Source organism: Boleophthalmus pectinirostris, unplaced genomic scaffold, assembly GCF_026225935.1.
Source record: "Boleophthalmus pectinirostris isolate CB_2022bp ecotype Guang Dong unplaced genomic scaffold, ASM2622593v1 HiC_scaffold_13, whole genome shotgun sequence".
NCBI classification, from domain to species: domain Eukaryota; kingdom Metazoa; phylum Chordata; class Actinopteri; order Gobiiformes; family Gobiidae; genus Boleophthalmus; species Boleophthalmus pectinirostris.
Genome location: NW_026571036.1, coordinates 29,619,655 through 29,870,228, shown reverse-complemented (window position 1 = coordinate 29,870,228; position 250,574 = coordinate 29,619,655). Strand labels below are relative to the sequence as shown.

Sequence of the window (250,574 nt, the reverse complement as noted above, 5' to 3'; positions counted from 1 at the left end):
ACTGTATGGCATTAAAGGTACAAGACCGGTCGAAAGTTTTAGAACAACCCTCATTTTTCCAGTTATTTATTACAATTCAAGTCCAATGAAGAGCTTGAAATCCAATCTAATCCACTTTATTTATACAGCACATTTCAAAAACAAACAGTTTCCAAAGTGCTGCACAAATACATAACAACAATAATAAAATGGTAAGATAAACGCTCAGATTTAATCATACTAATCGGCAAACAAGTAAAATAAAATAAGAGCAAAATCATAGAATAGTGATAAATAAATAAAGCCAATATAATACATAATAAAAATTAAATTAGCTGAAACAATATATAAAAAATCACTTAAAGTATTAGACAAAAAGCCCACAAATGATCACTGTTGCAGAATACTTGACAAATACAAATTCCTAAATTGGGAAAACACAATCAAATATGCAGATTTAATTCTGGTTTACAAAGTTTTTAATCATCTTGCTCCACCTCCTCTAAAGGAGTTTGTGAAAAGAAATTCAAATCGCACAACAAGAGCAGCTCCAGAGGCGACTGCTCTGTGCCGTTTAGGAAAAGTACCTTTGGACAAACTCTCTTTTGCTTATCGAGCAGCTCAAACATGGAACACAGAGCTGCTCATATACGAGAACTTTCAACACTGTCAGCATTTTCTAAAGCTTTAAAACAGTGGTTATTCAATGGTCAAATATGTCACCATGTTTAACCAATTTATCTTTTCTTTTATTTTGAGGGGTTGTTGGTTTAACTCTTGACTTAATTCTTAAACTTCTGACTTTGAACTTCAAATGAACTGTTTGAAACTAATTGTATGTATAGTGAGTGTGCTGGTGTTGTGTACTTTTGTGTGATTGTTGCTGTACTTTTCCTCGTCCTATAGATGATTTTACATCAAGCTGCCGAGGGACTGAAGATGGAAATTAGCCACGTTGGCTATAATCTTTGCATATTTACATTTTTAATGTTCATTAATATGTACTGTCCCTTTACAAATAAATAAAATAAGAAATAAGAAAAATAGACTGCGGTGTTAAAAGCCAGAGACTAAAAGTGGGTTTTAAGACAAGATTTAAAACTTTCCGCTGTGGGGGTTGTTCGGACGTGTGGGAGAAATGGTACAAAGGTAAGAACTGAGCAGCCAGAGGTTAAAGATAAAAGATACAAAACACAAGTCCAAGCTCTGCCAAAACTACCTCAGAAAAAAGAACAAGATGGTGAGTGTCCAGCAGCAGCACAGTGTCCAGACTTAAACCCCATGGAGCTGGTTTGGGATGAACTGGACAGAAGAGTGAAGAAACCTACAAGTGTCACACATTTATGGAAACTTCTGCAACAGACTTGGGAAGAACTTTCTGAACAATATTTGATTTCTGTTGTAAAAAGAACGAGCCACGAGTGTGTTCAGCTGTTCTATCTGCCAAAGGTGGACACACACATCAATCAAAAGTTTAGAATATGTTTTGGTCAACAGTAAAGAGTAAAAAAATGGAAAAATGCTTTGTCTAGAATGTTCCACGGTACAGAATAAGCCTTATTTATGACGAGGGAGACAAGCAGGTTACGGCACTACATTACATCACAGTTCAGATCTGTGGAGAGTCGCCCCTATTCTGAAAAAAACTATTGTATTTTAGGATAATCTGGATGACTTCAGCCCTGGAATTGCCAATCTCTACTAAACAAAAAGTAAAAGTTAGCTGTTAAAGGTGCATTGCGGAACTTTTCTGGTTAAGGATCCGTCACCTGCTTGTCTTCATGGAGATTCTATTGTTTTGTCTAGAATGTCCCATGGTAGAAGTTAAATCTATCACGAGGGTGTCGACTATAGACTACATTATAAGTCAGATCTATGGAGCTGCAACTCAGTTCACAGAGAGGATTATTTTTGAGCAATAGAAACACCTGTAATGAATAAATGCAGGATAGATGTGTTTAATGTCATACCATGGAACATTCCAGGTAAAGCAATAACATCTCCGTGGAGACAAGCACCTTCAAATGTGTCTATCTCACATTTATTTGATGACGAGGTTTTATTTCATTACCAAAATAATACTTTATCAAATATTCCTACTGTGAGAGGGATTACCTTTCCACAGAGGTGGGACCAAGTCGTTGTTTTGCAAGTCTCAAGTAAGTCTCAAGTCTTTGACCTCAAGTCTGAGTCAAGACCCAAGTCAAATACAGGCAAGTCCAAGTCGAGTCTCGAGTCTCTGGTCCATAAGTCCAAGTCAAGTCCAAGTCGTCTGCTTTGAGCTTCAAGTCATTTCAAGCCAAAAAAGTACCAAATAGAGCTTAGATTTTTGCAGTTTAGATGATTTTAAACTAAATTGTTCTTTAAAAAAATCATGGAATATTTATATATGAATATTTATAAGAGTTGTAGAAATGCAATTTTTTCCTTTTTAAATGTCTTGTCAAGATCTTAGTGTGAATCATTATAGTCAGAGTAGTAAATCTTCTCAAGTCACAGGGCTCAAGTCCAAGTAAAGTTCCAAGTCACTGAGCTTCAAGTCCAAGTCGAGTCCCAAGTCTTAGTCTGTTTTATCAAGTCAAGTCTCAATTTCTAAAAACAGTGACCCAAGTCTGACTCAAGTCCAAGTCACGACTTGCAAGTCCCCACCTCTGCCTTTCCACAGATCTGACCTGTATAACTTGGCCTGGTGGAGTTACCTGCTTGTCGCCATAGAGATAGATAAGTATGTTTATTCCTCGTTTAGTCATAATGAGGAACTTTTCAGGCAACAGCGTAAGATTTCCAGGTAATTATGAGTAATGAGTTTAAGTCCTATTATAATGTTGTTACCTCACCTTGTGACGTCATGAAGCAACAGTTTTCAAATTAACAGCTCATTTTACCTTCAGTTTTGCAGAAATTGGTAATTCCAGGGATGAAATTAAGCAAATAACTCAAGCAAAGGTGTTAAAACACAGTGGAGCACTTCCTCTATTACCACATGACATCATGAGGTGTTTTCTGTTTAAGAGAAGAACTCCTGAATATCCAGTTGTGTGTTAAACATGTGTAAATGAAACAAAACACAACTCCGGGTCTGTTTGTGAACAGGAAACATTATAACAGAGAATTTTTAAAATAGGGCAATACAGGCCCTTTAACCAAAATATTTCAGTCAAGGTTACTTATTCTTCATGTGACTCCAGTTTTGATTTGCTGAATAATTAACCATGAACTACAGGGCAAACTCCCAAACAGTTTAAATGGTGTCAGACGCATTCAGAGTCTGTGAAAGTCTGTGTGTCTGCACTGGAGCTTTGATGTGGAGTTTCTGAAGTTTCCAGCGTCACTTTCATTTCAATTTGGTGCTGTTCTGAGCATGGTTCAGGAAGACAGCAAAAGTGCACGAAATAAAGACGTGAAGCATAGACTGAATGAAGAATAATGTAAAGAATGAAAGAGTGAAATGTCATATAAATGTATTTTATTATTAATGCATGATTATGGTTCCAAATTCACCTATTTGCACAATTCTGTCCTGTTTCCTCATCACAAACATACCTAGAGTTGTGTTTTGTTTCATTCACACAAACCCTGCATTTTTAGACTTCCCCCAAACCGAAAACACTCTGCTCCACCTAATGATGTCATGTGGTAATACAGGAAGTGCTCCACTGTGTTTTTAAACTCCACACAGCTGTTAATTTGCATTGCGGAAATTTCAGGTGAAGAATCTGTCACCTGTTTGTCTCCATGGAGATGTTATTGTTTTACCTGGAATGTTCCATGGTACGGCATTAAACACATCTATCTATCATTTATTCATTCCAGGTGTTTCTTTTGCTCAAAAATAATCCTCTCTGTGAACTGGGTTGCATCTCCATAGATCTGACCTATAATGTAGTCTACAGTTGTCTCCCTTGTGATAGATTTAATCTCTCCTGTGATAAAGATAAAGCAATCAAAGAGAAGCAGGTGACGGATCCTCCACCATAAAAGTTGCGCAATGCACCTTTAACAGCTAACTTTTACTTTTTGTTTAGCGGAGTTTGGCAGTTCCAGGGCTGAAGTCATCCAGATTATCCTAGTGAAGGTGTATTTAGTTTAAAAACACACTGGAGCACTTCCTGTATTAACACGACATCACAAGGTGGAACACCCTGTTGTCTGTTTGAGAGAAGCCTAGATTCGCAGGATTTGTGTGAATGAAACAAAAAAACAACTCTAGTTATTTTTGTGATGAGAAAACAGGACAGTAACGCTCAAATAGGTGAATTTTGAACCACAATCATGCATTAAATTGAAAACTACCACTACATTACAAGGTGGAACAGAGCATTTTGAGCTTTAGAAATATCCATCCATTTTCTTCCACTTCTCCGGGGCCGGGTCATGGGGGGCAGCAGTCTAAGCAGGGACTCCCAGACTTCCCAGACACTTCCTCCAGCTCCTCTGGGGCGACCTCAAGGCGTTCTTAGGTCAAATGAGAGACATAGTCCCTCCAGCGTGTCCTGTGTCTTCCCCGAGGCCTCCTCCCAGTGGGACATGCCGGGAACACCTCCCGAGGGAGATGCCCAGGAGGCATCCGGAACAGATGTGCTCCCGTCAGATGGCTCCTCTCGATGTGGAGGAGCAGCAGCTCTCCTCCGAGCTCCTCCTGTGTGACTGAACTCTTCACCCTATCTCTAAGAGAGGAAACTCATGTCAGCTGCTTGCATCCGTGATCTTGTCCGTTTGGTCATTACCCAAAGCTCATGACCATAGGTGAGGGGAGGAACGAAGACTGACTTTTCCAGAATTTCCATGATGGTGGGAACCCTGGAAATATCACTGCATGTATTAAAAACCTGTTGCTTTAAGTTTAAATGATCTATACTGTCCATGTATAATGTATAATATATGCCAATGTATTGGCATATATTATACATTATACATTATATTACTTGAAGGTCAGATATTATGCAAAATTGACTCTTGTAAGCTTTAAGCCATGTTATAATGTTGATACATGATCAAAAACAGACCTGGAGTTGTGTTTTTTTCACACATGTTTGAGTAACCCTTTATTACTAGACTGTCTACCTCCAAAGCTCAACATGCTCTGTTCCACCTTGTGATGTCATGTAGCTGTAGTTTTCAAGTTAATGGTCATGGTAAATGGTCACATTTTTATATAGCGCACTACCACTCATCATTCACACACATGCACGCACGCACTCACACACACACACACACCCGCACACACACACACACCCGCACACACACATACACCAGTGTACACAGACCAGTTTTTCCCACAGAAAATTGGTTAGGCAAGGCGGTGCTGCTGAAAAGTGAGGAGCGGGGGTGTGTGGAGATTCCATGTCACAGCCGTAGTTTTGCGAGGATTTACGTGGTTCGGAGGGACGTAGTGAAGGCGGGGGCCACTTTTTGTCCTTTTGGCCTCCTTAATTATAAAGTACTACGGGAAACACTCCAGACACTAGGAGCAAGGTGGGTGGGTTAAGTGTCTTGCCCAAGAATACAATGACAGCATTCATCTGTAAGAGTTGGAATCACACCACCAACCTGTGAGTCAGTGGATGTGACCGCTCAACTAATGATGTTTATGTCAAGAGTGGGATTTAAACTGCCAACCTTTGGATCAGTGAACAAACACTCTTACCAACTGAGCTACTGTCACCTCAGTTAACAGCTCCTTTTACCTTTTGTTCAGTAGAGATCGGTAATTCTAACACTGAAATGATCCAAATGATTCTATTGAAGGTGTATGGAGTTTAGAAACACAGTGGAGCACTTCTTGTATTACAGCATGACATCACAAGGTGGAGCAAAGTATTTGAGAGAAAAATGCAGCCTAAAAACACGCATCAAGAATCTCGGACTTCCGGTCATTGCGCAATGAATACCGGGAAGGATTTTCCAAAAAAGTGAGCATCAAACCGCCATGTTTGTTTTCCCAGTGAGATGCGTCTATTGACAAAGCCGATCTTTTCAAGTCTTTTGAACCATATCGCTTTTGTTTCTGGTTCTGATATTGTCATATTTTAGTTTTGGAATTCGGACATCATAATTGTGTGGTTGTTGGATGTTCTAACAGCGGAAAACGGCTCGAGAAATTTGTTTGCGAACTCCATAAATGCAAAAGGGAATCAGATGTGTGTGACTGCAAACCTCCGTTCAAACTGTTTCTCTTCTCAATGCAATAGAAAAATAGTGAAAGGTGAAGACGATGGGCAGGGTTGATCCACGGGAAGGACGAAAAAGGAAACCTTTGACTGCCTAAATCATCCCGAGTTTGCAGCGAACATTTTGCATGTGGAGTGACAACAAAGCGGGATCCAGTTTGTTAAGTGAGAAGTGGAGACAAGACAAGACAAACAGGCTGAGCTTGCACTTTCTTGTTCATGTGGTTTTACAGCAACATTAAGTCTTGGTCTCTTTGCAGTGGAAGTTGATTCTTGGCGAACAGCTGGTGCCTTTTGCTTTGGCGTTGACTTTTTAAATTCGTAACCAAGGTTGAGCGAGGGATCGGGATTTTACTTTGATGGTGCTGCACATACAAAATGTTCACTGCAAACTCTGGATGATTTAGGCAGTCAAAGATTACCTTTTTTGTCCTTCCCGTGGATCAGTACTGCCCATCACCTTCACCTTTCACTATTTTTCAATTCCGTTAGGAAAGGAAACCGTTTGAACGGAGGTTTGCAGTCACACACATCTGATTCTCTTTTGCATTTATGGAGTTTGCAAACAAATTTCTCGAGACGTTTTCCGCTGTTAGGATCCAACAACCACACAATTATGATGTCCGAATCCCAAAACTAAAATATGAAAATATCAGAACCAGAAACAAAGCTGATATGGTTCAAAAGACTTGAAAAGATCAGCCTTGTCAAGAGACGCATCCCACTGGGAAAACAAACATGGTGGTTTGATGCTCACTTTTTCGGAAAATCCTTTCCAGTATGCACTGCACAATGACGGGAAGTCTGAGATTCTTGATGCGTGTATATCCAGGATTTGTGTGTTAAACATGTGTGAATGAAACAAAACACAACTCCAGGTCTGTTTGTGACGAGGAAACAAATTTATAACACAGATCAGAAAACAGCGTGATGTGGGCCCTTTAATCTGATCTTCATCCTTGGTAGTGGGCTCATGGAGACTTCTGCGTATCCTCCCTTTTCTGGTTGAGACGTCTCTTGGAAGCACAGCGGATTTTGAGAAAGAGCTGAAATACCTGCAAATTGACAGAAGTGTTCTCTGCCAAAATCCTCTGCACAATTTTGCTCCCTGCTTGAAATTCAGCTATGTCCAAGAAAAAAGTAAGAGAGCTTCGGAACTGGTGAATTTTTTACTGTACCTGATTCATGTTTTAGCCTTGGGGATAGAATAAAAATAAATAAAGAGACGGAAAAAAAGCCAAAATTGGAACTTGACGTATTACATGTTTAAACATTTGACAATTATTTTTATTCTAAATCTCACCTGTTTTGAATTTTTAGATTTGCAGTCCTTGAAAAGTGTGTTTATTACTCATGTTCACCAGCAAAACTCAAGGTTGGCAGTACGATTTCTGCTTCTACTGCACTGCTAAGCTGCAACAATGAGTATATGTTATGGTGTTATGTGTTTTGTGGTTCAACCAGTTTACTCTTTCAGTGCTGCGTATATAAAAGTATCGAAAATCAGATACTTATCAATACTAAAACTAGTATCAAAACTACATATTTAAGCAAGTATCGAAACTGAAAAATGTACAACTGGATAAAATGTTCCTGAACAGTTTTATCAGAACTAGTAAAATAAACAAAAGTTTGTGTTGAAAATTACAATATTATCTAAAAAAAGAGGTTTTAAAATGATCATTTGGGTATGAAAATCAGGATCAGAATTTAAATCGAGTCAAAAATGTTTGTATCGTGACAACATTATTAGGTACTCTAAAGCTGTTTTGTGATTTGAAACATGACTGCGTCTCTCCTCAGTCACACTCGGTGGTTTGAGCTTTTGGAGCCACAGACGCCTTGGGGGCAGACAGAAGGCAGAAGTGTGGTTGCCAATTTGCACCCAACTACATCACAGTCACAGCTACAGCACAGACACGGTGAACGCAACACGAGGAGCTGTATGAAAAATCCATTAAAGGCATACCAAGCAACTTTTCAAGTGGAGGGACCATCATGTCCTTGTCTCTATGACAATGTTATTGTTTTGCTTATAATGTTTCACAGTATGGCATTAAACTTATCTATTTTTATGATAATGAATGAAATTAAAGACTAGATTTGTGGAGAGGAAGCTCTACTCACAGTAAGAAGGTTTGTTTTTCTAGGTATTTTCTAAGCAATAAAAACACCTGTAATTGAATAATAGTTCAATGAGAAATAAACCAATAATATCAAACAAGTAGCAGACCCCTAGCCAGGCTGGCTCAATTTCATTTCTCTCCAGTGACTACATCAGGAATCAGAATACACTAGACGGTTTGCAAGAACCCCAGAAGTTGTAAACAACGCACTGGCCAATCAGTGAAGAGCAGTGAAGCCATGACGTCCAACTCAAGTGCCTGTCTGTGTCCCTTTTGTGATACAGCACAACAGTAAACAAAGTGATCGAGATGGATGTGGACGAAGACAGACATTCTGTGTTGGCAATGATTTCCAAAATCAAGGATTTAAAGCCTGAACAAAGAGAATGTTTGGTGAATTTTATCAAGGGGAAAGATGTTATTGCCCTTCTTCCTATGGGATTTGGCGCTTTACATGCATCACGACCAAATAGCAGCGATTGGTTAAATAAAAAAAAGTACCCGCCTTTAAAGCTGCTTTTTGTTGCCTTAAAACATGAAAAACAGAACTAGTTCATTGTAAACAGTTTACAATGATTGTCCTCACTTCCTCCGTGCATCCTAATTATTCACTGCAACCGAGTTTCTATGCATTTTTCACAACTCTTACAGTAGAGAGAGTGAGTGAGTGGGTGGAGCTTTGTTGGATGTAGTGGACGCATGCTCTGAGGTTAAAAAGAAAAGGAATAGGCCAAAAGACCGGTCAGATATGCCAATCCATTTATTGTCAGGTATGAAATATGGCTAACAAGGTCAAAACACACCCAGAGCGCCCTCTAACGTAATGACTCCACCAGTAAGTAAACAACTAGCAACAACTAGCATGCTAACACGCACTTCCTGATGATCAGACAATAAATATACAGCAGACCATTGTCCTTAAGAGCTGCTTATGCAAAATATCTGTACTGGGACAAGACTAACTTTGCTCAAATACATGGAAAGGTTCAATTTTCTACCAGACAACACGGACCTGAAGTTTAGTATCACAGTTTCAAATACTTGTTCCCCCTGTATTAGAACATAATTAGAAAACTGCAGCTTCTTCCGTTCCATTAAGTGCATGACTAATACGAGTATTATACTACACAGACTTCCTCCAAACCAGGCCAGCCTCATTATAATCTCACAGCAGAACACTCACTTTTCACTTTGGCTCGTCCTAATTACAAACACATATCCACACACTGGGATTCACAATTAAGCTGAATCAGACTATCCACAATGTAAACAAGAGGCAAGCTCCAACATGAACCGCCCCCTCTCTATTGACCGCCACTGTTTTGTCTCCACATCTGTTCATTCAGTACAGGTGCACCTCATTTCCTCTGCAATTTTCTTATGCAATTGAAAGTATTTGATGTTACCGTATTTACTGCAGTTTTGTTTTCATGATTTGATTGGCCACATGTGCAAATGGTTTCAACAATTCTGTCCGCAATAACCGGCATTATTTTTGTTCCTCAGATTGTTTCGGCAAAAACAGTTATGAGATCTACAAATGTGAAAGTGACAAAATTACAAATCAGATAATATTATTGTAGTGTTAAAGGAAAAGTGTTTGTTTTGAACTGAGAATTTGATTAGAAAAAGTTTGGTTATAGGTTTACAATTTAGACATAAAGTTAAGCCCTCCACCTGCTTGTCTCCATGGAGATGTTATTGCGTTGTCTGGGATGTTCCATATTATAGCATTAACGTCTCCATGGATACAAGCGACATTAACAAAACCAGGCCAGATCTGTGAAGAAAAAGCACTAAAACACCTGTAATTGAATACATGCTGTTAGTTTAATGCCATACTGTGGAACATTCTGGCAATGCAATAACATCTACATGGAGATGAGCTGGTGGCATACCCCGTACTCCCACCTGAAAAGTTACACAGTGTAGCTTTAAAAGACTTGATTAGTTTAAAAGGACACTATGTAACTTTTTATGTGGAGGGTCTAGATGAAATGTTAATGCTTTACCTGGAGTTCCACAGTAGAAAACCTATCCATCTCCATGGAGACAGGTCAGGTCATGCCACCAGGGCAAGTTACAGGTCAGATCTGTGGATCTGTGGAGAGACGATCATGCTCGCAGTAAGAATGAATGGTTTTCAAAGCAATTTTTTAAAAACAGTAAAACACATGTAATTGAAATGAAAAATGAATTTGAGAAGACATAAAGGTGCACTCAGAGTCCAACACCTGCTTGTCTCCATACTGTGGAACATTCCAGCCAAAACTATAACATCTCCATGGTGACAAGCTAGTTGCATACACCCCACCCCTACAAAAAAGTTACAGTGTGCAGTGTATTTTAAAATAGCTTATAATAGGGACTGTCTGGAATGTTGGACATAGGACCTCATTTCGCTGGTGCTAGGCTAGTGCATGTCAATGGCCATAGTTATCCTGCCAATAAAACAGTCTTACCCACTCCACAAAACACCCAAAACAAACCTATTATTGCACCAGACTGTCAATGTGAATGTCTGTGTTGATAGAATAATGTTTGAAATAAAACTAACCTTGCATCACATGAATCGTCGCATGTTGAGGGACTATTTTCTCATATATCAGTCCGCTGCTGCCAAGCTTTCTATCTGGAAGTACAACTGCTGCTGCTCAGACATAAATCCTTTAAATGCAAGGTTGGTTTTACTTCTGAAATGATTCTATCGACATAGACATTTACATGGACAGTCTAGTGTAATAATTCTTTTGTTTCTGGTGTTTTGTGGAGTGGGTAAGACTGTTTTTAGTGGCAGGAGAACTATGGCCATTGACATGCACTAGCCTAGCACCAGTGACCTCTGCAAATACAAGGACTGGATGGAATATTTTAAAAAAGTGCCTCCACACGTTTCCAACACTCTGGCTCACTAGGAAATGAGGTCCTATGTCCAAAATTCAGAACTGTCCCTTTAAATACTTGCATTTGAAATAAGAGTGTTGCCTCATACTCAAGCAACAAAAAATAGTTAAATAAAACAACAAACAGATTGAAAAGAGGAGATGATAACAGAATTCAAACTAAGATAAATATTTAAAGGTCCTGTATGACCAAAAAAAACTGACTCTTGTGAGCTTTAATCCATGTTATAATGTTGTTACCTCCTCAAAAACATACCTGCAGTTGTGTTTGTGTTTTGTTTCATTCACACGTGTATAAATGTAAACTTGCACAAACTTGACAAACACCAGATGCTCGTACCTCCTGTTTGATGGGCTTGAGTAGAGGGGTGGTCTCTGGTTTGGTCTGGGGGCTTATGGCCTGGACCATGGCGGTGGTGGACTGAAGCACATCTGAGTGCGAAGAGTCTGACGTCATCTCCTCCTTTTGTTTCTGCTTTTCACAAACGTCAAACAACTTCTCCAGGACGCTCTCCTTAGACTGACCTAAAATCAGGGGCGGCGCTACCATTAGGCAAAAGTAGGCGGCTGCTTAGGGCCCCCAAACCTGGAGAGGCCCCCAACTAATTGCCCTCAGTGTCACTAACAGCCTAGCCTGATTCATCAGCCAGTTTCACTTCATAGAAACCGTCTGACCTCGCAGTGTTAGAATTCGTTTGCTCAACAGCAAGCGGGTACTTTTTTTATTTAATCAATCGCTGCTATTTGGTCATGACGTATGTAATGCGTCTAATGGGACTAACTGGTATATTAAGCTTTTCCCAAATCCTGTAGGAAGAAGGACAATAACGTCTTTCCCCTTGATAAAATTCACCAAACATTCTCTTTGTTCGGGCTTTAAATCCTCGATCTCGGGAATCTTTACCAACACAGAATGTCTGGTTTTGTCTACATCCATCTCGACCGCTTTGTTTACTGTTGTGCTGTACCACAAAAGGGACCCAGTCATGACTTCACAGCTCTTCTCTGATTGGCCGGTGTGTTGTCTACAACTTCTGGGGTTTTTGTAAACTGTCTAGTGTATTCTGATTCCTGACCTAGTTGCTTGAGAGAAATGAAATTGAGCAGAGGCACTAGGTGGTACCAGCCTGACTACTAATGGTCAAGGCCTCAGTGCAATTTCATTTTCTCTCAATATGACACTAAAGGAGAATAGTTTAATTTTAAACAATAATCATAAGAAAAATAACAATAATCATATGCAATGGATGTAAACAAAAATGTAATTGTAGTAGCAAAAAAAACAAAGTACTTTCAGTTCTGGTTATCTAGTAGGCTAACTAACTAATAAGACAAGTTTCCAATCCACCATAATTCAAATAAATAGAGATGTGCATGTGTCAAGAATAATGGGGAAAAACAGACAATAAATATATAAAAAAATAAAAATAAAATACGGTGCATTATAGTCAGGGCCCCAAACTCACCTTTGCCTACGGCCCCCAAATTGCTAACTCCACCACTGCCTAAAATACAAGCTTAAAGCCATTTTAGAATGTTATTATCTCATCAAAAACAGACTTGGAGTTGTGTTTTGTTTCATTCACATGTTTGAGTAACACTTTATTATTAGTCTGTCTACATCTCCAAAGCTCCAAATGCTGTTCCACCTCATGATGTCATGAAGAGGTAGTTTTCAAGTTTACCGCTACTTTTTACTTTTTGTTCAGTAGAGATTGGCAATTCCAGAGCTGAAATGATTAATGATTCTAGTGAAGATGTGATGGAGTATAAAAACAGTGTTAAACATGTGAATGAAACCAAACACAACTCCAGGTCTGTTTGTGACGAGGAAACAACCTTATAACATAGATCAGAAAATAGCGTAATATGAGCCCTTTAAAATTCAAGCAGCAATGCACTCGTGGTCTCTAGATGCCAAATTTAATGATCTCCTCCAAACATTTTCCAGTACCCTCTCTTCTCCGCACTTTCCATGTAATAGCCCGAGCCAATCAAAACGCTCATTTCCTCTCACCTTTTTATAACTCCATAAAAGACTTGAGCACCACCGAAACTACTCACAGCTCAGCCTCATCTGAACGACGAAGATTTATTTGGATCTTTGTTTCCACGATGGCGGATTTTACAAACCTGCTGGGGATCCGTATCTTCATCTCGTGCATCGGCTGCGTCGGAAACCTGATCCTCATTTTCTCCATAAGTCACAGTCACGCCAAAATTTCCGCAGTTAAATCTTTCGAGGTGTTTCTTTTGGGATTGGCTGTGTCCAACTTGGAGGAGATTCTGATCGTCAACATTTACGATATTTTGATTCTCGAAGATCCGTCTACGAGATCTGGAAGTTGGTCTTGCCAGTTACTACAATTCTTAACGATAGCCGGAGAATTAAGCAGCATCTTGTTCACCATTGTCATTTGTATTTTCCGCTACGAAAAAGTCAAAGACGCAAAAGAAAGAGTGATCCACCATGCTCACCTTGACAACATAATGATTGCGATTTCCGTGAGTATTTTTTGTTTTATGTCATCGTTGTCTTTGAGCGCGCCGGTTTTTGTGATAAACGTTCGAACTCAAAATTCAACCACGAACTGTCCTCCAGATTTTTTCCAATGCGACGAACTCCACTGCCCAACGCAAAACTACATTTACAAATTTATCTTCATCGCGATTTGCAATGTTCTGCCCATGGTTGTCGTCACGGTAACGAGCTGTCTTATCATTTCCTTACTGCTACGCCAAAGGAAACACGTCGAACCAGAAATACACGTGAGTGGAGCGAGGCATATCGTAAAAAAGACCAAAAACTCCATTCTCCAGAGAAGCACAGTGGCAGTTTTAGCAGCTATGGCCTTGTTCCAGGTGGATTGGAGCCTCTATCTATTTGTCCAGCTTAATTTTCAAACCAGCAATTTTGAGTTTTGGAATGAGATGAAGTTTTTTATCTCGACGTTCTACACCTCCCTCAGTCCCTATGTGTTTGGGATCGGAAACGACCTGTTCTCCATCAAACACTGTACAAGGAGATAAGACTTTTGGAATTGTGATTTTATTACATGTTCATTGTATTTAAACTAAAGTAAAGCCTGATTTTACATCTTAAGTTGTAAGTCTTAAAGGTGCACTGTGTAACTTTTTGGTTAGGAGTCCATCACCTGCTTGTTTCTATGGAGATGTCTATGGATATGCTCTGGAATGTTCCACAGTATGACTTTAAACTTTATATGGGATAATACTTATACATGTATGTATTTATTTATTTAATACAGTGCATATTAATGAACATCTACAACACTGCAGTGTAAATATGCCACATTATAGCAAGAATACTCACTTCCATCTGTAGTCCCTATGCAGGTGGCACCACAAATTTAACAGATAAAACAAAAACAAGTGACAGTTCTAAACTAAAAGTGTCCACAAGTCTGGTTTTCCTTTAGCCACTGTTTCAAGTAGGACTTGAAAGTTGCCAGTGTTGGAGTTTCTTTTATTGATAGTGGTAAACTGTTCCAAAATGTTGTGCCTCTGACTGAGACACACATTGTCTGAATGTGGAGCGTCTGTGTGGAGCTCACAGTTCCCCCGGGCTGTGGCCTGAGTTCCCATCCCACTCACAGTCTTTACTTTATTAAAATCCAGTAATGGAGGAGGGGCAAATCCATGCAAAACTTTATAGATAAAACATCCATATTTAAAATCATCAAAATTATTAAAATTAAGCAGATTGTACTTATCTAAAATAGTGCAGTGGTGAAATGAGAATGGATTCTTGTCCAATATTTTTATGGCTTTTTTAAACAGTGATTCGATGGGTTTGAGTGTTGTGCCAGCAGCGAGTGACCATGTGGTTATGCAATACTCTATATGAGACACAATCATGGAGTGTAAAAACATTCGTGCCGCATATTGAGTCATGAAGGATTTTACCTGTCTAAAATTCACTAAGTTAAAATTTACAGTTTTTGTGAGGCGCTTAATGTGTTTCTTAAATGTCAATGTCGGGTCCAACGTCAGTCCCAGATATTTAAACACTTTGACGAGGCTGAGTTCCACCCCGTCCAGAAAGACACTGGACCTCTGGAGCTCAGTTGTTTTTTTTTTTTTGCTGAACATCATGCAGACAGTTTTCTTTATGTTGAGTTGCAAGCATGAGTTCTTGACCCACTTTTGGAGCCATGGCTGATGTTAACTTTTCTAAAGCTTCTTGTTCAGTTTTGGCATGTGTAAAAATCATAGCATCATCAGGATACAGCTGGACATTGATATCTGGACACATTTTAGGAAGATCATTGATGTATAAACTAAATAAAATAGGTTCTAGAATACTACCTTGGGGGACCCCTTTGGACAGTGAAAGTAGGGCGAAATCAAATATTAATAAAATGTTTCTACTCCAAAAGAAGCTAATTAGGATTATTAATCATGCAAATGACTATGCACCAACAAATCCTCTTTTTGTTAAGCTAAAAATTCTTACATTTTTTGATCTTGTTGACCTGAGGACAGCCGCAGTGATGTACAAGGCCTAGAATCATGTGCTTCCTCCTTGTTTACAGGAGTCATTTGAGCAGAGAGAGAGAGTCAGTATAAACTTAGAGGAACAGGTATCTTTAAAAAAATGATGATAAGAACTAAGAAAAAAGTGATTGTATTTCTGTTACAGGGTGTTACAGGGATTAGTGTGTGGAACAACCTGTGATGATTTTAAAAAGTCTTCTAAAGGGTATAAAGTCTTAAAAAAGGGTATAAAGTGTTATGTTTTAAAAGATGTAGATCTCTGGAATTAATGAATAATGTGTTAAATTGTATTAGTTTTAATTTATATTGTGTCTCTTATATACAGTTAGTTGTAAGTGAAACTGTAAATGTAAACTTGCTGGGTTTTTTTTTTTTTTTCTTGGAATTCTGTCATTGTTTAATAGGGTTTGGTGTTATAAGCACTTTTACTTCAGCCTAAACCATTTTGGTCATGATTGGATTGTAGTCTATGTTTTGTTTTGTTTTGTTATGTTTTGTTTTTGCAGTGCTGTAAAATGACTGAATAAACTACTACTACTAAAAAAAAAAAAAAAAACTAAAAAAAAACAGCTCTACCTTACATTTATTTAATTACAGGTGGTTTTAGAGCTCAAAAATACCTAGAAAAACAGACATTCTGACTGTGAGTGGGGTCGCCTCTCCACAGATCTGACCTGTAACTTGGTCTGGTTTGGTCTCCATGAAGATAAAAAGGTCATACTGCCGACACACAAATCTGCCTCCCGCTGAGACTAAACGACCCCGGGAGCCTGGCTGCTGTGTTAAACTTCTTTAATGACGTGAACAGTTGGATGGCACAGACGTTCCTACAACTCAACAGCTCTAAATCTGAAATTATTTGAATCAATCCCCCCCAATTCACCTTCCATATCAGCGATAGTCTCGATCCTCTCGCCTCCAGTATCACCCCTGCTGCCCGAAACCTCAGCGTCATTTTTGACTCTCACTTCAACTTCCACCTTCACATGAAAAAAAGACACACACACAATCCTGTTTTCTCCACCTCTGCACGATCACTAAAATCAAACACATCCTCTCCCGTCCTGATCTTGAAAAAGTCATCTTCTCCCGTCTAGACTGTTGCACCCCCCTCCTCTCCAGCCTCTACTCCAAATCCATATCTCACCCCCAACTGGTTCAGAACGCAGCAGCTGGTTTAACAGACATCAGCACATGACCCTGTTTTACTTCCCTTCTCTGGCTGCCTGTGTGTTTTAGAATCGATTTTAAATCTCGTTTCGGTCTTGCACCAAGTTACATTTCAGAACTTTTAACCCCGTACGAGCCTCCCGCATTTCCCTGTAGCTGTTCCAAAGTCCAGGCTCCTGATGAAGGTGATGGAGCCTTTTCAGTCCAGGCGTCTCGGCTTTGGAACGACCTGCCTGAGGAGAAAAGGCTCGCACCATCACTATCATCTTTTAAAACACCTTTTAAGACTCATTTCAAGTTCTTTATAAAAAAAGATTTATTATACTGTGAAACATTCCAGACAAAGCAATAAAGTCTCCATGGAGAAAAGTATTTGACGGACACTCCAACAGAAAAGTTACACATGTGAAGCCTTGCATTACATTTTTACGTTTTAAGTGTTAGAGTTAGTCTACAGTATGTAACTAATAAAAGCATGTTTTTTTCCATTACACATTTTTTATTGCATTGAAAAACATGTATCAATTTTGTGAAAGGGCTTGTATCCCCACAAACTTGACTCTACCGTATTTTCCGGGCTATTGGGCACACTCTTAAGCCGCCAACCCCATCAAAAAACGACGTCCCAGCACGACTTCAGTAAACTACAAAGCCGCACCACCCACAGCACACGCAAACACACACGGAGCAGACAGCGACCACACAGCGAAAAACAACTGCAGCCACACTCATCACTCCACGCCGACGAGGAACGAAGGAACGAACCGAAAAAGCGAGTGCAATGTGCCACTTCTAGACACAACTGAACAACTGAGTCACTGTGAACACGCCAACAATCCGTTGGTCCCAGACAGCACCCTCCCTACACGCCACAACTGAACAAAGCCCAGAGTCACTGTGAACAAAGTCCCACTGACCCATCCAACTGTTGTGTTTTGTTTAAAGTCCAGTGCGTTTTATTTGTGAAAAAAGTTCAAAAATAGACCATTCAATGACAGTGCGCCTTATAATCCAGAGCACCTAATAGTGACTTTGACTATTATATTCTACCTTATAATAATAATAATAATGTATCAGTTTTCTACAGAGCTTTTCTGGACACACAAAGATGCTTTACAAACATTATTCATTCACTCAACACTCTGTGGTGATAAGAAACTATTGTAGCCACAGCTGCACTGGGACAGACTGACCAAAGTGCAGCTGCCAATCTGCAACATCAGCCCCTCCAACCACCACCATCATCACACTAGGCAATGTGGGTGAAGTGCCTTGCCTAAGGACACAACAACAACCCCCTGTGGCACCTGATTTTCCCAGTGGTTTCCCATCCAAGTACTGACCAGGCCCGACCTCTGAGCTTCTGAGATCTGACAGCATCAGGCTCTCACATACTGGTATGGCCACAAATTATAATATCAAATTTTCATGGAGAATGAATGTTCCAAAGGTTTTGACTTTCTTTTTCTCATGCAGGTGACCTACCATCTTCAAAAAGTGACATACTGTAGCTTTAAATTTTGTGTTTGAGTCATTCACACAAAGGGGAAGGAAGAAACTAAGCAACATTTATTATTTTCCATTGCATCTTGATAAGAAAAAACTGTTTTCTTCTAGTATTTGTTGAGAAATACAAATCAGAAAAATGAATGAAACAAAAATAGATCCACGTGTGTTTGGCGAGAATGTGACGATATCTCAGGAACATTTTATCCAAGCATTTTCCATTAAAAAACAAAACAAAACAAAACAAAACAAAACTGAAGAACTGACTGGCTCTGTGGGTAAAGGCAGTGCTCTACAGTGCTCCGCTGGATGTGGCTAAATGGTATTAAAAACAGATTGTGATTGTGACATTGTTTTGGTAACTTTGGAAATTGTCAATCACAATCTGTTTTTAATGCCCTTTGACCAGAAATGATGGTGCGCTCCAAGCCTTCTACTTCCTGCTGTGATCCATAAAAATCTTTATACCCCCAATAAAAACAATAAAACCAACAAAAATTTATTCAGTTTAGTCATTGCAATCCACTTTTTTCCTATGGCACGCTTTATAAACAAAGTCTGTTTACAAAGTGCTGCACAAAGAAATAAAAAATCTACAACTGAACACAATAAAAACATAATAAAAACAATGGAATAAAAACAAATCAATAAAACAGTAAAGATTAAGGCTCCATTCTGAATTGGGATATAAATAGAAAAACTGATAAGACATTTAAAAACAGCACAACATATAGTCACCATACTGGGAAAGACGTTCAAAACATAATGAAAAGAAAGAAAAAATATGGCAATTGTTGTTTTGGAGATATGCAAAAATTATACTAATGAGTGTATTGTCTATAATTATGAAAAATATGCTTAAAAAAAACAAAACAAACAAAAACTAAGTGATGTTTCTGGCCTTTTAAATTTATGGTCCATTCACATTTCGTTTTATAAACTTGAACCTCGACTGACGCATTTCTCTGGCACATTTTTGCACATTCCTAATACATTGTTAATGGAGCACTATGTAACTTTTCCGGTGGAGAGTTTGTCACCTGCTTGTAATTTATTTAGTTGCTGCTTTTACGTCACACATGTCTTTAAAAAGCCCATATTATGTTGTTTTCTAATCTGTGTTAAAATGTTGTTTCTTCATCACAAACAGACCTGGAGTTGTGTTTTGTTTCACTCAAACATGTTTAACACAATATTTAGGCTTATTTAGGGTTATGAGTTCTTTTCTCAAACAGAAAACACTGTTCCACCTTATGAAGTCATGTGGTAATAAGTGTTCGACCTGCCACATTTACAGGTTACGATATTTTTTAATTCCGATGTAATATTTCAAATGAATTAATTCGGAATTAAGTTATTCTCCTTCGACTTTACATTGGAAATAATAATTCTGAATTGAGGTTTACATGGAAAACACGTTAAATCGTCTTTATTTAATTCTGCTCAACATCTGGAGGTGGAGAAGGGTTCTGATTGGACAGAAACACGAATGTATTTATGTCTCGTGCTGTTACCTGGGAGCCTTGGTAACTTTTGCAATTACATAGGCACCGATAAACAGCGGTACAGGTGTTAGGATAAATAACTAGGCTTAGCTATTTTGTATAATCACTTCTATAGTTTATTATTGTACCGAGGTCATTTGAAGATAAGGGCTCTGATCACGGCTGTGAGACTCATAGATAAATGCCAAGACAAATGCAGGGTATTCCAATCTACCTAATAGCAAACTAACTAAATAAGATAAGACCTACTGATAGGGATGATGTCATGACTTGATAGCCAAATAACATTCGGGATGGAGTGTGATTGGACTGTGCAACGTGCCAAGAGGTCTGGCTGATCTGTGCACCAATGAAGAGGCGCTAAGTCTAATCCATGGTGACCTCCCACTATAGTTTGCGTATAAAAGTCATTCTATAGTTGTAAAACATTGAGTCTCTGCATGGGAATGTCGGCACAGACTCCTTGTACAAGTATGCCTTTCTAATATTGGAATAAGTAAATTATCTGGACTTTATTTCTGTTTCAAGGGTATTTTTTTTTATCTAAGCAGAAACTAACGAACACGTGAGGAAAAGGTTGTTGCTAAACATGGGGACACAAACATGATACAAACTTTTTCCACCATATTGCAGTGCGTCCTCGCGTCAGAAGTATGATCCAATGTGCCTCTGCTGAACAACCGGAATTGTCTTTGAAGTGGTATAAACATTTACATGATCGCAGAATAAATTGATTCTGCTTTAAAATTGTAATAAACCACTCACTTAATTCAGATTTAAGTTTAATTGAGAATAAGTTTAATTCCGAATAATCATTAGGAATTAAGTGTTTACATGGGCTTTTTAATGCGGAATTCATTTTTATTCCGAATTTAATTATTTTAAATCAGAATTGAAGCTCTCATGTAAACGGGGCAACTGTGTTTTTAAACTTCAGACACCTTCACTAGAATCATTTAGATGATTTCAGCCCTGGAACTGCCAATCTACTAAACAAAAGGTAAACGGTAGCTGGTAACTTGAAGCTTTTTAAAGTACAGCTTCATGACATCACAAGGTGGAACTGAGCATTTTGAGCTTTGGAGATGTAAACATACTAATAATACTGGGTTACTCAAACGTGTGAATGAAACAAAACAACTCCAGGTGTGTTTTTGGTGAGGTAACAGCATTGTAACATGGCTTAAACCTCACAAGAGCACATGTTGCATAATACAGGACCTTTAAGACTTGGTGTATACAATTTTCACTGTAATTAATGTGCTGTCTTATACTTTTTAAAAATTAAATAAATATATAAAGATGCATAGTCACAAGTCTGTTTTTATCATTCATAATAACTGTCTTATTGTTGTAATTATACAGTTGTAATTTAAAAGAATACTCTATAACTTACATGTCTTTGGGTAGGCCTACTTCAAATAATGGAGCCTATCTATGTAAATAACTACATGTAGCCTAACACACAACAAGGCTACAAACTTTATCACGAGCAGATAATGATTTCGCCAAAAGCAACTCGATAACAGTACAGTTTAGTCTTGTCATTCTGCGCGCACGTGTATAGCCTAAGCATACATATTTTTACGCATTTAGATCATTTATGTTTAGGTTTTAAAGATGTTATAGCAGTGACAGTGAGCGAGTTATGCACTCCGTGGGTAACGATGGAGAATCTAGACCGAGTGAATAGGCATTATTTGTTTGTATTTTGGTTATTTTTTGTGATCATGAAATTATCCACACAACAGCTGCTTCTTGGTTTAATGTTTCATTCCATAGGCCACTTTCCATTTGTAGCCAACTGGAAAACGGAAGTCAAGTGGGCGAGGAAAACTGCGATCCTTTCCCCCAAACTGCGCCAAGAGGTAACTGTAACGTTTAAAGTCCGTGCGCAACGTAACGAACTTCATGTTGGCACCAAGGATCGTAGTTTTTGGTATGTAGCCTGCACTCTACATTAAACCAGGTCATTTGTATTTTTAGTTTATTTATTTCGACACAAACGGTCAACCCGCAGACTGGCCGCCATTATCAGAGAGCACTCATGTTTTTTCTGCGTGTCTTTATCCAGTGGTGAACCTCATCATCCTCTCTTTGTTTCATTTGTGTCTGTCTGCTTCCATAATTATATGTCACTCTGTTTTCACTCCCAGTTCTTTGATACAAAATAACTTTCTGTTTATTAAAAAATGTTTTTGAACTCATGCAAAAACAAATGGGCGATCATCCCCTGCGCATGGAGCGTGCGCATTGGCTGCTGGAGCGATACCGCCATAAACGCGTGACGTCAGAGCCCGTGCGCGGATGTGTGTGTGGAGCAGAGTGCCTCACGGGGTGAGAATGGATCTGTGACCGAAAAGGTGGAAGAACAACTACAGCCACTGAAGCAGGAAGAGCCCCTGCTTCTGATCGATACGCGAACAACCGGAACATTTGTGCATAAACTTGCCAAGTTGCTGCGAGAGCTCGAGACCCCTCGGGATGGTGGACTCCCGCTTCCCTCGCGCGAACGGCCCGGGAATCACGCGCCATTGAAGGGGGTGAATGTGCATGCGCTTTAGCTCGTGGCGTGCACGATCCGTGGCGTGGCTCGCGGCCTCCATTTGCCAGTTTGTGTTTACGTTCGAGGCTTCGGTCGAGACGCCTCGGCGGCGGCACACGCGTGCAACAGTTTGGATTTTTTCTCTGGACATAAACACTTCCCGGAGCAGGCGGTCCACGAGGCTCCAGCTGAGTCCAGACGAGAGGCGCCCGAGAAACCTGCAACTTTTCCAACTTGGTAAGAGAGGGAGGCCTTCATCTCATCGTGTGAGTGCACTTCCAGCTTTTATCACTGTCCAACATGCTGATGTTCGTGGCATATTTTGGTGACCGTAAGCTCACGTGTAGAGCAGTTTTACTCTTGCTGGATAAGGCTGGGTAGCTGTGCTTTGGTAACAGCTTTTATGAATCAATAATAAGCGGCTGGCTCCTGTGGTGTGAGCGTGGACAGGGCAGGACAGGCAGGACAATGCACGAACCCAGGACACAGGTCCATGTCATCTGAGAGCGCGCGGAGAAGTACACCCTTTCTGCTTCCACACTCCGTATTTGTGCGTCTCTGTGGCACAAATATTCAGATCTGTTTGTAAACACACGTAGACACGTAAATATTGTCAACATCGACAACAGCACAATGTAAAGTCCGAGGCCTCACGCTCTGCCCGCTCCTCTCCTGCTGTGAAAGTGTTCTCACTCTGATTCGTGACGAAGGCGAAGTCCTTTTAACCTCACGGAGAATAAAAGTACATTTAATAACAAAAAAAATTTCCACGCTTTTAAAAAAAAACATTTTAACATATTAAACATTACCATTGTGTTAATCAATACAGCAAGTATGATAACGCGGTGTTCAGGAGAGACTGTTTTAAGCTGCCTGTACTCCGTTAGATTTTGTTATCATCAGCCATTATCTACTAAATATTTGAATGATTTCTCCTACAAAGTGTTCCTTAAAGGCATTGGCCAGTGACCAGTTATTGAAGTTTCACAATGTAACTTTTCAGGTGTAGGGTTTGGTACCTCCTTTTCTCTCTGTTACTTTAGCTACAATGTTCCACAATATGACATTAAACCTGCCTGTCTGCTGCATTTATTCAGTTACAGTTTTTCTTAAATTTAAAGTAATGCTTAGTCTCAGAGTGTCACCTGCTTGTTATCTCCATCTTGATGATAACTATGTTTCCATATTGTGGAACATCCGAAGTGAAAACAAGACAATAATGTTCTGAGCCTCCACCAGAAAAGCTGTTATCATTAAAGGGCCCATATTATAATGTATATATAATGTTACAATGTTGTTTCCTCATCACAAACAGACCTGGAGTTGTGTTTTGTTTCGTTTGACACGCAAACCCTGCAGATTTAGATTTTTTTTCTTTCCAACTCAAAACACTCTGCTCCACCTTGTGATGTCATTTGGAGATACAGGAAATGCCTCACTGTGTTTTTAAACTCCATACATCTTCACGAGAATCATTTGGATAATTTCAGCCCTGGAATTGCCAATTTCTACTAAGCAAAAGGTAAAAGGAGCTGTTAACTTGAAGCTGGAACAGAGCATTTTGAGCTTTGGAGATGTAGATAGACCAATAAAAGGATTACTCAGACATGTGAATGAAACAAAACACAACTCCAGGTCTGTTTTATGATGAGGAACGTGTCTTAAAGCTCACTAAATTAGATGTTTTGTAATATTAGTACCTTTTTAAATTGCTCTTTGTAACTGACCATCTTATTACCTTGTTATTTCTAGGTCTTACATGAAGCGTAAACAGCAGAGATGCCTACAACAGACTCCAGCGAGGACCCAGACGTGAACTTGTCCTGCAATTTCTCCCCCAAACTTCAATTATCTTCAAGTGCGTTATCCGTGCCTACTGCTCCTGACACTGTTATCGAGAACAGAGCTGCTTCGATGGCGACTACTGACTGCAAATCCCTCTCCTCCCCGGCGGAAGCAAGCCCGGCCAAAGCTCCATCAACATCACCTGCTTCTTCCGACGAAAGCGTGGAAACCAGTCCCTCGACTTCACACATCGCTTCTGCCGCAGACTCGCTACCGTGCACTGAATCAAGTTTTACCAAAATGGAAGAAGAAGCGAACCCTTACGAGAATTTGCTCCCTTCTACGCCTTTCGGAGATCCCGGAGAAACGGACTATCCGAATAAGCTGACGTTTAAAGGCGTCACCGTCACTTTGGAAAGTAGTAGGATTTGGAATGATTTTCACAGATGCGGTACAGAAATGATTTTGACTAAACAGGGAAGGCATATGTTCCCTTACTGCCGTTACCGCATTTCAGGTTTGGACCCCGAGCGCAAGTACAGCATGGTTTTATCGGTCCCTCCGGCCGATGCGTACAAGTACAAGTGGAGTGGGACAACATGGGACGTTTATGGACCAGCGGATCACTTGACGCAGGGGTTAATCCGTGCATTTGCGCATCACTACTCCCCATGTACAGGCTCGGAGTGGATGAGAGTCCTAGTATCATTTAAAAAACTAAAAGTGACGAATAATGGAAATGACCAAGAAGGCAATATAATTTTACACTCTTTGCACCGGTACATTCCCAGACTTCACATAATTCCTGTTCCGGATAGCGTCCTTCTCTCCGCGGATCAGCCCGTCGTGATGGGCCCAGAGAGTATGACTTTTACTTTTCCGCAGACTGAGTTTATGGCAGTGACCACGTATCAGAATTTCAAAATTACGCAGATGAAAATTCGCTATAATCCGTTCGCGAAGGGGTTCAGAGAAGATGGACACAACCCCAGACTGCAGAGGATTCCCAAAAGAGTGGAGTTTGTGAACGTGCAGACGGCAGGGGCCAGTGCCACGGCGCAGAAGGAAGAGCAGAGGTGAGTTTGAAATGTTTTCAGTTTAGAAGATGGGCTGATGAGGACTGACAAAAAGTAGTGTATGTTTTTAAAGGTGCATTGTGTAACTTCATTTGGAGGGCCCATCAAATACTTTTCTCCATGGAGTTGTTATTGCTTTGTCTGGAATATATTAAACATTTCTATCTTCATGGAGACCAAACCAGGCCAAGTTACAGGTCAGATCTGTGGAGAGGCGACCCCGCTCACAGTCAGAATGTCTGTTTTTCTAGCTATTTTTGAGCGATAAATCCACCTGTAATTGAATAAATGTAAAGTAGAGCTGTTTAATGTCATACTGTGGAACATTACAGGCAAAGAAATGACATCTCCATAGAAACAAGCAGGTGACGGACCCCCAACCAAAAAGCTACATAGTGAACCTTTAAATTATTATGACATTAAAGGCGCTGTACCTGATTTTTATTGTCTTAAACGTGTGAAAAACAGAACGAGTTCATTTTGAGCAATTTGCTGTGGTCCAAAGTTGTTCCTCACTTACTTAATACAGTCAGAGCGTCCTAATTATTCACTGCAACGAGTTTCCTAAGTGTTTTTCACAATTTTCAGAGACCGGTGCGGAGTTTTAGCTAATAACATCTGGCATGCTAACTCGCACCTCCTGATTATCATGCAGATACATGGAACAGAAACAAACGGGACAGTGTAGTTAGGGCTATGCAGAAATATTGAATTATCGGTATATCGTATCATTTAACGTGATGATACAGTATCAATATTGTGGGCTGTTGTATCGATATATCCCCAAGAGTGTTTTTTGGTATATTTTACTTATTTATTTTGTTACAGCTACATTTTTGTTGCTTGTTTGGAGGAAGAAAATTTTACATTTTCACTGTTTTGATGATTTAACTGTTTGTGTTTCATATTCATTTTGCACAAGAAGTGGTTTAACAAAGACTTTTAGTATCACAGACACAATTTAGCCTTTATTTTTTATTGAACTGTATCGAATCGATTTTGAAATATATTGTATTGAATCAGAAGTGCACTGTATCGAGATATGTATCGTATCGTGGCCTATGTATCGAGTAGGGCTGGGTATAATTTTAGAAGTTGGCGATACGATACATATCTCTATACATAGGCCACGATACGATACATATCTCGATACATAGGCCACGATACGATACATATCTCGATACAGTGCACTTTTGATTCAATATGATTCAATACGATATATTTCAAATCGATTCAATACAGTTCAGTAAAAATAATGGCTAAATCATGGCTGTGATACTAAAAGTGATTGTTAAACCACTTCTCGTGCAAATGAAACACAAATAGTTTAATCATCAAAACTGTGAAAATGTCAAATCTGTCACATGAGTTTCCTTCCTCTAAACAAGCGAACAAAACTGTAGCGCTGTAACAAAATAATTTAGTAAAATAGACCAAAAAATACTCTTGGCAATATATCGATACAGCAGCCCACGATTTCAATACTGTATCATCACATTAAACAATATAATTTATTGATATTTCAATATTTTTGCACATCCCTAGTATCAATGTATGTATCGTATCGGTGACTTCTTAATGATACCCAGCCCTAAGTGTAGTTGTAAAGTATCCAACCCCAACAGGGCCTTTTACTACATAATTAACTACATAATTGCAGAACCAAAATAAATTGCAAATATTTCGTTTCAAGACATCCATTTTTATATTGTCTTGCACATGATCTGTTCAGATTGTCAGAACATGTATACCGACTACCCCGATTAATAATGCTTGCTAAATTAGTATAGAAAAAGTAATTAGTAGTAACAAATTTAAAGCTGGTATTGATACTAAAACTAACATCAATAAATAAGATACAGTTGGACCGCTCCTGAATACCGTATTTTCTGCACTATTAGGCGCACTGTCATTAAATGGTCTATTTTTTTACTTTTTTCACAAATAAACCGCACCGGACTTTAAACGAAACCCAACAGTTGGATGGGTCAGTTGGACTTTGTTTGGCGCGTTCACGGTGACTCTGGGCTTTGTTCAGTTGTGGCGTGTAGGGAGGGTGCTGTCTGGGACCAACGGATTGTCGTCGTGTTCGCAGTGACTCAGTTGTGCAGTTGTGTCTAGAAGTGACAAATTGCACTCGCTTTTCCGGCTCGTTCCTCTGTTCTGTTCCTCGTCGGCGTGGAGTGATGAATGTGGTGTTTTTCATCTGCTCCGTGTGTGTTTGCGTGCGCTGCGGGTGGTGCGGCTTTGTAGTTTACTGAAGTCGTGCTGGGACACCCGAGTGGATTCGTGTATAGGGCGCTCTGGATTGCCGGGCGCACAGTTGTTTTTTGATGGGGTCGGAGGCTTTTGAGCACACCCAATAGCCCGGAAAATACGGTAGTTTGAGAATGGTCTTTACTAATTTAATATAAGACCATTACAAATATTACATGTAACTTCTAACAGCTAGTGAGGGATTCGCCGTCTGGTTGTCACAGTTAAGATGTCATTGCTTTGCCTGGAATGTTTCATAGTATAGCATTGTTGCAGTTATTCAATTATCTAACAGAGGAGTGGGGTCAACTGTCCATAGATCTGACCTTGACGTGCTTATCTTCATGGAAATGGATACATTGTGGAACATTCCAGGCAAAGGCACAAGGAAATGTCAGACCCTCCACCAGAAAAATTATGTATTGCACCTTTAACTCAAGCCAGTTCCTCAGTACTTGAAATCAAACCTGAAATTGTTACATTGTGATAACACTAGAATCACACACTTCTGTTTCTCACTAATATCGCTGACAGACTTGGCACAGTGTAGTTCTCTTTCTACCAGTGAAGTTTTGGAGTGACAGTGGCAGCCTCTCTGTTGTCTGCTCCACCCCCACCCAAACACGCATAAAGTGTGAAAACTGCTGAACGGCCCTCTGACTGAATGAAAGTGTAAATAGGACAGACTCTTAGGCTGCAGTGGAGTATTATAGTTGCCAAGTCCACTTCTTTAGAGCAAATTTGGGTTTCTTTGCTCCTGAGAGCCACTTCACCATTACAATCATCTCTTTTATGTGTTTTTTTTTTCACCGGTAGTTGGTAGATGTGAACTTCCCCCTCCCCTCACCTGGCCTTTGTTCAGACTCACCTGGGCTCTTTTGTCTTCTTCTGTCAGGCCAAAGCTGGTACAGTACCAGACAGCAGTAACATAGACACATCTGCTGGTGATATATGAGGATACAGCAGAGCCATAGACTGTAGCTTTAAAGCAGTTAAAGATGTGCTAAGAAAAATATGCGCATCTCGTTAGCACTTGTTCAGTTGAGATGATGTTTAACTAGTTGTTTCTTTTTGTTGGCCTCGGATCACTTTTTTCAAAGGCTTAGTCGCCTGTTTCTAGACTTTGACAAACTTTATTGATCCACAAGGGAAACTATTTGGACACAGTAGGTCACACATCACAATATAATATAATAACAAAGAGAAAAATATAAGTGGTAATAATAAATTCTAAATACGTAGCAAAAACATGGCAAGAGACAAGTGTCAAATAAGACATAATTATGTAAATGACAAAGTCAAAATAAAAGTGAAAGATGAGTAATAAAATATAAAATCACAGCTTTATACAAGAGGTCATAGACAGTGCAACAGTGATATGATGATTGACAGGACATAGGGTTATCCTTTACAAAAGGGTGAGTTGTTGTACAGTTGTAGGGAGTATTATCTGTTACATAAGCGTGAATTGTTGTACAGTTGTAGGGAGTATTATCTGTTACATAAGCGTGAATTGTTGTACAGTTGTAGGGAGTATTATCTGTTACATAAGTGTGAGTTGTTTTATAGTTGTAGGGAGTATTATCTGTTACATAAGTGTGAGTTGTTGTACAGTTGTAGGGAGTATTATCTGTTACATAAGCGTGAGTTGTTGTATAGTTGTAGGGAGTATTATCTGTTACATAAGCGTGAGTTGTTGTATAGTTGTAGGGAGTATTATCTGTTACATAAGCGTGAGTTGTTGTATAGTTGTAGGGAGTATTATCTGTTACATAAGCGTGAGTTGTTGTATAGTTGTAGGGAGTATTATCTGTTACATAAGCGTGAGTTGTTGTATAGTTGTAGGGAGTATTATCTGTTACATAAGCGTGAGTTGTTGTACAGTTGTAGGGAGTATTATCTGTTACATAAGCGTGAGTTGTTGTACAGTTGTAGGGAGTATTATCTGTTACATAAGCGTGAGTTGTTGTATAGTTGTAGGGAGTATTATCTGTTACATAAGCGTGAGTTGTTGTACAGTTGTAGGGAGTATTATCTGTTACATAAGCGTGAGTTGTTGTACAGTTGTAGGGAGTATTATCTGTTACATAAGTGAGTTGTTGTAGTTGTAGGGAGTATTATCTGTTACATAAGTAGTTGTAGTTGTAGGGAGTATTATCTGTTACATAAGCGTGAGTTGTTGTATAGTTGTAGGGAGTATTATCTGTTACATAAGTGTGAGTTGTTGTATAGTTGTAGGGAGTATTATCTGTTACATAAGTGTGAGTTGTTGTACAGTTGTAGGGAGTATTATCTGTTACATAAGTGTGAGTTGTTGTACAGTTGTAGGGAGTATTATCTGTTACATAAGTGTGAGTTGTTGTATAGTTGTAGGGAGTATTATCTGTTACATAAGTGTGAGTTGTTGTATAGTTGTAGGGAGTATTATCTGTTACATAAGTGTGAGTTGTTGTACAGTTGTAGGGAGTATTATCTGTTACATAAGCGTGAGTTGTTGTATAGTTGTAGGGAGTATTATCTGTTACATAAGTGTGAGTTGTTGTATAGTTGTAGGGAGTATTATCTGTTACATAAGTGTGAGTTGTTGTATAGTTGTAGGGAGTATTATCTGTTACATAAGTGTGAGTTGTTGTACAGTTGTAGGGAGTATTATCTGTTACATAAGTGTGAGTTGTTGTACAGTTGTAGGGAGTATTATCTGTTACATAAGTGTGAGTTGTTGTACAGTTGTAGGGAGTATTATCTGTTACATAAGCGTGAGTTGTTGTATAGTTGTAGGGAGTATTATCTGTTACATAAGTGTGAGTTGTTGTATAGTTGTAGGGAGTATTATCTGTTACATAAGTGTGAGTTGTTGTACAGTTGTAGGGAGTATTATCTGTTACATAAGTGTGAGTTGTTGTACAGTTGTAGGGAGTATTATCTGTTACATAAGCGTGAGTTGTTGTACAGTTGTAGGGAGTATTATCTGTTACATAAGCGTGAGTTGTTGTACAGTTGTAGGGAGTATTATCTGTTACATAAGTGTGAGTTGTTGTACAGTTGTAGGGAGTATTATCTGTTACATAAGTGTGAGTTGTTGTACAGTTGTAGGGAGTATTATCTGTTACATAAGTGTGAGTTGTTGTATAGTTGTAGGGAGTATTATCTGTTACATAAGCGTGAGTTGTTGTATAGTTGTAGGGAGTATTATCTGTTACATAAGTGTGAGTTGTTGTACAGTTGTAGGGAGTATTATCTGTTACATAAGTGTGAGTTGTTGTACAGTTGTAGGGAGTATTATCTGTTACATAAGTGTGAGTTGTTGTACAGTTGTAGGGAGTATTATCTGTTACATAAGTGTGAGTTGTTGTACAGTTGTAGGGAGTATTATCTGTTACATAAGTGTGAGTTGTTGTACAGTTGTAGGGAGTATGGTATGAATGTCGTACTGTATCTCTCCCTGTTTGATTGGAGCTGTAGGAGGCTGTTGGAGAATGAGCTCCTCATTCTCTGTGACAGTCTTGCAGTCCTGCACAGTCCTTTGCGCTGGTGTTAGGGACAGGTGTCCGATCTCTCCATAACACCTGTGTAAAACTGGGTCAGGCAGTACCTCCTGATCTGACTCATTTCCGTGGAGATGACCACATCCTCTATGGTGCATGGAACCCTTCACTGACAACCCAGGGGGTTTCCCCCTGGGGTTGAAGGTGCAATGGGCTGTTTTTAAATTGAATTGAATTGAACAAATGATTCACTGATTTCCTCACATCAAAGCGTGACACAGTCACTTAAGTAAGAACTGCAGAGCTTCAGTAATGTATGTAAAGACATAAAACGCATGTTAAATACATGTAGACACACTGTAGATTCTCTCATATTACACTGCACTGTGTAATTTTTCTGGTTGGGTGTTCACCAACTGCTTGTTTCCATGGAGATTTTATTGCTCTGCCTGAAATATTATGCAATATGGCTTTAAACTTTTCTGTCTTCTACGTATGTATTCATTTGCATATGTTTTATTGTTCTGAAAAAAACGCATAGATAGATTAATGTCATATTGTTGAACTTTCCAGGCAAAGCAATAGCATCTTCATGCAGAGCTTTCTCAAGAAAAGTTACATAGTACACCCTTAAAAGTTCTTTCTGAATATTTATTTTGCAGTTCAGAAGAGGAGCCCAAACAACAGAAGCAGATCATCTTGAAGCCTATAATGTCTCCATATTCCGCTGATGCTGACGCCTACACCCACTGTCGGGGGAAACACGCACTGGGAAACCTACTTGTGGTCCAGAGTCCAACGGAAACGCCCAAGAAGAAGAATTGCACCATCGACCTCACTCCTCCAATCAAACTCTGCATCTCTGTGAACCCCAAAGCAAAGTTCAGATCTTCCTCCACCCCCAAACTACTGTCAAAGTACAAGAAGAAGAGGCAGAAGTATCAGAGCTGGGGCTTATCACAGAGGCAGCGCTGGAGAAGAGAGACCGCCTCCCACCCGGCAACCCCCAGCCCCCCGCCCACTGTCGCTATGCAACCAGAGCTGGACGATGTGGAGGGCCTGCTGTTTGTGTCGTTTACATCCAAGGTAAAGTACCGCAAATAAACCATAACACACATGCAGATCACCGAGGAGCTTACTTACGGCAGCACAGTATTGAAAATAGAAAAAAAAGAATATAGCAAGGTTCTCTCTTTTGACAGAAATGTGGTGTTTTTGGAAAGTAAACTGGACCAAAGCTGATTTTCTCTTTAAGTCCTTCATTAGACTTGGGTTGGTCTTGGTAGTGTCATTGTTAAAGGTCCTATAATAAGGTTTAAGCTATGTTAAAATGTGACCTCCACCAAAACAGACCTGGAATTGTGTTTTGTTATTCACACACGTTTGAGTAACCTTTTATCAATCTGTCTACATCACCCAAGCTCAAGATGTTCTGTTCCACCTGGAGATGTCAGGTAGTGGTAGTTTTCAAGTTAACCATTTACTTTTAGTTCAGTAGAAATTTGCAATTCCAGGACTGCTGTCATCCAGATTAGGGGTGTGCAAAAAATATTAAAATATCATTATATTGTATCATTTAATGTGATGATACAGTATCGATATCGTAGGCCTGCTGTATGGATATATCGCTAAGAGTATGTTTTGGTATATTTTACTAAATAATTTTGTTAAGGTGCTACAGTTTTGTTGCTTGTTCAAAGGAAGGAAACTCATTTATGCAACACATCTGACATTTTCACTGTTTTGATGATTAAAATGTTTGTGTTTCGTTTGAACTTTGCACAAGAAGTGGTTTAACAAACACTTTTAGTATCACAGCCACGATTTAGCCATTATTTTTCGTTGAACCGCATCAAATCGATTTGAAATATATAGTTTCGGATCATATCGAACTGAAAGCTCACTGTATCGAGACATGTATCGTGGCCTATGTTTCAAGGTATGTATCATATTGGCAACTTGTTAATGATACCTAACTTTAATCCTAATGATTCTCATGAAGCTGTGTGCAGTTTAAAACACAGTGGAGCACTTGTATTCCCACATGACATCACAAGGTGGAACAGTGTTTTCTGCTTGAGAGAACTCCACTTAATGCAGGGTTTGTGTGTTAAACATGTGTAAATGAAACAAAACACAACTCCAGGTAGCCATGTTTTTGATGAGGTAACAAAATTATAACACAGATTAGTAAAAGTAATTCATTGTGCATTTGTAGTGCATTTTTGTGCATATGAGAAATACTGTGACCCCCAAAAGTATGAGTTCATATTGTAATTATTGTGATGGGCCTGCCAACTTCTACAGAACAACATTTACAAAAAGAAAAAGAAAATCTCATGTGTGATTTTTTTATTTTTTTTCCCTTTTCATCTTCAGGATGCTCTGGAGAGTCACATCGAGGAGCAGCCAGTCAGAACCACAACACAAGACTCTTCAGGTTCACAAACTCCAGTGCAATTCAATCCAAGAGGTAAGCCATAAAGAAACGAAACTATTAAGCTGTGTGTTTTTTAGTGATTAATTGTAATTTAAAATCACAGTTGAAACAGAGACTTTGGAGAGTGAAGAGAAGATACTCCGTTTGGAGACAGAGCTGTTACAAGACCTGCAGCTTCTCAAGCACAGACAGACCATCCACCCAGTGCTGCAGGAGGGTGAGTTAAAGGTCTTATATTACACAAAATGGATTCGTGTGAGTTTTAAGCCATGTTAGAACATATTAACATGTGTGTATAATTGTGAAATGGCTAAATCTGTATTACTTACGCCTTCTAATGCATTAATAATTCTACGTTTTCTCTCTCAGTGGGTTTGAAGTTGAGCTCCTTAGACCACACTCAGCCCATTGACCTTCAGTATCTGGGGGTGCAGCTGCCTCTGCCTCCCAAAATCACCTGTGTGGTGACTGGAGGTAAGTGCAGTGTTTTTTTTTACACCGGTTTAGTCATAAGTGCTCATTATAAGGCTGTAATGTATCTTTTATTGTGCTCTTTTGATAGACATCGGATTACATTTCATCTCCAGAACGGGAAAAACCAGCGATTTTACAAAAATAAAAGGATGGAGAAGAAAAATGTGTGTGAAAAATAATTCATTGCCTCACAGTGATGGTAAGAACTCCTCTCTACATTCGTACAGTTGTAGATATTGTGGTGTAATTGGATTAATATAGCAGAAAATTGACTTTCTTTATTGCTAATTTTGGAGTTATAGGACTATTAAAATGATGAGCAAACAGCAAGATTATCTCATTTCTTTCTGATCATGCATGTGAACAAGGCCAGTGTTTTTGAATGATCAAATCTTGTATGGTATTTTCAGTGGTAAAATATGCAGTTCATGTACTAGGGCCTGACCGATATGGATTTTTTATTTTATTTATTTTTTGCAGCCGATATGATACCGATAAAACTGGAGTTGGAGGCGCTGATAGCTGATGTAAAAAATTTAGTGATGTTAAATTTCACTATAAATCTTCAGTTGATTATAAAACTTAGGTTTAGTTCTGTTGAATTTTAAATAGGGTTTATTTAGGCAAAATTTATTTTTATTTTTCCTCTTTACAGTTATATTTAAAGACGGTAGGGAGGACTGATGATATTTGTGCATGACATTCTAGCCAGTAAAGAAAGTAAGTAAACTACTGCTATCAGCCTTTAGCGGTAAATGTGCATGCCACAGTAATTAATTATGCGTAAATGCAGATCATTTACACCTCTATTCATATCTCATTTACATATTAATGCAGGTCCGGTAACATGTACAGACACTATAGTCACTTTACACTTGGCCAATGTCAGAGAAAATAGTCTGTGTATGTGTGAGAGCTACAGCAACTAAACAATGAGAAAGAACCAAAAGTAGCTTAAAAATCGACACCTTTGCAACACTCAGCGCTCACACAGACACCTCAAGTCTTCACTAATAAGTGTCCTTTTAATCCTGACTCAGAAAGATTGTCCGTAAAAAGAATATAATCCAGCATGTTGACAGCAGCTGCGGGTGTAAACGAGCGCACGTGAGTGACATGTCTCTGGGATGTGTTCAGGGGCAGGACGGTGACACAGACAAATTACTCTACAAATAAATACTGTGTATATATATATATATGTATATATATATATATATATATATATATATATATATATATATATATATATATATATATATATATATATATATATATATATATATATATATATATTTATCTGTCTGTAAATTGGACTAAATGGACACTATAGAGAGTCTAAGCTTCATAACGAGGTATAACATGACCATGTGGACTATCGGCCCATATCGGCAAGATTTAGGCTGATAGCCGAATATATCTCCAAGTGCCCATATCAGCTGATAATACTGGCCGACCGATATATCATATACTATATCCTCCCCTATGCGTGATCATAACTGTCCTATATTACGCAAACCTTACCTCCTCAAAAACATACCCGTTGTTCATTCACACATGTTTGAGTAACCCTTTATTATTAGTCTGTCTACATCTCAAAGCTCCACCTTGTCTTTTTTCCACTTGAAGTGGTAGTTTTCAAGTCATCCACTACCTTTTACCTCTAAGATGGGTAATTCCAGGGTTGAAATGATTCAAATGATTCTAGTAAACGAATGTGACATTTTCTGTATTACCACATGACATCACAAGGTGGAACAGTGTTTTCTGTTTGAGAGAAGAACTCCTCTTAAATATGCAGAGTTTGTGTGTTTAAATATGTGTGAATGAAACAAAACACAACTCCAGGTCTTTTTTTTGATGAGGACGCAACATTATGACATAGATCAGAAAATAGCACAATATGGGCCCATTAAACTAGGTTCATAAACGGGAGTAGCCAGCTGGATTATTAGTCTATTGTGCATGTTTAATGATCAATAAATTATGTATCTCGACACGGTGAGAACAAGCAGACTCTATAGATAAACCTCACCTGCCGGGGGACAGTGGGGAGTCAAACCTGAGACCTCTTTGTTTCTAGTGCAACTGTTTTTAATAGAGCCAAATCGCCTTTATATGCTTCTATCTCAATGAAACACAGTAGCGTAGTTTGTATTGCTTTAAACCCTAATAATACATATTTAATAATGTTTTTGTTTGTCTTTTTTAGCTCGTCACTCCGATGGGTCCAGCTCCAAAAACCTCTCTGCGTTCTGTAGCAACATGTTGGACGAATACTTGGAAAACGAAGAGCAGCAAATTAGTGAACGCGCCGAAACGCTCTCCTCTCAACCCCAGGGCTCTGTGTCCTACGAGCTGCCCGCGAAGAGCTCCAGTTACGTCAAAACGCTGGACAGTGTTCTCAAGCAGCGCATGCCTCCTCCTCCTAAGGCTAAGACTACTACTAACGCTAATACTGTTTGTAACGCCAGCCCACAGCCGGTCAAGTCTTGTGGTCTGAACTCTGAGCCATTGTCACCAGCTTCTCCAGTTCCCAGCGCCTCCCCTGCTTTATCTGATGGCTACACCATTGACCACACAGCTCAGCCAAGTCCTGTTTTTCAACCTCTCACTATGGCTCAAAGGTAAGAAATTCACATATTAAAGGTGCACTGCTTATAGGGTAACCAGATTTTCAAAATAAACTGTGACATCCTTGGTTTGGGTTGGTTGGTAATGATAAAACTGTAAAACGAGCGCTTAATAAAGGAAAACTGTTATACACTCGGCACTAATGTGAGTCAGTATAGTCACATTTTCTTTAGAACTAAGGCTGGGCGATATGGGAAAAAAATATTTATATATATATTTTTTGAGCAATCTCAATTTTTTTCGATTCAATCTTCTGTCTTATTAAATCATAGATGTGTGGACTTCAGGTGTAAAGAGCAGAGCGTGAGGATCAGTTTTTATTTTGCGTTGATAGGACCAAAAATTCACATTTAAAGTTTGGAATGAGTTTGTCCAACGTATTAAACCTAAAAGCATACGAGCACTGCTGTAACAGACACACAGGCACGCGCACCTCCGCTATCAACAGAAACACGTGTGTTGTCTGAGCGTTAAATGAGGTCTTATGTTTCACTCATAAACGGTGAGAAAATAGTCGTTTACTTTCCATAACTTTGATCCAGCCGCAGCTGCTCATTTGAGAGCGGGGATGCGGTCAAACAGCAAACCACATACGGACACGCACACACACGGACACACACACACACACACACGGACACACACACGGACACACACACACACGGACACACACACACACGGACACACACACACACACACACGGACACACACACACACACTGGACACAGCACAGGACACACACACGGACGCACACACACACGGACGCACACACACACGGACACACACACGGACACACACACACGGACGCACACACACACACACACACGGACGCACACACACGGACGCACACACACACACACACACGGACACACACACGGACACACACACGGACGCACGGACGCACACACACGGACGCAGACACACACACGGACGCGGACGCACACACAGACGTGCACACACTGAGGCTCACACACGGCTGCACACAGAGGCAGAGTGAGAGAGATTGGACTTCTAGTCAAAAGGTGCTGATTTAAGTAAAAAACTTGTGAACATGTGAGGAGACAAAGGGACTCAGGTTTTTTCTTAAACGAGAGTGTAAATCCTCATCAGCACCACGCGCTCTTACCGCCACATGATTGGCTGTAAACCTGTCGATTTAAAATGCTCATGCTTTATCATCGAGACTGACCAAAGTTGAGATTGCAATTTTTCGATTTTTGGCACAGCCCTAGCTGGAACAATATATTTTTGGGGTTAATTATTTATTGTGGGTATTATTTTCTTTGCAAAAGTGAGGAAGTATTTTTATTGCAGTTGTGTTACAATAAGATTTGAGCTGTAGAGGGTTGAATAAATAACTTCTGTAACTCAAGTGTTGATTCATTCTGCTGTTTATTTGTTGCAGCTCAGGCCTCTTAATGATACTGTCTATTTAAAAAGGGTTTAGTGGGATTATCTTGTTTTATTTTAATCTTAATCAATGTCATAAAGTAGTTTCAGTATGAAGTTGTTTCGTTTACTGCAGTATATCTCTAGCAATATATCATGCTGCAAAATTTGTTATAGTGACAGGCCTATCCATGTTCCCTCTGATTACCCCTCACATTTTACAGTTTTCATGTCATTATCATGTCAAGTAGCTTTTGAGCTCCAGAAATAATATAATAATCAGATTATATTGTGCACGTGAACATTGCCAGTGAAAGTTGCTGTTTGGAGCAGAGTTCAGACTTTGGAGGAACAAATTTGTCAATGATTAAACATTTATCATGTTCATGTTTGGGAAGTTTAGTTAGAAATGCCCATTTATGTACAGTCCATGGTAATAACATAGTGGAGACAAGTAGGTGGCGGACCCTTCACCAGGAATGTTACAAAGCACCTAGCACCTTTAACTCTGGTTTCAATGTCACATTAAATGTCACTATTTTCTGATCTGTTATAATGTTTCCTCATCGCAAATATACCTGAAGACTTTATGCTTTTAGGAGTTTTCTCTAAATTTTAAAATGCTCTGTTTCACTTTGTGATGTCATGTTGTAATACAGGAAGTGCTCCACTGTGTTTTTAAACTCCACACACCTTCACTAGAATAACAGAGATTATTGCTACTCTAGAATTGGCAGTCTCTTCTAAACTAAAAGTAAAAGGTAGCTCTTAACATGAAAAACACATCAGACATCAGAAGGGGGAACAGAACATTTTGAGCTTTGGAGATGGGTCCGTCCATATGAAATCAGCCGCCCTCCCCTATGAGCCATCTCAGATTTGGCTGGAAATATCTGACAACAGATTTAGAATCTGTGACCCAGAATCTACAATAATACAAATTTTCAGCTTCAAGGCTCTATTTTGTATGAAGTTATGGTCTCTCAGAATGCTTATAAATTAAGGTGTCTGAAAAAGGGGGCATGATCCCAAAATTTCAACAGGCCATAATTCAGAAACGGCTGAAGAGATTAAGCTAACATTTTAGATTCTTTCATTTGGTAATTTTAGAAATTTTTAGATTTTTTTTCAGCCAAATCTGAGATGGCTCAAAGGGGAGATTCCCTGAAAACGGCTGATTTCATATGGATGGACCCAGATGCAGACAGACTAATAATAAACAATTACTCAAACATGTGACTCCACTCCATTTAGGTGTTTGATGAGGTAACAAAATTATTTTAAAGTGAAAAAAATGCATAGCACACTCAGATGGCAGATTTATTTTTATTTTTCTATTTCAAAGTGAGGTCACTTTGGGATTCATTGGTGGGGATATGAGCACCTGGGCTGGCAACCATTTTGTATACAGTGGTCCTAAACAAGAAAAATGATATGATTAAGGCTTTTTGCCAAAACATAATTTAAATATTAGAAAAATCTTTTGGACATCGGCCATCTGAGTGTGCTATGCATTTTTTTCACTTTTAAATTGCTGTTTCTCGCATTTGCACCCCTCCAAGAACTTTGATGCACGTTTTCTGTTTCATTTGTTGTAACATTATAACGTGACTTAAATTTTATGTAACCTTTAATTACAACCTCTGCTTTCAGATTATCCAAGTTTCTGCCTGATTTGATTTCGAAACCTGCACCTGAGCCAACCCCCAAACCTGCATCTGACCCCACCCCCAAATCCACAATTGACCCCGCCCCCACGCAAGCCCCTCCCAAAGGGTACGATACCTCGGCCTTCTCCAAGCCTCAGGTCCGACTCCTCGAGATGGAGACTGGAGCCTGGAACCAAGGATTAAAGAGGACTCATGTTACACCGGCCAGACTGTCGGTGGCGCTCTCTGCACTTTTGACCAAATGGGTAATTAAGAAGTGATATTTTTTTATATTGATAGTTCTATACCTTCTGCTGGCTTGATGTGTGTAACAAGAAGAATTTTCTCTTGGAGGTAAAGAGAGTGAAAGGTAGGTTTATTTAATTGTACAAATCAGCTCTCTTGTTGTTTTCTTCTTTCTGATCAGATTACAACTTCCTGTCCAATTGTGTATCTAGGTGTTGTGGTAAAATGCTAAAATATTTTAAGATAAGGCAAGTTACAGGTGGTTGTCACTGATAACATGTTAAAAAGTACAAAGAAAATGAAAACTGAAGTATTGTACAGAGAAAAATTAGATAGTCTTGACTTTAATTAGAATCTTAATCTTTGTTTATTTTATGTTTTACGATTTTAATAAGTAACTGGTAGCTTTGGGACACCACTATGAGCTATCTAGCATGCTGCTGTGAACTATTTGAATGATTGCAACTGTCAAATCTCAAAGGCTGCAGTTAGATGTCCTCTTTTGTTATGTAAAAATCTGCTAACCCTGTAGTTCAGACTTCTACAAAATTGATTCTTGTATTGTATTGAAGATCAGTCTTTTTTCAGTTCTTTGATGCTCCTGGGCATGTTAAAAATGTGAACTTTTAACAAAATTCCACCGTTAAAATATAAATCACAATCTCAATCAATGCTTTTTTTTTTGCCAAAATCGTTCAGCCTACTTCAGACAGAGCAATGCCTCCAGTTAGCTTCACCATGAAAAGAAATGTTGATGATATCATAAGAATAGGTATCAATAAAGATAAAACTACCAAGGGAAAGGGAATTTACAACTTCATAAAAAACATTCTGCCGTATTGTTTAATTCACTTTTTTGTTTTGTTTTTGATGGCAGAGTCAACTCGACGAGGTGTTCAGAGTGCCGAGATACGTGAGGGGGCCATCATCCCTTTGTGGTCGGGAGTTCTGCAGGCTGGGCTGTGTGTGTGACAGTCTCTATGGGCATCACAGAGGAGCTTTCCGTGCCTCTTTCCACTGTAAACGCGCTGACTGCATGTTCGGCTGCAGCTGCTTCAAAGAGACAATCACCAAAAATCTGTTTACAGCAATCACCGAACCAGAGCCTGCAAACTGTAAGTTGTGATTGTAATGATGACTTATTTGAAAATGAATGTAGTAAGGGTGGAGAAGATATCGGTCCTAAGGTCCCTTTCCCCCAAAGGTGTCCTAAGGTCCCGTTCCCCCAAAGGTCCCGTTCCCCCAAAGGTCCCGTTCCCCCAAGGTCCCCTAAGGTCCCGTTCCCCCTAAGGTCCCGTTCCCCCTAAGGTCCCGTTCCCCCTAAGGTCCCATTCCCCCAAAGGTCCCGTTCCCCCAAAGGTCCCGTTCCCCCTAAGGTCCCGTTCCCCTTAAGGTCCCATTCCCCCAAGGTCCTGTTCCCCCAAAGGTCCCGTTCCCCCTAAGGTCCCGTTCCCCCAAGGTCCCCTAAGGTCCTGTTCCCCCAAAGGTCCCGTTCCCCCAAAGGTCCCGTTCCCCCAAGGTCCCCTAAGGTCCCGTTCCCCCAAAGGTCACGGTCCCCCCCAAGGTCCCGTTCCCCCAAAGGTCCTGTTCCCCAAAGGTCCCCTAAGGTCCCGTTCCCTGAAAGGTCACATTGCCCCCAAGGTCCCGTTCCTCCAAGGTCCCATTCCTTCAAGGTCCCATTCCTTCAAGGTCCCGTTCCCCCCAAGGTCCCGTTCCCCCCAAGGTCCCGTTCCCCCCAAGGTCCCGTTCCCCCCAAGGTCCCGTTCCTCCAAGGTCCCGTTCCCCCCAAGGTCCCGTTCCCCCAAGGTCCCGTTCCCCAAGGTCCCGTTCCCCCAAGGTCCCGTTCCCCAAGGTCCCGTTCCCCCCAAGGTCCCGTTCCCCCCAAGGTCCCGTTCCCCCCAAGGTCCCGTTCCTCCAGGGTCCTGTTCCGTAAGATCTCGCAAGACAAGATCTTGAAAAATGGGACAAAATTGGCCAGTTTCACTTTTTGGAAGCTGTAGTTCCAAAAAGCTGTGCTACAAAAACAGCCAAAAAATATAAAATAAAGTTAATCAAAAATGGTTTGGCCGTAATTGTTAACTGAACCTCAAAAAAACCCCGTCTATAATTGGTTTAATATTGGTGACAACATATCAAACATTGAAAAATAAATAAATAAATAACATATCAAAATGAATTTTCCATAGTTCCATAGATCCATCCATCTGAAAATATTAAATCTTCACATTCAAGAAAATGACCACAACCTATTCTTAACCTTATTCTTTTCAAATGATAAACATTTTTATTTCTTAAAAGCTAAAAGAACGTACATACAAGTTACAATATTTAAGAAATATGAAACAGATTTGCACAGTTGCATGTGTTTTCTACCAGTTATAAATTCGTATTATTTGCCAGTAGAATGATTTTTTTCATCAAACGCAAATGTCACTTTGTCAGCTGTTAGAGACGTAAATAAATTATTGTAATACACTAAAAAGATTTACATCAATATTCTGAATTCATGTTATTAAACCTGTAGATATTCTATTTTCACAGTTTTGGAAGCCATAAATGTACTAATCTGACTTTTGTGTCTTCTGTAGCTAAAACATCTGAATCAAAATCAAATTACAAAAGACTGTGGATTAAAGACCCACAGGATTCAGACAAAGAGACGCTCCTCGTCCCCAAAGCTGGAAAGACAGTTTCTCCTGAAGTTGTGCCAACACCAACCCCAACCCCAAAGGTGAGGTTTAAATGTGGTTTAGCCCTGGTTTAGTCATGTTTTAGTCATGCTGTAATCATGGTTTAGCCCTGCATTACCCGTGCATTGTTCCTTTTAACACAAAAACAACCATGCTTTTCTCTGATTGGTTATTTCAATCATGCCAATCATCATGTCCATTTTTGAACAAGAATTACTACTCTCCTCTTTAATACTGGACACTTAACATTATATTGTTCTTCCACTTCACAGCCGGATAAAAGCAGGACCGCCAATTCACAAAATCGCTCCACCCGACCTCCACCTGCTGCTCCAGTCAATAAAGCGTCCACCCCGTTAATAAACCCGGTAGGTGAAGTGTAATCGTTGCAAGTAAAATGGATCTTTTTAGATGAAATAGACACGTTGTACTTTAAATTGAAGATGTTCCGCAGTATGGCCTTAACCTATCTGTAACTCTTTTGCATTTATTCAATTAAACAAGGTGTTTCTGTTACTTAAAAAAAAAAAAAATCCATTGAATAACATGCATTCTTACTATTCCATAAAGATACATACACAAGCTTAAAGGTGCACTGTGTAACTTTTCTGCTGGAGGGTCCGTCGCCTGCTTTTCTTCATGGAGATATTACCCGGAATGTCCCGCAGTATGGAATTACACTTATTTATCTCCAAAGAGTCCTCAGGTGATGCCACAGTGCTGAGATACATGCCAGATCTGTGGAGAGGCAACCCATGTTCTTGAGTAAATGTCACACCGGGACATTCCAGACAAAACAATAACCCATCCATGGAGATCGCTTTTATTTCCACTAAAGAAAAGTTACACAGTGCACCTTTAATACCATGCTGTGTAACTAACTTCTCCATGGAGACAAGCAGCTTGCCGCTAGAAAACTTACAGTAACACTTTAGATTAGGGACCACATATTAATAGCTAGTTAATAGTAGGGATGGGCATGATTAGTCGACTAATCGATAATTGATCATTAAGAATTTCGTCGATAATGTTCACTTCTAATCGACAAACCCAATGTAGGTTTCTGGGCGTAGATATGAAGCTGCATCTTGACACAAACACTGGAGTTGTGCCTCACAGTCCCACGTTTGGGTTCTGGTACCTCCTTGGAGACACTGTATCAATCAGTGAGTGCGTTTACATCCACATCTGTATCCAGGTTTCGTCATGGTGAATGTTAACGCAGTGTCCCAGTTCCTGCAACATAAAAAGCTGCGCTAAACCTGCACACGTATGATCTTTGAAAACATCGCGACACACACAGAACAGACTCACCTTCAACATCAACATTCCTCTGTCACAGAAAGAGCACCTATATTCCACTGAGTCGTATCCTTTAGTCTGACAGAAGCTGAACCACATCGGTGCACAACAGCGCTTAGTTTATGCAAATTAGTCATGTGGTTTTAAGTTTAGTTTATGTGTAACTTGCACAAAGCTGCAGTTAACATATTATAATGTCAAACGGACTGATGTGCCTCTAGGGTGGTTATGGTTTAAATGTTGTAAACCTGAGTTTATTTATTCAGATTAGTAATAGTAATAATAATGATGATGCTTATATAAAAACGTTAATGATTAATTGAAAATCGATCATTAATTCTCCCGACGATTGATTAATAAAATTTCATCAAATGCCCATCCCCAGTTTATAGTAAAATGCATAATAAGTGCTTAATTACATCTTTATTAGTATTTATAAAGTACTTTCAATCCATTTTTTGTTTCAGGCTGTATTTTGTGAGTATTAACCCATTAACTGTTTTCTTCTCATTAAAATAGTGGAGATCACAATAGATGTTTTTCTTTATACACTGTAATCTTAATTAGCATTGAAAAGTGTTTGATTAATACCAACTAATAGCTAAGTAACAGTTAATTAGCAAACCTATTACCACTTAGTTTGCTATTAATATGTGGTCCCTAAACTAAAGTGTTACCAAAGTTACATAGTGTGCCTTTAATGCCTCCTTTTTTTGTATTTTTTTTTTTTACAGATTCGAGAAGAGGATAAGGACCCTGTGTACAAATATTTAGAGAGTAAACTAACCTGCGCGAGAGTGAGAGAATTCAACAGTAAACCCCCACCAGTGGAGACGCTGGCAAATATTACAGCCGCTGCTAAAACTCTTACTCCACACGTTACTACACCGACCGCTACAACTACTACTACAGCTACTACTACTACTCCATCTACTGCTCCCAAAGCTGCTAAAGCTCCTATACCGTCTTCCAACTCTGCCAATTCAACGAAACCAGGACAGAAGGCGACAAATTCATCCAAAAGTAACATATTTGTGCTGAAAAAGAAAACGGGTAAGTCACAATTTATTATAAGATTTGTAACTTTAAAGGTTCTATATTATGCTAAAGTGACTCTTGTGAGGTTTAAGCCATGTTATAATTTTGTTATCAAAAACAGACCTGGAGTTGTGTTTTGTTTTGTTACATTCATACATGTTTGAGTAACGTTGCATTATTAGTCTGTCTACATCTCCAAAGCTCAAAATGCTCTGTTCTACCTTGTAATGTCATGAAGCTGTTGTTTTCTGGTACCAACAGACTGAAAGCTGGACTTGAGCAGGTCTGTATTATGGTTAAACTTGGTCTAAAGTGAGACTAAACTAGATCTAAGATGAGTCTAAAGCATGGTTAAGGTAGTTCTAAATGATGATTAACCGAAAAGAATGGAAAATATTAATAGATTTTACTGGAATTAAAATAAATACAGCAGAGAACCCTACAAAACACTGCTTGAGAAATGCTGTACTAAAGTTAAAAGTCCTATATTACTCAAAATTCACTCTTATGAGCTTTTAGCCGTGAATGTTGTTCCCTCATCAAAAACAGACCTGGAGTTGTGTTTTGTTTCATTCACACATGTTTGAGTAATCCTGTATTATTATTCTGTCTACATCTCCAAAGCTTGTGATGTCATGTAATGGTAGTTTTTAAGTTAACTGCTACATTTTACCTTTTGTTCAGCAGAGATTGGGAATTCCAGGGCTGAAATTATCCAAATGATTCTGTTAAAGGTGTATGGAGTTCAAAAACACTTACTGTATTACCACTTGACATCACAAAGTGTTGAGTGTATGAAAGACACACACAGCCTGTATATGCAGGGTTCGTATGTTTAAACATGTGTGAATGAAAAAAAGCACAACTCCAGGTATGTTTGTGACAGGGTTCCCGTGGTTATGGAAATCCTGGAAAATTCATGGAATTTGAGTATCGCTTTCACACAACTACAGCTTTCTGTTAAGTTCTCATTAGGCTATTATGATTATTTCGAAATGTCTGCGCCTTTTGTTTAAAAGAGATGACAATAAATGCACTGACAGTATTTTAAATGTTAAAAAACTAGATCCCAAACCATAAGGTGAGTGGAAAGGGTTCACATTTCATATTTAGCCCTAAAAATGCTCAATTCTACACTTATAAAGTCAAGGGAAATTCACTTTAGATCATGAAAAAGTCATGGAAGAGTTTAGAAATGTTGTCAGTGAAAAGGAGTGGGAAACTGTAATATGGGCCCTTTAATGTCTTTGTTATTCTGTAAAGCACTTTGAATTACTTGAGAAATACTGTACTTGTTCAATTCAATGTGGTGTTTTTGTGTAGATGCTGGCCTTAATCAAGACAGCAGACGCCCCAGGACGCTGATAGAGATCCAGTCTGCGTGTAACTGGGCCAAAGGGGACAGAAAGATGGTTCTGGAAGCTCTCTGTCTGAACATGAACAAGAACCGCCTGTGCCGACCCTTCACTGTGGGAGCCTATCAAGTCAAACCAGTGGCAAAGATCGTCATGCAGAAGCCCAACGAATGTGTCATAACATACAGGGTAGGTAGAGCTATATATTAAAGGTCCTATATTATACTGAAAATTTCACTCTTGTTAGTGTTAAACCATCTTATAATGTAGTTATCCTCATCACAGACATACCTGGAGTCTAACATACATCAGAATATAGAGTAATATAATCTTTAAGTAAGACTGTAAGATGTCAGAAATACTCAGATCAGTGCTATTTCAGTTTAAGTTGAAATTTTCAACTTTGCATTTTTTGCTAAACTACTTTTTGCTCCTGACAGGTCCGTATCAGTTTGAATACAACCAGCACCAAAGAGCATGACAGCGATGGTTCGGAGAAGGAGGAGGAGAAAAGAGAGGATAAAGAGGATGAAGAAGAGGAGGAGCAGGAGAGTATAGTGAAAGTGAGAGAGCCTCAGTTCAGAGCTGGACTCTTCCCCTTCATCTCCAAAATACAGCCTGCCGGAGTCCTCAAAGCCACCACTGCACAGTCCAGCCAGAGCTCCCCGGGGCTGATACAGGTCTGGGTCTGTCTGTGTACCACTCATGAAGACGTATTTTAATGTTTTAGAATGTCTATGGTGTGTTGATTTTGTAGAATTTGATTTTGATCATAATTTAAAGGTCCTATATTACACTAAATTGACTCTTGTGAGCTTTAAGTCATGTTAGAATGTTGTTACCTCGTCACAAACAGACCTGGAGTTGTGTTAATTTCATTCACACACGGTCATTTTCAAGTTAACACCTGCCTTTTACCTTTTTTCAGAAGAGATTGGCAATTCCAGGGCTAAAATTATCCAGTGATTCTAAGTGTATGGAGTTTACCGTAGAACACTTTCTGTACTGCCACATGACATCACAAGGTGGAATAGCGTGTTTTCAGTTTGAGAGAAGAGCTCATCTCATGTTGATATTATAATCTTTCATGTTGCTCAAATAGCTGAACTGAACTGAACATGTGTGAATGAAACGAAACACAACTCCAGGTCAGTTTGTGATGAGGAAACGACATTATAACATAAATCAGAATATAACTGTGTGACTTGAAAACGGTTACCATATTTTTCGGACTGTAAGGCGCACCGGATTATAAGGCGCAGTATCAATAATGTTGACTTCTCTCGTCTGTTTTCATACATAAGGTGCACTGGATTATAAGACAGATAAGTCAGATAAGTCAAACTTTATTCAACTCATTCACAATAACTCTCAACATTGTTTAGTTGCAACTTTTTCAGTTCATTCCTCTTCAACAAATCCATCAAATTCTTCATCTTCAGTGGCTGAGTTTAACAGTTGGGCAATTTCGGCATCAAGCCCGTATCCCTCTCGTCATTATCTGTGTCAGTCTTGTTGCTGTTACTTTGCTTCAGACGACACTTGAGACTGACCCTTAGCCCAGGCACCCACGAACCATTGGCAGATCGTGGTGTAACTTGCCCAGTGTTGCCTCTCTGTCTTGGTGAATGTGTATTACTCCACGAAGCTCCTGATTACAGTAACCGTAATGCTCTGACAATCCATCAAGAGGTGTGGCTTTGTAGCTTACCAAAGTCGTACAAAAACATTTTGACAGATTTTTGAGCGCATAAAATTGGTTCAAAGCCAGTAACACAACCAGAATTAATACATAAGGCGCACTGGATCATAAGGTGCACTTTCGATTTTTGAGAAAATTAAAGGATTTTAAGTGTGCCTTATAGTCTGAAAAATAGGGTACTTACTTAACTTAACCTTACATCTCTTACAGGTGAATGGGAAGTTCTACAGTCATGCCAGGCTGATGTTGGGCAGAATGGGCGCTCTGCATCCAGCCAATCGTGTCGCAGCATTTGTCACAGGTCGATTGGGTGGTACCAGTAACCTGTATAAGAAACCCACCGCTCCTTCTACAGCTCCTGCCCCAGCTCCTGCCCCAGCTCCTGCCCCAGCTCCTGTCCCAGCTCCTGTCCCAGCTCCAGCTCCTGCCCCAGCTACTGCCCCAGTTCCTGCCCCAAAACCGGCTCCAACCCCTGCCCCACAGACCACGCCTAGCCCCTCTGCGCCCCCTACTGTCCTGAAGAGGCCACTGGTGCCTCAGCTGAAGATTCCACCTCGACCAATACGACCCACAGGTAGAGAATTTAAGCTGTAAATATATCCAAGTGCTATTTGGCAAGTTTGTTTTTATTTTTGGCATTTCCTGGTATTTAGCCAGAGAAGGAGTCAAGATTAGAACTAATATCACTACATTTTGACCTGTGAAATGACTGATTCACTGATCCAGCTTTTTTTTGTTCCAGTACAAATTTTGATATTATAGCTTTAACTCTCAGTCCATACCCAATATCAACTGATATCAAAACAGAGACTGAAAACAGCATTTATTTCTTTAAAGGTGCATTATGTAACATTTCTGGTGGAGGTCCAGCCACCTGATTTTCTCCATGGAGATGTTATTGCTTTGTCTGGAATGTTTCACACCTTTCTATCATCATGGAGACCAAATGAGGTCAAGTTACAGATCACATTTGAGGAGTGGCAACCCGGAGTCAGAGTCAGTAAAACGATGTATGTTATGTAAAACCATCATGTCATGTAAAACCATCTGGAATTGAATAAATATAAGATAGATCTGTTTAATGTCATACTGTGAAACATTCCAGGCAAAACAATGACACCCTTGTATAGCTGAATGAAAACATGATTATACAGAGTAGAAGTTTACAAACTCAACTCAAAAAATATAGCCGCAAGCGGCAATAATCGGCCCTCGTGCGCGCCTACACCTCCCCTACACCCCGCAAATGCCGCACCCCACAAACACGCACCCCACAAACACGCGCCCTGCAAACGCTGTGCCTCGCAAAATGCCGTGCACTAACCCTAATAACCCTAAGCTTAAACCTAGCCCTAGTCATAACCCTCACCATAGCCCCAACCCTAGCCCTAACCCTTCACCTAACCCTGCCATTTTACATAATTTTTGCATGTATTTATTAAAACAAACAGGCGTGGTTGCAATATAAATTTTTATTCCTTTTGCCAAGATGCATCTGGCTACAAAATAAATTTTTTCTACACAAACTTTGTGTAAGGACATCCTATTGGCAAGGGCAGATTTTGTGCTTGTTGCCATGGCAACACCATGTAAATGAGGTGTGGACATCATTGAGTTTTTTTAATCGAGACCATGTCAGAAATGTGTATACCAAATTTTATGTATCTATGACAAATAAAACATTATTGTTCTATTCAAATTATCTAGGGGGCGCTACTGCATGCATTTTTTTATTTTCAGGGTCTGGGTGTGAACCCACGATTAAAATTTGAGTGAAATCAGTTAGTTTGTGCAAATTGCTAGGGGGCGCTATTGCTCCCACGTTACTTACATCAGTCTGTTCAGGGTCGGGTTGTGAACCCATGATTAAAATTTGAGTGAAATTGGCCAAAGTTTATGCCAAAATTTGTCCATTTTACCAATGGAATAACATGGAGTCATCGCTATGGCAACGGCATAAAAAATATGACATGGGTGTCATTGCCTTTTGGATCAGGATGCCAAAATGGAATTTTATGCAAAATGTCTGAAATTTTTGAATAGCTATTTGGGAACAATTTTTTTTTTCTTCAATATTAAATTTTGTTTCTATAGGGGGCGCGAATGCGCAAAATTTATATTTTTCACAGTAAGTGAAGGGTGGAGAGTTTAACAACTGTTTCAAATTTCATTGAAATCTGAGTTCATTTGAGCAAATGGGAGCAATTTGTAAATCTCCAAATTTGTGTGCATTTTTTGTTGCTTCACTGCTCAGAGACCGTAAGACGTGTGTGAAAAATTGGGATAAGTTTTGATGTTCCACGTCTTGAGATAATGTGGACCAAATTTGAGCTCGTTCGGGTGAACGCCCTCGGAGGAGTTCATAAAAGATTAGCAAACTTTAAGCCAATATTGCTGCCCCCTAGTGGAGCGCACGGTGTTGGCGTAATATTTTTTCTTTGTCTTGTCATGATTAACTTCTGTGTCAAATTTCATGATTCTACGTGCAGATTTTCTCATTCGTATTCCCTAATGCATTTTTGAGTTGTTCGGGGGCGCTGACGAGCCATTTGATTTATTTTTGGAAAATGGAAATAGCCAAAACTTGGAGAAGCGTGAGTTTTACCAGATGGCAAAATTTCCAGGACTTTTTGTCATGGTTCAGTGGGTGAAAAATGAGTGAGTTGGTTAGGAGAAAAATAATAAGAAAGAAAGAATAATATTCTAATGCGAGAACAATACTCCTCTTTTTTTGGCCGACAAACTATACATTTTCGCATTGCTACGTCATGACGAGGGTCCCTGGTCACTACGGGCAAGTCACGTTGCGCCATTTCACTTTCGGGCCCCTTGGAGCATCGCTTTGTGATACTAATAGGCCCTTCGCCAGCCGCTGGCACTCGGGCCTAACTATACATACGCTTTCTCTTCCTTTATTCGTTTTGCAGTTAGACAATTTTTTAAGATAATCAGCCTTGGAGACCCAATGATATCTGGAGATGGATATGAACAGCAAACACTTGAGTACATTGTACTGGATCTATCTTAATTAAAACTGCAGCTATTAAGTAATTCAAACTGTAAGCAGTGATAAAGAGCCTTTGACTGTAGAAGGGCACTCTTCACCCTGGCTTTACATTTGATTTCAAATTACCACAGAAATACTGGAGAGCAATTTTTGAAGACAGAAGTTGAATTCACATATCACAGATCAACAAAATACACAAATGCTACATTGGGTTCATCTGAATCAGAAGAAGTTCCTAGGATTTTGATGTTTTCAAAATGTCTGCTTTGGTAGAAGTACGTTATGACCACGCCCCACATATGTCCTGGTGACGCTGCCTAACTTTAAAGTCTGGTGACTAAAAACCCTAAGACTAGTTTGTTAAAGTATGAGGGCACAAACAGCTCCAAACACGAATTGGGGCCATTTGTGTAGCTCCAGTTGTACTTCCCCCTCCTGTCCTGAAAAACTCCCAGAAGACCAGACTCATAGGTCTCTTCTGATTGGGCAGGGTTCACACGTCTTGTGAGCTTAACTCTGGGGGCTTCAATACCTTCTGGCACATCTGGTACTTTCATGTTCACCCCTTTTTTGTGCATCAGTTTCTGGAAGCTTTTGGTCAGTGTTGGGTTGTTAACCACAATTATCAGGATGTCTTCTTTCTCCTCTAGTGTTGCAGTTACTGGAATTTCTGGAGACACACGTGTTCTCCTTTTCTGTAGATGATCCAGATTATCGTTCTTCTGTGGGGCTTTTAGTCACTACTCACTGAGTGGTGTTCACCCCTTTTTTGTGCATCAGCTTCTGGAAACTTTTGGTCAGTGTTTGGTTGTTAACCACAGTTATCGGAATGTTTACTTTCTCCTTGGACTCTCAAGTTTTGGCCTGGTGTTCCCAGTGGCTGCACAGAGCCTATTTCTGAAGATAAAAGGTGCTGTCATTATATAACTTGTTTAGAGACTAACTCCGTTGCAACATAAACACTGACTCTGCCTCGTGTGCCAGAGGAGGCGGCCAACACAACATGTTATGTCTAGGTTGGCTCTGCTCTGGACATGGGGCAGGGTGTGGTGCTAATGTCCAATAACCCTATCCTACATACATGATAAGGACTGCATGTCTGAGTGGTGCTGTAATAGAACCTCCAGCTAAGGCTGAGCAGCATGGGTCAAAAAAAGAATCACGACTTTTGTTTTCCGTATTGATCGATCTCAATTTTCAATTGGATCTTCTTACATCTTATTGAAAACATAGACATGTGGCATAAAGAGCAGAGTGCCAGGATCACTACAGCTTTTATTTAGTGTTGATAGGACCCATTATTCAGGAGAAATCCACATTTAAAATTTGGAAGGAGTTTGAATAATATATTAAGCCTAAATACATACGTGGAACGTTGCCATTAGCGACAGACACACGTGCACATCTGCTACTGTTATCAACAGAAACACGTGTGAAGTCCGTGCACCAAGTTTCGCTCATAAACCGTCAGAAAAACATCATTTACTTATAAAGATGAGCGGCACCATAGGAGAAAAGTTGAGGAGCTGGATCAGAGAGGTAGGAGGAGCGAGGCAGACGGCACAACTGGACTTTTAGTCAAATTGTGCAGATTTAAGTCGAAATGTGTGAAACATGAGAAAACAAAGAGACGCGCTGTGGCCCTGACTTCCTTTTCCCAAACAAGACAGCATTAAATCCTCGTCAGATTTTGATCTTGATGATAAGAAAAGCACATTTTAATGGAGTTAACAGGTTTGAGATCGCATGGTGCTATCAATCTTACGATTTTTGGCACAGCCCTACAATGACCTATTCATAGAAACAAGGAGGTGATGGACCCCCTACTGAAAAGTTATAGTTCACTTTTAAAACACAAGACAAAACTGATCCAAATGTGTTAGTCATCTCTCAAGTAACTACAGCAACAACTGAATAAAATATAAATAAAAGTTAAAACATTATGAAAATGGCTGGACAAACTATGGCCAGTAAATAGTTATTAAATCAATTTATATGTCCCACGATATTTGTAAGCCAGTATCCCGTACATTTTTCAGTGTTGGCAGTTCCCAGTATCAGATTGGTGCATCTCTGGTCAAATTAGTGTGGATATGCAGGGAGATCTTTAGCGTGAGTAACAGTCAGATGATTCCCAGTATGAGCAGCTTTGTTTCTTGGCGAGAGCGTGAGAAACATGAGGATTGAGAATTCAGAGTTTAAGTGCATAATATTTCCTTTTTTAGAACATTTTGCCTTTGGTGGGACAGTACCTTTGTTAAATATTTAATCACAGTTTTACATCAGTCAAGTGGCAGTTTGTGAAGAAGGAAATCGAGCCGAGTTCTAAAAGTGAATCCCTTTATCTACACTACAATCACACTGTACCAGTCAGAGGTTTGGACACACTTTCATCTATGTTTCTCTGTTATTCTCATGATTATTTACATTGTAGAGTCTCTGAAGGCACTAAAACTATGAATGGACACATGTGGAATGTAGCAAACCAAAAATGAAGTCAAAATAATTAAAAGCTTGTTCAGATTTTAGATTTTGAATAGCCACCCTTTATTTTGGTCACCTCTTTTGACAATTGGCATTCCTTTTAATAAAAAAAACATTTCAAGAAACTTTATTGTAAAGCTCAAAGAGAAGGCCAAGGGTTTGCAACGCTGTCGATAAAGCAAAGGGTGGATACTTAGTGGAATTTGAATCTAAAATATGTTTTTTAAATTTAAATTGCTGAGTTTTTTTTAAAGGTGCATTGTGACTTTTTGAGTGGAGGGTTCGTCAAATGCTTTTCGCTATGGAGAAGTTATTGCTTTGTCTGGAATGTTTCACAGTGTGGCATTAAACCTTTATCTTCATGGAGACTGAACCAGACCAAGTTACAGGTCAGATCTGTGGAGATACAATTCGGCTCACAGTCAGAATGACTGTTTTCTTGGTATATTTGAGCTATAAAACTGCCTGTAGTTTTATAAATGTAAGGCAGAACAGCTGTTTAATGTTATATTATGAAACATTCCAGGCAGAGCAATGACATATTCATAGAAACAACCAAAACCCCAACCAAAAAGTTACACTAAACTAAAGTAGTAAAAGAAAAAAACATTGTATAAGAGGGAGTGTTCAGACTTTTGACTGGTAGTAGTGTATGTGTAGCCAGGCTGGCGCCACCTAGTGCCTCCACTCAGTTTTATTTCTCTCCAGTGACTAGGTCAGGAATCAGAATACACGAGGCTGTTTGCAAGAACCCCAGAAGTTGTAGACCGTGCACCGGCCAATCAGTGAAGAGCTGTGAAGCCATGACGTCAAACTCAAGCTCCTGTCTGGGTCCCTTTTGTACAGCACAACAGTAAACAAAGCAGTCGAGATGGATGTAGATGAAGACAGAAATTCTGTGTTGGCAACGATTCCCGAGATTGAGGATTTAACGCCGGAACAAAGAGAATGTTTGGTGAATTTTATCAAGGGGAAAGACAGTTATTGCCCTTCTTCCTACAGGATTTGGGAAAAGCTCAATATACCTTTTAACCCCATTAGCAGCGCATTACATAAGTCACGACCAAAGAGCAGCGATTGGTTAAATAAAAAAGTGCCCACCTACTGTTGAATGAATGAATCCTCACACTGCAAGGTCATACGGTTGCACTTCCTGGAAACTGGCTGATGATTCAGGCTAATGTATGTGTGCATCAACACACAAAATTCCATCAAAAATGCAGGGACAGTTTTAGTTTAAGAAGACAAGATGATGAGTTGATGAGAAGCCGAGGTGGTGATGGGGAGGAGATGGGGCACAGCACAAACCGAAGCAATGGGGAATATAAATTGGGGTGACTGGGCACTGATTGAACGAGGAGGAGGTGTTCGCCAGCTCCATTTATTTTTTTGCCAGTGTGATGTCTTTGAATCTTTCATATTTGCTCATTTGTCTTATCATTTTTTCACTTCTTTCTTGTCTCCACAGTTAGAACAAAGCAACCCACCCAGGCTGATACTATGCCCCCACCTCCTCCTCCCCCTCCTCCACCTCCTCCTGAGCCCGAGAAGAACAAACTGAGCAGCCCCTTCCAGAGCTCGTCTCCAATCTCCATCACCGTGTCCCCCTCGCTCAAAACCCCCAGCTTTTTAGGGCAGAAAGGCTCCTACTCCTTCAGGATCTGCCCCCCGGATAACGACACCTGCAAGATGCCCGGGGTGGCTCTCCCAGGGGGTTTTACTCTAATCCATCTCCCTAAACCCGCTCCAGACAAAATCCCAAATCTGCACCAGAACAATGCAAACAGTCTGTTGTCTCGGATGGTGAATAACACACTTAAAAACAGCAGGAACAGTCCCATAGTGATCAGTGATGATTCAGAGAGCGAGTCCAGCTCCGGGGCCAGCTCAGACTTCTCAGATGAAGACGAAGAGGTCGATGTTGACGATGTAAGTTTTATGGAAATACTTGTACAATTAGGATTCTGTAGTGTTCTACAAAAAATACAAAAAAATAAAAAAATTGCAGGAGAAATAGTGAGCTTTGTAAATAGTTTGTTTTGACCATCTCTCTTTGACCAACTTACCAGCTTTCAATCTCAAATAATGGGCCATTTTTTTCCACAGAACACACAAAATTGACTTTTGGGAGCCCTGTCATAATGTTGTTTCCTCGTCATAACAGACCTGGAGTTGTGTTTTGTTTCATTCACACGTTTAACACACACAGGCCCTCTCAAACAGAAAACACTCCGATCCACCATGTGATGTCATGTGGTTATACAGGAGGTGCTCTACTGTGTTTTTAAACTCCATACACCTCCACTAGAATCATTTGGAGGATGATTTGAGACCTGGAATTGCCGGTCTCTACTAACAACATTTAAAAAAGTAGCTATTCACTTGAAAACCAACTGCTTCATGACATCACAAGGCAGCAGTGGGACCAAGTCTTTGTTTTGCAAGTCTCAAGTAAGTCTCAAGTCTTTGACCTCAAGTCCGAGTTAAGTCCCAAATCAAATACAGGCAAGTCCAAGTCAAGTGTTGAGTCACTGGCCCATAAGTCCAAATCCAGTCCAAGTCGTCTGCTTTGAGCTTCAAGTCATTTCGAGTCTTTAAACCAAGCTTAGATTTTTGCAGTTTATATGAATTTTAAACTGAATTGTACTTAAAAAGTCACGGTATATTTATATATGAGTGTTTATACAGTACACAAGAGTTGAAGAAATTAATTTAGTCAATTTTTCCTTTTTAAATGTCTTGACAAGATCTTAGTGTGAATCATTACTGGTCAGAACAGAAAGAATTCAGATTTAAAAGTGCTTCTCAAGTCTTCTCAAGTCACAGGCGTCAAGTCCCAAGTCAGTGACCTTCAAGTCCAAGTCGAGTCTCAAGTCAAGTCTCAAGTCCTAAAAACAGTGACTCAAGTCTGACTCAAGTCAAAGTCACGACTTGCACGACTTCCCACCTCTGTTACAAGGTGGAAGATTTTAAGATGTTGGAAATGTAGACAGATAATATTAATACATGTGTGAGTGAAACGAAACACAACTCCAGGTATGTTTTTGATGAGGTTTAACATTCTAACATGACTTAAAGCTCTCAAGAGTCAATTTTGTGTAATATATGACCTTTAATAAATAAAATAAATAATTAATCAAATGCTTACCGTACTTTGTTTGGTTAGGAGTTATCTGTGGATGTTGAGACGGTTTTGGAAACTGAAGAACAGCTCATGGTGGACAGGCTTCGACTTGCCGCTGGTTTAGGCCCAAATCCAAACAGGTGAAACTGTTGAAATAATATTTGAATAATAATTATGTAACGTGTGAAGTATTCTGACGATTATGGATATTTGTTTCAACAGGAGGTTTGTACCTAGAAGATATCCGCTGCAGATGGGGAGTCCTGAGGTGAGAGCGCTGCAAAAATCAAGTGCCTTTAGGAGTTAAACTGTCTCAAATTTGGAATATTTATCTTGTTTTGAGTAGTATTGACTTTTGACTTTTATATAATTTGACCCCTTTTTTTTCTAATTTCAATATTTATTTGTAAAGGATAAAAGCATCTGCCAGTGGAGAATGAACATTGTAGTTGACAAAAAATACTTACAAAAATCTTACCTGCATAATGATTTTAAACCAAAAATGTCATATCTATTAAGTAAAAATAGATTTAAAAAAATAAAACAGTACCGTTTACTTATAGTATTTATACTATATTATATATTTTTTGTAAATCTATCACAATTACGGAGCCATGAGCAAAATACAACTCGTTAAAGGGCCCATATTACACTTTTTTCTGATTTGTTATTATGTTTCCTCATCAAAAACAGACCTGGAGTTGTGTTTCATTCACACGTGTTTAACACACAAACCCTGCATATTCAGGAAGAGTTCTCTCATATAGAAAATACTGTTCCACTTTGTGATGTTACGTGGCAATACAGAAAGTGCTCCACTGTGTTTGTAATTTCCATACACCATACACCTTTACTACAACAATTTGGATAATTTCAGCCCTGTAACTGCAATCTCTACTGAAGTATTTTGAGCCTTGGAGATGTAGACAGACAAATAAAGGTTTACTTAAATAGGTGAATGAAACAAAACACAACTCCAGGTCTGTTTTTGAGGAGGTAACAACATTATAACAAAGTTTAACGCTTATAAGAGTCAGTTTTGTGTAATGTAGGACCTTTGATGATGACGGAAAACTGTGTAAAGGGACAGTCCAGAATTTTGGACATGGGGCCTCATTTCCTGGTGATCCAGAGTGTTGGAGACGTGTGGAGACACTTTTTGAAATATTCCATCCAGTCCTTGTATTTGCAGAGGTCGCTGGTGCTAGACTAGTGCATGTCAATGGCCATAATTATCCTGCCACTAAAAACAGTCTTACCCACTCCACAAAACACCCAAAACAAAATTAATTATTACTCCAGACTGTCCATGTGAATGTCTGTGTCAATAGAATAATGTTTGAAATAAAACTAACCTTGCATCGCATGAATCGTCACATGTTGAGGGACTATTTTCTCAGCAGCAGCCAGTAAGATCGGTGCTAGGTGATATCAGTTCGCCGCTGCCAAGCTTTCTATCAGGAAGTACAACTCACTGCTGCTGCTCAGACATAAATCCTTCAAATGCAAGGTTGGTTTGACTTCTAAAATTATTCTGTCGACACAGACATTCACATTGACAGTCTGGTGTAATAATAGATTTGTTTCGGGTGTTTTGTGGAGTGGGTAAGACTGTTTTTAGCAGCAGGTTAACTATGGCCATTGACATGCACTAGTCTAGCACCAACGACCTCTGCAAATACAAGGACTGGATGGAATATTTAAAAAGTGTCTCCACACTTCTCCAACACGCTGGCTCACATGGAAATGAGGTCCCATGTCCCTTTAACTGTTCGTAAATTTCACATTTCTAATATTAGGACCCTCGGTGTACTCATTTGCTTTATTGTATTTCAGGTCGACAGATCAGAAATCAGCAGAAGACATGAGAGGAAATGTTCTGAACGACAGAGACGCAGTGAACAAAGAGAGCTGTTTGACAATCTGCAGAGCCTCCTGGACCCCACCACCATCACCCCCACCCCCAAACTCCACCTCCTCACGCTGGTCAGTCCCTTTCTGTTTGTAAGAATTCATTTAAAGCTGCACTGTGGAACTTTTCCGGTGGCGTGGTATGGTATTGCACTTGCACTTAATTTTAATTGTTCATTTATTTCATTCAAGTGTAAAAAGACATTAACAGTGTCATAACATTAAACTTATAAGAAATGAAAGAAGGGGCAGAAAGAAGGATAATCTTATGGTATCTTTCCTCTCTTCCTTTTTTCAGACAATACATTAACACTAATAGTTACTTTAAAATAGTTCAAATCAATACATTTCATATCAATTGCAAACAGATATTGTGACTTTTTTTGCACAACAACTACGTTTTCTTTTTCTTTCACGAATATATTGTTCTCAAATGCTTAGAAAAACCTGCATTCTTACTTTGAGCATCATCTAGGATTGTCACAGTAATTACTATATTGATTTATGGTTCAATATAATGGGACAGTAATTTTTTGGGTGTCAGTATTTATTGTGGGTACTTTCTCTTTGTACTGCTAGGAAAGTTTTTGTTATTTTGCTGTACTCCAATCAAATTTGAGCTGAAGAGGACTAAAGTAAATACCTTTTAACAATACATTTAGAATATCTTTGGAGGGATAATTCTACTGAAGGGTTTTTGTGTCAGAGCTTAAATCAATATAAATATTACAGTTTATCGTCTATATTTTCTTAAACACACACAACACATATCACATTTCAAAAGTTGTTATCGTGACAGGCCTAGCAGGATCACAGATTTGACCTTGCCCTCTCTCCATCGAGATATGTTTAATGTCTAACTGTGGAACATTCACATTTCCATGGAGACGAGCAGGAGGCAGCTCTCTACTCAAAACGTTATAGTGCACCTTTAACTTGATTTGAATAGTTTTGTCATATTTATTTTTGGATTTCAAACAGTTGTCTACAAGAAAAACATAATTGTACTTGAAGAAGATCAATACTTCTGATTAACAAGTTAAAAAATGTACACAAACCTTGATAATTGTGAATGTATTTTCTGTTTTAGGCCAAAAGAGAAATCGAGGACCTCACAGAACGCAATGTGTTTTTGGAGGAAGAGAAGAAGCTGCTGAGTCAGATGCAGAACGCGCACGTGCGGAAGATCTCCATCATGTCTGGTAGGCATCATTTAATTTAAATCAGCGTGTAGACTAAATATAAATGAATATGTAGTGCTGAGCAATGTTTCATCAACCATATACTGTGATGATACGATTAAAAAAACAAAATCAACTTTAAATAACAATCATTTAAAGGGCCCATATTAGACAAATTTCTGATCTATGGTATCTCATCACAAACAGACCTGGAGTTATATTTTGTTTCATTCACACGTGTTCAACACTCAGAAAGCACTCGTGATGTCATGTGGCAATACAGGAAGTGCTCCATTGTGATTGTAAACTCTGTACACCTTCACTAGAATCATTTGGATAATTTCAGCCTTGGAATTTCCAGTCGCTACTAAACAATGGTGGAAGCTGGCTTAGTTAAAGTTAATTTGAAAACTACTGCTTCATGACATCACAAGGTGGAACAGAGCATTTTGATCTGGAGATGTAGACATACATACTCATACTCATACTAAAGGGTCACTCAGACATGTCTGAATGAAGCAAAACACAACTCCAGGTCTGTTTTTGATGAGATTAAAACATTCTAAAATGCTTTAAAGGTTGTATGGAAGAATTTTTTTGCTTCAAATGGCCCATGAAAGTTTAAAATACCATTGCAGAGATGCAGCAGCCTTGTAATTATGATGACCAAAAATAAAAAAGAATGAAAATCTATCAACTGTGGATGTAGTGAGGCCAGATAAACATCAGCCAATAGATAACAAGGCTACCTCATTTTCTATTGGCTGTTAGGTTGTCAATCAAACTCCCTACATTTCTATTGTAACTGACTTGCTGGTGTGTGGGGGTTATGTGGTTTATGCAGCAGTTTTTAGAGGATTTTTCAAACTGTAGCTTCCTGGCAATTTGCACAAAGTTTGTTGTGATGGCGGACGAGAATCCACGACTAGTTCGACGCAAAAGAAAATCTGTTTTTAAGCTCGCTGAAAGAAGATGAGAAGGGGAAAAGGAGCAAAGCCAAACTGAGGTGATTCTTAGAGATTCCTTCCAGTGATTGCGCGACTGAAGCGGACAAAGGGTCTAAAGACAGACGCGTCGGTCGCTAAATTATTTCTAGACAGGTCACTTCAACAGTAATTCTGAACGCACACGGACTGTAAACAAGCGTGTGCGAGGTGGGAGGAGATGTTTCTACTGAGGGAGCTGTGGAGGAAGAAGGTGGTGTCACGCAGGCACAACATTTGAAAAAGGACTGTCGCTGTATCTCTCTTCCCTTAAAAAATCCTCTATACAACCTTTAACCTTGTATTTTAGGTCAGTCTGAGGAGAGCGTCCTGGAGAAGTTGTTTGACATTTGTGAAAAGCAGAAACAGAAGGAGGAGATGACGTCAGAGTCTTCACACTCAGATGTGCTTCAGTCCACCACCGCCACGGTTCAGGCCATAAGCCCCCAGACCAAACCAGAGACCACCCCTCTACTCAAGCCCATCAAACAGGAGGTACGAGCATCTGGTGTTATCCAAGTTTACGCAAGTTTACTTATAGATATGGATATAGTTATACAAAGAGAGATTTATATAGACATTGGAATTAAATTATTTAGCCTCAATTCCAATGCCATGCGTTAATCATAGACTGTATATAAAGAAGTGAAAGAAGTGGACTGAGTGAGTGTGACGTCATCCGTAGTGTTCAGCGTTACTCCAATGAAGCTGTTACAGGAGCAAATTTGGAACCTTAGGATTAATAAAGTGTCTATCTGTCTGTGTGTGTGTGTCTGTGTGTGTGTCTGTCTAAACTTCATAAAAGTTACATGTATGATAGTCTTAGTAGTGACTAGTTTACAAGTAGTGCCTTATTTTACTTGTTTGAATCAATCATTCTATCAAAAATGTCTTATTTCTTGGAGACCTGTTTAAGATTAATTGATTTTACAATTAACAAATTAATCGAACACACCACAACACATCACACAATTAAATACATCACAATAATGTTTTGTGTTTGGCAGAAATAGAGCATCGTGTCTTTTTCAGTGGAATCAGTTCATTAGTTAATTCATACTTTGATTTTTAAAACAAGTAATAAGAAGAAGATGGTTATCTATGAATATGTGTGTTTATTTATTTATCAATTTTGAAATTTTACATGTACATAACGCAAAACAAAAATAAATAAATACAATTAAAAATTAAACCCTCCCACACCTCTCCCCTCTCTCTACACTCAACACACACACACACAAAACTTCACAAAAATTATCGGGCAAACAAACTTTGTGGATTAATGTTTTTTGGGGTTTTTTCTCATTATTCACAATTTGGAGTTTTGTTTGTCTTGTGCATTCAAATTTCACATTATGTCATCTCCAGCCACAGTCTCCATCTAAAACCACTGAAGAACCATCCAAACCTGAACCATCCGAGGCCCAGAGAAAAGCATCAGAGGAGATCCAAGCCACAGCCAAGAACTTCCTCCAACAGCTTCTGACCAAACTCAAACCCATCATTCACAACGCCAAGTTCTGCCACCAGGCGGCGAAGCAGAACCGCGCCGAGCAGGAGAAGGCGATGGGCGTGGCACCAGCAGAAATGCCCACGTCTTCTGTCAACAAGCTGAAGAGCGCTAGATCTAAAAAGGTCAAGATCCCAGTTAATCCCCACACTCTGGCTCTTCCACTGATTCGGTCCAAAGATGGTCGAATAATACTGCCCTCATCGATGAAGCCAGGTGAGTTTTTCTTTTTTTTTTATAAACCTGTGTGAACTGTTAAAGATGCACTATGTAACTTTTCTTAGGGAGGGTCCACTACATGCTTGTCCCCATGGAGAAGTTACTGCTTTACCTATAATATACTATAGCTTTCTTTCACTTATTCAGTTACAGGTGATTTATCGCTAAAATAAAGTTGTATTCTTACATGCGGTTTTAACTTTTAATTTGACCTTGTAGCGTTACTTACTTGGATTTTCATTATCTGCAAGCCATAATCATTAAAATTTCAAGATATAAAGGCTTGAAAGTTTTAGTCTATGTGTCGTGAGTCAATATAATATATGGGTTTGACCTTCTAAAATGACAAAAAATATTGGAACTTTTCCATGATATTCTAATTTTGTATATGGAAATGGATAAACTTAATGTCTTACTGTGAAAGATTCCAGGTAAAGCAATAACCTGAGGTGAGAACTCGAGTCAGACCTGAGTCATTCAGGGTTCTCGCTGTCATGGAAATCCTGGAAAAGTCACAGAAATTGAAAATGTCATTTTCTATGCCTGGAAAAGTCACTAGGTGTCTACTCAACTACAGCGTTCTGTTAAGTTCTCATTAGGCTATTACGATTATTTCTGAATGTACGCACCTTTTGTTTAAAAGAGATGACAATAAATGCACTGACAGTATTTTGAATATTAAAACAGGGTAGCCGCGGGGTCTTAAAAGTCTTAAAAATGTCTTAAATTTCATGTTCCTAAATTAAGGCCTTTAAAAAGTCTTAAATTATGTTGTCCAAGACTTATTTTTTTCACAAAGGCCTAAAATTTCATTAGCCTGCATTGCAATGTTAAATGGAAGGAGGTAAAAAAAACAACGTGAAATCACATAACATTAATGAATGTCTAATTTGAAGTATGCACAAACAATACTTTGGTTTCTGGCTCCGGTGGCAATGAGTAAACCAATCAGTAGAGTGGAGGAAGACGGATGGATCATGGGGAAGTGTAGGTTTAATCCACAGTGGCTTTTAGATTCTAGATCAGTAGTTGATTAGTCATTTTTAGAATTGGATCTGGTGTTTATCGCCCGAGTAATGGGTGCAATGTTGGTCTTTATTTTCATTTAAGTGGTCTTAAAAAGTTCTTTAAAAAGTGTTAAATTTGGGTTAGTCAAACCTGGGGATACACTGTAAAAACTATAATCCCAAACTATAAGGTGAGTGGAAAGGGTTAACATTTCATATTTAGTCCTAAAAGTCTGATCAAATCTACACATGTAAAGTGCCGTAAAATCATGGAAAATTCACTTCAGGTCAAGAAAAAGTTATGGAAAAGTTTTGAAATTGTTTTAAAATGTTGTCACTGAAAAAGAAGGAACCCTGGTAGTTATTTTGAGGACGTGACTTGCTAAAATGGACTTGGGTCTGTGGGAAACCACAGACTTGAGACTTGCGAAACAACAGCTTGGTCCCACCTCTGGCAATAACTCCTTGGATCATTATCCATTAGAAAAGTTACATAGTGCTTCTTTAAAACGAACACAACTTGAACTCACTTTCATACATATTGTACATTATTTTAACCTCTCATTTTGTTTTTTGCAGCTCCTCAAACCTACTACACGCTCACCGTCGCACAGAACAGCGAGCAAAGACCTACGATTGTACTCAAACCGCTGGAGCCAGGATCTGTGCCACAACAAACTATTTTAAATACTTCAACAGACACTGACAATGCGACTGTTCTTACTCAACAGCCCTCTCAGCTAGACCTCCAATCCCCACAACTGACAACAGACTCAACACAACCATATGTTTTTAAATCTCCCTTGGCAAATATTGGATACGTCAATCGGAGCATCTCAAACCAAGCAGCTACCTTGCCTACCTCTCCTCCTAGTACTTCTACTACTAATACTGTTAATACTATGAATTTAACTCCTAACAGTGAACCAAGAACCAACCAAGCGCCAGCAAATCAAGCCAAGTCATTCCCAGTTCTTCCCAATCCTGTTTATAAACCACAAACTTTAACTGCTCCTCCAATGAAACGCGGAAGAGGTCGCCCACGCAAAAACCCACGTCCAGGCAGTTCCCGTACTCCCGAATCCAAACTCGTAATAAAAGAAGATCCGGATTACTCGCCAACGAATTTACAAATAAGTTTATCGCCGTCGAACAAAAGAGCAGCGGCGGGAGTTTCGAGCCCGCAACCTGCGAAAAGAGGCAGGGGGCGGCCTCCGAAAAACAAACTCGAGCTAAGTCCACGGATTGAACTGGAACGTTGTCCAAATTCGTATTCGGAAGTGAAGAAGGAAGAGGAGGAGTGGGACATCGATATCAGCAATGTGCACCTAAACGGGTCGCGTCCTTTAACTCGCGGTTCGTTGGGTAAGGATTTTCCAAGCGCGAAAAAACGTTCCTGGATAGACTTGGAAAGCGAGTTGGACGTGGATATCGAATAAGTATCGTATTTTTTTGTTTGTTTTTGTTTTGAACACTACTGTAGTCTATGCACAGCCCTCGAAACCTCAAACTTGAATGCTGGAACCTCATCTCAGAATTGACTACTGTGCCTTTTACTGATCCAATATTATGGTACAAGAATGTTACTGCAATAAACTCAAACGGTAGGCTTAAAGGGATATTACACTATTTTCTAGGGATGTAACAATAACTGAAATATCGTGATATTGTATCGTCAAAAGTCTCACAATAATATTTCAAACTTATTAATACTAATAACTAATATTTCAAGTCTCTTTACTTAAATTCATTGTTATGATGCAGCAATAGTTAAAACGGGAACTACATAGACCATGATCCTTTGCTGTTGTCATTGCAGACTTAACATTAATAACACTTTAAAATCTTAATTCTTCATATTACAACAGTACAATTATAACACTATTCGTGGTTTTTAAAAAAGGAAGTAAGCAGCATATTCAGTTTTGTTAGCCTCAATAAATATCGTACTGTGAAATTTGGATATCGTTACATCCCTACTATTTTTGGATCTATGTTATAATGTTGTTTTCTTATCAAAAACAGACCTGGAGTTGCTTTTTTTTTTTTTTTTTTTTTCTTAACACATGTTTAACACACAAACCCTGCATATTTATTAGTTAAATTGAGTTCTTCTCTCAAACAGAAAACACTAATTTCCACCTTGTGATGTCATGTGGTAATACATGAAGTGCTCCTCTGTGTTTTTAAATTCCATACATCTTCACTAGAATCATTTGGATCATTTCAGTCCAGGAATTGCCAATCTCTACTAAACAAAAGGTTAAACGGAGCTGTTAACGTACCGTATTTTCCGCACTATAGGGTTCTCTGGATTATAAGACGAACTGTCATTGAATGGTCTATTTTCAAACTTTTTTCACATATAAACCGCACCGGAGTCTAAGGTGTATTAAATGAAACACAACAGTTGGATGGGACTTTGTCTGGCGCGTTCATGGTGACTCTGGGCTTTGTTCAGTTGTGGCGTGTAGGGAGGGTGCTGTCTGGGACCAACGGATTGTCGGCGTCTTCGCAGTGACTCAGTTGTTCAGTCGTGTCTAGAAGTGGCACATTGCACTCGCTTTTTCAGTTCGTTCCTCCGTTTCGTTCCTCGTCGGTGTGGAGTGATGAGTGTGGCTGCGGGTGTTTTTCGCTGTGCGGTCGCTGTCTGCTCCAGATTGTGGGGCACGCAGTCGTTTTTTTGATGGGGGTTGGAGGCTTATGAGCGCGCCCTGTAGTGCGGAAAATACGGTTTCCGCTTCATGACATCACAAGGTGGAACAGTGCATTTTGAGCTTTGGAGATGTAGACAGAATGATAACACCAACTCCAGGTATGTTTTTGAGGAGGTAACAACATTATAACATGTCTTAAAGTTCACAAGAGTCAATTTAAAGGTTCACTATGTAACTTTTCTGGAGTGGAGTTTGCCACCTGATTGTTTTCATTAGGTGATAAAAAATGCACAGAAGGGGTAAGCCAAAGGTGAACAAAAACATGAATAGATTTATCTCTTAAAAACATTTCATTTCCAGTTGGCCTGCATACAAAGTTTGAGAAACTCTGGTCCAGAATGCCCCACAGTATGGCATTACATTTATTTCTTTAGCATTCATTCAACTGTAAATGTTTGAATGCTTTAAAATACCTTGGAAAAACATGCATTCTTACTGATAGTGGGGTCGCCTCTCCACAGATCTGATCTGTCTAGACATGAAGATCAAGTTTACCGTATTTTCCGCACTATAGGGTTCTCTGGATTATAAGATGAACTGTCATTGAATGGTCTATTTTCAAACTTTTTTCACATATAAACCACACCAGACTTTAAACGAAACACAACAGCTGGATGAGTCAGTGGGACTTTATTTGGCACGTTCACAGTGACTCTGGGCTTTGTTCAGTTGTGGCGTGTAGGGAGGGTGCTGTCTGGGAACACTGGATTGTTGCCGTGTTCGCAGTGACTCAGTTATTCAGTTGTGGTTAGAAGTGGCACATTGCACATTTTTCAGTTAATTTCTCCGTTCCGTTCCTCGTCCGCTTGGAGTGATGAGTGTGGCTGCGGGTGTTTGTCGCTGAGCGGTCCCTGTCTGCTCCGTGCGTGTTTGCCTGCGCTGTGGGTGGTGCGGCTTTGTAGTTTACTGAAGTCGTGCTGGGACACCCGAGTGGATTCGTGTATAGGGTGCTCTGGATTGTGGGGCGCACAGTCATTTTTTGATGGGGCTGGAGGCTTTTGAGCGCGCCCTATAGTGCGGAAAATACGGTAATGTCATACTGTAGAAAATGTCAAATCCATATTGCTTGTAGAGGGTTTGGCACCTGCTCATCTCCATGGAGAAGTTACATAGTACATCTTTAAACATTGGGAAATGATCTCTGCGTTTGGTCCATTTCTCATTTCTAGGAACAATGGGCGTGTGGGACCCATCCTTAGACCTTGAGCTAAAATCCGGATCAGGAGTATTGGAAAATTTGCCTTCTATGCTTGACCCATACACAGGGAGAACATGCAAATTCCACACTGAAAGACCTTAATTATGGAAATCAAACTTGAAAACCCTCTTGCTACGAGGCGCAGTGCAGCTTACTAAACACATGTTACTTGGGGAAGAAAAGTAGGAAAGTCGACGTGAACTGGCTTTCTGAATGTAAACAAGCGATGGTACCTTTAGCAATGTATTATAAGCTAATTTATCGATTTGTCCACTTATGTTTATTTAGGTTAAAATCACTGACCAGATTAAGTCTTGAATTGAAATCATTGTTTAAAACATCTACTATTTTGTCTAATTGTTAAATGTCTTATATTACACTATTTTCTAATCTGTTATAATGTTTCCTCATCACAAACGGACCTGGAGTTGTGTTTTGTTTTGTTTTATTCACACATATTTAACTCATAAACTTGCATTTTTAGGCTGAGTTCATCTCTCGAACAGAAAACACTCTGCTCCACCTTGTGATGTCATGTGGTAATACGGGAACTGCTCCACTGTGTTTTGAAACTCCAAACATCTTCAATAGAATCATTTGGATGATTTCAGACCTGGAATTGCCACTGAACAGTTACTTTTTACTTTTTGTTAACTTGAAAACTACCACTTCATGACATCACAAGGTGGAACTGAGCACAATAAAGGGTTACTCAAACGTTTGAATGAAACAAAACACAACTCCAGGTCTGTTTTTGAAGAGGAAACAACATTATAACATGGCTCAAACCTCACAAGAGTCAATATAAGACCTTTAACCATTCTGAGAACTAATTTAATTTTTGACTAACTTTGTGATCAATGTTACATCTGTAGCACTTTGTTGGGCGCAAGTGCACTTATTCCTGTAAAAGTCAAACCACAATGAGAGCCATATAGAGCGACTGAAACTGTTGTATGTAAATATGTATTTCTTTTAAATGAATTTTTCTCCAGACAGTGTTTTAAGACCTGGTTCCTTTGGTTGGGACAAATCAAGTGGCCTTTAACAATGAATAAAACGTATGTATTATAACCTGTGTCTAATTTTCAGTTGTAGAGTACACCATTTCAAGTGAGTTAGAATGACGTGAGTCCATAATTTTTCATCTTGCTTGAGTTGCTTTGACAGTTCAACCTATAATTATTTCACTTGATTTAAAGGGCTTATATTACGCTATTTTCTGATCTGTGTTACGTTTCCTTATCACAAACAAACCTGGAGTTGTGTTTATATTTATAGTCCATATTTAGGCTGATTTCTTCTCAAATGTAAAACACTGCACTTCCACATAATACAGGAAGTACTCCATTATGTTTTTAAACTCCATACACCTTCACTAGAATTATTTAAACAAAAGGTAAAAGGTAACTGTTAAACTGAAAACTACCACTACATGACATCACAAGGTGGAGCAGCTGGTGATGTAAACAGAGTAATAATAAAGAGTTACTTAAACACAACACAACAAAACAATTCCAGGTCTGTTTTTGAGGAGGTAACAACAGTATAACCTGACTTAAATCTCATAAGACTGTTTTGTTTACTATAGGATGTTGGCTCATTCTCAGTCTATACAGCATCTGGTTATGCTATGCTTATATCAGGGAATATCGCCTGGTAAACTACATAGACAGAGAGAGCGACTTGAAAATGTATTATTATGTAAAGCTAATTTAATACAAAGTAATAGCCTATAAAGGTAAAATTACATTAATTTGCTTTAAGTTAAAATGGTAAGGAAAATTCCAAGACACTAAGCCATTTTGCTGGTTATATGTAGAAAAAATGTAAGTCTTTAATTGACACTGACCAGGTTTATGATGGTGTGAACAGAACTGACATTACACCTTTTCTGCAAATGAATGTGATTGGTTTATTTACAGCGCTGGTGACTTAAGTTGGCAACTGTTGTCTTGTGTTCTTACCGATGGTAAATGAGGAATTACTCATTACTTTTTTCTTTTTTTTTTACTTAAATAAAAGGTACAGATACCGGGGCAAAACAATACTCAAGTAAAAGTATCACATTAAAAAATGTACTTGAAGAGTAAAAGTATTTCACTGAGATTTTCAGATCTATTAAGGCTTCAAATGTAGTGTTTTTGATAAAGATTTGTGCTGAATTTTGTTCAACAGAAACAAATTAATTGATTGTTGCTGTTGTTTTCTAGCTGTTTTGTTTTGTATATTTTTGTTTGCTTAAATTATGATCTTGATAAAATAAACCCCTCAGTCTCTTTAGCAGTTTCAGATTATAGTATAAAATATGTACTGGAGTACAAATATATATATATATATATATATATATATATATATATATATATATATATATCACTTTTTTTTTTTTTTTTTTACTTAAGTACAGTACTTTACTTCTTTACTTTGATACGTTCCACCACTGCTACCTCGCTTACTTTATTTGATTAACTTAAATTAAAGCCTTTTTGGAGTAATTAATCACTCTCATTTCGTTCTCTAAAGCAGCGCCCCTCCTTGTCGCTAATCGCATTAACTGCACCGCCACTGCTTTAAACCAAAACATTGAAACTTGACGTAATCTTGCGGGGGGCGTAGATTAAAAAAAAACTTTTGGACACGCCCACCACAAATCTATATATTTCTCAAAGTGTGGATGAAATGGACCTGGAGAACGGTTGAAGAAATCTTAAGGTTAAAGTGGTTTGAGAAACAGCCCGTGCGTTAACCTGGGGGATTAGCGCGCACACGTCCAGACCGCACTAGAAACACAGCGGCACTTTATCCACTAAGAACCCGGTACAGCTCGCCTCTGGGTGAGGAGGATCAGCCCGGGAGCTCGCTCACTTGTTCGGGGGAAAGAGTGGACGGTGAGCTCGTTCTTGCAGTTAGCTTTGGTCGGTTGTGAAGTTGCACCACCAGCAGCGCCAGGGGGCTTCTGCGCGCACCATGCCCGGCGATGGCTTCACCTTCCGGGGGCGCATCAGGAACCTGCTCCGGTCCCCCTCCACCAAACTGCAGGGGAGCAGGAAGGAGTCTATTAGCAGCCAGGTAAATGTCGCAAAACTTCGTATTCACTGTTTTGCAAAGTGATAGGGACAGTTTTATTAGCCTATTATCTTACCAAAGCAAATCCACGTAGTTGGGTCATCTTTTGATTTATTGTAGGCTATAGCTAGCTTTCTACAGGTAATTTATCTAAAGGGGGGCGTCTGTAAACTAGACACTGACAACTAGACATGAATACTAAATATAGTTTTGATTAAATGCACATGTGTGTTTGCGGTGCATGTCACAAAATCAATTAAAATGCCATATTACGCCATTTTCTAATCTACGGTATAATGCACGTTTCCTTAGTAAAAAAAACAGACCTGTATTTGTGTTTTGTTTCATTCACACGTTATATAACACATAAATCCTGCACATTTAGGCTGAGCTCTTCTCTCATACTGTAAACACTCTGTACCACCTTGTGATGTCATGTGGTAGTGCTTCACTGTGTTTTTAAACTATATACATCTTCACTAGAATCATGTGGATGGATTTCAACCCTGGAATTGCCAATCTTTACTGAATTAAAGGTAAAAGATAGATGATGACTTGAAAACTACCACTTCATGACATCACAAAGTGGAACAGAGCATTTAGAGCTTTGGAGATGTAGACAGACTAATAATAAAGAGTTACTCAAACATTTGTGAATGAAACAAAACGCAACTCCAGGTCTGTTTTTGACGAGGAAACAAAATTATTAACATAAAACTAAAAGCTCACAAGAATAAATTTTGCGTATTATATAACCTTTAAATAGATAGCCTGTTGATTTAATTGTCCATTTAATTATCTTCCTGGATACTGTTGTGTGCTATTATGTCCCTGATTAGAAATAATGGGAAATCCTTATCTGTTTGGTTTACCTGTCATACAGTACAAACTAACCTGGTTTTATCAATGGGCTGTTTGAGAGAGAGCAGACTGAACAGATGGTGCATCACAGGCTCCTGTCACTGCCACACTTTGAACAGGTCAAATACTAACGGACTAACAGGGCTGTGTGATGTGACAAAAACATGCATCTGAAAAATTTATATGATTGCAGCTGTATTATTTAAAACATACAAATGCTTTTATTACAAGTCCTATGCAAATTTACTTGTGAGCTTTTAGCCCTGTTATAATACGAGAAAACACAGGGACATCACATCAGCCATTTTGGTAGGCAATAAGCATCTGTATCAACAAGTCAACATCAACATCGTCAACAGTTATCGGCGTACAACATCAACAATCGTCATGCAACAGTACAACATCAACATCGTCAACAGTTATAGGCGTACAACATCAGCAGTCGTCATACAACAGTACAACATCAACATCAACAATCGTCATACAACAATACAACATCAACATCAGCAATCGTCATGCAACAGTACAACATCAACATCAGCAATCGTCATACAACAATACAACATCAACATCAGCAATCGTCATGCAACAGTACAACATCAACATCAGCAATCGTCATACAACAATACAACATCAACATCAGCAATCGTCATGCAACAGTACAACATCAACATCAACATCGTCAACAACAACATCAACATCAGCAATCGTCATGTAACAGTACAACATCAACATCAGCAATCGTCATACAACAGTACAAACATCAACATCAGCAATCGTCATGTAACAGTACAACATCAACATCAGCAATCGTCATGTAACAGTACAACATCAACATCAGTAATCGTCATGCAACAGTACAACATCAACATCAGTCAATCGTCATGCAACAGTACAACATCAACATCAGCAATCGTCATGCAACAGTACAACATCAACATCAGCAATCGTCATACAACAGTACAACATCAACATCAGCAATCGTCATACAACAGTACAACATCAACATCAGCAATCGTCATACAACAGTACAACATCAACATCAGCAATCGTCATACAACAGTACAACATCAACATCGTCAACAGTTATCGGCGAGTTTTAACTTTTCAAAGTAAAGTTTTTGATCCTCAACATTCGGTGACTTAGAGTAAGATGTCAAAGTCATGTCAGAACAATTAAATGCAAAGCCTACTTCAAAGTAAGAGGAGTTATCTCATGACAGACATACAACTGTCAACACAAACAAGCGGCCCCACTGACTTTTTGTCAAACAGCCACTGTGCACGTGCTGATGTAATCAAAAACAAAGTTTTCTCATATACTGTTACCTCCTAAAAAACAGACTCGGAGTTGTGTTTTGTTTCATTTACACATGTTTGAGTTACCCTTTATTACCTCCGCCAAGGAGGTTATGTTTTTGGCGGTGTTTGTTTGTCTGTTTGTTTGTTTGTTTGTTTGTCTGTTAGCAACATAACTCAAAAAGTTATGGACCGATTTTGATGAAATTTTCAGGATTTGTTGGAAATGTGAAAAGGAAGAACTGATTTCATTTTGGGGGTGATCCGGAAGAAATCCTGGATTCTGGATCACTTTGAAATTTTAGTTAACATTGTGGTAAATGGGGCCAAAAATTTTGTTTCTCAATATCTCGGTTAATTATTGACCAAACCCCATGAAATTTGACTCAGGGATGGACAATGGGATCCTCTTTCATATTCCAAAGGCTGATCCGGATCTGATCCAGAAGACTGATTTTATCGCAATTTATATAAAAAATGGGGGTGGTCCTTGGCGGAGGTCTGCGCTCTCTGACTGCTTTTCTAGTTATCAGTTTGTTTTAGAGCTGATTTTAAGATTTTATTGTTTGTTTTTAAAGCTTTGAAAGGACTGGTCCTACATTAAATCTCGGACCTCATCCAGATTTACTCCCCTGCGTGCTCTAAGGTCCGAGGGCCAGCTCCAGCTCGTGGTGCTTAAGACAAGACTTAAAACCAGGGGAGACGGGGCCTTCTCTGTGGCTGGGCCCTAAGCTCTGGAACGCTGTGCCCCCCCACGTCCCAATAGCAGAGTGTTTTAAGTCTCGTTTTAAGACCCACTTCACTTCTTCAGTTTTTTAACACCACATGAGTTGTGTGTTCCTCTGTGTCTTTTATTTATTTTTATGTTTTTTAGCTTTTTATCATTTATTCATATTCTTGCTCTTATTTGATTTGAGTAGTTTTATTGTCTTAACGTAGTGGAGTTAAGTAGAGCTTTATTTTCTACTTCTATTGGATTTGTTTTACTTGTATTGTGCAGCACTTTGGAAACTGTTTTGTTTATGAAATCTGCAATAGAAATAAAGTAGTTTGGATTGGAGTAGTCTGGCTACATCTCCAAAGGTCAAAATGCTCTGTTCCACTTTTTGATGTCATGAAGCGGTAGTTTTCAAGTTAACAGCTACTTTTTGCCTTTTGTTTATTAAAGATTGACAATTCCAGGGATGAAATTATCCAAATGATTCTAATAAAAGTGTGTGGAGTTAAAAACACAGTGGGGCTCTTCTTGTATTAACACATGAAATCACAAGGTGGAACATGAAGTGTTTTCTGTTTGAGAGTCTAAATTGGCAGGATTTGTGTGATCAGAACTTAACTCCAGGTATGTTTTGATCAGTAAATATCACAACATGGGCTCTTCAGTGATCTCATATATAAATATAAAATGAAAATCTCGTCAGATCTTTGAAGCAGGTTGGTTCTGGTTAGTGCTACTGCTTTGATATCATATAAACTACTGTATGTATTTTCAGGTAACACTGGAGAGGGTACTGGGGGTCACGACCACAGGAAACAGCGGTTTGACCTGTGACCCCTGCTCCGGCCTGGTGGCGTATCCAGCTGGGTGAGCACACACAACCACAGTGTCTCCACGTCAGACTTATCTAAACCATCAAATGTCTGTATTCTTATCACGTCCTTATCCTGTATCAGCCTCTTCTGACAGTGTGGATCTCTGTGCATCTTTGTTTACTCTATTGAGCTTTGCGGAAATAAGAATTCAATATCATCTGTAACTGATAGCGTTTTCTTAAAGGCACTGTACCTGATTTTAACTGGCTTAAAAATCTGAAAAACAAGACTTCCTCACTTTCCTAACGCACAGGCCTGTCACGATAATTACTATATCGACTTAAGGTTCCAGGGCCGTCGACAGAAATTTGGGGGCCGGGGCAAAAAATCTTACATGGCCCCCCCTCAAATATAAATGAATACGAAAAGGGTCCAATTCTGGGCTCAATATATGAAAGCTGGAAGTATATTTTTTTGGGTCAGTATTTATTCCATGTACATTTTCTTTTCACTAATGGGAGGTTTTTGGTTATTTTTTGGCTATGTGATAAGAATTCATATAAGGTTGAATTAATACCTTTTATGACTCAATACTGAGGCAAAGTAAGGACAAAATTGTCTCATTTATTGCGGTTCATGTATTGCAGCTCATGATTTTTTAACAATATTGTAGATTTAGAATAGTTTTTTTAATAATAATAATGCATCAGTTTTATATAGCGCTTTTTTGGACACTCAAAGACGCTTTTCTCTGTGGCATAAATTAGTTTCAATATTTGCTATATTTACTTCAGCAATTTATTGAACTTCAAAATTTGCTATTGTGACAGGCCTACTAACCCTTTACTAGTATTCTAATTATTCAGCGTGTTGCGTTTGTAAGAAGTTTCCACAACATTCAGACACCACAGCAGAGATTTGCCGTCATGGTAATGCAACAACAACTAGCATGCAGACAATCCACTTCCTGATTCTCAGAAAATAAGACACTTTTTAAACAGATGTAGACAGATTACAGTGGTCTCATTTTGATCCTAAGAGCTGCTTTGCAATATATCTGTACTCAACTATGGCCCCGTCCACACTAGTACGTATTCGAGTCCTTTTTACTATGGATGCAGTGTTCGTCCAATGGAAAATGGCTCCAGAAACGGAACAATCTACTGCCGCCAGCTCCCACGAATTCATCTGAGTACAGATCTGATCCGGCACTGTGTGGATGCCTGAAAACACTGATACACTGATGTAGGTCTATGCGCTGCAAAGTAATTCACCGCCAAAACACTAAGAGGCCAGAATATATGTGCATTCATATATATACGGTCTGTGTGTACGACCTGCAGACGTATAATCTCTGAAAAGTTTCACATGAACCATCTCGAACGCGATAGAAGCACAGAACAGACTCACCATGAGCAGAACACCCCTCTGTCACAGAAAGAACACTCATATTCCACTGAGTCATGTCCTTTAGTCCGACAGAAGCTGACCCACATTAGCGCACAATAGCGAGCTGTTTTTTGAGCACTCAGTATATACAAATGAGCCATGTGGTTTTAAGTTTCGTTTCTGTAAAACGTAAACAAATATACGCAAAGCTGTGTGGATAGGATTCATTTCTGATACTGTGATACGGTGATACAGTGATTCGTTTCAGTGTAAATGTAACCTATATGGACAAAAATCTAATTATCAAAACATAGAACTCAAAATGGTTGGTTTTTACCTTGTGATATCATTAGGTGGTGGCATTTTTGAGTCCACTAGCTAGGTATACCTCCTAAGAATGAATTAAAGGCTCATTGTGTCACTTTTATGTTATGTTTAGGTGTCTATTAAATGCTTTTCTTCATGAAGATGTTATTGCTTTGTCTGAAATGTTTCACATTATGGCACTGAACCTTTATATCATTATGGAATCAAAACCAAACCAAGTTACAGATCAGATCTGTGGAGAGGCGACCACACTCACTCAGAATGTCTGGGTTTTTTTTTTTTAGGTATTTTTGAGCTATAAAATCACCTGTAATTGAATAAATGTAAGGTAAATCTGTTTAATGTCATACTGTGGAACATTCCAGGCAGAGCAATGCCATATCCATAGAAACAAGAAAGTGAAGAACCCTCATCCAAAAAGTCACATAATGCACCTTAGAAATAAGATGCATTTTTCTACACAATTAATTGAGAGGCTAATAGTATAAATTAATGATTACTACTTGATTCATCGCTTATGTAGAGATCTTTATTAGTCTAATTATAGCCTATTACTTTGTACCTTGTAATTTATGGCTGTCAGGCAGTATAATACACAGCAGTAATTATCTGCAGTATCAAGTAATGCAAACAGTTATTAAGTTAACAATATATTCAATGTACAGTTATGGTTAAAAGTAAATTATTGGCTAATTTGGACAAGAGGAATACACAGTTGCTATAATGTAGAACACACTTGGTTGTTATTTATTTAAAGGTTTGATATTACACAAAATTGACTCTTGTGAGCTTTGACATGTTAGTTAGAATATTGTTACCTCCTCAAAAACATACATGGACTTGTGTTTTGTTTCATTTGTATGTTTGAGTAACCCTTTATTATTCGTCTGTCTACATCTCCAAAGCTCTAAATGATTCTAATGAAGGTGTACGGGCGTTTAAAAGCGCAGTGAAGAACTTCCTGTAATACCACATGACATCACAAGTTGGAACGGAGCCTAAATCTGCAGGGTTTGTGCATTGAACATGTGTGAATGAAACAAAACACAACTCCGGGTATGTTTGTGATGAGGAAACAACATTATGGGTCTTTTAATGCATGAATGGCCGTTGCTGTTTGCTGTCATTCTAATCCTTCAGAAATACTTAAGCAGGTCACAGAATGTAGTTTAATTAGGAATCAATGCAGATTAGTTAAATTAAGCTCATGTCTAAACACCTTTGTTCAGTGCCTCCTTTTTAATCCTGTTACATCACTGTGTATATTTTTCGAAGGCCAAGGTGCTTTTGGAATGTAAAGGGCCCATATTATGCTGTTTTCTGATCCATGTTATAATGTTGTTTCCTCATCACAAACAGACCTGGAGTTGGGTTTTGTTTCATTTTAATACACAAACTTTGCATATTTAGGCTGAGTTTTTCTCTCAAAAAGAAAACACTTGAACCCGTCTTGTGATGTCATGTGGTAATACAGGAAGTGCTCCACTGTGTTTTTAAACTCCACACACCTTCACTAGAATCATTTCCATCACAAGGTGGAACAGAGCATTTTGAGATTTGAGATGCAGACAGACTAATAATACAGCCACCATTGTCATGTAATTGTGAAACACAGCATTTTAAGTTTTGAAAACCTGATAATGTATGCAAATGTTTGTCTGCTGTTTAAGATCATTTGTGATGCTGCTGCTCCTTCGCGAAAATAGTTTGTTTCTGAGCTCTGAAAGCACCTCCCAAGCCGCTCAGTCCACTGTGTGCAGCGAATGCAGGATCCCCAAACGCAGGACAGCATTTGGAAACTTAGCCTTTTCATGTGCAACTGTCTGTCAGTGGAACACGTTACCAACTGAGCTGAGCACAATCATGTACAAACTACAAGACTTTCTCACGCCTAGTGAAACAGTGGCTCCTATAAAACCAAACCTGCACCCATAATGTGGACTGATGAGTGTCTGGAGAGAGTGTGATGTTCTGGAGGGAATGAATTGAATGATGATTCGATAAGCCAAAAATGTTCATTTTGTCTTCTTATGTACTTTAACTTTTTGGGTTCTTTTTAAAAACAATACAGTAAAGTGTATTTACCTTGTTGACATGTTTCAGCTGTTAGCTGCAAACCATCTTCAGAACAGTCACCGGTGTTGGTGTTGACGTGTCGTATATCAGCTGTTGTTACTTCCTGTAGGCGTGGTCAGCCTGATGGACCTGGCAGGTTGCTCAGACTGACCACGCCTCCCGGTGCCAGATGGTCTCAGGAGGAGGGTGTCCCAGGTGTGTGAAAGGAGGAATGCTCCATCATCATGGTTGCTGTTCGTGCCTCATTTCCTGATTTCAATGGCCTCCCTGATCCAGAGTTTGAACTTGTTGTTCCACATTATGGATTGGGACGGGGCTCGGGTCATTGGATCGGAAAACAACAAGTTCAAATGCTGGATCAGGGAGGATACTGAAAATCAGGAAACGAGGCATGGACAACGTTAACTGTGATGATGGAGCGTTCCTCCTTTCACACACCTGGGACACCCCCCTCCAGGGAACACTGAGCGACAGGTCAATCAGGCTGACCATGTTTACAGGAAGTAACAACAGCTGATATACAACACATAACGTAAGGTAACAACAAGGTAAATACACTTTACTGTACAGTTTTTTTTTTGTTTTTTTTTAAAAAAGAACCCAAGGAGTTAAAGTGATTTTGATAAGGATGATGATTTTAAGCTGCTGAGAGAACTTTGTGTGAATGAGGATCCAGAATTCTTATGATGCTCCAGTCATAAAGACATTCTCTTTATACGTTTGATGTTATGAACTATAACATCAACCTGCCCAGGGACGACAGCTGGAAATGAGCACTTGTGCTTCAACCTAGAACAATGCATCTCTCCTGTTAAGGTTAATGTATATTGTGCACTGTCCGTGTCTCATTAAAATAAATAAAATAAACTAAAACAGGACTACTTAAATGTGTGAATGAAACAAAATACAACTCCAGGTCTGTTTTTCAGGAAGTAACAACATTCTAACATGACTTAAAGCTCACACGAGTCAATTTAGCATAATATAGGATCTAATCATTTTTTTAAAAATATATAATGAATCATGAATTTTTCCTTGTTTTCTTGTTTTCCTCTATTCAGATGTGTGGTCGTCCTTTTGAACCCTAAGAACCACCGTCAGCAGCACATCATCAACACTTCAGGGTGAGTCACATTTGAACTGAGCTGTGCAAAATGACAAGAAAACAGGTCTAATTACTCTAATCTAATTATGATCTAATTACCCATTTTTAATACTTTACTGAATCCTCTTCAGTGAATAGATGAGACTGGATTCGTTACAGACTGACATGAGGACAGGAGACAATATTACAGTGCTAATCCTGATATGCGTCAATCAACTCTTGGCACGTTAAGGGAATTTTTTTAACAGTGCATTTATTAACTTGTGATTCGTAAGCTAATTCAAGTTATTGTCTTAAAATGTGTATTGGTACCAAACCTAAAAATCTACCTATGAGTACCAATAGTTAACCTGGCGCAGCGCATGGCAGACTGATATGTGTGTCACTGTGAATTGAGTTCTACACATTATCAGTCTGGAAATTCTCTCACTGAAAATGCAGAAAGTCATGGTGAATATTAAGATCTGATGGTCAAAGTGTCACAACAGCGGAACAAGATGAAAAATCAAACTTAAGTTAAATCCAGTTGAGAGAAAAGTAGACATCTTCCCTGTCCACATATGCGCAAAGCGCTTCCCTTCTGCACATTTTTCATAAACAACCGTATTTTTTGGACTATAAATTGCTCTGGATTATAAGTCATACTAGCCAAAAAATGCCTAATGAAGAAGAAAAAAAAACATATAAGTTGCACTTTTTGGGGGAAATTTATTTTATAAAATCAGAGACCAGGAACCGCCATTTCATGTTGAAAGGCAAGTTCTAGTAATAACAAAAGAACAACAGGCTGTTAACGTCACATATGAACAGTTACCAAACTCTTTATCTCACTCCAAATCACTAAATCCATTCAATTCTTCATCCTCGGTGTCACTTCTGAGCAACACCGCGACCTCCGGAGGTAAACAGAGCATGGCTTCCTCTTCTGTGTAGCTGTCGTCAGACTCAGCATCAGTTCCAGTTGATTAAATATTTAATTATTAATTTAATTATTCTGGCCTTTCTGAATCCCGATAGGATGGTTTTGTTTGTCTTTATGTTTGTTTACATGTAAAATTTTCAGTGGTACAGAAGTAATGGTGCGATCAACAGATATGATACAGACAGGACAGAGGCTCTTTCTGCAGGAGACATGTGCAGTAGAGTGAAGTGACAGTGGTATAGGAGTAATAGGAGCAGCAGGTACTGACACACAAGCCTAGAGCGCCTGTCAGCTGTCAGTGTGAACATTTTAATATATAAGTAGCACCAGAGTATAAGTTGCAGGAAACACCAAAACCATGAAAAAATGTGACTTATAGTCTGAGAAATACGGTAAATATTCTGTACTGAAGTTAAAATAGGCTGAGGTACGTCTGTCGATGTTGCCATGTTTGTTTTGGTTCATATGGGCACAAACCTCAGTGCTGCAACGTGATTGGCCGCCCACCACCTGTCGCACCCTATCACACCAGTGAGGCCGAATGGATTCTTGTGTATTTGTGAACTCACAAACATCACAAGAATTCATTTTACTGTGAAGGATTAGCAAATACTCACCTCATTTTATTTCAGGCGAGGGGTATCTGTATAATGCACATTCATCATGAGGCATAGATAAGCACAGATATATTTTTTGGCTGATTATACAGTAACAATAACTTGATATAGGCTGTATAAAGTAGGAGACATTATTCAGCTCTATTCAAAACCCTTATTAAACCTTCACATCTCCATATTTGAATTTGCATTGATCTGTGTGTCTCTCTCTCCACAGAAAGACCATCACAGCCCTGTCCTTCTCCCCTGATGGAAAGTACCTGGTCACTGGAGAGGTACGTCTTTAACACTGCCACTGTGCTACTTGTTTCCATGTGACTCTCATCGACAGTGTATCAGATTGTATAAAACTGTCCGGCTCTGGCTCTTGCTTCTTTATGGTTCTCTCATCCAGCAAAATGCCTTCTAAAATTTAAAAGCACTATTATTCAGCATTGATTTTTCTAAAGTGGCTGCTTTTACAAGGAGATAAAAGTCAAGTACAGACCCGCGAAAGATGCAGTATGTAACTTTTCTAGTGGAGGGTCTGCCACCTGCTTGGAGATATTCGTAGGAAAGTTCCACAGTATTGAGCTTATCTGTCTTCATGGAGACAAGCAGCCAGTGCCATCACTTTACAGCCCTGTAGATCAGTAGGTTTTATGCAATACTGTGGAACATTTTAAACAAACAGGTCTCTGGAGACAAGTAGACAACAGACATACAACCTTCTAGAAAAGTTCCATAGTGCAACTTTAAAACTGTCCACATGGTCCACAGTTGATCTTTCTTCACTGGACCTTGTTTTCCAGATTATCTAAGATTAGCAGATTTAGAAACAACAGCTCTGTTAAGGCCACCCACACTGCAGAATTTTTCTGTCTTAAATGATTTTTAAACGTGAGGCAAAAAGTGCACACCACAGACACGAGGAGAATCTTGCGAGACTTAAAATGTCAGATCGCAAAGGGTGCAGCGGGATCTGTCTGCGGACCACAGACTGTAAAGATGTGAGCGCGATCACGTCAGCTGTTTCCTGTCAACAGTAAAACCACTCGCTTTGAGACTCTTAAGTGTTCAAAAGATCAAAGCTCTGCACTTCTAGTTCTAGTCGAAACTGAGTTATTATTTGTGAAATGTGATGCAATAAAAGCATAAAAGACTGTTGATAAAGTCCACAGGAACTAGAGCCACTGTCTGTAATCTGCAGCTTCACCTGTGTGGATGTAAACAGACACGTGAGGAACTACTCTCCCCTTTTTACTTTTAAACAATGCTTCAAACTGGATTAATAGCGTGGTTTTGTGGACTGGATGTCATTATTTGCGGAGGACAGTTTCTATGGATAATGTGGATGAAATGCTGCACTTTAAATATACCACTTTACAAGAGATGAGTTATAATTATTTTCGCTCTTTCCTGAGTTGAGTTTGTATCTTGAGCCTCTGTGTTCGTCACTCCTCTGTCCCTGACGCTCTGTTTTATTGGCTGTTACTGTAGTGTTGCTGATGTTTGGTGGTTACGATCGCAGCCAAAATCGGGCAAATTCTCCTGTAGTGTGTGGCTGCCTTTAGTGAGAAAATTCTGAAGGAAAAAACATTTTTAGAAATAATGAATTCTTTTTCAAGTAACTTTTTATTTATTTTGTGGTAGTCAAAGAAGCATAAATACTATCAATAAGCAGTGGTGGTTCTGGGATTTTTCTGAAACAGAGGTCAGTAAGGGGCCACATGTTACATTCGGGGCCAAGTACAGGGTACATCTAAGCACACAAATGATTAATTCAGTGTGGTGCAAATACAAGCATAGACAGTAAAAAAAGCCCTCCAGAAGTCTGTTTATTCTCCCATTAAGTTGTATTGATGCAATAGGTCTGCTGTTGATTGACAGATCAGAGGCAGATCAGAGGCATTTCAGGGGCCAATCAGATTAGAGGTGGGGCCAGGGCCCCTGTGGCCCCTCCCCTAGAACTGCCCTTGTCAATTAGTAGCACATTCAGTTACTTCTCATGAAAAACTAAAAAGACGTTACAGACATAGTTCAGATGTTTTTCTACCTATAGTGAAAAAAATACGCTAAACCAATATGCACAAAGTCCATCAACTGCTTGTCTCCATAAGGATGTTATTGCTTTGCTGTGAATGTTTCAGAGCATGGCTTTAAACTTGTTTATCTTATTCAACTATGGATGTTTATATTGCCACAAAAATACATTGCATTTTTGCTGTGAACCTCTCTGTAGATCTGATTATTGACTTAGTGACAGTGCCACACTGTTTAAAATTTCTAGCAATGCAATATCAGCTCCATGGAGACAAGCAGTTGGCAGAAAATTTACGGCGTAGGGAGGGGACAATATCTCGTGCCACAAAATCTCACGAGACAAAATTGTCACAAGATGAAAATGATCTCGTGAGACTTTTTTCCCCCCATGGTTTTATGCTTGGATTGGATAAAAAGAGTTCAATAGTGGTGAGTCACATTTTTTTGAGAAGCTGTAGTCCCAAAAAGCACTGCTACAATGACAGCAAAAATAGAGGCCAAAATTGGGATTTGGATTGCACATGTATTTATTATAAAGAATGTCAAAATCTGGTATTGTCTTGTTCTTGTAGTTCCAATCTTGTGTTTTGTATTGTGGAAATTGTATCTCATCCCTATTCCTATTCCTATGAAGAAACGCACAATTGTTATAGTTTCATCTCCTATATTCATGTTCTGTAAAACATTTTTAACCGCTAGCCTAGTATTATGTCGTATAATGCAAAGCTCTTATGTAATTACTGTTTACCATTGACTGCCTGTATGAAGTCCCGTCATGTTTAGCTCTGGTTTGAATAGCACATTGTATCTTAATCCTCCAATCGGAGCCGATTAAAGCCTTCTCTGTGTAAGTGGATGAATGGTTGCCATGACGCCGCAGAGCAAAGTTTGAAAGACCAAAAATAAAGTGACGATTGTGCTCTGCTTTGTACTGAAAAGAGACGTGTGGCTACCCATAATTCAACAGTGCATTAATACTGCCACTCTTGTTCTATGTGGTCATTATAAGTTACTTTGCATGTGTGTGTGTATTATTTTTGTTTTTTTGAGACTTTCTGAGCATAAAACCATCAGGCAGTAGGTAGAGAGCTGCTGGAAAATATTAAAGGTGTAACTTTGCGGTAGATGGTTCGCTTCTCTTCTTCTCTTCATGGAAATGTTATTGCTTTGTCTAGAATGTCCCACAGTATGGCTTTAAACTAATCTATTTCCTCTGAGATAAGCCCCCAATGCCTCCAGGCCAAGTTACAGGTCAGATCTGTGGAGAGGCAATCTCACTCACTATACAAATGCATGTTTTTCGTAATATTTTACCATTAGGCAACAGTAGGTGGCTGCCTAGGGCCCTCGAAGTTGGAGGGGCCCCCAACCGATTGCCCTCCGAGGCCTCAGAGCAATTTGATTTTCTCTCAATATGACATTAAACAAGAGTAGTTTACTTTTAAACAAGAAAACACCATCAAAATAGTATCTGATTGTCAAATCTATTTTAACTGTCAAAGAATTCCCCCCTTTCGCGTTAGAATGTACGAATCAGCTTGACCCTGATAATCATAGCATAATTATAATCATATGTAATGGATGTAAACAAAAATGTAATTGTACTAGCAAAAAAAACCTAAAAAACTTTCAATTCTGGTTATTTAGTAGGCGACCGAACTAATAAGACAAGTTTCCAATCCAACCCACTTTAAATAAAGATGTGCATATATGAACAGTGGGGAAAAACAGACAATAAATATTAAAGAAATACAAAAAAAACCAAAACAAAACAAATCAAAACAAAAAAAACAGTGCATTATAGTGAGGGCCCCAAACTCAAGTTCACCTAGGGCCCCCAAATTGCTAACTCCGCCACTGCCTGTAATTGAATAAATTTAACATAGATGAGTTTAATATCATACTCTGAAACCTTGCAGCCAAAGCAATAATATCTCCATGGAAACAAGCTTGTAGCAGACTCCGTACCAGAAAAGTTACACAGTGCACCTTTAAACACTTTACAAATGAGGTGAAAACTTTACTGGTGAAGGGATTATATTAGAGTGAAAATGGCTAGGGCAAAACAGAGTTAAATTTTTATTGTTGAGAATTCAGAGATTGTAACATTGGCGTACCATATGTTTACCCAAAAGCTTGACAGATTGTTTTCTTTTTTAACTCATAATCCATATTTTGTTGTATGAAACTCACCAAAAAGCAGAAAGTGATATCTTTTGAATGGGCAAAAATACTTCAAAACAGGGATGAAGTCATGTGACACAAGTAAAGTCTTAGAGAAACATGTCACAACAAGGGGGGAAATAGTATTATGTATTGCTTGGAACAGGGTTTGAACCAACAACCTTTGTGTTAGCGGGCATATGTTCAACTGCTGTTTCACTGTCGCTCTTTCCTGTCACCTTTTGCCTTTGACCTCTGAGGGATTGTCCTCCATTAAAATGAGACAGGACTCAAATAGCGTCTAGCCTCTTGATCCGTGTGAGAGTCCAGGCGAGCCTACAGTGTGCAGAGGTCAAAGGTCGCAGGATAATCCTAAACACACCAGGACAGACGCAGACTAAAGACGCTGGGTAAACGTGACGTGATGTTTGTTTACAAGATCTAATATTTAGATTTAGAGCCCATATTATTTCATTTTCTGATCTGTGTGTTTTGTTTCATTTGTACATTTTTAACACAAACTATGCATATTTAAGATTCATTCTTTTCTCAATCAAAAAACACTGTGTTCCATCTTATGATGTCATGTGGTAATATAGGAAGTGCTCCAATGTGTTTTTAAACTCCATACACCTTCACTAGAATCCTGTGATTTATTTAAATACTGGAATTGCCAAACATATATATAAAAGGTAGTGGTTAACTAGAAAAATACCACTTCATGACAAGGTAGAACAGAGCATTTTGAACTTTTGAGATGTAAACAGACTAATAATAAAGGGTTACTCAAACATGAAACACAAACTCCAGGTTGTTTTTGATGATGAACATTATAACATGGCTTGAAGCTCACAATAATTCATTTTGTGTAACACAGGACCTTTAAAATAAACTAGTTCTGTTCTTCCAAAAAGATCTAAAATACTTGCCTGGAAAAATTCAGACTCTGGATATGGATCTGTATAACAAATACAGAGAGACAACTAAAATACTTCAACAAAGACAAAATCAAACAAATCAAATTCCTCTTTTTCTCTTTTTGAATCTTCCTTGTCTCCTCTCTGCCCTCTCCTTCTAAATCATAAAACAATTCAATCAATCCATAAGAGATAGCTTACACAAATAAAAATGTATTTGTCTCATAACTTCTTCTGTCCTCCCTCTCTCCCTGCAGAGTGGACACTTACCAGCCGTGCGGCTCTGGGACGTGGCACAGCGCCATCAGGTGGCCGAGCTGCAGTCGCACAAATATGGAATTTCCTGTGTGGCCTTCTCTCCCAACGGGAAATACATCGTCACCGTGGGAAACCAGCACGACATGATGATCCATGTGTGGGCTTGGAAGGTGAGGCTCAAGTAACAAGTTTACTTTATAGTTCATTGTATTTGTGTTTTTAGTTGGCAGAGATGTTAACTGAAAAACAGCATGACTTTTGCATTTTGCTTTGATTTCTGCCTATCCACTCAGATTTAAAGAAGTGCTATGTAACTTTTCTGGTCTGGTTTTTATTGCTTTCCCTGGAATGTTTTACAGTATGACATCTGTAATCTAATAAATTCAAGATAAGATAATGTCTGATATTTGAGCTCATATCTCATCTCCTCTCATTCACTTTTCTTCACATTATGTTTTTAGTCTTTTTAATCCAAAGTAGGCTGGTATATTTTTTCATTTATCTCTTTATGCTGAGACTGACAAAATGCAACTTGCTGTATACATTTCTTTCACTTAGACTAGGTCCCTTTCTCCAAGTATCGTGTTTCTTAAAGGTCCTATATTACACAAAATATCATTGTCTTATTTGACATCTTATTTAGAATTTATTTTACCATTTATATCTTTGCTCTTTGTTATTATATTATTGTGATGTGTGAGCTACTGTGTCCAAATAATTTCCCTTGTGGCTCAATAAAGTCTAAATTTGACTTGAGCTTTAAGTCATGTTAAATTGTTGTCTCCTCAAAAGCAGTCCTGGCGTTGTGCTGTTTTTCATTTAATTCACACGTGTCTGAGTAACCATTTATTATTAGTTTGTCTACACCTCCAAAGCTCAAAATGCTCTGTTCTACCTTGTGATGTCATGAAGCGATTTTCAAGTTAACAGCTACCTTTTACTTTTTGTTCAGTAGAGATTAGAAATTCCAGGGCTGAAATGATCCAAATGATTCTAGCGAAGGTGTAGATCCTGTATTGCCACATGACATCACAAGGTGGAACAGAGTGTTTACAGTTTGAGAGAAGAGCTCAGCCTAAATATGCAGGATTTATGTTTTATATAACGGTGAATGAAACAAAACATAACTCCAAGTCTGTTTTGGTGAGGAAACAACATTATAAAATAGATCAGAAAGTAGTGTAGGCCCTTTAAATGAATTATGGTTGTTTGTTTTTGATACAGAAACTTTCATTTGAGTTATAAATAAACTGATTTTTCCTTCTTGTTACAGAAAAATGTTGTAGTGGCTGCCAACAAAGTGTCCAGTAAAGTGAGTGGAGTTTCCTTCTCCGAGGACAGCTCCTACTTCGTCACCGTGGGCAACCGTCATGTTAAATTCTGGTATCTGGATCAGTGTAAAACAAATAAGGTACGAAACTAAAACAAAACTTCAAACAAAAATGTAAATCTGTAAATGTAATTGCTCATGTCCAACAGTTTAAAATCTAAAGTTAAGGGTGAATTGTGTAACTGTTATGGAGGAGCTTTGCCTGGAATGTTCCATGTATGACTTTAAACATTTCCATCTAGCATTTATTCATTTTCTATTGCTCAAAAATACATTCATTCCTGTGAATAGGGGTGACTCTCCACAGATCTGAATTGTAATGTAGCGTAGTGCTATAACCTTTCTCATGATAGATAGGTTTAATATATACTGTGGAACATTCTAGACCAGGGGTGCTCAATATGTCGATCGCGATCTACCAGTCGATCACCAAGGTCGTGTGGGTAGATCGCCGTGTCTCGTCTCGGACTCGCGCTTGGACTCAGTCTTGTCTCTCACTCGAGGTCTGACACTCAACAAGTGTGATCATATTTCATTACGGCTGCTGCTGTTGGTAATAAACTTGTAGCGGGTGCAGGAGCGTGTGGGGCGTCTCAGTGCAGCCTGTGCGCTCATTTGAAACCCGCGGAGACTCTATGGCACATCACAAACACACACGCTCCCTATGCACGGCTCGTCTGCAACAGCGTGTGCCCTCGTGTACCAGCGTGCATCACAGGGCAGGTTCAACTTCCTAAACATCCTACCTGTCCATCTGCCTCACGTCAGCACGCCGCCCCTCGCCTTTTCACGCTCTCGCTCCTTCCTGCGTACAGCCAACACAAGCCCCTCCCGCTGATTAGAAGAACAAGACCAAACGTGAAGCAAAAACGAGTCTAAATTTGTGTTCCAGTGTTGGCTCAAAGCAGGTCTACAGCATAGAGCGGATCTACAGAACAGACCTACTGCCACATTTGGCTGAAGTTTGTCTAACAAAAGTGCACAAATGCATCTGTGTTTGTCACGATGTGTGTTTGGTTTGGTAAACGTGCAGAGGCTGGTAAATATCACTGCAAAACCAGAAAAGAATGCAACTCCAGTTTGGAACTTTAAAAAACAGGTTTAAAAATCTTCCTTCACTTTTTTCACAGTTTTGTGTAAAGTGCCAGAGGAAGTTCTCTTAAAGAAGGGTTCTCAAACTGTGGGGGAGGGTCCAAAAAAGGGGCACAGAGTGTTTCAGTTCAGTTTGCTTGGTTTTGTATTAGGTAGATCATTTTGACTTGGTCATTTTATAAGTAGCTCGCATGCTGAAAAAGTGTGAGCACCCCTGATCAAGACAAAGCAAAAACATCTCCATGGAGACAAACAGGTGGCGGAATCCCCACTAGAAATGTTACGCAGTGCACCTTTAAATGCCCTGTACCTGATTTTTACTCTTAAAAACATGGAAAAACAGAACAAATTCATTTAAAACATTTTGCAGTTAATCCTCATTTATCTTATGTATTCTGAGCAGCTGAATTATTTTACTTTATAAGCACTTTTCACAACTTTCAGTAGCCAGAGTGGAGTTTTGCTGGCAGCCTAACAACACACTTCCTCATTATTGTACAAAAAAATATTTCTAATGATTTCTAATTAGATGCAGACAGTACATAGTAGATTTATTTTGACCTCAATAGCTGCTTATACACAGGCATGAAAATCCTCGGGTCTCAGGTCTCAGACTCGAGCACATTTGGACTTGTGCACACACACCACACGTGCAGTGAGAGCACGGCTGGTCCGCAACATCGTATCCACTCGTGTACCAGTGTGTATCACAGAGCAGGTTAAACTTTTTAAAACATCCCACCTGTCCCACCTGCCTCATGTCAGCATGCCGCTCTTTGCCTTTTCACTTCCCCCCCTCCCTGCGTAAAGCGCACACAGGCTCGGGCGTGCTGATTCAAGACGAAATGTGAAGTAAAAACTAATCTATATGCTATAGTGGCTGAAGTTTGCCAAATAAAAGGGCAAATAAATCAGTGTTTGTCACAATGTGTGTTTGGTTTTAAATGTGCAGAGGCTAAATACCACCGCAAAACCTGTAAGATAAGGTAACTCCAGTTAGGAATTAAAACAACAACAACAACAAAAAAACAGGCTTAAAAATCCTACCCACTTTCTTCACTTTTATGCCAGTGGAAGAGGGAATCAGAGAAGGGGTTCTCAAACTGTGGGTGAGGGTCCAAAAAGGGGCACAGAGTGTTTCAGTGCAGTACAGGTTTATTTTGTGCCTAAATGAACATTAATCAGATCAAATAGAGATAAATTTATAAAAAACACACAAAAAAATACAAATAAATGAAGAAAATGACAAAGATGGTTTTAATTTGGTCTCGATGGGCCGTGGTGTCGGTCTTGTCTCGGTCTCGACCCTCACTGGTCTTAGTCTTGATCTGGTCTTGGGACCCCATGATTTTGGACAGGTCTTGGACTCAATTAGTGCGGTCTTCTTGACTATAACACTAGTGCCTGTTTTCATGCCTGTATACAATATATCTGCACTGGGGTAACATATATTTTGTTCAAATACATGGTAAAAAATTGGGCACAAGACTAAACCAGGACTGAGTTCGAGCTCTAATGTGAAGTCTATGAATACAGTTGTTCATTTGTAATTAGGGATGCATCGATCCAGCTTTTTCGGTTCTGATACTGATTCTGATACTGTAGCTTTAAGATCTGCCACTTGTAAAAGGATACCAAAGCAGAGAAACAGCATTTATTTAGTTAAAACAAAAATAAAATAAGACAAAACTGATCCAAGTAACTACAGAATGATTTTGTGTAAATAAAAATTAAAAACCTTTTGAGACATTTTGGGCCAACTATGACCATTAAATACATCACTTTACACTAGTACATAGTGCACAGCCTGTAAGAAACAAACAATAAACAAACAAACACATAAACAACAAGTAAATAAACAAACATTGAGACAACTTCTGAAGTTATCGCTGGCTACACTTTTAAAATATCTTCAGCATTCTTGCCCTAACAACATGAAAATTGGCACTGCACACACCCGTCCCATTAGGATGACACCCTCCAAATTTGAGATCGGTCGGATGAGCGGTTTGAGAGTTATGTGTGGAACAGACAAACAAACAAACCAACCATTAATAGATAGATGTCCAATCAGAATATCAAACTGATATTTGGAGGCCGATATCTGATCCAGCACCAATCCAACACCGATATTCAATGCCAGTATCAGATCAGTGCATCCTATATGTAATACATTTTTAGAGTTTTAGGCTATAGAAAAAAAAAAAAAGCAAATTACATTCAGATTGTAGTCTTTAGCTACTGTTGTTATTGCTTCATATAATGAAGCCTAATATTAAGTTCATTTTACAATAACAATAATTACATCATATTCAGTATTATATAATTTGACAGTATGTCATTGGCAATTTAAATGATCCAAACCCATTTTCTAAGCGTTGCATAACCATGCTCATATTTCCTGGCTCTTTGTTGGCTAATTGCGTAGTACCGTTCCCCCAGGCAAACTTGTGGACACTTGTTACCATGGAAACGTTTAGTTAAATTAACCAGTACCACCGGCGGACAAAAGGCATAAAAATAGGTCATTTCTTATTGTTCTCTTGGCGCCTCTACATAATTTATAAGGTTGACATCATTTTGAGGGTCTGTTACTGTAACGTGCTTGTACCAGACTGCAGGGAGCTACAGAAATAAACATTTTAAAAGTTGTTTAAAATGTTTATAAGTGGATGTAGTGAATGAAATTTAGTAATTGACCTGCTTTGAAATTGTATTACCCAATTAAATGAAGATGAAGTACCTTCTATTCAAAACTTTAAAATATGTAGTTTTTTTAGTTAAAGCAGAGCATACCAACATTGCAAAAAGCACTTGAATATTATTATTATTTCAGTCTCAATAAAAATCTCTGGACCCCAAGACCACAGTTCAGAACTGAAGTAATTTTAAGTAACATGTTATATTGTGCATGTCAGACCAAACCAGGTCTAAACCAGGTCTAAACTTAATCTAAACCAGGTCTAAACCAGGTCTAAACCAAGTGTAAACCAGGTCTAAACTTAATGTAAACCAGGTCTAAACCAAGTGTAAACCAGGTCTAAACTTGATCTAAACTAGAAGTAAACCAGATTTAAACCAGATCTAAACCTGATCTAAACCTGATTTAAACCAGGTCTAAACCAGATCTAAACCTGATCTAAATCTGATCTAAACCAAATCTAAACCAGGTCTAAACCTGATCTAAACCAGATTTAAAGCAGGTCTAAACCTGATCTAAAACAAATCTAAACCAGGTCTAAACCTTATCTAAACCAGATTTACACCAGGTCTAAACTGGTCTAAACCAGTTCTAAACCAAGTCTAAATCAGGCCTAAACCATATGTAAACTATTTCTAAACCAGGTCTAAACCAGATATTAACAAGGCCTAAACCAGGTCTAAACCATGCAGGTGTAAACCAAGTCTAAACCACATGTAAACCAGGGCTAAACCAGGTCTAACTCAGGTCTAACCCAGGTCTAACCAAGATCTAAACCAGGTCTAACCCAGGTCTAACCAAGATCTAAACCAGGTCTAAACCAGGTCTAACCCAGATCTAAACCAGGTCTGATTTCATGTATTTTTTCTTACAGTCCAGTGCCCCAGTCCCTCTGCTGGGACGCTCAGGGCTGCTGGGAGATCTCAGGTATAACTTCTTCAGTGCTGCGGCGTGTGGGCGTGGCTTAAAGTCTGACTCCGCCTTTTGCCTCACCTCGTCCGGCCTCCTCTGTGAGTTTAACCACCGCAGGACGCTGGACAGATGGGTCGATCTAAAGGTGAGTGAGAACAGGGGCTTTTCTTTTCTTGAATCTTCCTAGAAAACTCTTCTACCGGCTCTCCACATGCAGGTTCATACACTGAGTTCCAGTTAAAGGTTCAATGTGTAGCTTTTCTGACGTGGGGTCTGTTACCTGCTTGTGATCTTTCCCCAGTATCCCTTGTAAACATATTGTTCTTCAGGTCAATTTTACACCATAGGGATACTTACTATAAGGGACTGTTGGATTGGGCTCACTAAGGAGTTTGTTACGGACATTTGAGATGCTGCTGGCTTTTTACACCATATGCAGCAGCAAATGTGGCAGGAGACCTTCCACGGAAAATTCTCCTCAAGACTTTCCAGAAGAAATACTTTGAGGGAATAAACCATTTTGTCACCGACTGAACCACCAGAGCGGATTAAGAGTGATGCCTTTCCTGTTGTGTTCACCTGGCGCCCCCTGGAGGCTGCTCTGATGCTGCAGGACACAGAGGAGAGACACTTTTGACTCGTCTTCTCCTCAAACTGCCCTGACACAGATCTTCTCTTCATTCGTCTCTCACAGACAGGTGCAGCTCACTCTCTGTGCGTCTCAGAGGACCTGGTTTTCTGTGGTTGTTCTAATGGCACAGTCCGAGTCTTCAGCTCCACAGACCTGAGCTTCGTCTGCACCCTGCCCCGCCCACACACCACCCTGCCCCACCCACAAACCATCAGGTAGTTCTTTTTGCTTAAATTAGCCATTGCCAATAATACACAATAGTACAAAAACTGTACTGAGTTAAAGTTATAGTCAATTATTAATAATAAAATGTGAATGGAAGTTTTGTACAACTGTTGATATTAAAATAAAAGACTAAACTATTCTAACTAAGTCTACTACTAGAGTATTATATAGAGTTGTATATTATAAAACTTATTTGAGCTATCTGTGTCCCTCAACAACCTACCGTACAGTTCCAATATGGATGCCCGTTACCCAGATGCCATTGCGGTGACCTTTGACCCTGTCAGGGGCTGGCTCAGTTGTGTGTACAGCGACCACAGTGTGTTTGTGTGGGACCTGAGAGATGTGAAAAGAGTGGAGAAGGTTCACTCTGCTCTGTACCACAGCGCCTGCGTCTGGGACCTGCAGGTAACACGTTTAAGATACTATTTACTACTAAAAAATATTTCACCTCTGCCACAGAACTTGTTCAGGTCTTGAAAAGTACTGAATAAATAAACTGTAATTTTATTGTTGTTAAAGGTGCATTGTTCTGGTGGCTGGTCTGTAAAATGCTTTTCTCCATGGAGATGTTATTTCTTTGTCTGGAATGTTTCATAGTATGGCATTAAACCTTTCTAGCTTCATGGAGACCAAACCAGACCAAGTTACCCGTCAGATCTGTGGAGGGGTGACTCGCAGTCACAATGTTCTGTATAAATAAACTTGAATTGATGGTCAGAATGCCTGTTTTTGAGCTATAAACCCACTTGTAATTGAATAAATATAAGGTAGAGCTGCTTAATCATGAATCATGCTGTTTAATATTCCAGACAAAGGAACATGACATATCTATAGAAAACAATCTAGTGATGGAGCTCCAACCAAAAAAGTTACATAGTGCACCTTTAAACCATCTAAATCACTATATCAAGAATGTTAAGAATCCGGTTTCTTCATTCCTTGAACCAAAAATAAAGGAATGCATTGACCTATTTGAGACATATTACACAGTTCTGCCAAGACCCAGATCCTAATCCTGCTCCAGAAGCGCTCACCTTAGCCAAAAGACCTGTTCCTAAAGCTCACCTTAAACTAACTGAGAAATAATATACTGAAATATGAGCACTGCAGAGTTGGTGTAGTGTGGGGAAAGTTGTGGAGAAGGTTGTTAGAGAAAGGTTATACATTATTTCCTCTCTGCATTTGACCCATCCTTCACCCAGGGCCATTGAGGCAGGTGTACAGTGCTCAGGGACCCATCTCCAGGTCTACCTTAGCTGGAGGATTACCCATGCTGCACTGGACTGACGGAGTGGCTTTGAAGGATGGGTCAAATACAGTGTTCAAATTTCTCTATAACAGGGTCAACCTTTTTCCTCTGGTGAGCTACTTTTACAAAACAAAAATGCAAGAGAGCTACTCATTTTAGGGGTCGCAAGAAATTGAGTAAATATAAGAGCCTTAGATGGTGTTGGATGCCTATAAAACATTTATACAACTATTTATTAGTGCATCACATTTGCAATGGTAATGGACATTTCATTAAATCAAATTTTAGTTATTCAATTCAGCACAATATGTATGATTCAGAAATCCTTTGGCGAGTTACAGGTTGGAGACCCCTGCTCTATAAAGACATTCAAATATAACTCAGCAGCTCCACTATAGCCGCTTTCATCTTGTATTAATAGATTAACTTAAACAATTGAATAAGTCAGTTAGCACATGCTGTCTACTTCCATAATCTTTAATATTCCTCTTTTATATTTGTTGGCAGATGTTTCCAGATGTTCCGTGTCACTCTGGTTTGTCGTCAGGTTCCTTCTTCAGCTGCTCGGCTGATAACACCATCAGAGTTTGGTGGATGAGTGATTCAGTTCAAACACCGCTCCAGCCCAAAAACCTTATTACTAATGTACTTCATAGATAGTAACGTACTGCTAATACTAACTGTGTATACGTTCTTCTTTAAACTAGGAGAGATTGATTTTCTATTACAGGACCTGTTGAACATACTGTATATTGATGGAAACCCAGCCTCCCCAGTGGACTCTGAAAGTACTACACACATTACTGCAGATAAAACAGGAGATGGGCAGAGTGCAGAGAACAGAACGGGCATCCGGGTTATTTCTGTCAGCCCTGATGGAAAGCACTTGGCATCTGGAGACCGCAACGGCATTCTCAGGTAGGACAAAAGGATACCTGCTTGTCTCCATGGAGATGTCACTGCTTTGTCTAGACATAGACTTAGACAAAGTTTATTGATCCACAAGGGGAAATTATTTGGACACAGTAGCTCAGAGCATATTATAATAACAAAGAGAAATTGTATAATAAATTCTAAATAAGGAGCAGAAATAGCAAGAGACTGATGTCAAATAAGGTATAACTACATAAATGTATATGTACAAGTCAAAATAGAATAGCAATATAGTAATAAAAATATATCACATTGTCTAGAATGTTCCTCCGCATGTTATTGAACTTATCTATCTCCATGGAGACGGCAGGCTCTGCATCTCTCTGACTGGTTAATCCGACTGTCAATCATGCCCTCTGACACATTATATTGCCTGTCTGTTATTCTCCAGAGTGCACGACCTTAACAGTTTGGAACAGATTCTCAAAGTGGAGGCTCATGACGCTGAAATCCTCTGTTTGGAGTACAGCCAACCAGACACAGGTCAGTGTTGGAATCTCAGAATGTGGAGAGTACGCCGTATAAGAAAGAAATGAGATTAATAATAATAATGGATCAGATTTATATAACGCTTTTTTGGACACAAGATAATTAGTTGAAATGACTTACAATAATACAAAATACAATAAATCATATTTTACCACATGTAATTTACAGATTAACTATAACCCTCAATTACATGAAGTGTGTGCATATTTATAAACTACTAGGTATGAATACTAACATGTACATGGCCTGTGTGTGTGTGTCTGTTTGTGTGTATGAACATCAATGTATATTGGATTGTGTGTCTGTGTCTGAGTATACCAAAACAATTAAGTATGTTTTCTTTCCTGCTCTCATAAAAGATGAGTTTTGTGTTGTTTTCTGTAAATAGTTATGCGTCTTGTATCCTGTTCTATATGTTAATAGGATTTGGCAAAATAAGCATTTAAACTTCAGCCTAAACCCCTTCGGTCTGTAGAATAACTTAGTGATATGCATAAAATGCATAATTTTTGTGTGTTAAATCACTGTAATATGATGTATGATTGTGTTAATTGATGATTGAAGAAAATAAACTAACTAACTACTTACTCAAGTTTAAATTGAATAGTTTAGTAATAGACTAGTTTTTGATTTACTTGTCTTGATTGTTTTACAAAGATATTTCTAACAGACATCAATAGTACTTTTCAGGTATCTTTTTGAGTTAACAATAGCAGTTTTAACAGTTTAACAGTTTTAGCAATTCAATTATTCATTTGCAAACAATTGCTGCTTTCGTTTTAGCTTTTTGGACAAATTGTCTAAGAAAAACCCTGTACTAAACCTTTTGTGTTCTATGTGTTTTTTAAAGTGAGTTCTTGCGTTCTTGTCATCTAAACACCTGTAATAGCATTGGTGATTGCGTGTTGACCTAGATATGACAAATAAATACAAATCTAATCTTCTTTGCGTTTTAAGGTGTGAGTTTCCTGGCGTCTGCAAGCAGAGACCGTCTGATCCACGTCCTGGACTCAGACACAGACTACAGCCTCGTACAGACTCTAGACGACCACTCCTCCTCCATCACTGCCCTCAAGTTCACTGGTGAGAAAAGCCACTGCAAGCTCTTTTTCTAACATTTCATATTTAAGGTCATTCTACCACAACTGTCACACTGATTAGCTGAAGCCATTCCGTTTTTTGGGTGAAAAAAGGAACATAGTGTTTGTTCGTAGAGCTGAATGAAATTATATTGCAAAAAAGCACATGTCACAGCTGATCTAATAATCAACCAGCCCTGCCATATGACACAACAGGCTCTATTCACGCTTACTGGAAGACATTTGGAAACATGGACCACACGGATGACGACTTCCGGTGTAGTTACCGACACTGGGCATGTGAGAAAAGCATGGATTCAGCAGCAGCGTCTTACAACCGGCCAAAGCTTTCCATGGAGGACAGGACTCTAATTGCAGCTTCTATAGCAAGGACCACCCCACAACAATGAAATACCATAACAATATTTATTGACTGTGGATAGATGTGATGGCAGGGTGGGGCCTCCATCACCCAGCTGATTCGGAACCCTCCTTAAAGATGTCGTCTTTGGATTGAAGGATGGACAAAAGACACGAGGTGGGAGGGACTTGGATGAAGAGAGCTGATGCGGACGGTGTTGTCAGGATAGGCCGTATAAATAAAGCTTCTGGGTAAATTGAAGGTGTGGATGAGATAAGCCGTGGTTGGCTGGAGAGAAGGCTGAGGCGTGGTCCAGCTCCTGAACCTGAGTTAATCATATTAACTCCATTTCAGTGTCACTTACAGACAGCTGGTTGCAACTGTTGATCTGCCGAACATAACGGAACGCTACAATCACATCACAATAAATTAAATTAGACAAATTATAATAAACAAATTAATAGGTAATTTATAAAAGGAAAAAAGAAAGAATACAATGACATCTAGATGAAGTTACTATCGCCAACAGAGCCCGAAGGAAGTCGCCATCCGCATGTTTCCAAACGTCTTACGATTTTGTGATGTAAGCGTGAATAGAGCCAACAGTATTTTCCGCACTATTAGGCACTCTGGATTTTAAGGCACACTGTCACTGAATGGTCTGTTTTTAAACTTTTTTCCACAAATAAACCGCACCGAATTTTAAATGAAACACAACAGTTGGATGGGTCAGTGGGACTTTGTTTGTGGCGTTCACGGTGACTCTGGGCTTTGTTCAGTTGTGGCGTGTAGGGAGGGTGCTGTCTGGAACCGCTGGATTGTCAGCGTGTGCGCAGTGACTCAGTTGTTCAGTTGTGTCTAGAACACACATGCACATTGCACTTACTTTTTCGGTTCATTCCTCCGGTTCGTTCCTCCGTTCCGTTCCTCGTCCACGTGGAGTAATGAGTGTGTCTGTGGGTGTTTTTCGTCAAACGGTCGCTGTCTGCTCTGTGTGTGTTTGCGTGCGTTGCGGGTGGTGCGGCTTTGTAGTTTACTGAAGTCGTGCTGGGACACACGAGTGGATTTGTGCATACGGCGCTCTGAATTGCAGGGTGCGCAGTTGTTTTTTAATGGGGTTGGAGGCTTAAGCGCGTGCCGTATATATCCAGGAAAATACAGTATACACAATGGCAATATGGTAAATGGTTTCAATGTCAAATATAAAATTCGAAGTAAGATAAATAAGTTAATAAGTGCTTGAATCAAGTTGTAGTTATTTTGATTTGAGTACATTTAGATTTTCTTACAATAAGATTTGGCAGTAGTTTATTTTTTTCTTACTTCAAGTGCTGTAGCATTTTTCTCCTAAATTCAAGTTTTAATATAAAAAAATTGTGATTTTCTTATTTTAGGCAGAACAAGTCATTGTATGCTTGGTCTATAAGGTAAATTTTAGACAATCAAAATATACTCAAATCAAGTTATCTATTGCCTGATTAACTCTTCTAGTACCTGTCTCGTCTAGGTTTAATCTGGTCCTTATCACATACAGAAAAGTTTCCACCATGGTCAAAATAATGATATATTTTTTATGTTTTCAGCAAATGACGACAAAGTTCGGCTGATCAGCTGTGGGGCAGACAAGAGCATCTACTTCCGCACTGCTCATGAGGTAAAACCAACTCCGCCAACCATCTATAAACAAAATCTGCGTGTTTCCTTTTTCCTTTGTCTGGGGTGTTTTGAAAGTTCATAAATTAGCCTGTTTCATAACTAATCTCCATGAATTACAAAGTGTCTGGTTGCAGTTTATTCTGGGTCACTGGGGCAGGTTTCCTTTGTCTAAAGTTGTGTAACCTTCTGAAAATAAGATCCAGGTCAGATTGTATTCAGGACAAGAGTTCCTTTAAACCAAGCCTGTAAACATCTTGGTTTGAAGAGCCCTTATGACGCTGTTTTCTGATCTATGTTATAATGTTGTTTCCTCATCACAAACAGACCTGGAATTGTGTTTTGCTTTATTCATACATGTTTAAAGGTGCACTATGTAACTTTTTGGTTGGGGGTATGTCACCTGCATGTTTCTATAGATAAGTAACTGCTCTGTCTGGAATGTTCCACACTATGACATTAAACAGCTCTACCTTGCATTTATTCAGTTACAGGTGGTTTTATCACTCAAAAATACCTAGTAAAATGGACATTTTGACTCTGTTTTTGGTTGCCTCGCCACAGATTTTACCTGTAACTTCGTCTGGTTTGGTCCATGAATATAGAAGGGTTTAGGTTTAATACTATACTGTGAAACATTCCAGCCAAAATAATAACATCTCCATGGAGCATTTGACCCTAGTATACCGTAGGGTTTGGTTTTAGTACCCTAGAACCAGGACTAAACCTTGGACTAAACCAGGAATAAACTTTAGACTAAACTTTAGACTAAACCTTGGACTAAATCTTGGACTAAACCAGGAATAAACTTTGGACAAAATTTTGGACTAAACCTAAGACTAAACCAGGACTAAACCAGGACTAACCCAGGACTAAACCTTGGACTAGACCAGGACTAAACCAGGACTAAACCTTGGACTAAACCTTGGACTAAACCTTGGACTAAACCTTGACTAAACCTTGGACTAAACCTTGGACTAAACCTTGGACTAAACCTTGGACTAAACCTTGGACTAGACCAGGACTAGACCAGGACTAAACCAGGACTAAACCAGGACTAAACCAGGACTAAACCTTGGACTAAACCTTGGACTAAACCTTGGACTAAACCTTGGACTAAACCTTGGACTAGGACTAAACCTTGGACTAAACCTTGGACTAAACCTTGGACTAAACCTTGGACTAAACCTTGGACTAGACCAGGACTAAACCAGGACTAAACCAGGACTAAACCAGGACTAAACCTTGGACTAAACCTTGGACTAAACCTTGGACTAAACCTTGGACTAGGACTAACCCAGGACTAACCCAGGACTAAACCTTGGATTAAACTAGGAATAAACCAGGTGTAAACCAGGACTAAACCTTGGACTAAACCAGGATTAAACCACCCTCTATTATACCCTAGAGTATACTAGAAAAGTTGTACAATGAACCTTTTAATACACAAATCCTGCATATTTAGGATATGTTCCTCTCTCAAATGGAAAAGACTCTGGTGAAAGGTCGTGCTAATACAGGAAGTGTAGAAAGTAGTAAACATAAAAGAAAAAAAAAACATTGAATGCGAGGGTGTGTCCAAACATTTGACTGTTGTAGCTGTTTACATTTCAATCATCTGATAACTCCAGAAATCAGATCATTGTCTTCATCGTTTGTCTTTTTTGTAATAGCATTAAAGTAGGGAGATATGATAGTATAAAACAGTACATTTACAATCAGGGCCAGTCCTAGGGGGCGGGGGGGATCCTCCACTCATCTCTCCCCCTCTCCGGGTCCTCAGTGGATTTGGTCGTGTAGGCGCCAGGAAGGGGTCTCGCCTGGGGAGCCAATCTGTGTAGGATCACCACTGTTGACAATAGTTTCTTGTAAATCCATATATTGATGATATAACTGTTGCTAGACATAATACTAAGGCTGCGTTTACACTGAAACAAATCACGGTATCACCGTATCGGAAACGATCTGTGTCCACACACGTCGTTTCTGTGTCCGCAAACCTTCCTTATCCACACAGCTTTGCACATATTTGTTTATGTTTTACGGAAACTAAACAATAAACAGCTTGCTATTGTGTGCCGATGCGGTTCAGCTTCTGTCAGACTAAAGGACATGACTCAGTGGAATATGAGTGTTCTCTCTGTGACAGAGGGGTGTTCTGCTGATGGTGAGTCTGTTCTGTGCTTCTATCATGTTGGAGATGGTTCATGTGAAATGTTTCAGAGATTATACATCTGCACGTCGTACACACAGACCGTATATATGAATGGACATATATTCTAGCCTCTTAGCGTTTTGGAGGTGAATTACTTCATGGTGCATAAACCTACATCAGGGTATCAGCATTTTCAGGCATCCACACAAATGAATTCGTGGGAGCTGGCATCACCAAATCGTTCCTTCTCTGGAGCTGTTTTCAATTGGATAAATGTGGACGAAAACTGTATCCGCAACGAAAACGACTCAAATACATAATACTGTGTATGGGGCCTAAATGTGGTTAGGGATGCACTGATCCATCTTTTTTCATTTCTGATACCGATATCGATATCTTTGACTTAAATTTTCTGCCTATACCCAATATAAACTAGTGTAGAGACAGAAAAATGTAACTTATTTCCTTAAAAGTCAGTAAACTTATTACACAAGAGAGCCAAGTGTGTTATGCAACTGTTGTTTATCTTTTTGCATAACTACTGAACAGCTTTGTATGAATAAAAGTTTAAACATGATGAGAGGTTCTAGGACAAATTCATCCTGTCTTATTACATCCAGTTAAAGACCCAACAAGGATGTCAGTTTAACCAACATCATGGATCCAATACTCGATCCAGCGAATGTTTCAGTATCAACACCGATATTCTACACTAGTATCGCATCAGTGCGTATCTTAACAGGGGATTTATAATATTTACTCACATTTATTGTTATGTAAGTGGTAAGAACTAGCTGCAAACTCAAAATAATAAGCAAAGAGTTTAGTTAAATGTGTGTGATTTGGAAATCCTTTGGGGAGGTACTTGGAATGGAGTGGAGAGCGACTGTAACTCTCGAGGGGCAAGTTGGAGTGGGCGAAATACAGAGAGGACAATTTTTCCAACTTTCTGACTACAAAATGTAACTGACTCTTTTGTCCTCTCCCAGACTGAAGGGGGCGCTGAGTTTCACCGCTCCCATCACTCGGTAAAGAAGAGCACCCTGTACGACATGAGCATCGACCCGACCTGTAGATATGCCGCTGTGGGCTGTCAGGACCGCTGCATCAGGTCAGCGTCTATCTGTCTGTAGAATAAAATAATATGAATTTTTGTATTATTATTTTGAAAAGATTTTATAACTTTTAAGATGGTGTAGAACGTAGACAAGGGTTCCCCAGAGCCTTTTCCTCAATGGACCAAAATGAATGTGCATTAGTGAGTTTGCACATAAAAATGTTTGTCTTCAAAGAAATGTTATGATTAAATTGACTTAAAGTATTAGGAAAGAGTCAGGATTGGCCTCCCTCCAATCTCCTGACTGCGTCTTTTCATTGCAAAATTGAATCAAAGTAGATTCTTCGTAGAATCTCGGCACCCTCTCGTGGGCCAAATTAGACCCCCTGGAGGGCCAAGACTGAACAGAACCAAGTCAAGAGAATTAAAACTTAAAACTAAACCAAATAGGGACAAGTAACTCAACAAGGACCATCTGCAGCCAACGTTATATTTTTGCTTATTTCATTTTTATTTAATCACAATTCCATATCAAACAGTAAAACTAAAGCAGCTGGACTTACTGACTTTTTGAACGTCAGCTGTTTTTTCATTATTGTTTTTGTTTCTTTCTTTATTTCGAGCTTTGTAACAGCAGAACAAACAGAAAGTAGTACAGAGATGAATGCAGTCTGTTCTATTTAATCCGTGTATCATTCGTTCATTTGTTTTTCAATATAAAACCAAAAGTTAGAAAACAAAAAAACAACAATTTTCTTCATTATTTGTGACCAAAACCAAAATAAAATAATGGATAACAATTTGTTTTTTTCAGTTTTCGATTTTGTGTTTAAATGAATAATGGAAAAAACAGATAACGGCCGTTTCCTGTTAACGTGATTTAACCTGCGATGCCGGATTAAACCAGGACTAAACCAGGACTAAACCAGGACTAAACCAGGACTAAACCAGGACTGAACCAGGACTAAACCAGGACTGAACCAGGACTAAACCAGGACTAAACCAGGACTAAACCAGGACTAAACCAGGACTGAACCGTTTTCAGTCCTGCTCCGGTCCCAGTCTCAGTCCTGGTCTCAGTCCAGGTCTCAGTCCAGGTCTCAGTCCAGGTCTCAGTCCAGGTCTCAGTCCTGGTCTCAGTCCTGGTCTGGTCCTGGCCTGAGTCTTGGTCTGGTCCCGGCTTCAGTTCTGGTCTGGTCCCAGTCTGGTCCCGGTCTCAATCCCGGTCTCAGTCCCGGTCTTGTCCTGGTCTCTGTCCCGGTCTTGTCCTGGTCTCAGTCCCGGTCTTGTCCTGGTCTCAGTCCCGGTCTTGTCCTGGTCTCAGTCCCAGTCAGGTCCTGGCCTCAGTCCTGGTCTGATCCCGGTCTCAGGATCCTGGTCTCAGTTCTGGTCTGGTCCCGGTCTTGTTCCGGTTTGAATCACAGTCTGGTCCCGGTCTGGTCCTGGTCTGGTCCCAGTTTTGTTCCCGTTTCAATCACGGTCTGGTCCCGGTCTCAGCCCTGGTCTCAGCCCTGGTCTCAGTCCTGGTCTCAGTCCTGGTCTCAGTCCTGGTCTCAGTCCTGGTCTCAGTCCTGGTCTCAGTCCTAGTCTCAGTCTTGATCTGGTCCCAGACCTGGTTTGTCACGGAAACAGGAAACGTCCGTTATCCGTTTTTTTTTTTTGCATTATTCATTTAAACACGAAATCGAAAACTGAAAAAAATTAATCGTTATCCATTTTTTCTTTTTGGTTTTGGAGACAAATAATGAAGAAAATAGTTTTTTTTTTTTTCGTTTTCTTAGTTTTGATTTTATTTTGAAAAATGAATGAACGAATGACACATGGATTCTATTTGAGTCTGAACTTGAAATGGAGTGGGCTGCAAAAACTAAGTCCAGCTGTTTTAGTTGGATTCTCTGATATATTTTGTTCCTGGATGTCTCAAAATTTGCATCAGTGAATCCAAATTCTTATAATAAGCATATTGGGTGAGTTCATTGTGACCCACCTGTCAAACACTCAGAGAAGGGCAGAGGTTGATCATATGAGGAGGAAGTAGGAAAAATTGTCTTTGTCTGTTTGAGCAAATACGGTTTTAACAGTGGAGATGTCACAATATTCAATTAAAGAGTTAATATTATTGTGAGAAGAAACATCACATTGTACGACTATTCGCACAAGGACAAAACAACAATGCTTTTTATTTCATTCACACTGTCTAAAAGAAAACAATTCTTCTATTATTTCAGCATCTTTATAAAATCAGACGTTCCAAGTGAAAAAATAATGACATTGTGATGATAGAAAAGCACTTTATATACACTTGCTTTTAGATAGAATTGAAGTTACACTTTTACACTTTATTTTGTAGTTTTAATAAATATATTGTGACGTGTATAACTGGATTTTAAAGGGTTTGTTATGGTATTTTCTAATCTATGTTATAATGTTGTTTCTTCATCACAAACATATCTGCAGTTGTGTTTTGTTTCATTCACACATTTAACACACAAACCGTGCAGATTTAGGCTGAGTTCTTCTTTCAAACTGAAAATACTCTGCTCCACTTTGTAATGTCATGTGGTAAAACAGCTGCTCCACTGTGTTTTTAAACTCCATACACCTTCACAGTGTTCGGAGTAACACGTTATAAAAATAACAAATTACTAATGCGTTGCTTTTTGCTGTAACGCAGTAATGTTCGGCATTACATGGAAAAAATGGTAATATTTAACTTGATACAGTCAGTATGGTCAGTATGGTACAGTCAGTAACGCGCGTCACAATGCATTGTGACTTGGATTGAAGTGGTGGGTTTTCGTTTTGTTTTTTTTCATACAAATTTGCTAAAATCACTGCAATATTAACAGCGGTGAAACGCCATTGTTATGGTTCTGAATGTCAGGACGAGCCCAGAGGTGCGCCTGTAGACCGATGGATAACCGTGGGCGAAAGGACCGGCGCAGAACTTCGCTCTCCACAGAGCAAAGAACAGCTGACGTCTGATCACGCTTTGCGGACACCCTGCTCCACGGGCTTGGGGTTCTCTCAGGGGCGGTCCCATATTCCAAGTCCTAGTCCAGGATTAATCCTGGTTTAGTCTTGGGTTTATTCCTGGTTTAGTCCTGGTTTAGTCCTGGTTCAGTTCTGGTTCAGTTCTGGTTTAGTCCTGGTTTAGTCCTGGTTCTGTCCATATATGGTGCAAAAGTTCGGCATCTTCGCACAGTTATTGTGAGAGTAATTTAAAAGTGCTGGAATAGTCTTGTACAGTAATATCTTACATTATGCCATACAAATTTACAAATTACTTTGAAATGACGGTAACAAGCCATAAATAACGCATAACGTTTTGAAGTAACTTGCCCAACAGTGAACCTTCACTAGAATCATTTGGACAATTTCAGCTCTGGAACTGGTAAAAGGAAAGGAAGGAAAGGAAAATGGAACTGTTAACTTGAAAACTACAGCTACATGACATCACAAGGTGGAACAGAACACTTTGAGCTTTGTGTAGACAGACATGTAGACAGAATAAAGGGCTGTTCAAACATCTGTGAATGAAACAAAACACAACTCCGGATATGTTTTTGATGCAGTAATAACATTATAATATGGCTAAAGAAAAGAGAGTAAATTCTGTGTATTATGGGCCCTTTTAATCCAGCCCTATCATTCTTTATTATCAGGCTTTTTGACATCAGCTCAGGTAAACAGAAAAAGGCCTTTAAAGGATCATTGAGTGAAGATGGCAGTCTGCTCAAGGTAATGTTATGTATTTCATAACATTTACTATACATTTTCTTATAAAAACATATTCATTTTGTATTCTGTTTTGTGTTATAGGTTCAGATCGATCCCTCTGGTTTGTACATAGCCACCAGCTGCTCAGATAAAAACATCAGCATCTTTGATTTCTACACTGGAGAATGTGTCACCACTATGTTTGGACACTCAGGTAACAATAAACACTTGTATATATGGATCATTAGATTAAACTTAGGCTACCACTTTATTACATCTTAATTAGCCTTAATAAATCATGATGAAAGACTTAAAGGTGCACAATGTAACTTTTTGGTTGGGGATCCATCACCTGCTTGTTTCTATGGAGATGTCATTGATCTGGCTGGAATGTTCCAAAGAATGACATTAAACAGCTCCAGCTTACATTTATTCAGTTACAGGTGGTTTTACAGCTCAAAAATACCTAGAGAAACAGGCGTTCTGACTGTGACCATGAAGATAGAAAGGTTTAATGCCATACTACGAAACAGACATGGGGACTTGCAAGTCATGACTTAGACTTGAGTCAGACTTGAGTCACTATTTTCAGACTTGAGACTTGACTTGATAAAATGGACTAAGACTTGGGACTCGACTCAGACTTGAAGGTCAGTGACTTGGGACTTGACTCGGACTTGAGGCATGTGACTTGAGAAGACTTGAAGCACTTTTAAATCTGAATTCGTTCTGTGCTGACTGTAATGATTCACTCTAAGATCTTGTCAAGACATTTAAAAAGGAATCATTTGCATTTTTACAACTCTTACATACTCTATAAATACTCATATATAAATATTGTATGACTTTATAAGTGCAATTTATCTTAAAATTCATATAAATTGCAATAATCTAAGCTCTATTTGGTACTTTTGTTTAAAGACTTGAAATGACTTGAAGCTCAAAGCAGATGTCTTGGACTTCTGGGCCAGTGACTTGAGACTCGACTTGGACTTGTCTGTATTTGACTTAGGACTTGACTCAGACTTGAGGTCAAAGACTTGAGACTTACTTGAGAGCCGCAAAACAACAACTTGGTCCCACCTCTGCTGTGAAACATTCCAGACAAAGCAATAACATCTCCATGGAGACAAGCATTGGACCCGCCACAAGAAAAGTTACACAATGCACCTTTAACTCATAATAAACAAATCATTTATTGACAGTGATTGTGGTTTAGCATGTTTTCATGGTGATGTTATTGCTTTTCCTGAGATGTTTCACAGTATGGCATTAAACAAACATATCTTATATTTATTTAATGACACGTGTTTTATTCCTCAAAACTACAGTTAAAAATGCATTATTACTGTGAACGGGCCCACTTTTCCACAGATCTGACTTGTAACTTGCATTGTAAAGTCACCTGCTTGTCTCCATGCAGATAGTTAAATTAAATGCCAATGCAATGCTGTTGAACATTCCACGGAAAACATTAAAAAAACATTCACTTCAAGCAGGTGTTGGACCTTCTACCAGAAAAGTTACACAGTGCACCTTTAAGTAGTTGCTCTAAGCCTGAATCGTTCTTAATAAAGTATGAACAAAGACTTAATTAATCATGAACAAAATTAGTTTATTAAGGCTAATTAAAATTTAGTTATTGTAAACAAGTACAAAAATTTGCAAAGAGATGACATTTTTTTAAATATTTTATCTAATTTCTTTCAGAGATTGTCACTGGGTTGAAATTCACCAGTGACTGCAAGCATCTGATTTCAGTCTCAGCAGACAGGTAAAAAACACTGTATCTACACATATAATGGGTACAATTATTATTATTCACTTTATAATAATTGTAATATTGAATCACAATTGAATTTTTTTAAAAGTTTAGTTTAGGCCAATTTCTTGTGTCCTTTTCACAACTTTCACATATCACACTGGAGTTTTGTCATCATGGTAAAGCTAACAATAACTAGCATGCTAAGGCACACTTCCGAAAATTTGGATTGTGTGAGGCAAGAATCCTCACATGGGCTCCCCTCTAATATAAATGAATACGAAAAGGGTCCAATTCTGGGCCCCTAAAACCCTGGAGCCCAGAACAACAGACCTGTTTGTACTGGGACAAACTGTATTTCAACAATATTTATTTTAGCTGCCCTCTCCTGTGTTAAATATCATGTGAAAGCGAGCAATATGGTTACAGTATAATGTATTCTGTAGCCTCTGTATAATTAATGGAGCAATTCTCCTGAAACGACTTTAAATTCAATCACAGAGGAATCTGAGTGTATCTGAGTCTTTTACCTTTTTCCACCTGAGAGGAAATGAGAGCCCTGTTTCCTCCTCTGTCTCAGAAATGAACATATGAAAGTTTAATGTGTGGCTGTTTCTTCTTCTCTTGTGCTGTAGCTGTGTCTTTGTGTGGAGACTGGCCCCCGAACTCGCACTGAAGATGAGACAGAGACTCCGGCAGCTCAGAGAGGACCCGAGCGCACCCATACACCGCACAGACAGCAGGTGGGGCTAGAGAGGATTGTTTAAAAAAACACTATGTACCTTTTTGGTTGGGGGTTTGTCACCTGCTTGTTTTTATGGATATGTCATTCCTGTGTCTGGAATGTTCCACAGTGTGACATTAAACAGCTCTGCCTTACATTTATTTAATTACAGGTGGTTTTATAGCTCAATAATATCCATAAAAACAGGCATTCTGACTGTGAGGTGGGGTCGCCTCTTCACAGACCTGACCTGTAACTTGGTCTCCATGAGACCAAACCAGGAAACAATTAGATGGCCCACCCGAATAATTATACCACACTCTTAAAGGACCCATATTACTCTATTTTCTGATCTATGTTCTAATGTTTCCTCATCACAAACAGACCTGGAGTTGTGTTTTGTTTCATTTTCACACAAACTCTACATATTTTAGGCTTATTTAGGGCTTTGAATTCTTCTCTCAAACAGAAAACACTCCACCTTGTGCTGTCATGTCAATAGAGGAAGTGCTCCACTATGTTTTTAAATGCCATACACCTTCACTAGAATCAGTTGGATCAGTTTTGCTCTGAAAATCTCTATCCAATCTCTATCACAATTGAATATTTCAGTGCCTAAGCCTAAAACTGCAGAGGACACATACAAGTTTTTCTCATGTGAAAGCTTAGAACCTTCAGAATTGTTCATTGTGCTGCAGAAGCTGCACTAGCACTGATTAGATATAGATGTTTCTTTATTAAGTGTAGAGTTATTCCTAACGTTTATGTGTGTGTTTGTAGGAGAGAGCTGCACAGCGCTCCACCTCTAGAGGGTCTCTCTTTAGAAAGTGACCATGAGCACGAAGACACGGTGACTGAAGAAGAGCAGACTGTCACCTCTGACAGCAGCCACGAAGAAGAGGACACAGGTCAAAACACATTCACATATGGATCAGTTTACAACACCGCATGGTGGCAGAGTGGTTAGAGCAAAGACTGTAGAAAGAAAAGTGGACTAAGAGAGTGTGACGTCTCTCACAACATTCAGCATCATTCAAACAAGTCTCGAGATGCTAAGGGTTACAGGAATGAATTTGCAGCCAAGGTCTATATTATGAAGAGAATTTTTTTGACAGACAAAATACCTAAAAAAAAACACACACACAGGAACATTTTAAGACCAAAATGACGAGGCTCACAGCAGCAGTTACAGAGAGAGGGACCACAATATTCCAATGTAAGACAATACTGACTGAGCCAGGGTCAGCAGAGCCAGAAGAGCTGCATGTAAACTTCCTATTTGGAATGCAGCGGCCTGCACATTAGCTATGTTCATTTATGTATACAGTGTATAGGTTGTATAGGTTGTATAAGTTAGAACAGTAGCACGTTCTCCTCATAGTACCAAGGTTCAGTTCAGTTCAGTTTGTGCTCTATTAACTATGGTTTCCATGGTGACATAATGCACAGAATAGCAAATAATGTCAAAAAAGATTGTCTGAAAACTCAAGAAAAAATACAAAATGGATTTAAACATCACAGTTTCAGTAGCCTGTGATCAATACAAGTGTCCATGGTCCTGTTTAGGTGTTTTATTTTCAACAGAAAAGGTGAGAGCTCTTTGTGGTCAGATTGTGTGAAAATAAAACTAAACAAACTTGAGTAATAGAGCTTATAACAGAGCAGTGCTTTCAGTTAGCATCACACCTCAGTGAATGTGTATGACATCAGCTTCAAAGTATCAATGCTATTGGAATACTTTTGAATAAATGCTGTCTTTAGTATTTAGCATCTTAAAATCTCCATTGATTTAAAATTGACTGAACTGAAAATCCTAATATCTGTACACGGATTTCAGCTTCCTGTTCTATGCAACATTTTGAGGCCTTTTTTTCTACTCAAAATATATAATATTTAGTTTTAAATGATGAATCACTATGGCCTGGTCCTAATTTTTCATCATTCTGACACCCATGGATAACTGCTCGTTTGAATTCAGAGAGGTAGAGGTGGGAGATGATGAAAATGAGATGCAAAAAAAGCTCCTAGTGGCACAGTCCTGGTAGAGTCCTTGTTTAGTCCTGCTTTTACCTCATATCTCCCCTGTGAAGTTCTTGTTTAGTCCAGGGACAGATGCACACATTTAAAACCTCTAGCCTCCATTGCTTTATTTGCATGTAAATGTCGAGTCTGAATTAAAATCCTCTGAAGGTTTTCGTGCGCAATTATATTGTAGCTCATAAATGCCTCTGCTGTAACAGGTGGCTCAGATGAAGGACAGGACTGGGAGCTGCCAAAGGTTTGTGCATAAACATCTAATCTCTGCTATGGTTTTATGGAGATAATTAAAAACTAAAAACATCATATTGTGTTTTTTTAGACTGCTGTGTGTTTTTGTGTTTTTGCTATTTTAACAAGTCTAAAATAACATTAAAATTGATGTTTTATTGACATGCATCTAATATATGGCCTAAAACTTACAATTCTGAACTGGGTACAACATCTCTGTGGATCTGAGCAAGTGGTGGACTGGCCCCACAGGAAAAGTTACATCAGAGTCCTGCTCTGGGTCGGGTACAGGCAAATAGTTGCTGAAATGGGCAGGTTTTAATGTTCTGGAATTTTACAGGCAGGGTATGCGGGTGGGTAGTGATTACACACAGGCGGGTCGGCACTAAATCAGAATTAAACCAGGACTACACCAGGACTAATCTTGGACTTAAGAGAGAGAGAACACCAAGTGAGAGAGAAAGCACGATCAGGTGACAGCAGCACTTACCTCCGTGTGCGTGGACATCTGTGGTCACCCGACAGTCTACATGTCCCGACAGTGAGCCCTGGTTCAGTTCTGGTTCAGTTCTGGTTTAGTCCTTTTTTAGTCCTAGTTCAGTACTGGAATCAGCCCTGGGTTAGTCCTGTGGTGTGTGCGGCACAAAAGTCCAGCATCTCAATCAATGTTTCTTCTGCTCAGTAAATAAAGCCTGTGAAGTGATGACAGTCGAGTCGCGTCTGTGAATTCGTGTTCGTATTGAAGAAAGCGTAATCATTTAATTTCATTTTGTGATTCTAATTCTTGAAGTCGTAACTTTTCAGTTCATATTCTGATGGATGCTTCAGTTAGAATGAGTTTAATTTGTGTGTGATGTATTACAGGCACGGGCGGGTAACGGGTGGAATTGTATTCGGTCCGGGCGGGTGCAGGTTTAACTTTGATAAAATCATGGGTTTATGGGTGGGTGCGGTGCTGTACTACATGGGTACGGGTGGGTGCGGGTCTCCAAAACGAACCCATGCAGGACTCTGACTTCCATAGGGCAGCTTTAAATGTTCCTGCTGTGATAAGACTGTTGAATATACAGAGTCAAATTAACATATAGAAATGGTTTTGGTAACATTGCTGCCTGTGTACTGCTGTTTTAGCCCAGGACAGTGACCTCAGAGCAGGCTAAGCGTCCCCGGAGGCAGTGGTCTCTCAGGGGAGGGTCTCTGGAGCTCATGGTCAAGTCCATGTTGGACCTGAGGCAGCTGGAGACGTTTGGGCAGAAGAAAAGCCCCAACAGCCCCAACGGCTCCCTCCAAACCTGGGACAGGAGGAGCATGTGCAACCTGCAGGACCCTCTGGTATGTGTGGTGAGGTTAGGTTAGTTTATTTGACAATTTTAGTTAAAAACTGCATTGGAAAACATGTGCAAGAAGCTCAGAATGCACAATGAGACATTAAAAACAAACACATGAACAAACAATAGACAATCAATAAAGATGACATGACAACTTTGTGAAATGAAAAAGCTACAAAGATTAAAGAGCCAAAATATTAAGGTGTTGCATCAAAGTTCAAAGTGCATTGTTCAAGTTTGTGGGAAGAAGCTGTTAACGGAAGAAGTTTTACATTTAATAGAGTGATATCTTCTTCCAGAGGTGAGAAGCTTGAACATCTCTGCAGGAGGCCAGAGAGGTCGTGTATGATCTGAAGGCCTCGGTTTGAAAGGCTACATTTGTAAAGAGCCTCGAACTTTCCTCTCTTTGACTGTAATGTTGCTGAACCACACGGTGATAGAGCCAAGGAGGCTTTCGAAGGTGCAGGGATAAAAGTAGAGCAGGATCTTTGAGTTCTTTGTGAGTTCTCTTAGTTTCCACAAAAAGAAGAGAAGCTGCTGAGAATACTTAACAGTGAATTCTTAAAAGTATTGTAGTGCTTTTGCTCCAGCTCAGATGATTAGGCAAGGTCAGACCAACAAATTTACTCTTCCACAATTTGAATGGTGGCATGATACATAAAAAATGTAAATGATTAACATGTAAAATTCTCCAGCCATTATTCAAACTGGATATATACTTAACAGTAACATTTAAACAACATTTCTTCTTTTGATTTTAAGACAAAAATGAGAGTTGAGTCATATTTTTGTATTAAATATTTATTCTGTGTACTTTCTTTGCGCGTTTGAAAATGGTCTTCAATCGTTAGTTACAATATATAGTCACATTTTATTTAGCTTCAGGATAGGTTATTCTGACAAAAATCATCTTTAATGTTAACCTTAATGTTCTAAGTGAAGTGTTTTTGTGTTTTTAGGTGGATTACGGATCCAGGCAGCGCAGGACTTTACAACACTCTGACTGGCGCTCTCTCTCCCGGAGCGTCCCTGGAGCTGAAGAAGTTCTGCCCTTCACCGAGGACAGAGAAAGGTAAAAACGACCAAACACACAACACTGGAGATGCACAATATATATGACAATCAAACTGGAACTTTAAGTAGGTGCAATTATCAAATCACAAAGAATGCAGTTATTTACGTAATTACACAATTATCCACTGTAAATATAATATACAATATATCCTTGAACTGAAAAGTAACCCTTCAGTTTAGACCTCTACAAATATGTCAATTTATATTTCAGTCTTCTCTCTATGTTAATTGCTCCTGGAGTTGTTTACATTACATCTGAATAAAATCCTACTTCCCTCCTTTCCTGGTTAAATCCAGCAGATTTATCCAAAAACAGTGATTTGTTCCAGTTTATACAAGAAATGTCCCAGGTGCCCCTATTTTTGACCAATCTGTTCCCTGCCAACAGTAGAGGGATAAATTGTTATTTATTTTGGTAAAATACAGAAAAGCTGCTTGAAAATAACCAAAACACAAAGAAAATGTGACTATACTGACTCACGTGTTAGTCATGAATGGGCCGAGTGCAGAACAGTTCTTCTTAATTACCCACTCTTTTCACAGTTTCATTATTATCAACTGCTCCAAAACCGGGGCCTGTCCCAGTTTTTTATTTTGAAAATCTGCGCAAAATTGAATAATCTTACATTGTCATTACCTCATCAAAAACAGACCTGGAGTTGTGTTCTGTTTCATTCACACATGTTTGAGTCTCTTTTATTAGTCTGTCTGCATCTCCAAAGCTCAAAATGCTCTGTGATTTCATGTAGTGGTAGTTTTCAAGTTAACAGCCACATTTTATCTTTAGTTCCATACAGATTGGCAATTCCAGAGCAGAAATCCAAATGATTCTACAGAAAGTGTATAGAGTTTAAAAACGCAGTGGAGCGCTTCCTGTTTTAACACATGACATCACAAGGTGGAACAGAGTGTTTTTTGTTTGAGAGAAGAACTTCTAAATATGCAGGGTTTTTGTGTTAAAAATGTGAGAATGAAACAAAACAACAACTCTAGGTCTGTTTGTGATGAGGAAACAACATTATAACATAAATCAGAAAACTGTAATATGGACCTTTCAAATATAAACTGCAAATTTACTCACAATACGTATACATTTTTATTACATTTTGCTTTAAAATCGAGCAGGCCTACGCAACACTTTCACCTAAATGATCCCAGCATCTAATTGTTTCTATTTCTGTCTTCTTGCGTCAGTGATTACAGAGTGAAGAGGCCAGTGTCCAGCAGGGGGCAGTGGAGAGGGAGGAGCAGCAAGAGCCAGGAGAGCCAAAGTCCGGACAGCGCCTGTTCTGTGGGATACGACAGCAGAGAGTCCAGCCCTGACTACCTCCTGGACGGTACAGACTGATTTTATCAAGATATATACGTTTACATTTGACTTAAAGCTGCACTGTGTAACTTTTGTGGTGGAGGGTCTACTATCTACTTGTCTCCATGGAGATGTTATTGCTTTGCCTGGACATCAAACATTTCCATCTACCATTTATTAATTGATTGGTGTTTTTATTGCTTAAAATACAATAATTCCGTCTGTGAGTAGGGACAGCACTCCACAGATCTGAACTGTAATGTGATAGATACACTGTAAAATCGAATAAGTAGACCTACTTGGAAAAATCTCGGAAACCAATTGCCTTGAAAAATCTGACTAAAGTGGACTGTGAATCTACAGCAGAGCTTACAAGTAATTCCTCAGTGTGGTGTCCAGTAAATTCTTCTTTCATCGAACTAGGCACAGCAAGTGAAGTGAACTTTAGTTTTCATTCATAGAACTCATGTTGTGAAGCTGCGCCCACGAATCAGTCAGTTCCTCAAATCTGAAATATGCAGAAACCTTTACTTTTAAAACAGCAATTTCATCTTCAAACCATAGAAACCGAATTGAGGAATTACACTGCAAATTTCTCTGATTTGGCCAAGATTTTAAAACTTATATCAGGTTATTCATCTTGTTTTCAGTTTTATGATACTTACTACTTCTGAGACTGTTTAATTCTAGTCTGGGGGTAGTTTATTATAAGATAACTTACCTAGTAAAATTATTTGTCCATGCAGCAAGATAATTATACTTTTAAGTCATTTTCTGATAAATTTAAGTGTTTATATCTTAAGCTTTTTTGTAATGTAAACGTTACTTATATACAATAATGCCATTTAGATCTGCATCAGGTACAAGGATTTGAATATTTGCTTCATTAGTCTTTGAAAAAAACATAGCAAAACTTTAGTTGAACTTAAGTTCAAAGCACATCCCAACATGTGTAAATAATAAAGCTCGGTTATTCCATGTCGACTCAACCAAGGCCACGCACTGGAAGAAACAAAACAGGTGAACAGGTGTAATCCAGCACAGACTGGATGAACAGAGGGAGGATATAGAGACTGGATGAACAGAGGGAGGATATAGAGACTGGATGAACAGAGGGAGGATATAGAGACTGGATGAACAGAGGGAGGATATAGAGACTGGATGAACAGAGGGAGGATATAGAGACTGGATGAGAGGGAGGATATAGAGACTGAATGAACAGAGGGAGGATATAGAGACTGGATGAACAGAGGGAGGATATAGAGACTGAATGAACAGAGGGAGGATATAGAGACTGGATGAACAGAGGGAGGATATAGAGACTGGAATGAACAGAGGGAGGATATAGAGACTGGATGAACAGAGGGAGGATATAGAGACTGGATGAACAGAGGGAGGATATAGAGACTGGATGAACAGAGGGAGGATATAGAGACTGGATGAACAGAGGGAGGATATAGAGACTGGATGAACAGAGGGAGGATATAGAGACTGGATGAACAGAGGGAGGATATAGAGACGCTCTGGGAGGATCAGGGAATGAGTGGAGCTGTAGGAAAAACAGGTAGGTAGCAAAAGTAGGAACGGAAACAACTGGGTAATGGAGCTGGACTCTTGGCAGTAACACGTCACTGTTGAAGTTACTCGTCTCATTCGAGTCGACTTTAGTCTAATTGAAATAATGAGCTTTTTTTGCATTGAAAGTAACTGTTACTTTACCACAATCATTAAGATCCACTCATTCGTAGCTGTGAGTAAAGTAAACGAGCTGAATGCAAGTGAACCCTAGTGTCAGATTTTACAGTGTAGGTTTAATCTAAACTGTGGAACATTCTAGACAAAGCAATAACATTTCCATGGAGACAAGTAAGTGGTGAACCCTTCACGAGAAATGTTACATAGTGCACCTTTAAACTACCGTCTTTTTGTTCAAAGCAAAGATAAGAGTTTGAATTATTATTCTTCATGTAGATTAGTTTTAGTTAATGACACTCCATCTCATTCATTTTTACATTTTAGATACATCCAGGAGAGCTATAAACCATGTTATTATGCTGTTACCATATCAAAAACATACCTGAAGTTGCGTTTTGTTTCATTTTTTTCACGTTTGAGTAAACCTGCATTATTAGGCTGTTTACATCTCCAAAACTCAAAACGCTCTATTGAGGAAATAGTGTAATCTGGGCTCTTTAAAGGTGATCTCAGTGTAAAAACAAATAATCAAAACATTGAATCATTGCGATTCAACACAAAAAGTAGTCAAATTTCTTCGTCCAAAATCTGAACTCTGCTCCAAAACACATTTTTACTGCCAGAATTAGCTGTACTGTAGATCTCTCTATTGAAAAGTGGATCTCAATTAGATTATGTGCTAGGGATGTAACGATATCCAAATCTCTCAGTGCAATATTATCACGATATGGATCTCAGGGTACGATATTTATTGCGATATTTTGAAGAGGCTAATATAAATGTAGATAGAATACTTTTTTGCTTTTAAAACACCATGGCAAGATTTTGGTGTGAATTAATCCCAAAAAGTCAGTTAAAAAACATATTTCTTCATGTTGTTTGCACTGAAATGAATCATGGGATATGTAGTTCCCAATGTTTCTAAGCTGTTGCTACTATAAAACCATGCATTTAAGCAAAGGAACTTGTGATTTGATATATTGTGACGGTCCACGATATTATTGTGAGACTTTTGACGATACGATATCACGATATTTGGGTTATTGTTACATTCCTATTATGTGCCCATCCCTCACTAATTTTGTGCCAATATTACAGATGTGAAAGACTTCTAAGCGTGCATTTTAATAAGATGAGATTTGTTTGTTTTTTTCAGAAGTGGACTCTTTGAACCAGGACAGCTCAGAGGAGATAGAAGGAGCAGAAAAGGAGGAGGGAGAAGAGGATCAGGTCTCTCCCCTCACAGTGAGCAGTGTAGAGGAGGCTCTGAGGACGGTGACTGAAGACCACACAGAGGACATCATCAACAACAACCACCAGGATCTAAAACACAACAAGAACAACAGCAGCAACAGCAACAGGGCGGGTGAGGAAATCTATAATCTGTCAAGTGTTTTCCAAGTTAAAGATGGCTGTTTAAGGAATTAAAGGTGCACTAAATAACTTTTTACGGGGATGTCTGCTATCTACTTGTTTCCATGGGGATGTTATTATTACTGGAATGTCCCAGAGCATGCCACTGTTTTGCATTTTTCTATTTTGAGAAAGAGAGAGAGAGAGACTTTATTGACCCTGAGGGAAATTCAAGTTTTGCTGCAGCAACATTTCTACTCTGCAACTCGCCTTTGTGTCTCAGTCAAAGGTCTCCGTGCAGTTTAACAGGAGGACTGGTCAGGGAGTGTCAGCAGATTTGTGTCAGGGCAGTTTGAGGAGAGGAACAGCCAAAAGTGTCCCTCCTCTGTGTCCTGCAGCATCACAGCAGCCTGCAGGGGGCGCCAGGTGAACACAACAGGAAAGGCCTCACTCTAGCTCTGCTTTGGTGTTTTGGTTGGTGATGAAATGATTTCTTCTGGAAGGTCTCATACAGTCTTTCACTTAGAAGGTCTTCTACCATATTTATTGATACATATGGTGTAAAAAGCCTGTAGCATTTGCATTGTCCATAAGTAGATCTAAGAAGAAGAGTGAAGCATGTGAGCGGGGTCACAGAATGTTACCTCTCCACACATCTGACCTGAACTTGTCCTGGTGGCGTCACCTGCGTGTCTCTACGGAGATAATTTTAATGGATTACTGTGGAACATTACAGGCCCAGCAATAACACTTCCGTGGAGAATACAGAAAGCGTTCATAGTGCATAATTAGTGCATAAATGGATCAGTTGATGCAGTTCCACATATCAACAAAACCATAGCAAAAGCTTTAATAAAATGTTCCACACTGTTTTCCTAACATGCTAACGGGAAATTATATATTAAATCTTGTCTCACGCCAGTTTAAAACAACAGCAACAACAATCTAAACGGGTAAAACATTTGTTGTGCCTGTAGCTCTTGTTTGTGACTCTGGTTTGTGTCCACAGCTCAGAGCCCAGTCCCCAGTTTCTCTTCACGCTTCCTGAGCAGAGGACAGAACAGGTACAGCCCAAATAACAGCACCCACACAGATATTATTACAGAGACAAACCACGGGAGGATTATAGGACCCTGAAACCATCCTCCTCACAGTGGGATACTCAAACACTTTTACAGACTCTGATCCATTCATATAAAACTTTTAAAGGTCCCATATTACACAAAATGGACCCTTGTGAGCTTTAAGTCATGTCAGAATGTTGTTACCTCATCCAAAACAGACCTGGAGTTGTGTTTGTTTCTTTCACGTGTTTGAGAAACCCTTTATTATTAGTCTGTCTTCAAAGCTGAAAATGCTGTTTCACTTGTGATGTCACAAGCAGTAGTTTTCAAGCTACCTTTTACCTTCAGTTCAGTAGAGACTGACAATTCCAGGACTGAAATCATCTAAATGATTCTAGTAAAGCTGTATGGAGTTTAAAAGGGCAGTGGAGCACGTCCTGTATTACCACATGACATCACAAGGTGGAGCGATTTCCGTTTGAGAGAAGAACTGAGAAGAAGAAAAAAAAAAAAGAACTGAGCCTAAATATGCAGGGCTTGTGTTTTAAACAAGTCTGAATGAAACAAAACACAACTCCAGGTCTGTTTGTGACGAGAAAAGAACATTATAACATAGATCAGAAAATAGTGTAATATGGGCCCTTTAACTGTCTGATTGCAGATTTGTTGATCAGGCAAATCCTTTTTGTTTTTGTTGTAGCGCTAAGCCCCCAGTGTCCAAAGTGCGCCCCCTAATGGGGAATGTACATGACAGATTCACTGAAGACGTTAAATCTACTAATGACAAGTGTGTGAGGTAAGAAATAATTGTTTTAGCTTCTGTTAAATTCAGTGTTTTAGCTATTTTGGTTCTAATCAAATGCAAAATTCATTAATATTGTTACTATTATTTGCCAGCATTCTGCGATCGCAGAGTGCACTCAAGTGTATTTAGCAGAATGTTTTTGTGATAATAAATGAAAAAAATTTTTTTGTTCCTCATTTAGATCAGACACAGTCAGTGCACCTCTCCTCCGGGCTCAGAAGAACAAGAGGCCCCCTGGTGGACACTTGTGGAGACGGTCCATCCCTTCAGCCAAAGCTCCTCCTCTGGACACAAGCAACTGTTTATATAAAGCTCACTCTGTGCAGAACCTGCCCTCTCAAAGTAAGACAGATACTACCACTACTTTAACAAAACCTCAGGCAATACTAATGTCTTATTTGTTTTGGTAAAGTTGTGCTTTTTGTTTCATTGCATAAAAAAAAAATACTTAAATTTGATAATGAACACTGCCCTCTGGCCTTCATCAGTAACCTGACTCTCACCAGACTGATATATGTAGCAGTACGAATTGAGGGCTGCACATTTACCAATCTGGAGCAGCTCTCAGCAGTCGAAAAAAAAAAATTTAAATCCAGTTGAGAAAAAAGAAAAAAGCACAGACATCTGTCCACAAATGCACAAAGCGCTTACCTTCTGCGTGCTTTTCACAAACAAAATAGTCCGTATAGACGCTGAAATAGGCTGAAGTACATCTGTTGCCGTGGCCATATTTGTTTTGGTTTGTTTGGGCGCTTTGCCTCTGGCTTCCTCACAAAATTCACTGCTGCGACGTGATTGGCCCACTCGCTGCTGGGCGAATTTGACCCTCACAGCGGGAGTCTCTGAAGATGGATTCTCATGAGTTCACAAACTCACGAATATCACAACAATCCATCTTTTTGTGGAGCATTACATCATCAATGTAAGAAAATGTAAGTAATTTATCCTCCACGTACATCTCTCTCATCAGTGTCCCGAATGTACACAAGAGTCTGAGCTTGAAGCAGCTGCTCGTATCACAGATGATCGTGTTACTACAGCTCCTATGAGTCAACGTTAAGCTGAGAGACGTACGTGGAGGATAAATTACTTAAATTCTCTTTTAATCAGATCAAAAATATATCAACAGTATGATTTCAATTCGATATTTTTGGCTTTGAATAGATGTTTCCTTTATTTATTTTCATCCACAAAACCTGTCAAGAAAATTACCTTTTTTATTTTAATTTCTTTATTTGGAGGTTTTACAGGATTTAATGAAATGATTATGCTCAAATGATTTTGGTCTAATAAGTAAATGAATCAGAACTACTCAAATTGAGATAAAAAACAGTTTGTAGATGGAACTTTTTTCAGGGATAAGATTGATTTTACCTGTTAAAAATCCAATCAGGACAGCTTTACAAAATGATTATCCAAGTGAAATAAGCCAATTTGAGTGTGAAATATTGATTGATTCTTTCTTTCCTTTCTTTCTCTGCAGCTCCTGTCTCACCTGTCCCCTCCAGTGAGCGTAGACAAACCCCACAGCGTCCTCAACACCTGTTTTTGGACCGGCCCAAACCCTCCCTCCTCCTCTCCTCTCCTCCCTCCTCTTCCTTCTCTTCCTCCCTGTCCCCCCTCTCCCCTCTGCCCTGGGACCCCACCCCCTCTCCCAGGACCCCCCACTCCTACATGAACCCAACAGCCAGCTCCATCGCTAAAATTAGCCGCTCATTCTCCGTGGGCGAAGGATTGCAACTCGGATCACCGCCGCGATCGCCAAATTTAACCAAAAAACAACCGAATCTGGATGCCGCTGACCTTCCTTTGCTCGCTTCGTCTCCTGTGGGATTTTCGCTATCCAAAAGTCCCTCTCCGACCCCTCCTCGCCACACTTCTATAACCCCCTGTGTAGTCAGTCCTTCTCGGATACCTCAACTCAGGCACCCCGTCAGCCCGCGACGCTGCCTGGCTCCAGAAGTAAGGCCCACACTGTATAGAAAATATATTTACAGTAGATATTGTATGTTTGAATGTAAAAATGTGTTTAGATTGAGCAACTTTTTTCAACCTGTTTCTTGCTGATTTCAATATAAAAGTTCAACGTCAAATTTTAGTGTCAGTATTCTATGACAAGAAACTCAGAAGCTTTCCATGTATATATATTTTACACGTGGTGCCACTACTTACTTTAAAATAAAAGACTGTACTGAAGCCTGTTAATAAATCTAAACTAACATAACTGAAATTAAGATCAGTTATTCTGAACTTTTTCAAATATTGCTGAAGGCCTTGTGAGCTTTAAACTGTGTTACAATGCTGTTATCTCCTCAAAAACAGACCTGGAGTTGGGTTTTTGTTTCATTCACACGTTTGAGTAATGCTTTATTATTAGTCCATCTACATTAAAACTCAAATTGCTCTGTTCCACTTTGTGATGTCAGGTAGTGGTAGTTTTCAAGGTAACTGCTCCTTTTACCTTTTGTAGAGATTGTTAATATTTTTCAAACTATAAGGTGCACTGGATTATAAAACGCACTATCAATAATGTTGAATTCTGTCGTCTATTTTCATACATAAGGCACATCGGATTATAAGGCGCATTAAGCGAAACAAATGGATGAAACTAATGCCCAGGCATCCACGATCCACTGACAGATCGTGACTTCGCCCAGTGTTGTCTCCCTGTCTTGGTGAATGTGCATTATAAATGTGAATGTTTGTTTTTTATTTCCCAGAAGGACTCAAATATACATTGAGTAATAATGTGTTTAATGCAGCTTTGACACATTTGTTTTACATTTTACAAAAATGAAACTTAAACATGGAAAAAAAAAGCTTGCTCCTTGTACGCTGATGCAGTTCAGCTCCTTTCGGACTTTCTCCGTGAGGCTCCTGACTACAGTAGCTGTAATGCTCCGACAATCCAAGTGGTGCAGCTTCATATCTTACCAAAACTGTACTAAAACATTTTGACAGATTTCTGAGCACCATGTACCACATAAAATTGGTTCGAGGTCAGTAAACACAACCAGAATTAATACATAAGGCACACCGGATTATAAGGCACACTGTCCATTTTTGAGAAAATTAAAGGATTTTAAGTGCAATTTATAGTCCAAAAATATGGTAATCCAAATGATTCTAGTGAAGGTTTATGCAGTTTAAAAACGCAGTGGCGCACTTCCTGTTTCACCACATGACATCACAAGGTCCCTAGTAAAAAAGATAAAGAAATAAAAGCATTATCTATAGGAGATAGTTACACAGGTGCACTTTGTAACTTTTATGGTAGAGGGTCTGCGTTTAGTTTGTAACATTTCAGTTAAAGCATTCAAGTCTCCATGTAAACAGAGTATGGCATTAAACTCAGTGGTGGAACAGAGTATTTTCTGTTTGAGAGAAGAACTGAGCCTAAGTACGCAGGGTTTGTGTGTTAAACATGTGTGAATGAAACAAAACACAGCTCCAGATATGTGTTTGATGAGGAAACTACACTGTAAGATAGATCAGAAAATAGTGTAACATTATCTATCTATTATATTAAGTTTAAACCTTTCCTTTGCAGTTCAGCCAGTCTCGATCTTGTGCCCCCACCAGCCCGGACCTTGCCTCTGTCACTGCCTCTGGAAACGATAAACCAGGTTAGACCGTTAACCCGATCTCACTGATGATGGATAGAGACAGGAAGAGGAAATGGACGAGGAAATCTGATTAGTCTTGTCACTCTGTTGTCCTCAGTGCACAGGCCACACACCAGAGAGCTGCCTGTTCAGAGCCCGCTGCCACTGAAGACGAAGACGAGGTCCGTGTGTGAGAGGTGAAACTCTTATATAACCTCTGCTCTTCAGGTTAAACTGTGGTCTGTTATATCACTAACTCTGTGTGTTGTCCGTCATTGGCAGCGTGACGGAGGCAGAGCAGGTGGAGGTGGTGGAAGGGGAAGAGCGCCCTCTGGTGGATGAGCAGAGTGGTATGACAAGTGCAGACTCAAAGAAAGGTGAATTCAAAGTCTTTCATCTATCAAGGTCGTAGAGTGTACAGTATAGAAATAACTGCATTATTTACATGAGCTAGAACTTAAAGGTGCTATATTACGCAAAACTGAATCTTGTGATCTGATAACCATGTTTTAATGCTATTACCTCATCGAAACATACCTGGAGTTGTGTTTTGTTTCATTCACACATGTTTGAGTACCACAATCATTTATTATTACATCTCCAAAGCTCAAAACACTCTGTTCCACCTTGTGATGTCATGTACTGTTTTCATGTTAACAGCTACCTTTAGTTCAGTAGAGATTGGTAATTCCGGGGCCAAAATGATCTAAATGATTCTAATGAAGGTGTATGGAGATTTAAAACACACTAATAATAATAATAAGGTAATAAGGTTTACAAAGTGCTTTACAAACAGCAACGAACAATACAAAAAGCATAAAAACAACACACAGAAAGCATAAAAATGATGCAAACAAAAAAAATGATGCAAACAATCCAATTAATTATAATAAATAAATAAAAATAATTAGAATAAAAATAAATAAATAAGGAATAAAATCAAGCTAAACCAGTTAAAGGAAGGTCAACTGATAAAAATAAATCTTAAGAAGTGATTTAAAAGATGATTCTGGTGCGAGCCTTATCTCCTCTGCAAAGACTTTGGAACAACCACATGGACCTGCCTGAGGATCTGCGGCTGTGGGAGGCTCGTACAGGGTTAAACATTCCGAAATATAACTTGGTGAAAGATCTAAATGAGCTTTAAAAGTGATCAGTAAAATCTTAAACTCAATTCTAAAACACACAGGCAGACAGTGAAGCGAAGTAAAACAGGGGTCAGGGGTGTTGATGTCTGTTAAAACTAGTGAGGAGCAGTGGAGCACTTCCTGTATTACCACATGACATCACAAGGTGGAAATGAGGGTTTTCTGTTGAAGAGAAGAAGGGTTTGTTTGTTAAATATGTGTGAATGAAACAAAACACAACTCCAGGTCTGTTTGTGATGAGAAAAATAGTGTAATATGGGCCCTTTAAATGTGCGTTTTGTAACTTTTATGGTGGAGAATCTGCTTGTTTCCATGGAGATGTGATTGTTGTCGAATGTACCACAGTATGACATTTAACTTCATCCATGCTCACTTTAAGAATGTATGTTTTTAGCAGTGTAAACACCTTAATCTGAATACGTGAGTAAGAGTAATGCCATACAGTGGAAGATCAGGCAAAGTAATAGGCGAGTTTCATTGTTGACAAAAGCGCGCGTTGCATGCTGGGAATTATTTTAGTCGGCAGCAAGAAACACTAATTCAACATGACGGACGGAGCGAGAAAGCACGTAAAGGGTATTGATCCCAGTTATTTATCCACTCTAACGGCAGAGGACCCAAGACCATTTGACCAGAAATTGGTCATAAGCATCGATGGAGACAAATCACCCTTTTCAACCCCGACAAAAGGTGAAACCAAACCAAATTTCTGGTCGGAATCACCAACTACCTGGACAAATATTCACTTTGGTGATATCCACAATGACTTGGTGGAAACTCCTGGGCCATTCACAGCAGAAAAGATGAAAACCTCCAAGAGTCTCGATGTGTTGTTGAACTTGTTGGAGTCCACGGTTTGTTAGGATCTTCTACGTTTGCTCTGCGGAATGTTTGAAAAGTCATTTAATTCATCCGTTAGTGGTTCTTCTTTTTCACTCAGAATACGAAAAAGACATTTTCCTTCTTCCGTGCTTCTATTTGTGCATCCGATAATGCAGCAGGAATTTACCATTATCAGGGATAAATACGTGAGGTTACGCACTGTGTTTGATCGCTATCCATGTTTCTTGCCTCCGACCAAAATATTTCCCAGCATGCAACGCAGGGCTTTTAATAACAATGACGTCAGCTGAAACTCGCCTCTATGTTTCTATGGTGATAAGAAGAAGGCTGACCCTCCACCTGAATAATTACAAGTTTAGATTACATTAATTAATTGTCTCCTTTATGTTTGTTATTTTTAAAATGTACCTCCTCCTTTCCCTGTCTGTCACAGAAGAGTCCATCACCGTGGAAACGTGTCGTCAGGTGATCTCCGAGCTCCAGGACTGTCTGAGGAGGAGCATCCACGCCTACACCACGGTCAGTCTGTCACTCTCTGTCAAATCACATCATGATGAAACTGATGCTGGTAACAGTGTGGTTTAATATCGCCCACTAACTGATATTAGTGTTCACAAGGAGCACATTACACTCTTAAACTCTTAAACTGTTATACTGTTGTGTCCGTTAACGAATGTTGCATGGGTAAATATTTAAGTGGGACCTGGTTAAATAAAGGTCAGTAAAATAAATAAAATAAATGTAACCCAGGGCAGCTGTGGTTTCAGAAGTATCTTAAAACCTAATTGTGAAGTGAATGAAAAATGCACACAGTTTTAAATAGACCGTCAACAAGCTCTGTACAGATCCAATGTGTTATTATGGTGCAACACATAATTTCAGTTAGAAAACGACTGAGCAAGTGGAGAACTCAAAGGTTGGTGGTTCAATCTCAGCTACTTATAAACTTCCCATGTGTTTCAGAGTAATAATGTATGGGCAGTGGCAGAGTTAGCAGTTTGGGGGCCCTAGGCGAGCTTGAGTTTTGGGCCCTCACTATAATGCACTGTTTTGTTGGGGTTTTTTGTTGTTGTTTTTTTTTTTTTTTGTATTTCTTTAATATGTATTGTATGTTTTTCCCCATTGTTCATGAGACACGCACATCTTTATTTGTGAATTTGTAAACTCGTCTTATTAGTTCGGTCGCCTACTAGATAACCAGTTTTATTTTTTTGCCAGTACAATTAAATTTTTGTTCACATCCATTACATATGATTATGACATGACTACGATTATGTTCAAATCAGGGTCAAGCTGACTCGTCCATTCTAACGTGAATGGGGGAATTTTTTGACAATTAAAATAGATTTGACAATCAGATACTATTTAGATTTTTTTTTTCTTGTTTAAAAGTAAAACTACTCTCATTTAATGTCATATTGAGAGAAAATCATACTACTCTGAGGCCATTAGTGGCACTGAGGGCAATTGGTTGGGGGCCCCTCCAGGTTTGGGGGACCTAGGTGGCCGCCTACTGTTGCTTAATGGTAGCGCCGCCTCTGTTTGTAGGCTACAGTAGCTCAGTTGGTAGTTTGTCTACTCCATCGAAGATTGGGGGTTCGATTCCAGCTTCCACAGATGAATCCTGTTGTTGTGTCCTTGGGCAATACACTTATCCTAGCTCGTCCCCAGTGTCTGTGTGCGCTGGTGTGTGAATGTGTGAGTGGTTCGTTGATTTAAAGTGCTTTGAGTTTCTTGAAGGTGGAAAAGCGCTATAAAAAAATGTGACTATTGATTATATTAAAGGTTGTATAGAGGATATTTTAAGGGAAGAGAACTACAGCGACGGTCCTTGTGCCTGCGTGACACCACCTTCCTCCTCCACAGCTCCCTCAGTAGAAACACCTCCTCCTGCCTCCTTAATCTAGAAATCACGTATGTTTACAGCCAGTGCGCGTTTAGAATTACTGTTGAAGTGACCTGTCTAGAAATAATTTAGAAACCGATGCATCAACTTTTACACCCTTTGTCTGCTTCTGTCGCACCATTGCTGGAAGGAATCTCCGAGAATCACCTCAGTTTGGCTTTGCTCCTTTTCCCCTTCTCTTCTTCTTTTAGCGACCTCAAAAACAGACTTTCTTTGGCGGCGAACTGGTCGTGGATTCTCGTCCGCCATTGCAACAGACTTTGTGCGAAATGCGAGGAAGCTACAGCCTCTAAGAACCGCTGCATAAACCACGAGTCAGTTACACTAGGGAGTTTGATTGACAACCCAACAGCCAATAGAAAATGAGGTAGCCTTGTTGTCTATTGGCTGATGTTTATCTGGCCTCACTACGTCCACAGTTGATAGATTTTCTTTTTTTTTTTTTGTTCATCATAATTACAAGGCTGCTGCATCTCTGTAATGGTATTTTAAACTTTCATTGACAATTTGAAACTAAAAAAATCCTCCATACAAACTTTAACTAATGCTATATTAAAATTTTACACTGTTAACAATTCAAAACACAATATTCTCTTTTGAAAGGTAAAAAGTCCTCAAGATGTCGCCCATACACATGATGCTTACTTGTTTTATATGATCTTGTTTATGTCTTATTTATGATGAACAATGAGTCCGTAATGCCACATCTATCTCCTGTATCTCTTCTATCTGATTTCCTGCAGGTCGTTGGCAGTGGCTCAGACCTGACTGAGGACCAGCAGCAGATGAAGAGCCTCTTGTCCGCAGCCTTTGTTTCTATAAAGACGGAGCTCCACTCTCTCCCTCCTCCCCCTCCTCTCCACCCGCAGGAAGAGGGCTCTCAGGTGGACACAGGAGAGGGGGATAAGACCCTGGTTCTGCTGGAGCAATACGCACAGCTCCTGCTCCAGTCCGTCGAGAAGAAACTAGATAATAAAACCTGAAATATTAAGATTACATGATAGTATGGTCGATGCACTGCAAAAAATAATATCTATAACCATTGGACTAGATTATTTTATTTATTTATGGATATTTTGAACTGGTTTCATCATCTGTAATTTGTATTTTAATTGAGATTTGTGGAATATTCTTCACTTGCATATTGACCAAATCACCTAGACTAGACCAGGACTAAACCAGGACTAGACCAGGGCTAGACCAGGACTAAACTAGAACTAAACCAGGACTAAATCAGGACTAGACCATGACTAAACATGGACCTGACCAGGACTTGCCCAGGACTTGCCCAGGACTTGCCCAGGACTTGCTCAGGACTAACCCAGGACTAAACCAGGACCAGACCAGGATTAAACCAGAACTAACCCAGGACTAGACCAGGACCAGACCAGGATTAAACCAGAACTAACCCAGGACTAGACCAGGACTAAACCAGGACTAAACCAGGACTAAACCAGGTCTAGACCAGGTAGAAGTCTTCACCAGGAGGACTTAACTGAGCTCAAACACATCGTAAGTACTAAAATTTTCTTACTCCACTTAAATCAGATTTTGCTTGAAACCAGGGACAATGAAAACCAATAAGAGACAAGTTAAAGGTCCAGTATTACGCAAAACTGACTCTTGTGAGCTTTAAGCCTTGTTATAATGCTTGGCAAAGGAGAAATTCAATTTGTCAACTGGATAAACGTTTATTTGCTTCTCTGCTTCTGTTCTTAGAATGCTGTTACTTCCTCACATACACACCTGGAGTTTGGTTTGTTTCATCCACACATGTTTGACTAATCCAGCATTGTTAGTCTGTCTAAGCTCAAAATGCTCTATTCCACCTTGTGATGTCATGAAGAAGTAGTTTTAAAGTTAACAGCTACCTTTTGTTTTGCAGAGGTTGGCAATTCCAGGGTTGAAATTACACAAATGATTCTAGTGAAGGTGTGGAGTTTTAAAACACAATGGAGTACTTGTATTTGTATTACCACATGACATCACAAGTCGAAACAGAGTATTTTCAGTTTGACAGAAGAACTCAGCCCAAATATGCACAACAAAACGCAACTCCAGGTCTGTTTGTGATGAGGAAAATCATTATAACATAGATCAGAAAATAGAGTAATATAGGCCCTTTAACTAAAATATGTCTAATACAGAAGTAAACAAACTGAAACTAGGTTATGTAGGATTCATTTTTTACGGTGTACTTTGCACATATAAGCTCGATGAATGCGTTCTTGCACAATTTTGTAGATATTGTACTGATTTATTTATATTGTATGTCCATATTATGAATGTTCAGGATAGAGTTGAGAATGATAAAAAGTTGCCTTATATTTTAAAAGTCCTATAGCTCTTTTAATGTACTACTTTTTATATTTAGAATCATTAGAGTTTTCACTGTAATGTAAAGTACTTTCTTAATCATCTGTCTCTTGTAGTTTCTTATTGAAATAAAAAATACTAAATTAAACGGAATTGTGATTTATGCAAAAAAATCCTCAAATGTAGCACATAACAGGACGCTGAAACTAAAGATTGGTCGGTTATCGGTTACTGTATTAATACAAATTCATTGGTATCGGTCAATATTGATGCTCTAAAGGCCTGTTCACATGGCAACAAGGTGGTTGGCTGCATTTGTGGCTATCTGGCTCCCCCATTTGAACCAACATAGGCTACGTTCAGACTGCAGCCTGAAGTGACCCAAATCTGATATTTTGGCCCCTGTGACCTGTATCTGATCTTTTAATGACAGTCTGAATGACACAGATCCGAATTTTTCAAATGCGACCCAGGCCACTTGGATATGTGCTCCTAAAACCTAAACATATCCGATCTTTTGACATGCGACTTCAGTCTGAGCAGAGCATTCATCCGACCTACACGTTATCAACAAGCGACAAATGTACACAAACATTCTTCTCGTCATATGAAAATTGTTAATGAACTCCGTGTCACTGAAGAGAAGCACATCGCTGTCCCACCACTCTTGGCTACATCTCCGCATCCACACGCTCCTTTCAACGGATGTCGCTGCCACTGCCCCACAAAACACCACGGCCAAAAACCTCCCAGTCTCCTCCTTAAAACAAGTAAGTTGTTCATGTTCTGGCTCCGGTACGAGAGGAACTTTAAAATCTCCAGGTGCTCAATGCTCACGCGTCCATGTTTGGACAACTTCCGTAAACACAGAGCACGCTCACTGCGGCTGAGGTCGTTGTGTCCTCTAGTGCACATGCGGGACACTTTTGGGCCGTTTAATGTTCACACTGGAGATCACATACAAGTCACATTTAATTGGAAATGTGAACGACCTCGCAAAAACATCGGATTTCAAAAAGAAAATCCGAATTGAGCATTAAGCTCTGCAGTTTGTACGTAGCCACAGAAGTGCAGCATGTGCAATTCAAAGGACACAAGTAAGGGACTGTTGGATTTTGTGAAATGATTGTGTTTTTCCCGTATCCATGGAGACTGTGCAAGAGGCTAAATAAGGAACTAACTATGGAGCTAATAATGGACATGTAAGATGCTGAAGGCTTTGTACAGCGTATGTGGCAGCAAATGTAGCAGAAGACCTTCCAGAGGAAACACTTAGAAGGAATCAACGGTTTCATCACTGATTGGAGTGGAGCAAGAATGGGGCCTTTCCTATTGTGTTCACCTGGCGCCCCCTGGAGGCTGCTGTGACGCTGCAGGACACAGAGGAGAGACACTTTTGGAATCTTCCTCTCCTCAAACTGCCTTGACACAGATCTGCTGACCCTCCCTGAGCAGGAATGGCTTTGAAAGATGCAGTTGCAAGAACATAGAGGAAAATCCCGCACACTGTCTTACTTGCAAATTGTGAGATTTATTAGGACAAACCGTGCAACGTTTCGGCACTAGGGCTTCGTCAGGCAAACAGAATGAGAGCTCAGGTGGTCGCCTTAAATAGAATGTGGCAAGTACCCAAGGATGACAGGTTGTGAAGGAACAGTGGACCAAAACACCATAATTCAAAAAAAGAAAAGACAATCAACATACAGTGTAATCATAATAATATTAAATAAATAAATTGCGGTTTAAGGTCACTGTTTTCGGTTCTGTGTGGTTCTTTTTAATCTTTAATCTCTAGAAATATACTTCATCATATGTTATGTTAGCTTAATTATTGACAATTTAGGATACAGTATTAAAAAAGTTATAAAATTATAGTTAGTAATGTAATCATTAGTGATGGGCAAATGAGACGGAGCTCTGAAGCTCTGCCTCGGAGCTCGTCTCGCAGCAGCCGCTCACGTGACCAAAGTGTGGAAGTGTTGGTCCCTCCCCCGACTGCTTCAATCGCTTCAGTGTATCTTATTGGCTCAGTGAATGTTCTGCTCTGTGATTGGTTCAGATGCTTCAGAGTGTTCAGCGCACTTCCGTGGTTTGACAAACGCTAAACTGCTACAGGATAAAAGATGCACCAATATTTCTTAAAAATGTTGGGTAGTGAGGAGTATTGTGTGACGTTAGTGGAGACTTTTGGCGACTTTTGGCATTTGTTTCATTTTCGATGGCATCTACAAGTGGGAAAAAAGCGATCCATGGTTTGGGATCACTTTGATCTAATTCCACCTAACAAGGTCACACCTATTTTCTTATTTACAGCTGCCATTTATGTTGCTCTTTAGATATTATTTTAAATCATCATTATTACTGTTGTTGTTAGGTACGGTGTCGCTCTGCACACAAGTATTGTCTTACACTAACAATACTTCATCGATGCTGAGACACCTGCGTGACAATGGTTAAATTTGTCCACTAGAGGTCAGTGTTTCTCCAACGCCTCAGACACGTCCAACCATTTGAGACAATATTGCGACTGAGGTGTCAATGCTTCACGAGGCTCCATTCACCCATCACTAGTAATCATGCACAAACTGAATTTGACTTGACTTTAAGCACATTATTATTGGACACAGGCAGCTGTTCTGCTTCGGTGAAAAAATGTTACCACCTTCCAAACCCTCCTCAGGAGTCGGGATACTTGAATACTTGGCTGCAAGGTTAAGGGTCTGGCTCCACTGCATGCGTATTTTGCCCTGCTCGAGAAAAACTGCAACTTTTGGAGGCATAACTTTTAGAATGCATGGAAAGTGACTGAGGGCGGCTCCACTGTACGCGCTAGATGCACGTATGGAGCACGTCCTGCGTGCATAGATTTCAGAAAATAGGATCCATTCTATTTTTTTGGCGTTCTACACGAGCATAGGAGCGTATCCCCATCAAAATACACAGAGAGCATGAACCTTTGGTTGTATTTGTGCGTTTACCATCAGTACAACGTGCTCCTGGGGCAGTTCTGTGTCGTGTGAAAGAGCCCAGGTCCAGAACTACTGTTAATTAGTGCTTTAAAATTTACTTTTGTAATCCTCGCATTTGCCGTGGTTACCCTGTACAGAAGGTAAATACAAGTCTGTTCAGCTGTTAGTTTCACTGTAGATCTAAAACAAGAGGTTAAACATGCCCAGTCAAGTTTGATCGTCTTTCTCATTTACAAACACAGAGTCAGTGCAGCGCGTGTACGTCCTGCTGCAGCTGTCGGTGGAGCCTCCTTTGCGTTGGGGCACGACTGTGGTTTCGCGAGGTAAAGATACGGGCGCATCCTCCAACTCCGATTGGCCCTCTTCTCTCCTACTTGCCATTTCTACACTTGACCCCTGTAAATGATCAAATCTTAAGAAGTTCTCCCAAGAGCAGCAGAGTCTCACTCTCAGACACCAAGAGAAGGTGAAGCAGCTCGAAAACCAACTGAAAATGCAGAAGGCAAACAGCCACTACTATGACTCTGATGTGTTTGAATGTGCCCGCAACATGACAGAAAACTTGAAGGTGGACAGTATGAAGAATACGCAGAAACTAGAAGAGTGTGAACAAGAGAACTGGGAGCTGAAGACTACTCTTGAGGAGCTCCAAAGAGCCCACAAAGAACAACTCCACATCAGCCTTAAACAGACATGGAGACTGAAGGAGTTACAGCAGGTGGTCCAGCAGACAGAAGCCCTCAAGAAGAATTTTGAGGAGCCCCAGAAACAGCTGAGGGAAACTAGGGAAGAAAAGGAAACAATGACAGAGAAACTAGAACAGTGTAAACAAGAGAATAGGGCGCTGAAGACGACTCTGCAAGAGGCCATTGGGAAGAGGAAGACCAAAGAGAAGATTCTCAGCAAACAACAGGAGCTCCAGAAGGCACACAAGGAGAAGCAGGCTCTGCAGACAAAGGTTACTGCCTTGGAGTCTGCCCTCGTTGAGCAGACACGGTCATCTGAAAAGGCCCTGAATGTACAAGTTTGCCATCTTGAGTCTACCCTTGGAGCAGAGAGACACTCTGCTAAAGAGGCTCTCAACAAACAGCGTCTCGCCCTGGAGTCTACATTTACAGCAGAGATGCGGGCAGCTGAGGAGACCTGGAACAAACAGGTCCTCACTCTAGAGTCTGCTCTCGCTGAGCAGGAGCGGACAGCTGAAGAGGCCCTCAACAAGGCACAGGAGAGGGAGGAGAGCCTGAACACTGAGCGCCACAAAGTTCAAAAATTACAAAATGACTTGGACTCACAGAAAATGAGTTTTATAGCTGTGGTAGAAGAATGTCACTCCATCCACAAGGCCACGGTGGAGGAGAACATCCTCCACCAGGAAACACGGCTTTGAAACACAGTGAGGACGAGAAAACCTCTGCCCTCCTCAAATGTGAAGAGCTGCAGCTGTCCCGGAACAAGTTAGATGATCAGCTGCAGCAGATCACAGTCATAGTGGAGGAGCTCCAAGACAAGAAAAACAAGAAGAAGAAGAGGAGGAGGTGGTTTAAGTGGTGGCAGTAAGTCACCCCCAGTCTGACCCCAGCCTCATCATTACCTGTGTCTGCATATTGACTTGTTTTCACTGCAGATACTGTAAGTGGCAGAAATGAGTTAAGGCACGACACGCAGGTCCTGAATTGTAAATAAAGAAGCAAATTAGCAATTTCAAATGATTCTGAATGTTTGTTTGTTTGTTTGTTTGTTTGTTTGTTTGTTTTTTTCAATAGATTGTTTAGAATCCAGAGCAACAGATGGCAAATAAACTCTGCCAATATTTTTGGGACACTTTTTATTATTTTCCCTCAACTTTTCTAATTTAAATTTACTACAAACTCACCTATAGCCCTTCTCATTACTGTTTATTTTGTACGATCATAAACGATAAACTTTGTGCCTATGTTAACATTATTATTAGTTAGTACGACCATAAACGAAAATATGTTTCTGCATATGTGTATAAATTAGGGGCGGGCACGTTAACGTGTTAATTTTGCGTAACTAATTAAGTCATTATCGCCGACAATTATTTTAACACCGTTAATGCAGTTTTTATTATTTATTTATTTATTTTATTGTAAACGTCTGTTTCTCACTGGCTTTTATTTTGAAAAAGTCCACCGCAAGCCTTTCTTTAAGTTTGACATCTTTTCTTTTCACTTTTTTTCACTTTTTTCTGACCACGTGAGCTGCAACGTGTCCGAGCCTCTGCGAGCCGTGGGTCCGGCCACAGGCTCTGGCTCTGGCCAGACCAGCCGTGTGCTCTAAGCTTATTGCTTTAGTTCAGTGCTGCAGGGGGAGTCACTGATTTACCCAGATACCACTGGAAGAAAACTGTGATTGGTCCATTTCCATTCCATGACATTAACCCTTTGTTTCCCAAGAAACATCAGTCCAAGTTTATAACAATGATCTAGAAATTATTACTAGTGTAGTGTTTATTGCTCACTGTATAAAAAATATTGAAAAAATATATTAGTAGCATAAAATTCCATTCAGTATTTTTTCTTGAACCTTCACTGAATACTTTGAAGACTCTGGGGGTTCCCCTCTGAAAGAAATGCTGTTTGCACAACAAATGTTTGGCTCTTTCATTTACATTTCCAATAAAAGTCGCTATACTCTACTTTTTAATTCATTAATTGGTTTTGCATATAACATGCAATTAATCACTCGAACTCATGCGATTAATGCAATTAATTTTTTACATTTTTGCCCAGCCCTAATACATATACAATGGATCTTAAAATATAGCCCATGTACAGTCCACCAGAAGTGAGGGACCTAATGATATAACAAATGCCTACAAAAAGATGCTCAGATTAAAATCATCACTGAGTCCTTTTGGAGCTAAAGTTTGGAGGGTATGAATCCAAAATGCTTTCCTTTGTTTAAGTATACAGTCATGGTCCCCTCCTCTGGGTGGAAGGGGGGGACATGCTCAATGCCACAGAAGCGGAGAGAACAAATGTCGTGTGTCTGATCATTAAAGTGAACTGTTACTGGATGGTCCCGGTCATTTCTTCTGATGGAGCTCTTGTGCTCACTTATGCTTTGTTGGAGTTTTCTTGTGGTCTTGCCAATATAAACTAAGCCACATGTGCAGATGCAGTTGCAAAATGAACTCATCGACTCATTCACTCTCTATGCAAGTTTTATTTCCAATCAAGTCAGAAAATACAAAAATTACACAAAATTATTACAAAATGGAATGATTACAATATTTATTATTATGAGCTTTTGTTAATATTGAAAAAAGCAAATACTGTCTACTTTATATTGCACAATTAAAACAAACATAACTCTAAAAGTAACTTGTAACATTAGTCAGATTTTCCCATAAACAAAGAAGACAATAACATTAAACAAGTCATACAAATTATACATCTGCTTAAAGGTGCACTGTGTAGCTTTTCTGGTGCCACCTGCTTGTCTCCGTGGAGATATTTATTGCTTTTCCTGGAATATTCCACGTAATTAACTGATCTTGCAGCTGTTGAATTACACGTGTTATTATTGCTCAAAAATGCCTTTTATAACATGCATTCTTGTTGTGAGTAAGCTCGCCTCACCACAGATCTGACCTATAACTTGGTCTGAGACAGGTCAATTTAATACCATAGTGTAAAACAATCCAGGCAAAGCAATAATAGTTCATTTAGACAAGCAGGTGTCAGATCCTCCGCCAGAAAAGTTCCAGAGTGCACATTTAAAGAGGGAGTATTACACTTCTATAGATCACCTTTTGTTTTGTTTTCATGTTTAAGAAGTTAATTTTAGTTTTTGACATTCTGAGCCCCCCTTTGCTCTCCTTGCTAAGTCACTCCCCCAATTAGTGTGCATCCTGCTAATAAAACTACTGCACATCGCATCAGCTTTGTCAAGTTGTTGTGTATTGTTTGTATCTTGCTTTTTCAATTTTGCTAAATTTATGCAAAATGGCCGGGAGCATAGGTGATGTGGGCTGGTGTGGCACAGAATCTTATATCTAACTGGAAAGAGGGTTCAAATAGTGTGGGAGAGCTCACGAAAACACTCAAACATGCATGGAGGACATCTACAAGCTCATGTTTGTGATGAGGGAACAACATTGTAACACGGTAGAAAGCTCTAAAAAGTTGATTGTGCGTAATACCCCCTCTTTAAAGCTTATATACAGTAGAAGCAATAAGTGACATCTGTGCTCATCCAGAAAACAAATCTGGTACATGTTTCTACGGCAACAGTGACATCTCTAAACAGAAAAAAATGCGGTGTACCCTCCACAAGAAAAGTTACACAGTGCACCTTTAAAAGCAAAGCTGGTGCACGTTTCTATGGCAGCGTCTCCACGTGCACGAAGTTGAGGATGACGTCGTGCAGGATGTTGATGCGGTTGACCTGGTTCAGCTCGGTGACGCGGTGCTTAAACTCAAACAGTGGGAGGTTGTTCACTGCCACCCTGAATGACTCATGGGTGCACAGGATCTTCATCTGGAAAACAGGGAGAAGAGAAGGTCCATCAGCACCCGTGGGTCCCACTGTGCATGAAACGCCCACTTCAACACAAACACAAGATAGAGGAGGACTCATGTGCTATGTGCTCAAATTATAATCATTACTCTAAATTGGTCTTAAAACTGTTACTATCTGCATTTGTTTACTATATTTTAAAGGTGCATTGTGTAACTTTTCTGGTGGAGGGTCTGCCACCTACTTGTCTCCATGGTGATGTTATTTCTTTGCCTGGGATGTTCCATAATATGATATTAAACATTTCCATCTAGCATTTATTCATTACAGTGTTTCTATTGCTCAAAAATACAGTATTTCCTTCTGTTAGTGGGGGAGCCTCTCCACAGATCTGAACTGTAATGTAGCATAGTGCTGTATCCTGTTTGTCTCTCTCGTGATAGATTTAATCTATGCTGTGGAACATTCTAGACAAAATAACATTTTCATGAGACAAGCAGGTGATGGACCCTCCACTAGAAATGTTACACAGTGCACCTTTAAGGTGAATGATTTTTTTCAAGGTTGAAGGTCCATCTCCTGCTTGTTTCCAAGGAGATTAGGGACGGGCATTTGATGAAATTTTCTTAATCATCGGAAGAATTAACGATCGATTATCGATTAATCATTAACCTTTTTATATTAAAATGATCATCATTATTATTACTATCTGCACTACTAATCTGCATAAATAAATTCAACTTTACGACATATAAACCGTAACCACTCTAGAGCCACATCAATCTGTTTGACATTATAATGTGTTTAATTCAATTTTTTTCAACTCTCACAGAAACAAAACTTAAAACCTCATCGCTAATTTGCATAAACTCAGTGAAGATAAAACTCCAGCTCTTGTGCGATGATGCAGTTCAATTTCTGTCAGGATTAAAAGACATGACTCAGGTGAATACAGGTTAGTGTGACCAGATTTGTGTTTGTCAAAACCAGGACACCATACGGGGGGAGGGAGGTGGGGACTCGTCATCCACATTGTGCGACTCTCACCTGCTGCTTTATACACTGTGCACATGGACTCACACTTGTCCCGAACGCAACAGAAAGTGTGGAATTTCTTGGACAAGTCATCGTTAAATACACATTTGTGCTTCAGTACATTTCAGACTGACCGACTGTTTGTGTCTCTCTCCTTCTGATGCAGAGACACATGTACAGACCTGTTTGGTCACACTACACACAGCAACCTACATTCAGTTTGTCGATTAAAATGAACGTAATCGATGAAATTCTTAATGATCAATTATCAGTTAATCGACTAATCATGCCCATCCCTAATGGAGATGTTTTTACTTTGCTTTAAATGTTCCACAGTCTGGCATTAAACTTGTCCATCTCTAAGCCAAGGCTGAATCTGTGGAGAGGTGAACCCACACACAGTGAAGATGGAAGCTTCTGGTAATAAAAAAACACCCCTGTAATCAAGTAAATACAAGATCGATCATTTTAATGCCATATTGTGGGACATTTCAGGCAAAGCACCTGAAAAGTTGCACCTTTCAGATAATACAGAGATAACATAGCATTATAATAAATCTGAAAACAAATATATTAGTAGAATAATCTGCAGATCCCCTTGCATCTTTGTGTGTAAGGTGCACTGTGGAACATTTTTACTACCTGCTTGTCTCCATGGAAGTGTTATTGCTTTGTCTAGAATGTTCCTGCGATTAAACCTATGTATCACAAGAGAGAGTTTACAGCACTACTCTACATTACAGTTCAGATCTGTGGAGAGTCTCCCCATTCACTGAAAGAATAATTTTTGAGCAGCAGAAACACCTGTAATGAATACATGCTGTGTTTAATGTCACACCACTGAGATATCAGGTAACTGACCCTCCAACAGAAAAGTGACACAATGCAGCTTTAAAGAAACTGTATGCAAGATTTAGACTGGACCAATCTGTATCCCCAGGTATGAGGCAGACATGTTCAAATCAAACACACTTTTACTGATAACAACTGTGATGCTGATTCGTTCTTGATGACAAAAACATTGGACATGATTTGAGTTTCCATATATTGCAGGATTTATTACAGGCGAGGCTACATAACATTACTTTAAGTGAATAATAATATCATCTGAGCCCTATACTGACCTCCAGTGGTCTAGGAGCCTGCCCAAACTTCTCTCCAACCCTTTCCACTTCCTCTGCCAAACGCCACAGTGTAAAAGAAGCTGGGGTCAGTCAAGTGCACTGGATTTGTAACTTTCATAAAAGTCTGAACTACATGATTCACAGACAGTCTCCTGACGTTTTCTACCACTGCCCACAACCATCCTGAGACTGTTCCAGAAAAGAAGCACTATGTAACTTTTTAGTTAGGGGTCCATCACCTGCTTGTTTTTATGGATATGTTACTGCTCGGCCTGGAATGTTCCACAGTATGACATTAAACCCTTCTACTTTATATTTATTCAACTACAGGTGGATTTATAGCTCAAAAATCCTAGAAAACCAGGTGTTCTGACTGTGAGCGGGGTCGCCTCTCCACAGATCTGACCTGTAACTTGTTGAAAATAGAAAGGTTTAATGCCATACTGCGAAACATTCCAGACAAAGCAATAACATCTTCACAAAGAAAAGCATTTGAAGGACCCTCCACCAGAAAAGTTACACAATGCATCTTTAAGCCTGAACAATCCCTGATCTGTTCACACACACACACAGCCCTGTTCACACACACACACACACACACACAGCTCTGTTCACACACACATTCACACACACACAGCTCTGTTCACACACACAGGTTTGCTCACACACACTGCTCTGTTCACACACACAGCCCTGTTCACACACTGCTCTGTTCACACACACAGCCCTGTTCACACACACAGCTCTGTTCACACACTGCTCTGTTCACACACACACAGCCCTGTTCACACACACACAGCTCTGTTCACACACACACACAGTTCTGTTCACACACACAGCCCTGTTCACACACACAGCCCTGTTCACACACACAGTTCTGTTCACACACACAGTCCTGTTCACACACACACAGTCCTGTTCACACACACAGTTCTGTTCACACACTGCTCTGTTCACATACACAGCCCTGTTCACACACACAGCTCTGTTCACACACTGCTCTGTTCACATACACAGCCCTGTTCACACACACAGCTCTGTTCACACACTGCTCTGTTCACACACACAGCCCTGTTCACACACACAGCTGTTCACACACACACAGTTCTGTTCACACACACAGCCCTGTTCACACACACAGTTCTGTTCACACACAGTCCTGTTCACACACACAGTTCTGTTCACACACACAGCTCTGTTCACACACACAGCTCTGTTCACACACTGCTCTGTTCACACACACAGCTCTGTTCACACACACAGCCCTGTTCACACACACTGCTCTGTTCACACACACAGCTCTGTTCACACACACAGTTCTGTTCACACACACAGCCCTGTTCACACACACAGTTCTGTTCACACACACTGCTCTGTTCACACACACAGCCCTGTTCACACACACAGCTCTGTTCACACACAGCTCTGTTCACACACACAGCCCTGTTCACACACACTGCTCTGTTCACACACAGCCCTGTTCACACACACTGCTCTGTTCACACACACAGCTCTGTTCACACACACAGCTCTGTTCACACACAGCTCTGTTCACACACACTGCTCTGTTCACACACAGCTCTGTTCACACACACAGCTCTGTTCACACACACTGCTCTGTTCACACACACACAGCCCTGTTCACACACACTGCTCTGTTCACACACAGCCCTGTTCACACACACACTGCTCTGTTCACACACACAGCTCTGTTCACACACAGCCCTGTTCACACACACTGCTCTGTTCACACACACAGCTCTGTTCACACACAGCCCTGTTCACACACTGCCCTCACCTCAAACGGACTCCCCTTGGCGAATGGAAACGCCCCCTTCAGGTCCCTCTCCTCGGGGCCCCAGCGGTCGCCCACTTTATGGTTCCGGACGAGCACCTGTTTGCCGCCCTCACTGAAGCGCGGGTTCACGTGGAACGCGATGTCATTCCCCTTCAGGAAGTTCACAGTGAACCTGGGACAAGACACACAACAGGGAGGTTTCTTTAATGAATGAATCCATGTGAGTTTCCTGTGATTTCCTGCAGAGATTAAACAGTCGTCCTCACATTTTAGCGTCTGGTTTGACCTGTCCCACGATGGTCATCATCATTTTGTCGTAGACTCCTCTGGACAGGTTCAGGTTGTACGGCACGCTCTGGATATATCACAAAAAGTACATTTAAATCATGTGCACACAACAATCTGTTCTGTAATCTCACACAGACCCTTTCAAATACTTTGTCACTAGAATGTTCAAAATAGACCTTTTTCACACCGGCCAGAAGTGCCTCGATGAAGTGTAAATGAAATTCCCCATTAATGATTTTCTATGGCAAAATATTTGTGGAAATATCTGGCGTATTTTCCACCAGCTTCATAAATATAGCCTGTCGCCACCTAGTGCCTCCGCTCAATTTCATTTCTCTCCAGCGACTAGGACAATACTCTAGACGGTTCGCAAAAACCCCAGAAGTGTGAGTCCAGGCACCAGCCAATCAGCGAAGAGCCATATATTCAGTGTTGTCAATGATTCCCGAGATCGAGGATTTAAAGCTGGAACAAAGAGAATGTTTGGTGAATTTTATCAAGGGGAAAGACGTTATTGTCCTTCTTCCTATGAGATTTCGGAAAAGTTTCATATACCAGTTAGTCCTGTTAGAGGTGCATTACATACATCACGACCAAATAGCAGGGACTGGTTAAATAGAAAGAAAGTACCCGCCTACTGTGAAGGCGGGTACTGTGAAGGTACTTTTGCTGCGAGGTCAGACGGGTTCCACAAAGTGAAACCGGCTGATGAATCAGTCTATCATAAATCTGCCCCATCACTAAATCTTCATCCACAAGGCCAACAAAGGACATATTCTGTCCATGAAGAATTTATCCACAACTATCAAGGTAATAAAGATGAAAACTTAAAGACGAACAACAACGACGCATTAGTGAACTACTCCTGAGCAAAACTAACATAGTCATGAATAAAACAAAAGTAAAAAGTAATTCATTATAATAAGTAACTTGTTCTCTCAGACTGATTCTAGAAGTAAAATAAAAAATAGATTTCCTGATGTAGATATTTGCATAGACAGGGAGATTTGGGCAGTTTGAATGCTACAGATGTTCACAGATTACATGTCTCGCATTTAAACTGCACAAATCACTCTCTTAATTAATCACTGCATTTATATAGCGCCTTTCAAGACACATAAAGTGCTTTACAGATCATTATGCATTCGCTCCACACTCGGAGGTGGTGTGTCTATGCTAATATTTACATCATAAAATCAATTTTTAATTTAAATTCTAGAATCAGTCTGAGTGAACAAGTTACTTATTACTTATGTTTTATTCATGACCATAACACAACAGTTTTGCTCTGGAGTAGTTCACTAATGCGTCGTTGTTGTTCGACTTTACGTTTTGAGGAGTTACATTAACCCTACATTGCGGCACTTCTGGATGTCGTGAAAAAGGTCTATTCCATAATGAAGTTGACCAGAGGCAAAATGAAGTTGGACATTCATTTTCAATGATTAACTGATATCAGACCTAAAGGCTGATGGTTTTAAGATTTTATAGTGTTGAAATTCCAGTTTAGAAATGTGAGTCAGTTTGCTGTCTATGACTTTAACTTAAAATTTTTTGTTTATATTCTTCGATTAATTCGGACATTTCAGACACTACAGGCTTTTTACACCGAATGCAGCAGCAAATGTGGCAGAAGACCTTCCAGAGAAAATACTTGGAGGGAATAACCCATTCATCATCGACCGAAACAATAGTGCACAGTTAGAATGAGGCCTTTTCTGTTCACCTGGGTCCCCCTGGAGGCTGCAGACGAAGGACACTTTTGTCTCTTCCTCTCAAACTGCCCTCACACAGATCTGCTGATCGTCCCTGACCAGTCCTCCTGTTAAACTGACCTAAGACCTTGGACTGAGACACAAAGGACACTGCAGGGAGAATGTTGCTGTAGCAAAACTTAAATCTCTGTGTCTATCTTTCTTTCTTTCTCTCTCTGTCTCTCCCTCATTTTCTCTCTCTCTAATATCAGTTTCTCCATTGAAATTACTTTATATTCCACTTTTTTTTGCCTACAGTTACCTTCTAGATCAGGGGCCTCCAACCTGTGGCTCAGGAGTTACCAGTAGCTCTCCAAGCCCTTTACAGTTGCTCACCATGGGATTTTTTAAGTGTATTGTCCATAATAAGTCAAATTTGATTAATTACCATTGTGACTGTGTTTTGATGCTTACTTTGAGCACTGATAAATTGATAAAGGTTTATGTTTTATAAGCATCTAACTGCTGCCCATCGTGGCTCTTATATTTACTCAGTTTCTTGGCGACTGCAGAAATTAGTAGCTCTCTGGCATTTTAGTTTTGTAAAGGTAACTCACTCACTGGAGAAAAAAGGCTGGAGACTCCTGTTCTACACTTTAGAAATTTTGAATGTATTTATGTTTAGAAACTTTTCAAGGATCTAAATAACAACCATCTCAAACTCACCAGTGGTCCTGATGTGGGTGGGAGCCAGTTCGGGGGCAGGAAGTTTGGGTGCTGCCCGGGCCACCCAGACTGCCCCGGGTGGTACCAGCTGGGGCGGGGGGGCCAGATGTACGGGCGCTGGCCAGAAGAGGGCGCTGCGGCAGGGGCGGTGATGGGGGCAGGGGTGAGGACAGGGGCGGGGATGGTAGAGGGCACCGGGGTGGACATGGGGGTGGACACTTGGGTGGGCACGGCCGGAGCGGCGGGGGTCCAGCAGGTCTGAGTGGGGCAGGGCTGGACCGGGGCTGGGGTCTGGACCATGGCTGGAGGAGGGGCCACTGCAGGGACTGAAACCTAAAAACACAAGAATACAAAACAAAAGTCAATCAAATAATATTAAAGACAGTTTGAATTACTTCATTTTACTAAAACACAGTTGAGATCTGTTATGTGCATTATGTAGCTTTTTGGTTGAGCGTCTGTTACCTACTTGTTTCTATGGAGATGCCATTTGCTCTGCCAGGAATGTTCCACAGTATGACATTAAACAGCTCTACCTTACATTTATTTAATTACAGGTGGTTTTATATCTCAAAAACACCTACAAAAACAGACATTCTGACTGTGAGTGGGGTCGCCTCTCCACAGATGTGACCTGTAACTTGGTCTGGTTTGGTCTCCATGATGATAGAAAGGTTTAATACCATACTGTGAAACATTCCAGACAAAGCAATAACATCTCCATTAAGAAAAGTCACTTTTTAGGTTTCAAATTTAACTTCCTGAAATGTTGCTTCTTAATAAGTATTTAAAACAGGCATTATGTCACCTTATTATGTCAGATTAAGTCAAAATTAGAGAATCAACAATATATTTTCAGAGGCAGAACAGGTTTATGTCAGCTACTGGAGTCAGTCCATATGAAAGCAGCCTCCCTCCCCTTTGAGCCATCTCAGATTTGGCTGAAACAAATTTTTAAAAAAATCGTAAAATGACCAAATGAAAGAATCTAAAATTTTAGCTCAATCCCTTCAGTCGATCCTGAGTTATGGCTCTTTGAAATTTTGGGACCATGCCCACTTTTTCGGAAACCTTAATCTATAAGCATTTTTGAGAGACCATAACTTCATAAAACATAGAGCTAAGAAGCTGTGTCATTGGTCTTAGGTCATAGATTCTGAATCTGTTGTAAAATATTGAGTATCTTTATTAAGGGGTGCACTGTGGGCCCCCAAAATCTCAAATTTGGTTGCTTCAATTTCTTTTTCAATTTTTGAGGTCCAAAATCACTTTACTCCAAGCAGATATTTACAAACTAACTGCTGAACCTGAATATTTGAGAGAATGACCATTTCTGACAGCAATCTCACACAGACCCAGAGTCTACAATAATACACATTTTCATCTTCCTAGCTCTATTTTTAATGAAGTTATGGTCTCTCAAAAATGCTTATAAATTAAGACTTCAGAAAAAGTGAGCATGGCCCCAAAATTTCACAACAGAAGGGATTGAACAAAAATTTTAGATTCTTTCATTTGGTCATTTTAGAATAAAAAAAATAAAAAAATCAGCCGAACCTGAGATGGCTCACAGGGGAGATTTCTTGAAAACAACAGATTTCATATGGACAGATCCTTTGGCAAAAATTCTACAAAAAATAAATAAAAATACTACTAAAAATGTGTAGGTGTGTCTAATTTAACACATTTCGATTTAGTATTTAGTTGTTTTGTTGAACTATTAATATGGAAATCAGTGTTATGTAAGCTTGCCATCTGTGAAAATGGTGTTATTTTTTTGTGTGTTTATGAAAATTCGTTTTGGTTTGAGCCGTTTCTGCCCTATTTTAAAGATACACCTATTTATTCTAATTTGTTTATAATGGATTTAATTTCTTTTTTAAAACTCTCATCAATAGTACAATTGTATTATTGTTTTATTTACTTCATTGAAAGACCTAGTTACCATGGGGGTTTGGACCTGGGCGGGCACCATCTGTGGAGCTTGTACCATCATGGGGGCAGGAGGAGGGGCAGGGGCGGGCACAGACATCGGCACAGGGGCAGGGGCCAGGACAGGGGAGGGCATCTGCTGTGAGGGGACGCTCCAGCATGGAGTCGTACCTGAGGATGGGAGGTAAGAGGTGAGATGTTATCATGTCAAAAAACATGCAAAATATTTGATTCACGTCCACACTTGTCATGTGACTAACTCGAAATGTAACTTGGATTTTGGAAGTTTAAAAATTCTATATTACACAAAACTGACTCTTGTGAGCTTTAAGTCTGGTTTGAATGTTTTTACCTCATCAAAAACATACCTGAAGTTGTCAAAAATAGTACCTAGGCAATCTCTCCTGCTAGAGCCTTAATATGTATGGAAATGTTAAACAAAACGATCTGCCCTAAATAAAAACAGTCTCTGTGAAAACAATCTGACTGCCCTCTAGTGCTCAAAGTAAAAATGGCTCCTGCTACAATAAAATGACTTAATGAAATTGTCCTGAAGTTAAGAAGTTACTCCCCCTTGTGCCCAATCAATAGAACTGACTGAGTGAAACCACCGCCCTGCAGCCCTGCAGTGTGTGAACTTCAATTGGTCCTCATCTCTCATCCTTGAAAGCTTGCTCTTTCTTCCTGAAGAAAGAGCAAGCTGACATGTGTTTGTGTGTTTTCATTGCTACCTTCCCGCTCACAACGAAGGCTTTTGAATATTTTGTAACTGAGTGCCTGATATTTTTATTTTTCTCAGTATCCGAAGATGAGTTTTGTTTCATTCACATGTTTGTGTAATCCTGGTTTATAGTGTTGTGGTACTCGAGACCGGTCTTGATCTTATCTCAGACTTGAGCGTGTTTGGACTAAGTCTTGTCTCAGTCTTGTCTCGGTCTTGTCTTAGTCTTGAAGGAACCTGGACTCAGTCTTGTCTCGGTCTTCTCTCAGTCTTGTCTCAGTCTTGTCTTAGTCTTGAAGGAACCTGGACTCTGTCTTGTCTTGGTCTTGAAGGAGTTTGGACTCAGTTTTGTCTCGGACTTGAGGTCTGACACTAATGTAACTCCAGTTAGGAACTTGAAAAGACATGGTTAAAAATCTTAACTAGTTTCTTCAGTTTTCTGTAAAGTGCCAGTGGAAGTTCTCTTGACGTAGGGGTTCTCAAACTGTGGGTGAGGGTCCAAAAAAGGGGTGCGGAGTGTTGTGTGCAGTACAGTTTCCTTGGCTTATTTTAAGCTTAAATTAATATTTATCAGATAAAATGGAGATAGGTTTATCAAAATGTTGATATAAATGTGCCAAAATAACAGTAAAATACTAATAAATGTTAAAAATGGCAAAGATGGTTTTAATTTTGGTCTCGAAGGGCTGTGGCCTTGGTCTTGTCTTGGTCTTGTCCTTGTCTCGGGACCCTGTGGTCTCAGACTGGTCTTGGTCTCAATTAGTGCGGTCTTGACTACAACACTACAGGTTTTTTAGTCTGTCTATGTCTCCAAAGCTCTAAATGCTCTGTTCCAACTTGTGATGCCATGTAGTGGTATTTTTCGGGTTAAGAACTACATTTTACCTTGAGTTCAGTAGAGACTGGCAATTCCAGGGCTGAAATCATCCAAAATGAGGGTGTATTAAGTTTAAAAACACAGTAGAGCACTTCCTGTATGTGTGTAGTTTTCAGTTTGAGAGAAGAACTCCTAAATAGAACGCCTAAATATGGAGGATTTGTGAGTTAAACAAAACACAACTTCAGGTCTGTTTGTGATGAGGAAAGAACATTATAACATAGATCAGATCATTATTTCATTCATAACTCCCCCTCTCTCTCTCTTTCTCTTTTTACCTGGCTGTCCGTTCCAGCAGGGGTTCTGGGGCTGTGGCGGAGCTGCCTGGGTGAACTGCGTGGCGGTCCCAGGCCAGGCGGGGAAAGAGGAACCTGACGCCTGCACCGGCCACATCATGCTGGGCTGAGGGACGGAGCCAGAGGACACGCAGCCGCCACACAGAGGGTCCATAGGGTCAGGGGTCTGGGGGGGCGGAGGGGAGGAGGAGGAGAGGGGAGGGAGGGGGAGAGAGAGGAGGAGGGGAGGAAGAGGAGGAGGAGGAGTTTATGATGGAGTAATGGGGGAGAGAGAGAGTGGAGAGAACAGAGGAAACCAGCTTGAGGGGGTAAAAACAGGAAATGTCAAATCAAAACTACAGAGAATTCTCTTACCATTTGGGCGACCATGTTTGGGGAGGTATTACTTACATCCATCCTGCCTAAGAAAACAACACAAATATATTAATCAAATGTTTTAGAAATACAATATGAATAATAATATATTCTCAATGTCAAATATGTTTAAGGAGCCCATATTACACTATTTTCTCATCTTTGTGATGTTGTTTTCTCACCAAAAACACACCTGGAGTTGTGTTTTGTTTCATTCACACATGTTTAACACACAAACCCTGTATGTCTAGTGTTTTTTTTTTTTTTTCATTCAGAAAACACCTTTCCTTTTCTTTGTGATGTCACTTTATAATAGAAGAAGTCAGAGGTGGGACTAAGTCTTTGTTTAGCAAATCTCAAGTAAGTCTCAAGTCTTTGACCTCAAGTCCAAGTCAAGTCCCAAGTCAAATACAGGCAAGACCAAGTCAAGTCTCTAGTCACTGGCCCATAAATCCAAGTCAAGTCCAAGTCGTCTGCTTTGAGCTTCAAGTCATTTCATTTCTTTATACAAAAGTACCAAATAGAGCTTAGATTTTTGCAGTTTATTTGAATTTTAAGATAAACTGTATTTAAAAAATCATAGTATATTTTGTTGTAGAAATGTTCATTTTTCCTTTTTAATGTCTTGACAAGATCTTAAAGTGAATCATTACTTTCAGAACAGAACAAAGTCAGATTTCAAGTCCGAGACTCAAGTCCGAGTCAAATCCCAAGTCATTGACCTTCAAGTCCAAGTCGAGTCCCAAGTCTTAGTCCATTTTATCAAGTCAAGTGTCACATCCTAAAACTAGTGACTCAAGTCTGACTCGAGTCCAAGTCACGACTTGTAAGTCCCCACCTCTGCAGGAAGTGCTCCACTATGTTTTTAAACTCCACATGTCTTCACTAGAATCGTTAGGATCACTTCATCTCTGGAACTGCCAATCTCTACTGAACTAAAGGTAAAAGGAGCTCTTAACTTGAATGCAGCTTCATGACATCACAAGGTGGAACAGAGCATTGGGAGCTCTGGAGATGTAGACAGATTAATAATGCATGTGTAAAAATCCCTCAGTCGTCCAGGTAGAATCCAGGGCAAAAGGAGAAATTCTGAACTGAAGAAGCAGCTTGGATGAGCTGCCAAATGTGTCAACCAAAATAAACTTTTGTCCAGTTGACAAATTTCTCCTTTTTCCATGACTAATAATGCAATTACTCAAACGTGTGTGAATGGAACAAAACACAACTCCAGGTCTGTTTTACGAGGTACTGTAACAGTACATTTTGTAAAATATAGGACCTTTAAGTCAGCTTGCAAAAAATATTAAGTTAAACTGTAGAAACTCATGAACTATATGGATTTCTCTATCTCTATTACCGCACATTTGTAAACCAGTGCTCAAAGAACAATGAGAAAAGGCGTTTTAAGGGTTTTTCCCAAGGACACAACTCCAAAATGGATCTAAGATAATGTCATATCTTGATCTGTCAAGTTTTCACTAGAGTTTAGATAAATAAATTATAACACCACCAAAAAAGAGAGAGAAAGATTTGTTTGAAACTAATCAGAAATATTGGTTGAAATTTAGGCCTAAGAATCATCATACATCACTATAAAAATCACTTTATTCCAGAATTTCTACAACACGAGCTCAGGACAGTTCCCTCAATCGACCAGCAGAGGACACCAGAGCCCACCGTGTAACGCTCCTCTTACCAACGCGTCACATAGAACCACAGAGGCTCATTGAGGAGGTAAGTGGAGCTGAGTGCATGATGTTACGTGAATACCATCATAATTTCAACGGAATGAGCTGACGACCTGGTGCATGTACCACGAGTCATTAAGTCATTTTGAATGAATGGGAATGTGTCCAGACAGAGGTTTACTTTTATTCACATGACGATGACATGACCACTGTGGGAATGACTAAAGCAACAATAAGTACTTTTGACAGGTAGGTTATATAGGCCCCATGAACCTATATGCCTTATTAACAAGGATCTTAACACACATTCTGATTCTACTTTGTTAGCAGTGTCTTATCTACATCTTAGAATGACCAGACAGTCCCAGTTTTGAGCCCTGTGTCCCCTGTCCCTGCAGATTTATCCAAAACCAGTCATTTGTCTCCATTTAATATAAGAAATGTCCCAGGTGTCCCTATCACAGCAAAAAGTGTTAAAAGAGTGTTAAAATTGACTCTTACAGAATCAATTTTAACATTTTCGCAGGGTTTATATGAGTCTAGTCTGTTCTTTTAGTTAATCTGTTAGTTTATTAATTTAACATTTTTGGAAATGTTAATTAAGTAACACTGGACCAAAGTTCCTGTTTAACCTGAGATCAAGAGTTTGCAATATTAATGTTTTGAGAGTAAACTGATAACACTGTGTAGGGTTATCCTGATTTAACTAAACAACACACAGAGGTGTTTTATTTTTACACTTTGTTTTAGTTAATTTAAGATGAAATTATGTACAAGACTGGTTCAAATGGTCTTCTCTCGCAGGAGTTTGAAGTGGTGGGTGGGAGAAGTGAAATTAACACTAGAGAAGTTGAATTAACACTAAAGGAAGTTGAATTAACACTAAGGGAAGTTGAATTAACACTAAAGGAAGTTGAATTAACACTAGAGAAGTTGAATTAACACTAAAGGAAGTTGAATTAACACTAAAGGAAGTTGAATGAACACTAAGGGAAGTTGAATTAACACTAAAGGAAGTTGAATTAACACTAAAGGAAGCTGAATTAACACTAGGGGAAGTTGAATTCACTTCAACCTTATCAACTCTGGCAAATAACCCCAACTCCAACCCCCATTTAACTTTCATATAGTTAAAATAACACTTTTTGTGTTAAAAACAATCCTGAAATTTTAACCCTCCAATTTTTGCTGTGTATTTTTGACCAATTTGCCAACAGTAAAGAAAAGCATTAAAGTGTCATTTGTTTTGGTTAAAAAAAATAAAATAAAAAAATCACCAAAACACAGAAGAAAATGTGATTATACTGACTCACAGGCTGGTCATGTGGCCGAGTGCAGAACAATTTTTTTTAATTACGCACTCGTTTCACAATTTTATTATTACCAGCCACCACAAACCGACAGTGTCCCAGTTTTTGATTTTGAAAATCTGGTCAGATGTCATTTTGATGCTTGTAAAACAGTTTCACAATAATTTGCATATTTCATCATTACATTATTTTTATATATTCAGGCCTGACATAAATTGGAGTCACAGCAACTTTGATCTGTCTCCATGGAGGCAAGCAGGCAGGCCAAGGTACAGATCAGTTCGGTGGAGAGGGGAGCCCGAAAAACGCTGAATAAATAAAATCACGGCTGAATAGATTTGTAATACAAACCAATAACATCCTAACATCCTAAAGAAAAAAAAAGTGGCATATCCTACCAGAAAAGTTACACAATGCACCTTAAAAAAAAAAAAAAAGTCAAAATTTAAATGTCAAATGAGGGCATGAACAAAAAATAAAATAACATAAACCGCAAACGTGTCTAGAAAACCAATCATTTAAACACTAAAAATGTTTATGAAGTAGGATTTATGTTTATTTATTAAATCGAGAAGTCAGATTTAGGTCAATATTTAAGTCACAAGACAAGTTTAAATACATTTTTTTTTAACGTACATACATATAGAGGCGTAAAGTACATATAATAATACATTTAACAATCTAGAAAAAAATATATATACGTTTTCAAAAGTCTGACCTGTGTGTGAGTCCTCAGGTGTCCTTCTGTTCGATCAGCTGGACGTGGGAGACTCTGTGGCTCTTATAGATTTTACCTCCTCCTCCTCTTCTTCCTCCTCCTCACTCTCTCCCTCATCAGCGGTGGAAGAAATACTTGACTTTGTTACTTAAGTAAAAGTACAGATACTCAAGTAAAAGTGTCAAATGAACAAATCTGTATAAGTAAAAGCATTAAGAATGGACTTAAAGAGTAAAAAGTAAACATATTTTGCGCGGGTTTTAAGATTTTTGCAGAAACATTTAAACCAACATTTTTTCCCAGTTGTTTTTATTTGTATATTTGTTTGTTTGTTTGTTTGCTCAGATTACGAACATGTTAAAAATAACATGCAAGTCTCTCACAATAATAAAAAATACTTTTACTTTTCAGTCCTTTTAAAAAATGTAGTGGAGGTAAGTGCTCTCAAATGCACTGAAGTAAAAGTAAAAAGCATCTACTTAAATAAAATACAGATACTTAAAATGTGTACTTTTTTACTTGTACTTTGTTACATTCCTCCACTCACCCCTCCTCACACTCCTCACCCTTTCCTTACCCTCCTCCATCACTTCATTCAGTGCTGATGTCCTCACATGATGTCTGTGCCCTCAACACAACAGGATAATGGAGAATGGAGGCCTGGGATTCCTCAGTTTTTAGAAAGACTTGAATTCAAAATACATTTATCCAAATAGGAGACCGACTTAAACCATTTTATAGACTGTCAATTTCTTTTAAATATCTAAACTTGCACAACACGTCATATCCTCCAGTTAAGTTAATCCTGACCAAGACAAGCCCAAGATGTGGAGATGGTCCTCGTGCAGCTCCCACTGGGATGGGTCAAATGCAAAAGATACATTTCCCTGAGGTCATCAATAAGGTCTATTCATTGTGTTTTTCACTAAATAATCTCCTTGGGAATGAAGAATCTGAGCACCTGAAATACAAATCTTAACCTTCCTCCTTATCTTTGTATAGCCCTTTAACGCCGACTGTCACAAATACTGTGTGCAACAAACCGTTGTGCAGATGCAGGACCTTCCTAGGAACCTTTGACAAGCACTTGTTTCTATTTGTTGCAAATTTGCAACATAACCAAATTTCTATTTTTTTTTCTATAGTCAAATTAATAATCTCAACTTAATATACCATCTACTTAAAGGCAAAAACACTCACAAACCATTTAGTGAAGGCCCAAGAAAAGAATTTTTGTACTACTAATATATTTTTTCAATATTTTTTATTCAGTGAGTAATAAACACAACACTAGTAATAATTTATAGATCATTGTTACAAACTTGGACTAATATTACTTGGGAAACAAAGGGTTAATATAATATGTTGTGTTGTTGGGGCTGGTTGTGAGTGGTGTGTTGTGTTGTTGGAGCTGGTTGTGAGTGGTGTGTTGTGTTGTTGGGGCTGGTTGTGAGTGGTGTGTTGTGTTGTTGGAGCTGGTTGTGAGTGGTGTGTTGTGTTGTTGGGGCTGGTTGTGAGTGGTGTGTTGTGTTGTGTTGTTGGGGCTGGTTGTGAGTGGTGTGTTGTGTTGTTGGAGCTGGTTGTGAGTGGTGTGTTGTGTTGTGTTGTGTTGGGGCTGGTTGTGAGTGGTGTGTTGTGTTGTTGAGGCTGGTTGTGAGTGGTGTGTTGTGTTGTGTGGGAGCTGGTTGTGAGTGGTGTGTTGTGTTGTTGGAGCTGGTTGTGAGTGGTGTGTTGTGTTGTTGGGGCTGGTTGTGAGTGGTGTGTTGTGTTGTGTTGTTGGAGCTGGTTTGTGAGTGGTGTGTTGTGTTGTTGGAGCTGGTTGTGAGTGGTGTGTTGTGTTGGAGCTGGTTGTGAGTGGTGTGTTGTGTTGTTGGGGCTGGTTGTGAGTGGTGTGTTGTGTTGTTGGGGCTGGTTGTGAGTGGTGTGTTGTGTTGTTGAGGCTGGTTGTGAGTGGTGTGTTGTGTTGTGTTGTTGGAGCTGGTTGTGAGTGGTGTGTTGTGTTGTGTTGTTGGGGCTGGTTGTGAGTGGTGTGTTGTGTTGTTGGGGTTACGTGTGAGTGTGTGTTGTGTTGTTGGAGCTGGTTGTGAGTGGTGTGTTGTGTTGTTGGGGCTGGTTGTGAGTGGTGTGTTGTGTTGTTGGGGTTACGTGTGAGTGGTGTGTTGTGTTGTTGGGCTGGTTGTGAGTGGTGTGTTGTGTTTGTGTTGTTGGAGCTGGTTGTGAGTGGTGTGTTGTGTTGTTGGAGCTGGTTGTGAGTGTTGTGTTGTTTGTGTTGTTGGAGCTGGTTGTGAGTGGTGTGTTGTGTTGTTGGAGCTGGTTGTGAGTGGTGTGTTGTGTTGTGTTGTTGGGGCTGGTTGTGAGTGGTGTGTTGTGTTGTTGAGGCTGGTTGTGAGTGGTGTGTTGTGTTGTGTTGTTGGAGCTGGTTGTGAGTGGTGTGTTGTGTTGTTGAGCTGGTTGTGAGTGGTGTGTTGTTGTGTTTGTTGGGGCTGGTTGTGAGTGGTGTGTTGTGTTTGTTGTTGGAGCTGGTTGTGAGTGGTGTGTTGTGTTGTTGGAGCTGGTTGTGAGTGGTGTGTTGTGTTGTTGGAGCTGTTGTGAGTGGTTGTGTTGTGTTGTTGGAGCTGGTTGTGAGTGGTGTGTTGTGTTGTGTTGTTGGAGCTGGTTGTGAGTGGTGTGTTGTGTGTGTTGGAGCTGGTGTGTGAGTGGTGTGTTGTGTTGTGTTGTTGGAGCTGGTTGTGAGTGGTGTGTGTTGTGTTGTTGGAGCTGGTTGTGAGTGGTGTGTTGTGTTGTTGGAGCTGGTTGTGAGTGGTGTGTTGTGTTGTGTTGTTGGGGCTGGTTGTGAGTGGTGTGTTGTGTTGTTGGAGCTGGTTGTGAGTGGTGTGTTGTGTTGTTGGGGCTGGTTGTGAGTGGTGTGTTGTGTTGTTGGGCTGGTTGTGAGTGGTGTGTTGTGTGTGTTGTTGGGGCTGGTTGTGAGTGGTGTTGTTGTTGTTGGGGCTGGTTGTGAGTGGTGTGTTGTGTTGTGTTGTTGGGGTTGGTTGTGAGTGGTGTGTTGTGTTGTTGGGGCTGGTTGTGAGTGGTGTGTTGTGTTGTTGGGGTTACGTGTGAGTGGTGTGTTGTGTTGTTGGGGCTGGTTGTGAGTGGTGTGTTGTGTTGTTGGGGTTACGTGTGAGTGGTGTGTTGTGTTGTTGGGGTTGGTTGTGAGTGGTGTGTTGTGTTGTTGGGGTTACGTGTGAGTGGTGTGTTGTGTTGTGTTGTTGGGGCCATTTGCAAGCAGTGGATGAGGTTGCGTAATCTTTCCTCTTGCCTGTGCGTTGTGATCGATATAGTTCAACCAATAGTGACCAAAATGACGGTCTGTTTCTGGCATTCGTTATAATACTATATAGCCTATATATAATACATATATTCATAATATATATTTATAATTTTGGCCTATGTGCCCCCCCAAAAAATATGATGACAGCCAGCAGTTGGTCCTAGTGAAGGCCCAGGGTCCAGGTCCACGGTTCACCACTGGACATTAAACACATTTATGTAGCATTCATTCATTACAGGTGCTTCTGTTGGTCAAAAATACAGTATTTTCAGATCTGACCTGTAATGTAGCCTATAGTTGTCTCCCTTGAGATGGATAGGTTTAATCTCTACTGTGGAACTTTCTAGACAAAGCAATAACATCTCCATGAAGAGGAGCATGTGACAGATCCTCCTACAGAAAAGTGGGTCAATGCACCTTGAAATCAGGAAAGAAATGTATTGAATTTCTTGTCAAATGTAGCTACACTAAAGCAGTGTTTCTCAAATTTTTTTCTGGGGACCCATATTTTAAAAAGTCACAAACCCTGTATTGACCCAAGCCAATAGACATTATTCATAAATCACAAAATAAATGTGGATTATTGAACAGTAATGAGGATATTTTATTGTTGACTGAGTGATCCATTTCTGAACAATTAGTATTACTCAAGTTTTAAACAATGAAAAACAGTCATTGAAGCAGCAATAAAAGGATCTATAAGTCGCCTATTTGGACTTTAAATGTAGCCCGAGACAAGGTGACTTAAAAAAAAAATCTCTTGCGACCCAGTCTTTGGGAAGTTCCAGAACCCAGCTCAGGTTTTACATTAACATTTTTAGTTTTCCATTTTAACTTGTGTACTTATTATTATTATTATTATTATTATTAAGTATTAAACATGTTACTTGACCAGACATCTCCTCCTCCGTCCTCATCTCCATGGCAACAGCAAAATAGAAATATTTATGTGCCAAGAATGTGGGACAAACTGGAGTGATTGTGTTTCATATTAGATTTGGCATCATCTGGTTTAACAAATGTCTGGAAAATGACTGAAATTTTTTGAACGCAACTCACCAATACAATAACAACATCTGAAATATATGGAGATGAGCTTCATTTTCTGTTTCATTCACACATGTTTAACACACAAACCCTGCATATTAAGGCCTTGGAAGCGCTCCACTACCCCCCCCCCCCCCTGAGGTAATTCCACTCATTCCCGGAAACTAAACTAGGTATAAAACTAGATCTAAACCAGGACTAAAACCAGGACTAAAACCAGGACTAAAACCAGGACTAAAAGCAGGACTAAAAGCAGGACTAAAAGCAAGTCTAAACTAGATCTAAACTAGATCTAAATTAGATCTAAACCAAGTCTAAAACCAAGTCTAAAACCAAGTCTAAAACCAGGACTAAAACCAGGACTAAAACCAGGACTAAACCAGGACTAAACCAGGACTAAACCAGGCTGGGCGGACGTGTCTCCTCTTCTATCAATAATATTTTTAATACGGTTAAGTAAAGTCTGGGCTTTTTATTTTCTTTTAGCAGACAAAATATCTTATGTTACGATTTCCTCGTCTTTGCTTCTCTACAGCAAATCAAGTAATCCAAAGTATTCAGATTACGTTACTCACTTTAAGTTATTTAATGGATTATGTTACAAACTACATTTTAGGGTATGTAATCTGTAATCTGTAGGAGAATACATTTTAAAAGTAACCTTCCCAACACTGATTATAAATGTTTTATTATCATTACCAGCAGTGTAAACAGAAAGCATCCACATATATAGTCTGTTTTGTTATTCTCCGTGATGGTATAAACCCGTATTAAAGCCCATTTGCTCATTGGCTGGTTTTATCCTGATACAAGCTGTTTTTGGCAACACAACAGCTCCTCCTCTTTACAGTCCAATCTGTTCATATACGATACATCAAATCCAGGCACAGATCTTATGGAGCTAAAGTCTTCTCTATCCTCCAGGCATATGCTGTTTTTACTGAGATACAACTGTCAACAGAATCAATATTTACAACAGAACGCATTACAACAGAGAAAAGACTGAATAAATAGGAGTTACATATGTGCGGATAATTTGTGATCAATTTACAGCCACAGTATGTAACTTTTTAGTAGAAAAAATAGGCTAGTATAGAAGCATGTTTATTCATTTGTTTGTTTAGTTTGGTTTTGTTTATCGCATTTTTCTCTGAGTGGGCTTGCATCTCCACAAACCTGACTGTTTTATTTGGCCTGGATTAGAGCCTTCTCCTATTTGTTTTCCATGGAAATGTTGTTCCTTTGACTATAATTTTCCACAATATAGCATAAAACACACCTATCTCCTTAGATCGGACTTTATCTGAAAGTTAATACTGTGAACACATCTTGATTGATGATTGATATTTCATTGAATGACTGTAAAGGCACTCTTCTCCTCTGTGTTTTTGTTTTGTTTTGTATATTTGAAAAATAAAATAAAATAAAATAAAAATTAAAATTATACCCCCCCAAAAAAACAAAAAAAACCCCAAAAAACGTCTATCTCCATGGAGAATGTTGCAAAGTAGTGTAAAACTATTTTGTATCCAGGTCATCTTCAGAAAGTTACACACTGTAGCTATGCATACTCTGCTAGTGTCTATGTTCTAATGTTGTTTCCTCATCACAAACATATCTGGAGTTGTGTTTGTTTTGCATATTTAGGCAGAGTTCTTCTCTCAAAGTGAAAACATTCTGTTCCACCTTGTGATGTCATGTGGTAATACAGGAAGTGCTCCACTGTGTTGTACTGAAGAGGGAGCTCTAGATTTACCAGTCAATCTACGTTCCTCCTCTCACCTCTGGTCATGAACTTTGGATAATGGCTGAAAAGACAAGATCACAGATCCAAGCTGCCAAAATGAGTTTCCTCTGCAGGGTGGCTGGGCGCTCCCTTCGAGACAGGGTGAAGAGCTCAGCCACATGGGAGGAGTTTGGAGTAGAGACGCTGCTCCTCCATGTCGAGAGGAGCAGCTGAAGTGGCTCGGGCATCTGTTCCGGATGCCTCCTGGGCGCCTCCCTCGGGTGGTGTTCAGGACACGCTGGAGGCACTATGCCTCTGGGCTGGGAACACCTCGGGATCCCGCAGGAGCAGCTGGAGGAAGTGTGTGTAGAGAGGGAAGTCTGGACCTCCCTGCTCAGACTACAGTCCCTGCTACCCGGCCCCAGATAAAGTGGAAGAAAATGGATGGATAGTGCTCCACTGTGTTTTTAAACTCCATACACCTTCACAATAATGATTTTGATAATTAGCCCTGTCAACTTGAAAACTACCACTACATGACATCATAAGGTGGAGCAGAGCATTTGGAGCTTTTGGAGATGTAGACAGGATTACATGTGAACGTGTGTGAATGAAACAAAACACAACTCCAGGCATATTTTTAATGAAGTAACAACATTATAACATAACGTAAACCTCACAAGAATCAATGTTGTGTAATATAGGACCTTTAACTTAAATTACGCAAATAACACAATTCAAAACAATCAGACTGAGAAGGTGTTTAGAGTGATTGTAGCTCTATTCCAGACAGAGCAATAACATCCATAGAAACAAGCAGGTGCACCTTTAAGATAATTCTTGATTTCTACAGTTAACACTTTGAATATGAGTCTGTTACTGCATCATTTGGAATCATGAATGAGAAATTTCCTCACAGAATACACAGATTGACTATGTGTTCGATTTTCCATTGTCTGTGCTGAATCTGAATCTGAGCAAAACATGAATGAATTTTAATTTGAACCAGGATAGTAATAATGATGTCACTTTGTAGTAGTAGCTGTCTCTTTACAGAATCGACCAATGGGAGCGCAGAAGAGGAAGGAGGCTGCTGGTGCTAGGCAGAATAGAGCATCCTGGCATCACGCATTTAAGTCCAGATCAGCTTTTGGGCATTCTTCCAACTCCGCCCTGTAATTCTCTTTGTTTATTTCCTGTTAAACGACACTGATATCTGTGTTTACCATAGGGTCCAATGCAAATCTGGAAAGGTAACATGGATTGACAGCGCTGCAGCAACCTGTAGCTCCCTTCCCTCAATTGCTTGGATTCAGATGACATCATTATATTCTGCTAGACACAAAGACGGAGACGAGAAAATGCTAATTGTGGAGATTTTTTTTGGTGTGGCTGGAAAAGCAGGATCATGACTGGACCTTGTCTCAAATAAAAATTATATGGTTAAACATTTTTGGGTGTTCAACTTAGACAGTGTTTGGGACGTAACAGTAACTGAAATATCATGATATTGTATTGTTAAAAGTCTCACAATAAGTCAAATTACAAGTTCTTTTGCTTAAATTTATTGTTTTATAGTGGTAACAGCTTATAAACAGAGAGAACTACATATCCCATGATTCATTTCTCTGCAAAAAACATGAAGAAATATGTTTTTTACTTGAATTTTTGGGATTATGATGGAAATAATTCACACCAGAATCTTGTCAAGGTATTTTAAAAGCAAAAAAGTGTCCCATCTACAATTATATTAACCTCTCAAAAAATATATCGCAATAAATATCGTACCGTGACATGAATATTATGATAATATCGTACCGAAAGATTCGAATTTTGTTACATCCAGGACATCCATACAAGAAATAACTGAATGCATGTACCAAAATACACAGAATACTAAGTATGAGTAACTGTATTCTGGTATAGCTACTTTATTTGGAGGTATTCAGAATACTTTTACAAAATACTTTTTTAAAATCAAAGGAATACATTATGATATTTAGTCATGTAATTTAGGCTTTAAACTGTGCAGAATTAGTGAGAAAAATAAAAAACTGAGAAAAAACTGAGAAAAATATAAAGCTGTTTTACTACTGTGTTGCTTCTGTACACTATAATATAAATGCGACTCAATGTAAAAGTATTCTAAGTGTTCAGAATGCAGTACTCTGATTAGATTGTGTGTCAGATTACATTACAAAATACATTTTATTTTACATGCAGGTATTCAGTATTCTGTAACTAAATACATTTTTAAAGTATTTTTACCATTACTGAAGTTTAAGAGGACATCACAGTATTTCATTGGCATATGGGACAGTTAAAGGTGCACTATGTCACTTTTCTGGAGGGGGGGAAGGTCATCTATACCTGCTTGTTTCCATGGAGACATTGCATGATTTGCTTACTTTGTCTGGTATGTTCCACAATATGGCATTGAACTTGTATACGACTTATAATTAACGGTGTTTTTAATGCTCAAAAATACATTAAACAGGCTCAACTCTACAGATCTGACCTGTAACTTGGCCTCGTGCTTCACCTGCTTGTTGTCATGGAAATGGATGTGTTTAAAGGTCGTATATTATGTAAAGTTTTACTCTTATGAGCGTTACATTATGTTATAATGTTGTGTGAATGAAACAAAACAAAACTCATAACATGTTTGAGTAATCCTTTGTTATTAGTCTGTCTACATTTCCAAAGCTCAGATTGTTCAATTCCACCTTGTGATGTCATGCAGTGGTAGTTAAGTCAAGTTAACAGCTTCCTTTACATTTAGTTTAGTAAAAATGGAAAATTCCAGAGCTGAAATGATCAAAATTATTCTAGTGAAGGTGTATGTTTGTATGGAATGTCCCTTTAAAACCATATTATGTAACTTTCCAGGCAAAAGGATAACATCTCCATGGAGACAAATGGCACCAGAAATGTTACACAGTGCCTCTTTATTGTGTAGGCTTTGTTACATGGTTGGAATAGGCTATAGTGTATATAATCCAGGCTCAACAAATCAGAATTTCTTTTTGTATATTGATAAATTTATAGATTAAAAGAGATAAAAACAGTTTCCTGCTTTATCAACACAAATACACCACATAATCCATAAAAAACATAGACATCTCTTACATTTTCTATAAAAACTACAAGCCCATAAAGTGTAGTTAATGATGATATCTGAAAGTCAAGTATGATGTCTTTAATATGAACTAAAAACAACATGAATACAAGTGTGCTGCGTCCAATCGCGAGCGAGGGGAGCGTTCAAAGAAAATGATATTTCCACAGTTGCCATGGGGACAGCAGCATGTTCTGCACGTAGTAACATGTGTGTGTGCGTGTTTACAGGAGTTCAGACCAGAATAGGAAATGTGCAGTAAGCGCTAACATTCGAACTACATAAGGAACAAGACAATGTAAAAGTGTATAGTAGTAGTGGCCGTAGTATCTGTCATTCATAGTAACCTGAAGCGCTTCCAGGGGCCACCACTAGAGGGAGGTGTCCAGTGGATAGATCTGTGGCTTTTTTATGTACTAAAAAAAACAGAATAGAGTAATACTGTGCAGAGTAATCCATTTAACAATAAAAACAGCTAATGCACAAATTACAGCAAAGTCTAGATAAAAGATTTAATGACACACTATTTGCTGGAGGTTAAGTTTGCACTGTGTAACTTTTCTGGTGGAGGGTTTTCCATCTGCTTGTCTCCATGGAGATGCTGTGGCTTTGTCTGGAATGTCTCAGCATGGCATTAAAGGTATCCATCTTGCATTTACTATAATTACTATACTGACCTCGTTCAATACATAACACAAAGAGAATCATTTTTGGGCTCAGTATTTATCACAAGGACTTTTTCTTTGTTCAAGTGGACAGTTTCTGTACTATTACAGAGATCTGAGCTGTAGAAGGTTGGATTATGAGCTGCTATGACTCATTATAGACATAAACTAATGACTTAAGAGTTGCATTATGTTATGTGTTTATTGTAGTTCATATTAGTTCACATTTATTTTTTTCTATTTTTATTTTATTGGAATGGTCCTTGAGATGTGCCATGTTGTTTTCGAGTGGATCAGAAGACAAAACTTACAGGTTTACATTACAAAACATACACACGCACACACATATATACACACAGACAGACAGACAGACTTGCTCCCTCATGCCCTCCTCCCAACTCCTGCAACAGAACATGATTTATTAAAAAAAAAAAAAATAGAGCATGCATTATATAACAATGATATAAACAAATTCATTCATTCATGTATTTTATTTGTTTGAGCAAGGTACAACAACGAAAATATCAATATCAAATATCAAAGAACAAGGATATGGATATGTACATGTACATATTTGGGACCTGGTGCTCAAAAGGAGTAGCCAGATTCATCAGCTGGTTTCACTTCGTAGAAACTATCTGACCTTGTAGCATGAGAATTAGTTTGCTTGACGGTAGGCGGGTACTTTTTATATTTAACCTATCATTGCTATTTTGTTGTGACGTATGTAATGTGTCGCTAACGGGACTAACTGGTATAATTAAGCTTTTCCCAAATCCCGTAGGAAGAAGGACAATAACGTCTTTCCCCTTGATAAAATTCACCAAACATTCTCTTTGTTCTGGCTTTAAATTCTCGATCTCAGAAATCGTTGACAACACAGAATGTATGGCTCTTCGCTGATTGGCTGGTGCCCGGACTTGCACTTCCGGGGTTTTTGCGAACCGTCTAGTGTATTTTGATTCCTGACCTAGTTGCTGGAGAGAAAAGAAATTGAGTGGAGGCACTAGGTGGCGCCAGCCTGGCTACAAAAGGAGTTTAGGAGGATGAAGTTTAAAAAACGTAGTGTTCTACCACAATCAATTTTACATAATCACATGGTCACACAGTACATATATTCAATATAAATATGTATACACATACATACATGTACATAAACACATATATACATACACACACAAATATATTTTCATTTAGAGTCATACAAACTAATAATAATGATGAAGAATACACAAAGTTTATTGTTTATGATCGTACAAAAGAAACAGTAATGAGAATGAAACATTTCAGGATTTTTTTGTTTTTGTTTATGGTCGTGCAAACTAAAAATTGTGTTGGAGAAAGCACTAAACTTTATTGTTTATAAATGTACAAAGTAAACTGTAATAAGAATGGAAAAAAGTAAGGATTTTAGTTTGGAAACAGACAAGACAGAATGTCTGTTTTTCTAGTTATTTTTGAGCCATACAACCACCTGTAATTTAATAAGTGTGAGGTAGAGCTGATCATAATATCATGACATGTCCAAGCCGGTGACAGATCCCCAACACAGTGCACCTTTAATAAAGCTTAAACAACTATTTAAATATAATTCACTTCACACATAACACTGTATCCTCTGTTTTACTGCCTCCGTCTTCCATCTCTGCTTTTGGAATCACAAAGCAGACGTTTTATCGATAAGGGCAGAGTCAGGTGGTCCACAGCTGCAGCCTGACTTCACCTATTCAGAGTGCATTCCTTTTCAAACACACTGAAGCCAGATCTGTGTCAGAAATACAAAGAACCAGATGCTGGAGGAGAGGGCAGGCAGCGTCTAGACAGATGTATGCTGTTTTTCCTCTTCAACACTACATATCAATAACTTCACTGCACACTATACTACAGATACTACAGAGAATATTGCTGCTTCTATTTGGTTGCATGATCACTGTGTAGGTTAAATGCATATGACAGATTAGTAGGGATGTAACAATATCCAAATCTCTTGGTACAATATTTTCAAGATATACTTCTCACAGTACGATATTTATTGTCATATTTTGTGGAGGCGAACAAAACTGTAAATATGCTACTTTTTCCTCTTAAAATGTCTTGACAAATTCAAAGAACTAAGACTTAAAAGTGCTTCAAACTGTTGTTTCTTCTTGTAGTCTACACTGAAATGGAGCTGGAGCTGGAGTTGGTTGGTTCAGTAGAGAAGGGAAATTCCAGGACTGAAATGATCCAAATGATTCTAATGAAGGTGCATGGAGTTTGATTGATTGATTGATTTGTTTTTATTTCGAGTTTGTGCCAAGAGAGAAACAATAATCATATATACTACATATACACTGCACATTTCTTGAAAAGGAGTGGGAAGAAGAAAAACTTATATGAACCCACCCCCGTTCATGACATAGGTTCAAAAATGATGTGGTCGCTTCTGTACATGGATCAAGGAACTTAACAAATATTTACATATAGCAAAATAAATTACATATTATGCATACAAAATATAATTTTAACCCCCAAATCTTTTTTTTTAGATCACCCAGTGCTGTCACTCACCCTTATACCACGAAAGCAAAAATTCTTTATAATTTCTTTTGAAGCTGTGAATATTTGGGCACTGCATCAGGTTTTCTCCCAACCCATTCCACAGACTGACCCCACACACAGACACACTTTTCCTGGTGATTCTCACTGATTTTGTTTTAAATTTACCCCTTCCCCTTAATTCATAGTGTACTTTTTGTGTACTGAACTGTTTAGAAACACAGTGGAGCACTTCCTGTATTACCATGACATCACAAGGTGGAACAGTGTTTTCTGTTTGAGAGAAGAACCCAGCCTAAATACGCAGGGTTTGTGTGTTAAACATGTGTGAATGAAACAAAACACATCTCCAGGTCTGTTTGTGATGAGGAAACTACATTAGAACAGAAATCAGGTCATTGCTCTGCCTGGAATGTTCCACAGTATGACTTTAAACAGCTCGGCTTTACATTTGTGAAATTATAGTTGGTTTTATAGCTCAAAAATACCTGGAAAAACAGGTATTCTGACTGTGAGCGGGGTAGCCTCTCCACAGATCTGACCTGGACCTCCCACCAGAAAAGTTACACAATGCATCTTTAAGTAAGTCTTTTGATGTAACAGTAGCACTCTTACTCAAATGCATTTTTATCTGCTCTACCATCTCTGCAGTGAATAAAGATGTCAAAGTTCGCGCCTGTAGACATTCCTTTTAGACTTTTAAAGAGAGATTTGGAGTTGGGAGGGGCACAGGCGCAGAGTGAGTCCTTCTCCTGTCAGACTACCACAAGCTGTCACTGTCTCTGTACCACTGAGCTCGGCGCTGGAGCTGTTACCGCGGCGATGGGGAAACTGACAAAATCTTTAAAACTGACAACTTTATACCGTCTCAAAGTTACGGAACATTTTTAATCTGAAAAATGAAAATGCTTTTTCTCCATGGAGATGTTATTGCTTTGTCTGGAATGTTAAAAACCTTTCTATCTTCATGGAGACCAAACCAGACCGAGTTACAGGTCAGATCTGTGGAGAGGCAACCTGTTTTTCTAAGTATTTTTGAGCTGTAAAACCACATGTGTAAAGCTGTTTAATGTCATATTGTGGAACATTCCAGGCAGAGCAATGACAGACCCTCAACCAAAGTTACACAGTGCAACTTTAAGGCATGGTTTTGTGGTGCTCGTCTCCATGGAGATGAGTTTAATTCATTTTGAGATGTTCCATAGTGCACTTTAAAATATCAATAGAATAAAATTTCAGCTGTATACAGTCTCAAAGTGATGTATTTATGTATTTGTATTTATGAATACTGTGAACTCGAACTTAATCCTAGAATATTTGTACTTTGCAACACTCTGGGGGTGTTCTACATGTATCTCTAGGGTAGAGATTTCAGCAGTTACAATGTACACATTAACAAACACAGCCAAAAATGTTTACATGAAAACACTTGTGGGTAAAAACAACAAAATATTTGATCGGAAGTACCTTTCGTTTAGACCAGACATGTCAAACTCAGGCCCGGGGGCCAAATTTGGCCTGCGATATAATTATACTTGGCCCGCGAGATCATATCAAATATTAGAGCTGGCCCGCCGGCTACAGATAGACTATTTATTTAAAATGTTGTTATTATTTTATATGATGCTTGTTCTGGATTCAGTGTTTAAGCAAAACTATTATTAAACATTTATTTTAATGAAGAAAATGTTTAATATTACATATCTCGAAAGAAGAGAAAACATACAGATGTTGAAATTTTGTTTGGCCCACGAGTTAGTCCCAGTTTTTAATTTTGGCCCTCTGTGAATTTGAGTTTGACACCCCTGGTTTTTGGGGCTTAAAAAAGCAAAAATCTGAAACCACCCTCCAGAGTGTAAAAGTTGAATACCTTAGTGTTTCCGTCTACACTGCCCAAGACGCAAAACTCTAGTCAGATCTGCTCACGTCGCTACACGTTTACGTCACATACATACACACAGGAACAAACATGATTATCACAGCACCACCTAGTCACCTGGCATGTATACCCAATCGAATTCCACACAGTTTTGCATCACTGTATGCACGCAGATTTCCTCCTGAAAACATTGTCTAAACGCAGAATAAAAAGTGAAGACGTGTCGCCACTTTTGCATCTTTTGTTCAGACCATCATCATATAAATGTAGCCTGAAAAGATTCTGATTCTGTTTAGGAGTTTGATTTTCAACAAAAGAGAGCGTGACTAACTGAAAAACTGTTGGTTATGTGTGAGAGACTTGTGTAGTTCCGGATAACTCCGTTCTTTATGGTAATGTGGTAAAAATAAAAGTCAGATTAACTCAGTGCCTACAGATAGCTTCACACCCCCAGAGAATGCTGATAACCTCACCTCAGACCTCAGTATCTTTGGAGCCTTATATATGTTTACTCTACTGTACTTTACTTTATGAATTCACAGATACTTTATTGATTGTGAAGGAAATCCATAGTTCAGCTGCAACATAGAAACAAGCATAGAAACATAGAAAAAATATTGAAGTTGACAGTCCATCCTCTTGCATTTATCAACTAAAGAGATGAACTGTACTATTATTTACCCATTAAGAGACTACTTAATGTTTCACAAAACTGTTGTATTTCCCAAACTTTTATTCTAGGGACCCACATTTTAAAAGTCACAAATCTTCACGACCCAAATCAATAGATATTATTGATAGAATAAAGTTGGATTATTGAACATTAATGAGGATATTTTATTGTTGACTGAGTGATCGTGTCTCTGAACAATTAGTATTACTCAAGTTTTAAACAATGAAAAACAGTCATTGAAGCAGCAATAAAAGGATCCATAAGTCGCCTATTTGGACTTTAAATGTAGTCCATTACTTTTTCTTTTCAACATTCAATTGAACCAGCAATACTGGAACAAAATAGTCAAGAAGGTATTTACAAAAAGATTAGAAATGATACAAAACATTTCAATATTTCTAATGAGATAGGTGGACCTGTCTGTGTTTTTGTAGTGTGTTCCAGTCTGGGGTGCAGGAGGAGAGCACAACACACACATCAGGAGCAGCGTTCAGTCTGTTTCTGTGCTTTTTGTGAGCACAGAAAATCCCAGTTCACACATAAATGTAGTAGTGAAAGAATAAGCAGAGAAACACTGGCCCTACTGAGGACTGGATATTCTGATGAAATGTTTCTCCAGAATGACGATAAGGTCACAGATCCACAGAGTCTTTGCAGTGTGCGAGCTCTCGTGTGCCAGAACTGTATACTGCAGAGCTACATGCAGATCGTGACAAGACGATCCCCAAAAAAATCTCTTGTGACCCACCTGAGGATCACGAAACAATGCATTAACAGTATGCTATAATAAATAATATGAATGATAAGTTTATTGCCCTTTTAGAAGTCCCTCTGTACTGCACTAGAGAGACTAAATCACTTCTGTAACTAGAAGGTCTTACAAATACTATGCAATAATATTTAATTATCATGTTATTTAATAAAAGTAACTAATGAATAGAACCTGTCATAATCTAATAAAACATTGGCCTATTAAAGATGGATAGATTGAGTGTTTTTTAGGTTCCATATTACACAAAGTTGACTCTTATGAGCTTTGAGACATGCTATAATGTTTTTACCTCCTCAAAACCAGACCAGGAGTTGTGTTCGTTTCATTCACACGTTTGAGTAATCCTTTATTATTAGTCTTTCTTGCTTAAAGTTAGTACAAAATTGTGCTGCGTGCCTTTTAACTGGAACACAAAAACGTGAGCACAATTACCCTGATTTTAGCGTTGTTGCGTTGGCTTCCAGTTCGTTTTGGAATTGATGTTAAGATTGTATTGTTTGTTTTTAAAGCTTTGAATGGACTGTACGTCTCGAACCTCATCCAGATTTGCACCCTCTGAGATCCGAGGGCCAGCTCCAGCTCGTGGGGCCTAAAACAAGGAGGGACCTGGCCTTCTTTGTGACTCGCCCCAAACTCTGGAACTCTCTGCTCCCACATGTCCCAACATCTCCCACTGTGGAGAGTTTTAAGTCTCGTCTTAACACCTACTTTTATTCTCTAACTTTTAACACCGCGTGAGTTGTGTGGTCCTCTGTGCCTTTTATGTATTTCATTATTTTTATTTATTTTACTAATTTACTGCTTTTTATGGTTTTGATTTTACTGTTTTTTATTGTTTTAGGAATGGTATGACCAAATTTGAGCAATTTACCTTTTTGTTGTCTTCATTTTATGATCTCTGTGCAGCACTTTGGAAACCGCTTTGTTTGTAAAATGTGCTATAGAAATAAAGTGGTTATCCAAAGTTCCAAATACTGTGCATGTATGTTCCACTTTGTGATGTCATGAAGTAATAATTTTCTAGTTAACAGCTACATTTTACATTTAATTCAGTAGAGATTGGCAATTCCAGGGCTGAAATTATCCATATGATTCTAGTGAAGGTGGAGAACTTCCTGTATTACCACATGACATCACAAGGTGGAACAGTTTTTTTTACAGTTTGAGAGAAGAACTCACCTTAAATATGCAGGTTTGAGTGTTAAACATGTGTGAATGAAACAAAACACAACTCCAGGTCTGTTTGTGATGAGGAAACAACATTATAACAGCTCAGAAAATGGCGTGATATCGTCCTCTTTAAACTATATCTTAACGTACCATGTATTTTTTTTTCCGGTTACGCCTTTAATTTTACGGTACATCTTTGCAGTTTTACAGTTCTACACTCTCATTTACCGGGTCAGCATCAGGTCTGAGTTAGCCTAGCCTCCCGTAGCCCCTCCGCCGGTGCAGGAGCTGTCCCTCTCGGTCCGTACCGGGTGCAGGTGGCGCGCGTATTGGCTGCGCTCTCCGCCCTCAGCGCCGCCACGGACCGCGCTCATTCGCCCCGCGCTCCAAACCCCCGGATGTAGCCCTCACCACGGCACCTCCACTCCTCCTCCTCCACACCACTCAGTCAAAATAACATGGCGCAGGCGGATACATAGCGGTAACCCTGTAATAACAACAAACAGCATAGTAACAGGACAGAAACGGAACCGGGAATGTAACCGTGCGGACAGCGGATAAGGAGGTGAGTGCGCCGCGCTTCGGTAACGTCTCGGTTGCGTGACTTTGCCTTGAAAACGAACCCCTTTTTCCTTGCAGGCGATTTGGAGGAGACGAATGATCCCAAATTGCGATAGTTTTTTTTGTTTGTTTGTTTTTCACGTTGTGTCTGTGGATATGGATGCAGGATTACGCATCGGGGTGAATCAGCATTGTCATCCCGTAGCGGTTTCGGTGCGTTTTGGCTGCGTTAAATACGGAGTCATTTTGTAGCGCACGTTGTCATGGCTGTCGACCGCTGTCCTTGGTATTGAACTGGGTGGGCAGCATCGCACCTTATAATGTTACACCAGAACCACGATTTGAGACGTGTTTTAGCCTGAATTGGGTTCCCAGACGCCCAAATGAGACGTTTTTGTTGTCGATGGTTGCCAGGTATTTGTAAATTCCCCATAGCGCGTCTGTCTTTCTCGCTCTTATAATCCCATAGTGTCTGTAGTGAGTTTGAATGGACTGTAGCGTTCATCCTCTTTCCACACGCTAGCATCCTCAAGGCTACTATGTTATCTTATGCTATTGATTCTATATTTGGACGTGGTAACAGTGGGGTTGCCTTTCCTAGACCCTTTAAACCAGATTGAACCAATTGCAGGGTGAATATTGGTCGGTATAACAACATAAAAGATGATTTATTCTCAGTGTGGGTAATGGAGGGTGAATGATAGCAACTTTGACCTCATGTTCACCTAGGAATGATCTAATTTATCACTTATACATGTATTGTAAATCGCTAATTCAATGCAGCATAAGCACTTTTATTATTATTGTCCATGCGGGCTACTGTAGGCTACTGTAGGCCTGCATGATAGTGTCGTAGCCCAGTTTTTTTGTGCACAACTGCCTATATTGCATTACATTCATATTATTCTACTCCATTTAGTAGAGTAATTAAGGATGTAACAATAACCCAAATATCGTGAAATCGTATAGTTATAGTTCTCACAATAATATCGTGGACAGTGTTGGGAAGGTGACTTTTAAAATGTATTCCCCTACAGACTTACAGATTACATTCCCCAAAATGTAGTTTGTAACGGAATCCATTACATTACTTAAAGTGAGTAATGTAATCTGAATACTTTGGATTACTTGATTTACAGTAGAGAAGCAAAGACTAGGATATCGTAACATAAGATGTTTTGTCTGCTAAAAGAAAATGAAAAGCCCAGACTTTACTGAAACAAATAAAAAATAATATTGATAGAAGATGAGGAGACACGGTCCACACAGCATGATTTAGTTCTGTTTTAGTCCTGTTTTAGATCTAGTTTAGACCTGGTTTTAGTCCTGTTTTAGTCCTGGTTTAATCCTGGTTTAGATCTAGTTTAGCTCTAGTTTAGACCTGGTTTAGATCAAGTTTATCTTTAGTTTAGACCTGGTTTTAGTCCTGGTTTAATCCTGGTTTAGATCTAGTTTAGCTCTAGTTTAGACCTGGTTTTAGTCCTATTTTAGTCCTGTTTTAGACCTGGTTTTAGACCTGGTTTTAGACCTGGTTTTAGACCTGGTTTAGACCTGGTTTAGATCAAGTTTATCTTTAGTTTAGACCTGGTTTTAGTCCTGGTTTAATCCTGGTTTAGATCTAGTTTAGCTCTAGTTTAGACCTGGTTTAGACCTGGTTTTAGACCTGGTTTAGATAAAGTTTATCTTTAGTTTAGACCTGGTTTTAGTCCTGGTTTAATCCTGGTTTAGATCTAGTTTAGCTCTAGTTTAGACCTGGTTTTAGTCCTGGTTTTAGACCTGGTTTAGTCCTGGTTTAGACCTGGTTTAGTGTCCGGCAATGAGTGGAATTACTGAGAAAAAAAAAGGGGGATATAGCCCAAAATGTGAAAACAGGAAAATACCTCAGTGTAATCCATTTATTTCAACAAAGTAACTGTAATCCAATTACCACTCACTTAAACAGTAACTGTAACTGAATACAGTTACTAATTACTCTGATTACGTAACTCCGGTACATTTAATATGTTACTCCCGGAACACTGATCGTGGATTATCTCAATATACTGAATTACAAGCAGTGGCGGAGTTAGCAATTTGGGGGCCCTAAGTGAACTTGAGTTTGGGGCCCCCACTATGGCCCCATTCACACTAGTACGTATTCAGGTTGTTTTTGTTGTGGATGCAATGTTCGTTCACACTAACGGCTCCAGAGGCGGAGCGATATGGTGCCGTCAGCTCCCACGAATTCATCGAGTACAGATCTGATCCGGCACTGTGTGGACTCCAGAAAACGCTGATACTCTGATGTAGGTCTATGCACTGCAAAGTAATTCACAACCAAAACGCTAAGAGGCTAGAATATATGTCCATTCATATATATACGGTCTGTGTGTACGACCTGCAGATGTATAATCTCTGAAAAGTTTCACATGAACCATCTCCAACGCGATAAAAGCACAGAACAGACTCACCATCAGCAGCACATCCTCTGTCACAGAAAGCACATATATAATCCACTGAGTCATGTCCTTTAGTCCAACAGAAGCTGAACCGCGAGCTGTTTTTTGATTGCTTTAGCCAAGTGGTTTTAAGTTTTTGTAAATTGTAAACAAATATGCTCAATCCTGTGTGGATGGGGAAGACTTGCGGGCACAGAAACAACATGTCTGGACGCAAATTGTTTCTGATACGGTGATACGGTGATGTGTAAAATATGTTTATTGTCTGTTTTCCCCCTTTATTCTTGACACATGATATCGTTACACCCCTAATAGTAATGTCTATTTTGAGTCTTTATTTGATGGGGGCAATAAACAAACTCAGACATTAAAGGGCCCATGTTACGCTAATGTTTGATCCATGTTATAATGCTGTTGTTGTGGTTTGTTTCATTCACACATGTCATGTGGTAGCCTAATACAGGAAGTGCTCCAGTGTGTTTTTAAACTCCATACATCTTCACTAGAATCATCTGGATGATTTCAGACCTGGAATTGCCAACTAGACTAAGGACTAAACCAGGACTGAACCAGGACTAAACCAGGACTGAACCAGGACTAAACCAGGACTGAACCACACTAAGCAAGGACTAAAGCAGGACTAAACCAGACTAAGAGAGGACTAAAGCAGGGCTAAACCAGGGCTAAACTAGGACTAAACCAGGATTAAAGCAACACTAAACCAGACTAAGCGAGGACTAAAGCAGGACTAAAGCAAGATTAAACCAGACAAATCAGGACTAAAGCAAGACTAAACCAGGACTGACGCAAGACCAAACCAAACTAAGCAAGGACTAAACCTGGACTAAACCAGGATCAAACTAGGACTAAGCAAGAACTAAACCAGGACTAAACCAATACCAAACCAGGACTAAAGCAGGACTCAAGCAGCACAAAGTAGGACTAAAGCAGGACTAAACCAGGACTTAACCAGGACTAAAACAAGACTAAAAGCAAGACTAAACCAGACTAAACTAGGTCCAAACCAGGACTAAGCAAGGACTAAACCAGGAGTGAACCACACTAAGCAAGGACTAAAGCAGGACTAAACCAGACTAAGACAGGACTAAAGCAGGACTAAAGCAGGGCTAAACCAGGACTAAACTAGGACTAAACCAGGATTAAAGCAACACTAAACCAGACTAAGCGAGGACTAAAGCAGGACTAAAGCAAGATTAAACCAGACAAATCAGGACTAAAGCAAGACTAAACCAGACTAAACCAGGACTGACGCAAGACCAAACCAAACTAAGCAAGGACTAAACCTGGACTAAACCAGGATCAAACTAGGACTAAGCAAGAACTAAACCAGGACTAAACCAATACCAAACCAGGACTAAAGCAGGACTCAAGCAGCACAAAGTAGGACTAAAGCAGGACTAAACCAGGACTTAACCAGGACTAAAACAAGACTAAAGCAAGACTAAACCAGACTAAACAAGGACTAAACTAGGTCCAAACCAGGACTAAGCAAGGACTAAACCAGGACTAAACCAGGAGTGAACCACACTAAGCAAGGACTAAAGCAGGACTAAACCAGACTAAGAGAGGACTAAAGCAGGACTAAACCAGGGCTAAACCAGGGCTAAACTAGGACTAAACCAGGATTAAAGCAACACTAAACCAGACTAAGCGAGGACTAAAGCAGGACTAAAGCAAGATTAAACCAGACAAATCAGGACTAAAGCAAGACTAAACCAGACTAAACCAGGACTGATGCAAGACCAAACCAAACTAAGCAAGGACTAAACCTGGACTAAACCAGGATCAAACTAGGACTAAGCAAGAACTAAACCAGGACTAAACCAATACCAAACCAGGACTAAAGCAGGACTCAAGCAGGACTAAAGCAGGACTAAAGCAGGACTAAACCAGGACTTAACCAGGACTAAAACAAGACTAAAGCAAGACTAAACCAGACTAAACAAGGACTAAACTAGGTCCAAACCAGGACTAAGCAAGGACTAAACCAGGAGTGAACCACACTAAGCAAGGACTAAAGCAGGACTAAACCAGACTAAGACAGGACTAAAGCAGTACTAAAGCAGGGCTAAACCAGGGCTAAACTAGGACTAAACCAGGATTAAAGCAACACTAAACCAGACTAAGCGAGGACTAAAGCAGGACTAAAGCAAGATTAAACCAGACAAATCAGGACTAAAGCAAGACTAAACCAGACTAAACCAGGACTGACGCAAGACCAAACCAAACTAAGCAAGGACTAAACCTGGACTAAACCAGGATCAAACTAGGACTAAGCAAGAACTAAACCAGGACTAAACCAATACCAAACCAGGACTCAAGCAGGACTCAAGCAGGACTAAAGCAGGACTAAAGCAGGACTAAAGCAGGACTAAACCAGGACTTAACCAGGACTAAAACAAGACTAAAGCAAGACTAAACCAGACTAAACAAGGACTAAACTAGGTCCAAACCAGGACTAAGCAAGGACTAAACCAGGACTAAAGCCATTCTAAACTATTCAGGGCAATACAGTGTAAAGCAGAACTAAACCATTCTTAAACAAGACTAATCCAGGACTAAACCAGAACTAGAAACAAACCACAAGATACTTTATGTATTATGAAACTAAACTGGGACTACACAAGAACTAAACCAGGTCTGTATTGTTAAACTCCACACACCTTCACCAGAATCATTTGGATAATTTCAGCCCTGGAACTGACAATCTCTCCTGAACAAAAGATAAAACGTAGCTGTAAACTTGACTCTATTTTACATAATATAGGACCTTTAAACATTAAAATAAAAACACATTTACTTACTTATTTCTACATTTCACTGTTACATCAGTCCATAGCTTTTATAAAAACAGTACACCAGTGTTACAGAAATTTCGCAGTGTGTGGTATTGCATCTACAAACGCTATAGGCAACAATGTTAGACACTTGACTAAGCAGTTATTTTTAGCTTTTTGCTTCTTCTAGCTCTCGTCGCTGTATAACTCACTACGCCATTATTGTTGACCTGAATGATTTAAAAGCACTAAAACACACACCACGTTACGTATACTTTTGAATTTACTATTTACCGTGCGCCTTGGGTATTTTGCACAGGGGTGAAAATAAGAACAAACTTGTGTCAAATGCCTGGGAGACAAAAATAAGGGCAGAAGCAGGGGTCAGAGGTCACGTGTTCGCTCCCAGTGGTGAATTGGTGTGGTTTCGTTCCTCGCACTTTGCAGAAATTTATTCATAGTCTATAAAATAATGTTGTTTTGCTGGAATTACAAAAAAAAAACAGTCTTTTAGGGGGCATTTATTGTGAAACAAGGACAACACACGAATCCAAGTGTTTACCAAGAGTGAACCAGGACTAAACCAGGACTAAACAAGGACTAAGCAAGGACTAAACCAGGATTAAACCAGGACTAAAACAGTATTAAACCAGAACTAAAGCAGAACTACAAAATAAACAACAATATACTCTATCTTTTATGGATCTAAACTGGGACTATATGGACTTAACCAAGACTTAGACCGGTCTAAGTAAATAAGTAAGGACTGAACCAGATCTGTAGACAAAACCAGGACTAAACCAAGAACAAACCAAGACCAAACTAGGACTAAACTGTGACTAAGCAAGGACAAAATCAGGACTAAACCAGGACTAAGCAAGACTAAACCAGGACTAAACCAGGACCAAACTGTGACTAAGCAAGGACTAAACCAGGACTAAACCAGGACTAACCAAGGACTAAACCAGGACCTAGCCAGGACTAAGCAAGGACTAAATCCGGACTAAAGGAGGACTAAACCAGGACAAAAGGAGGACTAAACTAGAACTAAAGCAGGACTAAACCAGGACATAAAGGAGGACTAAAGCAGGACTAAAGCAGGACTAAAGCAGGACTAAAGCAGGACTAAAGCAGGACTAAAGCAGGACTAAATCTGAGCTAATCCAGGACTAAACCAGGGCTAGACAAAGACCAAACCGTACACAAAGTAATTCAAAGTGCTAAGCAAGGACTAAGTCAGGACTAAGTCAGGACTAAGCAAGGACTAAGTCAGGACTAAGTCAGGACTAAGTCAGGACTAAACCAGGACTAAGCAAGACAACAAAGACTAAACCCGGACTGAACCAGGACTGAACCAGGACTAAACCAGGACTAAGCATAGACTAAATCAGGACTAAATCAGGACTAAGCAAGGACTAAATCAGGACTAAGCAAGGACTAAATCAGGACTAAGCAAGGACTAAATCAGGACTAAGCAAGCCTTTCTAAACCATTCAGGGCAGTACAGTGTAAAGCAGAACTAAACCATTCTTCAACAAGACTAAACCAGGACTAAACCTAAACCAGGTCTAAGCATGGACCTTGTCTAAACCAGGACTAAAGGTCTAAGCATGAAAAACTATATTTATAAAGGGTAACAACATTTTAACATGACTTAAATCTCACAAGAGTCAATTTTGAATAATATTTGACCTTTAACAAGAACTAAACCAGACGTATATAAACAGATCTAAACCAGGACTAAACTAATACTAAACCAGGACTACCCAAGGACTAAACCAGGACTAACGATGGACTAAACCAGGACTAACAATGGACTACAGCAGCTTTCACACAGCCTTTCACCCAGCCTTATATAATTGTATGTAGGTCAATACAATATAGTGGGCCTATGTTTCCTGTGTGTGAGATTGGGGACATCGGGGTCATATCATCTGATCATAAGAGGGATTACTCTCGACTTAACCTCTATTTTCTTATCACTATTTCAATCAATGGAAGCTCTTCGGTCGCAATCAGCACTTTACTTTATCCACTGGTCTCACAACGACGGAAAACTGCAACTGTCGCCATAGCAATTAACGATTTAAAACCAAATATCGTATAACATTTGAGAGGGAACATTTGCATTGATTCATATTGACTGCATGTTAAAAGGTCTTAAGAGGTGATGTTGTTGTTATCGATTTGCTTGGAATGTTCCGCAGTACGGCATTAAACGCCTTCATGAAGTCAAGCGGGGGACGTCAGATCTGCGGAGAGGCGATTGCGCTCACAGTAAAACCCCTGTAAGTGAATAAATGACGGAGACTTTTTGACAAGACGATAGCCGTTTTCCTTCCTGTAAAAGTTACACGGTGAGGCTTTATCTGATCGGAAACGGATCTGATTGAGTTATGTAACTGTTATTTATGCTGCAAGTGATTACTGAACAGCTTTGTATGAGTTAACGTTCAAACATCATGAGACATCCGAGGCTTTTATCAGTCTGTAAATAGTTCAACCAAGCCAACTGTTTCTTTCTCTCCCTCTCTGTTTTGTCGTCTTTCTTTCCTTCTTTCTCTATATCTTTCTTTCCTCCTTTTATTCTCTTGACTCTACCGACATCACAAGGTGGAAAAGAGCATTTTGAGTGTTGGACATGTAGACAGACTACTAAACCAGGATTACTCAAACCTGTGTTTAAAATGAAAAAAAAAAAGGTCATCGGTCGTTGTGTAAAAAAATGATGGAAAGCGGTTACATGCAATAAAAATACGTTTAGGCTCTACAACTTATTTGGATCTCCTCTGCACATCATTTTCTCAGAACATGAATGTCACTTTTTGAATATGCATATTTATCTTATGTTGCCTAATCATGAAAATTTGCCTTTTAATGGTTTTATTTTTTATGTATAATTTAATTCTGTCTACACAATTATTTTAACATGCAACATCAAATTAGCCTGATTCATCAGTAGGGCTGTGCAAAAATATCAAAATATCGATATATCGTATCGTTTAAAGTGATGATACAGTATCGATATCGTGGACTGCTGTATCGATACATCGCCAAGAGTATTTTTTGGTATATTTTACTAAATTATTTTGTTACAGAGCTACAGTTTTTTTTTTTTGCTTGTTTAGAGGAAGAAAACTCGTTTATGTGACACGTTTGACATTTTCACTGTTTTGATGATTAAAATGTTTGTGTTTCATATGAACTTTGCACAAGAAGTGGTTTAACAAAGACTTTTAGTATCACAGTCAAGATTTAGCCTTTCTTTTTTACTGAACTGGATGGAATCAATTTGAAATATATTGTATCGAATCAAAAGTGCACTGTATCGAGATATATCGGGATATGTATCGTATTGTGGCCTGTGTATCGAGGTATGTATCGTACTGGCAACTACTTAATGATACCCAGCCCTATGCATCAGACAGTTTCACTTCGTAGAAACCGTCTGACCTTTCAGTGTTAGGATTCGTTTGCTCAACGGTAGACAGATACTTTTTATCATTTAACCAATCGCTGCTATTTGGTCGTGACGTATGTAATGTGCCCCTAACAGGACTAACTGATATATTAAGCTTTTCCCAAATCCCGTAGGAAGAAGGGCACCTTATCACCTTGATAAAATTCACCAAACATTCTCTTTTTCCCACTTTAAATCCTCAGGAATCGCTGACAACACAAAATATATGGCTCTTTGCTGATTGGCTGGTGCCTGACCTCGCACTTTTTGTGATTTTTGTGAACCGTCTAGTGTATTCTGATTCTATACCTAGTCGCTGGAGAGAAATGAAATTGAGCAGAGGCACTAGGCACTTTATGGTTTTATTTTTTATGTATAATTTCATTTTGTCTGCACATTTATTTTAACATGCAACATCAAATATCCTTAAAGGGTTTTAAAGTAAAAGATACAAAAACAATCTTTAATTTTCCACAGTTCTGAGTTGTCGTAAACAGAATCAAACACAGGGCCTGTTTACACGAGAACGCTTGGGGGTAAAAACGACAAAATATTTTCCAAGGAGGTTCATTTGGTCTTTTGATCATTTATGGTTATTAGGGTTTTTTTCAGACCACTCTGAGGAAGAGCACTAGTGAACAGTCCAAACTGTCAGGTATGAAAACAAACTCTGATAAAAGAACCTAATAACATAGACAAAATATTCTATCAGAAGTGCCTTTCGTTTAGACAGAGACAGCGTTTTTGGGGCTTAAAAACGCAAAAATCTGAAAATCTGGAAAAGTGTCTTGTACTTTCTTGGTTGAGAGTCAAATTAGGGACGGGCATTCGATGAAATCTTCTTAATCGATCGTCGGAAGAATTAACGATCAATTATCGATTAATCATTAACCTTTTTATATTAAAATGATCATCATTATTATTACTATCTGCACTACTAATCTGCATAAATAAATTCAACTTTATGACATATAAACCGTAACCACTCTAGAGCCACATCAGCCCGTTTGACATTATAATGTGTTTAATTCAGTTTTGCGCAACTCTCACAGAAACGAAACTTAAAACCACATCGCTAATTTGCATAAACTAAGTGAAGATAAAAATACAGCTCTTGTGTGCTGTTTGGTTCAACTTCTGTCGGATTAAAAGGCATGACTCAGTGGAATACAGGTTAGTGTGAACCATATTTGTCAAAACCAGGACAGCGTACGGGGGGAGGGAGGTGGGGACTCGTCATCGACATTGAGCGACTCTCACCTGGCAAAACTTTTTCCCACTGGACACAGAAACATATGTGCTGCTTTGTGCACTGTGCACATGGACTCACACTTGTCCCGAACGCAACGGAAAGTGTGGAATTTCTTGTACAAGTCATCGTTAAAAACACATTTGTGCTTCGATACGTTGCAGACTGACCCACTGTTTGTGTCTCGCTCCTTCTGATGCAGAGAGACACATGTACACACCTGTTTGGTCAGGCTACACACAGCAACCTACATTCGGTTTGTCGATTAAAATTAACATAATCGATGAAATTCTTAATTAATGAATTAATTTAATCGATTAATCATGTCCATCCCTAAGTCAAATATGGTACAAAAAGTGAATTTTACAGTAAAATTAAACACAAAAACAAATCAGTAAATAGTCCAACCAGGAAGAATCGATAACATGAAACTGATACCCAAATACTCTATAGCAGTATCAGTATCTGTATCGGACACATGATTTTGTTGTGTGGAGAGTAAATGAGTTATATATATTCAAAGTTGGTGGAGTGAGTTTGTGTCCACACATTTTGTATTCAGTGTCAGACGGAGCGCTGCATCCTGATCAAAGCCGGAGGAGCGAGAGTGGCTTTAGTTCCTCTAATAGTAAAATAATAACCTTTGAAGTTATCACTCTATTGCAACCCCGCTCTCCTCTTTCTCTTTCTCTTTCTCTTTCTCTCCCACTCACTCTCTTCTGCAGTCTCTTTCTCTCTGTAGCCCTCTGTTCTCCTGTTATTTTATCCCTCTACTGTCTCTGCATCCATTAATATCTCACTCTCTCTCGCTCTCTCTTTTATTCAATCTCTCTTCCCTCCTTTAAATATATATATATATATATATATATATATATATATATATATATATATATATATATATATATATATATATGCATCTCTTTTCCTCTTTCTGTCACCTCTTTCTCTCTCCCTCTTTCTTATCTCACTCTCTTTTCATCCCCACCTCTCTACTTCCTCTCTCTATTTTCTATCTTTCTCGTCTTTCTTCTCCTTGTCAGTTTCATCCGCTGTTTCTCTCTCTCCTCCTTTCTCATCCTCAGTCACCTTCCTCTTCTTCTCTCCTCCCTTTCTCTTTCTGTCTCTCTTGTTAATCTCTCTATCTTCCTTGTGCATCTGTACTTTCTCTCAGAGACCAGATACTCCAGGAAAAGTGAAAGTATCACATGAAAAAGTGGATTTGAAAATGTACTAGTATATCGCTCTCTCTCTTTCTCTCTCTCCCTCCCTCTTTTTCTCACCCTCTCTCTCTCTGTCGTTCTCAAAGCCACTTCCAGAGGTCCTTTCCTGTCTAATGTTTTGGAGACATGGTGACATCTCTAAAGAGGAGAGATAATGAACAAATGTTCTTCTATTTTGGTCTCTCTCACTCTCTTCCTCTCTCTCCCTCCCCTCTCCCTCCCTCTCCCTCCTCCCGTCTCTCTCTCTCTCCCTCTCTTTTTCTCTCGTCTCTTTTCTCTCTCCTCCTCATCTCTCTGTCTCCCTCTCTTCTTCTCTTTTGCTCTCCCTCTCTCTCTCTCATCTTCTCTTTCTCGCTTCCCCTCCTCCCCATCTCTCTCACTCCGTCTTTCACTCTGTCTCTTCTTCTCTTTCGCTCTCCCTCTCTCTCTATCTCTCTTGCTCCATCTCTCCCTCTCAGCTCTCTATCCCTCCCTCTCTCTTTTCTTCTCTTTCTCTCTCCCTCTCTCTCTTTCTTCTTCTTCTCCCTGTCTTCCCCTTTCTCTTCTTCGCTCCCTCCCTCTCTCTTTCCCCCTTTCCCTCCCCCTCTTGCTTTCCCTCTCTCTTCTCTCCCTTTCTCCCTCCTCTCTCTCTAACCCTCTCTTTCTCCCCTCTCTCTTCTTCTCTCCCTGTCTCCCTAGCTCTATAACCTGTCTCTTTCTCTCCCTCTCCCTGTCTCTTCTCCCTCCCTCTCTCTCTTTCTCTCTTTTCCTCTCTTCTTCTCTCCCTCTCTCTTCTCTCTCTCTCTCTGTGTGTGCTCTAGACTTGTCCTGCTGTCTGTGGAGGCTGCTCACTCAAATGTTCGTTACATAACAGTCCGAGGGAGTTGGAACAAGGAATGGACCCAGTTTTAGGAGAAACAGACACAGACCGAGACACAGATCGAGCTCCGGCGCCTCCTCACAGCAAACCCGCTCTGCAAAATCCACTTTTTCAGAGCTTTTAACCATCATATAGTTGTTTCCCCCGGACCACTGAGAGATAAGACCGCACGGGAATAGAAAAGAAAGTACGATTTAATGCTGAAAATCGCATTCGTCTTGAAATTGCGTTAGAAATATGACTGTGCAGTCCTCGAGTTAAAACGCAAGGACGGCACAGGTGAGAGAGAGGTGACTGTTAAAGGAAGAGAAGAAAGGCGAGCAGATTGGACGTGAGTTGCAAAGATATGAGGTGAGATAGGACGGCCCTGTCTGCAGAGGTGACACCAAAGACAAAATGCAAATACTAAACATGCCGGATTTTTATTTTTTTTTTTACACGTATTTTAGTAAAACCTTTCTTACCCCGTTGCAGATACATCGTACAGGCAGCTCTTCAGGTCAAAATAAATCTGCGGTGTACTGCCTGCGTGTTATTATAAAGCGTTTTATTGTCTGAGAATCATCAAGAGCACTGTTAGCATGCTAGTTACTGTCAGCGTTACCATGACGACCTCTGAAAGTTGTGAAAAGCACTTATGTAAACTCTGCGGTGAATAATTAAGATGCTCAGGACATTTAACTGACTTGCAAATATATAAAATGAATGTTTGAATTAAAATATATTTGTCAAATCAACAATTGCCAATATTTACACAGTTTAACAGAAAATTTTAGGAATTTGATGTTCAATTAGGATGAACAGATTCTCAAAATTAAAAGTCCTGGTTCGGAGAGATTGGTAAAAATAAATCTTTATATGCACTTGGACCATGGGAGTCAGTATTGTAGTTAGTTATTTGTCACGTTTTCTTTGGTCATTTTTAAGCAGCTTTATTATTATTACTTTTGCTAAACAAATGTCAGTGTTTGCTTCTCTTCTCCTACACTGTAAAAACTAAAATCTGGACAAGTTCAGATGACTTGAATTGATTTTGGTCTTTGGATTTGAAAATAGTGATTTAGACTTGATAGTGGTTTGTGCAGTTTTATATATAGAGCTGCTGCTGCTACTAATACTACTACTACAACTTCTACGACTACTACTACTACTACTACAACTTCTACGACTACTACAACTACTACTCGGCCTACAACTACTGCTACTACTACTACTACTACTACTACTACTCTATGACCTCTACTAGGCCTACAACTACTGCTACTACTACTGCTACTGCTACTACTACTACTATGACTTCTACTAGGCCTACAACTACTGCTACTACTACTGCTACTACTACTACTACTACTACTACTACTACTACTACTGCTACTACTACTACTACTACTGCTACTACTACTACTACAACTACTACTACTAACTACTACTACTGCTACTACTGCTACTACTACTGCTACTGCTACTGCTACTACTACTACTACTGCTACTACTACTCTTGCTACTACTACTACTACTACTACTACTACTACTCCTACTACTACTACTACTACTACTACTGCGACTACTACTGCTACAACTACTGCTCCTGCTACTATCACTACTACTACTACTGCTACTACTACTGCTACTACTACTGCTACTGCTACTACTACTGCTACTACTACTACTACTACTGCTACTACTACTACTACTACTACTACTACTACTACTACTACTGCTACTACTACTACTACTACTACTACTCCTGCTACTATCACCACTACTACTACTGCTACTGCTACTGCTACTGCTACTGCTACTGCTACTGCTACTACTTACAATAAACTGCCTTTCAGATCATGTAGACCTGTTACCTGTTAAATATTTGTCATGTTGTGTATACAGATTTAGTTATTGCATTGTTATTTTAGAATAGTAGAAGTTATGACATCTCCAAAGTTTATTATCAGATCCATTATTCATTCATAAATGACTACGATGATTACAGTTTAATGCTGAAAATCACATTCTACTAGGGATGTAACGATGGCCTAATCCCTCAATACGATATGCATGTCACGGTATGATACTGATTGCGATATTTTGTGGAGACTAACTGAATTGTGAATATGCTACTTTTAAAGCCTTTACTTTCATCTGTATAAGTACTAAACTAAATAATAACATAATTTCTTCATGCTGTCCGTGCTGAAATGGAGCAAAGGATCATGGTCTATGTGGTTCCAACTGTTTTTTAAGATATTCCTGCAATGAAACTTATCATTCGATATATTGTGATACTACACGATATTGTAAGACGATACGATATCACAATATTTCAGTTATTGTTACATTCCTACATTCTACTATTTAAAGACTGAATCGGTGTTGAGTATCAAATCCATAGACTGTATAAAGAAGTGGACTTCATCTGTAGCGTCCAGTCAAATGAAGCTCAACGAGGCTTGCAATTACAGGAGCAAATTTGGAGCCGAGTTTGAACATTTTAAGACCAAATGACGAAGCTCTGCAGCATTTACAGAGAAAGGGGTGACAATTTTTCAATGTAAAGTCTTTTGGAGCCAGAATCGATGCACCCGTAAGCGCCCCCCATGCGTACTTCCTATTTCCTATTTTTTGTCCAGTCTTTGATGTGTATATGTTTCGTGACAACACTACCAGGTCGGCCGTTGATTGTCTTTTCATCTTGTCCCCTTGGTGTTGCCTTTCGCTGTTCTGTGGGGGGATAAAGGATAAAGGAGAGGAAAAGGAGCATCCCCTGTGGTTTGTGCTTGACTGGGCCTGTCAGTAACAAAATGAGGCCTTTATGTGGGAGCGAGGGAGACGGAGGAGATGGAAGAGAGAGAGCAGGAAGTAACAGGAGACAATCAGAAGAGAGAGAGAGGAAGACAGGAGGACAGGAGGAGATCATAAATGACATGATCTCATTAGGGAATACATGGTTTTTGATTGAGTGTAACTGTGATCAGTAATGGAATATATAGAATTGAATGGTAAATATCGCAAATATTGGTTTTATATTGATTCTAAATTATTCATATTTTGATCGTAAGTATTGCATATTTTACCTACTAATAACTATTTAACTACTACTATACCAATACTACTACTACTATTTCTACCTAACATCAACTGAAATCATCTGATACTAGTCTATACTGCTACTACTACCACTACTTCTGCTACTACTACTGCTACTACTACTACTTCTACTACTTCTGCTGCTACTGCTGCTGCTACTGCTACTACTACTAACTACTCTTACTAGGTTTACTACTACTGTTACTGCCACTACTTCTATGACTACTACTACTACTACTATAACTACTACTATCTAGTACTACTCCTGCTGCTGCTGCTATTACTACTATTACTACTACTACTACTACTACTACTATTCCTGCTACTACTACTTCTACTATTCCTGCTACTACTACTACTACTACTGCTACTGCTACTGCTACTACTACTACTACTGTTACTGCTACTACTACTACTACTCTTACTGCTACTACTACTACTATTCCTGCTACTACTACTACTACTACTACTACTATACTACTACTACTACTATTCCTGCTACTATTACTACTATTACTACTATTCTACTACTACTACTACTACTACTACTACTATTCCTGCTACTATTACTACTACTACTACTACTACTACTACTACTACTACTATTCCTGCTACTACTGCTGCTATTAGTACTACAACTACTTTAACTGCTACTACTTCTATGACTACTACTACTGTTACTACTACTACTGCTACTACTACTCCTGCTGCTGCTACTGTGACTTCTGCTACTGCTGTAACTGCTACTGTTACTACTACCACTACAAGGCTTACTACTGTTACTGCTACTACTTCTATGACTACTATTAGTACTACTACTATAACTAGTACTATTAGTACTACTACTGCTACTGCTGCTACTACTGCTACTAGTACTACTATTGCTACTACAACTACTACTACTACTACCACTACTATTACTATTACTACTACTACTACTTCTACTGTAATCTGTTAAATATTTGTCATCTTGAGTTTAAAGATTTTGTAACTGCGTTGCTATTTTAGAGCAGTACATGTTCTGACATGTCCAAAGTTCAATATCAGATCTATAATTGAGACGTGTCTATTCTCTGTGAGACCTAACCTACATTTACACATCAGTGGAGTAGAAGAGGTCCACTTCAGTTCAGCCTACATCTCTCTGTCCAACTCCTACTCCTAATCCAGAGAAATATGACTCACTGTTCTGGAGCATTCTGAGTTTACAACTGATAGTAAGTAGAAACTGTACTGAAATCTGGATAAAGTACTTTTAATCTAGATAAGAGTGGTATGTTTTTATTTTTTAAATCTGGTCACCCGTGTTCATACTGTTGTTTAAAGACAACATTATTGGTTTATTATTGATGACATCATTTTTCATAGCTCCAAAATAACAGATTTGATGTGTTCCGTTTTTATTCTGACATTAAAATCCTCTTCTCTTTCAAAATACTGCAGTGGTTGGATGGAGAATGACTACCCATGTGTTAGCCTGGATTTAGCCCACGGCCGTGAAGCGCAGTGGTGAGGGGTTAGCCGTGAGGGCTCCACTGAAGCTTGAATGCCCAGTGGAGCCCTCAGGCCATGGGGCTCTTCTGCGTCTGCCCAGCCCCAGCTCCTCTGCTCCTCTAGCCCAGCCCCAGCTCCTCTACCCCAGCCCCTGCTCCTCTACCCCAGCCCCAGCTCCCAGCTCCTCTGCTCCTCTGCCCAGCCCCAGCTCCTCTGCTCCTCTGCCCAGCCCCAGCTCCTCTGTCATCCCTGCTATTTCTGTCCTCTGGAAGTATGCATTAGTGATATGCTAAAGTCAGATGCTCAGAAGAAGTCTGGTGGTCCTTGGCAACAGCTACCAGCCTCTTGAGTTTAGTGTAGGACTGTAGTCGACTTAAGACATGTTCTGATCGATTAGTCATGAATAGAGAAGACTCTCCACCATAGTCTAAAAACAACCTGGACTATATATTGGCATAAAAAAAATTAGACTCATTGTATCATCATAAACTTTTAAAACAGGTGAAAATGATTAAATATAAGCCATAACTTCTAGGGATGGGACGAGACACAATTTTCACAAAACGAAACGAGATACGAGATTGGGTCCACGAGAACGAGACAAGATGACTCAATTTCCAGTTTTGGACTCACAATTTTTTTTTTCTTTGATTTCATATTGTTGTTTCCATTCTGATACTTTTTGGAACTGTAAGAGATGTAAGTCAGCAATACTTACATTACGTTTTTGTTCAATCCAAATGTAACATGAAACAAAACAAAAAAAAAATCTCACAAGATCATTTATCTCATGCGTGCATGATCTTGTGGAAACTTTGTAATAACCATATCCATATCCTCCAGAGATTTAATTATTCAAGTAAAAATGATTTGTACCACCATAATCTTAATAAAATCTATGGGAAATACTAGGGATGTAACAATATCCAAATGATCATGATATGTCAAAAGTTTCTTAATACTGCGGGCCATCACAATATATCGAATCGAAGTGTCTTAAAACTCGTAAATTCATTGACAGTGCAACAATAGCTAAAAGAAGCAGAGAGAACTACATAGACCATGATTCTTTGCTGTGTTTCAGTCCAATTTACACAATGAAATAACTTATTAAGTACTCTTAAATCTCTTAAAAGTCTTTGATATACAGAATCAAAGGCTTGTGAAAGGCATTTTTAAAGGAAAAAGTAGTATATTCACAATGTTTCCAAAATGCTCTACAAAATATCACAATAAATATCGCACCGTGAGATGCATATCGCGAAAATATCGTACCGAGAAATGTGGATATTGTTACATCCCTTGGAAATACTGCTCTGTTTCTGACCCAAACTGTACTCAAAAGAAAACTACTGATGCAAAAAAAGCTCTAGGAAATTTTGCAATTGAATATAAAAGGCTGATTAAAGATGATGATTGACTGATTCACTCCCAAATCTTCAATTCCTCCATACATTTTCCTTTCTGCTGTTGTCCCACTTTCTCTTCGCCACATTCGTTTACCCTGACATCATTTCTATTGTCAAAATTGTCACTTTGAACCATAAAGAAACCATCAGAAAGAAATCCGATCACTCACATCACATGCAGCTGTTTACATGATATTCCAATACAGTCATCTGATAACTCCAAGAAATCAGATAATGCTCAGATTTTTGGCGTGCATATAAACAAACACAGCCTCAGACAGAACTGCGAGGGTGGAGCCGTGGTGTTGTGAAATTTCGAACATTGCTGTCAGCAGATGCCACAGAGAACTCAAACTACTTATGCAACAAAAGCAGAATGTATGACTTTGTTTACTTGCTTCTCAGTGCGTTTTTATGGGTGTTAATATCCAATAGGGCTGACCCATTTAGGAAACAGTTTTAATAGTGTTCCTGACAAGCACTGCAAAAAAGGTTTCTGTTCAAATTTTTTTTAAATCTTGACATTAAAGGTCATATATTATGCAAAATTGACTCTTGTGAGCTTTGAACCATGTTAGAAAGTTGTTACGTCCTCAAAAACAGACCTGGAGTTGTCTTTTTTGTATCTGAACTAACAAACTAATGCAAGAATCACATTTCAGAACAGGTTTGTGCAGATCTAAACTGCAGGGTTAGCAGTTTTATGTACAGTGGTCCCTCATTTACGTTCTAAAAATAACCCGTGATAGGTGAAATCCTTGAAGTAGTCAACTTTACATTTTACAATAATTATATCTGTTTGTAAAACCCCTCAGCACACACTTTATACACTTTTCTCAGACAGGACAGTTACAACCCTTTTTGCATCCTTCTTAAAACTTATTGCTGCTGTCATCCTTATGTTATTTTGGTCCTTCGTTATGTAACGACCCGAAGATTAATTTATTCCGTAATGGAGCCCTACAGCACAGAGTTAACCTGAGATTATATAAAAGTTTTGCGCTGCATATGCCATGGATTGAACCACGAACTAAACCAAAACTAACCCAGGATTAACCATTGACTGATTCCAGGACTGAAGAGGAGGACTAAACCGGGACTAAACCGGGACTAAACCGGGACTAAACCAGGACTAAACCAGAACTCACTGTCGGGACAGGCTCGGAGGTGGCCGCAGGAGAAAGCGCGGCAATTTTCCGATTGCACAGCACTTCAGAATCACACTGCTCGAGATTGAACATTTCTGTAAATTTGGCAGCTGATCACATTCTGTACTGTACAGGAGACACAGCATGGAGGAGATTGACTGACAGTGGTCTGCAATCCCTCAGCCAATCAGAACACAGGGGGAGGAACACAATGCACGTTCATACACTGTTTAAAAAAAAAAAAAAGCATACAAAATTGCACTAAAAAATACACGAAACAGTGAGACTGCGAAAGGTGAACCGCGATGTAGCGAGGGGTGACTTTAATATAAGACCGCAGTATAAAGTATAAAGAAGTGGACTAAGGGAGTGTGACGTCACTCATAGCTCCAGTCAAATGAAGCTCATTGTGGCTGTAAGGGCCAATTTGGAGCCAGGTCCATAATAGGAATTTATTTAAAGACAAAATAGTGTAATAAAAGCACCAGGATCATGTAGAGCAGGTTTATATGAACATTTAAAAACCGAAATGACGAGGCTCACTGCAGCAGTAACAGAGAGAGGTGACAATTTTCAATGTAAATGTTCACATCCTATTTGGAACTCGGCGGCTAGTGGTTTAGATATGTCCATTTATATATACAGACTGTGAATAAGACAGACCATTTTGTTGTTTGTGGAAATTATAGTACTTCAAAAGCTGCAGCCCTTGTGATTTGCTTAGTGTCCGTTGAAATTGCGATGCCAGTTCGGTAAAGCTTGTTTGTTTGTATTCCTTGCTTTCTATCATTGCATAGCCCCAGATGTGATCCCTGTGTCCCCTGTCCCAGCAGATTTATACAAAACCACTGATTTGTCCCAGTTTTATACAAGAAATGCCCCAGGTGTCCCTATTTTGACCAGTTTGATCTAAACCAGGGCTAAACTAAGATTAAACCAGGACTACATCAACTCTAAAACAGGACTAACAGAGGACGATCACAATTTTTAACTAATCTGATCCCTGCCAATAATAAAGAGGGGCATAAATTGTAATTTGTTAAGCTAAAATACAAAAATCCATGTTTGCAAATGACCATAAAGCAAAAAAAATGCAGGGACAGAAGTCTGAGGATGTACAATGTTACACAATCTTTTCACAATTTTATTTACATCAACCATCCCAACCCCGGTGTGTCCCAGTTTATTATTTTGAAAATCTGCTCACCCTATCATCGTATCACTATACTGCGTAGTAAAAGTTAGCGTGTCTTTGTAAAGAGTGTAGTAACCAGCGGGAGGCTAATTCTGGTTAATCTGTTGTTAAAGCGATCCCTGCTCTGACTAGACACTCACGGAAAGCCTGTGCTGGCAGTTCAATCCCCATGCCAACGATGCATACTACTATTGTGTCCTCATGTAACACCCTTCACCTTCTTTATAAATATTTTTTATTGTGTATCAGCCAGAACTACCTCAGTTTGTTCCAGGACCATCTGTGGCTGCAAAACTACTTAAGAAAGCTTCATTTCTGTCTTAATATGATTTTTTTAGTATTGCTAATTATTTAAATGAGTATCTAGTTTCAATACTAGTTTTAATATCGATTAGTGTCTGATTTTTGATATTTTTGACAACTGTATTCTATTTTGGTTGCATAAAATTAGTAGCCAGGCTGGCATGACCTAGTGCCTCCACTCAATTTCATTTCTCTCCAGTGACGAGGTCAGGAATCAGAATAAACGAGATGGTTTGCAAGAACCCTGGATGTTCAACTAGGTTCATTTGGTCTTCCGATGTTTTATGTTATTAGGTTCTTTTTTCAGACCAAGAGTTTGTTTTCGTAGCTGACTGCTCACCAGCGGTCTTCCTCACATGATTTATACAGGTTTTGGCACTGTCTTCCTACCGGTGGAGGCAGGATGACAGCTCCATCTGCAGTCCGACTTCCTCAGGACAGTATCCCAGGTGTGTGAGATTAAACCAGACACATCATAGCAACATCACGTAATTACTCTGAGGAAGAGCGCTAGTGAACAGTCGAAACTGTCAGGTATGAAAACAGACTCTTGGTCTGAAAAAAGAACCTAATAATATAACCCCGGAAGTTGTAGACCATGCACCAGCCAATCAGTGAAGAGCTGTGAAGCCATGACGTCAAACTCTAGAGTCTGTCTGGGTCCTTTTTGTGGTACAGCACAACAGTAAACAAAGAGGTCAAGATGGATGTAGACGAAGACAGACATTCTGTGTTTGTTTGTGTTTTTAAAAAAAAAAAATATTTTCATGTATTATTTTCATTGTGTTCTCTTGACGGTGTAGTTCACTATATTATTTAAAGTAATTATTGATAAATGCCAATATACCATTCATTCTTTTAGTATCGGGATATCGGGATATATTGAATCGTGACATGTGAATCGTGATATGTATCATATCGTCAGACTCAAGGCAATGCATACTCCAATATAAGATAGTTTATAATATTCTAAAAGTTTCATGCATGTCATAATTAATTAAACGTTAATAACCTGAGTAAGAGTACAAAAAGGACCAGTGTTCTGTGTCTGACTGGTGTAAACTCAAAGCGAACTCACAGCAGTGACAGTGGTGGTTTTATGCAGAGCTAACCGTGCTAGCGGCGCTGTCTTTGTGTCTCATTCTCTATAATTACCTTCTTCTTTTGTTCCTCCTGGCTCTCTCCTGCTCTGTGCACGAGAGCTTCCAAATCGCCCCCACATTTCCACAAAGAATCTCTAAACGAACATTAGAATTGTCTTTTTGTGTGCAGTTTTGTACACTCTGTCCATATTTTTTTCCACAAGGGTAACCAAAAAATGTTCTCATGTAAGAGTACAGTTACTTCAAAATCATGTAATTCAAGTAAAAGTGCAAAGTAGTCCAAGAAGTAAGAGTAACTGTCTGTAGGTACTGTCTGGTTTGTATGTTAATGTAATTGGACGGACAGAACATTGAATTAAGCACAAAATCCTGCAGTTTCAAAGAATAGACCACAAAAATGTAAAAAAAAAAAAAGAAAAAAGAAAAAATAATTTCAAGGAGCAGTGCAAGAAACACAAATGTACAATTTACTTAAAGCTCCAGTATGTACAGAGCAAAAAAAAAAATGTGTTAAAATTGACTCTCCCAGAATCAATAACATTTTCTCAGGTTTATATGAGCCCAATCTGTTAATTTAACATTTTTGGAAATGTTAATTAACACTGGACAAAAGTTCCTGTTTAACTCTGAAATCAAAAGTTATATTAATGTTTTTGGAGTACATGGATAACACACTGTAGAGTTATCCTGATTTAGCTAAACAACACACAGAGGTGTTTCATTTTTACACTTTATTTTAGTTATTTTAAGATGAAATTATGTACAAAACTGGTTCAAACTGGTTTTCTCTCGCTGGAGTTTGAAGTAGTGGGTGGGAGGTGCCAAATTAACACTAGAGGAAGTTAAATGAACACTTGTATTAACTTCAACCATATCAACTCTGGCAAATAACCTCAACTCTAAACCCTATTTAACTTTCAAATAGTTAAAATAAAACTTTTTGTGTTATAAACAACTCTGAAAGATTTTACTATGAAATTTGAACCCTCCAGTTGTTGCTGTGTGTGTTTCTGGAGGTGGCACTTAACTTGATTCATGATTCCAGAAACAGAAAGTTAAAACCATACTTCAGAAAATTACGTTATACGTTTTATTTATGCCATAAGAACAACATTTCCATAGAAACAAGTAGGAGAAGACCATCCTCCTGGTCAGATAAGAGTCAGGTTTGTGGAGATGCAAGCCCTCTCATAGTAAGATGCATGTTTTTCATTGCAATCAAAATGAAAAACAAAACAAAACATTTTTATTTTAGTCTATTTTATGGCTAAAAAGTCACATACTCTGGCTTTAAAATTGTGAATATGCAGCTTTTGTCACTTGTAGACTTAAACACAGTGGGAGGAACATAGACTACCCATGATCCTGGTGTTTTTATTCTGCCATTTTGTCCGTTAATACAGTAAAATCCTATTTCTAATATGAACCTGGCTCCAGATTCTGTCCTATAACTGTCAGCCTCGATGAGCTTCATTTGACTGGACCCGAACACCATGACGTCACGCTCACTTAGTCCGCTTAGGAGTTAAAGTACTGCATGAGAAAGCTACGGTGAGAATGACATCATGTGAAACTGTGGCTTGTATTGCGTTTGATAAAGAGGTTTTATGCGAGCGTTCCCTCCCCTCCACGGCCTAGTCCTGTTTTTCACGTTGCTTTAATGAATGTGATGATGTGGTTACATGCTGCTCCGCTCACTCAGAATAAATGACTAACTAGAGCTTATAAGCAAATAACATAATGCACTGGTGAGGTTAGAGAGTGCAACTGTAAATCAGGGCTTAGCTGCTCTGTACAAGACTCCACACTGATGTACGGCCAGTCTGAACACGGACTAATGAGGGACGGCAGAGGGTTATGGAGTTTGGTGCTCCGATGTTGGCAGAGAGAGATGTCAGTGATGCAATGAAGGGAGATTATGATGACGGTTTAGACACTGGTGATGGTGAAGTGGAGATGGAGAGGCTGAGGGGATGGTCGGTTCTGCTGTTGAGGTAGAGATGGGGCAGAGGAGGGTTCGTGTTCTATCTGAAAGTGCTGCATTTTCAAAGAATAGACAACAAACATGTAAAAAAGAAAAGAAAAATCATATCTCAAGGAGCAGTGCAAGAAACACAAATGTATAAATTACTTAAACATTCAATATGTACGATTCTTGAGGTGGCATTTCACTTGCATGATTCCAGAAACAGAAAGTTAAAACCATACTTCAGAAAATTCTCTGTGGAGATAGATATGTTTTATGCCGCACTGTGGAACATTATAAGAACAACATTTTCATAGAAACAAGTAGGAGAAGACCATCCTCCTGGCCAGATAAGAGTCAGGTTTGTGGAGATGCAAGCCCTCTCAGAGTAAGATGCATGCTTTTCAGTGCAATCAGAATGAAAACAAAACAAAAAACACTTTTATTTTAGTCTATTTTTGGCTAAAAAGTTACATATTCTGGCTTTAAAATGGTCAACATACAGTTTTTGTCACTTGTAGACTTAAACACAGTGGGAAGAACATAATCCCGGTGTTTTAATTTCACCATTTTGTCTGTTAATACAGTAAATTCCTATTCTTAATATGGAACTGGCCCAAATCTGCTCTTGTAACTGTAAGCCTCAATGAGCTTTATTTGACTGGAGCTGAACGCCATAGCTGATGTCACACTTGCTTAGTGCACTTCTTAATACGGTCTATGGGGAAGAATAACCAAAATATCCAGTAGGAGTTAAAGTACTGCATAAGAAAACTACCGTGAGAATGACATAATGTGAAACTGTGGCTTGTAAGTTAAAACCATACTTCGGAACATTCTCGATGGAGATAAGATACTTTTATGCTATACTGTGGAATATTGCATATAATATAAAAACATTTCTATCCATAGAAACAAGTAGGAGAAGGCCATCCTCCTGCCCAGATAATAGTCAGGTTTGTGGAGATGCAAGCCCTCTCAGAGTAAGATGCATGTTTTTCAGTGCAATCAAAATGAAAAAAAAAAAAACAAACCCTTTTATTTTAGTCTATTTTATGACTAAAAAGTTACACACTGTGCCTTTAAAATGGTCAACATACAGCTTTTGGCACTTGTGGCCTTAAACACGGTGGGAACCAGGACTAAACCAGGACTAAACCAGGACTAAACCAGGTCTAAACCAGGTCTAAACCAGGGCCACAGCAGCTCTAAGACACGATTTTTGGAATTTTTGAAAATGCGTTGGTGTGATTTTAACTTTATCTGCCATGTAGTATTAAAGATGTTTAATTATTTTGTACTTTTTGAGTGCCTTATTATTTTCAACTTTGTATTTGAGACTGGTCCCTACACTGAACAACAACAAAAGGACAATTCTGCACAATTTTATATATCCAAGTAGCACTCCTGCCCCCAAAGTTTTGCAGGATTTGTGGAATGTTGTGATATACTATAATTTCTGGGCTTATAAACTGGTACTTTTTCCGCACACTTTGAGAGACTTCCAAACTTACAGACTGTTGTGTTACTGCTGTGTTAGAAAAAGCATATCCAGTATTTAATTTAAAAATGTAAAAATCTTAAAAAAATCTAGCCCAGTTAAGATGACTTGAATTAAGAAAGTTTTATCGTGATTTGAGTAAATTTCACATGACAAGTAAAATGATCTGCCAGTGGAACAAGACTCCTTGTACTTAAAATACAAAAATACACCTTGTTACATTTAAAATAAGAAAAACAAATTTGTGCACTTAAAATAAGAAACAAAATCTAATGTTGCTTAAAGGAAGAAAAAAACACTTATTCCATTGGTAGATCATTTTAGTTTTCAAGTTGAATCAACTCAAAACGTTCTTAATTTAAATCATGTTAACTCAGCTAGATATTATTTTTTCAGTGTAAACAAGTGCGGCCTATATATGTACACATTTTTTAAATTTTATTTATTTTTTGATGCGTTATATTCAGGTGCACTCAATAGTCCAGAAATTACTATAATTTGATATCCAGATATACAGCCAGTGTTTAGTTTACTGTTATTATCTTGCACTATTCCGAGCAGAAATTGGTGTAATCCCTCATTCGTCCAAAAGTGGTCCATTGTAGAGGAGAAATGCAACTTTTCTGTTCCGATACCAATGCCGATACTTTGGTTTTAAGTCTTCAGATACCTGATATCAACCGATACTGGGGCAGAGACTGAAAATATCCTTTAAGCACAAACGGTGTATGGTAAAATATGATCCAATTGTGTCTTGTAACTCTTATTTATCAGAACAGCTTTGAAAAGTTCAGTACTGGAAGGCATTTGGGATCAATATTGGCCAGTAAATTGTGTTATTACACCAGTTTATAGACCAAAATTGTATATTGGCTAAACTGATATCCAATCCATCAAAAAAATCACCGCCGATATCCAACCAGTGTCATATTGGTGTATCCCTATTGTATAAATTCAAATAAATGACCTTTTCTGATATTCTGAGCTCAAATTAAGTAATAGTAAAAGTGCCATAAAGCTACAACACAACACTCTCCTTTAATGTGATTTAAAAAATTTATTTATACAATGTAAATTCATGCTAAAGGGGTCACTTAACGTCCATCATATAACCGCCCCGTGCACCCGGGTCAGTGCGTACTCAGTAGTTTGAGTTCATTGATTTGAGTTCACTGATTTGAGTTCAGTCAGGTGGAGCCTCATCAAAGCCCACATAATGAAGTCCTCATTACGACTCAGCTTGTTTCAGTAGGAACCTTCGTCTCCGCAGCCCTTGGGGACACTTCAAAAGGGGAACACACAGGAAGACTGGATCCAGCACATGCACCATCTGTGAGCACGGTGCTAAGTTAACGAAACTGTTGGCTTTAGGTGTATTTGCTCGGCTAATAGGCTCGATTCACGTAAGGTAAGGTGACCAGACGTCCCCTTTTACCCGGGACAGTTCAAGTTTTGAGCCCTGTGTCCCCTGTCCCAGCAGATTTATACAAAAACACAGATTTTTGTCTCAGTTTTATACAAGAAATGTCCCAGTGTGTCCCTATTTTTGACCAATTTGATCTAAACCAGGACTAAACTAAGACTAAACCAGGACTACATCAGGTCTAAACCAGGACTAAACCAGGACTATCACAATTTTTGACTGATCTGATCCAGCCAACAGTAAAGAGGAGCATAAACTGTCATTTGTTTGGCCAAAATACAGAAAAACGTGTTTTCAAATGAGCATAAAGCAAGAAAAATGCAGTGACAGAAGTCTCTTAGATCATGACTGACTCAAGAAGGCCTAATGCTACACGCTCTTTTCACTGTTTTATTTATACCAAACATCCCAACCCGAGTGTGTATCAGTTTTAAATTTTGAAAGTCTGGTCACCCTAAATTCACGTCATATTTATTTCTTCTATTTTTATTGTTCGTTCTGTGTGACATGTGATGGATTCAGCAGCAGCATCTTCACAGCCAATACTTTCCATGGGGGACGGGACTCTAATCGTGTCTTTGTGTCACTTACAGGCGGCTGGTTAGAACTGTTGATCTGCCAAACATAAAAGAACGCTATTACTAATTTTCTGTTCTAAAGAAAGTATTAGATGAAGAAACTGAGCCATTGGGCCAAACTGGATTTTCTTTTGTCAGAGTTATGTTTATGTTGGTTGTCACTTCTCCTGACATCTGTTGTAAATGTGTTCCATTGCAACAGTTGGGGAAAATATGGATGCCCGAGAAAGTTTAATGTGTGCTAATATCCTAATGCTAATAAACAAAGTCTGTTAGCTTACGTTAGCTGTCGGCGGCTCAGTTATGGCAGTTTGACTTTTACATGTTCAGAAAAATACTTGCGTCTTCCGTCAAATGATGTGAAAGAAAGTCTAAATGTCACTACAAAGTTTTTAGAAGACTTTCTCAACACACACACGACTTAACATATCAAAATGACGAAAAGACAATTCTTCCATTTACTGTCTGCGTCGCCGTTTTTGTTGTGACATAAATCCAGCCCGACTTGGGGTGCACTGAACCAGCCCAAGTTTGTGTTTGGGAACCCCGGTTTTGATTGGCCATTCCATTGCACTTTCTCGAGGTGGAGGTAGTTTTTCCCAGAGTCACGAGCACAAGAGAATGCAGACTTACTATCACCAGCAGAGCCCAAAGGAAGTCGTCATCCGCATGTTCTAAACGTCTTCCATTTTCGTGACGTGAGCTTGAATAGAGCCCGATGGTACTGTTTGGGTTCCTCTTTATGCTTGGCTATCACTGCAGAATAATTGGTTTGTTGCAGAGGACATTTTAGCCTTTGTGATGTCATTAAATGGTCTATTTTTAAACTTTTTTCACAAATAAACCACACCGAAACGAAACACAACAGTTGGATGGGTCAGTGGGACTTTGTTTGGCGCGTTCACGGTGACTCTGGGCTTTGTTCAGTTGTGGCGTGTAGGGAGGGTGTGTCTGGGACCAACAGATTGTCGGCGTGTTCGCAGTGACTCAGTTGTTCAGTCGTGTCTCAGAGTGGCACATTACACTCACTTTTTCAGTTCGTTCCTTTGTTCCGTTCCTCGTCCGCATGGAGTGATGTGTGGCTGTGGGTGTTTTTGGCTGTGTGGTCGCTGTCTGCTCCGTGTGTGTTTGCGTGTTCTGCGGGTGGTGCGGCTTTGTATTTTACTGAAGTCGTGCTGGGACACCTGAGTGGATTTGTTTATAATAATATAATATAATATCATAATATAATATATTGTTTATATTGGGCGCTCTGGATTGCGGGGTGCGCGGTCGTTTTTTTATACGGTTAGAGGCTTAAGAGCGCGTCTAATAGCTGGGAAAATATGGTACTTAAATTTCAGTTTTGATTTAATTGCCATTTTGTAGCTGTACACTTCACCCAAATAATTGCTCATTTTAATCTTAAAGACAAAATCAAAACAATTCAGCTAACACAGAATGGCGAAGCTAATTAAATATTTCACAAAGTTTCCACAGTTGCCCTGAAATTAATTTAACTGTAGAAAATGTTGTGATCTTTTGTATCTTCTCTTTCATTGGGGATTAAGGGTCAGATGTTGGAAAGGCTAATTAGCGGCGTAACTATAGCAACATGATGCTAACACATAGAGAAGCAGGAAATGTAATCAAATCTACTGAAATTACCAGAACAAATCCAACAAAGGTGCATTGTTCTTATAAATACCAGCTGTTAATTTAAGAATTCCATGTGTTTCAGAACATGTTTGTATTGATACTTTGCAGCTGTAACATTTCCTGGGAGTGTGACGCTAACTGTAGGCTCTGCTCTGTCTGAGGCTAGTCCCTCTCACCATTTTTGTTGAAAATCAAACTACTAAATGTGACCATGAACGCTCGTATTGAACACAGGCTCCTGAAAATGTGCTGTTTGAGTTTTCAGACAATCTTAAAACTTTTTTGACAGTGTTTCCATGGTAACTGAGGAACATTCCAGCATAGAGATTAGGGCTGGGTATCAGCAAGAAGTTGGCGAAGTAATACATACCTTGATACATAGGCCACGATACGATACATATGTCGATACATAGACCATGATATGCTACATATCTCTATACAGTGCACTTTTGATTTGATACAATATATTTCAAATTGATCTGATACAGTTCAATGAAAATTTATGAATAAATCAGGGATACTCATTGCGCGGCCAAGCTTTAATTGGTGGCTCGCAATCTTTTACCAAAATTGTAACACAGCCAATATACTTTTTCAAATATGCAGATAAACATAGTGAGCACTGCAACACAAACATCTGCATTACACCAAGTATAAATCAAGGCTCATTAATGGTGTTTCATAAAGGGGGTGGCGTGACACCTGCACCCAGTGATGCGCGGGTCCGCACCCGACCGACTTTTTCAAATAACCCACCCACTACTGCATAAAAATAAGTGAAAATATTCTACCTGACCCCCTGCCTGAACGTATAGTTTATGCAAATGAGCCATGTGGTTTTCAGTTTAGTTCCTGTAAAATGTAAACAAATGTGTCAAAACTGCATTAAACACATTATAATGTCAAACGGGCTGATGTGGCTCTAGAGTGGTTACGGTTTATATGTTGTAAAGTTGAGTTCATTTATGCAGATTAGTAATAGTAATAATAATGATGATCATTTTAATATAAAAACATTGATGATTAATCGAAAATGTATCGTTAATTTTCCTGACGATCGATTAAGAAAATTTACTATATAATATATGCCAGCTTCTGCTCATCCCAGTATCAAGGTAAATATGGTTTAAATTGAAAATGTATTGGCTATGTTTCTTTTTTGTGGGATGTCCAGTTTATATGTAGAAATGCACAATTGCAAAGTTAACTTGGTATGTTGGCGTATGTTGGGTATACTGATTGATTTTGCTCTTCCAGTGCAGCTGCTGTGAAAAAAATAGTGAGTATCATTGGTGTAAATCATGGCTGTGATACTAAAAGTCTTCTTGTGCAAAGTTAATATGAAACACACCATTTTAATCATCAAAACTGTGAAAATGTCAAATGTTGCATAAACGAGTTTCCTTCCTCTAAACAAGCAACAAAACTGGCGCTGTAACAAAATAATTTAGTAAATATGCCAAAAAAATACTCTTGGTGATATATCAATACAGCAGCCCATGATATTGATACTGTATCATCACATTTAACAATACCATATTTCAATATTTCAGTATTTTTGCACACCCCTAATTACGGAAGCCGAGAGAGCTCACAACAAACGCAAACGGCGCAACAAATACAAATGCGACAACACAACAAAAAGCCACAACAAAGAAAAAAAAGCCACAACGGAAATGACTCTATTTTAATGTAAACGCCGCAACAAATACAAATGCCGCAACACATTAAAAAGCCACAACACATTGTTTGTTGTGACCCCTCTCGGCTTCCGTACCTAATAAACACTTAGAACACTCCCAGCATGTGTCCCTGCAAATCAACACTGGGTCTAAACTAATGTTGTACAGCTAAATATTTCCATAAAAAGACAGATATTTTGTCCTTTGTAGAAGACATTTTATTCTTTGATCATTTTTCCAACTTAAATTGTGATTTTGTTTTGATTGCGATGTATTGCGCTGGCCTAAAGATTAGTGATAACAATCTGTAGCTCTATTATTGTAATTGCATTTCCTATTGACCATACAGCAGCAGCCTCCCATTCGTCTTTCCGCTAAATCTATTCGATCAGAGTTAGCGAGACAGATAGCATCCTGTATTTAAGCTAATTACACAGAATAGACGAGTTTCTGATTGGACGCAGTCAGTTGACAATGATTTATATGAGTCCAATGGGGCTTAGCATTTGCTTTGTAGCTCTATAAAAATTGACTGCCTACACTTCCCTGAGCCAAGGTTATTGACACAAACAGATGTCTTTGAACGCACCACTGGCCTGTGTCATATTAGTGCTGTGTTTTTTCTACCGTGCGGATCTCCTTCCTGTTTAATTTTCTACATCCATTTATGTCACTTTGGGGTGTTGCATACATATTTATTTCTGTATACTGTATTTGAATTCATTATGATAAAGGATGTCAGTAAGAAGTAATCGTATGCACAGGCCTGTCACGATAACAAAATTTGACGTACATTATATTGCTATAGGGATATACTGTGATAAATGATAATATAAGGCCTCATTCACGATTTTTTGTAACTTCCACTTTAAGAAGATGCTGAGAGAACTGCCCCAGATTCACAAAGCGTTCTTAAGATCCCAAATTCCTTCTTAAGTTATAGTTGGGCCTAATTCACCAATACCCAGCTACGAATACCTCTACTCTCATTTACACATAAAATTAATATGTATTTAGTTAGAAACGCCCACTGAAATTCCAAATATGACCAATTTGGGTTTGGTATTATGACACGTGAAAGCTCGAGGGAGTGAACGAGGAAGTCAGATGGAGCGTGTCTACAGACTACGAATGCTTTACGGCGTCAGCTGCGATTTCAAACGTCCAAACTCACATGAACACACTGGAAATAAACGGGCTGGCCCTTTCATCGTATTTATCAGGATTTCTGAACCTGCAGTAAATAGCGACGGAGGGGGTCTGGGGTAGTGGTGCATGCTTATAGGGGGAGGTGGGGGTGATTGGGGTGATGTTGTTGTTGAGTCCAGCACTGTGAGCAGGCACAGGGCTGTGACTGAGGTCCATATGGAGGCACTGGGGCTGGGACAGACTGAGACTCACTGCAGACCTGGAGAAAGTTTGTTAGACCCAATAGACACAGACAACAACTCATAAATATTATGATCATATGGGCCCGGTCAAGCAGAAGTAAACAACAAGGCCAAAAATTCAAGTTAATGCATCTGATATAAAAATGTATTCAACAGATACATATGTACTCTAGTTTATGAAAGTGTTTACCTTTTTTCTGTATCATTTTTGGTTCTAAAGTTCCATACGTTTTAAACAGACCATGTATGAAACATGGAGCAAAAATTATCTCCAAAATTTCAAAGACCTGCAAATCATGTAAATAAATGGATGTATTTCATCATATCTTGTGTTATTCCATCTTTGAACTGTTGATGAAGGTACATGATTTTTCAAAAATAAATGTATTTAAATTGATGATAAAAATTAGCTTGGAAGGACTGACATATTTTATAGAAATAGTTTCCTTTCATTTTGAAGTAATATTAAAGTATTCGGAAGAAAAAAGCGACAAATGATGTAAAATCCTGCACCTTCTACTTGCTTGAACAATTTTCCCTCCGTTACTTTTCCCTCCGTTACCATGACCTTTTTTAATAAAAAATCTCATTAGTCAAAAAGTAAGAGGTTTTTCAACCTAATCTTGTACCATATGGTAGAAAACTATATGAAGCAAATATTTAAACCAGTTTGTTAAGGATATGTAAGTGAGGACCAAGAGTTATCACTGTTTGGATTTATTGCCCAAAAAGTGCTGCATATTTCATTCCCTCCGATACCGACATGAGTTTTTAAATTTTTTGTCAACAACTTGAAAGAATATCACAGGTTTAACTTGACCCTGTTGGAGTGTAACTCTTTCCTACATTCTGATACTTTACTTATTTCAATAGTCCCTCTAGTTTCTGAATAAGAGCTATTTGAATGTAAAAAATCTGCCCCTGTTTCCCTCCGTTACCGCTTGACCGGACCCATATGTTTATAGGAAATAATTTAAGAAAATATGTAACTTACAATTATGGAGGAATGAGAATTTTTTGTTGCATTGTCAGAGTGATAATATTCTAAAACAGTAGAATTTTTGTTCATACAAGTGTGCCTGATTTGTTCTTCCAGAAGAACATTTGCAGTTAAAAAGTTTTATGGATGCCAAAAATGTTCATAAGAAGGCCTTGAGTACAAATCTATAAGAACGTTTCATGAATGAGGCCCATAAAAATGACTTTATACCACTGACAGGATCAAAATAAAGCAGTCCCAGTAAACAGTTATTTAAAATAGAGTATCATTACAAAGCCTGAGCTATAAGTCCATATAGTAATTATCATGACACGCCTATGTATACACTTTGTGAACGTTAGTATTAAAAGTCAACACTGAAGTAGGCCTGTCATTACTACTGTATATCGTGTTATTGTTTAACACATGACAGATGGAACAGTATTTTTGGGGGGTTAGTATTTATCGTGGGTACTTTTTCTTTGTGCTATTATGAGATTTGAGTTGTAGATGGTTAACTTCTATGACTCATTATACATAAACCAACTACTTAACTTAATTCTAGACAAAGCAATAACATCTCCATGGAAACAAGCAAGTGGCGTACCCTCCACCAGAAAAGTCACACTTTACATCTTTAAAATATTGATAGATCCATACGTTGTTTATGTGTATATTTATGTATGTTGTTTTAGAAAAGCTCCACATTTTAAAGGTGCACTAAGGCTATGTTCAGACAGTAGGGCTTAATGCTCAATTCCGATTTTTTTGTGAAATCCGATGTTTTTGCGAGGTCGTTCACATTTCCAATTAAATGTGACTTGTATGCGATCCGCTGTGTGAACGTTAAACGGCCCGAAAGTGTCCCGCATGTGCACTGGAGACACGATGACGTCAACCGCAGCGAGCGTGCTCTGTGTTTACAGAAGTTGTTCAAACATTGACGTGAGCATTGAGCACCTGGTGATTTTAATGTTCGTCTCGTACCGGAGCCAGAACATGAACAACTTACTTGTTTTAAGGAGGAGATTGAGAAGGAGAAGGACGATATTTTTGGCCATGGCGTTTTGTTGGACAGCGGCAGAGACGTCCGTTGAAAGGAACGTGTAGATGTGGAAATGTAGCCAAGAGTGGCTTCAGTGACACAGAGTTCATTAACAATTTTCGCCTACTTCAGCGCAGAATAGTGACGTTTGTGGCTTGTTGATAACGTGTAGGTCGGATGAATGCGCTTTGGCTGTTCACACTGAAGTCACATGTCAAAAGATCGGATATGTATCAGTTTCAGGAGCACATATCCAAGTGGCCTGGGTCGCATTTGAAAAAATCGGATTTGTGTTGTTCAGACTGACATTAAAAGATCGGATACAGGTCACATAGAAGCCAAAAAATTGGATTTGGGTCACTTCAGGCTGCAGTCTGAACGCAGCCTAAGTGACTTTTTGGTTGGGGGTCCATCACCTGCTTGTTTCTATGGAGATGTTATCGCTCTGCCTGGAATGTTACAGGTGGATTTACAGCTCAAAAATACCTAGAAAAACAGACATTCTGACTGTGAGCGGGTTGCCTCTCCACAGATCTGACCTGTAACTTGGTCTGGTTTGGTCTCCATGAAGATAGAAACATACTGTGAAACATTCCAGAAAAAGCAATAACATTTCCTTGGAGAAAAACATTTGACGGACCCTCCACCAGCAAAGTTACACAATACATCTTCAAAACAAGCACATTTTTGAATCTTCGTCGCTAATATTACCCTCGTTTCGTTGGAGAGCCCTGTGTACGAGGCTGTAGTGACGTAGCCTGGCACGGCTCACAGATGCTCGGCTTGAATACATGAGACGCTCTCACTCACAGCTGCGTCTCTTTGAAGCTAAAACTACAGGAAATGACACAAAAGAGCCACGTTAGCGCTGTTAGCTTCTGCACAAAAAGCCCGTACTAGCACTAGAATAGGGCAGCTGCGGCTAATGCTTCTTTAGTGCACTTCTTACAATGATTGACGCTGTCTTTAAAGAAGGAAGTTTGCAATTGTTCGGTTTAAAGTTCTGAAACTGAACACATGTTAAAGGGCACATATTGCACTATTATAGGGTGACCAGACATTCGTATTTACCCGGGACAGTCCCAATTTTGACCCCCGTATCCCCTGTCCCAGCAGATTTATCCAAAGCCATTCATTTGTCCCAGTTTTGTACAAGAAATGTCCCAGGTGTCCCTATTTTGGATGAATTTGAAACCTGCAAACAGTAAAAAGAGACATACATTGTCATTTGTTTAGGTAAAATACAGAAAATCTTCTTAAAAACGACCAAAACACAATGAAAATGTCACTATACTGACTAATTTTGGTTGTGAATAGGCCGAGGGCAGAACAGTTTTCCTTAATTACGCACTCGTTTCACAATTTTATCATTACCAGCCACCAAAAAATGATGTGCCAGTTTTTTATTTTGAAATTTTGGTCACTCTACTCTAGTATCTGATCTGTTATTATGTAGTTTACTCGTCACAAACAGACCTGGCGTTGTGTTTTCTTTCATTCACACATGTTTAACACAAAATCCAGTGTGAAAATCTGGTGCTCCCACGGTTGAATGCTGTTGTTGTGTCGTTGAGCAAGACACAATCCCCAGAGTGTGTGTGTGTGTGTGTGCTAGGGATAGTACAACGTCTCGTGCCACAAGATCTCGTGAGATAAAATAGCCACACATGAGAAAAATATAAGGTGACGAGATTTTCAAAATTCAAAACTAGGACACACCCAGGTTACCCAGGCTGGTGCCACCTAGTGCCTCCGCTCAATTTAATTGCTCTCCAGTGACTAGGTCAGGAATCAAAATACACTAGACGATTTGCAAGAACCCCAGAAGTGTGAGTTCAGGCACCAGCCAATCAGCGAAGAGTCATACATTCTGTGTTGTTAATGATTCCCAAGATTGAGGATTTAAAGCTGGAACAAAGAGAATGTTTGGTGAATTTTATCAAGGGGGAAGACATTATTGCCCTTCTTCCTACGGGATTTGGGAAAAGCTTAATATACCAGTTAGCCCCGTTAGTGGCGCATTACATACATCACGACCAAATGGCAGTGATTGATCAAATTAAAAAAGCATCCGCCTAACATTGAGCGAATAAATCCAAATGCTGTGCGGTCAGACAGTTTCCACAAAGTGAAACCGGCTGATGAGTCAGACTAAACCCAGGTTGGGATGTTGGTATAAATAAAACTGTGAAAAGACTTGTGTCAGTATATCATTTTGCTGGTGCATTTTTTTCACCTTATAGTCAATTCCATGCACAGTTTTCTGTATTTTAGCTAAACAAATGACAGTACATATTCCCCTCGTTACTGTTAGTGGGGATCAGATTGGTCAAAAACTGGGACATTTCTTGTATAAAACAGGGACTTGGACGGTCCTGGTTTGGAGAGGTTGGCAACACTGTGCACTTGGACCATGTGAGTCAGTATTGTCACATTTTCTTTGGTTGTTTTTAAGCAGCTTTTCTGTATTTTACCTAAGCAAATGACAATTTATGCCTCTCTTTTCTGTTGACAGGGATCAAATTGGTCAAAAATAGGGACACCTGGGACATTTCTTGTATAAAACTGGGACAAATGAATGGTTTTAGATAAATCTGCTGGGACAGGGGACACAGAGCTCAAAACTGGGACTGTCTCGAGCAAATAGAGACATTTGGTCACCCTGAAAAAAATAAAAATCTTGTGAGATTTTTTTGGCTTGGACTAAAAGAGTTAAGAGCTGATGAGTTATGCAAATTGAGAAGCCGTTGTTCCAAAAAGCAGTACCGCTAAAGTACTACATAAAATAAGTAAAAATAGTGAAGCCGGAATTGTGAAATGGATTGCACTTATTTATTACAAATGATGTCAAAATCTGGTCTTGTCTCGTTCTCGTGGACCCAGTCTCGTAGTGTGTCTCGTCTTGTGAAAATTGTGTTTCATTCCACCTCTGCCATTTTTAAATGATGTCAGGATCTCGTCTTGTCTCGTTCTCGTGGACCTGATCTCGTCTTGTGAAAATCGTGTTTCGTTCGAGTGTCTTGAAGGTGGAAAAACGCTATATAAAAATGTGACCAAAACACTGAAAAATGGCTTTAAATATCTTTCTGCCCCTTGTGTGTTTGACCTGAATTTTAAAGTATGCTCAACTATATATTTATATATTACTGTAAATTTAACCCAGATTCAGTCATTTTCTAATCGTCAGTGATCAGCTTGGGTCTTTTAAAAGAGGTCTAAGGCCAAATCACCGTGAGTAAAAGCTTGTGTTTTGTAGCTGAGTTCAGACTTTGAAAGAAGAAATCTGATTCATATTTTTTATTTTTTGTGTGTAAAACGGCACAGTCTGCATTGTTTATGTCCAGGAAGTTCATATTAAACATGTTTTTTGTTGATCGTTATGAAAAAAGGACGTGATAAATGTTTGAGTCCAGTATTCCGTCGGGAGGAGTTGTGCCTGGAGTGTTTTGGTGGTGTTATTTTAAAGTAGTGAGTGAGAGCAGCACTAATGAGCTGAGGTGAGCTGTGAGTGTGAAGAGAAGGAAGTACACATCAATTATACAAACACACTCTTTGGTTTGGTTCAGTTTGCTCACTAAAATAGATCCGTTTGCACAGGAAAGCTTCTTTATTTATTAATACATTTGGCCTACATTTGTATTTGGTTTTTGTGCTTAGTTGGACTCAATAACATTAAAAATGACAACGTCTGTGAGGAACATCCAGGGTCTGATACCTGCTTGTCTCCATGGAGATGTTATTTCTTTTCCTGGAATGTTTTATGGTATGACATTAAACATATCCATCTAGCATTTATTCATTAGGGGTGTTTCTATTGCTCAAAAATAGAGAGAGAGGGAGAGAAAGTGAGAGAGCAAGAGAGAGAGAAACTGTTGGAAAGAAAGAAAGTAAAAGAGACTAAGAGAGAGAGACGTACAGAGAGAGAGAGGTAGATTGGGGGGGTACTGAGAGAGAGAGAGGGACTGAGAGTGAGAGAAAGAAATAGAGAAACTGAGAATGAGGGAAAGAAATAGAGAGAGAGAGACTGAGAGAGAGAAATACAGAGACTGAGAGAGAGAGAAATACAGAGACTGAGAGAGAGAGAAATACAGAGACTGAGAGAGAGAGAAATACAGAGACTGAGAGAGAGAAATAGAGAGAGACTGTGTGAGAGAGAAAGAAATACAGAGACAACGAGAGAGGTATATAGAGAGACTGAGAGAGAGAAGGGGGGGACTGAGCGAGAGATTGAGAGAAAGAAATAGAGAGAGAAAGTGAAAGAAAGAAATGGAGAGAGACTGAGTGAGAGAAAGAGAGAGGGAGAAAGAAAGAAATGCAGAGAGACTGAGAGAGAGACTGGGAAAAAGAGAGTGAGAGACAGAGCAAGAGAGGTATGTAGGGAGACAGAGAGTGGGAGGGACTGAGCGAGAGAGAAATAGAGAGAGAGAGAGATTGAGTGAGAGAAAGAAATAGAGAGACTAAGAGAGAGAAAGGAAGAAAGAAATAGAGAGAGACAGAGAAATAAGGAGAGAGAGAAAGAAATACAGAGAGACTGAGCGATAGGGAGAGAGAGAGAGAAAGAAAGAAATACAGAGACTGAGAGAGAGACTGAGAGAGAGAGACTGAGAGAGAGAGACTGAGAGAGACTGAGAGACTGAGAGAGAGACTGAGAGAGAGACTGAGAGTCTGAGAGAGAGACTGAGAGAGACTGAGAGACTGAGAGAGAGACTGAGAGAGACTGAGAGAGAGACTGAGAGAGACTGAGAGAGAGAGACTGAGAGAGACTGAGAGTCTGAGAGAGAGACTGAGAGAGAGATGAGAGTCTGAGAGAGAGACAGAGAGAGACTGAGAGAGAGACTGAGAGAGACTGAGAGAGAGACTGAGAGAGACAGAGAGAGAGACTGAGAGAGAGACTGAGAGAGAGACTGAGACTGAGAGAGAGACTGAGAGAGAGACTGAGAGAGAGACTGAGAGAGACTGAGAGAGAGACTGAGAGACTGAGAGAGACTGAGAGACTGAGAGAGAGACTGAGAGAGAGACTGAGAGACTGAGAGAGAGAACCAGAGAGAGACTGAGAGAGACTGAGAGAGAGACTGAGAGAGAGAGAGAGACTGAGAGAGAGACTGAGAGAGAGACTGAGAGAGAGACTGAGAGAGAGAGAGAGAGAGAGACAGAGAGAGACTGAGAGAGAGAGAGAGAGAGAGAGACTGAGAGAGACTGAGAGAGAGACTGAGAGACTGAGAGACTGAGAGAGAGACTGAGAGTCTGAGAGAGAGAGAGACAGAGAGAGAAGAGAGAGATACTTTATTGACCCAAGAGAAATTCAAGTTTTGTAATATAAACAACATAAACCCGAATTCTTTCAGAAAAGTTCCGCAGTGCACCTTTAATAAGCTGTCGTTCACATCCAGAGTCCCCAGTCTTCTCTTTAAATCACACACACACATATTAAGAGCAGTAAACAGCCTCCATGTTGTTTGTGAGCAGTCGAACCGTCGCCCTCTCTCTTTCCTCGTGCTGATAACTCGATGTAGCGCGAGTCCGGGTCAGCCACAGGTCAGAGCGGAGACGGAGAGGAGGTCCCACTCACACACTCACAGACCCTTTTCTGTTCACAGCTCCACCGCGCTGAAAAAACAAACAAACTCTCTCCAAATCACTTCAAAATATACTCGCTTTACTTCATCAAATCATTAACTGGGAGACAGGACAAAATGTGACTTTTCCTGAATACTTTTAGAATGCTCTGGATCTATTTCAGAACTATTTTGAGACCACATTGTGAAATTAAAAGACTTAAAAGAGACAAAATTGCCACAAAATAAGAGAAAAATGATCTTGTGAGATTTTCCCTCCTGAATTTAGCTCTGGTTTGGACAAAAACTCAGAATAAGAAAATAAGAGCTGGTGAGTTGTACAATTTGACAAGCTGTAGTTCCAAAAAGCAGTAGTACTAAAGTATTATAAGTATTATAAATGAAGACAACATTGTGAAATAGATTGTACTACTTATTTATTACTAATGAATTCAAAATCTCGTCTTGTCTCATCTCGTGGAAATTGTGTCTCGTCTATTTTCTGATCTAATGTTGTTTCCTCGTCACAAACAGACCTGGAGTTGTGTTTTGTTTCATTCACACATGTTTAACGCACACACTCTTCCACTTTGTGATGTCATGCAGTAATACAGGAAGTGTTTCTCTGTGTTTTTAATGTTGATGTACCTTCACGAGAATCATCATTGGATCATCTTCTCTTTTTTCATCAGTCGTCCAGGTAGAATCCATGGCGAAGAGAAAATTCAGTTTGTCGACTGGGCAAAAGTTAGTTTGGTTGAAGACATTTTGCAGCTCATCCAAGCTGCTTCTTCAGACTGGACTAACTTTTCTCCAGTCGACAAAATGAATTTTCTCCTTGCCATCATTGGATCATTTCAGCCCTGGAATTGTCCATTTCTACTGAACTAAAGGTAAAATGTAGCTGTTAACTTGAAGACTACCAGTACATGACATCACAAGGTAGAAAAGAGTGCTGTGAGCTGTAGAGATGTAGACAGACTAATAATGCAGGATTATTCAAACATGTGTGAATGAAACAAAACACAAGTCCAAACACAACTGTCTTTGATGAGTTGGCATTAGAAATAGCTCACTAGAAATACCGGCTCCAGCGTCCCCCTGGCTCCAAAGTCCCAACGCGACTGTCCAATTCTCTCGGCGGGAATGTCCCCTACTCCCTCTGGGTGCCCCCTTCTCTTGGGTGGCACACAGGTACCTGCTGTGCCCGGGAGAGGGAGGACGCGTCACGTACTGTGATGTCTTGAGTTAGAAAATCAGCTTCTATATCATAATAAAAGTAACTTCCCTTCCTCTGAACAAGCAACAAAACTGTAGCGCTGTAACAAAATAATTTAGTAAAATATACCAAAAAATACTCTTAGCGATATATCGATACAGCAGCTACTGTATCATCACATTAAATGATACGATATATCGATATTTCAATATTTTTGCACACAACTACTATATAAATAGATTAACTAATTTAGTTTCCTAAAGGGTACAATTCAGGGAGACTTTACTTAATATAACACGTTTATTGTGGCCATCTCTGTTGAAATTTAAAAGAAATCCCAACAATTAGTAAAATTTTCGATGTACCAGAGTGTGCAGTAGTGTGATCTCGTGTATTTGTTCCTTCTGTGGTGTGTAACTCTCCCATAGACAGTATAAAGTCTGTATAATCCCTCAGTGTTATCAGAGCTGTGTGTGTGAAGTCATGTGCACTGGAATGAGCCGCACAGCACAAACACACTGCACTTCTACTGATTCAGGTGTTTCATTGATTTTTTTTTTTCTTTTTCTGTGTATTAAAAAAAAAAATCCATTTAATATTTTGAACAAAGTCATCAACATCTTAGTTAAAGGTGCACTATGTCACTTTTCTGGTTGGGTATTGTGTTTATTGCTCAAAAATCCCTTCGAAAAACATGTCTTCTCTCCTCTCTCTTCCTCCTCCTCTCTCCTCTCTCTCCTCTTTCCTCCTCTCACCCCTTCTTCCACCTCTTCTCTCCTCTCTCTTCCTCCTTTTCTCTCCTCTCTTCCTCCTCTTCTCTCTTCTCATCCTTCCTCTTCTCTCCTCTCTCTTCATCTGTTTCTCTCCTCTCTCTTCCTCCTCTTCTCTCTTCTCATCCTTCTCTTCTCTCCCCTCTCTCTTCCTCGTCTCCCCTCTCTCTTCTTGTCGTCCTCTTCTCTCCGCTCTCTTCATCTGTTTCTCTCCTCTCTCTTCTCTCTCTCTTCTCTCTTCTTCTCTCTTCTCTCTCCTCCTCTCTCTTCCTCTCCTCCTCTTCTCTCTTCTCTTCTCCCTCTCTCTTCTCTCTCTCTCTTCTCTCTCCTCCTCTTCATCTGTTTCTCTCCTCTCTCTTCCTCCTCTTCTCTCTTCTCATCCTTCTCTTCTCTCCCCTCTCTCTTCCTCGTCTCCCCTCTCTCTTCCTCGTCTCCCCTCTCTCTTCTCGTCGTCCTCTTCTCTCCGCTCTCTTCATCTGTTTCTCTCCTCTCTGTTCCTCCTCTTCTCTCTTCTCTCTCCTCCTCTTCTCTCCTCTTCTCTTCTCTCTGTTCCTCCTCTTCTCTCTTCTCTTCCTCCTCTTCTCTTCTCTCTGTTCCTCCTCTTCTCTCTTCTCTTCTCTCTCTCTCTCTCTCTCTCTCTTCTCTCCTCTCTCCTCTCTTTCTCTCTCTCTCTCTCTCTCTCTTCTCTTTCTCTTCTCTCTCCTCTGTTCCTCCTCTTCTCTCTTCTCTCTCTCTCTCTTCTCTCTTCTCCTCTCTCTCCTCTCTCTCTCCTCTTCTCTCTTCTCTCTGTTCCTCCTCTTCTCTCTCTCTCTCTCTCTTCTCTTCTCTTCTCTCTGTTCCTCCTCTTCTCTCTTCTCTTCTTCTCTCTCTCTCTCTCTCTCTCTCTCTCTTCTCTCTCTCTCTTCTCCTCTTCTTCTCTCTCTCTCCTCTTCTCTCTCTCTTCTCCTCTTCTTCCTCTTCTCTCTCTCTCTGTTCCTCCTCTTCTCTCTCTCTCTCTTCCTCCTCTTCTCTCTTCTCTTCCTCCTCTCTCTCTCCTCTCCTCTTCTCTTCTCTCTGTTCCTCCTCTTCTTCCTCCTCTTCTCGTGTGTCGCCCACAGTGTGTCCTGGAGAAGTTCTCTCCTGTGAGCCCACACTCTTCATGTCTTCTATATTTAGGTGTGAGTGAAGAGGAGAGTGGCTGTAGTGAAGCGCTGCACACGCTCGCACTCGTCTGTGGACTCATTAAACATGGATGCTTTAAACTCGGCTTTGGAGAGAGCGATTCAGACGCTGTATCCCACAATGCAACGGGCCTTTCATATAGTTTTACCAAAATGTTTCTGGTGTCTTCAAGCGGAAATGTCTGCAGATGGTTTTGTTATATTTAACTTGAACTAAGACACACAGAGACTCGGGCAGCGTGGAAAAAAGCACTAGTCAATATCGATGTTGAGAGGATTAGTCGATACTAGGGATGGGCATTTGATTAAATTTTCTTAATCGATCGTTGAGAGAATTAACGATTGATCTGCACTACTAATCTGCATAAATAAATTCAACTTTACGACATATAAACCGTAACCACTCTAGAGCCACATCAGCCCGTTTGACATTATAATGTGTTTAATGCAGATTTGTGCAAGTCTCACAGAAACTAAACTTAAAACTGCATGGCTCATTTGCATAAACTAAGAGAAGAAAAAAAATACAGCTCTTGTGAGCTGATGCGGCACGACTCAGTGGAATACAGGTTAGTGTGACCATATTTGCGTTTGTCAAAACCAGGACATTGTACGGGGGGAGGGAGGTGGGGCCTCGTCATCGACATTGCGCGACTCTCACCTGGCAAAACTTTTTCATGTTTTTGGTGTCCTGGTGAACGTTTCCCACTGGACACAGAAACATATGTGCTGCTTTGTACACTGTGCACATGGCCTCAAACTTGTCTTGACCAGAACTGAAAGCGTGGAATTTTTTGTACAAGTCATCCTTAAATACACATTTGTGCTGCGGCATGCAGAGAGACACATGTACGGACCCCTGTTTGTCCCCGGACACGGACGTTTGGTCACCCTACGCTACGCATAGCACCCTACATTCAGTTTGTCGATTTAAATGAATGTAATCTTTTTTTTTTTTTTTTTTTTTGAACTTTTATTGCCACAAATCAATTCACATCAACAGTGTCCTGAGACCGGGCCTTCACACACAATTTATATATTTACCCTAATATGCCCTAATATGCCTTATTTTTTTATGTTTTTTTTTTTTTCCCCCTCCTCCTTTTTTTCCCCTCTAGCAGAAGAAAAGAGGAAAAAAAAAAATTGGCAACAAAAAAAAAAAAAAACCATTAAAAAATAAGGCATATTAGGGCATACGTGTCTTATTTGAAAAAGTCAATAATTGGGCTCCAATTCTTTTCAAAAGTTGGCACCTTGAGCTGTAGTTGAGCCGTTGACAGTTCCATTGTATAAACTTGTCTGATTTTTGATCTCCATTGTTCAACAGTTGGTATTTCAGGTTTCAGTCAGTAGATCGTGATCATTTTTCTTGCAGTCATCAGAAGAAGATGCAGCAGAAAGCTCTGATCATGAGAGAGACCATCAGGGAATATATCAAGCAGAAATATCTTTGGGTCCATCAACAGGTCCACAGCCAATATATTTTGTAGAACATCTTTAACATTAATCCAGAAACGTTATATATTGGGGCAGTCCCAAAATATGAAATTCTTAATGATCAATTATCGATTAATCAACTAATCATGCCCATCTCTAGTCGATACCAATACTGATACCGATATATCACCCATCTCTACCGCTCATAGTAACACATTTTTCATGGCATTTGTGAGGAAAAAATTATCTTAATTTAATTGACACATACATTTACATTTGGCCACACTGTGCAACATCCAGACAAAGCAATAGGCTCTATTCACACTTACATCACAAACCCACAAGACGTTTGGAAACATGCAGATGACGACTTCCTTTGGGCTCTGTTGGAGATAATAACTCAAAATCTTGGGGAAAATGAGAAATCTGGGGGAAATGAGAAAATGGCCTGGTTTTCTCCATGAAATGACATGCCTTTTATCTGTCACTTCACATGTACAAGACATACAAAGGAAATGTCTTCACATGTTCAAGATGTATGAAGAGTGACATTGGATCTGTCAAGCCCATCCATATATTACACAAACACACAATACACAAAAATCATATAGACATCATTGTATTCTTTCTTTTTTCCTTTTACAAATTGCCTTTTAATTTGTGTATGATAATTTGTCTATCTTAATTAAAAAAAAGATGTCATTCTAGCGTTTCGTACATGGATCTATGGTTCCGTTATGTTCAACAGATCAGCAGCTACAACCAGATGCCTGTAATGCCGGACATACACCGACTCGCAGGGTTTAAAAGTTCACAGCTCATGATTCATGTTCTCACACTATACGATCTGATGCTCCGTGTGAAACCCTCACGAGAGGCGACTGGATTTCAAACACGTTGATATTCTTGTGACCTATGATTGCCGATTAGGAGCTGGTCGTGAGGTATTAATCAGTTCTCATTACCCCATGTTTACTACACGAAACACGACACATGATTATGCGAAAAGTCATCTCAAAACAGTCTGAAAACAGTCGCCCCTGAAAAATCATCAAAAATCGCACAGTGAACACCCGGCTTAAGTGACATGGAAGATTCATGGTTTTATCACATGCCCAGTGTCAGGAACTACACCAGAAGTCATCATCCGCATATTTCCAAACGTCTTCCAGTAAGCATGAATTGAGTCTATAAAATCTCCATGGCGATGGTGTTTCCCCTCCATCAGAAAAGTTACATAAAGCACCTTTAAAGGGCCCATCTCATGCAAAATCAACTTTCTACCTTCTAAGAGTGATGTGTGGGCCTTGTATATGTCGCCGAAGTGGTTTTTAGATTGATTCAGCATTTTTTTAACACATTGCAGTGTATTTCTGCCACCCTCCCACGTGACAATGAACTAAAGCTGCTGCAACGATGACGCGGCAGATACACCTATGACGCATTTGACGTAGCATGCTTGAGCTTCGTGCACCTCCAAGTCCTCGTCCGATTTCGGGTCCAACACATGCGGCTGAACGCGCTGTATTTCCATGATGAATAAAAGTTTATTCCTACCACTATCAGGGTGCACGTCTGTCTCCCCCTCCCTCCCTGAGATGGGCGGAGGAAGGGCGGCTCACTCAGAGTCTACGTCACGTTTGGAGGGCGGAGCCTGTGCTTTCTCAGAATGAGCGGGGGGAGGAGCAATAGTCGGCCTTTCATAGTTCCTGGTCTGTGACTGTCTCCAAGAAATCAGTAACATTTCATAACTATTGTGTAATGGATGTTCCAAAACCCAAATTGTGCTTGTTTATGTGCAGAAGATACAATGTGAAAAGAGTTATTTTACATGAGGTGGGCCCTTTAAAAAACAAAAAGACTAAATTTCAACTTTAACCAACAGATTACGTCTTAGCAGCCAATAATAAACCTTGATTGTTCATGTATTCACTTTGGTTGTCCTTGATTCCAAATATTTAGTCTCTTTTTTAATTCGAGATGAAATTTTGTCTGCATTGTGCCAGTACAAAAATAACATTATAATAACTCTCGTCTGTGTTCCTGGCTGGTCCATGAAGTGCACATATTTGCTGCTTTAGAATCATTTTGTTGGTGGTTTTCTATGGGGAAAATCAAATTGCGCTTAGATAATGGTGTTTTACATAATTACAGATACAACTGGAGCTGGTTTCTGGGTCAGTGGTTTTACAGCACAATGCCTCTGTTCTGATTCTCTGCGATAATATAACCAGGGCGTCTCAAATTGCGGTGCGTGGCCTTCTGAACCTTGATCCCTTTGCGGTTCTAGACCTGCTCTGAATGTTACATAGTGCAGCTTTAATGCTCAAAAGTACATATTGAAGTCAGATGTCTTGAGTTCAGGAACGAAACCTTGATTTGAGAAGTTTTGTGTATTTGTTAATGCTATTAGACTTTTTTTGCATTAACTTTTGTGCTTTTCTAAGTGCAATTCTCCAACTCCAGTGTCAGATACAATAAAATCTGAAAATATATTTAAACAAAAAGGTTAGAAGTAGAACTAGAAGTATTCAAATCAACTCCAAACATAAGCAGATAGTTCTTATTTCAGGTGCATTAGAGAAACTCGTGCTCACTTCTGTTATTAAGTCAACTTCAGTCTGTCTCTTGCTGCGTGTGTGTGTGTGTGTGTGTGTGTGTGTGTGTGTGCAGAGTGTAATGTGGGTCAGCAGGTATAAGCTTCTATGCTCCATCACAGCTGAGCACCAGTGGAGTGGAAAAGAGAGAGAAAGAGAGAGAGAGGGAGGAATAGGGAGAGAGAGATGAAAGAAGGGGAGGAGAGACAGAGATAGAGACGGAGATGGAGATAGGAGAGAGGGGGAGGGAGAAAGAGTGAGAGATGGAAGGAGAGAAAGAGAGAGGGTGAGAAAGAGACAGCTAGAGAGAGATGAAAGAAGGGGAGGAGAGGAGAGATAGAGAGAGAGAGGGAAAGAGAGGGGAGGAAGAAAGAGAGAGACAGAGAGAGAGAGTGGGGGGATGGAAGGGAGGCAGAGAGAGAGCGAGAGAGAGGAGAGGCAGAGAGAGTGAGAGAGAGGATGGAGAGAGAGTGAGAGAGGGGAAGGAGAGAGTGAGAGAGGGGAAGGAGAGAGTGAGAGAGAGGAGGGAGAGAGAGTGAGAGAGGGGAGGGAGAGAGTGAGAGAGGGGAAGGAGAGAGTGAGAGAGGGGAGGGAGAGAGTGAGAGAGGAGGGAGAGAGAGCGAGAGAGAGGAGAGGCAGAGAGAGTGAGAGAGGGGGAAGGCAGAGAGAAAGGGAGAGGAGGGAGAGAGAAAGAGGGAGAGCTAGCGAGAGGGAGAAAGAGTGAGAGATGGAAGGGGAGAGTGAGAGAGAAAGAGACAGAGAGAGGAGGCAGAGGAAAAGAGAGCGAGAGAGAAAGAGAGAGAGCTGGAGGGAGAGAGAGAGGGAGTAGTGCACCATGACTGAGTGGCTCCATCAATGTTTCATAAGAGTTTCATAAGTGAATATGAACTCAGCTTTTGTAGGTTACACTGTGTCTGCTCCAGGAGGACTAATGCATGCTGGGAAAAACACAGGATATGTGGAGTTTAGATATTTGTCAAGTGTTACGTGTGATACCACACATTTTGTACTGCACATAAATATACTCATGGATTCATTAGACTTTTTACCTTTAAATTTGTCTCAACAGCAACATAATCGACATTTCTGCACATTTCTGGTGGATTGTCAGTGTGTCATTGGGATCATGAAAAAAAAAAACATACATTACTTTTTGTCAGTGTCACCCTCCTCATGTATAGATCTCTATAGACGAGTTTCAGTTGACATCATTGTTAATAAAAGCCCGCGTTGCATGCTGGGAAATATTTTGGTCGGAAGCAAGAAACACGATAGCGTCAAACACAGTGGGTAACCTCACGTATTTATCCCCGATAATGGTAAATTCCTGCTGCATTATCGGATGCACAAATAGAAGCACGGAAGAAGGAAAATGTCTTTTTCATATTCTGAGTGAAAAGAACCGCCAACGGTGAATTAAACGGCTTTCAAACATTCGCAGAGCAAACGTAGAAGATCCTAACAAACCGTGGACTCCAACAAGTTCAACAACACATCGAGACTCTTGGAGGTTTTCATCTTTTCTGCTGTGAATGGCCCAGGAGTTTCCACCAAGTCATTGTGGATATCGCCCAAGTGAATATTTGTCCAGGTAGTTGGTGATTCTGACCAGAAATTTGGTTTGGTCCACCTTTTGTCGGGGTTGAAAAGGGTGATTTGACGTCCATCGATGCTTATGACCAATTTCTGGTCAAATGGTCTTGGGTCCTCTGCCGTTAGAGTGGATAAATAACCAGGATCAATACCCTTTACGTGCTTTCTCGCTCCGTCCGTCATGTTGAATTAGTGTTTATTGCCGCCGACCAAAATAATTCCCAGCATGCAACGCGCGCTTTTGTCAACAATGAAACTTGCCTATTATATGAGTTACTCTTGTTAAATCCACCTGCTCTTCATCGTTCTCCTGCAGTCCATCTCCATGTGACCTTTTACCCTTTACACTTTGAGGTCTGTGGTTTTGTGACGATTAATAGTGTTCAACTGAAGGGGGCGCTGTTCAGCTCAGACCCTCCTCTCTCTCTGTCTCCTCTGTGAGCTCAGGGCCTTGGCTCAGACCTGGAGAATGGATCACCTCATCGTAAACAGCAGCCTTCACCAGACTGTACAACTCTGACCTGTGCAACCTTCTAATGCCAGACACGCTTCAGAAAGAGAGGAGAGCTGATTATAAGTCACATTTAACTTTGTTCACATTTAACTATGTTTTGACTAAGAGATGTACGTGCTTAAAAGACATAATCAGCTAATTTTTACATGTGTTTTTATTGTAGTTTATTGGAAAGTTAGATTAGTTAATTACAGATTTGATGATGACTGATGCTGTTAATGGAAATATATCATGTTATACTGATTTAAACTTTCAGTGATGTTATAATGATCACACTTCCAAATCTTTCCTGATTTAGTTTCAGTTACAAATATTCACATATTCCTGGATGGTGATGTTTCTCGTTCCGCAGCTCATGTTTTTTAAAGCCTCATTTCATGTTGTGAATTGCAGAGCTACTAATTTTAGCCATTTCACATTATCCCTTCATCACTGTTGCCATGGAGACAAGCAGGTGGCTGACCCCCACCAGAAAAGTTACACTATGATGATACACTGTGTAAGACATGAAAAAACAGTGACCTATTTGAAATGAGTCAGTGTGAGCATGGCATTGAGGTCAACCTTTCTGCTCTTGTATTTGATTTATCAAAATGAAACAAAGTGAAACAAAATGAAACATGTATTTGAATTCTATAGCCGGCACTAAACTAGCCAGGCTGGCGCCACCTAGTGCCTCCGCTCAATTTCATTTCTCTCCAGCGACTAGATCAGGAGTCAGAATACAATAGATGGTTTGCAAGAACCCCGGAAGTGCAAGTCCGGGCACCAACCAATCTTTGAAGACTGATATATTCAGTTTTGTCAATGATTCCTGAGAATAAAGAAAATATTTAGTGAATTTCATCAAGGGGAAAGATGTTATTGCCCTTCTTCCTACAGGATTTGGGAAAAGCTTAATATACCAGTTGGCCCCGTTAGCGGCGCATTACATACATCACGACCAAATAGCAGAGATTGGTTAAATTTAAAAAAGTACCTGCCTACTGTCGAGTGAAAGAAATCTAAGGTTGCAAGGTCAGACTGTTTGTACAAAGTGAAACGAAGTAAAACTGGTGTGGTATAGGATTTTGACCCCGTGGAGAGGGGACCCCGGTGTCAACATACCATAGAGTATTTTGACCCCGGGGTCAGAATCCTATTATGGTATGTTGACCCCCCTATGAAAATCTATATTTTATTAATAAAGAACTTGAATTCTATAGAAAAACTCTGAATATTAATACTATATCTGCAAATTAAACCATATTGACATATTTAAAAGTGTTTTTGAAGAACTCAGATGCATTTTTTATGTTGATTATAACTTTTGAATGTTAAAAATTACTTAGTTGTTTAAACACATTTTACTGGAAATGAGATAAGTAGTTATTAATGAGTTAGGTAATCAAAGTGATGTCTAATGATTTGGAATCTTGTTAAAATAGACAGAGGTGATCAACTGAGTAGTTAAATAGGGGAAACCTATGACTATAGTAATCTGACCCCCCAATATGTTTATTATAGTTATTATGATGTAAAGTAAGAAGTAATGTAGCTATATATAATAAAAGTAAATGACATGAGAAATAATGATCATATAAGTAACTACTAAAAAAAAAGTAAAGGGAGTCAAAATCTTATGGGGGGGTCACTTTACTATAGCAGTATGTTGACCCCAGGGTCGATATACTGTGGGGGTCAAAATACTATCTGACACCGGCTGATGAATCAGGCTAGCACTAAACTAAACTAAGCTAAATGTCCAAAAATGATTTAAGGTGCCAGAGTAAAGCAAAGTCTGCATTTCTCAAACTTGAATTTTTGTCCATTTTCAAACAGAACACAAACTGGCTTTACAAATCCTTTTCTGTTTACATGTGTTGGTTTGTAGAGTTTCCCCACAGCTCGACGAGCAGCACACTGTCCTCCTGAAGCATCAATAATACAAGCTCAGACCTTTCCCTTGAACATGAGAGTGGAGATAATGGAGCAGAGGAGAGAGGCTTTCAAAGAACACAGAGCTTTTAGTCCAGAAAACCACCAACCTGAGAAAGACGTTTTAAAACACAGGAGCAGACTGCAGTGAACGTCTGAGCACGAGTTTTATCACTGAGTGCTGAGATCAAGTTTACAAATCTTACTTAAAAACAGGCCTGTCTACAGAAATTTGGGGGCCCAGGGCAAGGAGCCTCACATGGGCCCCCTCCAATATAAAGTAATAGGATGACGTTGCAATTCTGGGCCCGGGACAACACACTCGCAGAGGTCACTGGTGCTAGACTAGTGCATGTCAATGACCATAGTTCTCCTGCCACTAAAAACAGTCTTACCCACTCCACAAAACACCCGAAACAAATCTATTATTACACCAGACTGTCCCTGTAAATGTCTGTGTTGATAGAATAATGTTAGAAGTCAAACCATGGACCTATGACATATGAGTGGAGCTATTGTGCTAGATGCTGTGTGCCAAATAGGAAGTTCTCCAGAAGGTTCTTCCGGCTCCTTCTGACCCTGGCACCAATTGACTTACATTTGGATCTTGCTGCCTCTCTCTGTAACTGCTGCAGTGAGCCTCGTCATTTTGGTCTTAAAATTAACCCGCTCTACATGATCATGATTTTTTTTTTTTTTGCCATTTTTTCCATCAGAAAAATCCTATTCATAATATAGAACCTGGCTCCAGATTCGCTCCTGTAACCGTGAACATCACGAGCCCCATTAGAGCGGCGCTGAACGCTGTGGGTGACGTCACACTCACTTAGTCCACTTATTTTATACAGTTTATGAGTAAAACCAACCTTGCATTTGAAGGATTTATGCCTGAGCAGCAGTGAATTGTACTTCCTGACAGAAAGTTTGGCATTGGCGGACTGATATATGAGAAAATAGTCCCTCAACATGTAATGATTCATGCGATACAAGGTTAGTTTTATTTCAAACTTTATTCTATCAACACAGACATTTACATGGACAGTCTGGTGTAATAATAGATTTACTTTGGGTGTTTTGTGGAGTTTTTTAGTAGCAGGATAACTATGGCCATTGACATGCACTAGCCTAGCACCAGCGACCTCTGCAAATACAAGGACTGGATGGAATATTTCAAAAAGTGTCTCCATCACAAAAATACCTAGAGTTGTGTTTTGTTTCATTCAAACATGTTTAACACACAAACCCTGTATATTTAAATATTTTCTCTTCCACCTTGTGATGTCATGTGGTAATACAAGAAGTGCTGCAATGTATTTTTAAACTCCATACACCTTCACTAGAATCTTTTGGATGAATTCAGTGCTGAAATTGATTAAAACTACCACTTCCTGACATCACAAGGTAGAACAAAGCATTTTGAACTTTGGAAATGTAGACAGACTAATAATAAAGTATTACTCAAACATGAATGAAACAAAACACAACTCAATAGAATGTAGCCCTTACTGAAAAGTGTAAAGGTGGGCAAGGTACAAACCCAGGGCATTTTTACATTTTTCAGTAAGCACCTGTACAGCTACTTTTTTAACTTTTTTATGACCCAGTGAAGCGCTCTACCTCTTCTCTTCACCTGACAACTCCAGGTATGATATTTTTGAGGAGGTAACAACATTATAACATGTTGTAAAAGCTCACAAGAGTCAAATTTGTGTAGGTTCTTTAAGTCCTAGTTAAGTTGTCATTGGAGTTTGTGTCCCATTTGAGAAGAACAGAGAAGTCTTTAGTCTTTAGTCTCATCTCATGTCTGCAGCTCCAGACCTTTTAAATGTGTAAAACCTGCTTTAGTTTGAGAAGAAAAAAGAAAGTTGTCTGTCTGTGTACAGATGTTACCCCGAGGCGTTCAGACTCGTACACGCCACACTCTCTGCTTTCGTATACGCTTCAGTTTGTCTCATACTGTTAACAAATGCCCCGTCTCGTTTTTGTTTTTATACCACATTTTACTGGTGCCAATTAGATCAGCTTCTAGTGTTTTGTATTTGGCAGATTGATTTTGAGTCTCCCATGATTGTTTTTACTGTTACTTACTTTACTTTAGGGTTAGGTTAGGGTTAGGGTTACTTTACTTTACTTTACTTTAGGTTAGGGTTACTTTACTTTAGATTAGGGTTAGGGTTACTTTACTTTACTTTACTTTACTTTAGGTTAGGGTTACTTTACTTTAGATTAGGGTTAGGGTTACTTTACTTTAGGTTAGCGTTACTTTACTTTAGGGTTAGGGTTACTTTACTTTACTTTACTTTAGGTTAGGGTTACTTTACTTTAGATTAGGGTTAGGGTTACTTTACTTACTTTACTTTAGGTTAGGGTTACTTTACTTTAGATTAGGGTTAGGGTTACTTTACTTACTTTACTTTAGGTTAGGGTTACTTTACTTTAGATTAGGGTTAGGGTTACTTTACTTTACTTTAGGTTAGCGTTACTTTACTTTAGGGTTAGGGTTACTTTACTTTAGATTAGGGTTAGGGTTACTTTACTTACTTTACTTTAGATTAGGGTTAGGGTTACTTTACTTACTTTACTTTAGATTAGGGTTAGGGTTACTTTACTTTACTTTAGGTTAGCGTTACTTTACTTTAGGGTTAGGGTTACTTTACTTACTTTACTTTAGGGTTAGGGTTAAGTTAGGGTTACTTTACTTTACTGCTCATTTCCATAGAGATGTCATTGCTGTGCCTGGAATGTTCCACAGTATGACATTAAACACCTCTACTTCACATTTATTTAACTACAGGTGGCTTTATTTCTCAAAAATACCAAGACAAACAGGCAGTCTGACTGTGGGGTCGCCCCTCCACAGATCTGACCTTGATCAGATCTAACTTGGTCTGGTTTGGTCTCCATGAAGATAGAAATGTTTAATACCATACTGTGAAACATTCCAAACAAAACAATAACACCACCATGAAAAAAAGCATTTGACGGACCCTCCACCAGAAAAGTTACACAATGCACCTTTAATGTTTATAAAGAAAGTACTTGTGTTGAATCCCTCAGTCGTTCAGGTAGAATCCACGGCAAAGGAGAAATTCAATTTGTCAACTGGACAAACATTTATTTAGGTCGAAAACTTTGACTTTCTCCTTTGCCGTGGATTCTACCTGGACGACTGAGCGATTCTACACACATTATGAAAACAACCACGAGCCAACCAAGCTGGAAAAGGATATTAAAATGTTAACAGACAAGAGGAATCGTTCATGCTTTAACCTTAGATGTCAGAATCAGCTCATTTCTAAGGCTCTGCGGAAGAAAGCACCAGAACCAGGGCATAGAGCAGGTTAACCCAGCGTGACCTGAGGGGGATGTTCAGCCTTAAAATTAGCCATCTCAATTATGACACTGAAAACTTTAAATCTGAAAACCACTAGTCAGTTAAGACAACACAACAAAACCAAAGAACAGCACATCTCCTCCCTGCAGACAGATATCAGGCAGCGTTCACCAGCGTCTGAACAGAAATGAAGAAGCAGCTTGGATAAACTGCGAAACTTTTTTGACCTAAATAAACGTTTGTCCAGTTGACAAATTGAATTTCTCCTTTGCTATTGCATCTACTGATAAACCTTTAATAACATTACACAAGTATGATGTTATTTAATGAGAAAATTGTACTTGTTAATGATAAAGTAAGAAGGATTATGTTCTACTAAAATTAACATCTCCAAGCTATTCAAATTAAAGGTTTCAAATTAAACCTTTCTTAATGAGTGTTCATCACCTTCTTGTCACCACAGAGATGCTATTGCTTTGCCAGAAATATTCTAATGTTCCACAATATAGCTTTAAAGGCCATAAACCTGACATTTTTTCTGATGTATTTAAGCAAACCTGTCTTGCCCCAGTACAGATATATTATATAAGCAGCTCTTGAGTTTAGAATAAGTCCACTGTGTACTGTCTGCATCTAATTCTAAAGCGTTTTATTGTCTGGTAATCAGGAAGTGTGTGTTGTTGCATACTAGTTGTCGCTATAGCTTCATGGCAAAACTCCGCTGTGGTCTCTGAAAGTTGTGAGGAATAACTCTGGAACACTGCAAATATTTTAAAATGATCTAGCTCTGTTTTTCATACTTTAAATGTATCTCCATGGCGACAAGCAAGAAAAGTTACACAGTGAACCTTTAAAGATTAATACCAAGTGGTCAAATATGTATTGTATTGTGACTTTGATTGCGATTGTTCTTGTTTATTCTAGATTTGTGTACAGCATTTTGGTCAGCTGTGTGCTTTTTAAAGTGGTTTATGAATTAAGTTGGTATGGTATAGTTCACGTTATAATCCGAAAAGCGTTCATATAGGCCTATAGCTTTTCTCAATCCAGCTTGCCTCTTCCAGCTCAGATGTCAGTGTGTGAGAGCAGCAGTGTTCACATGTGCTCGGTGAGTTTTGACCTCCAGACTGAGAGATCTCATTAAGATAGCAGCTCCTCTCTGTCTCCTTCTGCTGTTCCAGGTGAAGTGAAGCTACAAGAACACTATGTATATATAAAAGCCGCCACATTCCAAATAGGAAGTGTTCACAGGGGCGCTTATGGCTCCATCAATTCTCGCTCCAATTGACTTTACATTGAAAAACTGTCGCCCATGTCTCTGTAACTGCTGCTGTGAGCTTTGTGGTTTTGGTCTTAAAGTGTTCATATTAACCCGGTCTACATGGTCCTGTCAGTAATATTTAGTTTGTAATATTTTACATTATATTCTATGCAGGAAATTACAACATTTATAAGAATACAATTAGGCAGCCCAGCTTTTAGGGATGGGCATGATTAGTCGATTAATCGATAATTGATCATTAAGAATTTCATCGATTACGTATATTTTTATCGACAAACCGAGTGTAGGTTGCTGTGTGTAGCGTGACCAAACAGGGGTCTGTACATGTGTCTCTCTGCACTCAGAAGGAGCGAGCAAACACAAACAGTGGGTCAGTCTGCAACGTACCGAAGTGCATATGTGTATTTAACGATGACTTGTACAAGAAATTCCACACTTTCCGTTCCGATCGGGACAAGTGTGAGTCCATGTGCACAGTGTACAAAGCAGCACATATGTTTCTTTGTCCAGTGGGAAAAAGTTTTACCAGGTGAGAGTCGCTCAATCTCGATGACGAGGTCCCCACTCTCCTCCCCCGTACGGTGTCCTGGTTTTGACAAACGCAAATCTGGTCACACTAACCTGTATTCCACTGAGTCGTGTCTTTTAATCCGACAGAAAATTGACCGCATCAACGCATAAGAGCTGTAGTTTTTTATCTTCGCTGAGTTTATGCAAATTAGCGATGCGGTTTTAAGTTTTGTTTCTGTGAGAGTTGCGCAAAACTGAATTAAACACATTATAATAAACGGGCTGATGTGGCTCTAGAGTGGTTACGGTTTATTTGTCGTAAAGTTGAATTTATTTATGCAGATTAGGAGTGCAGCTAGTAATAATAATGATGATCATTTTAATATAAAAACGTTAATGATTAATCGATAATCGATCGTTAATTCTCTCGATGATCGATTAAGAAAATTTCATCGAATGCCCATCCCTACCAGCTTTAAAGGTTCTATTAAACAAAACTGAATTTTCTAATCTTGTTACCTCCTCAAAAACATACATGGACTTGTGTTTTGTTTCATTCACACATGTTTGAGTAACTCTTTATTATAAGCCTGTCTACATCTCCAAAGCTCAATATGCTCTGTTGCACTTTGTGATGTCACGAAGTGGTAATTTTCAAGTTTCCAGTTTCTTTTTACATTTTGTTTAGTAGAGTTTGGAAATTCCAGGGCTGAAATGATCCAAATGATTCTAGTCAAGGTGTGTGGAGCACTTCCTGACATGACATCACAAGGTGGAACAGAGTGTTTTCCGTTGAGAGAAGAACTCAGCCTAAACATACATGAGTGAATGAAACAAAACAAAACACCAGGTATGTTAAAGCTGCACTGTGTAATTTGTCCAGTGGAGGGTCCATCGTCCTGCTTGTTTCCATAAATTTACCAATCTCCAGTGACTTGCAAGCCAAGTTAGAGGTTAGATCTGTGGAGAAGCGACCCCACTCACAGTAAGAATGGATGTTTTTAAAGCTATTTTTGAGCACTTAAACACCTGTAATTAAATAAACACAAGACCGATTAGTTCAATTCCATACTCTTAACAATTAAAACCAAGACATTAAGCACCTTTCCGCAGCTTTACTTCGCCCATAAGCAAAATCTGAAAAATCCTTCAGGGTGGGTGGTCTCTGTAGCGATGATTGACAGCCGACTTATAGCCTCAAACAATCCAACACCCAATCGGTGCGCTTCAGACTTTAAAACAGAGTGGACATTTGTGCTGGAATCACGCCGTTTCCCTTTTCTCCAGACACGGTGGGACATCACAGTGACCGGTGGTGCCAGGTCGGGGCTGAGACGGGCTCCTCACGTACCACCCGTAGACGTCAATGGCTGTGCTCATCACGTAATAACCTGCATCTGACTCATTGGCGAAAATTCAAATGTTCTGGCCATAGTTCAATCCAATCCACTTTATTTCTATGGCACATTTTATAAACCTGACAGTCTCCAAAGTGCTGCACAGACAAATGGATACAATAAAAGACAGTGAATCATAAATAAAACAATAAATAAAAAGTGTTTAAATGCTTGAAGCTAAAAATCATTAAGACACAGAGCACCACACAGCTCAAGCAGAGTTAAAAGCCAGAGACTAAAAGTGGGTCTTAAGACGAGACTTAAAACTCTCCACTGTGGGGTCTTTTGGGGCGTGGACGAGCAGAGCGTTCCAGAGTTTAATACCGACCACAGAGAAGACCTTGTCCCCCTGGTTTTAAGTCTCATCTTTGGCACCGCGAGCTGGATCCGGCCCTTGGACCTCAGAGCGAGCTGGGGAGTAAATCTGGATGAGGTCCGAGCTGAACTGTGGGGCCAGTCCATTCAAAGCTTTAAAAAACAAACAGTAAAACCTTAAACTCAACTTTAAATCAAACAGGAAGCCATTGCAAAGACACAAAAGTTGGTGTATATGTTCGCGTTTGTTTTTTTTGTTGTTTTTTTTTGTTAAAAGTCATGCCATAGAGTTCTAGACTAACTGCAGATGGGAAAGTGCGTTTTGAGAGGTGCCCGTGTAAAGTAGTCCAGATGTGACGAAATAAAAACGTGCATTACCTGTTCAATAAGTTTAAAAGATAAAAACGGTTTGATTTTGGATAAAAGCCACAAAAGCCGATAAAAACTTGATTTTATGATGCCATTTATCTGCTTATCAAATGTGTAATCACTGTCTAGGGTGTTTTTTAAGGATGACTTTATTACAAATGTACATTAAACTGCCAAAATAAGGCCAGGGATAGGTATAAATTTCTACTTTAGACCCAAAAGTGATGTTGGTGTTTACATCTCCAAGGAGACAAGTAGTGAGCCGACCCTCCACCAGAAAAGTTACAGTTCACCAGTGCATGATGAGGAAACAACATTATACCACAGATCAGAGAACGGTGTAATATGGGCTCTTTAAATCCTCAAACCCAACAGTGTCTCTGGGTTTTATTTAGTGTGCAGCTGCCCGTGGTCTCCTCCTCCTCAGAGCGTATAGATTTGGCAGGGCCTCTCTCGCTCGCTCTCTCAGCCCCCTCAGAGCCTCTGGTCCTGTCGTATTTTTAACCAGAGGAGTTGAGTTTGGGCGTGTCAGCTTCAGCTCCCACCACCAAACTCTGTCTCCTCAGGAATGCTCCAACTGCTGTGTGTCTCTGAGCATGTGGGCCCAGCACAGCACAACACACCAGGCAAATCCAACCCTTAATATACTGTAGGGTTTGAAAAGGAAAGTGTAACATTCTTTGCTTTGGTTTTTTCTAACACTATATTTACACTGACTAATTTGGGAATTTGCTGGGTTTCAGATAGGGATGTAATGATTTCCAAGTCTCTCTCTTTCATGACATACAGCTCACGGTATTTATTGTGACATTTTGTGCAAGGTAACAAAACTGTGAATATGTTACTTTTTAAAAACTTTTTAAATGAACTGACAAGACTTTGGTTCATAATCCAAAGAATTCAGATTTAAAAGTGCTTATAACAGTTATGTCTTCATGTACCATATTTTTTGGACTATAAAGTGCACTGGATTATAAAGTGCAATATCCATAATTTTGAATTCTCTCGTCTATTTTGATACATCAGGTGCACGGATTATAAGGTGCATTAAGCGAAACAAATGGACGACACTTGAGACTGATCCTTAGTCCAGGCATCCACGATCCATCGGCAGATCGTTGCATAACTCGCCCAGTGTTGCCTCCCTGTCTTGGTGAATGTGGATTATGAATGTGAATGTGGGTGGATCATTTAAGTTTGTTTTTTTATTTCCTATGAGAACGACTCAAATATACATTGAGTAATAATGTGTTTAATGCAGCTTTGTGCACATTTGTTTACATTTTACAGAAACAAAACTTAAAACCACATGGCTCATTTGCATAAATTATAAGCACTGAAAAAACAGGTCTTCTTGAGCAACGATGTGGTCAGCTGACTACGGCAGTCGTAATGCTCCGACAATCCATCACGTGGTGCGGCTTCGTAGTTTACCAAAGTCATACTAAAACATTTTGACAGATTTTTGAGCGCCGTGTACCACATAAAATCAGTTCGAGGTCAGTAAAGTACCAGAGTACCAGAATTAATACATAAGGTGCACTGTAGATTTTTGAGAAAATTAAAGGATTTTTAGTGTGCCTTATAGTCCGAAAAATACAGTAATTGGCTCTGAAACATAGCAAAGGATCTTGGTCTACGTAGTCCCCTCTGTTTTTGTAGCTTAAGAGACTTGTAATTGGATATATTGTGATGGTCCAAGGTAATATTGTGCGTCTTTTGACAATACGATTTAATGTTATTTCATTTCTTGTTACATTCCCAGTTTCAGATGATATCACAACATTCTATAGGCCAGAGTTATTTAATACAGATGGAGGGCAGCTCAAATGAATATTGTAATACTTTGAGTTCTAGGGTCTAATTACACATAGAAAAAATAATCAAGATCAACATTTATGCCACAACTTATGCTGTTCCTCTGCTTATATTTTTTATTATGGTGGAGCAACAGCTAAAAAACAGAGAGAACTACATATCCCATGATCCTTTGCTCTGTTTCAGTCCAATCTACATGATGAAGTAACATTTTTACATCTTAATTATTTGCATTATGACAGAAATTTTGCATATTCACACTTTTATTAGCCTACATAAAATATATTGCAATAAATATCGTACCGTGAGATGTATATTGTGAAAATATTGTGCCGAGAGGTTTATATTTAGTTATGTAACAGATAAGCCTATGTTCTGTCAATCATAATATTATGTTTGCACTGTTTTCCTTACGACCGCTTGTATTTTACTGTATTTATGTTATACTATCTTTCTTTCGTTTTTTTTTACTTATTTGTACATTCTTTTACATAATTATCCCTTATTTGAAGTTTAAGATATCCTTACATGTCTACTAATGACAAGTTAAGACATAAACGAAAGAGAAAAAGTTAAAGATGCACAGTCTGGAAGATTCTCTGGCAATATAAATGTAGTGTAAATGTGAAAAATGGCGGTGTTGTGCGAGAATGTCTGAGACTGACATACAAATGGCCTCCACCAGGACATCGGAATAACGTTCAGAAATTTATACCAAGAAACATTTTAAAGGAATATTATTTAGTCATAGTGTTTATTTGATTGGTATAGTCATCAAACTATTATTTAAAGGTCCTGTATAACACAAAATTGACTCTCGTGAGCCTTAATCATGTTAAAACATTTGAATAATCCTGCATTATTATTATCATAAACTCTTTAAACATCTCTACATCTACATCTCCAAAGCTCACATTTATGCCCTGTTCCACCTTGTGATGTCATGTAGTGGTAGTTTTTAAGTTAACAGCTACGTTTTGCCTTTAGTTCAACAGAGATTGTCAATTCCAGAGCTGAAATAGCAAAAAATGCAAATGATTCTGGTGAAGCTGTATGAAGTTTTAAAACACAATGGAGCACTTTCTGTATTACCACATGACATCACAAGGTGGAACAGAATGTTTTCTGTTTGAGAGAAGAACTTAACCTACGGTCAATTTTCAAGGTTTGTGTGTTAAACATGTGTGAATGAAACAAAACATAACTCCAGGTCTGTATTTTTATGAAGAAACAACATTATAACACGACTTAAAGCTCACAAGAGTCAATTCTGTGTAATGTAAAACCTTTAAGTAATGATTAAGGCTCAAATTTATGGGGGGCCCTTAACACATGACCCAGGGGCCAGTTTGAGATTGAGTAGCTTTATACTGAATAGCCCTTTGTGTCTTAGAGATCAGTCTTTCTGCAGCTGCCACACTATTCTGTCATTTGTCCCTTTGCCTCACCTCATGTCCAGTCCCCGTCCTGTCCTCCGCCTGCACCAGCTGACCTCTCTCCACTCCCTCTCTTTCTCTCTCTTTCTGCCCCATCCCACACACACACCCTCTCTATTCTCTTCTCTTATCCCACCCTTTCTCTCTCGAGCACTCTTCTTCTGTTAGTTTCTATCTCTTTCTCTTTCATCCCATCCTCTCTCCGCTCTTAACTCTCTCTCTCTCTTACACCCCTTCCCCTTTTTCACTCCATACCAGAGGTGGGACCAAGTCGTTGTTTTCAAAGTGTCAAGTAAGTCTCAAGTCTTTGACCCCAAGTCCAAGTCAAGTCCCAAGTCAAATACCGACAAATCCAAGTCGAGTCTTGAGTACTGACCCATAAGTCCAAGTCAAGTCCAAGTCGTCTGCTTTGAGCTTCAAGTTATTTCAAGTCTTTAAACAGAAGTACCAAATATAGCTTAGATTTTTGCAATTTATATGACTTTTAAACGAAATTGTACTTAAAAAGTCATGGTATATTCATATAAGAGTTGTAGAAATGCTACTTTTTTCTTTTTAAATGTGTTGACAAGATCTTAATGTGAACCATTACAGTCAGAATAGAAAGAATTAAGATTTAAAAGTGCTTAATAACAGTTATTTTGTCATATGTTTGCACTGAAATGGAAGGATCATGTTCTCTGTTCCCTCTGTTTTACTGTATTGTACTGTATATTACTGTAGTACATTTGAGGATACTATATCACAGTACTTCAGTTACATCCAAAATACCAAACAGAGAAGTGGGAGGGACATGTTCCAGTTTGTTCCTGTAAAATTCAGCTCTGCATTTATCAACTGTAAAGAGAAAAGTATTTTATGACAACATATTTTTTTAGGAGAAGCGTCAAGTCTTCTCAAGTCACAGGCCTAAAGTCAGAGTCAAGTCCCAAGTCACTGACCTTCAAGTCCAAGTCGAGTCCCAAGTCTTAGTCCATTTTATCAAATCAAGTCTCAAGTCCTACAAATAGTGACTCAAGTCTGACTTGAGTCCAAGTCACGACTTCTGTTTCATACACCTTCACCAGAATCATTTGGTTAATTTCAGCCCTTGGAATTGCCAATGTAGACGGTAAAAAGTGCCTAGTTAACTTGAAAACTACCACTTCATGACATCACAGGGTGGAACAGAGCATTTTGAGGTTTGGAGATGTAGACAGACTAATAATAAAAGCTTACTAAAATGAGTGAAAGAAACGAAACACAACTTCAGGTCTGTTTTTGAGGAGGTAACAACATTATAACATGGATTAAAGTTTATTTTTTTATGTTAACTATTTTATTTGTTATTTGTTGGCGTCATCTTCTCATCTTCAATTCCGAACATTAACTTTTGATCATTTATGGCTACTGTAGTTAAAGTAGTAAGTAGATTTAGACACATTTTAGTGCTTGGCCTCCAGAAAAAAACATCACAATAACATTCAGAAATTTAAACCAAGAAACATTTAAAAGGAATATTATTTTATCAGAAAGATCAGAGACAATTTTGTGTAATATAGGACTGTTTTATACTTTATTTTTCATGTTAACTATTTTATATTTATGTTATTTGTTGCGTCATTATCTCATCTCATTACATTTTGACAATTTATGGCTAATATGTAGATTTTGACACATTTTAGTGCTCGATTTCGACTGTTCTATCCACTGGTCCTTTTCTTTCTGACCCTCTGAGGCTCCCGTACTTGTCACTACTCCCAATGAATAATACAAACAGTGGAAGTGGCTCCGTCTGGCTGCGGCATCAGCACTTTTTTAGTCCATTTCACATTGGAAGTTATCAGAGCATACAGACAGGGACTATCCTACACGAGCATCACCGTTCCCCTCTCTGTAACTCACACGCAAATGAATCCTCTGGAGAATTCATGCCCAGTATTTGAGCTGTAGCGTCATTTTTAGGCAGTTTTGGGTTTCGTGTTTTGTGCAGAAAAAAAAAATAGGGCGTGTAATGGGTTTATCAGAAGTGCAATTTGACTTCAAAGTGGGAGATTCGGCGAGGAGGAGAAGGTGGAGGAGGAGGAGGGGGGAGTAGAGGAGTCTGGTGTCATGGCGTATCCACGGAGACGAGAGGGGCTGCAAGGTAAGAGCAGAGAGACAGAAAGAGAGCCGAGATTTTATTGTTATTGTGTTTATCAAGGAGAGATTAAATGTTTTTTGTGCTTTTAATGAAGGGTTTTGTTTTTAAAGGGCTCATATTCACACTGTTTTCTGATCTATATTATACATACCTGGAGTTGTGGCTCAGCAGAGATCGCTAAATTACTCAAACATGCACAAATGACATCTAAAAGCTCTTCAGACATGTTCAAATGAAGGAACAACAACACCCCAAAAAGTCGATTTTGCATATATGTCCATCTTTAAAGGTCCTATATTACACAAAATGGACTCTTGTGTGTTTTAAGTCATGTTATAATGTTGTTACCTCATAAAAAACGGATCTAGAGTTGTGTTTTGCTTCATTCACACATGTCTGAGTAATCCTTTATTATTAGTCTGTCTTCATCTCCAAAGCTCATAATGCTCTGTTCCACCTTGTGAGGTCATGAAGCAGTCGTTTTTACGTTATCAGCTACCTTTTACCAGTGAGATTCATTTGGTCTTCCATTAATTTATGTGATTAATGTATTTGTCATACATAAGGCACTGGATTATAAGGCACAAAGGATTAGAGACGACACTTGAGACTGATCCTTAGCCCAGGCGTTCGTGATCCATTGGCAGATCGTGGCATAACTCACCTGATGTTGCTTCAGTCTTGGTGAATGTGGATTATAAATGTGAATGTGGGTGGATAAAAGGAGAACTCAAATATACACTGAGTAGAAATGTGTTTAATGCAGCTTTGTGCACGTGTGTTCATGTTTTACATAAGAAACTTAAAATCACATGTTTTATTTGCATAAACTATAAGCGCTAAAAAACAGCTTGCTCCTTTTGTGCTGATGCGGTTCAGCTTCTGTCAGATTCCATGGCTACGTTCAGACTGCAGGGCTTAACGCTCAATTTGGATTTTTTTGCGAAATCTGATGTTTTTGCGAAATCTGATGTTTTTGCGAGGTCGTTCACATTTCCAATTAAATGTGACTTGTATGTGATCTCCAGTGTGAACTTTAAATGGCCCAAAAGTGTCCCGCATGTGCATGTTTATGGAAGTTGTCCAAACATGGACATGAGTATTGAGCACCTGGCGATTTTAAAGTTCCTCTCATACCGGAGCCAGAACATGAACAACTTACTTGTTTTAAGGAGGAGATTGAGAAGGAGAAGGATGAGGTTTTTGGCCATGGTTTTTGTGGGACAGTGGCAGCAAAGTCCGTTGAAAGGAACGTGTGGATGCGCACATGTAGCCAAGAGTGGTGAGTGGTGATGTGCTTCGCTTCAGTGACACGGAGTTCAGTAACAATTTTCACCTACTTCAGCGCAGAATAGTGACGTTTGTGGTTTGTTGATGACGTGTAGGTCAAATGAATGCGCTTTGGCCGTTCAGGCTGAAGTCACATGTCAAAAGATCAGATATGTATCGGTTTCAGGAGCACATATCCAAGTGTCCTGGGTCACATTTGAAAAAATCGGATTTGTGTCGTTCAGACTGACATTAAAAGATCAGATACAGGTAAAAAATCGGATTTGGGTCACTTCAGGCTGCAGTCTGAACGTAGCCCATGAGGCTCCTGACCACGGTAGTCGTAATGCTCCAACAACCCATCAAGCGGTGCCGCTTCACATCTTACCAAAGTTGTACTAAAACATTTCGACAGATTTTTGAAAATTGGCTCGATGTCAGTAAACACAGCCAATCAATACATAAGGTGCACTTGATTATAAGGGACTAGGGATGGGCATGATTAATCGATAAATCGATAATTGATCATTAAGAATGTCATCGATTACGTTCATTTTAATCGACAAACCGAATGTAGGTTGCTGTGCGTAGCGTGACCACACAGGGGTTCGTACATGTGTCTCTCTGCATCAGAAGGAGCGAGACACAAACAGTCGGTCAGTCTGCAACGCAAATGTGTATTTAATGATGACTTGTACAAGAAAGTCCACGCTTTCCGTTGCGTTCGGGACAAGTGTGAGTCCATGTGCACAGTGTACAAAGCAGCACATATGTCTCGGTGTCCAGTGGGAAAAAGTTTTACCAGGTGAGAGTCGCGCAATGTGGATGACGAGTCCCCACCTCCCTCCCCCCGTACGGTGTCCTGGGTTTGACAAACACAAATCTGGTCACACTAACCTGTATTCACCTGAGTCATGTCTTTTAATCCAACAGAAGTTGACCGCATCAGCGCACAAGAGCTGTAGATTTATCTTCACTTCGTTTCTGCAAATTAGCGATGTGGTTTTAAGTTTTGTTTCTGTGAGAGTTGCGCAAAACTGAATTAAACACATTCTAATGTCAAACGGGCTGATGTGGCTCTAGAGTCGTTACGGTTTATATGTCGTAAAGTTGAATTTATTTATGCAGATTAGTAGTGCAGATAGTAATAATAATGATGATCATTTTAATATAAACACGTTAATGATTAATCGATAATCGATCGTTAATTCTTCCGACGATCGATTAAGAAAATTTCATCGAATGCCCATGCCTATAAGGGACACTGTTGATTTCTGAGAATATTAAAGGATTTTAACTTATTTTAACTCTTAACTTATAGTCTGAAAAATATGGTAGGTTCTTTTTTCAGACCAAATTTGTTTTCATACCTGACAGTTTGGACTCACTAGTGCTCTGCTGGTCAGGTGATGTTGCTGTGATGTGTCCGGTCTCTAGTCAGCTTCTAATTTCATTCACATGTTTGAGTAATCCTTTATCATTACTCTGTCTACATCTCCAAACTCAAAATGCTCTGTTCCACCTTGTGATGTCATGAAGTGGTAGTTTTTACGTTAACAGCTACTTTTTACCTTTTAGTTCAGTTAAGATTGGCAATTCCAGAGCTGAAATCATTCAGATGATTTTAGTGAAAAAACATTACCATTACCAGCATTACCATATTCAGTTTTACAGACAATGTCAGCCTAAATCTGCAGAGTTTGTGTGTTAAACATGTGTGAATGAAACAAAACTCAACTCCAGGTCTGTTTGTGGTGAGGAAACATTATAACATAGATCAGAAAATAGAGTAATATGGGCCCTTTAAGGAAAATCAGCACAGAGCCTTAAAGATTACAATTGGACAGACATAAAAAAGCCAGATATACATTTACTCATCAATATAACCTAGTGTATTGTTACAGTCTTAGCATTGTCCTTATCCTGGTACTGAAACACCCCCTCTCTCTGTAGCAGTCTGTGATCGCGTCAGATGCCCCTCCTTCTGCTTGTTTATCAGCTTCAGTTTGTGTTTCTCCATGTTCCATTTTAAATTATGGATGAAATGTGTTTGCATATTTGTGCCCGCTCAGACTCTGTAACAAATCAAGTCTCTAAATGACAACGGGGCTCTCTCCAAAAAGCTGCACGCATTTTTACGGAACAGAAATAGACTTTGGTACGGCGACTAAAACCACTCAGAAAAACCAAAATGAACACCACAGTTTGATTTGATTTGAAATGAAATCATCTTATTGGCGGTTTTCAGATGCTGGTTCCTGTATTGATTATGTGATAGTTTTACAGAAATCACTGATACTTTGCTGCTGATGTCATCAACGTTCCTTAGGGATGTGATGCTAACTGTCGGCTCTGCTCTGTCTGAGGCTTGTTAGACTTTAATCTGAGCTTTATTTGAATACAATATGACATAAAGAACAGGTAATCTGATTTGTTTTGTTGTCACTCTCACCTTTTGTATTAATACTCAATTTCCTAAACGGGACCGTGAATGCTCATATCGATCACAGGTTCCCGAAAATGTGCTGTTTAAATCAATTTTATATATATATATTTTTTTTTTTACTTTTTTGAGTGTTTTCCAGTGTGTGCGTTGTGCCACCATCGTAACTCCTAAAAATTTCCACATGTAAAACAATAGAAGTACGTGTAGAACACCCCCAGAATGATGTCAATGCAGAGTATCAATTAGTGGATTTCAGATTCTAGACATGGTGATGTAATATTGTCAGATGTGGAAGTTTTACAGAAAATATCCAATAGTAAAACCGCAAATGTTCAGTCTAGTGTTGTCACAATATTAAAATCTTAATCAAAATTTTAAACTCGATTTCGAAGTGAAATCTTGGGAAACAATAGTTCACTTGGTAGAGCGTGTGTCCAATGATTGTTAGCAGGTTGACTGTCCATTCTTGACATAAACATCTTTCGGCGGTCTGATCCACTGACCCACAGGCTGGCGGTGCGATTCTAGCTCCTATAGTTGAATGCTAATGTTGTGTCCTTGGGCAAGACACTTAAGCCCCCTTGACCCCAGTGTCTGTGTGAATGGGTGAATGGTTCCTTGATGTAAAGACATTTGAGTACCTTGAAGGTAGGAATAAACACCCACCTTCAAGGCACTGTATAAAAATATGACCATTTATTCTTATAATTTCAGTCCAATGAGGTTCATTGGTCTTCCGATAATTTATATTATTAGGTTCTTTTTTCCGACCAAGAGTTTATTTTCATAGCTGACAGTTTGGACTGCTCCCTAGCGCTCTTCCTCAGAGTGGTCACGTGATGTTGCAGACGTGTCCGCTCAGTTGATTTATACAGGTTTTGGAGCTGTCTTCCTACCGGTGGAGGCAGGACGACAGCGCCATCTGCAGTTCTGCTTCCACAGGACAGGACCCAGGTGTGTGAGAGTAAAAAAAGCCCCCTCGTCCCGGTTTATAGTCCCAGTAGGAAGACAGCATCTAAACCTGTATAAATCAGCAGACCAGACCCGTCACAGCAACGTCACGTGACCACTCTGAGGAAGAGCGCAGGGAGCAGTCCAAACTGTCAGGTCTGAAAAACCAACTCTTGGTCTGAAAAAAGAATCTAAGATTATTATGCTAATTTACTGTATTGCTACAGTCATTATAAAAATCTCTTGTCTAATTATTTTAAACAAGAGACTATGATTTTCAAGAATAAATATTAGTGATTTCTTTAGTGGCCCAATTTTGTCATATTTATATATTTTTTTCAACATTGATACTTGAAATTCAAATGAGTATACTGTTTCGATATTAGATTTAGTATCTGGGTATCAATACTTTTGTCAGCCCTAGTTTAATGTGATTATTACTACAAGTGAAAAGGCTTTTGAACTTGCTATTGTGACAAGAAAAATCTACATTTTAACAAGAATCATTTGACCAGCCTGAATCTGTCCTGAAAAGAAAACCAAATAAAGTTTAATAAAATTCAAGAGGAACCCACCTAATAATTTCCTCTCTCCTCTTGATTAAATGTTGGAGTCCAGTGCCATAGCATGTTGTGATGTCGTGTGAGTGCCATGAACAGTGAGGGGGAAGAGCCCGTGGAGATGAGGCAGATGGCTCGAGACATTTTGAACCATGAGTCAGGAACTGCACCTTTGGGCGAACTTAAATGAACTGTAAACATGTTGGATTCCTGTATTTGTGAGCGGAGATACTGCATGTCGTGAAGTACTTGGCAATGGTCATTCAGGGTTATTATTGTAATTGGCAGGATGTTTGCTAACTCCCTGTGGCTCAAACATAGAACTATAATAAAATCTAGAAGGTGAACCCAAGATGGCGTCGTATTGTTTTCAGTGGTCTGTGCTCATTGGTGTATGGGCCCAAAAATAATTTTCTTTTCTGCATTTACTTCCTCAAACCGGGTGAGCTCCTCCCACTCGTGTGACGTCTGTAACATGCACGGCGTGGAGTGTTTGGACTAATCAGAGCAGGAACTGCTTGAAAAGTTACTTGTGTTACTTTTTATTTGTCTGTAAAGCGTCTTTGAGTGTCCAAAAAAGCGCTATATAAGTCCGATGTATTATTAAAAGGGTGACCAGATTTTCAAAATAAAAAACTGTGGACATCTGGTTTGTGGTGGTTGGTAATAATAAAACTGTGAAATGAGTCAATATAGTCACATTTTCTTTGTGTATTGGGTGTTTTTTCAAGCAGCTTTTCTGTATTTTACCGAAACAAATGACAGTTTATGCCTCTTTTCTGTTGGCAGGGATCAGATTGGTCCAAAATAGGGACACCTGGGACAATTCTTGCATAAAACTGGGACAAATCACTGGTTTTGTATAAATCTGCTGGGACAGGGGACACAGGGCTCAAAACTGGGATCGTTCCGGGTAAATAGGGGCATCTGGACACCCTGTACTAGAGCAGAGCGAGGCAAAGCTCAGTCTTACCAAGATCGCTTTTAAACACTTTGAGGATTTAACAAAGTTGTTTGTTTTGAGCAACATTAAATTATTACAAAATAAATTTAAATTCATTTGAATAAAATTACATTAAGTTATTTTCAAATGTAGAATACTTCAGTTTGTGGCATTGTTGTAATATTTATTATGTCATTAGCACTGAGATATCTGTAACGGGGCACTGTGTAAACTTCTCTATCTTCAAAGACCAAACCAGATCAAGTTACAGGTCAGATCTATGAAGAGGTGACCCCACTCCCAGTCAGAATGTTTGTTTTTCAAGGTACTTTTGAGCTATAAAACCACCTGTAATTGAATAAATGTAATGTAGAGGTGTTTAATGTCATACTTTGGAATTTGGCAAAGTTGACATATGAAACAAATGCTTTGAGAAATCACTAAACTGTTATTTAGAGTGTGAACATGGCCTTACTCTCTGAACTACAGTCACTCTAGCCTCAGTCTGTAACAGTGAGCGGGTGGGGGTGACACAGAAGCACCTCCTCAGTGTTTGTCCATGTCCACAGAGATCTGACATTGCAGCTGGAGGAGACACATAATACAACCAAAAATATCAGTCAAATTGTGGATTAGCAGCATTTTACTTTTCTTGTGAGCGCTTTTCTGGTGCCACACACTTAATGGAGATGTGTCCTAGAATTTTCAACAGTATGGCATTAAACTTATGACTTATATCTTACATTTATTCACTTTTTAATTACTAAAACAGCAGTAAAAACATTTCGTATTAAAACAATTTCCTATAAAACAACCTCTCATGCTGAACATCCCTTGATCTGATTGAGTGAGTGGTGATAATAGGTAAACTGTACAACACTTTAGTGGAACATTACTGCCTTAGGCAACTACACTAGAGACTCATAGGTAACAGCTCCCTTTTTAATCAGTTACATAATGTACCTTAAATACATCTTGAAATGTCATTTGTCATCGGGGTGACACAGAAGCACCTTAAGGCCCTCAGTGTTCTCAAAGTGCTCTACAACCTGTCCATAAATCCACTGCAGAGATCTGACACAGTGAAGAGTGCAGCTGGAGGAGACACATAATACAACCAAAAATATCAGTCAAATGTATTAGCAGCATTTACTTTACTTGTGAGCGCTTTTCTGGTGCCACACACTTAATGGAGATGTGTCCTAGAATTTTCAACAGTATGGCATTAAACTTATGACTTATATCTTACATTTATTCACTTTTTAATTACTAAAACAGCAGTAAAAAACATGCATTCGTACTATAAACAAGTTTGCCTCTCAACAAATCTGACATGTAACTTGATCTGATTGGAGTGACCTGGAGATACATAGGTTTAATGCAACACTGTGGAACATTACTGCCAAGGCAATAACTAGAGACAAGCAGGTAACAGACCCTTAATCAGAAAAGTTACATAATGTACCATTAAATACATCTTAAAATGTCAAAACTACACTACACTATACCACACTGTACTGCAATAACACTACACTGTACTACACTGTACTGCACTACTGTACACTGTACTGCACTAACACTACACTACACTGTACTACACTGTACTACACTACTACACTACACTGTAACTGCACTAACACTACACTACACTGTACTACACTGTACTACACTGTACTACACTGTACTGCACTAACTACACTACACTGTACTACACTGTACTACACTGTACTACACTGCTACACTACTACTGTACACTACTGTACTGTACTACACACTACACTGTACTACACTGTACTGCACTGTACTACACTGTACTGCACTAACACTATACTACACTGTACTACACTGTAACTGCACTAACAGTACACTACACTGTACTACACTGTACTACACTGTACTACACTGTACTACACTGTACTGTACTACACTGTACCACACTGTACTGCACTAACAGTACACTACACTGTACTACACTGTACTACTGTAACTGCACTAACACTACACTACACTGTACTACACTGTACTGTACTAACACTACACTACACTGTACTACACTGTACTGCACTAACAGTACACACTGTACTACACTGTACTACACTGTACTACTACACTGCACTACACTGTACCACACTGTACTGCACTAACACTACACTACACTGTACTACACTGTAACTACTACTACACTGTACACTGTACACTGTACTGCACTAACACTACACTACACTGTACTACACTACACTGTACTACACTGTACTACACTGTACTGCACTAACACTACACTACACTATATACAACACTACACTATTCTACACTGTACTACACTGTACTACACTGTACTGCACTGTACTGCACTAACACTACATTACACACTACACTACACTATATACACTACACTACACTACACTACACTACACTACACTGTACTGCACTAACACTTTCATAACACATTTCCTAATTCATGTCTTTGAACTTGTATATTTATTGTGTGTTGTGAATTCCCAAAAGGAGGCTCACAGAAAGGACACTGCGGGACAGTGGTAAAAGTGTGCAGGACTAACTTGACCCTGCTTCCCCATCTGCTGTCTGTGAATGTGCACATGGAGTAAGAGCGTGCACGTGGAGTATGAGCGTGCACGAGGGTCAGCTGCGGTGGACAGGACCAGACGCCTTAAAGCTCATAGGCTCCTCTAAGCTTATCACCCAAGACCGTGCATGTGGGTCAAGGGTCGCCACGGTTACCATCACAATGCTTAGGTCCTGCTTTACTAAAGATTGACAGCTTTCATATGATAGGAACATCGCAAAACAGTAGTAGGTTTCATTGGTGAATTCTGATTTATAGATGAGAAAACACAAACATGCAGGCAAAAACTGTTTTTTAATAATATAGTTAAAAGAATATAGTTATTTTAGGGTGACCATATTTCCGTTTGTGAAAACCTGGACACCTTACCGGGGGTGGGGCCTCGACATTGATCTACCCTCACCTCACAACCTGTGCACATAGCCTCCCACTTGTCCCGACCGGGACGAAAAACTGAGAATTTCTTGTACAAATCATTGTTAAATGTGCATTTGCACTTCAGCATGTTGCAGACTGACCGACTGTTTGTGTCTGCTCGCTCCTTCTGAGTTACAGAGACGCTCAGTTTAATGGCCCCAATGAAAGGTAATGAAAACCCAGACATTTCCACCACTTAAAAAAAAAACCCGGACGCCCAGGACAGGACTCAAAAAAACTGACATGTCTGGGGAAAAACATTTGATCACCCTAAGTGAAATATTGTGATATGTCATTGCAATAAATGTTTTTTGGTATATTTTATATAGAGGTACCAAAAGTTTACATATCTGTTCGTTATACATTTTTATTTATTCCTTATTCCCTTTATTCCCTTTTTTTAAATGTATCTAGATAGCTTTTTTTTTTTTTTTTTTGCCAAAGGAATAAGACAAAATAATACTTACTGGTTAAAGAGTAAAACATTTTTTGAAACCAGTAGAGATAAAAAAAAAAAAAAAATCGAAAGGAAGAACTGGAATGTCAGGATTACAAATGCTTATTTGAACTGTACATATTTCTTGTATTTTTGTCTTGTTCTATGCACAGTTCAGTTTTATTTCTAAACCAGCCTCATGAGCAGTTAGCTTGTAGCCGTTAGCTTGTAGCCGTTAGCTTGTAGCCGTTAGCTTGTAGCCGTTAGCTTGTAGCCGTTAGCTTGTAGCCGTTAGCTTGTAGCTATGAGCTAGCGCTGCTCTGTCGGTCCATGATTCAGCTCTTGGTACTACTCCACCGCGCTACTACTCCACACTACACACTGTACTACACTGTACTACACTGTACTACACTGTACTACACTGTACTACACTGTATTGCACTAAAACTACACTACACTATACTACACTGACTGTACTACACTTAAAAACACTCTACTACACTACACTACACTACACTGTACTACACTGTACTACACTACACTACACTGTACCCACACTACACTGTACTACCCTGTACTACACTATACTACACTGTACCACACTACACTGTACTACCCTGTACGACACTATACTACACTGTACTACACAGTACTGCCCTAGCTCTATACTACACCACTGCTGAGTATACTTACCAAATATTTTATCCTGCAGGGCTGTAGTGGGCTAAAGAAATTCTTGCTACTGATAATTTGGAGCTGATGTCATCAACGTTCCCTGGTGGTGTGGTGCTAACTGTAGGCTCTGCTTTGTCTGAGGCTTTACAGACTTTCATCTGTGCTTTATTTTAACAAACCTTCTTGTTGGAAATCAGTCGCCTAAACAGAACCATCAACGCTGGTATTCATCACAGGCTCCTGAAAATGTGCGGTTTAAATCCTTATTGTATTTTTAGTGAGTTTAATCTGCATTTTTTACACATAAAGAGCAAAAAATACAAAATCTTCAGTTAACTCACTACCTTGTCCTTTGTGCTGAGCAGCGCAGGCAGCCTCCGCTCCTGCTCCACTGATCTGGATCATTCTTTGCTTTGTCTTTCCTGTGTCGCGTTCAGAACCTCATGTCTCACACTGTCTCTGTGATGAGGTCTTCTTCAGGGGTCACCGTTTGGGCTAAAAACAGGAGGAGTTGTTCGGAGGAGAGAGTGGGTCTGGGCCAAAAGACGAGAGATGATTTTGTTGCGTAACGGATTTTCAACTCAGCCTGAATTTGAGTTTGGATTTATTTGAGGATTTTGAGATTTGCTTCTTACAAAGACATGATGTCATTTTCTTTTTTCTCTGTTTTGCAATAACAATATATTAGTATGCTTGATTTGTACTACTTACTACTACTATTACTACTGCTATACTGCAGTATTAGTCTAACTACTAACAGTACAAGTATACACAATATACAAATATTTTTTTAGGCCTAACTTGGCTGGCATTTGGGCTATTGTCTTTTGTCCACATTTACATCTCCACTGGCAACCGATAAACACAGAGGAGGCTCTGAGAGGGAAGGAAGGAGGAGAGATAGAGGAGAAAGACAGAGAGAGAGAAGGGTAAAGGAGAAAGAGAAGGAGGAAGAGAGAAGGTGAGAAGAGGAGAGATAGAAGAGAAAGAGAGAGGGGGGCTAAAGGAGAAAGTGAGGGAGGGGTGAGAGGAGGAAAGACAGAGGAGAGAGAGCGAGAGTGGAGGGAGAAAGGGAAGAAGGGAGGGAGAGGAGGAGAGATAGAGGAGAAAGAGAGACAGAGAGAGGGGGGTAAGTGAGAGAGAGAGAGACAGAGATGGAGAGCAAGAGAGAAAGAGGAAGGGAGGGAGAAGGAGGAGAGAGAGATAGAGGAGAAATATATATAGAGAGAGAGGGGTAAGGGAGAAAGAGAAGGAGGGAGAGATAGATGAGATAGAGAGACAGGGGTAAAGGGTAAAGGGAAGGAGGGAGAGAGGGTGAGAAGGAGGAGAGATTGAGGAGGAAGAGAGACAGGGAGAGGGGGTAAGGGAGAAAGAGAAGGAAGGAGTGAGAAGGTGAGAGGCAGAGAGATAGAGGAGAAAGAAAGAGGGGGGGTAAGTGAGAGAGAGAGAGAGACAGAATGAGGGAGAGAGAGAGAGAAAAAATAGACAGAGAGGGAGGTTAAGGGAGAGCAAAGGAGTGAGAGAAGGAGAGAGAGAAGGAGGGAGAAATAGAGCTGTCTTTGTCTCGCGTTAGAACAATAGCTGCAGACAATACGAGACAAGGCGATGCATTCAGGGCCCTCGTGACGGTTGCTCCTGTGACTCTGGACTCTGTGCTTCTCCCAAACAATCCTCCATTTCTCCGTCCGTCCAGAGGTTTGTGGTCCCAGCAGAATACTCACTATTTGGGCCAAAAAATGTAGGTTGGAATCCACTTGGCTGGAATCGAAGACATGTGTCAACCTCCAAAACAAAAACTTTTCTCTTCTTTTGCACTCTGTAACTTTTTGGTTGGGCGTCCGTCACCTTCTTGTTTCCATGGATACGTCATTGCTCTGCCTGGAATGTTCCACAGTATGACATTAAACAGCTCTGCCTTATATTTATTCAATTAAAGATGGTTTTATAGCTCAAAGATGTCTAGAAAAACAGGCATTCTGACTGTGAGCGGGGTTGTCTCTCCACAGATCTTACCTGTAACCTGGTCTGGTTTGGTCTCCACAGAGATAGAAAGGTTTATTGCCATACTGTGAAACATTCCAGACAAAGCAATTTCTTTTCTTCACATAGAAAAGAATTTGACAGACCCTCCACCAGAAAAGTTACACAATTCACCTTTAAGATATCGGTCCCAAGATATCAGTTCAGTCGATATCCCATTTTATTTTATTTTATTCAATTTAATTTTATTTTATTTTTTTATAATTTTATTGTATTTATTTTTATTTGATCTTATTTTATATTATTCTATTTTATATGTATTATTATTATTTTTAAATTAATTATTTATTTTATAAATTTATTTTATTGTATTTTTTTTAATTGTATTTGTATTTATATTTATATATATATATATATATATATATATATATATATATATATATATATATATATATATATATATATATATATATATATAAAATTGGTGTAATAAGATGTTTTACTTGCAAATATTTGCCCCAAACACCTTGTAATATATTTAAAGGAAATTACTTTTTCAGTCTCTGCTCTGGTATCGGTTTAGTATCGGCAGACACTTAAAGCCAAAATATGGACATCTGTATCAGAACAGAAAAGCAGGATTGGTGCTCATTGATATAGCCGTTACTGTGACAGGCCTACAGCTCCTTGGCCCTCGTAGAATTGTTCTTTATTTCAGAGATTATGTAACTTCACTGCACACCAGATTTTTGGGCGTCTTGGACAGAGCGTGTTCTATTTTCTGTCTTTGCAGCTCAACTCAAAAAGAGTTATATGTATCTGAAGAATGTTTGGAGTGTCAATAGCATTTGCATATCTGCCAAACTCCCCACTTTAAATTTTGTGGCTTGGTTGGAATGGACCCAGATCAGTTTTCCTTCAGAGCTCTTTTGTGTTTGTTTCTGATCTCGGCCTGTTGTTCTTTAGTCATTCAGTGGATTAGTGTCTTTTTGTGCTCGTCTGAATACCACTTTAACTGTACTACTGCACTCCTCTGTTAGAAGCTCTGCTACTCAAGGTAGACTTTAGTATGAGTTTTGTTTTAACACAGTCTGACCAGAAAGAGCTGATTACCTGGAACTACAACAGGTGAGATGATTTGTGCTGATAAAACAAATCTCTCACACAGAAAATTATTAACATTAGCCAACAGTTTTTCACTTATTCTTTCCTCGGTAACTCTCACCTTTTTGTTGAAAATCAAACACCAAAACAGAACCATGAACCTGTCTATAAACTGGGGCTGGTTATCAGGTTATATAAGTTGCCAATACGATACATACCTCAATAAACAGGCCACGATACGATACATGTCTCGATACAGCGCACTTTTGATTCGATATGATATATTTCAAATCGATTCGATACAGTTCAATAAAATATAAAGACTAAATCATGGCTGTGACACTGAAAATCTTTCTTAAACCACTTAAGGAGTGTGCATTGTCATAAGTCTGTTTTAGTATTGAGATATACTGGGATATATCGTATCGTATTGTATCACCAAAGGACAATACATTGCGATTTATCAATAATTACTTCTAATAATATAGTCATATACACCTTCACAAGCATAAAATTGTATTACATTAATTAATTTATTTTTAAATCATGAGAACAGTAAATGCAACTCTGAAATTTTTGTGAAAAATATGATTTGTAGTATACAAAGCGATATCACTGAATCGATTTTTTTTCTTACACCCAAAGTTAATATGAAACATGCCCATTTTAATAATCAAAACAGTGAGCTCTGTAATAAAATAATTAGTAAAATACACGAAAAAATACTCTTGGCGATATATCGATACAGCAGCCCACAATATCGATACTGTATCATCACATTAAACGATACAATATCTCAATATTTCAATATTTTTGCACACCCCTATAGGCCACGACATGATACATATCTGGGTACAGTGCTTTCAATTGGATAGATTTCACATCAATAAAAAAATAATGGCTAATCATGGCTGATACTAAAAGTCTTTGTTAAACCACTTCTTGTGCAAAGTTCATATGAAAACACGCACATTTTATTCACCAAAACAGTGAAAATGTCAAATGTGTCGCATAAACATGTTTCTTTCCACTAAACAAGCAACAAAACTGTAGTGCTGTAATAAAGTGATTTAGTAAAAATATGCCAAAATATACTCTTAGCGATATATCGATACGTGCTGTTGACGCTCTTGGTGGGCTGCTGTAACATCGGCAGAGCTGCATACGACCGTCCTTTTAAAACTATTAAAACTACTACTAAAACAGCAGAACTGCTCCTGTGACGCCAGCCTCTGTGGATTCTCATGTTTAACACTAAACTTTTTACCTTGTTTATGTATTCATTGTTGATTGGATGATGAATTATTGTTTTCAATCACAATACAAAGGTTGACAACAAGAGAGACGATGCTTTGCAGCGATAACAAGCCGTATCTGCGGTGCTCACATTCTTTCAGCTAATTAACATTTCACTTTGTTTGCACCACGCGCCTTTTCCTTCAGAACTTCTTCTTGTAAAGTTTCTGTCTGATGTCATAGTGTTTTATATTTATCCTCCACGGCTGTAAACTTTCCGTAGTTCATCACGAGTCATTCCCCGAGCTCCCGATGCGACACACGGTGTTTACGCAACTGTAGAGAACTTTAAGAGAATGTATTTTGAAAGGGTATAGGAAGTTTATTTTGACATTTATTTATATATTTATTTATTGTACCCATTTCCTGTCTTTCCCCTGCTAAAAAGCCTGGAGATGCTCTGTTGATGCTGCAAAATTAGAACTCCACGAGGTTATTGATATTTCAGTATTTTTGCACACCCCTACTGTATACAGTCATTTTACATGAGACTCCCATCACTTTATGATGTTATGCGGTGCTAGTGTTCAAGTTGACAGCTTCTTTTTAGATTTAGTTTCACAGAAATTGGAGAATTCCAGGGCTAAAATGATCTAAATAATTCTAGTGAAGGTGTATGAAGTTAAAAACACAGTGGAGCACTTCCTGTATTAACCCATGATATCACAAGGTGGAACAGAATTTAAATATGTAGGGTTTGTGCGTTAAACATGAGTGAATGGAATAAAATAAAACTCCAGGTCTGTTTTTGATGAGTAAACAACATTTGAACATAGATCTGAAAATAGCGAAATATGGACTCTCGTCAGTTGTTGTCAAAACATCTCTGCATCTCTAATATTAAAACCTAATATTTAAATTCTCTCTCTTTGTCCCAGGTTTGCCAGGGTTTTCCAGCATGTTTGGGAAGAAGAAGAAGCGGTTGGAGATCTCGGCGCCGTCAAACTTCGAGCATCGCGTTCACACAGGATTCGACCCCCGGGAGCAGAAGTTCACTGGACTGCCCCCAGAGAAGGAAGAAAGAAGGCCAAGAAGGAGTTATCACCAAGTATCCCCCGTTTGTAGGACAGTGATCATCTTGATGCATGTCTGACCGCGTGGTCTCCTGTTTGAGGGCGTGCAGATCCAAGAGCAAAGATAAATGCATGTATGTAAAATTACAGCACCAAGGTCAGAGTGATGGGCTGTTTTAATTAATGGCAAATTCAGTGGAAGTAAGAGTGGTGCTTAATAGAAAAAATGTGGTTTAATGAAAATGTCATTCTTGATTGAAATTTTACACTGAGCACTGCACGATGGCTTTTAAGATAAAGGAGAGTAGTTTTTTTTTTTTTTTTTTTTACAAGTGGTGTTTCTCCAAATAAAATATATATATATATATATATATATATATATATATATATATATATATATATATATATATATATATATATATATATGTAATCATAAAGTATGAATGAGGCAAAATACAACTCCAGTTATGTATTTTGGATGCAGAGACCACGCTATTGTATTCATATATTGGTTGTATTGTGTGTTTTCAACATTATCGTACATCTTTCTAAACATAATAATGCATAAAGAAGAGTGTTTAATCATAACTCACTACCATTTCACATACAAATTTTCACATTCACATAATTTCTAATCTTAAACCAATTAAACGACCTGGTGGGTCTTGGGCATACTGAGTGTCTTTCTGGTGTTTCGTCGTTGTGGTTCTGGGTGGATAAAGGTTACTTTTTCAGGAGAAATATAGAGAATATAATATAGGCCAATGTACATTAACTATATAGAGATCATTTATTTTGTATCCCCCAAGTAGTAACCTAACTTTCAGTCTATAAAACGCAAGTGACCTCTGTTTACCCTGGTTTGTTTTGATTGATTGTGCAGTGAGTGACTGGCTGTCTTCAAACTTTTCAAATATATATTTGACTTGTTTCAGAAACTTAGAAAATACCAAACAACTTCTCTGCAAAAATAGACAAAAGATCATTGTCCATCCTCAGGTTTGTGTGCCATGTTTTGAGAGATGCCAATAAAGTTTTTACTGTTGATGTCAGTTTGGCACTGACAAAGGAATTAGCATAAATCCAGTATTTTATTGGTGCCACATCTGGAGCTCAATGCTAAACCCAATCTGCACCATATCCAGCGCTGGCTCTTCCCACATGAGTGACAAACAGCCCAGCGCCGGTGGCTGGTTTGGGCTGCCCATTAGCGCTGCTCTGCTGTTGTGATGGACGGTGTGGAGGCTGTGTGGAGGTGGATGTGCACCAACTGACAGCTGCTCCCATACATCACCGGACGACACATGTTTTTAATGTGGGACTCACTAATCTGAAGAGATGGAGCACACTGCACTGGCCCCACAGCAGCCAGGCCACTGGCATGATGTGGCACCAACAGCAAAGCACCTTCCCCAAGTCAAAATGACCTGCAAAAACAGTATAATGACCTATAATAACAGTGAGGTATGAGATGAACTTTTACTATTTCACAAATAAACAGTGAGTGGCAAAATAAGGCCTTCTGAAAACAAAACCAGAGCAGTAGACCAAAGAGTGGGACACTCTTAAAATGGTCACAGAGCGAAGCAGGTGAGTTTGTGATCAGACTGGTAATGAGACTCTGAATGGATTACAGGAAGAAGAAGGTGACAGTGTTCCTGCTTCAACTGTGCTCACAGAAAACCACAAGAGGGGAGCTCCAACTAAAGGTCTGTGCTGGTGATGTTTCAGAAAAACATATTTTTTTGTAAAACTGTTTTTTAAAGTCAATATTGAAATTTGTAATTTTGAGCTTTATGGCACTGCAATACTATAATATTAAACCACAGACAGACAGCAATGTTTACCTTGGTTCCTTATTCACAAACCAGTCATTGCTAACGCATGGGAGCTTGAAAATAGACAGACAGATAGACAGAAGGAGAGATGGACTGATAGATAGATGGATAGATAGACAGATTGATACTTTATTGATCCCGAAGGAAACGGGAAGTTCAGCAGCAGCAACAAGGCATTTAAAGTTAGCAGTCCATATGATAGTGTTGCTTTTGAACCCAAAACATAAGGCTTACTTTATGGCTCCAGTGTTTGAGTAATGCACATATTTTTATTTTACATGTACTGAAAATCGTGTTTCTAGGTGAAGTCTTGCAGCCTGCTCCCACAAGCCTGTATACAAGCCTGCACTACTTATGTGGGCTGTTTGTGAATGCCACAGCCCGTGATGGGAAGCAGTCCATCTCCATTTATTTGCGTGTGTGTCTGAAGCGTGGCACGCTGCACGTTTCCATTGCAGCTGCACGACCACAGATGATTTAAAGAGTGCGCGCTCTGCAGGTGCACGTGTCCAGGGCTATGTGTGAGGAGGTGCTGGGGTCATTAGTACACTGATGGTATCTCTGACTGTATGGTCCAAGGTGTTAGATGCAGTTTCCACATGAGGGCACAAGACTAGTGTACATTATGGAGAGAGAATCAATCGGAGGCTATTGGACTGCAGGCCGCATTATCTACACCCACTGAATACATGTGTAGCTTAAATAGGACGCATTAAGATCACGATATGGAACTGTGCTGGCGGCTTGTGTTGTTACAACCTACAGTCACATGGGATTTACATTTCTGAACCTGAATTTGCCTTTATACATTGTAAATGCATAGAGTGCATAGTGATGGTGATTGGTGAATATGTTTCCTTGAAGTGTAAATGATATACACAAAAAATAAAATCAATGTATAAGTAATTGATTTAGTTCTTTATTAAAGTTCCTATATTACACTAAATTGACTACCGTGAGCCTTAAGCTAGGGTGACCATATTTCTGTTTGTGAAAACCCGGACACCTTACGGGGGGTGGGAGGTGGGGCCTCGACATTGAGCTACTCTCACCTTGCCACCTGTGCACATGGCCTCCCACTTGTCCCGACCGAGACGGAAACCAGATAATTTCTTGTCCAAGTCATTGTTAAATGTACATTTGCGCTTCGGCATGTTGCAAACTGACCGACTGTTTGTGTCTGCTCGCTCCTTCAGAGTGCACAGAGAGCTACGAGAGGTGCTCAATTCAATGTCCCCAATGAACGGTAATGAAAACCCGGACATTTCCATAACTTTAAAAAAAAGTCCTGTCCTGGGCGTCCTGTCCTGTCCTGTCCTGCCCCAGGACAGGACGCAAAATACGGACATGTCCGGGGAAAAACGGACGTTTGGTCACCCTACTTAAGCCATGTTATAATGTTCTTCCCTCCTCAAAAACAGACCTGGAGTTGAGTTTTTTTTTCATTCACACGTTTGAGAAACAATTCACTATTAGTCCGTCTACATCTCCAAAGCTCAAAATGCTCTGTCCCCCATTGTGATGTCATGAAGTAGTAAATTTCAAGCTAACAGATACCTTTTACCTTTTGTTTAGTAAAGATTGGCAATTCCAGGGTTGAAACCATCCTAATGATTCTAGTGAAGATGTTTGGGGTTGAAAAAACAGAGTCGAGGAC

The 250,574-nt window shown here is 39.3% G+C and overlaps 5 protein-coding genes across 5 annotated transcripts; 4 read left to right on the top strand and 1 right to left on the bottom strand.

Annotated features, from left to right (window-relative positions):
- The first annotated feature begins 13,293 nt into the window (after positions 1 to 13,293).
- LOC110168280 (uncharacterized) lies at positions 13,294 to 14,208 on the top strand. The gene has a single exon (XM_020933713.1). It carries the CDS (start codon positions 13,294 to 13,296, stop codon positions 14,206 to 14,208), a length of 915 nt encoding a protein of 304 aa, XP_020789372.1.
- Positions 14,209 to 22,370: 8,162 nt separating this feature from the next.
- Positions 22,371 to 68,352, top strand: magl (MAX dimerization protein MGA-like). The gene is made up of 24 exons (XM_055149621.1): positions 22,371 to 22,688; positions 24,175 to 25,283; positions 31,687 to 32,110; positions 33,404 to 33,497; positions 33,568 to 33,681; positions 33,834 to 33,938; positions 34,027 to 34,137; positions 36,148 to 36,562; positions 39,609 to 39,870; positions 40,728 to 40,965; positions 42,439 to 42,581; positions 42,813 to 42,908; positions 44,577 to 44,895; positions 46,204 to 46,424; positions 46,676 to 46,915; positions 48,148 to 48,511; positions 54,897 to 55,357; positions 56,595 to 56,692; positions 56,775 to 56,820; positions 58,389 to 58,538; positions 59,554 to 59,665; positions 60,938 to 61,122; positions 61,996 to 62,353; positions 63,943 to 68,352. Exons 2-24 carry the CDS (start codon positions 24,202 to 24,204, stop codon positions 64,800 to 64,802), a joined length of 6,498 nt encoding a protein of 2,165 aa, XP_055005596.1. The 5' UTR covers positions 22,371 to 22,688; positions 24,175 to 24,201; the 3' UTR covers positions 64,803 to 68,352.
- Positions 68,353 to 69,924: 1,572 nt separating this feature from the next.
- Positions 69,925 to 128,663, top strand: LOC110168278 (mitogen-activated protein kinase-binding protein 1-like). The gene is made up of 34 exons (XM_055149607.1): positions 69,925 to 70,347; positions 73,998 to 74,089; positions 78,891 to 78,953; positions 80,691 to 80,748; positions 85,833 to 86,003; positions 87,107 to 87,244; positions 91,831 to 92,013; positions 92,563 to 92,714; positions 92,955 to 93,132; positions 94,484 to 94,621; positions 94,707 to 94,894; positions 95,301 to 95,392; positions 96,356 to 96,481; positions 98,422 to 98,492; positions 101,636 to 101,757; positions 105,369 to 105,444; positions 105,526 to 105,637; positions 107,134 to 107,197; positions 107,821 to 107,928; positions 108,690 to 108,817; positions 110,150 to 110,187; positions 111,309 to 111,509; positions 112,465 to 112,577; positions 113,774 to 113,916; positions 116,740 to 116,949; positions 117,946 to 118,000; positions 118,701 to 118,796; positions 118,987 to 119,147; positions 120,289 to 120,767; positions 122,356 to 122,431; positions 122,529 to 122,607; positions 122,693 to 122,787; positions 124,835 to 124,920; positions 127,051 to 128,663. The coding sequence occupies exons 1-34, from the start codon at positions 70,246 to 70,248 to the stop codon at positions 127,288 to 127,290; spliced, it is 4,434 nt and encodes a 1,477-aa protein (XP_055005582.1). The 5' UTR covers positions 69,925 to 70,245; the 3' UTR covers positions 127,291 to 128,663.
- Positions 128,664 to 132,085: 3,422 nt separating this feature from the next.
- Positions 132,086 to 132,979, top strand: LOC129407652 (NF-kappa-B essential modulator-like). The gene has a single exon (XM_055149292.1). It carries the CDS (start codon positions 132,086 to 132,088, stop codon positions 132,977 to 132,979), a length of 894 nt encoding a protein of 297 aa, XP_055005267.1.
- A 2,960-nt stretch (positions 132,980 to 135,939) lies between these two features.
- Positions 135,940 to 146,722, bottom strand: LOC129407651 (galectin-3). Its single transcript, XM_055149291.1, has 6 exons — positions 146,551 to 146,722; positions 144,688 to 144,845; positions 142,743 to 143,075; positions 140,301 to 140,389; positions 140,035 to 140,206; positions 135,940 to 136,098 (listed from the first exon to the last, which is right to left on the bottom strand). The coding sequence occupies exons 1-6, from the start codon at positions 146,720 to 146,722 to the stop codon at positions 135,940 to 135,942; spliced, it is 1,083 nt and encodes a 360-aa protein (XP_055005266.1).
- Positions 146,723 to 250,574: the final 103,852 nt, after the last annotated feature.

Bases quoted from the DNA above. Each gene is read 5' to 3' on its own strand.
- LOC129407652 (XM_055149292.1), top strand. From the start codon at position 132,086: ATGCAGAAGGCAAACAGCCACTACTATGACTCTGATGTGTTTGAATGT.
- LOC110168280 (XM_020933713.1), top strand. From the start codon at position 13,294: ATGGCGGATTTTACAAACCTGCTGGGGATCCGTATCTTCATCTCGTGC.
- magl (XM_055149621.1), top strand. From the start codon at position 24,202: ATGCCTACAACAGACTCCAGCGAGGACCCAGACGTGAACTTGTCCTGC. The intron at 25,284-31,686 runs GTGAGTTTGAAA...TTTATTTTGCAG, and splicing joins GCGCAGAAGGAAGAGCAGAG to TTCAGAAGAGGAGCCCAAAC. The intron at 33,498-33,567 runs GTAAGCCATAAA...TTAAAATCACAG, and splicing joins AGTGCAATTCAATCCAAGAG to TTGAAACAGAGACTTTGGAG.
- LOC129407651 (XM_055149291.1), bottom strand. From the start codon at position 146,722: ATGGACCCTCTGTGTGGCGGCTGCGTGTCCTCTGGCTCCGTCCCTCAG. The intron at 140,207-140,300 runs GTGAGGACGACT...GTCTTGTCCCAG, and splicing joins GTCAAACCAGACGCTAAAAT to GTTCACTGTGAACTTCCTGA. The intron at 136,099-140,034 runs GTGAGGGCAGTG...CCTGTTTTCCAG, and splicing joins CCAAGGGGAGTCCGTTTGAG to ATGAAGATCCTGTGCACCCA.
- LOC110168278 (XM_055149607.1), top strand. From the start codon at position 70,246: ATGCCCGGCGATGGCTTCACCTTCCGGGGGCGCATCAGGAACCTGCTC. The intron at 98,493-101,635 runs GTAAAACCAACT...GTCCTCTCCCAG, and splicing joins ACTTCCGCACTGCTCATGAG to ACTGAAGGGGGCGCTGAGTT. The intron at 124,921-127,050 runs GTCAGTCTGTCA...GATTTCCTGCAG, and splicing joins GCATCCACGCCTACACCACG to GTCGTTGGCAGTGGCTCAGA.